The 288,358-nt window shown below is 37.8% G+C and overlaps 3 protein-coding genes and 2 long non-coding RNA genes across 10 annotated transcripts; 3 read left to right on the top strand and 2 right to left on the bottom strand.

Annotated features, from left to right (window-relative positions):
• The first annotated feature begins 17,395 nt into the window (after positions 1-17,395).
• Positions 17,396-25,421, top strand: LOC135460076 (uncharacterized). The gene is made up of 3 exons (XR_010443158.1): positions 17,396-17,678; positions 21,808-22,023; positions 22,139-25,421. It is a non-coding gene; the product is annotated as an uncharacterized LOC135460076 (long non-coding RNA).
• Positions 25,422-31,077: 5,656 nt separating this feature from the next.
• LOC135460077 (uncharacterized) lies at positions 31,078-40,927 on the bottom strand. The gene is made up of 3 exons (XR_010443159.1): positions 40,873-40,927; positions 37,634-37,710; positions 31,078-31,143 (listed from the first exon to the last, which is right to left on the bottom strand). It is a non-coding gene; the product is annotated as an uncharacterized LOC135460077 (long non-coding RNA).
• ERBIN (erbb2 interacting protein) lies at positions 40,906-162,038 on the top strand. Of its 4 annotated transcripts, none has more exons than XM_064736726.1 (29): positions 40,906-40,941; positions 41,927-42,007; positions 61,155-61,266; positions 83,137-83,193; positions 95,844-96,041; positions 98,945-99,062; positions 115,265-115,343; positions 116,059-116,148; positions 122,198-122,254; positions 126,245-126,308; positions 127,882-127,956; positions 129,223-129,367; positions 129,830-129,902; positions 130,968-131,097; positions 131,428-131,543; positions 132,545-132,614; positions 133,808-133,907; positions 135,368-135,489; positions 136,069-136,239; positions 137,018-137,200; positions 139,384-139,498; positions 141,237-141,420; positions 142,229-143,750; positions 151,413-151,556; positions 152,353-152,484; positions 154,160-154,369; positions 155,417-155,509; positions 156,097-156,171; positions 158,852-162,038. In XM_064736726.1, the coding sequence occupies exons 5-29, from the start codon at positions 95,853-95,855 to the stop codon at positions 158,957-158,959; spliced, it is 4,365 nt and encodes a 1,454-aa protein (XP_064592796.1). In that variant the 5' UTR covers positions 40,906-40,941; positions 41,927-42,007; positions 61,155-61,266; positions 83,137-83,193; positions 95,844-95,852; the 3' UTR covers positions 158,960-162,038. The 4 variants fall into 4 exon arrangements, with proteins under 4 accessions (XP_064592796.1, XP_064592794.1, XP_064592797.1 ...); XM_064736724.1 differs by lacking the exon at positions 40,906-40,941 and adding an exon at positions 41,186-41,541; XM_064736727.1 differs by lacking the exons at positions 40,906-40,941; positions 151,413-151,556 and adding an exon at positions 41,186-41,541.
• An 8,426-nt stretch (positions 162,039-170,464) lies between these two features.
• SREK1 (splicing regulatory glutamic acid and lysine rich protein 1) lies at positions 170,465-203,598 on the top strand. Of its 2 annotated transcripts, none has more exons than XM_064736711.1 (12): positions 170,465-170,916; positions 175,973-176,106; positions 183,752-183,867; positions 185,190-185,354; positions 186,340-186,518; positions 187,100-187,230; positions 188,670-188,784; positions 191,636-191,755; positions 194,018-194,539; positions 199,571-199,666; positions 200,136-200,271; positions 201,340-203,598. In XM_064736711.1, the coding sequence occupies exons 1-12, from the start codon at positions 170,756-170,758 to the stop codon at positions 201,490-201,492; spliced, it is 2,028 nt and encodes a 675-aa protein (XP_064592781.1). In that variant the 5' UTR covers positions 170,465-170,755; the 3' UTR covers positions 201,493-203,598. The 2 variants fall into 2 exon arrangements, with proteins under 2 accessions (XP_064592781.1, XP_064592782.1); XM_064736712.1 differs by lacking the exon at positions 170,465-170,916 and adding an exon at positions 183,341-183,464.
• An 11,546-nt stretch (positions 203,599-215,144) lies between these two features.
• LOC135459653 (interleukin-6 receptor subunit beta-like) lies at positions 215,145-247,938 on the bottom strand. 2 transcript variants are annotated; one of them, XM_064735883.1, is made up of 15 exons: positions 247,766-247,938; positions 247,476-247,526; positions 244,934-245,045; positions 241,526-241,692; positions 240,332-240,471; positions 235,021-235,162; positions 234,777-234,859; positions 233,490-233,700; positions 231,266-231,424; positions 230,094-230,216; positions 229,372-229,524; positions 226,482-226,625; positions 223,361-223,457; positions 221,342-221,405; positions 215,145-217,332 (listed from the first exon to the last, which is right to left on the bottom strand). In XM_064735883.1, the coding sequence occupies exons 1-15, from the start codon at positions 247,806-247,808 to the stop codon at positions 216,856-216,858; spliced, it is 2,166 nt and encodes a 721-aa protein (XP_064591953.1). In that variant the 5' UTR covers positions 247,809-247,938; the 3' UTR covers positions 215,145-216,855. The 2 variants fall into 2 exon arrangements, with proteins under 2 accessions (XP_064591953.1, XP_064591954.1); XM_064735884.1 differs by lacking the exon at positions 247,476-247,526.
• Positions 247,939-288,358: the final 40,420 nt, after the last annotated feature.

Below are 288,358 nucleotides of genomic sequence, written 5' to 3' on the forward strand. Positions count from 1 at the left end.
GATAACCACAAATCAGGTCTTTATTTTCCAAATTATATCAACACAGGCATTGAAATATTGTACTTGAGCAAATATAATGGCTTCAGTTGGCTTCTTAAATATTTTGAGATACAAATAAGGAAGGAAGGAAATAAGATATCCTTGATGGGAATGATAAAAGCCAATTCAAAGTTTTCCTGTTCCTTTCCAGTGTGGCATGCAAGAGATGCTACAAAAAAGTGCAATAGATTTCATTATTTCAGCTGTGAGAGTGTGAAAATAATCAAGGAATTATTCTGCAGTTTTTCTGCAAAATCAGGAAAAAGTAGTCTTACAAGCCAACTCTACACCTTCCAAATAAAGCTGCTAATCCAAGTGCACTTTTCTTGTCTTAGGTATCATATCTTACTGTGGTTTTACTATTACGGCATGACATAAACAGCTTCTAAGTTTTATTTCCTAGCTAATACATTTTACACATTTAAACCACAGTTGTAAACATGGTAGGAGTCTATAGTTATTGTTCAACAATGAGACAAGAAGATGTGCCTGGTCAACTCAAAAGACTTGTTTCAGCAAAAGAAAGCATGTAATTCACTTTGGGTCAAAGCTGTCAATTTGTTTTAGGGGGAAAAAACTAAAATTGGGATTGTTCTCAGAATTTGTGAGTGTTTCTCAAAATGAGAAACTTTAATTTTTGCCCTTTTTTTCTTTTAAAGCATTGAAACTAGGGAGTTAAAAATCAGCTTAATTAGCTTCTGGAATAGAAAATCTGAATGGACTTGCCTTCGAACTGCGCCAGTTAGATGTGAGGAATCATAACTCTTTGTAGCCAAAACAGATTAACTCTGTAGTCTGACCAGACCACACAATTAAGTCAAATCTAACTGTTACAATTTTAGGCCACAGTCCTGCTGGCCCATGAAAAGCCAATGCGTCGATCACATGTATGAGAACATCTTGAACAGTGATCAGTACGGCTAGAATGGAAAGCTGAGAAAACTGGTGGATACAAGATTATCCCAAAATTTATGAATTTGCCTAGGTTGATTTCGTTTACATTCTTTTGCTTACAGTATTTTGCTGTCTTTTTATACATGTTTAAAATTCTGGTGATCCTGTCTTATTAATATGGTTTTTTTCTTTCACTCTGTCAAAAGTGGGAAAAAAAAGCTCCAAAGAATGAAAACATTGTAAAAAACATACTAAGTGATACTTTCTCCAAATGAATCTGCAAATCTAAGCAATAGAACCTTTATTACGAAAAAGACACAGTTTTCATTTTACAGTTGGTAGGCAGATTTCCACATGAGGGAGACCTTCCTCTGCATAAATCAGCAGTCTTGGATCAAGGTAGATAATTGTAACAGTAATTACAGCCAAAAATACATGGTGATAAAAAGTCATGTGATTTAGAAGTTAGATTTAGAACAGTACTGATGGTAATTATGAAAATTTAATTGACTTTTTAATTTTCTTACTCTTTAGTATGTGTGCTTGTGTATTGTACAGTGTTGAATAGCCAAGATACTGAAGTGCAGGAGAATGTCTGCTATTACTCGTGTGTGGAAATGCCTGCATGATTGTACAGTTATGTTAGCTGCAAATGGATATCCATGTGTGTAGGGAGGAAAAAACTAAACCATATTGTAACCACAAATGAAAGTGTTATGTTCTATATCTGTTCCCAAAGAATAATATGTACTGTAATTTGTTTTTGTAGAAGCCAGTTCCTTCATCAGACAGTAATTAAGTCAGATCAACCTATGGCTAACACTGCACTCAACACAGAAGACTAATGGCTATGTTCTGATATGCTTATGAAAATCTTAATGTCGTAACATATCAAACTTGTCTGCTAAGTTTTATATTGGCTTCCTAGAGCCCTCTGAATTAAATTGGGGTTGGATTAAATGCCTTTTTGTCTTCCAACTAAAACTTAGTCTATGATTCTATGAAATTGATGTTCACGTTTTTATTCTAAATACCTGATGTCGGAATGGAAAAGTTGCCTGGTTTCTGTTTCTGCACCTCTCTATAGCAGGTAGAAAACTTTGTATAGGAAAAACTTTCTCTGACACTGTTCTAAGGCTGGGAAACGGAGAACCCCAATAAAACAGGGAATACTTCTGCTTTGCAGACATGAGTTGATGACCTTGACATTGCCAGAAACAATCACAAATATGAAATCATGCCAAAATCATATCATAGGTATCTGACAAAGCCTAGCCTATTCTAGAGCTGCTAGACCTAGGTTTCCCCTGAATTAAATTTCAAAACCATGAAAGTCCAAGTTTATTCCAACCCAACTCTAAGTATTCACTATAATAAATGAGGAAGTAATTTGTAGTTTTTGTCTGTAACAAACAGATGGCTTTTAAAGTTAGTATCGTATCTTCTTAAAATTTCACTGTGTTAAGGATTATTATTTACTTGTATTAGAAATTCAGATTGTACTTTGGCTTCACAACAAAGGCTTCTCAGGAAAGGGTAATATCAGAGACTCAGGAGAAAGTGCCTATTATCCACTGAGCAAGTGGATAGCAGGCAATGACTTTCAGTTCCTGTTGCTTCATTGTAGAAGAATGGTTTGAGCATGTGGCTGGGTTACAAGATGGCTAAGTGATGGCCTCAGCAGCTGCTACTGCCTACTTGTCTGACAGAGGTCCAACTTTCTGGATTGCCTGTAAGTCACATGGTAATTTTTACATAAATGATAAAAACAGTCTGAGTAAGAGGTTTAAACTTTACTCTGTGAGATGTGGTGGCTATTAGTTATTATGCTTCTCTCTGAAAAAATGAAATTATATCCAAATATCTTTGGAGGTAGTGCAGGGTAGTTGAGTTAAATGGAGATTCCTGGTGCAGTTTTCTGGAAGCATAAGAGCTGTTTGCATGATAAGTGATCTACTGATAGGGTTTAGAGAGGCTAAACATCAGCTGGTTATGTAGTACCCAAGTCAGTGAAAAAGGAAGGAAAGTAGTTAGGTGGAAGGATGAGATTGGGGAATGATGTTTTGGCAATAGTCGTAGAAGGGTTGAAGTGGATGTAAGAGGCAGATAACAAGAAGAAGACTAACTTGTTGTATAGTGATTTGTAAAAGGCTGTTTAAATGTTTTTCATTGTCTTATGAATTAGAAACAAGACATCCTTTTCTAGGAATAAATTTCTGTTCTTACTTGCAAGCCAACGAACATGAGACTATGCACTGGCTTGTTACTTGAGACATCCTGACATTCCTGACATCTGGAGATTAATTTCTTTTTTCACCACTATTTTCTTCATTAATATATTTTAAATATTAGATTCTCATGGTGGAAGGAAAGAAGTTTTTGGGAAAGTTCAGTTTGTGGGGCATGTGCCAGAAATCCTGTATAGCTAATCATCATTGGCCTGTGTAAAAAGTTTATATGATACTAAAGATGCAGTCCCAAACAGCAGTCGATCTATTTTAGACCTCATTAGAATAGATAGAGACAAATTAAGTAAATGAATTGAAAGTAAGTGGTTGCCTAGAAACCAAGAATCATGACCTAATTTTGTTTGGTATTGATTAACAGAGAATGGACTCAACCAATACTTGCTTGCTTTATTCTTCTGGTGAATTGAAAAGTTTAAAAATCTCAGAGTTAAGAGAACCAAGGAGTAAAATTATTGGGAAAAAAAAAGTGAATGAAAAGTTGTATGTCTTTGAGATTCAATTGGCCAAAATCCCTCAATTTCACATCTTAAAAATCTTTGTGAAAAATTCTAAGAACCAGTCTGCTCACCAGTAAAAAGAGCATTTAAAAATAAACAAAACAGAAGTGTGTGGTCAGAAGTAGGAAATAGTTATAAAATGAGGAATTGTCAAGTGTTAAAAATTATAAAGACAGCTAAGACTGTCAAGGCAAAGAAAAATGGATGAAAGCATTATAGCAAATAATATATATAACTCAATGTGTTAAGAATAAATATATACCAATTGTGTTACAGACCCTTCAATGGATGGAAATGCTAATATGGCAAATGATAACCAAGACAGTTTTAAATTCAGTTCCTCTTCTGCATTTACGAAGAAGTGAGTGATGTAATCATGTCATGTGAGAACAATAGGGTACTTTCCAGTCTATTAAGTGAAGAGCATATTAAGCAATACCTACTAAGAATAATCATTGTGGCATGAGTAGAGTTGGATAATTTGTCCCCTACAAACAAATAAGAATTAATGGTAAGGACATTTTTCCCAGTGCTGTGAATTTTGGGATAATTGGGCATATATCATTGTCCTAAAACACTGCTAATGAGTTCTAGTCTTAAAAACCAAATTGGTGACTTTGGTCACATAGCTTGAAATCCAACTTCAGTGAAACAGCAGGAAGCATAAATATTGTCCTGTCATTGAAGAGCTAACAGTGGATATAACTTATAGAGTGCAAATGATTTTATGGAAAACAAGATTTTTCAGACAAGCCTGATGTAATCATTCATGACCATTACAAGCCTGTTGAGGGCGATAGTAGAGATTTATGTATTTGATTTAGTTCTTCATATTTTCATTTAAAATAACACTATATGATATGAATAGAGGATTTATAAAATGGATTAGGAGCAGCTAACTGTTGGGAGTACTTGTTGGCATAGAATTACCACTGAACAGAGTACAGTGGTCTAAGTGCTTCAGGCATCACACAGGGTTATAAAAATATAAAACAATAATATAAAATCACTGGTGATAGAATTTGTAAGGAATTGACCAAAAAAAGCAGTCACGATGACTTGTTTAGATTATTTGAAAACTTCTGGCATTCTTATGTACCATGGGCAAAGGAAGGTGTAGCATGCCTGTAGCAACTGAAATGTAGATTAAAACTAAAGCTTGGGGGACTGTATTCTGTAAATTCTTTACTTCTGAAAGTATCTAGTAGCCAGTTCAATCAGAATTGTTAGGAGACTTTAGCAAGAAATGGTTAGACAACCTCATGATGGATGAGCATGAAAATATTGTGTAGAAGCAAGTTACTTCTGTATACCATAGCAGTAAAATGGACACAGCATTTACACAAAATTTTGGTGGCCTGCTTTTTAACTGGGGCTAGTATGCCTTGTTATTCCAAATAAACACAGATGGTTCTAGATGTAGAATAAAGTTAAGCTGTGGAACTCCTTGCCAAGGATGTTGTAGAGGTTCAAAATGAGTTCAAAATAAAAGTCAACACAATCCAGTCTTAGAAGAGAAAGCCAGTGGAGGGTCTTTAAAAAAATAAAACCTTTTTCATCTTAGGAAAGACCTTGCAAATTAGGGGGTGGAAACAAGAAGAATATCCAAGATTTTAACATGTATTGCAGCCCTATTCACATTTCTTTTAGGCATCTGCTTTTAGCTGCTGCTGGAGATAGGATACTGTTTCAAAGCAGCCTGCTGCTTGATCTAGTAATAAGGCTGGAGAAGGAGCAAAAGGTGACTTTTAGTATCTAGGTATCATCGTAACACACTAAAGAGTCCTTAGTAGGAGAATGTCAACCAGAATCTGAGGCCAGTCATTTCAAAGAGAAAACAACCATGTTTTTAACAGTGAAGACAAGTCCCAACTTTGTGAGTAGTTTGTCCCGATAGTTAGTCCGTTCTTAATGTCGTCAAATCAAGACAAGTGAAACCTCTTCTAGGAGGTACACGTTCACCAAACGCAATGATTTAGATTCACTATAACTGGGTGAAGCAGAATGGCTTGTAATATACAAATCAGATTGATTTCATTTTTCCTTTTAAAATGTTACAATTGCATAGGCCATATCTTAGCAAAAACAATTGTTGCATGCTTTTGCAGGGCAGAAGTGTAAAACTACCCAAGGTAATTCAATGTCAAAGACTTAACTGCCTTCCAAACCACTAGTGGAAAGTAGTGGTTTGGAAAAAGTGGAAAAAGTACTTTTAAATTAAGCAAACATTTTAACCTGAAATAGCTTTCTTTAGCTGCATGCTTGTGGGCTATCCAGACTTTTACAAGAAAAATTAGCAGACAGATGCTTTTCTACATGACAGAAGATAAACTCATCCTTTGATTTCATGTTGAAGAAGGCCATATTTTTCTCTGTAGAAGGCAGAAACTGAGTTGTACTCCAAAGTTGTTGTTACAAGTAGGATTTTTGAGTAGCCAAAGTTAGCTTTTCTTCATTGTGTTGTCCCCCTTGAACTTCCAGATTTCAGTTAGGCTGACTTCTTAAGATGACTTCTTTTTTGCAGAGCTGATATCTTCTGATTGCTCTCACTGTCAGGCCCAAAACATATCCTCTCTCTTACCACTCCACTGAAGTGCCGCTGTCCTTGGGAATTTAGTCAACACATTATCTGAGATGTATACTTTAAGTTTGGGAGAAGCACTTACAAATACAAAGAAATACAAAGAATGGAGCAATTTCTGTTTCTCCCTTTATTAAAGTCTTTATTTGTTAGAAACCACTCATAGTCCAATATTCAAGATAAATTACTACCAAAATCTGACAAAAGATCAGAAATTTAGTCAGATTTTACAGCCACATAATGTATAACATGTTACAAGTATTGTTAGTCACAAAAGGTTTTTGCAACTACTTTATTATATAAACATGAAAGAGATTTGGCCTAAAGCATTAGTGAGAAATGTCTCAAAGCACATACTGTGTTTTAAGAGCAAGCACTGAGAGGAATACATTTGTATTCCTTGGTAAATTTTTTAAAGTGTGGGTTTGTATTTTAAGCTTAGTCAAGAAGTAAGACTTTCATCCTATTGAAAATCCAGTATTAAGACCCATAGAGACAACAGGGCTTAAATCAGCTATCTGTAAAATATTAATTAATATAGTGCAATTAAATGTAATAGCATTAATAGAATTTTTCTCTTATATTTAAATTTTATTTTTATACAAAAATGTTCACATTCTCTACAGATAAGAAAAAACATCAGAAGTTGAGGGATGTTATAGGTAAGCTGTCTGTATACATGTTCACATTATGAATGTGTTTTTGCCAAAGTATGTTTATGTCTTATCTATTTCTACAACAAGGATGATAAACCCTGCATAAGCCCAACCATAGGCCTGTTCACCATTTCTAATAGAACTTAATGCACAAGGGAAAGATTCAAGAGGTGTGAATTGGCACAGGAAAAAACCACCTCTGAAGATAATCACACTTACTGGCAAATCAGCATCTTTTTTCCTTTTGTTTTCTCTATGCACTTTGCTCTGCTGGAGACCTGCAGCAGTACCCCTTAACCTGAAGACAGACCTTTTGGCCCAGAATAGCTTTTTAGAACTTGACCACTTTAGTCGTTGGTAAAAGCGTGGATTAAGTTTGACATGGCTGGCTTTCCTTTCTCTCTTATTCCTTAGGAATTACATTGGGTTTGCTTGACTTCTTTTGCAAATTGCTTACATCACAAGTTAGCCCTTCTCTCATGCCATCAGGGATCCAGTGTGGTGAGTTCTCAGTAGAGCTGTACCCAGAAACCTGTATGCCTTGAAGATAAGAGAAGTTAGATAGAAATAGATATATTCAGTTTTGTCTGAATAGAAAGATAACATGATATCTGGGTTGGAATGCAGTTAATCAGGTCTTTTCGGAGAAAATTTAAGGTGGGGGGGTGTGATACTTAGGTAACATAAATTTAGTGTACAAGGGTAAGCTTGATGTGGTAAAAAAATTATATGTTAGAAAAGTGGTTGTTCCCCCAAAGATGCGTGAAAAGGAAATTCAGGACCCCTTATGAGAGGTATGATGTGTAAAGAAAGAAAACAACCAAACCCCACCTTAAGTTTTTACAGAAAACTAATGGTGATCACTGAGAAAATACAGAGAACTGGCTAATGCATTTCAAGGCTTATCTAGGTTTGCAGGAAAAGAGGTTTTCATTACAGGGAAAAACCCAGTTAGTTCAATCACATAACTGTCTCTCAAGGACTTTCTCCTGGACAGAAGGAGATATCCTATGAAACCATTATAGATTTCAAGGCAGAAAAGTCAGTTTCAAGTGGAAGATCCTACCTGAGTTCTTTTAAAAGCATGTCTAAAGCCTGAGCATTGTAAATTCTCAAATTGTAACAAGTGCCCTGGCTGGAATGGTAGAAGTTATGTTTGCTAATCATATATTATCTTCTTCATGGGTAAATACCCACTGAGAACTACAAGGGCATTGTCAGGGTGGTGCAGTGATTTGGTTTAAATGGCAGAAGCAAGCCTTCCTCAGGTAAGCAAGGAAGAAACAGAAAAAACATAAACAGCAAGCAGAAACAGAAAAAAATACTGGTCTGCTATTAAACAGAAAGTCAGTCAGTCGCTAACAGCTCAGAAAAGGTGGAGGTTCTCAACAGTTTCTTTGCTTCTGTGCCTACCAGCACTGCTGGGCCCCAGGTGTCGGGAACAAAAGCCCAGGCTGATGCAAACACAGATCTGCTGTCAGTGAAGGCAGAGTTCCTGTGTGAGCTGTTGCTGGAGCCTGACCCATATGACTCAAGGGACTGTGATGATATCCCCCCAAGGGGTCAAGGCAGCTGGATCATGTCATTGTGAGGCCACCATCCATAATCTCTGGGAAGTTGTGTAGATCAAGGAATGTTGCAGGAGACTGGGAGAAGGCTCATGTCATCCCCACCTACAAGAAGAGCTTAAAGGAGGATCCAGGAAAATATGGAGACATCCATTTTACTTCAGCCCTGGGAAGGTTAAGGAATGAGTCCGCCTGGGGTCTATCACATGTCAGGTGAAGAACATGACTGGGGGGAGCCAGCACGGATTCCCCAAAGGCAAATTGTGCTTAAAAAACCTGGTTGCCTTCTATGACACAGTAACTTTAATTGCTGTTGGGCCCTGCTTGTCTGCATTTCTCCAAGGCTCTCAGTAGTGCTTCCCACAGCCTCCTTCTGCAGAAGCTGTTGTGTTATGGCCTAGACAAGGGGTCCCTAGGGTGGGTGGGGACCTGGCTGACCCAGGGCACTGGTCAATCACTTCTCTCCAGACTGACAGCCTGGCACAAGGGCTGTTCCCAGGGATTGATACTGGGCCCAGCACTGTTTATTTTTCAGAGTGATCGAGAAGATGGGATCAAGTGTAGTGGTGGTGCACTGGTGCAGTTTTCCAGTAATAATATACTGGTTGAGGAAGCAGATGCTTGTGAAGGGATCTGCAGAAAGACTTGGATTAGCTGGAACAGTGGGCTGATGAGAACATTGTGAAGTTCAGTGAGGACAAGTGTAAGGGTTTGCACCTGGAAAAGCAAAACCTTAGTCCAGGAGTGCAGCACAGCTGGGGATCTCCCCAGCTTGGGAGTAGCTCTGTGGGAAGGAGCCTGGCGCTCCTGGTGGACTCAGCTCCATCTGAGTGCCCAGTGTGTTCCTGCAGCACAGAAAGGGAGCAGATCCTGGGTGGCTCCAACAAGGGCCTCACCAGCAGAGATGAAGTCCTTGTCTCTTAGCTTAAAGTCTTGTCCACCCCCACAGTGCTTGTCAGGGCACACCTGCAATTCTGTGTCCAGTTTTGGCTCTTGGTGGATGTGGATAGGTTGGAGAGGCCCCACAAAAGCAATCACAGGGCTGGGAAGCCTGGCACGTGAGGAATGGCTGAGGGAGCTGGGTTTGTTCAGCCCTGAGGGCCTTGAGGGCTCCTATATTCCAGTGTTTAAACAGTGGCTACAGAGAAGATGGAGGTTTACAAGGAATCACATGGGAAGGAGGAGGAGGAATGGGTAGAAGTTACTCCTGGAGACATTCCAATTGGACAAAACAGGAAAATTTTTGTCAATTATAACAATTGGCAGTTGGAATATCTCCTCAGGGAAGTGTGGATTCTGCAACTTTGGATGCTTTTAAGATCCAGCTGGCCACAGTGCTGAGTCATCTTGTCTAGATCACGTTTTTGCAAAAAAATGTTGGACCAGGTGATCCTCGGTGTCCCCCTTCCAGTCTGGTATTCTATGATTCTTAAATATCTTGAAATAACTGACAAGGATCCGAGACATGGATTGTTTCTGTAGCAGAAGGGGTGCCATTTCTTCTTGATTTGGAGTAGGTGACAGGGTAGATTTGTGTTTTCAGGTTTTTTTGCTTTTGACATTCCAAACCTGAAGCAGAGACTGCAACTGTCTCAAAACAAAAAGAAGAAAAGAGACAAATTAAGCTGCTTTGACTGCTTTCTGGGCTGGAGAAACCTCAGAGAGTAGAAATTCTGCTTGCCTGATACATGTATTTCATTAATTTGAGCTCAGTTCTCAAACTCAGCGCATTGCTTAGGAAGTTGCACAGGTGTGATTCCTTAGACCAGTGTAGAATGCTTTTCCAAATAAATCCCCAATATGTATGTTAGAGTAGGATGTGTTTAGTTATCAACAAAATTCCTGCAATAATAAAATTATTATTGAAAAATTTATATTACTGTTGCTATACTAGTGTTGCTAGTACAGTTGTTACAACTGTAACAAAAATTATGCTTCTCTAGATTACTTACTCAGGATAAGAAAGTTGTTTCAGTTGCTGATATAATTTCCCTGTGAAACTTTAATTAAGATAGAAAGTGGCATCGGAAGTATAAAAATGCTGCTGACTTCATTAAAAAGAACTTTTAGTTTGTTCAGAAGCACTATATTAGGAACATAGAATTCAACATAAAAATAAAAGATTAATTCAGGCATCAGCAGCATTGGAAATTTCAGAAGCAAAACTGCAGATGCAAGAGAATAAATCTCTCTATCATTCCCACTGCTGAATCTCACTAAGAATTTTATCCCATAGCTTAGCAGCTAACTTGTATGATGTTACCTAATTTTGAGGCATTTTATATTGGCTTTTTGTCTTCTGATATGTGCTAGCTGTCCTCAGAGGAGAGATTTTGGCTAAGGAAGTAATTCCATTTGTTTTATAAAACAAAAAATTATTTATGAAATATTGCTGTATGTCATAAAATTAAAAAACAAAATGTTATCTTAGAAAATAAGATACTTAATTTTCTTTCACATACTTAATGAAGAAGAATGACCTTAGTTTTAAAGTACAAGAGAATATAATTTTCTTTTTGATATTTAATTAGATTTGGCTGTTACACACTTTATTCAATAATTGGGTGATAACATGAGTTCAGGCTAGTGATTTCTGAAACAGGTGTTTGAAAATTTCAAACAAGTTCAAACAAGTGTTGAAAACTTTCTTTAGGTCACTTAAAAACCAATAACTCTGTATAAGCAGCAGCACATCTTGGAATAATACCTACTTTTGGATATATCTTCAATGCATCATAACATTTCTGTGCTCACTTTTAATCAGATTGTCATTAGAGAAACTTAGCCACCCTATATTGCAAATATGGGCTCTGCATGAAGGTTACAAGTCCCTCCCCTCTTCTCTTGTGTCCTGGTTATGCCTTGTGCAATTTCAACTGTGTGAACCCTCTGTGCTTTCTTGCAGCTACTTTCACCTCAAAATGTTTTATGTTTGTAAGTGCTTCTTTTATTCCGCTGACAGAAAAGGAAGGAGTGAATCCAAACAACCACTTGATTTTTCCCCAAGCATGAAGTATAACTCCTGTATGTGTAATCTGTGTTTATTAGCAGCATTTTATAGCTATAACTTTACATATTAAAATACAGAGCTCAAGGTTAGTTATTTTTAATTCTTTAGTTTTTAAGTTAGTTTTTCAGGAACTATTGAGCTCAATGAGAGCCATTGTTGAACAAGCTGAAAACTCTATGGTACTATGGTAACCTGCCTAACAGCTAAAAATTTTTGTCCTCCTCTCACTGATCATTTTTTGTTTAAAGCGTTTTACAGAATAACAGATATAAAATTTCAGATTAACAAGGATAAGAATATCTCTCTCTACATATAAAAAAGTGAGACCTAGAGAAGGTGAGTATTTTGGCAACTATTAAGCAGTCTTACATGTTTGAAAATGTAAACATGGATTCCTATTTCCCTGTGCTGTAGTTACTGCAGATTGTATAATCTCCCCTTGGTTTAGAAACCAATATTTATGTGTCATAAATAATTTCATTTTGGGGGGAAAAAAGGAATAATGTTCAGCCAGAGAAACAGAAGATTCTTGAAATTATTACAAAAGATTTGAATATGAATAGGGAGAGATCAGTAAGATGATGATAAAATTTCTCTTCACTGGAAGAACTTTATAGCTATAACTCTTCACCAAAAACCACTAATATGAATACATTTTTTTATATGTACAAAAGTGTAAAATTAAGGGTCTCTATCTCATATCTGTCATACAAAGAGGCATATAAAATACCAGAGCAATTTTCATATGGCAAAAAGCCACAATATTCAAGGGGGTTTTTGCTGACCCATGTAATTTCAATGACAAAATGCACAAAAGGAATTACTGTGAAAATAATTATTTTGCATGCTTTCTCAAAACACACACCAACGTGTTCAAGTCCATCTCTGCTTGAGCAAATGCTCTGATGATTAAAGATACAATGAAAACAAATTATAATTCTTTTCTAATTCATTGCTTTTGGCACTGAATTCTCTTATAACAAAGGAGTTGATGAGTTTGGGTGAAGACAGTTGTGGCCCTCTGTGCTGAGCATTTCAGTCAGTAATGCCATTAGTTTCACTGATCTTAGGTGCTGGTGCTGTTGTAGTTGCCAGTGAGGGACTAGATTGTCTCTCTAGTCTTGGGGGAAAAAGGAAAGAAGTCCCTGACACTGAGAGAAATATTATCTGTTTTAAATATATTTCAAAAGGACTCAATTATTAACCTACAGAAGGAAACAAAGAGTGCAAAGTACATTTTGGTTTTAATTATACATGCGCAGTCCACTGGGACTTTATTTCCACTAAAGGAAATAATGGGATAGTATCTAGCTAATCTTTTCTGCAGCATAGATTTATGTGCATCAACTTGCTATATCTCACAATCTATAGTTTGTGGTTTAGGTTTAAGATCTAGAAGAATCATTCTGTTGGTTCCCTTGCAGATTGTTCCCTCTGCAGTAATTACAGAGAGCTCCCTCATTATTGCTGCCAGGAAATTCACCACTGCAGGCACAAGAGGGACAAGCTGCACTTCCACAGTTCTGGTTTATTTTACTGTAGCCTGAGCAGGTTAGCCACTGTTATTATAGGCTGCCCAACTTCAGGTCTGTGGTTGTGGCCTGAAGGGAACTCTTGCTTAGGATAAAATGCTTTTTTGCAATTGAGCCTACCCTAAGCTGTGGGAGATTCAAGCATTTCAGGGGGATTTCAGAGATTTTCAGCTATATAGCTGCAGCAAGTTTTTCATCAAACTGCATGTTCTTAGAGCTCCATGATCAGGGTAAATAAATCTTCATGAGAACAGCTAAAAGGACATTTCAAAACAAAATTTTTCTCTTCTATGTTTCAGTCTTACTCTAATGCATACATATCAGAATTCTTTATTAATTTAAATAATATTTATAATACTTTGCTTTGTTTTCAGAGCCAACCAAAATAATTCAGCTGAAATTTTCCACACCAAAATCAGCTTGGGGAATATATACAGCATGGAGAGCTTCAGCTTAAACTGTTACAGTTTGGCAAATTTAAAAGAAATTGCAACAGGTTATTATAAATAGGAATTTTTGGACAACCTAAATTGCAGACAGGTCTACAAGCCCAAACTATAGTTTGTATGTAGAAAGTAACTTTTAAGTATGAGAGTTCATAAAAGTAGATAAGAGTTTCTTGGAATCATTTATCAAAACTTGATGTGTGTTAAAATGTTTTAATATTTTTAATTAGAGCTTTGGACTTCAATAGCATGATTTTTTTTTTCTTCAACATTTGTTTCATCAGATGTCTATGTAATTTAGATTGCAATCTCTCCTTAAGACTTGACTGAAATATTAATGTAGAATTTTTTTTATTGAGATTCTTACAAACATATTCCTTTACATAAAAGTAACCTATTTTCTTACAGAATTGTCAGATTTAGAGTTCTGTGTTACTCTATCATGCATAAGATGTGTTTTCAGATGGCTTTTAGATGGAAATTAATTTTTAGCAAGGATCCACTGATACAGGTCTGTTAAAGGCCAGTGGAGCTTTGTTAAGTGTCTGGTCAGCTTGCATTAACAGAATAAGTGAACTCTGACATTCACCAAATATTTAAATGTCTCCTACAGTAACTTCTTGTATAACTTTAAAAAGAGAAAATATCCACATATAAGGGATAGATTTATTTCAGCCATCCTATTATTTAATCAATATGTGTTGTACCCACTCCGTGTTCTCATTTAGACCTGAAATCTCATACTGTGGGAAGAGTTGTGAGAGAAAAGCAAGGTGGTTATTTAAACAATGGTGTATTCAAAGATTGGCATCAAAGCCAGAATTGTCAGTTACTGGTGAGAACTACTGACAAGGCTGCTGATGCAAGTGGAATGGGCTAGATATCCATGTGGCTGCTCCTCTGTGCCTAACACTTGGAGATGTGGATAAAAGGATGTCAGGCTGACATGCAAATGTAGATGTCACTGACTAAGAAAGGAGCAAAGGGCAGGAGAGTAACTTGCCAAATGACAGCGTGTATATGCTTCATTGGAAGATGTGTTGAAACTAAAAGCAAGATGACACTTGTGTGGGTAGTAATTGTAGGTGTAAATAAGGTGACTGTAATCTTCAACTTCAGCATTAATTCTTCCTTGATAATGAAATCTGGCATCATGATATTTTAACTTTTGAAAGGGGAAACATGAAAAAATATCACCAAGAGAATAAACTAGAGTAAATGAGATATTGGTAAGAGAACTGTGTGTTTATAAACAGGATGTAACGAACAGATTGAAATTTAAAATATTTATTGCTGTGCGATGATGGGGGAAGGGAATACAACTTGATTGAAACACTTGTTTTGTTTCCAGATAATATAATAAGATCTTTAATCTTATTTGTCCTAGTGTAATGTAATACATCAAAAAACCTTCTCCAGTTTTTCCAGGGACACTGAGCTATAACAGCTCTGGGTTGTCCAGTGTGATAAAAGAAAGGTAGAAATAGTTCTGTTCCTGCTGCCAAAAATCTTACTGAGATTTATTGATGGAATTTGTGGTGCCAAGAATGCCATGCCAAGTGCTCAGCTGGAGGAAAGCAAGTAGCCTCACTTGAGTTGTTTTGTAGAATGGTTTTCCAGGTTGATCACAGCAAATAGAAAGAAAATAATTCTGAAATATGGGGGGTTTTTTCTTTTTTGGACTCCCTTAGTAAGTTTGTTCCTCTTTTACATATTTATTTGATAGATGCATATTTTTAATTCCTTCTGCAGTTCTTCCTATTTCATAGGATAGATAGTTACACTGTTAATTAAAGCAAAATAAGTCTTTGTATGCTTTACTTGATGCATGTAATCATTAAATTTCAAGAACACTTTTATTCTAGAGCAAGCTCCATGACTTAGTTGTCTAGTTTTATGTTATAAGGAGACCTATGGTTTAGTAATGTCTTTTCAAAAATCAGATTTTGGTTAGCCTGTCACTTGGGACTGTGTTTTAGTACCACCAATATAGTTGCTGTATAGATAATTTATTTCAGACAGAGATGCTAAAATTATGAATAGTTATACTTCTGTTTTGCTATTGCATTACAAAGTATCACTGAAACTATGATTCTACCATGCTTCAGAAATATAGAAATGCTAATAAGCAATTATGAAAGATTGCTGTTAGCTGTTCACGGTATAAATATTTCTTCATGATACTGACATGTGAGTGCCTGTAAAAGATGAGTGCTGTGCTCTGCTTTTCAGAGTGAACGCACAAAGATGTCTCAGATATATCTGAAGAGCCAGCTCACTCTTTCAGTGTAAGCAATAGTAATGCCCTTCCAGTCTGTCACACTATGTGCGTGTATTGGTGCTGTGATTTGAGAAATTGCCCTTGCAGTTTTTCCTGTTGGTTTGGCTGAATGCTTTGTTCGGAGTGAGGCAGGTGCCAGAGGCATGACTCCACTCCCATTTTAGTCAGTAATAATTTTACTGCAGAAACTGAGGCTGGATAAGGCCTTTTGTGTGAAAAAATGCAGTCCTGTTAAGTAGCTTCTTATCCTATAGTTAAGAAAACAGCTCATAAAAATGCTGCATATCAGAAGTTATGTATAAATACAGGCTTTAATAATATGCAACAGACATGCAAATCTGGATTTTTTTCAAATCTGCATGAGAACATTTTAATCTGTGAGCTCAGACTTCCTATGCCTCAAACATCTCTATCACAAAAGAAGGTAGTGTGTCCTGAGCAGAATGCAATGCAAATATTACTGCACTTCCCAGTGTGTTAAATGGAATGTTTAATAGCAGTTTGGGCAGTCCTGCAGCACTGTGCCATGTTGACAGTCCTGACACAGGCACAGATCCAATAGGGAAAAGAAAGGAGGTGGTCATGTAATTGAAGACTGTATCATAAAGCACAGTCACCAATGGTGTAATTATGGTTGAACATAATTATGCACCTCCTAACCTTATGTACCTTAATTATAGCACCTCCTCACTTTGCATATTTGCCTTGAAACTCAAGTCTGGTGTAACTGTGCTGGCCAACAAAATGCACTGTGGTTGTATCAGCTGTGACCCTCTTACAGCTAAAGACAGTTACTTGACTAATGCAAATATCAGTGGGTTTTCTCTATCTATTTAACTTTTTAAAGCTAGTTAGTGAAGAAATCTGGCAGTAGACTGTGAAGAAAGTAAAGCTGTTACTGAGGGCTTTGGCTGCTTTGTTTTTCTGGGGAATGAGAGCTATTTGGGAGGGCTCTGGATAGCAGCTGGGGAGCCTAGGAATTTTGGAAGCATCTTGGAGCATCTGGAGCAGACAGCATGATTTTGGAAAATCTCCAAACTGTGTGTTGGAGCAAAACTCAGTGCCTAGAAGCCACAGCGCCTCCTGACACACAGTCACATGGCATGACAGTTCCCTCCACATAGGTGATCTTCACCACTCTTACCTTTACCTACCTCAATTTCTGGGAAAAAGCCTCAGTCTTCTCTGAAATGAGCCATGATAAAATGTGTGTCTTTCACATGCACAAATGTCTCAAGGGTGCTCTATTGTAAGGAAGCCGTCCAGCCAGTTAGGTCTATGTAGTCATGGGGAAAGCAGAGAAGGGTTCCACCCACAGCAATGTTTTGCCCTTAGTGGAAGAACTTGGCCGAACTTCACACTCATTTGAAAACATTTAACAGCAGTAGGCAGGGAGATGGACTATGACAAATCCATCTAGATGGTGGAATCTTTTGTCTCAGTGGCATTTTGTTGAAGAATAACAGCAACTTTGGATCTCAGTGTCCTTACAAAAAAACTCCTGCCCTGAATAAGTAGAAGAAAATTACTTGACATGTTAAAAGGTCCTGAAAATCCAGATGCCTGAGAAACAGCTGTACAACACACAGCTTAAAGCAACGCACTCCCCCCCCACCCTGTACTCCCCTATATTTAGCCAACAAAGTGAAAGTTCACTGTGCTACCTTACATCACTGATGGGGGATAGGAGGGACAAAGACACTTTATTTGCTCTGCTGTGTAGTGACCAGACTGTGTGATAATGCCTGAGTAACAAGACACTCAGAGGGAACAGACTGGGGGATATGAACGCACTAACAAGTAGGACTTGCACAAAAGACATCCCCAGGGACGCAGCTTCATTTCACAGGTTCTGCCTGGAGCTTGGCTCTGCTGCCCTGCCCTACCCAAAGGCAGCCTGGAAGAACAGTATGGGATGAACAGAGGTAATTAGTACTTTTTTCTTTTTTTTTTTTTTTTTATAAAAAATATGTGTTTAGAGATTTTCAATATCCACTAGTAAGTCAGTAAATCTACAAAATTGTTCTTACTATCTTTCCCTAGCTTTCTTCAGGGTGTTCATCAGTTCCTTCTGAAAGTGTGTCTTTTTCTGCTAAATAACCACAGCCAAAACTTTTCAGGCTGTACCCAGCCAAATGTTAATGTTTTTAGAAGCAGTGATAATTATGCAAGGAGTCACTTCACTGGTCACTGAAGGTGAGTTCTGTATTCAACCTGAATACAAGCAGGCTATTGTGGAAGAAGTGAAGAAGCCTAAAATTGTACCAAATTCCAAAATTCCCTTCTCACCCTCCATAGTTAAAAATGTTTCTGGAAACACTGAGACACCTTTGAAGGCTTTTGCCATTTTGTAGAAATCATTGCAGATCACAGTGTACTAACTGATGCACTCACTGTCTGGATAAAAGAGTCATACATAGGGACTTGGTAGCACTGCTCTGACGAGCTTTATTTTGTGTAGGTATTTCATTCAGGCAGTTGCAGTGTAATAAGAAACACTGTACTTAGATTTCTCCACCAGTTTTCTTCCTATGATCTCAAATTTTGTTTCTATCATGATTTCTGTCCCTCCCCCTCTTCTGCAAATTTCATTGAGCCATCTCTGGGAGCTTCTCTTCACTTTAGTACCCTTTCTTTTGACACTGAATTAATTAAGGATGAAACTGGAACAGTGACTCATAGCAAAGAAGCAGAGTTCCTTATTAGTAATAAGCAAAGAAGGCCACAGGAACCCACTGCTTCCAGGCTCCAAGAATGCCTTCCTTTTGTGCCTCGTTCCCACATTGATCATGTTAAGTGATGCCTCTTTAGACACTAATTGTTATATTGATGAGCCTGAATTGGATTATTTCAGTATTTGGGAGCTGTTGGGGATGCAATCTCCAAAAAGGTGAAAGTGCTAATTATATTGGTAATTACTTTAAAGCTCTAATCCTACTTTTGCCAGTGTCCATTCCCATGGTAACAGTAGCAGGTACAGCAGCATTCAGCCCAGCAGCACTCAGAGCTCTTGGCTATGTCACCAGTGGCTGAGGCTGGAAAGACTATACAAACTGTGCATACAGATGTTCTAAGATTCCATATATTTCCTTGCCATAGACCTACCTTAAAATACCTAAAAAAGCTATGCCAAAACTTAGTTTCTCTCTTTACGAGCTATATTGGCTTTTTAAAATCTTCGCTTTTACCCTTAGGTGAGCTGGCAGGTCTTCCAGAGGCTGGTCTGCAGCCAGAGTCCTCGGGAAATTCTGTCTGACTCAGCAATTGTCTTTTTTCTTGCTGCCTCCTGGGCTGAGAACAACAGCTTTGCCACTTCCTGACTCTTGGGTCTTGTCTACTAGGCAAATTTTGAGAACGAAATTCCCACCAGTGCTTTGAGCGTGTCTGAAATTGTAAATGGACTGTATTTAGAATGGTTTATATCACTGACTTAACATTCAATATTAAACTTACTTAGGCTGTCATGACCTACAGGAACTTCCTAGATACTTAAGCTTTTACTGTGTAATTGTGATGTTTCTCTGAATGTTGTAAATGCAAATTATTAAAATTTTCTTTATGAAGTAGCACAGATTCCAGGCTGTGGTAGTTGGCAATTCACTGTGCTCAGCAAAGCCAAGCATGACATTTCTGTGCCCTGGAGTGAAAGTTCTGAACTGATCTGAGTGGAGTGGTGAGCAAGAGAAAATCATAAGGTGTTTTAATTTTTGCCTCAGTGAGCTTCAGAACTCAAAATCAGCTCCAACAAAAGACCTTCAACAGTGCACTTCAACAACTCACTTCAAGAGAGAGTGTTTGGTTTTACAGACAGGTTCCTCCACAAGGTGTTTTAAATTACATCATAATTCAATAAGAAACTTAAAGATTCTGAAGTACAAATTCCTTTTCAGTGATCCTGGAAGTATTAATAGCCAGATTTTTTTTCTTGGTATTAGTATTGGTACATTTTAAAAGAAAATGTCACCTAATACATTTTTTTTTATTTTATCTAAATAAAGTTTATTTAATTCTGCAATTCATACTAAATTTCACTTTTGAGCAAATCTGCTGTTTACAGAGAGATTATACCTATTCTGTTTACTTAAATAAGAACAATAGGGACATCAGAGATACTAATATATGGTGCCTTAATATCTAAGGACGAACTGGCTGATCATACATTTTGAAGATCACGGCACTTAATTTATTTTTGTCCAAATATAGTACCTTAAATATTTGCATTTGTTTTAGTTACTTCCTTTTATTCTTGACATAGCTTTTATGACACAGGATCAGTTTTCTAATTTTACATACCTGAAGTAAACGAGAGTTAATATTTGGGCATGTTTTATCTTCCCTGATTTCAAGCAAGGAAAGACTAATTTAAGTTCATAGACATATATACTTGTAAGTTATACTGTTCTGTACTTGGCAAGGGCCTTAATGTGCTAGCAAAAGAAAAAATTCCAAGTAATGGGTCTCCCTGAAGAAGGGAAAGGGAAGAGAAAAAGAAAAGGAAAGGAAAAGCTGCTTTTTAGAAAAAAGGTTTTTCATAGCTAGCAAACTTCAGAGTGGGGGGAGGAAAAAGAATTGTTGACAATGACATTCATAGTACTGCTGTTATTTTACTGAAAAGTGTCATGGTTAGTAAATCACAATGAGTCCCTGTATTGGGGTGGTAGACATGGTGAGGCTGGGTTCACAGTTGGACTCTATGAACCTTAGTGTTTCTATGTTTTCCTTCAATCCCTCTACTTACACAAACAAACCATGTTATTGAGTATCAGAGTCTGATAGAGTGTTTACACAAAGGCAACAGTGTGAGACATCTTGTGCCATCCTCTTGTCCTCATTTGGCTTATGATTATTTTAGGTGTCCTCATACCTGGGGTTAAAGGCCCATCAAGTTTCTCTTGTGTTTTCTGTGTGGTTGCACATTAGCTACAAATTGCCTTGTCATTTGCAATGTGTCTGTCTGACAAATATTCCAGCTCCATAGGAGTTGGAATAAAGCAGAAGAGGTATCTCATTCACTTCTCTCTATCATCGTGCTTTAAAGACAATTTCTAGGAAGAGAAACCTGGGAAAACAGATTCTTTATAATCTCCTCTGCCTCTGAACAGACAGCTGTGGAGCCTGATGTCCCATGTCCCAAAAAACTCAAGAGTCCTCTGCAGCTGTAAAACAAGCAGGCTAAATGAGATCATATGACGTTGTTTTGCATCCTGGCAGAGAGATGGCTATCATCCTGATTTTCCTTGAAGAGAAATTTAATAGGTGAACTGGGGATGTTTACTCTAATTGGTTTACACAGAAGTAACAATGATCTGATACTGCAAAACTGAAAGAAAAGCTCTTCTGAATGTCCCATAGCATACTCTGCTCATTTTCAATTGTGTTCTGCAGAGCAGGGTAACAACTGGCATCAGTGGATGGAGAATCTAACACAGCAAGTCCGCAGATGGCTGGGTCAGAGAAAAGGACAGTTCATCTGGTTTTTTGGATATTTAAAATTTACATGCAGAATATCTAATAATGACTACTTCATTCCAAGTGCTATTTGTCTTTGACAGTAAAACTCGTATGAAGCATAACTAGAAGAGACAGAAGGGAAAAAGGAGGGAGAACAGAGAGGATTGTGTGGACAGCAAATACGGATGTGCTTTACTGGAGAGAAAAACCTGGAGAGGGTGGGAGAAGATAAACCTGTGTCATTTGCAAATGGCTCCGACTGGTACTTTGGAGAATCATTTCTATATGTTGGCACTCATGTTTAAGTCCACATTGCAGAAACAAAATTATAAATTCTCTCTATTAGAGAGAATCACGCTCCAGTCATGCTGCAGGCTGTTTCCCATTGAATCGTGCTTTCCATGTTTGGATTTGTCTTCATTTGTACCTTCAGTAATGAGGCCTTGGGTTGTGCTGTGCTCACAACAAAGCCATTCACCTGGGCTGCTCCTGACCTTGAATTTGTCCCCATATACTTTTATTTATTCCCTTCACCTGTCCTTGGCTATGTGGCTTTTTGCACTTTTGGGAGGAAGCTGTGTAACCACCTGTTCTTATTGGCAGACTAAATTGGCAAAATGTTTCTCAAAGGCCTGAGGCTGACTTACAGGGAAGAAAACAACCAAACATAAAGCATATTGTGCCCTTCACCACCCCTGAGCAATGAAGCGCAGCATCGGAAGCTTTTGTGAGGCAGGTGGCATGCCAAAGTCCGCGCAGCAGCTGTGCCAACCCTGGGCATTTTGAATGCCTAAAGAAAACACGCATGCTGTTCTTCAGGTAAGCTATTACCATAGTGTTCAGATGTCACGAGTCTGCAAGAGTAGAAACTTATCTGGTTTATCAAGCTGAACTACCTTTTAAACTGATTTATCTCTTCTTGATCCCCTGCCAGGTCTAAGCAGTTTGTGGTTTGCCTGGGGCCTTCAGCAGCAAGGAGAGGAGAGGAAGCAGCATGGCAGCTCTGCTGCTGGCCAGCAGTGTGGAGGACTCGCTGCTCAGATGTCTGAAGCAGAAGGTTCAGCTGTTTTGGTGCCCGTGCTGGCAGTCATGCTCCGCTGGTCACTGCCACCAGAGAGCCCTGCAGACCGAGCCCCGCTGCAGCCCTGTGCTGGGTGACCCGGCGGCGTCTGCCAGCCGCATTTCCTGCAGCAGCTTAGCAGATATTGACACACCAACAACAGTTCAGTGACCGTGACGGGTTCCTCCCACACTGCAGCACCTATGATTTGTATTAAAATGGCATACCAAGTGCTGCAAGTTCTAAATAAGGGAGGTTCCCTCTCCTAGGCGGTGTACCATCCAAGGCTAGAGGGATTGCTGCACTCCTGCTACCCATGGTCCATGGCAGACTGGGATAGAATTCAGAGCTTCTAAATCCTAGATTAGCGAACTAACAAGATTATCCTTTCACTCTGAAAACAAGATTGAGAGAGAGATTTTGGTAACATCCAAAACTATTTACATTAAATTTCCTGGAACTGTAAAACATTTTAATTTTATGCTTAAGGAAAAAACCAACCTACCTCTGTTAGCAGAGTGTAAAAGTCCATCTTGATCACACAGATACAGGCACGTGTCAGTTACAAAGCTGTTTGAAAGTTATACTACTGACATGTCTTTGATTTTTAATAGGTCCTGTGACCTACTATGAATGCCTTCATAATGAAAATAACTTGTTCCATGAAAGAGCAGATGTCCTAGTACTTAAATACTTGCTGCTGCCATGCCAAAGTCTTCTGCTTAATGGCATTAGAAGCAGCAGTTTGTCCTGATCAATAGTTCTGCTAACATTCTAGATGCCACAGAGAGCCAGAACAGGTGGATCTCCCATAAGAAAGAGTTTTTATGGGCCAGGTTTTGTACAAAGTGCTGGGTGTATACAGTTCTGCAGAGCAACTTCCGGCATTGGGTACGTAGGCTTCCCTCCACCTTTCTACTACAAATTCTTTTATGGCATTTATGATATGTTTATTTGAAGAATTGTGTTACGCCCAAGCAATATAGCTGTAGCCTGACCAAAGCAATGAATTGTCTAAGGGAAAGAAAAAGTCACAGGCAAATCTTAAATTTAAAGTATACCTTTGGCACAGAAATCTCTAAATCCAAAGGTGCCTTCAGCTGATCTCTCACACTTTCCCTAGCTTCTCTTGCAGCAGAGGTGGACCTCTTCTATTCCATTCTCTTCACATATTTTCCAATAGAACAACTCCCCTCTTTACAATATTGCTACCTGCATCCTCTCTGTGTTTTGAGGTCTGCTGAGGATGAAGAAACAGAGTGCCCCTCTGTGACCATTTTCTTGCAGGTGTAAGAACATTGAAACAGATAAATCCTGTGCATGTCTGTGAGTGGTATGAGGGTGCCCACAGGCCAGGCTGAATGGGGCCTTGAGCAACCTGATCCAGTGGGTGGCATCTCTACCCACAGCAGGGGAGTTGGATGTAGATAATCTTTAAGATCCCTCCCTACACAAGCCATTTGATCATACTATATTAGGGCCTGGCCTCCATGGGCCTCCTTCCCACACACTTTGGTCAAACCATGGCAGCACTTCAGTGCAATGACAGAGGTGTCAGGACATCCAGACTGCTCCTCTCCTCATGGCAGAACGTCGTGGATAGTCACTGTTAGCATCACACAGCATCGTGCCCTCCTGGTTGCCTGCTGTGCGTGTGGGGGATGTATATACCCATCAAGAGACTACTTATGTACCCTATATGGGGACAAAAGCTATGTCCAGCCATGTCACATGGGTGGATGTGCACTCAACATTTGATGGGAGTTGCGAAGTTTCACCATGTCAGCTTTATACTTAGTACATACCATGGAAGGAGCTTTATCCATGTCTCCCTTCACTGTTCCCCTTAAAAGGCTCCCTTGTCCCGAGCTGGTGTCAGAGTGCTTTATTTCAACTCCAAACACCAATTTTTGAGTACAATGAGGGCTGTGCCCAGGAGCTGGTGGGACTGCCTAGCATGGCCTTGAGGAGAGAGAGGAGAAAAGATGTGTTTGCTTGTATGTTAGGAATATGAGCGGTGGAGAAACTGCCATTAACATGCTTGCAGAACTGGATCTGTTCTCCCATCTGTATTTATCACAACGAGAAAGACTATCTGTACTATCCAGTATAACAACAACAACAACAAAACCAGCAAAAATAACAATAATACATCTTAGCCCAATTCCATGAGACTTTATTGCTTTGTCATTTAGTTTATTAGTATTATTAATACTAATAAATTTCCAGCAAATTTCCAGCAAAACTAAGGCAGGCCATGATAATGGGGGAAAGAAGAGCTGTACCAATGGCAAATGGCCAACTCCCGTATCACCATATTCCCAAGGCAAGGAATTTCCACTTTTCCACTGAAATCCATTTTTAGTTGTTTAAATACGCATTTTTATTGCATTATTCCATTATTTTTTTTCTGAGGTGTATGATTTGTACAACATCCACCATAAATCGGAAATATGCAGTATCTAGACTGTGTTAGGAATGTCCATGCTCCAGGAACGGATTTTATAGATTTAGAAATGAGCAAGTTAGAAATTGCATGGTGTGGCTGCAGCAGAGCAGGTGCGGGACATCAGCCTTCCCCTCGAGCTGTTTCACGCCTCTGCCACTGCCTGTTGGCCAACAAGGAGAGTAAATGTCACTTGGGTGCTGTGCTGCAGCCCACGCCTTCGCCAGGGCCAAAGTGCAAGCCGTACAGCCTGGCTCAGGAGCAGGCAGCATATTCCTGTTGCTTTCCCTACCCTGCAAGGCTGGAGGCCTGACTGCGGCAGCACCGGTCAGCCCTGCTGGGACCCTGCTGCCACTGCTGCAGCACAGGAGCCCTGTTTGCACAGGGTACCCACAGCTGTCTTCCTCCAGATCCAAGAGGCTCCTCTTGCCATCACAGTGCTCTGGGTCTGAGGTGTGTCTGCGCTTTAGGATTGGAAAAGCTTCTCTTTTTTTCCCTACAGGGTGTTTTTGTTTTGAAAGCTAAATCTGCAGAGAAAAGAGAACACAGATTCTGCTACCGGAGCCAAGTCTTCATGCCAGATTTTATGATATAGCATATACACCTTCAAAGTCTCACTTTATTTTGCTCATTAAAGAATTATTTGCATGGGGAGGCTTTGATTCTGCATGAGTGGATAAACTGTTGTCATGAAATTTCTTTCGTTCTTTAACAAACTACTGTTCTATATGGAATTGACACTGAATCTTTAATTATCCTACATACTCTTGTGACAATTCTGTATTGTGTTTTGGCCTAAACATGCCTTAATGTCACTTTCTTCTTTTACTATCATTTCACTTGTTAAATTCTTTTGCCTGGAAAATGCCACATGAACACTGGGGAGAAACACCTCAGTTATTTAAAAAATAAAAGTAATTTGAAGTGGAAGATTTTTAGAGCTGAACACTTATGCCAGGACCAAATTTCATCAAGAATTCAATAAGATACTATTTTTAACTATCAAATTGAAATTAGTTAATATACATTTTTGAAACTACTAGCACATGGATATACCAGCAGTTTTTCCAATAAAGATTGTTTGGCAACTGAAGTTAACAAGCAACAGGGTAGGATTATTACAAATAAGGAGAACCCTAAAAACATATATTTACCATCTTAACTTTGCAAGACTTGCATCCTCCTGAGTATTTTAGAACAACAAAACTTCAGTGAAGCTCAGGGTTCCATGAACTCAACAAAGAATCTTACAGCCACTTCATACCATATTAATTGAATATTTGAACTGCTCTGTTTATTTGATTTGCTGTGAAAGCTAATTTTTTGTGCATTCCTTCCATAAGGTCTTTTTCTCCTCTAAAGTTACAAAATACATTAGTGACATGTGTAATATGGTTACAGTAGGTGATCCTGAGTGTTCATCATTGTCCTTTTCTGGATCTCTGTGGCCTCTGCAATTTTCTTCTGCATGGCTCAGTGTAGTATCATTGGTGGAGGCAGTGGTGGAAACAATTTAATCCCACTTAGCAGTTGATCAAGGAGAAGAATGGTTTAGAAAGAAAAACAACTACCAGTTGTTACCAGTGCTGAAAGACAGAGCAATGAAAGTAATGGTGATCTGTCTACCTTAGTGCTGCAGTCCTTCTTGAACTGAAGCTAGGAGAAGTAATAAAACATTGATACATATTTTTCCAGCAAATAAATATTAGAAATTATTTCTAATGAAATAATGAGCTTTCACTTTTTTAATGAAGCTGAAGGACCAAAGCCACTATTGTATCTCTTTTAAATCTGCAATAATGCCACAACATAAGAGTGCTATTTCTTAAGGCATTTTCTAAAAGTGATGCATGAATGAATACTGTACAGGCATCAGATTTGGAACAGAATTGAGGCTGTTTATTGTAATCATAAAACCTGCTTTCCTGTGTTCTAAAGTTTCTTTTTTTTAAATCAGCCAAGATATCAGATTACTTATAATTACAAAAAAACCCAACCAAACAAAAACCCTAAGTCCCAACAAAACAAAAAACTCCTTACTTGTTCTGCTTGCTTTCTTCAGCTGACCAAAAAATGAATTTTTGTTCTTATATTACCTAATCTGTATTAGCATAGATGGTGTAGAACTGTATTTTAGCCAATGTGAAAGAATTGTCTTTGAATTTCTTAAGTAAAATATTGCTTAAATGGTAGATACATTCAAAAAAAATATTTTACTGGACCAAATAGTACTGGATCTTGGGTAAAAAAATTAAAAACAAATTGAAGGGAATTAAGTAATGTCATGGTTTGACACTGGCCAAACACCAGGCATCCATGAGAGTTATTCGTTTACTTTCTCTGGCTACAGTTGGGCAGAGGATAGGGAAATAAAAATAAACAAACGGCTCATGAGTTGAGATAAGGATTGGGAGAAAAACACTCTGAGGGCAAAACAGGTTCAAATTTAAAGGTATAAAGTATATTTATTATTAACAGAGAAAGAGGAGGATAATGAGAAGTAAAACAAGCCTTTAAAACACCCTTTTCCTCCCAGCCTCTCCCTTCTTCCCAGTGACAGTGGAGGGAGGCAGGACATGGGGATTTGGTTAGTTCATCACTGGAGATCACCTTCTGTTCACTCAGGAAGAGGAGTCTTTCCTCTGCCATGCTGTGGGATCCCTCCCATGGGCAAACAGTCTTCCCAAAAACTGGTGTGGTGTGGGTCATTGGTGACCCACACTGGTGTGGTGCAGTTCTCTAAGGATAGGCTGCTCTGCTTTGGAAGCAAGGGCTCTCTGTCTCCACCTCTGGAAGCAGGGGCCCTCTCCCTCCATTCAGGTCTTCAACTGGATCACAGCGCCCCTCCGGCATTCACCTGCTTCAGCATGAGCACTCTTCCTACTTTTCCCTCATACACTTCATGCATTACAGGGGAACATGTTTCACCATGGTCCTCACTTGCAGGGGAATCTTGGCTCCAGCGCCTGGAGCACCTCCTCCCGCTCCTGCTCCACTGACCTTGGTGCTGCCATGTTCTTTTCCCTCACATGTTCTCACCTCCTCTATCTAGAAGAAAAACTGCTGCTCATAGGTACCATTGCCAACAAGTTCCACAAATTCAGATTCCTGCAGGATCCCACAGCGCTGGGAAGTTGATCTCATCTAGGCTGGGTGCTGTTCACCGTGTTTGTGCCATCAGCCATGGGGCAGGGCCAGCACCACGTGAGCAGTGGTGGCTGCCGCGGGCGCCGTTTGACGCCTCGCCTCCTGCGGGTGCTGGAAGGGGAAGCTGCTGCTGCCCCTGCCCTCTCTGCTGCAGCACGGCTGGGCAGGGGCAGCAAGGGGAAGCCATGGGCTGCACCAAGATGGCAGCGGCTGCAGCAGTGCATTGCCATGTGCTGCACTGGGGATGGTCCCCACCAGAGGCGCCTCGCCACACCTGGACAAAAGCTGCACCTGCACTGCTTTGATTTTCTTATGTTATCACAAACGTGTTACCAGCCTCTCTAACTGGGCCCATAGCACATCCATCCATTTATCTTCAAAGCCATCAGAGACTGGCTCTGCTGGACACGGTGGAATGTTCTGGCGGCTTCTCACAGAAGCCACCCCTGTAGCCCCACTTTGCCGCTACTAAAAAAATGAGGCTATGCCAAATCAACACAATTAATTAATTGCCTCTACTTCTTTTGTACATCAATTAGTGGCCCTAACATCTGAATGATTAGCCTGTATTTTACAGTCAAAATGCATGGCACAGAAGATCTCTTAGCAAATGTAATTATACTTTCACTATATTGTGCTTAGCTTTAATACACTGAAAAAGCACATTCCTTCGCTGTTGCAGTCTAAACAAAATCAGTGCCTTGTGATCTAAAGCAGTGTCTTGTGATCTGATCAATTCTCAATAAGAGATCTAAGCAAGACTCTTTTTTCAACTGGTAATAGAATTTAGAGATTCTTATTCTTTATTGCATAGACACCTATTACAGTAATTCTTAACTTAGTTTGAGGTGCAAGTCAGCAGAAAATTCCCAGCACTAACAGGTGCTGCTCAGAGTCTCAGGATCCTCAGAAGCACTGTTTAAATGAGAAAACCCAACATACATTTTCTGAAAAAAAAAATCTTTATTATGGAAAATACAAGAAAAATAATTTAAATTTCACGCTGCATGTATAAAATTTAAGTTAATGTTATTTTAAGGCATGTTGATTTTGAGTTTTCTGGTTGAAGACTAATGTGATGTTCATACCAGGGCTTTTATTTTGCAACTGAAAACATTTTTGACTGAGATTTTGGAAAATATGAGCATCTTCTAATGATTTTACATTGGCCAGAGAATGGGCTACTCTATCACTTTTCCCATATGAAGCTATCTACATTAGAGAGTTAGTTATTTCTTAATGAATCTGCTATTTTTAGAACTACTTTCAAGAACATTTTTAAGAGAAAGAAATCTAGACTTACATTTAAAGTCTGCCTTCAATCTTTGTTCTGTTGTATTTGCTGCACTGGCAGCTTTTAAACTTCTGCCTTTGCCTCTCTTCCCCTGCACTGTCAAACTGCTGCAGAGCACTCACAATTTTCTATGATTGCTTGACATGTGTAAAACTGTCTTTCTCTTTTTGTAAAACAACATCTCGTACTGTGTAGATGAACAAAGCATTGACCTCACACAACAGTGTCATTAGAAATGCTGTATTTGTACTCAAACTAGTTTTCATTCTGTATCTGTATCTTTTGTCTGTCTTGTGTTCTTCGCTGTGGGATATCCCATCTGGAAAATAATGGTATGTATTGCAGAAAATAAAAGGATGAGGACAGGTTATTTTTAAGTGGGGTTAAATCAAGCTTATTTTATCACTGCTGTGGTTATGTTATGTTATGTTGTGTTGTGTTATCTTATGTTATGTTATGTTATGTTACTGAAATCTACACAAAAATATATGGGTGTGGAAGAGAGAAACAGCAAAGAATTTCTGTGAGTTATTACTCCCCAAACAGCATGAGGAATTAATTTTAACCTAGGTTTCTGTTACATAAATTGCCATCAATGGAAATGGGAAGCTTAGAAGACAACTGTAAACTGTTCCATGTAATTTTTAACTGCCGTGTGACTTGTCCACTCTTTTAATATTTTTATCAGCAAAGTTTAACAAGTAGTGGTGAATGTCAAAGCAGAGAATTCATAAAAGATGGATTTTGCAGTGATGTTTTCTATATAGTAGCCTTCTTCAAAAAGATATTGTTCTTTAAAAATTGTCAGGTTCAATATATATGAAAACGTTCCCTAAAAACAAAAGAGACAAAAGAAACCACAAACAAACAAAACCCAAAAAAAATACTGTATTTGTACAGTATTTTTTCTTAAAACATCTAGTGAATAGACCTCTCTCTATATATAAAACACTTTCTCTGTTAAAATTTATGTGATTTAGTCAGCAAAGATCACATGAACTGAAACTCAATTTTTATGATTCAGAAGTCAGTAAAGGAAAATGAAAGAATTGTACAAAACATTCAAAATTACAAACATATACATATACTTACAAAATGTCTAATACTTCAGTTATATAAAAGGCTGCCAGTTACATGGAAAAAAAATTGTGTGCAATATGATTCATCTGGCTGCCTCAACATATTTAACACCTGACTAATTAATTTCAAGCATTAGAAAACAACTAAAATATATCTCAGTTTAATTTTTTAACCTGACCATTGGGTGAATAGTATATCTGAGTGTATCTCATTAAGTACAAGCAAAATATCCTTTATTAAGATGAACTGCATTTACTGTCCTGTTGTACTGACGCAGTGGATTTTTCCTACCTGTGTGATGAGAATTGTCAAGTGGCATAAATTAGCAGAGTCTTAGGGCCTCCTTTGTAACTGTACTTTCTGTAACACATCCAGGTCATGCCAGAGGAAGCATTTAGGAATCTTACTTCCCCTAAAATAAATGGAATTAAATGCCAAAATACATTTACTGGCTCTAGGTTCTAGCCTTTTGTTCAAAAGTCTGTAATTAATTTCAGTCTTTAATCCTCAAGTGGCTGTAAACAACCACAAGGCTCTAGTAGAGCATTTTAAGGCCAAAAACAGAAAAGTACTGAAATAAAATTTAAATCCTTTGCCAGAAGTTCCAGAGACCTGATGTTATATATTTATTGATTTCATTAAGTGGAGTATGATGTCTGTGTAGGTCTGCAGTTTTCTTTTTGGAATGGTGTGCTGGGCCAAAAGTGGTTATTTTATTACCTACCTCTTCTGTCCTCTCCTTATCCTTCCCTCCTCTTTGTCCTTCCACTTACTAGTCTCCCTCTTCTTCATAGTCACCTTCACCACAGACATAATAACTTTTCCCACTCCTTTGGTTGTCCTTACCTCATTTTCCATCAGACTATAATTTCTGCTCTTCAATAAAGCCCTTGGAGAAAAAAGCAAGTGACCCTGAAGAGAGAGACAGATGATGAAACAGCTGCAGAAGGGGTGGTGTGACAATTGCACTGTGGTGAGAAAGCATGGACATGGCAGCTTTATGCCTAACATGGTGTCCATCCCAATTGCATATCCCTGCTTATTCTGCAGAATGAGAATGCCCATGCTTTTCCAGACTTATACGACTATACTAGTTTTGAAAATTAGTTCATGTTGTTTCATTTCCTTTTTCAGCTTACCTGTTTTCCCAAGACTAAGAGCACTGAATATCCTTCTGTTCTACTTGATAATATTTATTTTCATTTATATCCTTCATTTCTTCACAGTTGTACATTAACTTGAGAGTACATAATAACTGCTCACATCCATTTCCTCTGTAGTGACCAACAGGTATTACTTTTAAAGTATATTCCTCATGTTTCTCAATGTCAGCAGCTTCTCCCTACACTGCAGCCTTCTTGGTAGAATCTGTACTTACATTTCTTTCCTAAAGGACCACTCCCACAGTTTTCAGAGTGCTGATTCTTCCATTACAACCCCTAACATCTACATCTCTAGATGCCTATATGCACAGGCAGCATAACTGAAATTTGCCAGGACTTTAATCTGCTTCACACACAAGAAAATAAAACAACTATTGGGACACCTGCATGATATTTGGATGTGGTAAAACTGGCCTCTTCTCCACTCATTCCACAGCGGTCTGCTGGGACTGAGTGATCTGTTCCCGGAGACCACAACACCTCTGTTTATCACTCTGCTTTTCACCGTTCAAAGGCTGGTCGTTCCCTGAATGACAGCTGAACTACTTCATTCAGCTCCAGGAAGGTCTTCAGTATTCATTAGCAGCTAATCAATCTCCTTTTTACTGCAGTCCCCTAAATAGGAAAGAGAATGCAGCACTGATGCAGCACTGGCTCTGGGTGATTTCCCTCTTCATGCAATCATTGTGGAAAGAAAGGATTCATAGGACATTTTCTATATGTAGTTGAACAGAAGCAGTCTAATCTCTAGAAGCACAGTCACTGCTTTTAATGTTGGAATAAGGGACAAGACAGCTATACAATAATAATTTTGGCATCTTAAATTCAGTTTTTATTCCCCTAAGAAATGCTCTTTTTGCAGTGAAGCTTGGTTATTTATAATTTCAGTAGCTAACAGTGAAGAAGAGGCTCATGCCTCTTCTTTCATTGGTGAGGAATGATGGCAGAGATCTTTGAGATGTTTGCTGCACTACTGAGATTTTTCAGGACTTTTCCCTTCTAAGATCAAGCAGTTGAGAAGGAGGGGTGGAAGGAGAAAATGTGTATTGTGGGGGAGGAGAGCAAGGGAAAGAAAGAAGTGTTTTCCACTGAACATCTGAGAGCGACTATTGCATTTGCTGAGAATCATTATTTTTAACTAGCTCTTGAAACTTCTAGGATGGTCCCTGTTTGGAATGCACAAATGAAGGAAACTGAGCAGTTAGGGAAAGGAGATCTGCAGACTGCAGCTGGTTGTTAGGAGCAGAGGAGTTTTAAGTGCCTACAAGTAACACTGCAAGTCATACTCCCTCAGTTGCTGCCTCTTCCATAGCTTTTCACATTAATGGCATATTAACCAGGCAAAACAAGGAGATTTACTGGCTGATGTTCCCTTCTCAGTATTGCCAGCACAAGTAGTCCATAAAATGGGCAAATTGAACACTTGCTCTGTTGCTCTTTGCATGTATCCAGCCAAGACATTTAGGCACTCAGACAAAATGGTCCTGGATTTTATCTGAGCCTTGTTGACATGTCACATCACGTATCACCCTTGGAGTCCTCACTGTGTACACTGGCATCAGCACTGCCTACAGCAAACTGACTTTGGTACGTCTTTCCATGACAAAACCAGCCAGGCTTCTCCTAATGTATGCAGCTAAATGAAGGATTGCTGGTAATCTATTTTTGTTCTTGGAAGTAGATTATGATTTTATTTGGCACGGCAATAGAAGAGCAGGGCAAGTGCTGTGAGCTGCCTATGGCAGCCAGACACTGTGGTCTTCAAGGTCTAAGGTCCTTCCACTGTATGAGGAGGCTGTTCATTGTGAGGGTCTGTAAGTGCCCTCTGAAACTCTTGATGTGATTTCTGCTGAACAAGGAGATGAAAATGGCTTGCTGTGCTGTATTATGAGCCTGTAAGGTTGTAATGAGGGAGTGAAGTTCGGGGACAAGTAGGGCCTTTCTTAAGTTTCCTAATCATTCCAGCAAATTCTCAGCTTAGGAAAGGCAGGAAGGCAGTAGCTCAGGAAAACATGCATGCCTCATTTAATAAGCTCCGGATGGGTCGGTAGACTTTACCTTATCTCAACAGTGAGTACATACTAAAACTGTATCACATGGAATTAAGGTGTTTCAATGTACACATCGTTAGTGTACTTTTCTGATTCAGTGTAAACAAGCCCTTAGGTAATGGATCTGGAGACAGACGTAGGATCTTATTTCGATTAGCAATATTAGTAAAGGCAATAAGCTTGTTTCTATGAAAAATATCTCTGCATTTGAAAAAGCAGATCCTTATATTTAAAATCTCTGTGACAGTAGCATGTATGTTAAATTACCTGACTTTCTGGCACATTACTTGCTTTTCCCGGACATATGTGTGATTCACATAGCTTTTGTGTCTATATATTTTCACTGACATTTATCACCTTAAAATGAAAGAGGAATTAAATCTATGTCATAAGCATTTCACACTGTAAGGATGAATGATTGCACTTTCATATTTGTGCACATACGTATGCATATACATATGTGTATATATGTACATGAGACACTGATTTATATACATATATGTCTCATATAATATTTCAGATTTAGGCTTTCCTGGATCAATTGTGTGTGTGTGTGTGTACGTATGGGTATACACAAAACCCTTACTTGTTTTATGATTGTATTAACACATAAAGACATGGCTGAACTAGAGGCAAAATAGTTTATATAGTAAAAATAGATATGTGATGGAAAAGAACACAACCACACCCTGGCAATTTCCCATTTCTTCAAAGTATGACAAGAAGATATCTGCATAGTTCTAAAACGCTGTACAGCCCGACAAGAACAGTGCCATTAACATTTGAATGTCATAAAAAGCAGTTTATGAATATTCACATCTTAGAGGATTTCTCTCCCAAAGGTCTCTTGGTTGTGCAGGGGCTTAATTCAAGATGGTTTCTGTCAAAGATAAAGAAAGAACTTGAAACCGGAACAATTGTTTTTCTCATTTAATACAATTTTGACACACCTAAATGGGTGGTTTTCAGACGAAGGTGCCTACTACTCATAAAGAACTGAGGAAATCATAGGAGAGAGCAACCAAAGCTTGAAAATGTTTTAAAATGTATCCCTCATACGGGTAATGGCATCATGTCATTGACTACTCATGAGAAAGTATATTAAAAGACTGTGCCACTAAACCTTACCTAAACTTCTCCACAGGTTTTCATTGCTAAATTAAGAATTCATTGCCTTTTGTGTAGTAGAAATGACCATCGCCTTTCTATATTACATGGCTGGCAAAAAGTGACAATACAAAGTACCTTGCAGAGGAATCCCCAAGTCAACAAACTTCAGAAAATTAGCCAATATACGAGATGCACTAGGAAAAAAGTCTCAGAACTGCCTTGCAAGGAGCAGGCCTTGCATTTGAATTAACCTCCCAAATAACACCTATCAATCTAAGAATGCAAAATGGAAGACCTCATTGATAAAATATTCCTGTCTATTGCATAATACTCAATGCTGATGTATATGTACAAAAATCCTTTAGATAATTACAGCATTAACACTTCCTTGAAGACTTTTTTCCCATATCTGTTTTTAAACAGCAGGTCCAGAGTTAAATTTACAATCCAAAGCAGACCTCCCCTGTACTAATTAACACTCATTAGAATTAAACCTTGCTGACACAGCCTAAATAAACTTCATGAATACTGACAAATTTAACGTGATTGATATCAGTGATCAACAGAATTAATGGAAATTAATTATTTTGGGTTTTCTTCGTACTCTTTAAAATGTGATATATTACACCAAGTATGACACATTCTCATGAGAATTACATGCATAGAACTCATCAATTGTTATTCACTACACTGATCTGGCACAGATAAAACACAGCAAAGGGTAGAAGAATAATTATTTCGTTAAAAAAATAATCCATCTCTTGCACAGATCAGGTACCAACAAGGAACCTCCAAGTCATGTTTAATAAATAATCCTGGGAACTACATTCTTCATGGAGAGAGTAGCAACCTTATTTTTAAAGCTGACGGTTCTTGCTGATTCATCCTCTGTACATTCATGTTAACAGCTGTTTTCCCCCCAGTGGTTTAATTGATTAAAATAATTTTATATCCTAAACCCAATTCATCCCACTTGTATTTAGTTTGGGTTTTCCTCCTTCTTAGTTCTCATTAATAATGTCACTCAAGTCAAAACATTTTTCTCCATTCCTAACAGTTGATCTAATTAAAGGTATCACCTTTTCTACAAACTTTGTCTAAATTTAGATCCCACAGTGTCAAAATTCATTGAAGGTCTGTCTCACCTGAGCTGAGTGCAGGTTTAATCTGAATGTATGCTGTTTTATCACAGCAGTTAGAGATATGCTCTTGGAAATGGGTTAGGTCGATGCTGTCATGATACTCAGATGTATATTCTGCCACATTGCTGATAGCATAGTTAATCAGAAGCTATGCATTTTCACTTTAGTTTAAGAAAGTAAAATATTTTAAATATTTTTTCTAAAAATAGAAATAATTACACCTCTAGACTAAAGTGCATTTCTCAAGGTACTTGGTAAAGCCAAGCTCTCTGTTGAGCACTTTTGCTTGCTTGTAGGAATGGAAATGAGTTAATAGAGAATGTTTTCACTTTTGCAGCCTGGAAAGTGACTATTTCCTTACTGATGGGGAATAATGCTCTAGAATATACCTGCCATGTAAAAATGTATAAAAACATCCTTTGATGGAGGAAAACAGGAGATGAAACCTCTGAGTTAAAACATAAAAAATTTATTGTTTATGTCTACCAGGTCTTAGAACATAGGACAGATATAACTGAAAAAAATACCTATTTGAGATTTTAAAAAATACTCTGAAACCATTTTTATCAAAGGAAAATTAAAAAATATCTATAATGTTTCTATAAGGTTTTTAGTGATACTAGTGATATTAAAGTGCAATTTTTAATATTTTGTTTGTTCAAAGGGAAAGGGATATTTGTATAATATTTGTAAAAGGAGAACATTTTAGCACTTAGAACTATATAATTCCTATTGATTGTGTGAGGAGGAAAAAGGCAAAACGTAGAAAAGGGGAACTGAAGACTTCATAAAGAAGAAAAATGGGGAAGACAAAATTATTCTTTTTTAATTGAACTTAAAATTGAATTTCATATGCAATGAAATATGCATTTGCTCTAACAGATTCTGAAAAAAGTAATTCTTTTTCCCAAAATGAAAAATCTTTTGTCATGGACCATATTTTGCAGATGGAAGACAAAAGGATTTTTTAAACTCTCCTAAAAATGGTCCATGGTGGCTTTTCTAGAAATCAAAAACTCTTTCCCTAAAGTACAGTCTGTCAGTTTAGAGATAGAATAGTTCATCTCACTGGTCTGTTTGCACGTCCTTCTTTCAAAAGGATTTACCTTGTGATTCCAAATATGGTAGTCCATAAGAAATTCAGTTTGAAATATCATTGAACCAACATTGAAGCCAAGAATTCACACATTGTTAGCATTTACTTTTACATTACTGACATTATTCACAGAAAAACACATAGGAAACGTAAAAAATTTATGTGTGCACACACACAACATTGTGCTAAAGACTAAGAGATTTGTATTGACAGCATTAGCACCTTCTAAGAAAAATTAATTGTCAAAATAGAGGTAAGCCGTACAATGTAAAATGAATGCAATTCATCCTACAATTAGAGAAATCTGGTTTTATTTAACGTTTGTGTGATGATGGGTCCTACAGAACTAGCATAATTGATTTTCCATATAAGAGTATTCCCAGATCTGATTAGACGTTGGTACAGCATTCTTTTAGGATTTCTATTTGGACACAAACAATCTTAACAGCATTAATTGCTACGCTTCTAGGATACAAGAACTTAGCAAAGGCAGTCCAAAACTACCATTGGGGCATAGGCAATGTACTGAGCACATGGCTTATTTTAGGCAACTTCGCAGTTGGCTTTTTCTGCCAACTTCGTGTGTAACTCTTTGTCTTAAACTAGTCAGCAAAGGGTTTTTGGTTATGATCTACAGATGTCAGTGTTCTCACATAGTCTGGCTTCATTTTCATTCCTTTCTCTTTGTTTTCACCAGAACAAGATTTATGTGGTGGTATCAGCTGTCAAAACAGACCCTTAGGCTAAGACGCTGCAGTATAGCTTAAAATCAGTGTTAAGGAGACTGCCCAGGAGCAAAGCAGTCCAAATCAGGAAAGGGTAAAAGAACCTTGACATCACCTTTTTGTCTTTCCTCCTCCATATGAAATGCTCTTCCATGTCCCAAGTGTTCTTCAGAATTCACCAGCTCTCCCATGCTAACCAAGGAAGATAAATACAAGGAAAAAGTTACAATATAATGGTTAAAAATAACTCTAAAACATTCCTAACCATGTCTAGAACACAGAATATAAAAAATAGGTTCTGGTGTTACCAAGGTTTTCTCTTGGTACTTGCATTATAATTCATCACTTTCATTTTACTATTTGAGAAACAAAGAAACCAAATGCAGAGAAAATTTATTAGCATTTAGCCAGTGTATATTTGGGATTGTACTGAATAGAAGTTGTTTACTGAGTTTATCTTCAAATATGGTAGATACTTATGATGCATTTAGAAGTTATAGCAACACACTTCTAAAACTTAATTGCCACTGAATTATGACAGTTTTGTGTTAATTTCACCAGTATAAGCTCATCCAGATGTCAACCACATAAATTCAGAAAATGCTACAGTAAGATATTTTGGCAAATTTAAATTATGGGATACTTAAAATAAACTTCAATATGTACTTGTTAGAGAAAAAATTAATAATTGCCTCTTTGTGTCTTTCAGGTGGTTATTACTTCCACTAATTATTATTTAATATTTGTATTGCAATCACGCCCAGCAGTTCCACTTCAAATCAATTTGAAATCCACCATTCAAGTCTCTACCTGAGCATTTAATAAACAGAAGTGCTTACCCCAGAGGCCTTTCAATCTATTTCCTGGAAAAGTGGAAACATGCAATCATAATGAACAAGAGCAGTAAGAATAGGCAAAAGCAGCAATTAAACCCTGTCACTCAGAAGAAACTATGTAGTAATTGTCCAGACCACTTAACTCCTGAGAGACAAACACACAGGTGACTGTTTCACCAAATGTTCTTTTGATTCAGGTGCATATTGTTGCAGTATTTACCAGTGTTCCTGTTCAAATATGAAAATAGAAATTAAAATGAGAGGAGTTTTGGCTTGATGTCCAGCATTAAAATGTGTATAAAGGATTTGTTTAAATGTTCAGTGGAATCAGATGCATAGTCTTACTTGAAAGACTCATTATGTAACTCTGTATTTTGTCCTTTGTGCACCTAATCTGTAATTATTTGGTAACTGGGATACCATCTCTGGGAATTAATATTGCTGGGGACTCTGTTGGAGCTGTAATCTAAATACTGTCTTGATATTTATAGCGCATTTAGATCCCTAGGATAACTCCTCATATTTTCTTAATTTGTACAGATAGTTATATCTTGTCTGTGCACAATGCCTTCAGTAGTTATGCTCCAAGTAGCTGTAGTTTCAGCAGACTTTGGATAGGCTTTTACTGTGATAGCTAAAATTGTAACTGAAACAGCATCTTACATTGCAACTAATGTTAACAACTATGGGAGATTCACCATCTGAGCAACAGTAGCTATAATATATATACTATATACTACTTCTCACACCCATCTATTACTTTGCTGCATTAATAAATGCATTGGGAAATTTGCAGTATACATTTCCAAAAAATATTTTCACATTAAAAAGTTGTGATAATTCACATAGGAAAGTGCTGTGAAGATTTGATGATGGAGGGCATCAGTTGTAGAGAGCTAATCACATTAATTATGATATGTTATGTGGTTTATGACACGAATGATCAATCATTTGCAAGAGATTAAAAAAAAATTAGCAATTTTATTATAGACACAGTGTAGGGCACCGATGCAGGGCACTGTAGTGAGAAATTCTAAAGCTGTTGTCAGTGGGGGTAAAGTTCTCTTGCTTGGCCTTAGTCCAAAGCTGACTCATTTGAAGAAAATGGCTTTTCTGAACAAGAAGAAATAGAAGCGTCTTAAAGTTTTGGGCAATATCTATATATACACATACAATTCTCTTTTTTATAAACTCTGATGACTACATTTGATGTCGTTTAATTATTTAAATTTAGGCAGAGATGTAGTCCCCAAAGTAGGGCTGAATGCTCTGCGAAGACAGAGAAAAGTAAGTAAAGAAACAGTAAGTGAATATTATTATCCTAGTAGAAACACATGCTTCTTTTTTGTATCTGGATACAAGCTGGATATTTGAACATGCAATTCCCATATACAGGCAAGAGGTTTAAAATTAATAACATTATTGTTAAACACAGTGGACTTTTATAAAAATTTGATCATCTCTATGCTTTGTTGAGAAAGATTAAACCCTTCATGCAAAACCCTATAAGAAAATAGATAAAGCAAGTAATGATCCTCAATAGGAAGCATCAATGTGAGTTACTGTCAAGGACTGGTAGGGGTTTCAAGGACTTTTCCCATCTAGTTGTACGTTAAAATCAGGGACAGGTCAATAGTAACATGACACCATTTTACCTTACTGTTCAATGGCACTTCTTAGTATTTTGCCAATTTCTCAGTAAACAGATTATCATCATAAAACACTGTTCCACCTTAGTTGGTGGCAGTCCCAGTAGAGTAGCCAGCGATTAAATTAGCGTGAAAGCAAAACTACCTCTGTCCTTAGATATGGTCTCTGCTGAGCACAATTAAGGAGCATAAGGTGAGCAGCATGTACAATTCCACCCTGCTGTCAGCTTCATGTGCTGTGTTATGGCTGAGCAGAACTCCAGGCTCCAGGACTGTTAAAATGGCATATTGCATACACAACAGGTTATCAAATACCTATTTCAAACAATCCAGGAAATTAAACAGAAACTCACTGTTTCTGTTTGGATCACAACTGTACTACTGCAATCCAAACCCAACCGATACCAAAGCCGTGTGACCTATGCACTGCCGGTTTTTCAAGCATGTATTTGTACATGACTCTGTCAGTCAACACGCATTTTCAGTACCATTGTATTGTACTGACCGTGTTGAAATACTTGGAAGAGAAAGTACAGCAGTGTTCCAGGGTTTACGTGAAACATTGTGACAATATGTGCGGCAGTATTTTAATTGTTGTTGCTTGCATCCAAGTTTAACGTAGCACACCCAAACACCAAAGCGTGGGTGGAGGCTGTCAGTTTTTCCCTTGGGTGTGCTCGTTCCCTCAGACCCTTGGTAGCTCCGAATCAGGCAGCACAGGGTGCGGGAGCAGGGGTGGGATGGCCACGAAGGCGCAAAGGCAGAGCCGGCGCCTCAGCGCTTTCCACAGAGGGTGCGCAACCATTAAATAACGAAGCTGAGCTGTTAACGAGGAAACTTCTGTCATTCAGGACTGAATTTGCCCGTACCTTGCCTGCAGAAGACAAACTAGGACAGGCCCCACGCCGGGCAGCAGCGGGAGGAGCCATTCCGCGGCGGTGAGACACAGCCCCCGCCCGGCGCCGCTCCCGCCTCCCGCCGGCCCGCGCCCGCCCCAGCCCCGCGCTGGCGCCCCCCGCCCCGCCTCGCCCTGCCCCTGCACAACCCGCCCCCGCCGGGCCCCATTGGCCGCCTCGCCCGTCCCTCACGGCTTTCCCCCAGCTCGGCCCCCCGCCCGGCGCTGTCCGCCCGTCCCTCCTCCCACCCGGCACAGCCAGTGTGGGCGCGCCCGCCGCGCCTGCCTGCTCCAGCCGCTGCTGCTCCCGCTCCCGCCCGCCTGCCTCCCTCCGCCTCCGCGAGGTCTCGGCCCGGGCTCTGCTCCCGCTCCGCCCCCCGTGCCGCTGCAGTGCCTCCCCCGTCTGGCCAGCGGTGCGCGGCGCCGGCAGCAGCAGGGGCGCGGCGGCTTCGCCCGCGGCCACCTCCCCTTCCCCCCGCCGCGTGTTTGCCCGCGACGTTCATTCCCCCTTCCCACAGCTCCGCCGCCTCCCCCGGCCCCCCGCTGCCGAGGCCGGGGAGGGGGGCGGGAGGCTGAAGCCGGGGGAGAAGGGGGAAGTGTGCGAGAGGAGGCGGGGAGCGAGGGCGGCGGCGGCGGCGGGCAGGTGAGGCAGGCGGCCATCCCGCTTCCCTTCTGCCCTCGGCGGTGGCGGCCGCGCTCGGGCGGCGCGACCCCGGTTGCGCAGCCGGGGGGCATCGGCGGCGCCCATCGCGCCGGGGGGGCGGGCAGGCGGGCGAGGGGCCGCGGCGGGCGGGCCCAGGCCAGGCCGGGCCGGGCCGCGCTGGGTGTCGGGGGGCGCTGCGGTGCCGCCGCCGGGCGGGGCCGGCGCGACGTGGGGCCGGCCGCGGGGCAGAGCTCGGCGGGGGCCGGGAGGAGCCCGGCTGCTCTGGTGCCCTCTCCCCGTGCGCACGAACTCCCTCGTCCTCAGCTAAAGCTGCTAACATTCCTTCTCCTCCTCTCCCCGTTCTCTGGCCTCTCCCTCCCTGAAGAAGAAAACTCGATTGGATTTAACTTGGGGTCGGAAGAAACTCCTGCCTGCTGGATCTGGTTTAGACGCCCCGACAGCTAAGGTAAATAGGGAAGGCTTGGGATCAACAGCAGCAGCAGCAAAAACAACAGAAAAATCCTTCCTCTGGGAAGGGGGTGGAGAAAAAGCAAGGAGTTCAGGCTTCGTTTTATATCCTGTTTTTGGCCTTTATATTTTGTCTCTGTTTTCCGCCTTGGCCTGCACAGTTTAACTGCTCATTGTATTTCTCCCCGTCTCCCCTGTGAACCGAGGCGCTGGTTTCATGGAGGCAGGGAAAGAGTCTGTGAGACCGAAAGTTTTTAATCTCATCGGACACAGAAGTTTCTTTGTTCGGTCCGAGAAGGCACTGAGCTGAAGCTGCTCGACTGCGTAACTGCTTCTTCAGCTCCCTCCCTTCCAAAACGTTTGGTAACCCTGCAAGTACAATTAACTTATCGAGAAATGAGAAAGTCATAAAGGAGGCAATATATTTTATTTAATCGCAAGCTCTTGAGGCTTCATGCTTAGGTCTGCCTTGTTTTCTGGAATATCAGTTAGTGTCTGGCGGGACTTCTTCAGGATTGCTCTTAAGTTTCTTTATAAAAATAAGTCCTCCTGGTCATCTGTAAATGTCGCAGTTTTTCCACCTTCGATTGCTGCAGTCACCCGTCTTCTTCCCCTTTACCCTCTCTGTTCTCAAAGCGACGAAGTGGACTGCTTGTTTTTCAGCTTGTATAGCAGAAGTCTGTCCTGCATTTTGATCCTGGCAAAGTTCATCTTAAGAACCTTCATTTAAAACAAAATACAGAGCAAAACCAAAGCAGATAGGTAGTTATCTGACTTTTTAAAGTGCGTGCAATTGAAGCTGTTAATGTAGCCTTGTTTGGTTTTGGTGACCACTTTCCCCTTTCTAATTTTTGAAAGAACTCCTTTTCGAAGCTGCTGAAGGGCAAATTAAATGCGAAGTTTTAGCGTAGGATTTTATACCTCTAGCGCTTGTTACACCAACTAGATGGAAGTTTACTTCTCATGCACCAAAGAGACAATTATAGGTTAGTTCTTTTGTGAAGGCAAGGAGTTTCTCATGTTGTGAATGTTTAGAACGAGGTAGAAACCATAGCTCTGGAATGTTTGTTCCTGTTTGTGAAACTCACAAGCAACATGTTGGTCAGATAGGATGTGTATGCTTCAGTCTTGCCAATGTGTGACATGTATTGGTATTTGGGAGTCTTGGACAAAGTAATTTCTGTGCAAAATGTTTAACACTCCTACATAGGTAGATCTTTAACATCGTGGAGTAATTTAGTGATTTAAGAAAAAATAATCCAACTCGATCTGTTTGATATACTGTAAGGAAAAATGTTAACATATAAATGTGTAAAGGAGGTTCAGTGGCTGATAACAAATAAATTGCAATTTATAGACTTATCTTTCCAGGCAGCAGTAAAGGTTATTCTTAGGCATCAGAAAGATCTGGACAAAATAAATGGCAGTGAACTTTGCTTTCCTTATGTGGCTGATGCTTGGCAGAAAGTCTGAATAGAGTAATCCTTATACAAAGAACCATCCCTTTCCAGAGCAGTGTTTCAGTCCCAATAATGACTTGAGATTCTTGAGGGGAGGGTGAGGAGTTGTAGCTGTGCATGACAAATTTAGTTGTAAACCAGTATGTCCATAATCAAGGCAATTTTGTTTCTTTTCAGGCCTTTTGTGTCTCTCATGATGCACTTGATATTTTTCAATGCCATGTGGAAGAATAGTTCCTTGTAGTGGAGGCACAACTTTTTACGCTAGTGTTTTGTCACCATGGTAGCTATGGATAAGGTCCTTTTTTAATGATGAAAGTGTAATTCAGTACTGCTTGCAGCTCATGGTTATATCATTGAATGCCATTATGTCATTAACACAGTTTGGGAGTAACATGAAGGGATGTGTTTTTTCTTCAGATCAACATCACAACTAAAAATCAGTCTGACATTGGTATTTTTATTATGAACAAAATTATTTAACATTACACATGGTAGCTCATGTGCTTGAAACAGCACTTTTATAGCTGTGTGTTGATGGCTTGGGGAAACGTTCTTTTTACCTGACTGGTTCTTATTCATGAATTAAATTAAGCTTGAGTAAACATTGCTAATTTTAAGAAGGTATGCTTGCAATCAAAGAGGGAGAAGTTGCAGTATATAGCATACTATGGAATGTGATTATCATTAAGATGATCATTATATTAGTAAAATATGAATATATCTGTCTTATGCATAAGCTGCATAGTAGACAATGCTTAGTGTAAACACAGAGCTCTGTGGGGTATCAATTTGCACCTCGTGTTCATATAGAATTGATAAAGGGTCTCTGTGGAGAAAATACTGAGGATAGTTTCTTAGTGTATTGAGTTGGTGGTCTCAGAAAACTGTTATGATTTGTTCTCGGTGGAATTTGTTGAGAGTCTTTAGTCCCAGTCATTAAGAGCCATGCTTGGAAGATCAAAGCTAAGGAAAGGCTTGCACATGTGTAACATACATTATACCTCACATGTTAGCAGTAGGTCCTAGAAATAGAAGGGGATGGGAGTAAATTCGTCAACTGGGCTTTCCGGTAGGGCTGTAATGAATCACTGTCTGTCTGCTCTGCGTTCTTGTTTTGTTTTTGTCCTTCCTGCTCCTAAGCAAAAAGGAAAACCCTTTTGGGAAAATGTTATGTAAAGATCAAATAGTTGGTATGTCATATCTTCTGCAGATTCTCCCTATAGAATAACCTGATCTACTGAAGAAGTGCCTGACATTTAATCCACGTAGAGGAATTAGAAGTCTAACCTTTTCCAAATGAGTTACTAGTGAAGTTGGCGGAAGAGTTACTCATACGGACATCAGAATAGTAGACAGTATTCCTGTGTGAGCGTGCAAATGTTTGTGGTGACATTTGAAATAGAATAGTTAAGAAGATCATCTAGAAAATGAAGATTTCTAAACATTGCTCTTTTACCTTGTCAGTTTTTCAGTAAGTTCAACAATGTGTCAAAAGACACTTTTCGTATCAGAATGAAAACATTTGAAGATAGCTTAAGTAGTAAATAGTCTGTATTTAACCATTGGTAATGGGTCTTTTTAAACGATTTTTTAGCTGTGGAAAGGTTACTTCACTGAAATACAGCTTTCACATTAAACTAAAAATGCAGTGTTTGGATGTTTGAGTTAAATCTTAAAAATGTAAGGTTTCAAAATAAGGATGCTGATTAGGAGAGATTTATTGTATCTCCCATCTAATTAAAATGGAAAGAATTGTTATGCTGGAATCAATAGATTTTTTCTTGTATAGTAATCTCAGCATAATTAGGCTTTTTCTGCTGGCTTGCCTTCATTGTTGCCAGATGAAAAATCGTTTGCACCTGGTGGGCTAATGCAATGCTTATTCTTCAAAAACCACTGGCCTATGGAACTGTACAACACATTCTTTAGGAAGAACTGGAAAACAACCAACCCAGTTGTGCCAACTTTTACCAATTCTCAAGCAGTCAGCTATGACTTTGGCATTGCTGACCACCAGGGACCACCAAAGAGACTCCCAGGACAGAAAGACACACGTGGAAAGGGGAGGGAAAATATGTTAATGATTTTGGGGAAATGGTTATCATATGTATGTTTATTCCAGGAAATCAATGAATATGTTTGTAAAATATAGTATATAAGCAGGAGGTTTTTCTCAGCATGCATGGTATTTTGCAGGAGATATCCTCTTGTGCATCCAGCCACATAAAGAATGCCTGCTTCTTAATACTGCCTTGGTGGTAAGGAGTTCCTTATTTTTACTAATTTTTGGTAATAGTTTTGATGACCCAGATGGGACCTAGTCTTGAATTTCAGTGGATACAAAGGAACATCATCAAAGTCAGCTTTTTTTGAGGTACTTGTTTCTCTGATGCTTGAATTTCAGTATAGGTGTTTGAGTTATTACTCTTTGTACTTTCTGTATAGAGGATTCAGAAGCATGATATTTCAACACTGGGCTGCAATTCCACCTTCAAAAATACATTGTAACTTCTCATAATTGAGAAATAAAACTGACCAAACCTCTTCCTTTGGTCTAAATGAAATCAAACTGAAGTGTACTTATGTTGGAGAACACCAGCATTGCAGCTGTCCTGCCTAGGGTAAAAAGTTAAAGTTAAGAGTTTAAAAGTACAAGTTTAAGTTAAAAAGTAGATTAGCTTTTTTTCCTGTTCTTGGAAGGAATTTGTAGATACTTGACACTAAGTGATCACGTAGGAACAAACAGTGATGATTAAACAGAGTCTGAGGGCAATCTGAGCAATCTTGGCTGCTGTGGAGATCCTGGCAGTTGTAATAATGTCATAAGGTAACTGAGCCTCATAAGCTGAATTTTATTAGATAAGATGGTTTGTATAGGTTGGAATGTAATTGTCTTGCTGTGAACTTGTAATGCTCAAGGGCTACTTCTTGTGTCAGTTGTCTGCAGCCAGCTTTAGGAATGAAAAAAAGCTCAGAGATGGTTTGAAGTATTAGTAAAAGTCACAAATACTTGAAGTGAAACACTTATAATTTAGGTATTAATTTGGAGTGGGTGATATTTTCCTGCAAAGTGGCCAGGGCTCTATTTTCCTTGCTCCAATCCCAATAAATAAATAAATTCAAAATATTTGCAGTTCTGGTATTGCATTAAAGATAGATGCAGAAGGACAGTATTGTTTGTTTGAAGTAATGTGCTTTGAGTTTTACTGCTGTGTTTAGAGTCTTCTCACCAGATTTTGGCTTTCAGTTGGCATGAGTAGTTCCTGTAGCAACTGCATAAGGGGTTCCATCTCCGCAGACAATTATGGAAGAGAAGTTTCATGTTCTTCCTTTGTCCCATTATATGGGGTATGTGATTAGTACATTTGCAGAAATTATTTCTTCTGCATTCTTTGCCCTTCTTGTCATTTTTCAGTACATACCTTCTAAAACTTCCAAGTTTTAAGAAGCAGAGGAGAGGGAATAGGTGCTTTGAGCTATATATCAGTGCACCTACAGAAACATCTGAAATACAGTGCCAGATGATTGACTGTCTTTCACAGGCTTCGTTATCTAGAATGACTGCAGAAATCATTGTGAGTGTTTGAATGGTGGAAACTGTTTCCAGGCTTGTCTGGAAGACTTCTGATAGACTGCTAAGGTTTGAGAGCTGCTGCTTTTTCCCCATGTGGCTGTTGTCTTCCTGCCAGTACTCTATCAGAGGGGAGAAGTAATAATTTAGAAGATCAATTGATTTGTCAATTTGATCAAGTTTCTGCAGGTCTTTTGTCTTGCAGTTAACCCTGAAGATAACATGAATTTTTGTATTTGAAACTGGGTATCCGAGAACATTTATTTTTGGGAATTATAGGGTTTTTTTGTCTGTGGAAAGATGTTGCTTAAAAATCTGCATGTGCTTATGCACTCTCATGGTGCAATGAAACAACAAAAAAAAAGCTTGGCTGCAGTAGTATTTACAAGACTGAGGCCTATATTTTCAGTAAAATTAGACTGAAAAGTGTGTCAGCATAGCAGTCTAAATCATTAGTGACTTAAATGCTTTGTAAATGCTTGCTTTCCCTGCTTATGCTACTGAGTATGATAGATGTTTAATTTACTTAGGTTCCACTTTGGCCTTTGAGATGGGTCTACTTGAAGGAGGATCAGTGAACGTGCAGACAGCAGATAATGTTCACTGGTCTCCTGTTGCTGGTATGTTAGCTTGCTGTGGCGTGTTGGTCTGTGGTGGCCTGGAATGTGAGGTTGGTAGTTAGCTCCTTTTAGGAGAACATACTCATTTTGGGCTACTTCTGGTCACAAAATCATATGTGGCGCTAACCCTGGAGCTTTGTTGGTTATTTAATTTCTGAACTGCTCTATATTTTTAGGGGATTGGTAGTAAAATTCATCACTGAGGGGGAAAATTCAAAAGTTCACTTCTTCCTGGTTCATACCTATTCAGTCTTTTTACTATGTCTGCTTTGCTGTAGTAAGCTCAAACAGGGTGATTTATTCCGAGTAATTAATGAGTTCTTTTAACATCTTGGAGGAGTTATAGACCAAGGGAATTGAGTGTGCAACGCTGTAGAAAACAGTGTTTGGAACAAGCCTACAATTTTACTTAGGACTTCTGTCAGATCGCTGTTGTTGGTTCACGTATGGGTGCTGGGAAACTGTTAAAAACAAAGTAACAAATATTAAGGACACTAAGTAAGAGGAGACAAAAAAGGATGGAATTAAATTGCTCTTTAACCGTCTTCTCAGAATGTGACAAGGAGGGAGAATCAGTTGGAATTCGGAATTTCTCAATCCGTCTGTCTCTGATGATCCTGATGGATAAGATGGGAAAGATTGATATGAGGGGAAAAAAAAATCTTCATACCTTTACTATTTTAGTATTATATTATTTCTCTATAGTGTATCTTACTTGTGTTTTTTAGGAGAGTTTTGTTTTCCTGAGCATGGGATTTCTGTGGCTATTAGACAATCCTGTTCTTCCAGTGTGTTACTATTGATTTATATGTTAAGGCTTTTGGTCTGGTACCAGGTAGTTCATCTAACTAAATGAAAATTTAAGTAATAAAAGTACTAGAAAAGCAAGATATACTTAAAATTGATTTTAATAGACTTGAGGTTAATTTACTCTTCCTTTTTATTTGAGTGAGTTTATCAATTTTTCAGGGAGCATTTATTTTGTTTTCCCTTACTGAAACAAAGCAGAAGAAATGCTGAGGATCCTGGCATTATTCTGTGGTTTTGCAGTGCTGTTCTTACGAGAAGACAGTAAAGCAGGCAAAAATTTCTGTGGGATTTTTCTGTGGGAAGTTGTGGGATCTGTTGGAGATGTATTGTCAACATATCAAATATCCTGTAGTCTTTCATGATATCAGTTACTGATACAGGTTTTGCAGCAGTGGGTGGTGGTGAGTCAAGGGAAAGATTATGGCATTGTCTATGGAGCAGGTTAGAAGAAAGTGTTACAGAGTGGGAGAGAAATGTGTTGTTAATCATTATTTTTCTTACTTTGCTTCTCCTGTTACATAAACTAACCAATGAAGAACCAACAGATTGTTACTTACCCTTTTACAAAAACTCTCTTGTCTGAGGAGCGAATACCTGCTTATTTCCACTGAATTTAAATATATGTTTGCTCAGTTTAGATTTGTAGCTCACACATCCTTCCACAGATGTTAAATTTCCAGATTTTAAATTTCAGCTTCCGAGCATGAGATATTTGATGAGGATTAACTTTCCCTCAAAATCAGAATATTACTCATTTTCGTCAGTTTTGTATTAATTTGGTTTTAATCTTTGAGAAGTCTGAAGGACGCATTGGACAGTTCAAATTAATTGAAGTCACAGCTATGAAATTCTCTGAAATTTCTGCATTGTACTCTTTAGTCACTTTTTCCCTGGGTGAAAAAAGCCCTGGGTGTCAGAAGTTAAGTAATACTGTAAGTTGGGTTATTATTAAATCAACTTTGAATTCAGTTTTGAGGCTATAATTAGCATTTTGATGAGAAAGAAGGCTCTTTTTACATATCTTAAATCTCTTGTGAGGTGAAAGGCTTGTTTTTGACTTCCGATAGTGAATTTATTATCCATATTGAAAACAACACTTTTAAGAGAAAGTGTACTTTTATATTTTAATTGTCTAAATTCTAAGTTATTAGTAAAAGTTTTATTGTAGGCACTCTTGTTCTTCTCTATCTAAAGAGGCAAAAATACTTTGAAGGCTATTCAAGAATAGCCTGCTACTTTTTTTTTGGTTTCAGTTGCTTATATGATCTGCAAAATGTCTGATAGAGTAAAATAAAAATAACACAACAGCTCTCTTTTCTTAAATCATCATCCATTCACTTAGAGGAACACAACACTAGCTAAAGAAAAAAAAATAGTACAAAAATGCTGACTTAAATGTTTCATCACTGTGTTGGGAGTGAAACAAGATTATGAATTGGCAAAAATCAAACATGCATTGTGAGAGAAAAGCTGAGTAAATAGAGGACAAGAGTAATGGTGCTTACCCACATGGAAGATGTGAAGAGTGTTGTAGTTAGAAGGAACTCCAGCCAATGCAGACAGGAGTAGTTCTTCTGCATCACTGCAGAAGACAGTGACAACAAAGTGGCCTGTGTTGGGATCTATGTATCAGTTAAAGTTAATGTAAAGAAAAGCAACAGACAGAGGTAAGTAGCTTCAGGGGTTCCCTTGTATGTCCAGGATAGTAAGTTGTAAAACTGCTGAGAGTAATATTGACATAATATGTAGCATAATTATTGTATAAACTAGAGGGACAAGATGCTTAGAGTCTGGAAAATACAACTTTTTTCTGTTTTGGTTTTTGAACCTTTGCTTTTTTTAAAATAGTGGCTACTTCTTATTCTAGCCACTCCTTATTTTAGTGAAAAAGGTGTGATAAAGTAAAACTGTTTTTAAAGCTGCTTTATGAATAAAGGCTTCTGCTATTACTACCATTTTATACTAAACATGTAAGAACAAAAACCAAACTGGCTTGATGAAGTGGATAACATTTAGAAGACAGACAGAAGTGTTCTTTAAAGGAGGAGGAATTATAAAGTAAAATGGAAGTCCAGTTCTATATACAATTTCTCTTCAAGTAGTAACTTGCATTAGTGCACTGTATAGTCTTACAGATGTTGGGTTGCATTTTTATTTGTAGTTTTTGGTATGATTTTTTTTTTTAAAATCTGCCAGATTAAAAATGGGAAATGAATATACGTACTCCCGTGTACTTCCTTTGAACTCTGATCTATGAATGTGTTTCCATCTATCTTCCCTTTACCATAGATTGAATTATGTAACATGTTGGGATTTGTTTTTCTGAGCAGTTACTAGCTAGAGGGTTTTGAGTGTGGTTCTTCCTTCCCCTCCTGTGTACCCAACATCTGCTTACTTTGTATCTCAAGTGTTCTGCACCTGCCGTGCTATTCTGACCTCTGTTGTTTGATCCTTCCTAGCTTTTGGTAGGAATTCTGGGAATTACATTTTTGAGGAAGAGTGCATGTAAAGCAGGGCATCAGGGCCTGCAATTTTTTTATGTGTAGACCCTACAATTTAGTAAGCATTTAAATAATCAGTAACCTTCTGATAAGAAATAGTATCTTTTTAAAATTTATTTTTCCCTTTTTGGTTTCTGTGCTGACATGTTTTATGTTGCAGATCACCTGAATTTATCTGTAGGCAGTTACTTGCGGAGTCTGATTAATAGATGAGAACTTTTCTTTTATATTGAAATACTGCATATTTACAGCAGTGCAGCTTGCTTGTCAAAAACCTTTGGTGTCTGCTGCAGATGGCTGCATAGTCTTAAGGAGTGGCTTCCTGGCTGCATTGTACATGAAGTGCCAAACATTGAGAGCAGTTTTGTTCTGGAATGCCAAAATACATTAAATCCATTCAGGAAGCAGCATATGTCAAACAAATAAAAATACCATAGTCATGTGAAACAGAATGTGGTAATTATGTTTTTCAAACCTATTTTATGTCCTGAGTTAAGAGCTTAAAAACAGCTTTTTGTATTGGGGATGGTATTAACTACCAATTGCTGACTTACACTGCTAGCATTTTCACTACTGTTTGTTTTCCCTGTCCCCTTTTTTTACTGTGTTTTGCATATGCCATAGCTGGAATTTGAAACCAGGAGTCTATCAATAAGAGTGAAGGAATAGGAAAACAATAATTATATTTTCCTCCTGTATATCTAGGTCTGTGCACAGTATGCAGGTTTTTGGTGGTGATTTGTTTTTTGGGTTCATTTGAGGTTTTGGTTTTATTTTTTGGGGGTTTTTTGTTTGTTTGGTTAGTTGGTTTTTCTAAGGCTAGTGGTGTATATGTTCTTTACAGCACTGAGAGAAGTATGTAATTGCTTGATAATGCAGGTAGAAAACCATGGTTGATAAAAATAGCCCGTGAAGGATTGTGCTGCTGTTCAGTGTCTTAATTCCAACAAGTTCTCAAGACAAGGAGTAAGAACATTTACAACTAATAGCTCCGAATATTGCAGGGTTTTATTATTATAAAGACACAAACCCAAGGCCAAGCATTTTGTTGCTTTTTATTCCGTGTTGGCAAAGTAGGTGGGATTTCCCTTTAATTTCTCCTAGTTAGAAGGCAAAGGTATTAAAAAGTGCATAGACAGAAAAACACATGTATATCAAAAAGCTATAATTTCATGTGATTGGTTTCTAACTAGTACATTGCACAATTTTTACAGATCTGAAATTTAAAAGCCTCTTTAAGTCTTTTAGAGGAATGAAGTATGTATATTTTTAAAGTAATTTTGCTTGTTCTTTCTGAATGACATTTTTCCCCTGTTTTTTCTTTTTTGTTCAATCCCTATGATTAGAAATGGAGTTAAAAATTAACTTCAGTAAATTAACTTACATAACATTCTAATTGCTGTTCAGTCTTGTGTAAGAAATGAGAGGTCCTTGAAAGAGAAGAGAGGGCAAATATTTTACTTCCATAGCTGTGGAAGGCACAGATTTATTTGAAACAAGCATTTAATAATAAAGTAGCTTCATATGAAGCAGTGTTTGTAGCAGAGGCCATAACTGCTGTCGGGCTGGAAGCATGATACATTCATGTCTCTTGAGTTGAAAAAGGAGGTGCTGCTGTGTTTGTTTTCTGGTTTAAATTCTAGTCTCTGAGATTTTTAGCTGTCCAGTGGTAGTGGTGCCACCATTTAAAGATTTGCTTGTATACTGAGAGATGAGACAAATTCTGGAGTTGCCTGTTTGTATCTTGGTTCAAGCCAGCTGGGTTTATTGCTTGGTTCAAGCCAGCTGGGTTATTGTTTGCTTTTGCATTTATTCTGGCAGTCCAGCTGCCTTCCCTGATTGTGATGTGTGTTAGTCTGATTGGTCTCAGCCTTCTTTGGGATAGGTATGAGAAAGTTTATAGATGTGTTTTCAGGCACACATGGGCTTTCCTCCTCCTCAGCCTTTGTTCTTCTTTGAAGTTTGGTGTTTATCTTCATTCTAGTCACCAAATTTTGTGTTTCGTGAAGGAGTAGTGGTCCTGTTAGCGACAGAGAGGCCATACCTGTTCAAGCACAGTTAATTCCAGTGTTTCTGCTTGTCTCCCAGCTATCAGTGGCTACAGGAGTAGTCTGTAGCTATTGAAGTGTAGGAAGTATCAGAAGTAGTAGCACAAAGAAATGTTTTCCCATGTATGTTTTCCTTTTGTTCTTTAGTGCGTCTGAAATGTACTTCAGGTTTATCCTGAGTGTCTATGGGTATTCCTCCTGCCCTGCACCTTAGAACTATGTGTTAATTCTATTGAGTCTGACCTGGTTTGCTGACATTTTCAGTGTGAACTACCAAGCTGAATCTTACTAGAGTGCAAGTAGCAGGAATTGATTTTCAAACAGACTTGTGTTCAAGTTGGACTTGCTACTATCATAGTGTTTTCTCATTTTTTTAACCAACTGTAACTGTCATCAAAGCACTTGCCATTTCTGGTTTTAATTGATGAATAATGCTATGGAATCTACAGGGGTTTTTCCCCCTCCTTGGCATTTATTCAAATTTTTTTTCCAAGATTTTCCTGCGCTGTTCATTGCAAATACCTGTTTTATACCTCTCCGGTAAACAGTTATTTTATCTGTGGTGTTTTGTTTCTTTTTGAGGTACTTTGTAACTTAATTTTAGTCTGTGATTTAATTAACCTGTATTTATAACTGTTGTAACTTTTAAAAGCATATTGACTGTTACACTTTTGTTTCATTCTTTCTTGTGTTTCTTCCTGAATATGTCCATTCTCCCGAGGCTCTCTAAGACCTTGTTAATGTTGATTTGTGAGCAAGCCAGCAGACAGCACCATGGAAGAATTCTGTTTAATGACAAAAACCTGTTTCTGTTTCTTCTTATCAAGATTTACTGTTAAGTCTGTTTTTGAGGTGCGTGGTATGGGTGGCTCTGAGTTAATCAGTTGGTAGGAGGGGCTGTAGAAGAGGAATTTAGATGAGAAACTTGGGTGCAGTGTAGAGACTGGTTTTATTCATAGCAATTACTAGCCTTGCTTTACATCCAAGCATCTGAAAGCTATTAGAAAATGTCTTATTTTATGGACTGGATTTAGGACAAATCACCTTTACCGCCAAGATTGGAAATAGGTTTCATTCTGCTCTAAGTGATGGGCATCATGGCCATACCATCATGCCACCAGAAAATGGCAGCTTTCTGATGCTCTAGGGACCTTGAACTGCATTTTATGTATCTTCACTACATTTTAAGAACAGTAAGACACATAAAAGATACATCTAGATCAGTGGCACTGTTGTATATATAAATATCAATTTTTGTAAATCTATTCAGTGTATCTATTTATTGTTTGAGCTACAGGTTGATATTAATTGAAGATTTTTCTAAATGTTTTTTTAACCTTAATATTCAGCCAAAGTGAACAACCAAGACTTTCTCTCAATAGTGCTTCTTTGCAAAACACCTCCTTGTACTGGTCACTTTGGAATTTATAAATAGTTTTTGTTTTGGTTAAAAGAAAGTAAGTGTATGTAAATTTTGAACTTACCATGTTGGGGATGATGGTCTATATACTTTTGTGTGCTTTACTCTCATTCCCTCAAGTCTCTTGTAAATTTAAAGTATTGCTTTGTGGGCAAGTATTTGACTTTTTGTTGCAAAAACATGCACAGCACTTGCTGAGCAAGTGTCTTGAAGTTCCGACCACATCCTGTGAATATTTCTTTCAGTTTTGTAGAGTAAAAAAGTACTGGTACAGTCAGTGTCTGGACCAAACTGTTCACTGGATTCACTGAGTATCCGTGCTTCTTCTTGGTTGCCTGTAGATATTTATAATGGTCATTTTTTTTTTTTAATTCTTCCCTCCTGCCCCCTCCACTAAAAATATGATTCCAAGGTGGACTAAATTATAAATGTGACACACATGAATGAATTTTGCCATCAACATATGCTATTGTGAGCATTAAAATATGCTTGCATATATTTTTTGGTACATCTTTTTTGTACTAAAAAAATTACCAGTAATAATGAAGTTATTACCTTTACTTTAAAGGAGTTTTAATTTAAAAAGCTGTGGCTAAATGTCTAGTCTTGCATTCTGCTGCATCTGCTTTGCACACTTCCTCTTTGTTTCCAGTGTAGTTCTTGCATCAGAAGGAAGACAAGGTATTGAAGGTGGAGACATAGTACCAAAGTTCAGTGAGTTGTTGAGCAAACTGATCTAAATGAAAAAAAATTCTTCTCAGTGTCTTGCAGATTTAGGCTTTTTGGATCAGTTACTGATTAGACTTACAGTGTGATTGAGAAAACCCTAGCTTTAATAAAATGCAGATGTGAGGGAAAAGCAGGGATTACTTTTGTTTCAGCAGGTTGTAGTTTGAATTTTGCATGATGGAGATTGACTTGCCTTTTGAGTTCCAGTTGCTAATTTGGAATAGTCTTCCACTTACAATAAATATAAATGTTGCTATTCATCATCAGTGATTTGATAATTGATAATACATGAAAGTCAAAAGTGCAGTTAAAAACTTGGGATACTTACCCAATTACACCTTCTTTTCAGCAGATTTGTAGTCTACCACCTCCCATCTCTCCTACTTTTTCTTGCCATAGGCAGATTGACTTCTAGACTTGAGACAGTAGGATGGAAATTAAATGTTTCTCTGTAAAATGGTTTTTAATTGCTGCAGGAATGGTCCATGCAAAAGGAGAAGAAATAGTGAAGACCTTTCCTCCTGAAAGCTATGTTTCAGAGCACTTGCTTTTGAGACTTGTGTATCTAGCCTCTGTAGTTAGTTGGGATTTCTGTGGCATTGTGTTTTTCATTATCTAGAGGAATCTCTTGATAGAAATTTATAGGTCGACTATATTTGAATGTGGCATGCTATTCCTTCAGATTAGACCTCAAGGCTAGGGTGAGTGGAGAATGGACAGGTGATGGGCAGTTGGTATGATTAGTAAACAAGTTCATATGTTATATATTATGACAAAATGATGGACTTAGAAATGTCTGTCACTTAGAGTATGTAATGCCTTTATGGTGTTTTACTTTTTCAATTTCAGATGGGCAGGATAGAAACACCTTTATTGAGAAATTGAAAGTGCAAGATAATTTAGGGGGCAGAGGATGGAAGAAGAGAGGACATTTAGCTTCATCATTCTCAAATCTTGTAGGAAGATTGCTAGCTGAGTGTGGAGGTGCTGCGTGTTTGTAATGAGGAGCCATGTACAGTGGCCTTACTTGACTGCACTGCACTCATGAAATGCAGGCAACTTCTGTCTTCCCTCCTGTTTCTAGAAGGGCCAAGCCCCTGTATTAGAGAGGAGGTGGCACTCATGGGAATGAAGTGAACAGAAAGAGCTGGTATTTGTGCTGTTACCCACTTTTTAAGACTGATAGTCTGCTTATGTCTGCTTCTCTGGAGAGACTAGAGTGCAGTGGTTTGTTAAAGCACTAGAGAGTTTAAAATTTATTTCTTGTTATCTGAGTTTAAATTGATCCCTTAGTAATGCACTTCTTAGAGTCATCACATGAAAAATGTTTAAACTGAATTGTGAGGACTTTTTCCTTCTCCAGGCACACCAGTGTTTGTAGCAATTACTTCTGATATCTTAGCTGTAGCCTGCCTGCTTACTGGAATCCTAAGGCATCAAACGGATAGTTCTCAACACATCCTTAAGCAGTCAAGCTATTTCTCATGACAGCAGTTGTCTATTTGTTTGTCCTGCTCTTTAATCTGTAAAACAGCACATTATCTTCTGGTTAATTGATAAGTTCTTGATGTAACATTTCAGGGGAAATAGTGTTTGCTATAAGATAATTTATTTTTCTGGGGTTCAAAAGTGGAAAAAAAGCTCAGACTATATTAAGTCCCAAATTTTCTTGAACCTTATAATTGGGAAGATAACTTATGTATTAGGCTTTTTCTTTCAAATTATGTAGTACAAGATTAAGCTGTGCAGGATTTGGAGATACTGAATTCTTCCTGAAGGTAGTTTCTGAATGATAATCTTCTGCATACTTGAGAGTTGCTAGTATAATGACATTAATTTCTCTGGGACTGGAATTTTGAAAATGTGATGCAGAGGTTGGTAGTTTAATTTCCTTCCCACACCCCCAGATTGAAAATATACTAGGATTTTTTTTTAAATGCTTTCATAGTTTAGTTAGTTATTAAGATACTGAAGTGTCTGTTGACCTTGCAAATTAAAATGGAAAGAAGTTGCACCTGTTTTTGTGTTTCCTTCACGTGTTTATTTTTGAGACTGTATCTGCAATAGGAATCTCTAGAGTGTGGTAAATTGAAATTGAATGTGAGGGCAAGTAAATTCTTTTTTTTGTACAGTTTCATGCTTGCATTAATCCCTCCCCCTCTAAGTTAATGTGTGACTGAAATATTATCAACTGCATTCACTTTTACTGTTTTTAGAGTTACCTTTCTCTTGCATTTTTCCCACCTGAAACACAAAGACTTTTTTTTCCTTTTTTTGATGCTGCAGTTTTGGGCTTTTGGGGGAGAGCCAGATTTTGAGGGACCAGCATTTAGTTTCAGTGCATCTGGCATATGATAAAATGCTGGGCAGAAAAGGTCTGTGAAAGAGAAATATGTATTTTTACATTTGTTCTGCTGTGTGGTTAGAAAGCAAGTTGAACACTGCTTTTTGGGTGTATGTGCCTGTATTTATATCTCTGTATCTTGGAATAAGCCGGGATTGTGGGGGAGAATATTTAAGGATCCATAAAAGTTACTCATTCTCTCTCTGTGATCATCTGTTTTCTGATATCAGTCCTGACACTCGAATATTGAACTGTGAGTCTTGCATGCTGGAATAATAGCCAGTAGTGAAGCTGAGCTTAGTGAGGTTATTATGTACTGCTGGAGTGGGTTTCTTCCTACATTTCTCCTTGAGTCATTGATCTAGAGAAGACCTTAGGATCCAATGTCGAATTTAAGTGTTAAGGTTGCATACAAATCAGTCAGCTACTCAACATCAAGTACTTCAGCTCACAAAGTATCTGTTCGTTGATGCCCTCTCCTGCTAATCACCTGACTTCTAATAACCAGATTATCTTTTAGCACTTTTAACAATAGTAGTCAAGTGTGTTTAAGCACTTACTTCTGGTTTTTTAAAAGTAGAATAAATACATGTCAAAACAATTTCTTTTACAGCAAATTATTACTTACAACTTCTTCAAAACAACTCTTCTAATATAGGCTAATTTTTATATGTTACCTGTAATTATATGCATCCTCTGTTTGTTCAACTTAATGAAAAAAAATACAAATTATTTGCTTCCTTTCAGAAGGCAACTGAGGAGACTTTTTTCAGTTCATGACCAACTGCATTAATGTAATTGCTAAAGTATTGATTTTATATGTGCACTGCTACTAATTATGCCCATATATTCATAAGTTCCTATTTTTCTTATTTGGCACTTTGGATTCAGCTAAACTTATTTTCAGTTTGGAAAAAATCTGAATATCATTTTTCAATTTGTCATGGTAGATGAAGAAAATGTAGGGGAAGAATCTTGTGATACTAAATGATTTTTTTTCCTGATCATTGTGAAATCAAAATGTTAGATTTTATGCATAGATCTACTGATCTGCACTAGAAGTGACTTAATAAATATCTCAACTAATCTTTTTTACAGTATTAAAGACCTATTAGTAGAATATTTCTAAATTAATTTTTCTGCTTTAAGCTATCTTTTCCATTGCTCACTGCTATCATTAGTTTCTCTTATATTGCAGATATAGTGGTGTGATGATGCTTCTTTGCTCTGTCTGAAAATGAAAGTAGTGTCCATTGTGGTGCTCCATCAGGAGCTTTTTTCCAATAAGCTTAGCCAAAGTGATAGATACCCTTGGTTTATAATGTAATATTACCAGTTATTTTAGCATAGGCTCTAGGATATGTTCTTGCAAACTCTGACATACTTGATAGCAGTACTAACCACATCTACATTTTCACAGGACTTCAATGAAATTTCATGTAGATAAGAAGACCCTGATCATTCATGTCATATATTGAAAAAAAAAAAAATAGAGTAACAGTAACAGGGGACTAGGTACAGTAAAACGGGAAAAAATTATTCTGTTTATTAAGTGTTTTTTTTTTTTTTTTTGAAATGCAGCATGTTTTTCACAAGTGTGATAGTGGAATAAAATCCTACTTGATTCTTCTCCTAATTGTCTTTGCAGCCACAAAAACTCCAACATATTGTGTGCCTTGAGTTGGATTGGCTTGTTGAGCCTAATTAGGTAGTGTGTTTTAATTAAAAATTACAAGTCTCTGGTAATGAAAAAGCCAGAAGTAGACCGTAGCCTTAGTTCTACTTTCTAAGTTACCCTGTTGTGTGGAATACTGGCATTAGGAGAAGTGTCAAAGGTCTTTCTTCTAATGATATGTGAAGTTCTTTCTCCTCCTCAGCTATTAACTTTTGGAGTCTACATCAGTACCAAGCGCTTGTATCATGGATTGCAGGTAGTCATAAGCTTGAATAGGTAAACTGGAAGACATGGCATATTCAACAATCCATTCTGTATCTATAAAGGTGCCATTTACATCTCAAATTGAACTGAATCTTCTCTGGAAGATCACAAGACAAGACAGAGGGAAGTTAGTCAGCTCTCCTTAGTTAGAAGCTAAGAAAGCTGTTCCAGGCTTTACATCACAGACCATCAGTTCCTAAAAAGGGTGTGTATGAAGGGAGTTGCTGGCTAGATATGAACTTGATATAATGTGATACTTACATTCGTATTTTCAGCCATGCAAGAATTTTATAGATTATAGATAGGAATGCAGTAGGAAAAATTTAGAAGGAAAATTCAGAGCCACTTTAAGGGACAGCAGCCCAATTTTTTTATTCCTGAGAAAGCCGGGAAAGTAGCAGTGCAGTCATGAACTGTGGCATTTTTCAGAGTTTCTAGTTGGAGTGTCCTGGGGAGCTGATAAAACCTATGTTTTGGAAAAGGTAGCTAAGATCTGTTGAACAGCTGTATTTCTATGGATGCTTCATGTTTGTTAAATCTCACAGTGTTCTGGCAGTGGCAGAAACTCTTATTTTCTTGGCAATTCTGTTGCTACTGTTTGTTGTAAAAGCTTTAGGAATCACAAAACTCGAGGAATCATGAAACTCGGTTTTGTTATTGTGTATTAAGAACTAATCAGGATCTGATCTCCTGAAGAATAACTTCTTTTGGGAAAGATTTCATTTATCAACATAGAAACCTAGATTTATTAGAACTTTTTCTTTTGGATGAGATGTGTTAGCTGTTCAAAAAACAGATGAAAAACCATTCTTCTGTATTTTGACACTATATTTGAACTATCTTTAACAAATGCAACCAAGATACATGTGTAACACACCATGGGTGTGTTACACATACATCTTGGATTTACTGCTTTATTCTGGCTTACTAGCCAGGACCACATATTAAAACTTGATATTCTTAACATTCAGAGTGTATGGCAATATTCCACACAAGCTCACCAGGCAGAGTAAGCTTCTGAGAAAGAGACCCAGTTACTTGTATGCAACTGTCTGCACTCTTGCCAATAGCTGTGGCTGCAGACCTTCAGTAAAACATGACATTGAGCTAAAAGAAAGGCAGCTGGCAGGTCCAGTTAAAATAATTGAAGCTTTTTAAAAGACTCATTTGTTGCAGTGAATTTTATTTCCCCATGAGGGCTGTGGAAGCTTTTGTGTCTGTGTGGGTGGTATAGATTCTCTTTCAGAGAACATGATGGAGATTCACCAGAACTTTAATGAGGAAGTCATTCAGCCCAGGTCCTGCACATAAGTGCTTGTTGGTTTTGGTTACATTTTATTAATCTGCTAATTGACTCAATTCATACAAATAGCAGGGAGCTGTTATGAAGTCTATCTTGCTAGTAGTGTGTATGTTTCAGTTTTGGCTGCCATAGAAGGAGGAGACCATAATCAGTTGTACGTTTTCTGTGTTTTGAGACACTGCTTTTTCTGATTTCATTATGTTCAGATTTGACAAAGAAAAAAAATCAATGTTGATAGAATGGTGGTGGTTGTGGTAAGCTACATATTGCTTTTTCTGTGTTGTCAATGTTTGATTCTGGTGCAGAACAAAGTAAATGTGTGGATTTACTGCCGTAGTTGTGTGCAAGACCACTTACACCCATCATTTTGAAAACACTTCTTAATTCTCTTTCACAGATCCATGTGGATGGTTTAATGAACTGTTCGGCGTCCTGGTGAATCTGTGGTCCTAGCTGAGAAGCTGATTCAGGCTCCTGGGGTGTAAATTGGCAGTGGTGGAGTGATTTGGGTAGGTGACTGTCCACGTACGTTAAAGGAGATAAGGGGAGCTGAATGTTTTGACACAGTTTTTGTTTCAGTTACAGTCTTAAATGTTCTATTAATATCTTCTCCCCCTCACGTGTAAGAATGACAAATTTTTAACTTCTAAATTTGTATTACAGTAGCTTGTAGGGATGATGCATAAGAAATGTGAATTATTTGTTTTCTCTCAAGGGATGCTGGAGGTATTCGCTGTATTGGTACTGTCTCTTGGGTTGCAGAGCATGGTCTGTTTGTACTTTAAAGTCAGTACAGCTCTTTGTGAGCACTTCTGCAGACTGACTTCCGTTGCATCTGCTCTATTTTTCTGCATTATTTCCTTACTTTGAATTCATAACCCATTTTATGGTAATGTATTCAGGTAGCTTTGTGCAAAAAATAAAATTAATTTCAAAGAAGTATTTCTGCCCTGCATAAGCTAACGAGATGCTGTTGTTCTGTCTAGAGAATGGTTAGAGTGATTTGGGTTGAGTTGGCTTTTTTGTTGTTTTTTTGTTTGTTTGGGTTTTTTTGTTTTGGTTTTGGTTTTTGTGTTGTTTTGGGGGAGTCAGCTTTTTTTTTTTCATTTGTGTGCATATACTGTTCTGGTTCTGTATACTTGTTAGCGGTATGTTTAGGATGGGCTAAGACTGAAAGGATTTTTTTTAAACTTAATTTTCATTGCATTATTTAATAGCAGATGCATATAGATGCGCAGAAAGGGGTCATAGCACAATAGGGAAAAACTGACTAGAATGATATGGGTTTTTTTTTGTTTTCCAATTTTTGTCCCTAATTGAAGTACCACAAAAGTCTTTGATAGATTACAGTATGTACTGGAATAGGATAATATATTGTCTTAGTCCTCATAAGGAGCATTGAGCAAATGCATTTTTTTTATTCTGCTCTCTCCATCTTTTGCTCTGATTCGAGAATATAGTTAGAACGGACCCACAAATATGTGTAACTAGCCACACAAAATGTTTGACTTTTGAGAGAGGAAATATTTTTATGGCAAAAATAATGTTTTAAATGCTTAATAATTGCTGAAATTATGTGCTTGGAAGTAGAGAAGTCATGATACTTTAATTAGGTAAAATTGTGAAAAGACATTACCAGGTGTAGGAACTTTTTACTTGAAAATGAGTTCACGGGGATAGAGTGGGTTTTAATGAAAAAAAGTTAGATTTTGAGGAGCAGATTCTGTTTTTGAGAGGAAAACCCTAAAAATATACGCATATATATATATATATATAATGTTCTGTGTGATGGCTTCACAATTGTTTCTGTACATCCTTGTTTACAGAATTTTAAGAAGTGCAATTTTTCTCTGTTAAACTTGGGAGATTTGTTTCATAATTCTCTGACTAGAGAATGATATTGTGGAAAAAATTGTCACACAAGAGAAACAATTTTATCATTTGGATAGGCTGGGACTTCTAATAAGCTGCTACTGCCGAGCTAACCCCAAAGTGGAAGAGTTCAGGCAGCAGTGCACAGCTTGGATTTAGAGGAGGTTCTTTCTTTTTTTATGCTACTAATATTGTTCAGTAACTTTGAATATGTGTAAGATAATAGGCAAATACACATATTTGAATGTTGCTAATAATTTTATGTTAAATTAGAACATTGTTTTATAATCCTAGTTTCATTGTGAATCTGCTTGTTTTAACTTGGAAACACTTCAGTATTACTGGGGTAATTCAAATGGTATGCTTAAATGTAAAGTTTGTTTCTTGCTTTGCAATAGTTTGCTCTTAAGTTTAGTCCCCTTTCCACTCCTAACAGTTGATTCATTAGCAGCTTTGATTAATGAGTCTTTACTGGGGTAAGAAAATATCTACCTGCTAAAAAGAACAGAATTGTGAAGCAAATGCTTTTTGTTAAGCTTGTGGCTGCATACATATCTTTAATAGAATTGTAAAGCATGCTGTAATGAAAAATTTGCTGTAGGCATCACAAAAGATCTAGTAAGTGTTCTTCATGTTTTGTGATCATCTTGGCTAGAGGCTTCTTAATGCCAATTTGGTAGATGTTCTCCAGCTTCTCAAAAGCTTTTTGTAACGAGTAGGTTTCTGGAAAAGTTGCTGTATTTGTCAAGCTGCTGAATTCATAGCACAGTATTAAATGCTTAGGTCCAATGTGAACATAATGTATCAACATGTATTTACAGGTACTGAAATATGACATGGAAATGGAAACCATAGACAAGTTTTTACTTGAGAATAGTCAAAGTACATGAAAGAAACATAAGCCTAAAAGTTGTCAGAGTTTTTTTACTTTTTAACTATTTGTAATCATCTGATAGGTGAATTTGACAACGCTCTGAAATCTTCACTCTTACAGTGTATTGCAGCTTGTTTATTGATGTATTTGGAGTGTATTTGGTCTTCTGACTGTGCTTCATTTAAGGATGCAATTTTGAAGCTGTGTAATTACAGTTAGTTAAGGAAATTTCTATTTCATTGTCTTGCTATCAAGACTTCCACCTGAATAAAGAAAGCTGCGTTGACTAAAAAGGATTCTCTGTATCCTATCCCTTCAGTATTCTTGTGACTTCTTTATTTTGGATGTGTTCCAAGATTCTTACATAAGCTCTGGTTTGCATATTTAATCTGTGAGTCCTCTTGACTTGCTGATTCATTTCTCCTTGTAGCAATAAATGCTGCCTTAATTCTCCCCCTTCCTAGTTATATTTGACAAGTTCTGGCGTGAAATGCCTGCTCAAACATATCTCAGGTGTTCCAGCTGTGAAGGTTAAACTAGTCAGCATGAGATATATTTTATCTTGCCAATGCACTTGGGGAACTCATTGTTCTGTGAGCCTGGTGTTCCCTGTAGTGTAGGTGAGGTTATGGACAAGCTGTCTCAATAACTGAAATGATTTTCAGACCCATAGGCACTTCTATTAACATATTCTGGCCTGCTTTGTTGAATTTTTTTTTTTTCATTTAGGACACCGAAAGAGTAGTAGTTAGTTTGTCCCTTAAAATGTGTGCACTGCTGAGAGAGTCTAAACAAGATTAGGTTATCATAGGGTTGACTTGTGTGAACAAGCTTGCTGGCTGTCACATGGTCAGAATTGGGTATTGTAAGGAAAACATCCTGTCTCCATAGAGGCAACTTTGTTTAATTCTATGCAAAGGCTAGATGTTGGGGTACTAGTGCTTGCATTACGTAAGCAGTTCTTGAATCTTGTTTGTCATTTAGTAGCTAGCAAATAAAAAACTTCTTAAACAGTGTCATAAATGTGTGGTGGTATCAGATCAGAGGGCAAGTGTGTGGAGAATTCTTCTGAAGTATTTAAATAGCATATCTGACTTTGTTTTCCTTCTCTCCTTTGCTTTTCCATCTGCATTATTCCATGGAGACAGAATCAAGTGCTAGCTGATGTAGGCAAGTTAACTTGCTTTCAACAGTTGTCTTTGAATCCCAGTGCCTATTTCTTCAAAAGATGTTGCTTTTGTGTCATTCACAGACCTCTCTGACAATTTCCTCCTTTCCTTTTGTTTCTTCTTTTCCCCACTAACCCCAGGATGTTTTTTTCTTAATGGTCCAGTTGAATACATTATAATATGGAAGTATATTTTCGTTGTAGTGGGAAGAAGTGATGGTGAAACAGAAATGCCTGATAGAGTAGCTTAGTTTCAGTGATGTCATAAGCAGCTGTGGGTAGTTGTAATGGATCTGCCATAGTTTGTTTTTCTGCCAGAATACTTATCTTAATATGAAGAATGATATGAGTTTACAAATTTAATTGCACAAGCTTATATAAAAATTACAATTTTCTTTTTGTATCATTGCTATGTCAGGGGGATCATACAACAATGGTGTGGAGAGCTGTACAGATTGATGTTTTACAGAATTCAACATAAATCCAGAAATACTGGATGTCACTAAATAAGACCATGTAAATTTGAAGCTAGCCAATCCGCATCAAGTTGAGTCCAAAGAAGCCTTGTACACAGAAAGCAAAAAGAATAAAGCAAAAATTTAAAGAGTTTCTTTAAATTATAGGGAAGGAGTAGCATGGGACGTGCTATGTGTTTTGGAATGCTATACTGCCATGACGATATTATACTACAGATTGCCTATCTGTGAAGACTTCTAGTCATCCAAGACAGGCAGACAGTCATTTTTGTATAAATAGAATAGTATTTCTGCTGGTCCAAGTGGTCTTCTGACACTTCTGTTGATAAGTAAATGAGGACAAAGATGATAAGAGTGAGCTAGCTGACTAGGTAAGTGATGTAAAGGAGTGGGTTTTCCTGTTATGAATCAGGAGCTTCATTTTAGGGTGAAAAGGGATGAGAGATTTTTCTCAAATAAAAATGACTTGAAGTAAACATCAGTTACAGAGAAGAGGCAAGTAGAATATCTATTAAAGCATGTGCAGAAGTAAAAATACCCAATACAAATGCAAGAGACTGGAAATACTGCTCATGAAAGACTGATGAATAATTCTAAGAACATTTATTAAGAAAAAAGTGTTGGGTACTCAGTTTGAAGGAGAGAAGAAAATGCTTATGGTTTATCTGCATAGTGTCACTGACCCATGGTAGAAAAAGTGATGTGTTTGATGGTTAAAATAGCTGCTGGCAATTTAGGAAGGGCAAAGTGAAGAAAAAGGACAATTCTATTTTGATGAGAACTGAAAAAAAAATAACATTTATCTATTGGTTTTCTCTGCGGTCACAGCAGAAGTAGCTTGCTATGGACTATAATATTGCAGTCACATACAGGATGACTAACTCCCTAAGTACAGGAAGCTTAATTATATGCGCAGGTGGTCTTCTACTACTAATACTAAATATTCATTTAAAAGATGATGGATGCAGTATTTTTAGAAGTTATTATAAAAGGATTTGGAGTCACACCTATTATTGAAAGGAGCCAAATAACCAGTAGTGTATTTAAAACCTTGTTTTTGATCAAGTATAAATGACTGTGAATTGACTTTGATTGTACATAATAAATATGAAGTTTAATCAGCAGCATTTATTTGTTCCTTTTTATAAAGATCACTTGGAAGCCATTCAGTGAAATCATCTGTATAGAAATTCCTTTTCTACTCAGTTTTGAAGGGAAATCAGTTAAAGGATGTTTTACTAGATGCTTAGAAAACATTGAATCTAAAACAGGCTAATATGGTAGTGAGAAGTGTGCATCTGTTAATTAAATGGAGGGGGGGAAAAAAGCTATACCAGTGAATTGTGGGTCAGAAACTTCAGAAAGCAAAGGATGAAGGGGGTCTACCTAAGATATCTAGGAGGCTAATATTAGGACCACTAAAGTGAATGAGAATGAGATAAAATATACCAAAATATGCTTATTTTTAATAAATTTAACAGATATATTTAACTTGCTTGGCAGAATAGGAGACTTTTGTAATTATGAAAGTTGAGAAGAACTTGGTGATCAACAGACAAATGATTCACATTATAAATTTTTTGATCAGCTGGAAATAGTTTGACTGTAATCCTGTAATAAGGTAGGTTAATTCTGGTTTTATGGTAGAGGATTGTTATTTTCCTTAGAATATCATGTCAAACTCTTGTTTACTCTTGTTGTTCCCTTTCTCTACCCCTTGAACGAGTTGTCTAAGTGAGAAAGGAGCACTGCTTATCTTTTGCATTTAACTGCTGCTGTTTGAGGATAAAAATCTGTCTGATTTGACTCTCTGAGGCTAGGTGGAGAAGCCCCTCTGGTCTTTTTTGCTAATACCAAGCCATGTAAAATTCAACCAAGAGAATGTTCTTGCTCAGTTTACATGTTTATATGGCTTTTGCTTCAATCCTTCCTTACATTTTGTGCTGAAAAGCAAAAAATATTCCAGTGTTATTCTTAATCTCTATTCACAGTTACAAATATTGTAATTTATTTTGGAATAATACCTCCCCTCAAATCCAGAGGTAAAACTTTCTGAAAATTTGGACCTTTTGTAGTAGGTCCATTTCATGTAGGGCCATGAAAATGTTGGGAGGGCTAAGGTACCTCTTCTGTGAAGACAGGCTGAGAGAGCTGGGGTTCTTCATTCTGGAAAAGAGAAGGCTCCAGAGAAACCTTACAGGACTGTAAGGTTCTGGAGGGTGCCTACAAGAAGATGGAAAGGGACTTTTTGCAAGAGTGCATGGTGATAGGACAAGAGGGAGTGGCTTAAACTGAAAGAGGGTAGGTTTAAATTGGATATTAGAAAGAAATTCTTTCCTGTGAGGATTGTGAGGCACTGAAACAGGTTGGCCAGAGGAGCTGGGAAGGACCCATCCCAGACTAGATCAGGCTTTGAGCAACCTGATCTAGTGGAAATTGCCTTTTCCTGTAGCAAAATGGTTGGAACTAATGATCTTTAAGGTCCCTTCCAGCACCAGCCATCCTATGACTGTGTAGCTGACTTAATTGGAGCACAAGGGGAAAAAAACCTACCTTCTTGCAGATATCAAGAAAATTGGTTGACTCTTGCCTCTTATGGTAGAATTGTGGACTTAGTCTTCTCCCTGAATAAAACAATCAGGACTCAAAGTATTTCTTTTCTTGATTTTATGTTTTTATTAAACTTTATTTGGTTTTTTTTTGCTTGCTATGGAACAGCAAAGAAACAGACCAGGTAGATATGTCTGCTTTAAATTTTCTTTTTGGAAAGCCTAGATGTTTGTACCAGCACAGCTGTACTATTTGGTTTTTATGCATGTATTTTTATAGGTGTAACATATATGGTGCATTTTCATTCATGATGGGTAAAATCAATTATTTCCCAAAGCACTGTGATTACCCTTTGTGTAATCTAAAGGAGTTTCAGTAAACAAACTGGAATTGCCTCTCATGATTCAACACAAGTGTAGGATAGACAACAGGTTGTTGTCCTTCAGAACAGGTTAGGGTGACTTAGCTTGATAGAGGAGCACATGATATGGGGGATGGTGATGGTAAACACTGTTTAGTTTGATGAGCAGTAGTATTTGCACAACAGCAGTCTGGTAGGTGTTGGGATTTTATAAGCATTGTTGTGAGGGCAAGAAATGAGGAAAATACGAAGGAATACACGGTGAATACATTTTATATATCTACGTGGGAATGTTGTCAAGAGTTGCTTTGAAAAATTGGTGAAGCTAGGTGTCTTGTTTGAAAAGACAGGTGTCTGCTAAGGAAGGAGGAGTCTTCTTTGAAGTGGAAAATGTGAGCCCCCTCCCTCCAAACTATTATAATTTTGAAATTAAGGCGCTCTCAGACAAAGATATGGGAATAGGAATAACAGTTCTTTATGAGAAAAACTAAAAAATACAAATGTAATAGTACAAACAAAAAAAAAAAGCTACTGACAGAGCTAGAGCATGGCCTGACACGCTGTGGATCAGGGTGTTGGTAGCACTCCTCCCATTCAATGGTGGCTGCAGTGCCAGGTGCGGTTCTGTTGGAGATCCTGTAGAAGAGTGGAGTTTTCCTCTGAAGGTCCTGTGGTGGTGTAGGCAGGTTTGGTCTTCCTCTGGGAATGCAGTGGAGAAGAAAGCTGCTTCTCTGGGAATCCAGTGGGAAAAGGCTAACTGTGGTGTTCCAAATCTCAGATTATATCCAGGTAGGAATGCCTGACTCCTCCCCTGGGCAGAGCATCTCACAAGGGGATGATGTAATTGTATCAGTCATGCAGTGACACTCAATGGCTCATTAACAGAAGGTATCTCCCCAGAGGGAGGATTGGTTGTGGGAGAGATAAAAAACCGTGCCCAATTAACAGAGGATCACTGCCCAACCTCTAACAGATGGGAAATAGAATACCCCCAGACCATACTTTACAACACAGGAGACTAGATAAATGGTAGTAGAAGCTAATTTTATTGATTGAGGAGTTTCCCTTTTGATTTTGAATGAGAAAATAGTTTGAAAAATAAGAGAAATAAGCTGCTTATATCTTCAAAGGAAAAGGGGCAAAGTAGGAGTACTTAAACCAAAATATAGTTAAGCAGTGTCCTAGAAATTATTTTTGTAGTAAGTACAATTTTTGGGAGATTAAGGTTTTGTTTTGGGTGTTTGGGGCTGGGGACAGATGTGACTACAGAGATTCAAAGGATGAAGAAGCAAGGAGAGTTGTAGGTCAGAGTAATGGACATGGTACTGGTGATTTCCAGAAGTAAGCAAAGGACGTGATAAAAACATTGTTGCTGTTGGTTGAGTTTGTTTGGTTTTATATGCATTGAATGAAAATAGACAATCCCCAGCTGTGCTTATCATCTGGAAAATTCTTTAAGATGGAATCATGTCAGGGACACTAGTATTAGAAAGGCAGGGGAAGCAACTTGGGGTATGAAAAAAAGGATATTGAAACAGAAGAAACAGCAGAAAAGTGGAGAGGAATGTGCTGACCTACAGCAGAAGTAACCACAATGGAAAGATAAGGAAGCAAGAGAGGTGACTCTTTAGGGGCTCTCACCATTATTGAGGACTTTGTCACTGGAAGGATCACCTTAGACCTGTACGAGGTCTCTGAGAAGTCTTGGACTGATAGATATTAGCAATCCAACCCAGCTTTTCTTTTCCCTTTTTTATATTTTGATATTTCTCTTTTCCTTATTTTCCTTTTTATTCCCATACCTCTGAAACAGTCAAATTTTGACTTAGGCTCCTCATTTTCAAGAATGTGAACTGTAGTTTTCTTCACATGCATTGAAAGCAAACAGTAACCATAGGAGATAAAGATTTGGCATCTGTAGGGTGCGATGACCCAGGCATTTTTACATCCAGCAAGATTTAAGTTTAAGGCTCATTAGTCTTGAACTAGTGAGTAGGTGTTAGATAAATTGGTTAAGCTCTGTCTCTCAGTATTTGCTATTCCAGACTTAGATGCTGGCCTGCTAGTCTAATCAAAGCTGTTGAAAGTGTTTGTTTCTTTTTAAATTAGGTGCTAAAAACACTACTGCTGTCTAACTGCTGATGCTCATTCTGGTTTTTATGTGCAATATTGTTAATGTTTATTCTCTGCCCAGTCTCTTACTATTGTTAACACCAGAAAAGATAAATTTCATGTGCATTATTTTTTGGATTTCTGTAATTTTATGGGAAAACTGGACTATATGCAGGGTCATAGAGCATATACATTAAAACTGTTGAGTAATTTTGTCCATCATTTTAAGTCTAAGTTGTAAACTCTTAATGGTATTAAAAGGAAAGCTGGTATCTAAATTGAAATAAGTCCATTAATCTCACTGTTGATCCTCAGTACTGAGTTTTTTTCTGTACTAGAGAATATTCTAGTGCTTTTTCAACTTTTAACAGAGCTGACTGGCATGTTAGGAATCAACCTGTTGGAAAGGATTGATTTTATTCTCTTTTTTAGTTACTGTGTCTTATTGCTAGACAGAATATTGCATAGAGGTGTAATCTAATACAGTTTTTCTCCTACAAATTAGAATCCAATAATCTGTACATAAACAGGTGACTTGCTTTATTGCTGGGAAATCTTTAAATACAGACTTAAGTGATTTGCCCAGATCTTGTACTAGCTCGTTGAAGATCTGGCAGATCCAGAAAAATATTAATTTTAGATTAAACAGATGTTAGGTTGTTTTGAAAGCTCATATCTGATTGTTTTTGTCTTTACTCAGCACTGAGAATGGACTGGTATCTAGAAGCCAGAAACCCCCAAGAACTTCCATTGTATGGCTATCAGATCTAATAAGCATTTCACTTATTACTGGAAGACCTTTTGAACTGGAATGGGCAACCACAGCAAAATGGATTTTGGAAGATGTATGGATGTAATCTTCAAATGCATTTTAGGGCATGCATTTTAGTTAGTGCATCTATCAGTATATGATACTGAAGACTGAACCCAAACAGCCATTTCTGTTTGTGATGCTGTGTTGGTTTAAATTAAACTTAATAAAAAAGGGTAAGAACTGTGTCAAAATAACCCTCACTGCAATCTTATTATTGGAGGAAATATAACAAACTCATATCCTGCTCCTTTCCAGAGACTGCCATCCACACATGATTTTTTTTTTTTAAGTAAAAATTATGGATTTGTTTTTTCAGATTGAGAAGCTATGGCTGTATTGGTTACTTCAAGTTCAGTCTGCATGGTTTGTTTTTTTTTTTTTAGACGGGAACAACTAGGACTATTTTCCAATCAATTAAATTCAGCATATTAATTTCCTTAAATTATATTGTGAGCTGGGGATTAATTACCTTGCAGCTCTGCAATTTCAAATAACAGAATTTTTTTATTACCTTAATAAGCTGTTTGCCTTTTAGTTCAGGTAGCTTATGGGCCTGGATTTTTTTGTGTGTTAGAGGAGGATTGTTATCCAGATACGTAGCAAAAATCCAGTGGGATTCTGTAGCTTCTTTTCATCTGTGAAACAAATCGCCCGTAACAGTATTTCAGAATATAAATTAGCTGCAACAAAGGGGTTGGGCAGCTTTAAATTATATGATAAAAAGTTACAATTGTGCTCCATCGTTGATTCTCGGGCAGGTAGTGAGATCTGACAGCAAGCCAGGGCTTAGTGTTTAGAAATTGGCTCAAACCATGAGATTAGGCAGTAGCATTAGTCTTTTAGAGAGTAATATGATAATGTCACAGAGTTACAGATCATACCTCAGTGACAGATGATGCGTGCCTATGTGAAGTGTAGTAGGGTAAAAATACTTGCTGATTTGATGTTTTATATGTTTAGTCATAGTCAGTAGCTGTTGTAGTTAATTAAAAATTTAAAATCAATTCAAACAGGAAACACCAGCTTCCCAGAAGACACCTGTTCAATTGTCCAGAGCTTACAAAAAAGTTTTGATACTGGTAATTTGCCTTCAGGGCATATCCCTACTTCAGATCAGTGTGTTTTTAAAAATTCGTCTCTGATTCTTCATTGTTGCTGCTCAACTATTTATTGTTGTTTTCAATATGGAAATGTATTATTCCTCCTGGTATCTTTGTTATTGTTTACAGACAACACCGACTTTCAAGTTGGCATGTGCAATAATTGACAGTTGAAGCTGTAATAAGTATCTGATGGTTCTTTTTTTCTATTTAAACCCACTCAAACAAGCAATAAGACAAAAATATTTTTGTTTCACTTCACATGTTAAGAGCACAGCTGAAGTTAATTTCCTTCGTGGCTATGAATATTTAGCAGCTTTGCAAGCATATTGTCGGATTGCTAATTGTATTTGTAATCCAACTGGCCAGTGATGTCACCTAATTCAATTTTGTAAAGCAGTGAGGAACCAAATAAATGCAGAAGGAAGTAAAAGGTTCATAATAGCAATTGTTAATTGGAAAGTTATGCCTCTACACATGTGGGGGGAAATGACATCTAAAAATAGCTTTAAATGTTGCTTGACTAGCCTGCTCACCTCTGCCCTGAAAGGAAAGAGAACTCAGGAATTAACATACCCTAATAATGACTTGGCTGGTAGTGTGAGATCTATAATTAAGTATATAATTATATACAACAGCAACTGTTTGCTGTTAGTTTCTTGTCTTTTTGAGACAATTTAAATATGAAATCTCCATTATGATATAAAATTATGTTTCTGAAGGATGTGAAATGTAAAAGATTCATCCAATTCCTGATATCAATCTCATAACTATTAAGAAAAATTAGGTTTTATTACTTCTAAGAATTCAGTATTTTATGCACAATTTGATAATTTCTAGTATAAAGCCTCAGCTGTTTAATGATTTAAACTGTGTTGTACTATCTCCTGGACCAGCCAGTAGTCAAGAAAGGCTACAGGCACAAGATGAATTCAAACATTTGATGCCACAAACATTCTCAGAATTGGTAAAATTTGTAGTCTGAATTCAGTCATGACCATCTGTATTTTATTGGTTTGAAACAGCTCTAGGGATAGCACTTATTTGTGCATAAGTTGTCATAACTGGCGGAGTATCTGCCTGTGTATCAAATGTCTGTCTGACTGCCTAGGTCTTAGATGGAGAGAAATACACCATCTTCATTGGTCTTACTCTTGGGGTGTAAGCAGTAGTGGTTCATCTGCACGGCTGAAACCTGTACTCAAAGTGTTGTCCAAGAGGACTTGAACCTTAGGTTGATTGTCGTTCAGGACAAGAATACACTGTCTGGGACAATCTTGGGTTCATTCAGATGGAGGACTTATCCTAGGATTTGTTTGATTAAGTTTGACATGTTTTTGGAGAATTGAGTATACAGGTTTTTATTTCCTGCGCTTTCTCTCATGCTTGCATACAGTTGCTTTAGTATCTAGATCACTTATTTTTTCCTCATATTAAGTAGCAAACGTGTTATCTGTTAGTGAGCCATCTACTTGAGGCAATATTTAGACAAGTGCTGTTTGCACACAGACGTGTGGGTGTTGGCTGCCACCAGCATTTTGTACATGCCCATGGTCTCTATAAGACTTGGTGCCATACTTCTGAAGTACTGCACAATAAAATTAGCTATGTCTCTTCCTAAAGTATTTCAATATCTAATAAAAGATATGGGTGTGATGAAGTGGGGGAGGAAAAAGGGTTTATCTTATGAATGGCAGTAGGCAAAAAGAAATTAGGATCCTGATAATAGCATAATACAAGTGAACCACCTACTTAATTTTGATCAAGTGTGTCTTTATAGAAACAGTGGTATACATTTGGGTGTTGTTTAGTGTGTGTATATGGCTGAGTTTTGTGGTTTTAGTTATAAATATTACTACTGATTCAATTGGGATATTCTGTTTTATGTATTCTTATTCTCTTAGTCACTTGTTTTCCAAATTTTCCGCATTCCACATCTTTCCCCTCATCAGTCTCTCTTGTTCTACAGTGAAAAAAGGCTGAGTTTTGTCCACATTTGCTGTGGCTAACAACAATAGGACTGAAAAAACTTTCACCTTTTGGAGTGCTCGCTGTCTGGGATTCATGTGCTGATGGAAAACTAAAGAATGAAGGGGTACAGGGTGAAAAGGAACAGGGCCACATAGGAACATAGGGTCAGGGCCCCAGATCTAGATGGTTTTCTCTTGGGTTTGCAGTCTGTGTTGTTATACTGAGTGCTTGTGTCACATTGTGGTGCTAATTGGCTTTCTGATGTCACTGAGATATGTTCAGTTCTCTCAAAAGTTAATGTCAATTCTATAGTAGCAGTGGAAATCTTTGAAATGGCTGAAGCTTGTGTGAAAGTTGTAGCTTGAAAAAAAAATTGTTTTTTCTTTTTAATTCCTATATTAAACCAGTTGGATTCTTTCTGTTATCACTAACAACAAAGCTTCTTCAGGGTTAACTGGACCTCAGTCTGTAGCTTGGCACAGCTGCTCACTTTTAGTCACTGAGCTAGCACAACTGTCACTTTCAGAAAAATGGTTTGGTAAAGAATTGTGACGCTGCACAGGGTACAGGTTGTTGCTATTCTGAAATATGTTGGTTTTGTCCCTAAGAATGATCTGTGAGGACAAGATAAGTGGTCTACAAAACCACCTCTGGCAGTTTTCTGTTGTGCGTGGGTTTTTTTTTGGTTAGTTTTTTATTAAGGTTGGCTACTGCTATATTGTATACTTCAAAGAGAAGAATTAAGTTGCTATGAAGAGATCACTATACTTGTTTATTTTGTGTTAAGACAGGTCTATGTTAAATGAGTACAGTGTTTAAGGACTCTGTAAATAGTAATGTTTTAAAGCCTTCCTAAAATTCTTACTTTTTAGCATTAGGTTGGGAGTAGAAAACCAGTGTTGTTTCTGTGTTTTCATTTCTGTCTTGGTTTCTTGTTACTTGAGCTAATGTGATGGCATCAAGTAACAGAAACAGTAGACATTAGTAATGCCTTAAGCAGAATGATTAGGAACAGGATACAGTAACAGTTTAATCCCCCTCACATTTACCATTCTGGAAAGCAACCTTCATTATAGATTTTAATAAATTGTAAGACTGAAAACCAACCCTACTTTCCTGTAAAGCAGAATATATTGATATAAGCTGTATTGGTTCTGCAAGGAGATTTACTTCATACCTTTTTTAATGCAGGCTGGAACATTTTATATTATGCATTTATGTATGATTGAATCATTATATGATTATTCAGTTGCTTTAGTAAGACTTGGAAAATGACTACCTAAGATAGTAATTACATTGACTAGACAATTTTGCTGGAGTCGAGGCGTAGACACATGTACCACCACAGTTAACAAAAGCCACTAAGTCTCAGCTTTCTCCCTTGGAAATGCTTGCAAATAATCCAACTGATCTGCTTCCTTTTTTACAAACTGATATTGACCTTAACTCAAAAGTGATTTGACTTTGTAGCATCTAATGTTGGCTTGCTCCGATGTGGTAGACTGGGTGGTAGGTTGGACCACGTGATCTGGAGATGTGCCTAAGAACCTCCATCATTCTGCAGTTCTCAGTGCTTGGGAAAGAAAGTAAAACAGTGCAATATCTTACTGCTTCTCTGGAGAATAATGGGGTTTAAAGGCAATTACAAGTCACAATATAATTCTTACCTGTAACAGCTATGCCTCCTGAGGGTGTTGTAGATCTAACTGTTTATGTTTAATAACAACATGGTATTTTGTTCTTTACATTATTGAATAACTTTTCAGAGCATGTGAGCTGAGGCTTATGCTTTGGGAAACAGGTGTCTTGACTAATAAATGATTTCTTGCAGTTTGATGAGATCCAAAACTCCTCCAATCTGGTGCATATGCGTTATAGCATTTTTCCAGTGATGAGATCAAATGCTGACATATTGGTCATTTCTGCACTATCTGCGCTGCTATAAAAGGGAGTTTTGAACACCAGACAATTTCTGCAGGTCTAGGTATGTTTGTTTTATTGCAAAACCACAATTTGCACTCAGAATACTTAGACAAGGTTTTTGTAACTATATCCACAGAGGTGGAAATGCTGCCTTTAAAAAAATTGAGGCCACAGGTGCAGTCTTCATTTATGACTTGGACACTCTTTTTTGACTAGCTTTCCCAAGGAAAAGTAGTCAACCACAAAATCCATCAGCTCTGATTTATTTGTGTGTGCGCAGATATGAATGTGTTTCCTCAACTGTCTTGTGCAAAAGTGCCATTGTGATATGGAAAATAACAAAATTTCACTTTATTGCACTCTAGGCAGTCCATTAAGTTTTAAGATAATTAAAAAGACCTCTAATAGAACTGTAGATGATCTGGCAGATCAGTGAAACTCTTTAAATTAAGATACAAGTAATACAGCAAGTTAGCCAGTCCAGGGACCTATCATGCTTTTGCATTCCATATGTTGGTAAGCATACCCTTAGCCCTTGGCAGAACACTTTTGAACTGCATGTCCCCTGCAGTACACCAGCAGGTTATTTTGGGGCATTCTGGAAGCAAATGTGAACCTTTGTGTGCCTGCTTAGAATGTGCTACCAGCTGTCCTCTTCCTGCATTAAAGGATTCTGGTTGTCAGCAGCTCTGACAGCATTGGTACTAGGAGGTAACAAATCCTCAAGCAGGTCAGTCTCATGCTGCTTGAGGTAATGTTTTGTTATTAAAGTCTTAGACTTGACCACCCCAAATCAATAGATAGTTCTGCTCCCTGAAACTTGCTACATCTCTGTCAATGAGACAGTTCCATGTTTCTTTGCTTCACTCTTTGTTTCAGATACTGAAACAACAAGAAACAGTGGGATAGGATGACAGCATCTGCTTCCAGGAAAAGCAAGATGAATTTGTTTTTTGAGAGTGTTCTCTGGATCCTTTGTGTCTCCTTGGTCCTTCTTTCTTATCTGTCCTTGTTCCCCTGTCTGGGAATCTGAGATGGACTACACTGTCTGTGGTCTACAGGCCTTTCTACTTTGTGCAAAATATGTTTAATTTCAAAAGATATACTGTCTGGAGATCAATATTTTCTCAGCTGTGTTTATCTTTTGTTTCCTCAATCAAAATCATATGTTGTTTTGTTTGTTCAAGCTAGCTCACTGTAAGGCACACATTTCCCTCCAATGCAGCAGGTTGTGAATTAGAATCTTGCGAGTAAACACTGACAGTAAAACTTATTTATTATCATTGCATATGAAATGATTGTACTCATCTTCATGTACTCCCCTGACACTTAAAAAAAAATCTGGTTATGGGTATCCTTTGGCAGGCAAAGTCTTCTTGTACCTGGTATCTTGGTATCTTCTGTGATACCAATGGTGAATACAATTGCTCTTTCTCAGTCTTTGGAATGCTTCATCTTCCTCATCCCCATTTCAAAGAGCAAAAAACCAACTGATTTTCTTGCCCTAAAATAGTTCTGATAGACTGATTTTAGTGGATCAGTATGGGATCTTCTTCTGCTTAGTATGAGTCTCTAGTATGGATGATTTTGATCAGTCTAAAGTCTCTTTAGCTAAATATACTTTCCTGCTGAATATGAATGGATGGTTAAGGACAAGCACAGATAATCTGGATTCTGCAGTACTCTCCTGGAATTATTTAAAGAAATATTTTGCTGGTTTTACTGTTTTCAGTATTTAAAATAGAGGATGATTATTAAGGGGTAAAGGCTGCCTGAAATGCCTCTGAAGCAAGCAGTTTTTAAGATACTTATTTGTCACTATAGAGCGCAACATGACGCTAAGCACCAGGACTCCATCAGAAGGCTGTATAGATCTATTTATTAAAGCAACATACTGCCTTTATAATTTTACAAGGTAATTACATTTGCTTAACAAACACATACACTGCCCATTGGTCATGAAAAAGAAACAAAACTCTCTCAATAGGTGAAAAGGAGCCATGTCACTCTGTGAGCCAACTGAAGTCCATGTCTTTTGACTTTCTCTCTTTCTTCACGTTGTCATGGTGATAGCCTTGGTACTTTCCTTGAGAGAGATACGAGGCTTTCCTTATCTTCAGGAAGGCTTCGCTGGCACACTTATTTCCAACCCTTGCTGAAATGAGGAGTGTGTTGTGGTCTACCTACTCACTCTCTCTCTCTCTCGCTCTCGCTCTCTTGCTCTCTCTCTCTCTTACGCTCGCTCTCTTTTTTCTTTTTTTTTAAATTTTTTTAAAATTTTTTTCTTTTCTTTTCTTTTTCTTTTTTTTCTTTTTTTTCCTTTTTTTTCTTTTTTTTTCTTTTGTTATTATTGTTGTTGTTTGGTTTTTATTTTGGGGGTTTGTTTGTTGGTTTGGTTTTTATTTTTGTTTCCGTAAACAGTTTGGGGAAAGTAAAAACTGCTTGGGCTTCATTCATTGTACTGAAGTATAGCCCTATATCCTCATCTATTGTATGAAAGTTTGCTACATGTTCTGGGTACATCAATATTCTTTCCAAGTCAACCTCCAAAACCAATTGAAAGAATTGAGGGTCTGAAGTGAACTGTACCCCCATTGTAGAAGGCAGCCACATTTGTCAGACATGACTTCCCCTTAGTGAAGACATGGTGGATGTCACAAATCACCTCCTTGTTTTCAGTGTGCCTTAACAGAGTTTTCAGGAGGGTCTGCTCAATGATCTTTATGAGCAGTGAGGTGAGACCTGACTGACTTGTAAATTCTATGGGGTTTTATTTTCCTTTAAAAAAATTGTGGTTTTATGTCCTTTTCCCAGTCATTAGGACTTCCACAGCTTCTCAAGTAGGGTCGGTAGTGGCTTACCTACTTCCTTTGTCAATTCCTTCAGGATCTGTGGATGCACCTCATCAGGTCCCATGGACTTGTGAACCGTCATGTTCACTTAGATGGTCGAAAACCAGATCTTCTTCTATAGCAGATAACTAGTTCTTCATTCTTCCTGTCCCTGCCTTTGTTTTCTGCAGCTCTGGTGAAGTGCCTGGAGAACTTGCTGGTGAAGGCTGAGACAAAAAAAAAAGTAATTGAGTGCTTTGGCCTTCTCCATGTCATTGGTAGCCAGTTCTCCCATTTCCTTTGGAGGGGAGCCACATTTTCATAGTCTTCCTTCTATCACCCATAGAAGGAAAAAATAAAAATAATAGAAATCCTAGCATGCCTATAGAAATAATAGAAATCACCTTTCTTCTCTAAGGAAGGAACTGTAAAGATCATTGAGTTCACACCCTCCTTCTCTGGACACTTCCAGGGATGGGGCATCCACAACTTCTGTGTGCAGTCTGTTCCAGTGCTTCCTCACCCTCATGGTAAAGAATTTCTTGTACTGGACACAGTACTTCTGTGGGGCGTTACAAGGGCAGAGGATAGGGGTGGAATCACCTCCTTCCACTGCTGTTTCGATACAGACCAGGATACAGTCAGCTTTCTGGGCTGTGAGCACACACTGTTGTCCAGATTTTTATCCAGGAGAACCCTAAAGTCCTTCTTGACTGGGCTGCTCTCACTGAATTTGCCTCCCAGTCTGTGTTTATGTCTGGGATTGCCCCTACCCAAGTGCGGCATCTTACATTTGGCTTGTTGAACTTGGAGGTTCTCATGGATCTGCCTCTGAAGTTTGTATGATTCCTTCTGTATGGCAAAGATCTCTCGTGGAAGCTTTTCTAGTTGCCCTTGATGCCCCTGGTGAGATTTAATTTTACCAGTGCTTTAGTTTTCCTAACCTGATCCCTGACTGCTTAGACAGTCTTTCACTATTTTATTTTGGCTATCTGGCCTTGTTCTCACCCTATGTAGGCTAAAGCCAGTGGTAAGTTGGAAATTAAATACTTGGTGAAATGAGAAATACTTGTCCACTTAGTTGTGAGCAACCCCTGGAGTGCAGTGATTGGAATGGCTGCTCTGGGTCAGACCAGCAGTCCAGCTGGCAAGCATTTCTAGTAGCATTTAGGTTTGAATCAAGAAAGAGTACAAACAGGGCCTATACATAAAATAGTTCCCCCAAGTACTCTCTTCATAAAACAGAGTGCTAGAGTTTGTTGGTTAGGGAAATGTATTCAGACTCAGTGTGATGCGATTGATATAGTTTCCTAGAGTATGGTTAAATAAGATTTCATTAGATATTTTTACCTTGAGAGTAAGTAACTGCTAGTCATCTGAAGCACCTGTTACCACTTCTGCAAAACAACTAAAAAAGTGATGAACTGAACTAGCTGAGGTCTTTGTGATGTTGCACCCTTAGGGGGAAGGGAGCACCCAAGATTTGTAGATTCTCATTGGTTGAAAGGAATGAGAAGTCAGATGATCCACAAAAGCTTATAAAGTTTTATTAGTAAATTACACACTTGGCTTGGAAATTGGTATTTTGGTACACTGGCCTCTAATATAAGCACATGACCCTGGATTTTGGATAAAGGGGTAGGGTGTAAGGGAAGAGACAGAGATGAATTTAAGAGGGGGAGAAAGGAAGGAAAGAAGGAAAGAGATTACCAGTCCTGGCTGCAGCATCAATTCAGTTGATGAGGGCCACTTCCTCGGTTTAGATCAGAGTACTTATTAGTAGATAAGCTTTCCCTGCCCTGGGGATATGTCACACTTTCTATGCAAATTACTTACAACTCACAGTCCATTCTTCCAGATCCTTGTGGAAATGGGTCAGAGGGCTTTGGGTCTTTGGTGGTCTTGTTCTCCCCATAGAGTCTGTGCCTGCTTCTCCACCTCATTTCTCTGTTTGTGCTGTGCTGAGCTGTGCTTATCTCCAGGAGGTAGATCAGAGACCTTTGTCCCAGAGGAGTGCTGTCCTACCTCCGAGTGGCCCCTTGTCCAGTCACATCTTGTTCTTTCTCACAGCATGTTGTTGCCAGCAGTCCTTGGCTGGTGCCACAGCCACTCTGCTATTGGTGTTTGCGACAAACACATTAGCCCCTTGTCTCTAGATTTCTGCAGTTCTGGTGCATGGTTACTTTGAGCTCCTCCTAATATCCCACTTTATTTTCTTAGAGATGTTGTTTAGTGCAAACTGTGTGGTGATAGGAGGGTTTCTGCTATTGGAAACTCATTGATGCTTACAGCTGTAGCTACAGCACATCCTGAGCTGTCATCTTTTGATTGAGGCTTAAGGTTATGTGACTCAGTGTCACAGTTTCAAGTGACATTACGTTTGCACTGAGTTCATTGCTTTTGTTTGATTTTGTAACTGATGGCTCTTGTTCAGAACCTTGTGCAGCTTCTAAATCATTATAAAGCAGCATGATGTGAAATATCCAGGTAGCCTCATGTATTCTTCCCCTCATGCACACACTTGCTCTATTATTGCCTCTGGATGTTTGAGATTGAATGAGTTCCTTCTGCTTGGATTGGAAGCCTGCAAACAGTTTAAATGGTAATGACTGCCTACCACTGGATTTTATTCTTTTAGACATTTCAATAGATACAGCCAAACAGGTGTCAGGAAATGATGCAAGAGTAATCTCTTTTTGTTTATTGTTTTTGTGATGATTATAGGGCTTGCTATTTCTTTGATAATTATTCTACTGTGAATACTTTGCCTGCAGACTCTTGACCTTAAGTCTTTATCTGTCAGAGGCGTAATCAGCTGACTGTCTCTTTGTCAGATCCAGCTCTGCACTGTTGTGTTCTCTGGATGAGTTCTGCTTATTCTAGCACAACTATTGCAGACCTGCATTTCTTCTGGTCGGGAATTTGTGTACAGTGCCTCTGAAATAGCTTTTGTAAAGATCACAGTAGGAGCAAAGTGGTGTGGGAAAGGAAAGAAGCATGCAGCCATGGCAATTTAACTGACTCTTCTAAGAGCCCAAATTTCAGAATCTGGTTTGATCATTGACATCTTTCTTGATCTTTTTAATTGTCTTGAATGGTTCTGCTCTGCATTTCTGAAACTGGTTAAACTAATAGAAAATTTTTTTTTAGTAGGAGGCTTGAAAGGCTTGTGGCTTTAATATTACTTTTATCCCTTGCTATTTGCATGTCTTGGATGCCCTTCTATTGAAAATAAATGTATAGATGTGTGCAGTGTAGTGTATTGGAGTTCTTTTGGTAAGAATGCAGAAGCTGACACCAGTGTCTCCCAAAGGAGGAATAGGACATGTGATATGCAAAATTTGACTGTAGTACAGTCCTTTTGTGGAAGTCCTGACTTCTGTGGGAGTTCATTGTCCTGTTTCTTACCCCAAAACAAGGAACTTGCTTTTCTCCTGGAAAAAGTTAATTTTAAATCTCTTTCAGGATCTATTTATTTCATGGTGGCCTTATTCTGCTTTTACTGGAAAGAAATGAAATATAGTTCCATTTCTAGGCAAATCCTTTGAATTTGAAGCTACTAACTGGGATCCTCACAACTTAAATTCTTTTCTAGATACTGAGAATTTGACAGATTATACTCTGCTTGACTTAGCTTCTTATCTGCTCTACATGATTTTGTGTTTGGTTAGATGATCTGTCTGACCAGAGTTGACATTTAATGTCTCTGAAGATACGTTCTACTTCTGCCTTTGTTGGAAGCAAAATTAATCCTTCCCATCACTCCAGCCAACTAATTTTGCGTGTGTTCAGTCAAAAACACTCGATGCTTTCATTTGTTTTTTCTTGTTCTATGCCTGTGAAGTTAGCATCAGATCTGTTATGCCTTATGTTGCAACTTTCTAAAAAATTCCTGAAGTTAACATGCAAAAATATACTCTTCATCTTTGGTTAATTTTTGATGTATTTTTTAATGGAATTCTTCAGAACTGTGTGCAAGAGAAATCTGTATGAAACATAATATTTTAATATAGTAACTATAAAAGGAGTAAAAATGAAACGACTTTGTAGACAGAGTGCATTAAAATAAAAACAGGGTAAAAAACAATGTCTTGTACACACAAGAATGATCCCCTTTAAAAGAATACATGCAGTTTTCCTGTCTTGGAAGTCTTTCAAGTACTCTGAAATATTCAAGCTGTTGTTCATAGACATGTAAAGCTTTTCTTTTAACAAAACCAAAACTCTGAAAGCCAAAAATATATCTAATACAATACAATAAAATACTAGTTTGTTCTTATCTACTAGTGATAGGGTTTACTAAAATTTGTCCCTTTTTCTTAAACAGAATGTTGACTTTGAAAGCTCAGGGAAGGACCAGCAGGGAGAAGAAAGTAACACAGTGGTAAGTACATTATTTTTCTTTCCTCTGGACCAACTGCTTAATGTGTTAAAATAGAAATCCTCTTATTTATTCATATTTTGTTATAAATGCCTTCAAAGCACTTGAGTTTTATTCTGCATCACATCTCATGTTACTTTGAAAGCTGGTTTTTAAGCTCTGAATATCTGTTGAAGACCCAAGTAAATTATATTTATTTACATGAAAGGGAAATATATGAAAAAGGAAAATAATTCTTCTTTTGGCTTGAGAACTTTAGAATACTGAGTTTTGTAATTTTCTTTTTCAGTTCTTAGAAATGATAAGTATATTTATTTGACAAACTTGGTCAAAAGGTACTTGAAAAAATACTAGAAATTTTTGTTGTGCCTCCTACCATCATTTTTGGTTTGCTGCTCTAAAGCCTAGACATACATCACATCATACACTTTGTCTCTTACTGGTGTGTTGACATTTTTTAGCTAGAGAGCATATATAAAAATGGGAAAAGTGTTAACAAGGCAAAGTTTGATTTGCTTTCAAAGCTCTATGGAAAAGCAACATATGTTCAGAATCAGCTTTTTTCATTATTAAATGATGCCAATGCAGATGGCACTAACTTGCTTTTGCCTCATAGTGTAAGGGTTTGTAGAGGCAAGTATTTTCTATGAATAAAAAGAGTGCCCAGTAGAGTATTTATTTTGTCAGAAGGTCTGCATGAATTTCTGTAGAGGAACTGTTACTGACTAGTCACCCTTCTGCCCCAGAAAAAAAAACCCAACAACATATGACAGCAGCTTCCATCTGCTCTGATTTTATTAATAGCGCTGCTCAGATTGTGGAAATGCTAATAAATATTGATTCCCCAATTACTTTAGTTTTGAGGCTATAAAATACTGGTTCAAAGGATAGAAAATCTTCTGCATATTTTATCTGGCATTTCTGTAAACAGCATATGCTTTAGTAGAGAGAAGCATGTGCACATGCTTGTGTTTTCTAACCTTTTGTGTAGCCTACAATGCTGTAAGCTTTGTGTGCTTTGGCGTTCTCCACTGAGCTAATAATCCGTGCTGTTGCTGCAGTGCCTCAGCTGTGCTTGCGGCACCATAAGGTTTGCTGCTTCTTATGGGCAAATGACTAGCACTGCCTCCTGCCTTCACTTCCACTGTGCCCGTTTGTCTCTTTTGACTGTGGTGGTATAACTAGAGGAATTAAGACAGTATCTCTTCCTTTCTGCTGGAATACATGTTGCCTGTATGCGAAAAAATATTTTCTCATACAGTAGTAATCCCTCAAAAAACTAAACCTGAAGCATAAGCTGTTTATTATGGTTTTTTAGCTGTGCCAGAAGCTTCCCATCCTTTAGTCTGCTTGCTTTATTTAATTTTCATTGTTTTCTTTGTATAGAAAGTCAGGAATTTGTTTCCATGGATCTTTTTCATAATAGCAGTGAAAGAAAATGAGGTTATTTGATGTAGAAATTAGTGGGTTCGGAAAGCAAAGTAGTGCTGAAGTAGCTTAGTTCCAGTTAGCTGTACCAAATAGCTGTGATTACTAGGTACATGGTAGCTATGATTATTTCAGCTGCATATTTAAAAAAAAGACGTGGCTGATGGGGGATGGAGTGCACTTCAATATGCTGTTGGGATAAATATTTCATATTTCTGACTATATATTAACTTAAAAATGAGAGAAATTAAATCCAAACTGTGTCAGTTCAATAATGTAAAGGAATTTTTTAGCCATCTGGAAACATCAGTGTCATGCTTTTAAAGAAGCTTGGGTTGTTGTGTGTTCCGTGACGATTTGTGGAACTGCTGCAGTTTCCTTCAGACTTCAGTTTGCTGTTGTAAAAATCACTGCTTTTATATAGTGGGTTTTTTTTTTATCTAAGGAAGAGAAGTGGATGAGATTCAAATGCAGTCGTTTTAAAAATCAATTTATTCCTCCCTCTTAAGGTTTTCTTAGTAACACGACAAATACACACCCAAAGAATATGCAATCAAGTGAAACATCAGAAATGAAGCTCAGATCTAATGCTAATCTCAGCAGTGTTGTTAATGGTATCCAATTAGAAACCATTCTTTAGAGGAAGTGTTACATTGGCACTTACTTGGATAGATTTACTGTCCAGATGGAAGTTATTTTCTAGGGCTGTCTCAGAAAAATAGCAAAAGAAAATGTGTGAGAACATACTTGCAGCTACTGTGCTGCAATTGTGTTATGACAGTGTGTGTGTTGCTGTGTATTGGTAAGTAGTGTTATTATGAAAAGTCAATATAAATACTTTTTTAAAAAAGTAACAAGTACAGCTGCTTGGTTATCTGAACATTTTAAAATTTAATTTTTTTCCAGTAAACTTAATCTGTAGTTTTTCTCTCTCCCTTTTTTGTGAGGATATTGCTATGAAAGATCTTGCCTTAAATTCACAGAATTGCAGAAGGGTTACAGTTACAAGAAACCTCTGGAGACCATCTCATCCAAGGCAGGGTCACCTAGAGTAGTTTAAGAAGGAAAAGGTATATCTGGATTTTGAATGTCTTCACAGAGGGAGACTCCATGACCTCCTTGGGCAGCCTGTTCTAGTGCTCTGCCACCCTCAACATAAAGAATTTCTTCCTCATCTTGAGCAGAAATTTCTTATGTTTTAGTTTATTGCCATTACTTCTTGTCCAGTATCTGGGCACCCCTGAAAAGTCTGTCACCATCCTCTTGGCACTCACCTCTGAGACATTTATATGCATTGATGAGATCCCCTCTCAGTCTTCTCCTCTCTAGATTAAACAGGCCCAGCTCTCTCAGTCTCTCCTCGTTAAGAGAGATGCTCCAGACCCCTCATCATCTTTGTGCCCCTTCAGTGGACCCTCTCCAGGAGCTCCTTGTCTCTGGGACTGAGGAGCCCAGAGCTGGACACAGCACTCCAGATGTGGCCTCACCAGGGCCCAGTAGAAGGGGAGGATCAGCTCCCTTGACCTGCTGGCCACGCTCTTCCCAGTGCAGCCCAGGATCCCACTGGGCCTCCTGGCCACAGGGGCACACTGCTGGCTCATTGTCACCTTGTGGTCCACCAAGACTCCCAGGTCCTTCTCTGCAGAGCTGCCCTTCAGTGGGGCAGCCCCAGCCTGTGCTGCTCCTTGGGTTATTCCTCCCCAGCTGCAGGACCCTGCACTTGCCCTTGTTGAACCTCTTTGGGTTCTCTCTGTCCAACTCTCCAGCCCAGCCAGGCCCAGCCCAAAGGCAGCAGAGCCTTCAGGTGTATCAGCCATCCCCAGTTTGGATCCGCAGCAAACCTGCTGAAGGTACCTTGGATCCCTTCACCCAGGCAGTGATAAACAAGCTGAGTGAGACTGGGCCCAGTATTGATGCCTGGGGAACACCACTGACTACAGGCCTCCAACTGGATTCTGCTGCCCTGATCCTGACCCTGTGAGCTCTGCCATTCAGCCAGTCCTTGGTCCACCCCACTGCCATTTATCTAAACCACGCTTCCCGTGCTTACCTGTGAGGATGTTATGGGAGATGGTGTCCAAAGCCTTGCTGAAGTGGAGGCAGACAACAACCACTGCTCTCCCCTCACCTAGCCATCCTGCCCTGCCATCACAGGAGGCTGTCAGACTGGTCAGGCATGATTTCCCCCTAGGAAATTCCTGCTGACTGCTTCTGATGACCTTCTTTTCTTCTGCATGCTTGGTGCTGACCTCCAGAATGTTCTGTTCCATCACCTTTCCAGGGCTGGAGGTGAGGCTGACTGGCCAGTAGTTTCCAGGGTCTTTCATGCTATTTCTGAAGACGAGACTAACTTTGTCCTTTGTCTAGTCGTTGGGCACCTCAAAGATGATGGAGAGTGGCTTAGCAACATCATCTACTTGCTCCCTCAGCACCTGTGTGTATGTCCCATCAAGGCCCATGGATTTATGAACATTAAGCTTATCTAGTTAAAGCCTCAATTACCAGGCGTAGGTCCTCTTTTCTCCAGCCTTCCTCTCCTTCCCCCAAGGTCTGGGATTCCTGAGGGCTGGCCTCAGCAGTTAACACTGAATGAAAGAAGGCATTCAGTAATTCTGCCTTCTCTCTGTCTTCCTTCACTGAGACAACTATCTGATTCAGCAGTTTCCCTAGTATTCCTTTTGCTGATGATCTACTTGTAGAAGCCTTGCTTGTTGTCCTGGATATTCTTTTACAGACTCAACTGGAAGTGGGTTTTGGCCTTCCTTGTCACCTCCTTGCATTCTGTGACAATGTTTCTGTCATCCTAACATGTGGCCTGTCCTTTTTTCCACATTCCATAACTTTCATTCTTCTATTCAAGATTTGTCAGAAACTCCCTGCTCATCCATAAAGGGTTACTGCCCCCTTTGCTTAATTTCTGGTTCATGGGAATGCACTGGTCTTGGGCGTGGAGGAAATAAATGATGCTTGAATATTGACCAGCTTTCTTGGACCTCCTTCTTCTCTAGAGCCCTAACCCATGAGATTCTGCTAAGCAGGTCTTTGAAGAGGCTGAAGTTACCTCTCTGAATGTTCAGGGTTCTGGTCCTGATTGCTGTTTTACCTCCTGTACACAGGATCTTGAGTTCCACCATCTCATGGTTGCTACAACAAGGCAGCCCCCAACTTTGACGTTCTCAGTCCTTCTTGGCTTGTTTTACAAGGTCCAACAACACACCTTTCCTTGTTGGCTCTTCTACCATTAGGTCAAAAAGTTACCATCAATGACCTGCAGGAACTTCTTGCATGTGTGCTGAGTCATGTTGTCTCTCCCCCAAAAATGCTAGGGTTATTGAATTACAGATCTGTACTCCCATATACATCTGATTTACTGATGTCTTGGTCTGGGCTCATAAGGATATTGAGTATTACTGCATTTCAGTTAGAGGCTGCACTTGAAATAGAATATTTTATTACGTAGGTTATTTGCCAGAGATTTTCTTCTTCTCAGTTTAAAAATAATACTTTTGTTCTATTTTGACAGAGTCATTCTGGTTTTGTTGTTGTTAAGCTTTTGCCATGATAAGGCTGATAAGTACTGCTGACTGCTTTATTGCAGAAAATAAATATAAATAATTATTCTAAAGAGTTCTTTTGATGTGCTTAGGGTGGATTTTACTTGTCAAAATTAACTCATAAGGTTTTTTTAGTGTAAGCAGTTCAGATTAACTTTTCAGCTAAAAAGTATCTGTCCCAGACATCTTTTCTTTAAAAATCTTTCTTAAGATTTTTCTTCCTGAGAAGCTGAGAGGCTTCAGGAACAAAATGTAAACAATGATTATCTGCTGCTGTGGAATGCAACAGGTGCACCTGTGATTGGCCCATCTTGGATGTTTGCAATTAATGGCCAACCACAGCCCAGTTAGCTTGGACCCTTGTTATTCATTCCATGCTATTCTTAGGTTAGCTAGCCTTCTGAGATGAAACTTTTCCTTCTATTCTTTTGAGTCTAGTTACAATATAATATATATATATCATAAAATAATAAATCAAGCCTTCTGAAACATGGAGTCAACATTCTTGTCTCTTCCCTCACCTGAAAACCCTTGTGAACACCATCACAAGTATCTGTCTGCTAGAACACATACTTAGTTAGATATTTTTTATTCCAGTAAAACAGGAAAATGCTATTGTTGCATAAAGAAAATGTTACTGATACAGGTAACAGCATTGTAACTGTAACAAGTAAGATTTTATACTATGTTTTGATGAGAAGCTTCACATTCTAATTGTGTAAATATTTCTGACTATTTTAAATCAAAGCAAAATAGAAATGGTAAATTGAAATTTGTTTAGAATTTATTTATAGAATGCAAAAAAGAGATAATTTAAGCAAATTTCTCCAGAATTCATATCTGACATTGCTTTTCTTGCTAATTAACTGATATTGTCTTGTTGCTCTGGCCCTTGGAGATGGGTGAATGGTTTTGGGTGGTTTGTTTTTGTTATTTTAATGTATAGAGGCACTGAGCACTTGCAAAGTAGTTAACCCCAAGAAAAATTTTGAACTTGGTATTTATTAAGTTAGGAGTGGAGAATGGCTGGGTTTGGTTGCATTCTGGTATGCTGGATCATCAAAAAGAAAACTGATTTCTGTGTTCTCTGTTCCCTAGTTTTCTCAAAAAAATTTAACAAGCATCCTTAATATGTTTTTATTTAACAATTGGCCATTCACTGTATTTACTAGCATGTTCTTCCTCCTGTTGTTACCATTCACTATTGTTGTTTCAAGGGTAGTGGCTTTTTTTCTCTGAATGCTGTCTGTGAGCAAGCACAGTGTGTTTTTTGATGTTCCTTGCCTGCATGAGAACTCACAGCCATGGATGCAGTTAAGCGTTGTTTTTATGCCAGAACCGGGCAGCCTCAGATTATAGCTTCATGTTAAAATGGTGTCCATTTTATTTCCACCCACTTGTTCTTTCTCCAGAGTGTAGTACTTTGGTTCATTGTTTGTACTGGTATGTTTGCCAGTCTCATTCAGTGAGATGTATGACATAACCAGAGCAGTTTGGGGCCTCTTTTTTTTTTTTTCTAGAAGAGACAAAGAAATAGCTGGGATGAAAAGGGATGAAGGAGTGAAAATACCTGAAGCTGGCATTGTCACCAAATAAGGCTTCACCCCTGAACCAGAGAATGCCAGTGATCCTTAAAAAGGGAAAGCTTCTTCACAATGCATGCTGTCTTTGCATGTTTCAGGTCCTTTTCAGTGGCCATCAGGTCTGAGCTATCCTTTTGTTTCCCAAAGATGACACGCAAAATGATTGAAGAGAAACACACTTTGAAGCTTGGATGTGCAAAATAGTGGTTGCAGTTTGTTATTTTAAGACTTCACCTTTCCTGCCCAAGAGGACTGGATTGATTTTAGGGGAAGTCTGTACCAAGCCTTAATGCTACCCCTACATACTTTTCCCCTCCCATCCCCATGATTTCCTGATGAGTAAGAGGTGCCAAGTACTTTGGGTTTAAAGAGTGAATAATTCTGTGCTCTGTTTACTGTGAAAACGTAGGATGTTTTTTGTTCCTTCTAGAAACAGCTATGTTGTTTATAGTTTCCCCAAATTCATGAGAATTAGTGCTGTTTTTAACTGGAAGACATTATTAAATTGTGCTGTTACTTTTCACAGTATAGCATCTCTCATTGAGAAGCCGCAAAGTCTGTGTTTTGGTGTCTTCTGTGGTGCTTGTTGCTGCTTTAGGCAGAGGAAAACCCTTGTAAGCTTTTTCATAATTCTTTGTTTTGACATGAAAATGTTGGGACTTCTGTCAGTTGGTCAGTTAAACCTTTCTGTGTCTGTCAGGCAGCATGTTAGGTTACGGTCTCCCCCAATACAATCTTTCCCTTTTCTGTGTTGACATGTGGTCAGCTCCATAATTCTGCACTAGTTTGTAGACAGTGAGGTGGACTAAAAAGTACTTCACTGTGTATTTTGGGTGCCTAGTTTAACTTGCCTTTCTGTATAGACATCTGATACCTGGTTTCATTTTCAATTGCTGCTGATATAACATTCTTTTACAAGGCCTGGGAGGGGGAAGCAGTGCTTTCTTGACCATGAGTGATCCCATCCTGTTAGCATCAGATAGGAAGTCTAAGAGACTAATTTCAAAATAAATTAACATAGACTGAGGACAAAATTACTGTGATCCTAAGCTCTACTTGAGGTTAAATTGCAAATATCCCATGGGGTTCTGGCAGGTCTCCATATACTGTTGGACTGTCAGGTACTTAGATGAGGGCAGTATGCGGGGAATCATCAGAGTTAAAGGGAAGAGTGATGGTTCACTGAGTGATGCTAGTCTCTTCTGAATTAGAATTTAGTGTATACTCAAGCTTGCTGTTTATCTTGTTTTCTTCCATTGTCTTCAAACCAATGCTTTTCTTTTCAGCTTCATTTTACAGTAAATTACATGATTGAATTCTATTCAGTTTTACAGTTTATAGTTTGTATTGGGTGTAGGTGGGAAGGATTTAGTAGTTGGGGTATGATGTCCCACCTGAAAGGGGAAGGGAGAACCCAAGATTTGTAGATGCTTTTCAAAAGGAATAACTAAAATTAGAGAATCCACAAAAGCTTATGAAGTTTTGTTAGTTAGTTAAATATGGTGTGCAAGCTGGTACATTAGTCCTACACCTCTTAATGTAAATACATAGAAGTAGATTTTGGATAAAGGGGTAGGGTGAAAAGAAGGAGACAGAGACAAACTAAAGATGAATAGAGAAGGAGTGAGAGACAGACAGTACTGGCTCCAGTATTGATCCAGCCAATAGAATGTCCAGGGGACACCCATGCACTTGGGCTTGGTTTTGGGTGCCTTTTTAATTGGTAAGCTTTCCCTGACCTGGAGAAAAGTTTTGGATTTTGAATGTTAATTAGTTATCATGTGCTTTCTGTTTTTCCAGGTCCTTGTGGAAATGGGTCAGAGGGCTTTGGGTCTTTGGTGGTCTTGTTCTCCCCATAGAGTCTGTGCCTGCTTCTCCACCTCATTTCTCTGTTTGTGCTGTGCTGAGCTGTGCTTATCTCCAGGAGGTAGATCAGAGACCTTTGTCCCAGAGGAGTGCTGTCCTACCTCCGAGTGGCCCCTTGTCCAGTCACATCTTGTTCTTTCTCACAGCATGTTGTTGCCAGCAGTCCTTGGCTGTTGTTACCTAAAGTCCTTGGTTGGCGGCACAGCCACCCTGCTATTGGTGTCTGAGACAAACACATTTAGCCCCATAAGGGATCCTTCTGGGATCCTACAGAGCGTCTGCAGGTGTGACTTCACCACATGCAGAAGCTGCCCCCATGCTGGGTGGAACTAATTCCAGCTGTTTCCAGGATGGACCCACTACTGGCCAGAGCTAAGTCAGTCAGCAATCTTGTTAGCACCTCTGTGATAACATGTATAAGGAAGCATTAAAAACAACTGTACAATAGCCAGGCAAGAAAAGTGGGAATATGTGAGATAACCCTGTAGACACCAGAGCCAGTGAAGGAGGGGACAAAGGTGCTCCAGGCACTGGAACAGAGATTCCCCTGCAGACCATTGTCCAAGGTGGAGGAGATCACCTGCAGCCTGTGCAGAGTAGTTTTTCCCTTCCTATTCCTTCAAGAAGTGAAAAAAAATGCAAAGCAACCCAAGAACTATATAAGGGTCATAATTTTCCTGTTGGCTGTGAACCTCAGATAAACTTGTGTTTAACCTAACCTCTAATGATTTAGGGAACAAGAGGGTTTTATTTGTGTTTTGGGTTTTTCCTTTTTTTTCCTCTTCGAGGTGCTTCATAAAGTACTGGAGTTGTTAAGTGGTGGAGTAAAATAAGCCATCACAATCTTGCAGGTCTGCAAGACAATTGTACTTTGTTGGATTTGGTGCTTTAGGTAGTCTGATATTGTGGTATATTAGGAAATCAAGATTTTTCTGCCTGCTAGACTTGCCTGTTTTATGGGCAGGAAAAAATCACTGTCCTTTGTGTCCCTTTTTACATTCTGTGTATTTACTCAAACTAAACATGGAGAAGTTTCTATCTGAGCAACATTAGAAAAGCACAAGTGTGTGAAATTACATTTTCCTGTCTTTGATAGTTCTAACAGTGGATTCTCTTCTATATTTTCTCATTCCTTTCATTCATTACAACTTTTCTGCTTGGGCAACTGACCACAAGATGAGTAGACAGAGACAGATAAGAAGTGTGTATGTCTAACTGTTGGTTTATAAAACATATATTGTAGAGAAGTGACAGTGGGGAATGCTTCCTGCCACTATCCTGACACACCCATTTCCTAGTATTGGCAGCCATCTCTGTTGTAGAACATGAGTGTTAAACAGTTCTTCCTGTATGTGTAAGTAAAATTTGAACAAACATAAAATAATTTTGAAATAAAGCACATTGTAGTTTCCTGTCTTCACTTAAATGAAGCTTTCTTGGTTCATTCTAGGTTTTGAAGAGTTACCAGTTAATATATATATTAAATATATACCCAGGTTGGTCAAACCAGTGCTTTGGTTGTTTATTTGGTATTTCATATATGAGTTTTGACTGTTTTGGCTTAAGATGTGCTGTGAGTTTAGATACTTAAAGAGACATGGTAACTGAAGGAGATATTGTCCAGGCATTCGTTTACTAATCTGTTTATGGTGCTGTGGATGCATGTGATTTTTTACCAGATCTTTCTCCCCCACACCTTCCAAAAGCTCAAAATCTCTCTTACAAAATAAAGGAATAAGTAAGGAAAATTAGTTGTGTGTGGGTTTTGCATTGTTAGGCTTTAGGAGTTTTTGGCAGAGACAAGTAGGATTCCATGTGAAGACAGCAGTCACTGAAGAAAAGGGGGCAGTGTAATGAATGTGTTTTTAAGGGACTTGAATGGCGAGTAGTATCTTTTTTTGTTATTCATATGAAGCATGTAGTAAACTTCTTAATATTCTGCTTTCAAAATATAGTTCTCAGAAGTTGAAATGGCTGGACAAAGTGAACTTATTGACGGCTGCAGCTGGTGGGATATAGGTGTGCCTTTCCCTGCCAGACTTCTGGTAATCAATTCACATGTACAATCTCTGTTTCCAATGCTTGTTTCCGTGACATATGTTCTTCTGTTTATACTCCTGTTTAAAGAGACTGCTGTTGATGCTTCTTATGGAAGTATTGTGTTTTTCCACAGTTTTGCTGTTCTCTGAACTACTGGCAAAATGAGACAAAATTTCTTTTTTGTCCAAGGCTTTATGTTTTTAGATGTTGGCCAGGGAATTCAACTTGTGTTTTCGTGTGCAGCATCAGAGGCCTGGAGAAGGCATGGATAACTTTGATATAGTGAGCACATCAGCTTCCATAGCATCCTTGGCATCTGTCTGTGGGTGGCTAGAGGATGTCATTCTTGAGTCTGTTCCTGTGAAGGAGGCAGGAGGAGGTTATGCTATCTGTTTTGCTGACTTTTCCATTTTCTGCAGATCCCCAGTGTGAAATTTGCAATCTCCAATGTCTTTGTATTGCAATACAGTTAAATATTTTTTTAAAAATTATTAGATCAATTTTGTTTAAATGTGACTGCAGTTTTATATGAAATGCTGTGTTCTGATAATCAACGTTGTAACAAAATTCTAGCAACATGGAAGCATTGTTTAAAAAAGAGGTTCTGACATTCCATTATTCTAATGAAAAGTTTTCTTCCATTTTTTTTTTAATGGATGTATGTAGAATCTGACTGTTCACAGCCTGTGTGATAAATTCTACTACTGGTTAATGAAAACACTAAAATATAGCAGTCCCTTGATCTGTTGCCATATGAATTATACATACTGTGAAGTATTTGGAAAGCTAAGCTGCACATAGAGGAAAATCCAAGTGCATTACTTGTTTCTGTGTCTTAGTTAGAAAAGGGGACTTGCTTGTGACTTTACATAGTGCCATGGGCATGGTATTTTATGTTCTCCCTGGATTACTAACATACTGTCTGAAAGCTGAACTGCAGTCTGCTAAATGTGTCTGAAAGACTTTTTTGGCATTTGGAGGAGAAACTTTCCTGTCACTAGTCCAGAAGTAGAAATATAATTTCAGCAGTTCAAAAAAAAAGGAGATAAAAAAGGCATATTTTCATTTGGAGTGCGGGCAGTTTGATTGAGAAAATAAATACTCAGTGCTGTTTTGGAGAACTATGTATTTTTAGGCTAATTTCCTGAGGAAATGAAGCTGACATGATCATGTTGTTCGTCTGCATATGTTGGTCCTTCTTGAAAGATTAAGTCTGTCATCTAATTTCAGCCAAACTTAAAACCTGAGGTGACATTCTGAAGATTTTGTGAGAATCCATTGCTTATTAGAGAAAGAGACCTACACGTGTGCTGTTGCTGAGGAGAAAAGAGGCAGGAACATTGCTGGTGTATGCTGTAAGTGATTAGCGAATCAGCACCATTTAGGTTTGCCTTCTCAGGATGAATAGGGATAATGCAGAATAATGTAGTCATGGAGAATAGAGGGAACTGTTGTAGCAGCGAGTTTAAAGGAAGAAAGGTACATTCCCAGAAAAAGAAAGGTACATTCCCATGAAGTTTCCTTGTTCCAGTGTGCACAGCAAGATGTGTTGAAGTTTTCCGAAGGGAGTGAAGTTGCAAGAAGAGGTCATGTTGTTTTCTTGAAAATCTGGTGCATTTAAACTGCAGATAGAACAGTTGGTAGAAACTGGTTTTTTTTATTGTATTCTGTCATTAAATGAGGGATTTGAAATTAAGGTATGTGAATTTACATGTACAGAAGCAAAAAAACCTGATTAGATTTCCTGTAGCTACACTTTAATTCTCTGCAGAGGGTGAATTTTATTGTGCTAAACAAAAATATCCCACTAATCTTTGCAGAGGTGGAATAAGCTGTATTATAAAGGCACAATTGACAGTTCAGAAATGCCCATTTCAAAGTTCTCTGATTCTCTGCCGTGTAGGATTGTGTTAGTTGGTGACAAGTCATAGGCTAAACTTTGGCTTAATCTTCTGGTATCTACAGGTGTGTTAACCCCATTTAATGTCATTAGAGTTCTGTTGTATTTAAAAGAAAATAAGTCCGTGCTTCTCACTGTGCCTCGTGTATAGAAATAAATATGCAGGAACATATATATGCTACTTCTTTTCAGTATTTAGTGGTCAGTGGAAGTTTGAGAAACTGCACGTGAGTATTTCTGAGGTTGTCTTGGTTTTTAAATTGACCAATTTCCCTTTTACAGTGCCTGAAAATGACAACGAAGCGGAATTTGTTTTTGCGGCTGGTGCCATGCCGCTGTCTGCGTGGAGAGGAGGAAACTGTGACTACACTTGATTATTCTCACTGCAGCCTGGAACAGGTGCCTAAGGAGATTTTTACTTTTGAAAAGACCTTGGAAGAACTGTATTTAGATGCTAATCAGATTGAAGAGCTTCCAAAGGTATGTTGGATGATTTTGCTTTTAGGTACACTTATGTCTTTACTTTACCAGCATTGCAGAAGCTAATAGTGTCCAGCTTCAGCTTTTGGGCCGTAGCTTGCCATGAAGCAGCCTTGGTAGACTGAAAGTTTATGCATTCCAGCTGGAGTACTTTATTGCATCAATTGGAATGAAATTGCTCAAGCAACAGCTCTGGCTCAAGAGAGTTACAAAGCAGAACGGACTGGCTAATAAATCAGTTTCTGTGCACTGTGAAGTAGGTAGGCTACCACTTGCCTTGGTCTAGTCTACAGTTTAATGTGAGTTGAAAGATTGTGAGTAGAAAGATTGCTTGAACATTTGTCTTTTGTTCCTTTCTGGGTTTTGGTTTTATTTTCTTAACTGCAGGGACATGTAATAGCCTACACTTTCTTCAAGTTAATGTGTTTTTATGTTAGGATAAGTCATACTTAAAGGCATATTTCTGAGAAACTAAAGATTTTTTTCCAGCTTTTAAGTAATTTTGGTCATTATTTTTTGCTACCCTTTCAATTTTCAGAAGAAAACGCCCCCACATATAAATTCAAATATGGCAAAGGACACAAGCAGAGAGATTAGAGGTGGTGAAGATGTAGTCAAAGTGATTTTTATTCATTTGACCAAAATTTTTATAATTAAACTTCCAAGCAGAACTATAGGGGGAAAGCCTGTAATATTTGAAATTATCCTAGCCAATATGACCCAGAGTTTCAAGCTGTGTGTTCCTTTTCCATTTTATTTAGTCTTCCAACTCTGAAAAAGGCTTTTTATTAAGACATTTCAAATATGAAGGGTGTGATACTTATCAGGCCCTCTCTAGCTTTCGGAAACCCTGTTAAGAAATTCACACTCTCGCCTTTTCTCCTTGCCCCAGTGCTGTTTTGTGCTCTCACCTTTGTATGCCACAACACAACTGTTTTGAAGCTGCTTGTCAACCTTATGACCCATCAGTGTGGCTGCTGGATTTTTTTAATCGTTTTGAATCTTTTCAGAATTCCAGCTTATTTCAAAGTCAGTTCTTACAGTGTAGCTCCTTAATTTAGCTGTATGAGCAAATTATGAGCAACACAGTATGAGCAACCTGGAGAGGAGAAAGGTTGTGGTAGGGAAGGAATTGACTTTACATGAAATATTGGTACGTGGTCTTAGCTTTAAAATTGACTTAACACTTGAAATCGTTTCACCCTCCTTCATCCTATATGCTAAATCACGTCTGAAAAAGTACGCTTTTTTACTCCAGGAGCTACAGTGTGCATTTGATCTGAAAAGCTCAAACTGTAACAGTTTTACTTTTCTCTCACTCTGATGTTTCGAAGAAATAAGAATTCTTTAGTAAAATAGCCTTTAATTATGTGGCTTCTTGCATTTACTACTAGTAATTATGAATATGTAAACACTGAAAAAGAGCAACAAAAGGAGTAACTGCAAAGTCAACATCATCCTCCCTTCCCCTTCCATTTTCCTTTAGGGGATCTTGCAATTCTTGCTGCGTATGCCTTGACCTGAGTTATCATAGAAATTTCTAACGATTCCAAGAGTTTAGATTATTGCTTTCCAGGGAAAGAGTCTAAGTATATATTCTTGAAGCAAGGGAATGGCTCCAAAACACCTGAGCCCATCACCATATCCTAAGTGACATGAAACTCTTCAAAGCCTTAATGAATGATAAATAAGTTTTAACAGGCATATATCTGGAGAGTTGGAAACAGCAGTAGACAGCTTAAAGCTCATTTCTTTAACTGTCCATCGTGCTAATTCATGTCTGCTTTTGTTCTGGGGCAGTATGTACAAATGTTACCGGAATGGGGCACTTTCAGTCTCTGGTTCAAATAGTGGCCTTGTAGTTGAGAGGGACACAAAAATTTTGGTCAAACTGAGCTCGTAGTATGATAGTGATTGGGATAAATTTTTGTAGTCAATGAACCCTTCCTGGTATTTTATTATATTTTCTCAGAATTTCAAAAGAGAAATTCACTAAGTCAATGAATGATCTTGTCCAAAGCTGTAATGAAAGAAGTACTCATCATAAATTTTTCAGATTAAACTTCTCAATTGCTTACTCAGAGATATTTATTTTATGTTATGTGTAAGTTTTCTGCATATCTTCTGAGGTTTTTTATTTTTTCTTCTTCTAAAGATTATTTTCCCTACTTTGTCAATTTGTTAAACTTTTGAGGAAGAATCTCTAGGTACCCTGCATTTAAGAAGAGATCTGGCTCTGGTCTATTTGTTAAAGATGGTAATGCATGTATACAGAAGGGATTAGACAGTTTTTCTGTACCCCTAGCTTGAACTTTGACTAGTTTCAATTTTTTCACTGGTTCAATATTTTTCACTAGTTTTCAGGGGTTTTTTTAAACTTTTTTTGATTTTTTTTTTTCTGTACTTAAGGGTAGGAAGCATGAACAGGAGAAATATTGGGAGACATAACAAAATGAAATTTATACTTTTAGAGGAGGTGAATACCTACTGAAATTCTGTGTTCCTGAATGATTTTACTTCAAAATATGTCTGTCAATTTTTTTCTTCTTGAATAAACTCTCTTTACGTCTGGGTTGTCACATGGCAAGTCTATTATAGAAAATGTTTTGCAATCTTTGCAGGTCTATATGTAACTACAGGTTACAGTTTTTGAGATCCTGGAAGACATTTGTAGGAAGGATCAAGCATAACTGCTGCCTTGTACCTATCTACAGTTTTTTGCTTTCTGATGTGTTGTAATGAGTAAATTTTCAATGAAACTATTTAAAAATTTTTGATAGACAAAAACTCTAAATAGCTTGATCTTCAGGCCATGAGGTCAGAAGTTTCAAGGGGTTAAAAACAAAAGCTGTATAGAGAAAACTGATAGAAAATCACATTCACTTTTTCCTTTGTTTCAATAGCAACTTTTTAACTGTCAGTCCCTACACAAGCTGAGTTTGCCAGACAATGATCTAACCACATTGCCAGCATCCATTGCAAATCTCATTAATCTCAGGGAACTGGATGTCAGCAAGAATGGTAAGTCACTTTGCTTTTTGTATTGAGGTAACTAAAAGGCAAATCACCATTGACTGTACAAAGACAATAGCAAAACTATAATTTCTAGAAGCTGCACAGCTAATAACTTTAAAATTACTACTCTAAATCCCTGCTTACAATAAAAAGATGCTCTTTTATGATCTGGTTGTGATATTTTATTGTATCTCTTACATTGATTGGTTTGTAGACAACACTATCTGGCATTTTATATTCTCTCAAAATATATAAGCTCAAATGTTAGTTTTAGTAACTTTTGTCATCTGTCACTATACTGAAGAGAGTTTGTAAATTTTGCTGGATTTTATTAGTATTATTTATTTAATATGAAAATTTGTTTTGGTTTATTTTAATAAGCTCTTGGAATATTGTAGTATAGTAGGACTTGGCTTTGCTGTCCTGCTTTGAGGATGGTAACTTCTGTTGCATGGAGGAGTGTACTTATGTGTCCATAGACTCACTGACTTGGTTCACTTGTCTGACTTGTTAAAAATCCATCATTCTGTGAGAGTCAGACTTCTATAAGTTATGAAATTTTGTCAGCCAAGTATTGTATTCATGGGGGTTTACTGATGGTGGTGCTTTGGTAAGTTGGCAGATGTGTGCAACTGTGAGGAAATTGAAATAATGTTGTCATCAAACTTAGTTGTGTGACTTACTTGAGAGGGACATTAAGTCATGCTAATTGAGGAGAATAGAATAGTTTTGTCTTACTAATTTAAAGTTAAGTAAGAGGATACCTCTTTGAAATAATACTTGAATATAAGAATTACATAAATATTCCAAAGATTTTGTCATTAAATTTATTGTGTTATGTGGGCTGCTAAGTAATTATGACTCCACGAAGTTCTGCTTTATTAAGAAAGCATTCCAGTTGTTGAAGTGTTGGTATTTTCCTCAGTCATTTGTTTTAGCCCACTCTGTACTTAAACTCTTACTCTCTTATCTCTGCTTAATGAACACAGCATTTAGTGCAATAAATTGACCTGGTTGTTACTGATCTGTTCCTGGTACAAGTGGATTGATAGTCTTTCTTAAAGAATTCTAGCCTTAAAACTGTCACAGTAGCACAGAAAAGAGAAAGAATAATCTTTTTGTCCTGCAATGAACAGTTGAAAGTATTAACTGTTTGCAACACAGGTTCTCAATGCAGAAGTCTTGAAAGAGCAAAAGGGAATTTGAGTGCTGCTGTTGGCAAATTCCATAGCTCATGTACATAAATAGGCAGCTGAAGCCAGGGACTTAGTTGTCTGTCTAAAATGTCATGGCCCTGAACTAAGCCTACAGAGTTCAGTACTGAAAGAACACTTGTTCCTCTAAGGCATGAGATACACTGTCCCAGTAAACTATCAATCTCTGTTTTCTAGAGGTTGGAGTTTTTTTTAACATCCTTCAGAGAAATGGCAGTACATTGTACAATGGGAGTACAAGCTTATTTAAACTATTATCGTGTGCCTGGTGTCAGACTTATCACAATTTGGATAGCTTCTCTGACTAGTGTTGCACATAAAAAATAGTTCTGAGGTCACAAGCTTGTTTGCTGGGGTCATCTTGTCTTCCGTAGTTCTAAAACCTCTGTAAAATTAAAAGAACCAAATTAGAGTCCCTGTTTGTTCCTGCTGGGTGAAGTAAGAAATAGTGGTCTTTATTCTGTAATAAATTTGGTATTATTTGAGACCTCGTTTGTTGGCATAAGTGCCGTTCCCTTTCTCTTCAGCTCTCCACTGTTTCAACCATGGAAAATTTTTCTCTTGACAACTGCAAGCCTATTCTCCTCCCCTGTGTTTTTCTTTTTGTAAGAATTTACTGCTCACTTTCTCATTGTTCTGATGGGTGTCTATAATAGAGCCAAATAGCAGGAGGTAATTTATTACTTTTCTAAGAATAGCAAAATTTATCGAAATCTGCAATTCTTCCTTTTTCTGTTATATCTCAAAATAATAGAATGTGGAAGCAGTGGGCTTCTGTGGAAATAATTCTTTCCTTTAGTTTATGAAAAAAGCTAGTGGAGTAGGCCCAAAAAGTGCAGGATCATGAGAGATGCCGAATTCTAAAATAATTCAGTGGTTTTCAGATTCATGTGGTTGTGGCAAGTGAATGGTGATAGTTCCTCTATTTTTCTTGAAGTATTGATGTACTGTTGTTTCCTTCTGAGATGGATTGGGCTAAATCATGAAGTGCAGATGCCTTGACATCAAATATGCATTTATTTTTAAAGGTTGTATTTTTAGAAGGATAGTTAGACTTTAGTTCTCAAATACTCAATATACATGACATATGATAGGACTTTCACATAAAATATTTGAGCTTTTTCTGGCATAGACATAATCAAATGTATTTACCAGAGTATTTAATTTTATAAAGAGCTGATAGGAAAATGAAAAACTAAGCTTCAAATTTAAAATGTTTCCAAGTTACTTAATGAATTGCAATCTGGCTTACAGAGTGAGACCAGTCATATGGGAGACCATCCAGTTGTCCAAGTAGAATTATAAGCATATATATGTGTGTGCTTAATATTTGATGTTTAGATGAAGGGTCAAAATCACAGAAATTTTTCAAGTTAGCAGATTCATTACATGAAAGGTTTTAGTCCAAGATAGCAATGCTTTAATAGCATGGGAAAACTCTTGCGCTTTCCATTTCTGGCTTAAATGTGTTTGGTTTCATGGGCGCAATATATAAAACTCTGTAGCAGAGACACAGCAGATGTGCAAATGCTGATACTTTAAGAATATTTAATAACATTTTATCAGAACAAGAATTCATCTAAGCTAGCATCCCCCAGCAGTGACCAAAAGTAGAAGCGCAGGGAAAATTTAGTAAAATACAGGAAGCCAGGAGACATGCATATTTCTCTGGCTCTTATCATGCAGCTCCTTCTCTTATTGGGTCTCCTTGAGGCAGACAGGGTGTTTTTTTGATTTACAGATTTTCATTTGACTACTTCTCTTCTGTCAGTTTATCTACTGTTGGAAGTGATGTATGTTTTGAGATGTGCTGAGTTAGAATGCAAGCTTTTAAGCCTTGTGAGTCGAGGAGCATAGAGAAGTCTTTGTACAAGAGTGTGGTCTGGAATGTATTATCCTTGGCTGCTGAAGTGGTTGTGGCACGAGTGTAGCCCAGAAAGACCAAATTGCTGCTATATGTGCAGCAAGCATAGACCTGAGTTAGTCTTAACTCTGCTTTAATTATTCGTAGTAGTCAATAAATTCTGTAGTCTTTTCCTAATGAGGATGTCTGCTGTTCTTTTGTGGCATTTTAATTTGATTCCCAAGGCTACTGTGAACCCTTAATATCAGAAGTATTTTGTTGCTTCTTTCCAGATACATCTCAGCTTTGAAATTTCAACCTGAAGCCTTGTGATGGCCTAGTCACAAGGACGAAATCATACTTGAATAAATGGTTCAATAAATAAACTGCATTTCTGCATTTCTATACCAGAAATTACATCCTGCACGATACAAAGCATTGAAAGATGCCTTTTTTCCCACCCAACGTGACAAGTTACATCTTAAAGAGAAGTTGCAGCATACAGAATATGAGACCAGTGTAGAAAAATTAATTTTAATTAATGTTTTATTTATGAGGCTAAAGGAAATCAAAACATTTTTAATCCTGTGTGGCAAATTTATTTATGTATTGACAGCTGTACAGAAAAAATACTCCAACTTCCAAAAAACTCCACAACTCCACTCTTCACCCCCAAATTGGTGTCTTTTGGGGTTAAACTTTAGGGAACAATAATTTCCTTGTGACTCTGGCATGCCAGCCTTAGCATGCATCTAGGGCAATGTGGAAGGCTGTCAAGGAAATATTTTTTACTCTTCTTTGAAGAAGGGGAAGGAATTTATATGCAATGTCTGATGGCGTATCTAAATGTATATACAGAAGAATTAGCTTTACAGGTTACTCAAATCAAGTGGTTTGAAAGGCTGAAACATAGGATGAGGTGACTGCCAGGAAAATCAGGCTTTCATGGAAGCTTGGGAAATACACTTGAAATTGCCTGTGTCTGTGGGTTAGTCTAGTGGGAAATAGTGAGATGATGTACTTTTCCCTGCATGCAGGTGGTGAAAGAAAAAGATTGATTTCTTAAATTCCATATTATTCAGGCCTTTGAAGGATTAAACAGCAAGATGAGAAAATTACTAGCAAGACCAAGAGTAACCTGGGGCTTTGGAAATAATAGTCCCTTCAGTAGTCTCTTAGATATTTCTTTCATAGTGATGTTACAACAAATTTACTCATGTCAATTTGTTAATCTGTATTACAAGGAATCTTCATGGAAAAATAGACAACCTAAACCTAAGAAAACACTCCCCTCCCCTTACCCCCCCTGCCTCCAGACATATCTGCCTATAAAGTTATTCCAGTAATTTTAAAGAATTTTGTTAACAGATACAAATTTAGAGCAAATATGTTTTCTTCAATGTTCAAAAGTAATCTGTTGATTTGGCAAACTGTCTTTGATATGCTCTATGCCAGAAGTTGTGGAATTGGAGAATGAGAAATCAAGAAATTACCCAGTTTTGCGTTACCCATCTGGTATGTTTAAGAATTTGGCTTTTCCAAGGGATTGAGAATTGTTCATAGTAATAGAGGGAGATAGATCGAAGTTTCATTTTCTGCTGAAGAAGTAAGACAGGAAGATCCTGAATACAAAATAACTTGCTGTAAATTTGCTATTTCTCTGCTTATACTGACAGAGAGGAGGACAGGACCAGGTTTTTTAAATCATTCATGGTAGTGAAATGGAAGATCATTGATTTCCTGCAGAGTTCTGAGTCTGTAGCTCTGTGATAGTGTATCACTGTGTAGATCCTATAAATGTGCACTAAATGTAGGCAGCCTTTCTATTTAAAGTCTTTTTTCAAGTGTTTGTAGTACTTTCTTAAATACATTGTCATATTGAAGGTACTGAAAAGAATCTGTCTATTCACAGTAAAATTATTTCTGTGTGTAAGAGAGGATGTGAATTGAATGAAATTTCAATGCAGATAAGGTTTTGAATGTGAAATTTGAGTGTATGTATCTGAAATTCGGAAATAAGTTCATTAAAATGTCTTCTTGGACTCAAAAGAAATGTTTGTAACACAAGAAAAGGTATTGTAAAAGTAATTATAGGGTTTGTAGATATGGATTTACATATGAAGACAGCATAGAATAGCATTGTAGACTGGAGTGATTTGTGTTGGAAGGGACTTCAGAGATCATCTCATTTCAACTCCCTTGAAAGAGGCAGGGACATTTTTCGCTAGACCAGGTTGCTCAGAGTCCCATTCCAACCCAGCCATGAATACTTCCAGGGGAGGAAGCATCCACAGCTTCTCTGGGCAGCCAGTGTTCTCCAACCTCACAGTGAAGACTTTCTTCCTATCTTCAAATCTAAACGTAGTCCCATCCATCCCATGTCCTGTCGCTACTTGCTCTTGTAAAAGGTCCCTCTCCACCTTTCTTGTACAGCCCTTCAGGTACTGGAATGCTGTAATTAGGTCGCCCTAAACACGACCATAAAAATTTAGTAGAATTATCTTCTTCTGGATCTTAACTACCTGTCCTAGATTCTTCTTCTAACTCCAGAACATCATATCTGTTTCTAGGGGTGGATAGGTAGCACAGGGAACATTCTTTCTCCTGCTGAGTTGAGACAAGAGTCTGTTCTCCGTTGCCTTGTGAATTAGCTGATCCTACTTGCTTGGGTTGGATGTTAACTTAACTTCAGCTTCCAAGGATTTAAGGGAGGGTCATCACCTTGCTAGCATCAATGGCCTGCTCAGATTCCCAGATGGTACCCTGGCTAGTGAGCGCTTTATGCAGTGAAGCTTGTCTGTCTGGGCACACTTGCACCCATGGCACTCAACTCTGCCTTTGGGTTCTAGCAGGGCTTCCACATTCTGGCATTCCCTGCAGCTGAGGGCTTGGATGGCTCTCTGAGACTTCAGGAGGTCTGTTCAAGTGTGGAAGCTGTGGCCTCTCTGTTTGGGTTTCATGCTCAGTACAGCAGTTGCAATGGGTAGACACTGATTTTGTTGCCAAAAAAGGTGCATGTTGATGACTCCATAGGATGAAGTGGCCCCTCCTCTGTGCCATTCCTCGTGGACTGCCATGGAGACCCCTGTGCCACTTCCTTCTAAAGCCACATGTCCTGTTCCTCACACTCACTGGACCCATTTAAGTCTCTCATGATTGCTTGCCTCTAGCTACTCCTTTCTCCACTCCAGAACTGCTCTCTCTCATTTGCAAGAACTGCTGTGACTTGGCTGTTTCCTGGCAATCCTGAGAAAGGTGTCTCAGCTGTTACTCAGTTTTCCCTGACCCCAGGAACCTCCTGTCCAGCTCAAACCTAGTGTTTAGTCCACCCAGAACTTACTGAAGCCACTGGTGGTGTCACCACTGTCACTATGCACCTTACCAGTTCAGCAAAGGAGAAACTTGTATCTTTATTTTTGTAACAGGGTATGCTTTGAGTGACAGTTGTCATGTAACAGCAAAAAGTGACTGGATATGCAACACTGATTTTGCAGTCTAGGGTAATAGAGGACAGGGCAGGGAAAAGCAAAACAGCTTCCTATGGTTACTTTTTGTGCTTCTCTGGGTACTTGACATTATTCCGTCCATGAATTAAACATGATTGAAAACCATGTAACCTTGGAAATTGTCCAAACCAGCATTATCACCACAACTATTGTCAACAGCTCTGCTAGTGTTCCACATATTGCAATTTTACCCTGCCCTGGCATGTTTTAGTTTAGGGAAATTAGTGTGTCAGGCAAGTCTTTAAGAAGCCTGGCTGAATTACTCAAGAATTACTGGCTATCCTTTTTTTCCACAGAGCAGGTATTGAGAAACCTGTCTTGCTACTCATATTCCTTCTCATTTACATTATGTAAGAGACACAGCTAGAAAAGGCCTAGAGAGACCTTACTCTAAAAACTGAAGATCTTACAAATGGTTTGAGGAGGAATGCTTAGAAGACTCTTAAATGTTTGCTGCACTGTCTTAGCTGTGCTAGGACGTGTGTATAAAAGCAATAAAAATCCAAATCCACAAACCCCAAAACTGTAATGGAAAGGTGTTACTGCTGTACTACAGATGAGACTTGCATCTCATGTAAGCCTGAGATGCTGCTGGGTCTGAAACCAGCTGCAGCAAGGAAAGAGTATGAAAAGGGGAATGAATGTTCTAAAAGTAAGCGTAGGTGGGTCAGTACAGTGCATTGAATTGTTTGGGTTCTAATACACTGCTTACTTCAAATAATGAAAAGTACTCATTTGCATTCAGAAGGTATGCAGCATTAAAGTAAAATACATAAATATGTAAATGCATAATTATCTAAGAATATAGGCTGTGATGTATACTTTAAGTTTTCAGTTCAAAATTTCAGGTTTTGCGAATGGATCTTTCCTATTCTTTGGGATATTTGTGGCATATATTTTTAAAAAATATTTTACTGTGTTACATCCATATGGGCTTGAAAGACAGTTTAGCAGGGGCCTGAGGGGAAGAACAAAACAATAGTTTCTCTTTTTGTGGTGGAGCTGCTTGCCCAGAAGTTAGACCAGGATAAACAGACTAGGTGAGGGAAGAAAGTAGGTAATTTGTATTCATGCAAACTGAAAGTATATGTTTGTCTGTGTGTTCTGTATGCTTAGAAAGATGCAGAGTGGAGTAAGTGCTCAGCAGGCTGTGGTTTAATGTATTTTGCTCCAAGAGAGCTTTTTCATGTCCCCGTTTTTTGGAGAGATTTTTCCCCTCACATTTTCTACAAACTGAGAGATCTAGCTGCAGACTCCTTTGGGAACATGACCTGTACAGCTTCTAGATGTTTCACATATGTAGTGATTTTCTTGCTCTGTGCATTTTATGTATTGAACCAAAATTTTTTTCTTGGTCCAATTTAAGCTTGTTTTAAATTTTTATGTTTAAGAAGAGTTGTAACTCTCTCTGAATACTACAAATCAGTAGATACTGCCACTTCTGTATAGCAGTGGTAGTTTCTATAATGGACATGCCTAACTTTAGCATTTGTTTCTGAATTAAGGTATGACCATAGTATGAGCTGCAGAGGAAGCCCCCATCTGCATTAGGGCTGAATCAGGAGCATACAGGGTTATCAGTACTGATCCATTGCAGTAAAGAATTCTGCTAACAGTGGATCTGACTTGCCCAGTTTTCTATAGAGATGGAATTGCCAGTATTTGAGTGAAAAAAAATCTTTCCTGATGGAGAGAAAAAAATTGTCTCAGTTTTTTCTCTTGCTCTGCAAGTTACATTGGTCCTAGTGATAGGAGAAGATTGTGCTATGTAGGGGAGGAGATGAGTGTAACTCCAGATGGTGGGGGGGACCCCTGTTATACTTACCGTCCTTAATCCAAGAGGAAGGACATTTGTGCACACTTGCTGTGACAGGCTATGAAAAAAAAATAAAAATCATTGCTCTCCAAGGAGTTAGAAATGAGGTGAAATTCTGTATTTCAGTCATGTTATGTGATCAAGAACTGAGGTTGATTGCCTCCAGATTTGTGTTTGTTGACCCAAAATCCCTGTATGACCTTTTTGGTATGTCCTTTGGGCATGTGCCACAGCTGGTCTTGGATTGTAATTGAATACCATAAGGTTAGATAGTGAGGTTTTGCCAAATAGAGTTCTGAATGATGAATGCTTTCTGCTTTTGGCTTAATTCAGACAAGAATTTTAAATTCCTCTTTCTTACCTTATTGCCAAATGTTCTTAAACATTCTTTCAGAGATTTTTTTTTGTTTGGTTTGGTTTGTTTGTTGTATTTGTTTGTTTGTTTAAGCTTCTGTTTGGTCTTTTTGTTTGTTGCTTTGGGGATTTGTTATTGTGTTTTGTTTTGGGATTTTTTGGGGGGGTTGTGTGGTTTTTTTGGGGGTGGGGGGTTTGTTTGTTTGTTTTTTCCTTGTTGATTTTTTTGTTGTTGTTTTGGAGGTGTGGGGTGTTGTTGTTGTTGAGGGGGCATAATGTTTTTGATAAAAACTGGCAGTGAGTTTAAAAGGGCTTGAAATCTGGGAAAACAGGGAGGAAAGAACAGTCAAGTGAATGCTAAAAGCTATTACATAAATCTAACTTCTGTGGTATACTACACCACAAAAAGAACTCTGCTCCCAAATCAATTTGGATCTGGTGGTTAAAGATGATCAGCAAATTGTTGATTGTGATACTGTGCTCTGCAAATGTTCATGTCTACAGGCACAATGGTTTGTATTTTTTTGAAAAACAGTGAGCGTGATCTATAAACAAATTGAGCACTGAAATGTGTTGGGCATAGTGATTGTTACCATGTAAAATACAAAATTAATGGTATGTTGAAGAACCTGTCCATATAATGCTTTTCAGTGGAAGTAGAATAAGGCTGCAACAGACCAGGTGAACTGTTGCACTGTCTTCTGTAATCCTTGGGTATCAGTGTACAGAGAAAGCAGTAAAAACCCCAAAAGAAAAACAGGATTTAGAAGGAATGTGGATCTCAATTTGCAGTACTCAACTAATGAGAGGCTTATGGAAGGACTGAGTTATCTATCAAGTGGATTAATTAACACAATGTTAAAAATGAGTGAAGGTGTATGTGGTCACAGAATCCCTTGAGATTTGCTGAGCTTCCTTAATGGGGAAAAAGATTCAGAATATTGAGGACAGATGTAAAGCAGAGAAGCAAGCAACAATTCCTCTAACAATAGCACTTTACAACTTTACAACTTTATCTTTACAACTCCATTTTCCTCATATCTTTTTCTCATGTCTCTGTCTTCTTATTTATTCTGCTTTCTACTTGGTTTTTGAATTTTTCTTGGTGGGAGAAATGAAACAATACTAATCCAACAATAACTGCATGTTTGTAGCATGCAGCAGGAGTATAGCTGAGGAAAAGGGAGTGGTTAGAACATTGTTACATAGCCAGTCAGTAAATGCAACTTCCTATCACATGGTAGAGAGTGGCAGTCTCTGGATTTTTTTTCCCCTAGTTTCTGAATGTATATTACAAATATTAGGTATATTTCATGCTGTCATTCTCAATATTGAATGATGGCAATTTATCTGTACTGAAGTACTGAAGTACTCAGTGAGGTTGCTTAAGATGGTATGTACCATGATGATTCTGGCTTGAAGAAAATGCAAAATTAAGTTCCCAGGCTCCCTCATTGTTAGTTTTCTCATATCAGCTGAATTTCTGTTATTAATTTGTTGTTAAAACTGTTGCTGTCTCTTGCCCAAGGCATAGTCAAATAGGGGACTACTGTAGTGTCCTCTGATTATGTATAAAAGCATGCTGATTTAACATGTCTGTATTTGGATAGCTAATATTTTATTTGGCTGTTGTTTTGAGAGTAAGCTTAAATTGACATTCTCCCCTCTAGTAGATGTGCTATGTGTTTTGGTTTTTAGGTAGTTACCGCAAATTTAAGCTTTCTGTGCTTCCATGAGCTCATGACACAGACAGTGGAAACTAATATTATAAACACAAGGTTTAATGTGTTGGACAAGAGCAATTTTTCATCCAAGGACCAAGCCAAGGCCAGTAGTGAGACCATCTCTCAGAAAAACTAAGCTTAGAGAATCTCTCAGCATTATTCAAACAGCAAAACTAAGGGCACAAAGTGAGTCTGAGACACAGCTTGGCCTCCAAGGAAGAGCTTAGCAGTGGTTTACTTTGATTAGTGTAAATACTTATTTTAAGAAGGTAAATTTGTATCCTCAGCAATAAAGAGGTTTTGATTTATTTTTCAGACACCAGAAGGCCACTTCGTACAAATCATCTGTAACTTAATTTCTACAGGTACAGGGTATTGTCATGTTAGATGCTTTCCATGTATGGATATTTCTTTTGCTGAATGAGATTTATTGCTACAACTGGAATTAAGATCATGTATATTTACGTTTCTTGGAAGTGTGTTTCTCTTTTTACTAAAGAGTATATGACAGCAGTAGATAAGATATGGTTCTCTTTTGTCTATGGTAGTTTCCGAATCTTTCTTGGACTCAAAAATAACACTATTGCTTTACAGAAACAGAACTTTATAACATTATAAATATTACCTTTTTAATTTTGATTTTGTACTGACTAATGGAAATTATTTAAATTAGTATCCCATTGCCATCTTCTGCTTTGACTCCACAGACCCAGTAAACTTCACATGGCTGAACTCATACACATGGACATGCACTCACACATGTGTATATATATGTGTGTGTGTGTATGTATATAAAGCTGTATTTTTATTTACACCTGTGCCTGTGCATAAACATGCATGCTACTCAGGAAGCGTCAGAAATGTTGGCCTGTTTTACCGCTGATGGTTCTGTTCTTCCTGGTCTCTTCTGCTTCTGAGTTTAGCAAGTTATTTCCCAAAAGTGTCTGTGATACTTAGGTGTATTTGAACTCCTGGATTAACTGAATGTCATGGTTTTTTTTCTTGCCTTTCACCTTTGAGTAACAGAGTACAATGCTCTGCTTTGTAATAATAATAATAATTATATTACAATATAGTAATAATAAGTAATATTATTACTTATTATAACAATAATAAAAGTAATAATTTCAATGGTAGTATGACAAACAGGTTCCTGTCAATAAAGATCTAAAAGTCTATTTTTAAAGAAATGGTGTCACTGCTTTAGTTGAATTTATGGAGAAGTCAGCACAGTGGCTTTGCCACTCATTATCACCAATTGGTTAAAGTTTGTATTTTATCACTGCTTTACTTGTCTTCTGCCATCTCTTAAGTCCTGATGTGTTGCAGCCTGAGTTGCTGCTAGTAAAGTCCCAGGTAAAGAAGTGAAAAGGGCCTTTGCATAATATCCATAGATGTTTAATTCAGCCGTGCAGTGAGATGTTCAGGTTCCAGACAGACACACCCCCCTGAGGGTCCCGCTTTCTCCCCCCAGGGGCCCTCGGGGCTGACCTTGGTCTCGGGCAGTACAAAGGTGAGGCCCAATCAGGCAAAAGTGAGGGAGTGGCTCAGAAGCACCTTCAGACATAGGAACAGGGGGAGGAGCCAGTGGAGTGTAACTTAGGAGACGCCCCCCCCAGGCCTCCACAATTCCCCATTTTTTACGTTATTAAGAAAGCTTTTCTGAAGGATCAACTGAATCAACACAAAATGACAAAAACAATCAAAAGCACCCATAAGACAATTTTCAAAATGCAAACAATTCTGAGTCCTCAATGTCCAAACAGATTTTCTGGAGTGTCTTAGAGCTGGCAGGAGGGATGTGGGGTTTTCTTAGCACGATTTATCAGGAAACAAAGTCAGGAGATTTCTTCAGCAGGGGCTGTTTCTCTGTCTCCTGTGGTAAAGGGTTGGATGTGATAGACTCTGTGCAAGATAGTGTAGGTGATGTGTGCCTGTTAGAAACTCCAAATGGAAATCATTACTTTAAGGAAAATATGGTTACTTTAGGGAAGCTTTCCTTTCTTTCCCTCCTAATCACGCTTGCTGCGGTATTATGAAGGAACTCTGGGGAAAGGGATTAGTGGAGGGAGACCATGGAAGAGGGGAAAGAGTGGTAGGAATTTGTGGGAACATAAAAAAGGGGTAATAGGACAATGGAAAGGAAAAGAGCAAAGTGGGAGGGAGGCAGGAAGGCCACGGGAATTGGGGTATGAGAAGAAGTGGAACTTATTGTACTGGAAGGTTCTTTCATTATTGACACGGGCTTTTGGATGCAGGACAGCATGCCAGTGTTCTGTGCTCTTCTTGCTTTTAAGCTATTGCTGGGGCTTGGTGATTGTTTGTTTTGGGTTCTATGTCCTTGGTAGGTGTGTGGAGGACTTCTGTGATGTGGATAATATTTTGCATGTTTGCAGTTTGGTGCATGTTTACTACCTTGCACTGGAACTCCACCACGTCCTGTCACATCAGCTGCTTGGGGGCCGTTTCTTCCTTGTATTACATTAAATTCCACAATTTCTCCATCTCCTAGACTGTGGAGGTATTTCTGGGGATTATTCATTTTTATAGCAGTCTGATGAACAAACGTATGTTCTGTGTTACCATTCTGGATTATGAAACCGTATTTATTTTTTACATTGAACCATTTCACTGTCCCCAAAATGTTCATGGCAAGGACTTTTTTACCTTTGCCAGTGGGTTTGTGTTGGTGTTTTTGGACACGTTGCTAGTGCAAAGTGCTTTCCGCTCCCGGCGCTGGCGGCCGTGCTGAGGCCTGGCCCCTTCCCAGAGGTCTGTCTCAGTCTGCGGGCACTGCCAGTGCGGGGCTCTCAGAGCAGCGGCGGGGGGCAGAGGGACGCTGGTTTTGCAGCCAGGACTGCCGCTCTGAGCCATCCCCCAGCGGGGCTGTCCGCCTGCCCCGCCACAGCAGCGCCCCAGCTCCGCCGGTCTCACTCACCTGCCCTTGGCCCCTGTGCAGCAGGCTGCTGTGGGGCGGGCTGGACAGCGAGCATCGGCCGGCTCACCCTGGCCTTGCTGAGCGCCAGCGGGGTCGCCGTGGGCTTTCCACAGGGGGGAGAGCCGCTGCGGGGCACGGAGCGCCAGCACGCCGGCAGCCCTGTGCGAAGGGATACGGCTCTTGCCACCCTTGCCACGTCTTGCTGTACTATGGCAACTGAGGTAAACACATCTGCTGGAGGAGGTGTGGGGAGCAGAGGGCAGAAGGGGAGACCCCATGGCCCCTGCCATGCTGTCTCCACCATCTTGGGCAGCGGGAGTACAGAGGCGAGCACCTGGGGGAGTCTTTCTTTGTGGCAGGGGAGGGGGTGCAGGGGCACAAAGAGGGGAACACGGAGGAGGGGTTTTCATCCTCAAGATTCAAGATTTCATCATCATAGTAAATAAAGGACGGAGTTCTGTCTTTGTTTTTAACCTTTCCCAAGAATTCATCCATTAGGACTAAGTTCCGTGAAATATAAGGAAAATGCTTAAATAACCACTGTACAAAATACTTCAACTCCTCCTCTGAAAAGCAATAATTTTCTTAAAGAGAAGACTTTTTAAGGTAGAGGTAAACTTCTTGTTGTGCATGAGTGAGTGTTGTCTCCATCTTAGCCCAGTCTCTTCGCAAAACCCGAGAGTACAAGGAGGAACCAAAATTTTAAATTCACCTCACTGGGGTAAGAAAATTCTCAGGGTAGTCTAGTGCAGATGTTTTCCAGGAGAAGATGTCTCAGACTAATCTGGAAGCCTCACGTCGGGCGCCAATCTGTGTTCTGGTCTCTGAGTGCCACTGAGACGGTGAACAGCAGTGGGGGGCACTCTCCCGTGCCCCGGGTGTACGGAAGGCAGCTAGGCTGACCACCTGCAGCAGAGGAGACACTGGAACAAGCGTAGAAGATGAAGGGGTCGACTCTTAGCAGAGGTTAATCCAAGGTTTATTTCAGGAGCTCTGGGGAGCCACTACAACCTCAGGGGTCTCCTGCTGAGAGCCCCGGGTGAGGTTCCAACGTTACATTTGAAGGGAGGTGGAAACCTAAAGTAGATAACATTTTACTAACCAATAAGAAAAATTAAGGTATGGATACTGGGAAATGGACATTTAGGAGAGCGTATGGGGTAACACTTGGGGGATTGACTCCTAGCCTGTGGCTAGTCACTTGACATCCTGGACCGAAAGTTCTAGGTGGAGGGGATGGGATGCTGAGTGACTGACAGAAAGCCAGGGTGGTGATCTGGGGATGATCTCAGCAAAGGAAAGAGATTACACAGGTAGAGGGAGGGGGTACAATCTGGGGTAAACCATTTGGGGAAAATAAGGGGATACAAAGACAAAACCATTATAAAACATAAAAACACACTACAACACTGATGTACCAAGTCAGTCTTGTTACTGCAGAAACATAGAATCAAGCTTTAAGCTAACATCAAGTATTCTGCAATTTCTTATGTAAGTAAAAATACTACTTGGCAGGTAATGCTTCACCACTTGTTCTCAGAACTGATACATGAAGTTTCACCTACCAGCCTGAATGAGAAGTGATGCTGCGCTTTTCTTTCTCCCTGCAGCTGGACTGTTAATGTTTTGTCAAGCAGCACAAAATTTCATGCTTTTGCTAATCTACAAAGGAGCATTCACAGAGTATAGTTCCTTCTTAGTGGTCTTGTTCCCTGGTTTGCACTTTCCACATGCCTGATAAAGCACTCACAAATACAGTTACTTGTGTTAACTCAAAGACAAAGAGCTATGGTTTGGTATCTGGGGGAACAAAAAAGTAATTTTTAAACTAGCTTTATTTATTAGCATATGGGGTTTTTTTTTTTTGCTGCAAACAACAGTGTACTTAATCCAGGTAGAAAGATACCAGTATGAATGGTTATTGTATTTAGGACAAATATATTTAAAATAAAGACTCCTGTCCCAGGGTATAAGAACATGTTGCAAAAGCAACTGCAGTTGTGATAGCAGTGGGTTTATTTTAATTTTTTTTTAATGGCATATATAGTAAAGATAGAGGTGAAGGTTTTGAATGGTAGATTGGTTCGGTAGAATGTGATGGATACATGTCATATTCAAGGCCTGCTTTATCAGTTTCGGACAAATAGAGATGTGGCGGATATGTGAAATGCCGCTCCACTCTGGCATTTTCACAGACAATCTTGGAAAAAAAGGAGGTTGCTTATTGTTTTAATTTTCAAACATAAGTGTGCCTGGAGCATTTTTTGTCCTCCTCTCAAATGATCTAGAAGTTAACAGCAAGCATACGTCACATTTTGGGATGGATATCTGTTCAGAACTGTGAAGCTGTAAGAATACTTAAAGATTTGAATCTTACCATTTCACCTGGATGTTATACAAGCCATCGATTTGATAAGCAGATTCCATTGGAAAATTCATGCTAACAATTGATTGCCTTTTTAGAAATAAATTATATTGGGACAGAGGTTCTTAAGTACATTCTAAAGCACAAATACTTCAATATTTGGCAATAAGCAATGGGAACTTAGTGTACTGTGTGTTTGTAGCTTGTGAGCTTCCTGCAAACCTGAAACATGAAAAGCTTTAGGAATAGTATAGTAAAAAAATTATATTGTGTAGGAGTATTTCTTTAATGAAAACTGTATGTAAAATGAGACATCAGAAAAACAGTTCACTAGTTGCTAAATGAATCAAAGTTTTTACAGCTAGTGGTTTCATGTGCATAATTTTTATGGATGTCGTGGAATCTAGTAATTAAAGGCTGTTTTTCTACCCCTTTCTGCATCTTGCAGGCATACAGGAGTTTCCAGAAAATATAAAAAACTGTAAAGTCTTGACAGTTGTTGAGGCAAGCGTAAATCCTATTTCAAAGTAAGTTTGTACATATTTTGATGTTTTATATTTTGTGCAAATACTACTGAGTCTTGAATTTGCCCCAAGATGTGTGCCAGCCCTTGCAGGCGAGAGCAGAGTTCCCTGAGAAATACCTTCATTAACCTTGTTGCACAGCGATCCAGTATAGCTATCTCATTAAAGTACTTTGCCAAAGTTAATAAGCTGTGTGAACTATCCTTCATTATACCATGTAGCTTTCCAGCTTGTTAAAATCATCACTTCTCTGTGACTGTAGAGAAGTGTGTGAAGAGTTTTCTTAATAACAAAAATGAATTCTGGTTTAATATGTGTTTCTGCTATAGTGACAAAATTAATTTACCAGAAATCTCTACTGCCAGAGATAAAACATACTCTTCTGGGGGAAAAGGGGATTGTGTATTTTTAAATTTATCCTGTTGTTTCTAATTAATGCCTTCTTCTCATTACATGTCAGGAGAACACCAGTTTGTTGCATAACTGCATCTATTTGTAGTTCTTATTGCCTGTAGATATTGTTCTCAATACTTAAAATAATTTTGAAACTCATCTTACAGAGAACAACTGTCTAGTGTAACTTTAAAGAAATCACCCCCTCAATTTTAATTTTATTGATATGTAGGACGTCAGTACTATACTGCTGCTTAAGAAAATATGACTTAATGCCCTGAAAATAATTGAAACTAAGGTACCATGTTGTTTTACTTCTATATAGGCTGCCAGATGGATTTTCTCAACTGTTAAACCTAACACAGCTGTACCTGAATGATGCTTTTCTTGAGTTTTTGCCAGCCAATTTTGGAAGGTAAGTTGAATGTGAAACTTCATATCTACATTAGTTTTAAGTTTCTGCAGAGCAGTTTCTTCTGGTTCTGAAGCAAAGTGGGTACAGAAGAAAGCGAAGAAGTGTACATTAGGAATTTGCAATAGTTACAGGGAAAAAAAGCCTTGAATCTGTATCAGCAGCTTTTAATTTTGAATTCTGAAGGACAGAATGCTTATGAAGGGTGTAAAACTCATTTACATTCTTGTTTCTTTTCCAACACTAGTATGGTAAGTAAGGGATTCTTTTTGAAATTTATGTTGCTTGTCATGTAGTAATTGGAGTGAAGCAAATAACAACTACTGTAATTCCACTTGTCCTGCCTGTCCTGGCTGCACAAATTACTTCATGCACAACTATAACTCTCAAGTCCTTTTTTGTTAGGAATATTTCTGAAAAACCTGGTGTCTTTATGGTGCACTCTGACTATGCAAAACTGTTACATGTCATTGTTTTAGTACAAGATAAATACTACTCTGCTACCTCTGTAAAATAGATTAAATCTTGCGAGCAAAAGTGAAAGGGTAATACTCATAAAAGGAAAACTTCTAGATGAGTATAGGTTAAGCTGTCCTTATCACACCACTTTAGCCATCTCTGCAGTTTTCCCCTCTCCATTTTTATTTTATACACTTTTCTCCTAGATTGTTACTTTCCTGACCCATCCCATGTCCAGCAAGAATCTTTCAGAAAATCTAGCAATTAGTTAAGCAATTGTGTTGCTGAGTGAAAGAATTGCCTTAGGCCATATAAATTTTATTTGTGTCAGCACAGTTTGCAGGAGACTAGCACAGCCCCCAGATCGTGCTGCAGCAATTGGTCAGATGAGGAGATGAGCAATGGAACATAGGCACAGATGCTCTCCACTAGTGACCATTAATTTATTAGTCATCTGTGATCAGAGCTGTTGGCTTGCTCTTCTCTGTTACTAGTTAATGAATGACTAAGAGCACCAGATCTGCTACGTATTCAGCTATCAAAACATCTGCTTATGATGCAGATGCATTAGTGTCATGCTTTTTTTTCTGAAGCACACAGTTTGCTTTTCAGAAGACTTCATTAAGGTTGAAGAATATCTGGAATATGCATAATCTTGTTGGAATTCCAGTGATTGTCTATGCTTTTTTCTCTTCTGTTTTTTAATAGTCTGACCAAATGGCAAGATTTTCGTAATTAAAACATGCACTGCAGATAAACTTCAAGGGTTGAGGTTGACACGGCTGATCGTTTAAGTAGTAAATCTTACACATAATATGCATCAAAAATTGTCATATTTTTTGTCACTGTCAGCTTCTATAATGCTTAATGTTTAGTGAAATGGTAAAGTCATTAATTACTAATATCATAAGAATAAGTCAGTTACTGAAGACAACTTCATAGCCATTTCTCCATTGTAGTGTTTTTCTTCATAGTTATGAAGAATTCTGCCTTGTTTGTTAAAATGTAGTGATTTGCAGCATCCTTTTGTATACCTAGGAAAATGAATTTGAAGTATTGATGATATGTAAGTTTACCTGCTGAAATAGTGTTGCATAGAAAACATAGTGTTCTACAGGAAGACAATGTTTGGATCAAATAAAATGGAAAGCAACGAAACATTAAAATACCATTTCAAAATAAGGTTCAGACCCCTCTGACATTGACTGTTTCCATAAGTAATAAGACTGCTTATCCCACTATTTTCCATCTAGGTAAAAATACATTCTAGTGCAAAGTCTTTTACCTTCTGCTTCAGAATATGGAAATACTTCTTTTATAAACAAAAAAAAAAAAAAAACTCTCCTAGAAGCTGTTGAAATGTTTAATCTCATAAATGATAAGCCTTCAGTTTCTTCCAGTTTGGTGCATTAATTTTTTTGCATACAACCATATAGGTAGTACTTTTAATTGTTTAGGAATAGGTGAAGTAACTGAGTTCTGTTGCCTGCTGTTACTGGCAACTATTGTCAATAATATTGTCTCCTAAAAGCTAAGCCAACACATATTACAGCTAACAAGGTTTTTATGCTCTGTGTGTCAAGTTTGAAACCTGGTTTCTTACATCTCTTTCTCTCTGAGTGTTCATCATTTCTACAGTTTAATTGCTGCCATTTCTCACTAATGTTGTCTCCCATTCTCTCACCTGCTGTATTTGTAGTGTTCTCACACCTCTCAGTCTATTAGACTAAATAAAATTCTGCTTTCTTCTGGTGTGGTAGATTTTCCTTTGTGTCTGAGTATATTAATATATCTTGGAACAGGTTTCAGTTTTAATTCATCTTCTTTTTGACAGAGGATGATGACATCTATAGCTATATTTAGAATTTGAATTGAGATTTCTTCATGGCTTGTACAGTGTCATGATTATCTTCTTGTTTCTCTTGGAAATGTCTGTGGTTGTGCTTCAGTGTTCCAATTATCCTTTTTGCAGCTGCCTAGTGTAATTTCCTACATGATTAAATGATGTGTTGGACAGTTCAGTTAGAGATGGCTGATGCCTACAAGGAAATCCTAAGTACTTGGCTTGGTGCAATGGTATCATGTCCTTTTTTCTAATTTTTTTTAGTCCTTAAGGCTGTACAGGTTTTTCCCCCCTACAGTGTCTTACTAAATCACTGTATCCATGCAGTATTTTGTTGGATTTATCTCCATGCTTTATTCTCATCTTCAGAATTTTTGCTAAAGATTTTCATAATTGTGAGGTCAAGATTATGCCATCTTTTCCCTTTTTTTTTTTTAAGAATTGTATATTGGCTGTCTTTCAATGATGTTATTTTTGTCCAGCCTGTTAGGTTAATAAGTCACCAGACTTTTCATATGATGTGCCCGTTCCTTTGGAATTCTCAGGTGACGAAGTGGGACCTTTTCCTCCATTCCCAAATGGAAATTTGAATGCATTCATATTGGCATAGATTGTGGCATTAGCCTTCATGCCAGTGCACAAATATTTGAGAACTATTATCCTTGCCTAAGAAAATCGTACATCTTGTATCTGAATACATAATGTATATTTACATTTAAATATGCAAATATATAAGCAGAAAATGCTTGAAACTCACTTCTTGCTCATTTTGAGACAGGGTTTTAAACATTTTTTTTTTAACATTTTTTACTAATGGGTGTGTAAGATAAACAAGGATTTATCTTCAGTGTAATTCTAAAAATCTGGCAATAATGGGATATTGTCTATAATGGGATATTGTTTCCAGAGCTTCTTTACTGGATGTTGCAATTAATTTACTTTATTTCTACTTTCTCAACAATTTGCCAGTAGTATCTGTAGTAGTAGATAGTTTTAGTAGTATCTACTGCAGGATATTTTTATGTAAATGTACAGTGATAATAAAATTTAGTTACATGTATGTATATATATGTGTGTGTATTTAGCTACATATATACGTATGTATATATGTGTTTTGCAGAAACTTTCATTAATGCAGCCTTTAACATGCATAGTTTTAATTCTGCTTTCCTTTGCATTTTAGTAACAATTTAAAATAAAAAGATTCTGATTTAGGAAAACTGCAGAGGAGGTGTAAAGTAAAGAACATCTCTCAATGCAATATTTTTATATTTCCAAGGAATTACTGCCTGTCACACAGCAAGTTTCAAGTGTACTTGCTGTATGTTTCTTTTACGTATTTTACAGGTAGTATAGTTTATGAAACTAGATTTAAGAAGGATATTGATCTTCTCCTGGGAAATTGTTCATGTAGAGATTTTATTTTATTGAAAAGTTTTGTTGCATTTAAAATGCAGGCTAAGATGGTTATGATTAAAGAACATTAATGAAAAAAAATATTTTAGGCTATTATACTTAGAATGAGTACATCCAGTTGAATAATACCTGTTACAGCTTTGTGCATTGGTGATGCGCAGATAGGTCTGTGTTGATGGGTTTTTCAAGTTCAGAAATTCAATATTTCTGTAGAAGTAGAACAGATCTTTTCCTCAGAATGGCCCAGATAATAGACAATCTGCTACTAAGAATTCCATTTTTCCTTTAGTATAGGTGAATTAGTTATTTATTTCTTTTCCAAATTAAATGCCACTTCTTCAGGTGCCTTATTGCAATTCTTGATGCTCAGCTTGGATGGATGCTGGATGCTTAGCACCAGCAACTGAAAAAACAGCTGGACCTAGTATTTGATGTTCGTTATTATTTGAATCTTCAATTAGCTTTTCAAGATTCAGTAGTGGAAGAGGTGACAACTGCTTCAGTCAAGTATTTCTCATCAATTACTTGAAGAAAATTACATGTTTAGACACAGCCTGTATCTCCCACCTAGGAAAGGTTGAGAATGTTTTCCTAGTAGCTTCTGTGAAGCTCTATGCATAAGAAATTCAATATTTATATCTTTGGTCTCTTAGGAATAGCTGAAGAAAGATTAGAACAGGAACAAGGTGACAAAGCTATAAACATTTCTGTCACCAAAGTCAATCTTTAAGTTCACAGAGTTAGCTTATTGCAAGAGTCACACAGTCAATTCTGGCTAAAATCAGTGAAGTGTGGGTGTGCATATTTATAGTTTAGCATACGAAGGGAGATTTGCTGCCATTTCATTCCGTGGAAATTTGACTGCATACATGAGCTGTGAAGAAAAAACTACAAACTGTGTAGCTATCTTCCCTGTCATCAAAGCAAAACACCAGCTGAAGCGTGATGCAGTGCTTGGTTTAGAAATCAAAGCCCAAACTGTTCATTCATGTCTGAGGGTTCTTAAAGTTCTGTTTTGCACTAGATTGGTATCTTAGGGTCCTGGTAGGGTAGGCCTAGGAAGTCTTTCCCACTTATGTTCTAGGTGAACAGCAGGGCTATTACCATGAATGGGGTTTTTATTAGGGTATTCTTTCACCGCTCTTAGGGTATTGGGGTTTTGTGTTTTCTTTTTTAAAGTTGGAGGGAGGAGGTTCCCCTGCAGCAGTTGCTACCAGATGGTGAGGGCTGCTTGCAGTGCTGGGCTGCACTGACCTCTCTTCTCTTCCAAGGTGACTCTTACATTCTTAGGTTATTTGTGGGCACGGCAGATCGCTGCTTTCCAAGTGAGCAATCCAAAATGAGTGAATATCTACATAAAAATAAATACTGTTTTCTGCTTTCTATTTCTACACAAAATATAGTTCTTACCACTTAATTAGAATTAAGGTTTTTTTCTCTGTTCTTACAATGCACTCAGTTCAGCACCTTCAGGAAAGACTGGTCTACTCACCAAGCTCCTTTCTGCTTCAGGGAACCTGAATGTGTGTTATATGAGGGCTGTCAGTGGGTCACATGTAGAACTCTTGTCATTACAATCCTATCTGTATTTAAACTAAATCAGTTTCCTAATTTTTTTTAACAAATAGATCTTTGTCACTTCTGTCCCAATACAAAAAATTTCACTTGGAATGGTACATTGCATGTATGTCAAGACTGCTTGGAACTTAACTTGGCTAAGCAGTTGAGTCGGGATTTAGAGGTTATTTGTCTTGCAACCAAGGATTTACTGGAAAAAAGGTCAAACTACCTTGACCTTTTTGACAGAAATGTCAAAATGGATTCAGAAGCTGACTAGAAAGAGAATATGAAAGGAAATCCAAGATTAATTTAAAGCTATCAGGTGGAAGACTACAGGTATTCCTTCGATAAGATTTTTGTATTAAACTCTTTGATACCTTGCCAGTAGTAGAAATTGAACATCTTTAGTTGTGCAAAATGATCCTTTCTCTTACTTCCTGTGTACTTTTCATTATGATGGTAATATGTACCCATAATTAATCCAATGTAGTGTTTCAAAATTTTTGGGATAAAGGAAAAAATTGTGTCCAAACAGGTGCAAAAAAGCAGACAAAATCTATTTTGTTTGTTGCTTTGTCAAAATCAAGCTCCAGCCAATGAATTTAAAATAACATGCAAATTTTGCACAAAATTTCATCTCAATGTTACAGGAAAAAAATTTCAAACTTACAGATTTTTTTTTTCTTTTAGTTCTATAATATAAGTAAGGTCAGAGATTGCTTTTGTCACTAAATACAGAATATTGTAGTAATTTGTTATGCCTTTCTGTTACAGATTAACTAAACTCCAGATATTGGAACTTAGAGAAAACCAGTTAAAAATATTGCCAAAGTAAGTATTATATAGTTCTAGGAATTCCTACAGCATTTGTTTTAACATTAATCCATTCTACCTCTCTCCTAAAATCTAGCATTTTTCTAGTCCCTGCCTTGCAATTCTCGCTTACTTCATCAAACAAGCCTAGGCTGATGGTGATGCAGTTCCTGCTGTTTCTATGAGCAAGAGCAATGCTCAGTATTTTCCAACTAGGACTCTGGAGCTCCAAGCAGCTTAACAAATATACAAGAGGTCAATGAAGAAAGAAACAGATCCCAAAGATGGGATGTGAATAGCCACCCACAGAATCATGAATACATTGTGGTGTACTGTAAAAGTGATCTTTCTCTGGCAAAAGAAATTAGTAGAGTTCCTATTTTTGGTGGATGTAAGTAGTTTTGGTGGAGGAGGCGCTAACAACTGAATAGTCGCTCTGTCTAATTCATGCTAGGAAGCACTTGAATGCTGTAGGCTGAAGTGGAAACTGCCAGCTCTTCAAATACAACAGCCAGTTTTTTTTAGTGACTGTAACTAATTATTAGCATAAGACATGATCAAGGGTTATGTTCTATTGGGATTCCCTTTTTAAGTGCCTAGATACTGTACTGTGGAGTATGCAGTATAAACAAGCCAGAACTCCTATCTAGAATAACATGTACAGCATCAGAAAGTGTGAATTTACATCTTCAAAATGCGAAGCATTCTGTGGTATAAATACTCTCAATTCTATTCAGCTCTCTCTGCTATCATTAGTTTTTAGCAGAAAAAATTACAGGACATATAATTTAGAGTGGTAGCTCTCTAAATTAAGTTTCTCCCAACTGAGTAACAGTAGCTATAATTAAAACTTATAGCTAATAGATATTTTGTTTATAAGATCATTCTGACCTTAACTGCCATAATTAACACTAAGAGCATGAATTACATGAAATATTTCTAAAAATGTAGTTTGTTCTTCAGTGCTTAGACAGTAGTATGTGCTTTAATGTGTTTAAGTCAAACTGTCGAAGGTGCTGGGAAACTTTTTGTTGACCTCAGTGTTTTCAGAGTTCTGTTCTTCATTGAAAACTAAACAGTAACTGTCATGAAGAGCTCCTCTGTCCCATAATAATCTATGGTACATTCTGAGCTGCCAGCTTTATTATTCTATTCTGGTACTCTTATAGAAGATGTAGTACAGGTTTAAAAGGTTTAATAAGATACAGCAGTATGTCCTAATGTTTTTGCTATAGAATGCCAATATATTTCTGGTTTTCCTGTGATTCTCATCTTTCTAATGTTCTTACAGCAAATTCTTTCCTATTTGTTATAGGAAATATATTTGGATAAATTGTGCAGCATCAAACTAGCCCTCTTTCTGAGTAAAACATGCATATAATTTTCGACACTGAAGTATGAAGTGCTTGAAAGAATGTTAATCAAGATGAGTAATCAATGCCAACACACTACATCAACCTTACTTTATGCCAAATTTTATGCCAAATATGTATCATTTTTTTTGGAGCTTATCCACAGACAGAGACTGCAAGTGGCAGCATTATAATGCAAAACAGCTGGATGAAACTATTTCCACTGAAAGGAAAGCAAAAACACAGGGACTATTTTAGAGGCATTTTTCTGATGGGTAAATTGGAAAGATGGTCCAGTAAAAATATGGTACTTCTTTTTTTTTTTTTTTTTTTTAAGCTTCTGTGGCCTAATTTTTAATGAAGAGAGTTAGCATTTTAGAAAGAAGCAGGTTATTTGAGAGTATAATTACAGTGATGCAGGGCCCAATCTTGCCATCATGCACACTCCCTTTGAATTGTATGCCGCCTGATATAAGCTCTACTGTTAACCTTAGTGAAGCTGTCTGTATACAACAACAGAATTTGAGACATAATTTAGGCTATCTGATCCCTTAGAATTGAGTTGAATTGATGCCAAGTTCAACAATATGAATTATGAAAGAGGCTTTCAGTTTATGGGGGGATTATGCAGCACCTTGTCAAAGATGAAAATAGGTGTTACTCTCTGATCTAGTTAGTGTTTGTTTCAACATCATTTGGCATTGAATTTTCTTGCTAACAGTAACATTATTGGAAGCCTTGCTTGCGTTTTGTCTTGCAGAAAAGCAAGAAGATATTAATCCTAGAATATCTGATAGTGCTATTATGTAAACAGCAGGGAAAGGAGGGAATATTTTGGACACCCTCATCTTGCAAACACATTTGTGTATGTTTTGTCATTGAGCAGATCTGATTGCTAGATCAGAGTCATTTGGGCAAGGGAAAAAAGGGCCCCAAGTCAATAAAGTTAACTTGTCATCCTGACATTGTTACGTAACATTGGTTTGCATAGTGTGGTCTGTGCAGTTGCAAAAGCTACAGAATACTATGTTAGATTCTTTGAAAGGAGTTCTTCAGCAGTGCTCCTGGGAGACTCTTTGGGGCAAATTTATTAGGAACATGCAGCACTAAAATTGATATTGGCATAATCTCAAAAAGCTTTGAGAGCTCAATCTTCTGCAGGATTTCAGAGGGACTCGTATAAGTTTTGCCAGAAATTGAAAAATAATATTAGCTTTCTGATAGTCATCCAATTCATTACCTTCAAGAAATGAGGGAGTTTGTTTCTTAGAGTCTTCTGAAAATGGTATTTTCACATTTTATTGGGGTTTTTTTCCTTCTCTAGCACAGTTAGCTAGAGGCTTTCCTTCAAAGCCTGTGTATACTATTTGTATAGTGCAAAAAAGGCTTCTGCTGCTTTTGTCTTTACCTGCTTATGCTAAATTCCTTGTTTGTCCCTAGCTTAATTACTCCAATGTCATGAAAATCAAATTTCTAAACAGATGTTAAGTCTCCTCCTTGGAGATTATTCCATGAATAATATTAATAATTACATTAAATTACTTTCAGTAAATATGACATTTTCCAGCATATTATTTTTGAACCGTATGTTCAGAGCAACCATAGATTGTACTGTACTTGAGGGAAAACTGAAGCTTTGAATAGCTGCATAGAGCATCTTGTGCTCATGGAATTGTTTCTTGAAGAAATTGTGTGTGTGTGTGATATTCTGACAATATACAAGACTCTGCCATTTCGAAGCTCTTACATTTAATTTTTCCAGAATTTTATAATATGAACATAGTTGCAGTTTATATATGACAGTTTTATATACTTCTAATTGTGATTTTTATATACTACTAATTGTTCTGTGAAAATCTCTTATTAAATAAATATATGAATGTTTTCATATGAGGGATTCACACTCTCTTAAAAAATACTTCCAGGTAGAACTGCTGTTGACTGTGAAGTACCCATTGTGACCACATGTGCAGTGGTAGATAATCTCTATGGAGTCCCCAAAGTGCACTTAAATAGAGGAAAAACTTTTCCAAAACACAGCTTAAAGTAATGGATCTTACTTTTATTTCAGACATTGATTTAGTATTTGCCATAAGTTAGGTTAAAGAGTATTGATGTGTCACAGAGTCCAATGTAGTAATCTCATTTAATGTGTGACTATTAGAGTTCCAAACCATATCACATGGAAGCAGCGTAGCAGCCTGGAGAGGTACAAAGGTGGTGTTGCATACTGTGATTCAACAGTACTCTTCTCCTGGTCACTAGTCTTCCTTTGAGAAGAAAACATGTAGTTAACCAGCCCTTGACTGCTGAAGGGACATATTGTGACTGGAGATGAAAAGCTGAACCGCTCAAAACTCGTTATCATGAAGATTTCTTTACTGGTCTTTAGTTTTTGCATGCTCATCGTGCAGCCTCAAGTGTGTTGCAGTGTATGCTTTGTATGATGCTCAGCAGTCTGCAGGATCAGTAATATCTACCTGGTTGACCAGTGTGTGAATACTTTATCCTTAATTAGGTATTATTCCAGTTACAGAATAGCATCCCTGCTTAATACTGATTACTAGATTTTTGTAAATCTGGAAGATTTGATGTTGCTAGTATTTTCTTAATTTTCTTAATTTCTTAATTTTTTATTAATCCCCTTCCTGTGCAGAACTATGTCCAGACTGACTCAGCTGGAGAGACTGGACTTAGGAAGTAATGAATTCACAGAAGTGGTGAGTTTTGCCTTAAAGAGCTCAGCATATTTTATAAATCTTTTTATCCTTTGATCTGTTTTTAACAAATATGAAAACATGAACATCATCTTAAGAGTTCTGCTTCCAAGCATTATTTATACCCTACACTACTTTATGGAGCCTGTTATAAAAATCATGTGTGTGATCTTATGAATGAGAGTATGTTTCTACTCCATTTTAAAATAACACTCTGTTATATAGTGTGGTTACTGTACTGGTAAATAATTAAGAGTAATACATGTTTGAATTATAAACATAATTGTTAGGCTTAGAATAAATTCTAAACATTTATTGATTATCATGTATTGAATATTACAGTTTTTTGCTTAACCTGCTTTTATTATTGTGCACTATTAGATCCAAGGGAAAATATATTAAATTTGAATGTTGTTCAAAGCAGTATTTACAGTTGAAGTGCTCTGATTTTTCCTTCAGGATGCATTGACTTGTTTCCTGTTTGTATTCTCACAGGCAAATATATTTTGTATTTAAGGGTCACATAACATTTCTCTGCTTTTACAAATACTTTCCGGGGTAAAGGAATTTAAATAGAAGTATAATGAAACTTGCTGACCTGCAACACAATAGAGTCAAGCATTTGTGTGCCACTAGTAGAACATGCAAAGCTGAACACTTGCTTAGTGATATGGTTTGGAAAATAGGGGAGTGTGTTTAAGGAATTTTTCATTATTATGGTTAAACATCTAGGACTGCCGTATTCTCATCACAGGGTATATGTTTGTGTGGGAGCCTTAAACTAATGTTTAAATGACATCTTCTTCTTGGAAAGCGAGTTAGTTACTGGGAAAGAAAGTTATTGGGAGTCAGGACCGCAACTTCAGCAGAAATCCTGTCCACTGTATAACAAAATTTACTTAGCATTTATCTGAACTTGGCTGTACTTATTAAGGTGCAGTAGTACCTCTTTTGTATTGCTTTCTCTGGAGGGAAGTTTAAGTAGGGAAAGCATATGTGACATGAATGTTTACGAAGAAGAGGTCTTTCCCTGATAAACAAGACACTTCTTACAAGAAGTTATATTGAAAACATAATTGTGCACTTCATTTTATGGATGGAGTGGTTAGCTTGTATCATGGAGATGCACCCTTTGTTGATAGAAAAAATGAAGTTTGTTTTGATTTTCCTCCAAACAAAAAATCACTGTGGTTTTTGAAAAACAAGTCCTCTGAGTTGATGAAATTTAAAGGTTTTTAGGTGTCCTCCATCAAAACTGTACATGTAACATGTATTAGAGTGTGTGCCTGTTGAAGAAGAATACTTTCTGTAAAAGACACCAAACCAACAGAAAGCCTTTCTTTAAAAATTATTTAGTGCTGTGGTCAAGTTCTTCAAAGTCTTTATATATCTGGTAATATATTTTCATTTCAAAAGTGAGTTATCTGGGTTTTCTTTGATGACCCAGCGAAAAAAGTGGGTACAACAGCTACAGTAACATATTACTAAAGTTGCAATAGACAAATCACTGGAGTTGGTTTTGCCATTCACTGGGGATGTTTCATAAGATTTTTTTTTAAATGGCTTCCTATTACAGCCTGAAGTACTTGAACAACTGAGTGGATTAAAGGAATTTTGGATGGATGGTAATAGACTAACACTTATTCCTGGGGTAAGTTCTTTTGTTGTATTAAACATACAGTATTTTAAATTACACAGGCACTTGCTTTGTCAGTGATCATGTACATTGAAGTTGTAATTTTAGTGTTACTTAAAGCCAAAAGGATAAATGGCACATGAGTGCCTAACTGGCCCACTTAGATATTATGACTGATCACAAGAGTTGCATTCATAGCTTTTTGGTGTTTTTTTTTTTAATTGAAAGTTATATATTTCTCGTCTAAAAATTATGTTGCAATTCAGGAAAATGAGTAAAAGTCTTAAATCAAATTTAGGTTCGAATAGCCCTTCCAAAAAGGGATTATTCTATGTTAGATAGCAAGCAGGAATATGTAGGATAAGTATGTTGTGTGGCTTTTTATTGGTTACAGTTGTAAAACAGAAGTGCCAGTTCCAGTGCTGTGTAAACAGGGAGCATAGACAGTTCCTGAGAAAACAGTCTGTTTACTTTGTATGGGTTCCTGACATCTTTCATTACATGTGGTCCAGGCTGACCTATTATTACACTACTTGAGAGTCTGTGCTTAAGTTTTAGCAAACTAATAGATGAGTATTTGAAATTTGGGAAGCATCTGGCTTGTTTTCAACCTTAAAATCACTAGCGGTCATGTGAAATGTGGCCTTCCTGTCTGATCAGTAGTCTTTTCTGCTGTCTTTCCATCAGCTAACTATTAGACAGTTGAGTGTTTGGATTGTAAAATACGAGCTGAACTGTGTTTTGCAGCAAAATAAAACTGTATTTCTGAGAGTAAAGATTTCAGTAGACAAATGTGCATAAATTTTCAGGCTTATGCTTGGTTTGTGTAGAATGGTAATGCAAGCTTATATTTTGGCTTGTTTCTTTCAGTTTAGTACAATTAGGGATTAAGTTTTGTTTTTGAGGATGCAGTTTTACACAAAAGGCAAAAATGAGCATTAAAAGTCTACTGGTGCATAATGATGTCCTCACATTGTCTCTTTCTCAAGTCTGTTCTAAAGTTTCAGTTACTTGATTCATGGTAACTAATCAAACCATTGAATGCAGAAGACTGACATTAGGGATATGCAGAGCGGCTGTGGGGTGTCTCTCTGTGCACAAATATCAGCTTTCCTTATCTGCACAAAATACATAATTTGAAAGTTTGTATATTTTGCATAAAATTGTGTTTCAGTACTCCAAGTCTTTTCCTCTGGCATTACACTTGAGAGGTCAAATCTGCTGGATTTTTTGTTTTGAACTTGCACTTTTCTAGAATGCATTATTTTCTCTTGCTTTCAGTTCATAGGCACTTTGAAACAACTGACTTACTTGGATGTTTCTAAAAACAACATTGAAGTAGTCGAAGAAGGTATTTCAGGTTGTGAAAGCCTGCAAGACCTACTGTTATCCAGTAATTCACTTCAGCAACTGCCAGAGTCTATTGGTTTGTATTTTAAGTTAATTCATGTTGTTAGAAGCCTGTAGTTCAGACACAGAGAACTTGAGAGTACAAAAATTATATTCTAGATCTGTTTGAATTCAGTAGAAGTGACAGTTCTTGATAAAGCTGTAATGCATGGCTGAATAATAACTTAAAATTAGTTTGGAGCACTTTTACTTTATACAGTAGTTTGTAAATGTATGAAAAACTGCTGTCTCTATCAGAAAACAAAACCAATTTCTTTTTCTCCCTGGCCCTACTCGCAGTTTACGTTGTAAACTGGCAAACAAATTCTGTAAGCTCATCTCCTTGTTTCCTTAGGAATACAGCACTATAGGCACACCAGGGAATAGAGAAGATGTGGTGGCTGGCCCATAATGTTGGGTTTTTTCCCCTCTTAATTTCAAGTTAAAACTCAGCTTAATTAACTCAAATGTCCATTTTGATTTGTCCCTATGGTTATAGGTTCTCTGAAAAAGGTGACAACACTTAAAATTGATGAAAACCAGTTAATTTATTTGCCAGACTCCATAGGAGGGTAAGTATTTCACCAAAATAAGGAGTTGAATTTCTTTTCTGAACACTCTTCTGTAACAGTGGCTCCTCTCTCTGAGTTTTTTTACAACTACTTGATGTAATTTCTTCTACATCTTAATGCTGTAATACAATTTAAAGAAAGAGTTTTCATCTTAGTTCTGCTTTGCAGCATGTAGGTTCCTATCATTTAATACCAAAGAACATATATTCCTCACTGAATGCAACCACCGATCTATAAAACAAAAATTGAGTGTGACAGAAAACAAGATACTTATAGAGTCAGTCAGCTTTCTAAAACTGTATTTTTTTGACAGTAACATGGCTGTGGTAAATATTGCAAATGATTGCCGAATCTCAAAAATCTTGTAAAAAGTAAATATGAACATGTATTTATCTTTTTTATATATATATGGAGAACTTTCAGCTGTCCATCAGCAAGTTTTTTTAACATATATTTTGGTGTTCAGCAATTTCATTTAAAACTTGCAAATAATAGCAAAAATAATTCGCTCACAGTTATGCACTGTACAAATGTACAACGATTTCCAATTTAATTTCATATGTTTTAATTATTATAGCTTATCTTTTATTGTCAGAGTTTACAAAGTACTTCTTCACTGCCAGATTCTTAGGTTCATGGTCTGTAACTCTTGAAATTCTTTGCTTGTTCAGAAGCTGCATTCAGCTCTAATTTGACTGTGATCTATCTCATTCTGAATGTTTTTAATGCCTTACACTGGCATGTTGTAATGTAGTACACAAGCATTCAATGTTGCTGGCCTCACTTTTTTTCTTTGTGAGGACAGTGTAAAGGAGATTTTAAAAAATTAGGCAAGCTCAAAACAGAATCAAAAAACCTGCAATCAAGTAAGAGGAAAAAACACCCACCCTAAGACACATTTTAGGCCATCAGTAAAGAATTCTTCTTGGATTTTAATTCCTTAGGGTTTATTTTGAACTACATTTGTGATTAATAATTAATAGTAATGTTAACTTCATTAAAACTGCAAGTATTCAATTAATGTTTGATTAATTAATCTGTATGGAGGAAATAATTTTTTTGCAGGTTAATATCAGTGGAAGAACTGGACTGTAGTTTCAATGAAATTGAAACATTGCCTTCATCTGTTGGGCAGCTCTCAAATATAAGAACATTTGCTGCAGATCATAACTTTTTAACTCAGCTGCCATCAGAGGTATGTATTTAATTCCAAGTCTGTAAAATGAGTATTTTAATGTGTTTATATAGTCTTTACAACTTGTGAATAACAAGTTAGTATTTTTTGAGAGGATTTTCTTTGTATATGTTTTTAAAGGAGGATGCATACAAAAATACAAGTTGATAAGTAATGAAATTTGATTTTTTTTTTAAGCAACGAGTAGGAATTTGTTGATGTGAATTGAAAGTAAAAGGTTTAATATGTAAGAATAAACTTTCAAGGCAAAATAGCCTCAGAACTAATTGTTTTTAAAACCTTCATATTTATTTTGTGAAGATGAATTCTTTGTGTGTTTTTTTTTTTTAGATTGGAAACTGGAAGCATGTAACAGTGTTGTTTCTGCATTCTAATAAGCTTGAATTTCTCCCTGAAGAAATGGGTGATATGCAGAAATTAAAAGTCATCAATCTGAGTGACAATAGGTTTGTGAATGCTTTTAATCAAGTAGAAGTTGTATAAAATGCAACAATAATGTAGAGGGATTGTTCTAAGTACATTATGGCTATCTGTCTTTATCTCACACATAGCTCAGAAGGTGACTGAGATGTATTTAATGTATTATTGTCATATTCTGGATATTGCAGCTTCATTATATTAAGCTGTCTTTTTTTAATGACCTGGCAGGTGCATTGAAGTGCAGCTTCACTACATTTGTGATTGTTACCATCTGTTTTTCTAGGGAATTATTTTGGTTATTTCCATAAAGCTTTTTGATTCTTAGTTAAAATTAACATATTCTTGAATTGCATATGGAGTGCCCAACAGTATCATAGGATAGTGTAAAAGACCTTGGTGTTCTGTGCAAGGGGGAAAAAGTTGCCTTTTATTAGAGATGGTCATTAAAAATAGACAAAATGTTTATCTTTGGGGAATTACTAGTTTATAGAATTGAAGTACTGGGAGAGAGAACTAGCAGAGAGAGAGAATAGGAGAGAGAACTCCTATTCTGTCAATCTGGCTTCTCTGTACTCTGTCTGTAGCTTGATTTATCCCTTAGTGCCAGAGCACCCATTATCCATGACAGCGTATTCCCCATACCTGTATATTTTAGAAAAAAACCGATTTTCAGGTGTAGTTGGCATGTATATTGACAGATAAAATGGTGATGATTCAGATTTATTAATTAACCTTAATTGTCTTTGTATTCAAGTCACCCAGTTCCCAGTTGAGTTAAATTCAGGTCACAATGTCACTTCTTTATTTTAAGCTACTTGCTATACTGGGCAGACAAGTTTTTCTTGTTTGGTTGTTTTTTTTTTAAATTGAATTTAAATTACATGTTGTAGCCTTTCAGCTCTCACTATTTATTAAGGGAACTTCATATGAAAATATCCTTTTAAAATATTTTGCAGACTAATGCAGGATTGTGTAAAGTCTTAACGGTATGGCTAAATGTATTTATATAAATTCTTGTAATTTACAGACTGAAGAATTTACCATTTACTTTTACAAAACTGCAACAACTCACTGCTATGTGGCTATCAGACAATCAGGTGAGATTTTTTAATATTGAAAATAAATGATTGTGGACTTGATTCCTAATGGGGTTGACAAGAACAGAGCCATCTGTTAAATAAAGAAACTTAGTACTGTGCAAATTAATACTTTCTGGACATTACTATGTCAGTTCTCCTTAAGTAACCAATACTGAGCTTACCTGTCTCTGGAGGCTCATAATCCTGGAGAAATTCTGTGCTGTGAGGAAATGCAGTTTAACATATATTGGGAAGTTTTTTTGTTTTGTTGTGTTTTCTGTGGGTTTGGTTGGGGTTTTTTTAGGTTTTGTTTGTTTGTTTTGTCTGTTTGTTTGGGGGTTTTGTTTTTCTGTTTTGCTTTTTCTTTGTTTGGTTTTGGTTGTTCTTTTTGGGGGGGGGTGTTGTTTTGTTTTTGGTGGGTTTTGTAGTTTTTTGGGGTTTTGTTGCTGTTTTTATTTGTTCAGGCTATTTTACTCAGGTGAGTTTAGTGCTTGATAAGCTTGAACTTGAACATGTAGCCCGCTGTTGCTTTCACAGCTATACCAGCGGGGAAACTCAGCATGCCTGATTTTCAGTTACGTTTTTGCCACACCTTTGAACTGTTTGAAGCTGTTAAGCAATAACTCCTATGCTTGTATTTTTCCTTTTTATTAAATTCCTTGATATTATGCTGATTTTCTGAAGGGCATTAAAGTGTGCAGGGCTGTCAGAAATCTAGTAGCCTCAGATGTACACTTTTAGTAAAACAGTAATTTCAAGAATCTTCTGCCTTTCCCTATAAGGGGTGGAGGATGTTCAATCTAGTCTCAAAATGAAAAAACAAGGATGCTGAGTTTTTCTCTTTATATGATTGTCTGCAGTTTTAAATAGCTAAATATATCCATGCATTTCTGATCAGTGTGCTTTGGGATAGTAGTAAGTACTAAAAAGAAACCGAGTTACTTTTTTACTATCTAGTGATTTCTTTTCACAAAAGCTGTTGCTGAGTTTGTCCTCAGTCAAAAAGACTGTCATCAATTAAGTACAGACATATTAATTTTGTCATTTTATGAAAATTACTCAGAGGAGAAATGGTTTAATTCAAGGGAAAGTAGTCTTCAAAGTCATGGCACAGGCATGCTCTGTGATATGTAGGTCATATTTACTCTCTCTCTCTCTCTCTCTATATATATATATTCTCATAACATAGCCTTCTTTCATTTACTTTCTAGTCTAAACCACTTATTCCTCTTCAAAAAGAAGCTGACCCTGACACACAGAAAACAGTACTTACTAATTACATGTTCCCTCAGCAACCAAGGACTGAGGAGGGTAAGGAATTTCTGAAATTACCTGTCACAGTGGTCACTGTTGAAAATAATAATGGGAAGGCTTCCCGCTAATTATGATTTTCACTAAATAATGCTTAAATACCTAAATGCTTAAAGTTTGGAGTATGCTTGCAGGAGAGGATAAGTTGTGTCTGATGAATGAGAGCACTAACTTAATGAGATTTAGATGTTGGTAAATTTTAGATGAAACTGTTTCAGTGAGTAAGGTGAGAAATGGACTGATAGGAGCATGTTCTGTGGTGGTTGCCACTCCCAGCATGACACCCTCATTCCTTCCAAAAGAGCCTAATGGTTTGGGGTGAAATTCTCTTAAGCAAGCATTAGCTTCAAACTGACTATTTTAGCAAACTATTTCCTTCATTACCAATTATGTATTTTTTGAAAAGTACATAGTATTCTCTGGTATATTTTGAAATTAAAAAAAAAAAAATCAGTCCAGAAAAAGCATATTGTTCACATGTAGTTTGAACTGGTTTTATAAAAGGTCAGGTTCCTGGCTTTTGGTCAGGAACTCATAATGATAGTGAAGTTTATTGTAATATCTTCTGATGTATTAAAATTTTAAGTTCACCTGTTAAATGCAGAGTAACAAATATTTCATTGCACTTACTAAGTCCTAAAATTAAATATTTTTCTATGTCAGATATAGAAGTGGTTAATATGAACAGTCTTCATATTGCTAGTGAAGGATATACACTTTCTGGGTGGTAGTGGCAAATTTATTAGACTATTTGTCAAGCTAAAAGTAGAACCTGGCTGATGTAACACCAAGACATGCTAAAATAAGAGACATCGGGTACCTGCAAGATTTTTTTAATCTCTTGTAAAATTAAGCAAGAAATACTTGTATCTAAAGCCCCCGTCAACTGCATAAGTGCTGCAAAATCATGCAGATTAACTTAACCTCCAGTTTTAGATGCTTACATTGCTTTAGGATTAGTGAGAATGCAGGTTTTTCTCACTAAGTCATTCTTAATTTTCATTTTTAAATTTGCATTAAATTAAATCAGATGAATGTTCTTACCTGTGCTTAATGATGATAAGCACTGATAATAGGCTATATAAATCTATGCAAGTATAATTCATCTTTATTTATATACACACACACAAATACATTATTTCATATTTATGTATAGAATAAAACCATTCAGCAGAGATCTGCTGAAAATTTTTGAATGTGAATGTTAGGACTAGTGTACAACTGAGCATATGATTTTCTTTTTAAAGATAGGGATTCTTCTAATATAAAAGTACAGCCAAATTCATAAAGCAGTGGCATTGCATCTAATCTTCAATTAACGATACTGTTAGTCTTTCATCTTTTAAAAAGAACGAATACAAAAGCACATCAGTCCCACTCAAGAGAAGGAAAAAGTGTATATTTTGTTTTACCTAGTGTAGCCCATTCTTACACAAGGTTCTTTGGGTTTTTTTTCCCAGTTATGTTCATATCTGATAATGAAAGTTTCAATCCATCTCTGTGGGAAGAACAGAGGAAGCAGCGTGCTCAGGTGGCATTTGAATGTGATGAAGACAAAGATGAGAGAGAGGCACCACCTCGGGTTGGTATTGAATTTATTTTTGCCTACATGGTGCTTCCTTCCCTCTTACTTTCACCCTTAATCTCAGCCTTTTCCCTACTTTGGTAACGGGTTTTACTCTGCTGAATAAATCAAGTCATCAGTTTAGAGTATCTAGCAGGATGAAACACTATGGTTTGGATATTTTTGTTCTGTTTCCTTTTAGTTTGGGCGTTATTTGGCCAAGTCATTTTCGGTAGGACACAAGGGAAGAGCTCAGGCTTATACTTGGCAGTGTAGGGCCTACCTAGGATGCTACCTCACTAATGGATAACAAGCAGGGAAAGTATGATAAATCCTGATTTTATTTTGAGTGAATTACACTTGGCTTAATCCTTGCTTGGAGTCATTGGACATGTTGGGGGAAAAGGAGTGAAAGTGATTTGTAATCTTGCCTGGTTGTATAAGCTTATGTCTGCCTCACTGCCAGCAGATTTGAGTATCAAGGTGGACATCCTAGAGTATTCAGTGGTGTGGCCTAATTAATTATTTGTTTTAAAGCTCATGTTTTAGTTCTGACATTTAAATAAGTGTAGAACCTTATTGCCTTTTGTTACACAGGAGGGCAATCTGAAGAGATATCCAACTCCATATCCTGATGAACTGAAGAATATGGTCAAAACAGTCCAGACAATTGTGCACAGACTAAAGGATGAAGAATCAACTGAAGATAATGCCAAGGAGTCAAAACGAGAAGTCCAGACAGTTTCTGTAAAAGATGTGGGGGTAAAGGTTAGAGATAACATTATCTTCTGGTTTTGCAAGAAATTCCAAAGACTAACGTGTCATTGATTCCTTTTAATTCTCTTTTCCCTCCCCTCTGAGTCTTTAGCAAGAAAAATTGTTAGATTACAGAACCAGTTTACCTCTTCCCCACCTAAGGAGGTCTGTAACAAATGTCTGGTTGGCAGTAGCAGTCTTCCTCCTGCACTAGGAACAAGAAAAGTGACCTAATTCTCAGGCACATACAAACTGTGAATGTGTTAAGGAGCTGCCTTCTTTGGTTCCTGGAGGATGGCATCTTTGTCATCCTCTGATCCTCTTTTATCTGCCAATCTTCACAATGAAATTTGGATCATCTCAAAGGTTTTTACTCCTCTTGACTGAAAGCTTTGTGTGGTAACAAGCAGTAATAGCAGACTGGCAAAAGTGTCCCAAGTCTCTATGAGCTTGCTGCAGTGTGATAGAAGATAGGAATAATTTTTGGTGCTCACATAGAATCATTGCAGGTACTGGCCTGTTTGATTTTTTTCATATGATTGGAAATATAATGGTACATATTGACACCAGTAAGGATGAAAGTCAGAGTGATTGACATAGGGTAGAGACTGTAGCTTAGTTATCTAGTTTTCTTAGCATTTCGTACATGGTGCATTCTGTGCTTTATAATTTCAGAGCTCAGATTTTTCCATTCCATGTTTCCATTCCATGCAGAATATATAATGCTGGATCTATATGTTGTTAAAAACATTTCAGGATGCTTTCTCTGCTAATACTCTTCATTTTGTAGACCTCAGAAATTGGTTCAATAAAGAACAAAGCCGATGAGAGAAAGCAATATTCAGCAGGAAGCTCTGTGCAGAAGCCTAGTGAACCAGAAGCTGAGCACAGCACTGCAAATTCACAGATGACTGCACTTGTTAAAACCTTGCAGAACACGAAAACAACTGTCAACCATGAGGACATGCTTGAGGTATGGCAGTGCAATGAGCATTATAGCAGTCAGAAATTGTGCTGGTGTTGTATTAAATTTGTTCTTCTGGGAGATGAAAATTTCTCTTGACAATAGAAGAAAATTGCCCTGCATAACTGTTGTAAATTCAGATGGTTTTCAATACAGTACAGTTTTCGCTTCAGATTTTGTTAAGTAAGAGTTGAAACAGATAATAAAGTTCATAATAAAAGATGCAGGCATTTAAAGAAAAATGATGTGAACTCAGTTAAAGATTGATATACACTGTGAAAAGACACATACTTCTGTGGAATTCTCCAGGTGTTTGACTGTCATTACTTCATTAAATAATCACTTTTAATTGTTGCTGAAATGAGAAACTATCAGATCAGTAGTAGCAATAAAATGTTTCTGTATCCAAGTGATTATACAAATGCATTTCAAGTGAAAAGTGATTTAAAAAGCATTTATTCCTCTGTATTTACTAGTAAGCTGTCGGGAATATTACCTGGAATATACTTACCTCTTCCAGTGAAGGACTTTAAACTTCTGAACTGTGCATCTCTCTGTCAAACACCATGTATTTATTTATTTAGAAAGCTTGAGATTTATGACAAATTGAAAGCTGTCAAATGGAAGCTGACATTCAATCGGTTCCCAGTTACAGCCTGTAAAATACTTTTTTCATAATTGCAGCAGTGCATTTTTTTTGCCTGTTTTGTGTAAGCTGTGGAATGTGCCTATATTGTACAGTGAAAAGACTTGAGTGACAAGCAGTTTTGGCTGTCACTGGCTACTTCCCCACTAGTATGTTCCTGCTTCTACGTTCTTTTTGAAAATACTGGTATTGGCTTTTTTAATTTAAAAATGTGATTTTGGAAGATCATGATAGTCTAATGATAATGACATTAATTCTTTGTAGCTGTAGTAAGTACACAAGTCAGGTACAGTGACATCCTTGTTTCAGTGTATTTCCTTATTTCCTACTGGTAACGATGTTGCAGAATCCAGATAGCTAAACTTTGCTTGTGTGTAAGCTTTTAATTTCAGCATCGATTACACTTATATGTCACATCCAAGAGGAAGGGCATGTGGTAGATGAAGTGAACAGGTTGGTTGTTTGGATTGTAGAGAAAAGCAGATGGATTCTTACTTTTTATTTTTAATTAGGACTGTCATAGCTTGTTTGTTACGTCTCAGTCAAGTATGTCCTTCCTGCAGACCTAACAACTGGCCAGGTAATTGGTATCATGGGAAGGTGGTGCTCCAATAGGTTCCATGTGTTAAATGTTTCAAAACAATAAGAAAAAGTGAATATTGGCAGGCTTTGTTTGCAATTTGCAACATGGATTTTGTAGCAGGAAAATGTTTACTAGAAAAAAATTTCTGCTTTGAGGAAAGGTTTGGTGGGGATTTGTTTAGTCAAAATATTACTGAAAACAATTGAGTTTCGAAGACAAATGAATATTTATCTTCAGAAAGAGGGCTACAGTAGGAACAGAATCAGTTGCATGGCTGCTCTTGCAGCAGCTTTGTCTATTAATCTCTGTCATAAAGTGCATTGACTTGCATCTTTTGGTTCAGAACTAGTGATTACTAGCTTAGATGTATTCAGTATTGCTTTTTCTCTGCCATTGCTCTTGAAGTTAAATGACTTCTCTTCCTTTTGGAATTTACCCCAGCAAGCCACCTTTACTCTGTTTCTGTTAGACAGACTAGGCAGGCCAAGCTCCTTCAGTTTTTTCTCACAGCATACCTCTCCATTCCTAGGATTGTCTTGGTCATGGCTACTTTATAGCTGTTTCAGTTTGAGCTGTTTTCTTCAAAGCCAGTACCCAGCTGGTCATACGGTGCTGCGTGCTGCTTCAGCGATCACTCTGTGACTTGGACTCCACTGGATGCTCTCTCCAGTGGTAGAATGAAGGCTTCATCTGCTTGCTTCAATAAGTTTTTGCAGTTAAAGTTACCTGAGTGTCATCCCACAGAGTTCAGCAGTGACAATGCAAGTCTGCAAGTGATGCTTCTTAAAGATAATTCATTTGACTTGCACTGCAGACGCACTACAAACTTGTTTTGCCTATGTTATGTGGCTCATTTATCTTTTTACCCCTTTATTGTTTAGTGGGCGATAGTTTACACAGCATTTACTTACATTTGAACTCCTCTTCAAAATGGACAGGATAAAGCTGTTTTCCTTTTAGCAGGAGTCAGAAGAAATCTCCTCTGATGAAGAGATGAAAATGGCAGAAATGAGACCACCACTGATAGAAACCTCCATAAACCAACCAAAAGTGGTAGCCCTAAGCAACAGCAAAAAAGGTAAGATACCATAAAAAGCATTGGAAGTGTTTTGTGATTTCGATAATTTCTTGACTCAAAGTGACTAGTTTTTCAAATTAAATTAAGTAAAAGTATGTTTTATAAGTTTTAAAAGAAAGATTTTCCTAGTTAAGCAATGAAAGTGGGGAAAATACTGCATATACTGGAGTCCATGCTAGAGAAATTTGTGTTAATATCTTAGTTTTCTTGATTTTTGTCAGTTTAAATCAGACAGGAAGGGAAGTGGCATATGTTTTGGGGCATTTGGAGCTTGAACACACTCTTGATGTGCTTAAGAAAAGGATTGCAGAGAGTGGTATTTATTTTAGAAATTGTCTGTAACTCACCCTTCACCCAGATTTTCTGTATTCTTGCTGTGATAGGCAGCTGCTATAACTTGCTGCTATAGGCAGCATATCACTTTTTAAAATTTCTCTACAGAAGCTGTGCTCTCTTCCTAAGGTTTAAGAATAATCCTTTCTTGTGAAAACTCTTTCTCCAGGGTTATTTTACTATTTTATTTTTCTTTGCTCCTCTAGCATCAAAATTCTGAATCTGTTTTTTTATTAACTAAGTTTTATATTCTCTGAAATATAAATTTCTTCTGAGTAATAATTTCCTTAAGACTAAGAAATGGCCTAGGATTCAGGGAACACATGATATAGAAAGAGGATAGCGAATAATATTTTGCTTCATATGATATCCATGTCCAGTACTTCCAGGACAAAAAGCTTTTCTGGACATTAGATGTAAAAAGGTGAGATTTGGTGAGGAGAACCCCATGGTGGAAGTGGGAAGTCTGCTGAGGATCACATACAGATGAAAAGGTGGATGTTTACCAATGCTGTCCTTGGACTTTTTTGTCTGACTAAAGTACTAGGTCAAAACTTCTTTCTTGTCTCTGAAGACAGACATTAGTTCCACAAAATGTATGTGTTTGGCATCTGTAACTGGCTTGAAGCAAAAATTCAAAAATTTAAATGTATTTGTTTCTACACTCATGTCAGAATCACGGCTGCCTTGAATTGCCCCAGGGAAATTATTTTTATATGGATGTAGTATGTAAGTATGCATACACTATGCAAGAATCAATGTGCACAGGGGTAAATTACTCTGAAAATGTTGTCCTAAGGGATCTGCAAAGCATGGGGATGCATCGAATTCAAAATCTGCAGGAGAGCATTTTCCATTGCTGATTTTTTACTTTACTAGAAAGCTATACAGAGCTTATCCAGTGATCTAGATAGTTCCAGAGTACTTGATTTAGTTAATAGCTTTAATAATGATAGACTATTCAAAACCAGGAACAGCATACCCTTTCAAAATATTGCACGTGAAGCAATGTGCTTCGTTTTCTTAGAGGCCCACAGACTCATATAATGGGCAATTCTGAAATCCTTATAGTAACAGAAGTATGATTTGACAGATATTTTAAGGAAGTATTCAGTAATATAGAACTTGTGTATGACAAGGGAAATGGGAATGAAGCAAAAATTTAGTTTTAATTAGCAGATAAGGGCTGTTTACATTAGGCAAAATATTTTAAAATATAGGAACTATTTCCAACAGTATTTTGTAAGTTTAAATGAATTTTGCAAGGGTGTTAGCTTACATTTTAGTTTCTGGTAGTAAGGATTACTGAAGAACAACAGACAGTTTCTAAATACTATACATACACATATGAAATGGCTATTAATAAGATTGTGTGTCTAATTAAATTGACAAATTTTTATTTCAGATGATTCAAAAGATACTGATTCCTTATCAGATGAAGCTACCCACAATAGTAATCAGAATAACAGCAACTGTTCCTCTCCTTCTCGAATGTCAGATTCTGTTTCCTTAAATACTGACAGTAGCCAAGATATTTCTCTCTGTTCTCCTGACAAAGAAACACATGGTGCTGTTCTGTCCAAAATCAGGTTTGTAAGACACTGTAGACCAATAAGAAGAAACATTAGAAAAATGTTACTTATTATTTTATATGGTGTTCCTTCCTTTAATTCATTCATTCATTTATCATTAATTAAATATTTAAAATTTCAGTGTTTTATAATAGGGTTAATAATATTCTCTTAAGGTTAATAAAGTTCTGAAAAATTAAAAGGAAAAACTTTCAGAGACTAGCTTTAGTATACAATACAGGGTTCTCATTTCTCTTAATAATAGGGTATAATAATTTTATCTTTTTAAAGTTTTTATCCCTACAAAATACATCAGTATCCCATTTTAAAAGCTCTGTGTTTTTATTTGCTTACTTTTGAAAATCAATTTGATTGCTAACATGACCATTAAAGGTTCTTAAAAACTTATAAAGATTGGAATTACAGGCTGTTACTCTTCTAGGAGTTTTAGTTTAAAAGTGCCATTTTTCATAAAAACTGCTAATACAAACAGGAAAATTTTCCAAAATGGAAACTAAAAGAAATTAATAAAAAAGTAAGTTATTATCACTTTGTACTTCTTGACACTTTTGAACTGTTTTTAATTATTCTTGTTGAGTTTAAACAAACTTCTGAAACCATGGGATGTAAAAACATTGTTCAAATGAGCTCTTTATATAACACATTTCTTCAATAGAGGATAGCATATCATAAATCTGTTTCTTTGTCCTGTTTTGTATGCACAGCATGGTTACATATTAATAGTAATTTCTTTCTAAAATGATACTTAAAGAAATACATTCATTCTTAGGAGAATTTCTTTAAGAACCATCTTTTTTTCTTCCAGGCGGGAAGATGAAAATTTGAATAATCTCTTGCAAAATGGAGGAGAATTGAGTATCACAGTTGAAGAAAAACTAAATGTGCAAGAGAAGGTTACAAATTTGTCTGAATATGAATTGAGCATTGAAGAAAGATTAGGCCTCCTAGGAAAAGGTGTTGATCTAAGTACTCCTATGGAGGAGTCACAGAAATTAGACCAAATAAACATGAATATCAATAAACTTGTTAGTGAAGAGGCAGTGCCAGTTCCAGTAGAAAAGTTAGAAACACAGAAAATGGTTTCAGTAATGGGCTTTTTGAATAACAATGCAAAAGAAGAAAGTGAGCACTTGGAAAATGGAAATAAATACCGTGTAAATAAAGTAAATGGACTTGCTGAGGAAACAGTACATTCTCCTAGTAAAGAAAAACTAGCAAAAAGCACTACAGTTGATGGGGATTCTGCTGAGCTATCTGTTTCTAGAAGCACGGAAGATTTGTCCCCACAGAGAAGCGGTCCTGTGATGAAATCTCACAGCATCACAAGTATGGACAGTGGTGGGCTGAAAATCTATGATACTGTAAATGAGAATGGATCTCAACAACCAAACTCAGCAGTAAAATCAGGATCAGATACTGCAGATGGAAAAAACATAGTCCGAAGTAAATCTGCTACTCTTCTCTATGATCAGCCTTTACAGGTTTTTCCTGGGTCATCATCATCATCTGATTTAGTATCTTCTACAAAAACGGTGTTCAAGTTTGACTCAAATCACAATCCTGAAGGTGCTAATGTAGTGAGGGGATCAGTGACAGGCGGTGCACAGATGCTCTGTGCTCCCCAGTATAATATTCAGTACAGCAGCAGTGCAGCAGCAAAAGATGCCTTATGGCCCCAGAAACAAAACACCCAAGTAGAACAGGGCACTTTACCTCCTTCACGTCTGCTTAGGTCTGACAGTACAGAAACTCCCAGTTATGTAAAGCATTCTGGCAACATGAATTTTTCCAATCATAACAATGTCCGGGCCAGCGCTGTGTACAACACTCACCAGCGGATGGCTGGGAGACATGCAGATCTGTGGGCTGTTCCTCCCGGTGACAGACTGCTCCCAGGAGCAACCAGGCACACGCTTCAGAGGCAGAGCAGTGTATCTTCTACAGCTTCCATAAATATTGGGGATAGTGGACCTTCAAGACGAGCCCAGGTTCCTGAAGGGGACTACTTAACATACAGAGAATTGCATTCGATGGGCAGAGCTGCAGCGGTGATGTCGGGACAGCAGAGGCCTCTCTCTGCCCGGACATACAGCATCGATGGTCCCAGCGCGGCCCGGCCGCAGAGCGCGCGGCCCTCGGTCAGCGAGATCCCAGAAAGAACTATGTCAGTCAGTGACTTCAACTACTCGCGGACTAGCCCCTCCAAGAGATCAAACCCAAGGGTTAACTCCGAGCACTCCCTATTAGACCCTGCAGGAAAAACTAAAGTCCCTCATGACTGGAGGGAACAGGTGCTGCGACATATTGAGGCTAAAAAGCTAGAAAAGGTAAAAACAATCATTCTATATTTTTTTTTCTACTTTTCTGTTACCTAGATGTGGAATAAGGTAAACACTCTGTTTTGAACAGCTTTTAATTACTAGTGAAAATCTAATTTTGATCCTGCTTTAAAAAGGATAAATGTGTTTGTAATGATTATATGAGAAACACACTCAGATGGTAGACTGAACTAAATGAACTTTTCCCCCAAAGGAAAAAAAGATCTTTTTCCCCAAAGAAATAAAGTTGCTGGTTTTTTTGACATCATACTTGCCAGCTTAGCCAGACTACTTTTGAATACATTAAATAATGTCATACAGACCTGCTGGACTGCAAGGCCAGCTCAAAAAAGGTAATTAAGGTAAATTTTATTGTAGCTTTGTATTCACAATTTACTAAAATATTCTCTTACACTTCTTGATCTTTCTGTTCCGCCTGTTTTTCACCCTATTTCTTCTCTTGAAGAACATGGAAAAAGAAAATCAGTAAAATCTATTTAGAAGTGTAGGTCTGCAGCTTTAGTTGCTGAGGAATTCAAAAGCCATAATTATCATGTATTTGCCTCCAAGCCAGTTATCTTTTGAAGTTGGGTATCTGACAGATTGTTGAATGAATATTTATTACTTGCTGTGAGATGAGAACACTTAAAAATCTTGTTCATTTCAGAAAAATCACAGTAGGTTTTGATATAAGTAGAGATGATGAACAGGATTCTTTATGTACTGTAAATGCCATCAAGAATTTGAGCTGATAAGTAGAGCTGAACAATTATGTATCTTCAAAGAATTTGAGTAGAGCCTGGAAGAGTGTAATCTGTCCTGCTAACCCAGTTGAAAATATCATCACTAAAAATGGCTTCAATGTCATTTAGCCAGATCATGTTTCTTTGGAAGGGAATTAAGTATCCAAATGGCATTTTGATTGTGCCAGTTAGATGGATTTTGGTTTTTAGTTTCTTTTCTAAGAACATAGTTTGCTTTGTAGTTATTATGGTAACTACTTGAATATCTGTGATGGCTAGAGAAATTTAATTGGAGATGGTTGGAAAAATTACTTTTAACTATGATTTTTCTTCAGATATCCCAGTGTTTGGGGGGAAGGGTTTGCTTTTTGCGTTTTGGGGGTTTTTTTTGGTTGGATTTTTTGTTTCAAATTGGATAAATTCTGGTGACAGAAGGGGATGGGTTTCATTTTTTATAGACACCTGCACAAAATCTGTACGTATTCTTCTGATCCAGCTGGTCACCCACAACAGGGAGTGTCTTAGGGTAGTACTGTGCTGTCATGTGAGGACCCCTTGTCCCACAAAAGGGTCACTAATCTCACCATGTTCCAACTCTAACAAAATGTGCATTCCCTCATTTTCCATTCTCCTGGATGGATGTATCAAATCTTACATGAAGTGACAAGAGAAACAAAAATACCAGCAATCTTTGAGTACAAAGGGAAGCAGAGCTTCAGTGCCCTGCTACTGCAGTTGTTTATAGCTTGTTCATTGGCATGTTAGGAAGAGCGTTTAATATGATTAATATGCAGCAGTGATATCTGTTTGGGTCTGCAGCAGTGTAGTCACCTTTACTTAAATGGCATTGACTGCCTGACTTGATTCCCTTCATATCTGGCAATACTTTTCATTGTGCTTTATATGTGAACTTTAATTTTTTCTACTAGACTGATGTGGAATAACTGCTATTAAGATTTTAGCTGTGCATTTAATTTAACAGAACTTTTAAGTCTGTTTTTTATGTTCTTTTGTTTTGGCCTTGAAGTTTTTTAAAGCAGTCTTAACAATCTGAGACTTTTTTATGGGTTTAAAATAAATGTGTATATTGAATTGTCTACTATATATTCTTTAGGATATAACCAACTTAAAAAGAAAAATCTGAATTGTGGAAAATGTAGATATGATCCTGTATGGCAGCTGTCAGATATGATAATGTGGAGATTCTAGCAATCAACTGAATATTTCTTAGTTCTTTTTAAATAGCAGCTTTGGTATTTCTATTTGTAATTAAAAATTAGCCAAGTGGTGAGGGTGCTTTATCTATAAAGCAGATTTCTGAAATGTTTTGAAGTCTGAAAAAAAAAAAAATCCAGTAATTAACAATCCAGTTTTAACTCATCTAAGGAACAAGCTCAGTTACAGGGCTTGTTTAAGGAACTTTTATTGGAAACTACTTTGACAAAGCTTTCATGGATTTAAAATGGCACTTTTTGTTAAAACATAAGATGCAACACAAAAAAAATTACAAATACAAAATTAGACATTGTGATGAATATTTCATACCTCTTTTCTTGACCAGTATAGATTAATAGTATTACTTTTGCTGTGACTCTACTGTCATTGATTTTAATCATGTTTATGGTTTGTGTCCTTACAGATAGAAATGCTTATTAGAAAGGAGGGTGTGGTTGGTGGGCTTGTGGGGGTTGGTTTTGTTGGTTGTTGTTTTGTTTGGTTGTTTTCTTTTCTTTTCCTAAGCTCCTGAAAGACTTGTTAATTGTGTTTTTATAACATTTAGTATCTGAAAAGAGAGGGAGGAGCGAACCCACTTAAATTTATCCAACAGTGTCTGCTTATTGGACAAATTGGAGAAACTAGTTCCTTATTTATTAACTCTTTTTACCTGAAATTTGTGGGAAAAACTTTTAGGAGTTTAATTTGCTTAAGCAAAGATACAAACTAGTTTTAAGTCTAGCAAAAATTATTTACAACGGGTTCCAGCCAAATAGCTAGCATTTGTAATATCTTTAATAAGCTGTAAGAGTCATGGTCTGGGGCCATTCATTTAGGAGTTGGACTTGATGATCATGATGGGTCCCTTCAAACTCAGAATATTGTGTGTTCCTGTGAAATGTAGAGAATAACTAAAATTATCAGAGTGAATGAAGGTGAAAATAGTTCATGAGACCATTTGTAAATAGAAATTCTGCATATATTAGAAGAAACAATTTGCTTAACTGATGCAAAGCATATTGGGGGAGACAGGAGCTTATTTAAATGTGAAACTGCTCTCTAGTGGTTGCATACGTAAGATGTTGGAAAGCATGCAGTCAATTTGGCCTTACCTCCGACTTCATAAACTTAGTGCAGAGTTTTAGAAACAGTAATATTTTTCAGCATATTTTCCTTTTTGAGTGTGACATACCCATTTTACTACTTAGTATGCTACACTAGACTCTTATAGTACTCCTGTTGGCTTTTATTTAGGAATTGAAACTAAATTCCACCTGTGTAAAAAGACTAGGGTCACACATTTATGATGGAGAAATTTCTTATCCATAAATTGCAGTAAGAAGTATCTGCAACAGTTACCTGCTAATATGTGTTACATGACTTTGCTGAGCATACAAAATTAGTTACTGAGTCTGATTGTCCTTTCCTTGCATATGTATATTTTCCTTTTTCTGTTGCAAAACACATGGGAGTTCATTAGATGTGTGTTTGCTTTCAATTCTAATTGAATCTGAAATTAAGTCCTCTGTTTTTTATCTACTTTATCTACTGCTTATCTAATATACAGATTGTCTAAAATGCATTCCGAGGAGGGATAATAGTTTAATACCTACTTTTTTTTTCTTAGAGTTGTCAGTCTACAGTGCCTTATTAAAAGAAAAATGTCTAATAGTTTCAGTACTGATATGGAATTGCAGTTTTAATTAAAGTTTGAAACTTTTTCTTCAACACATTTTTCTATGCCACATACTTAACATGCAAAAATATTTTAATTTACATTACCTCAGATCTTCTCCCTAGTTAAACTTGCTTCAGTGTGTCAAGGACAGTGACTTCAGTCGTTCTGTGCATACATAAAATAAAACACTTACGCGTTCACAAGATCGCAACCTGAAGAATATTTTTCCATAGTTTCATATCCTGATATATTACCAGAAGTATTATCTCTTTAGTACTTGTTAGTTTTACATTTTGATTTTAGTTATATTTGTTATTTTTTTCTTTTTTGAATGGACATCTGAACCATATAATATTATAATATATTTGTGGAGTTCAGAAGTCAAACCAACATGCTTTAAAAGGAATAAAATTCCTGTGCATTTGTTATGTAAACAGCAAAAGTTCTCAATCTGCAAACATTTTCTGTCAGTGGAATTTAAATTATATGCAGTTTTTCCATATGTAACTCTTCAATAGGAAGAGTCTGTTATGTCGATAGTGGGAATGAAAACTGAAGGGATTTTTAGACACTTAATATTGTCTCAAGGGGTTACTTATGTCCACCTTTACCCTGCAGCTGATTCTAGGTAATGTTAAATAAATCAATAAATAAAAAAGACTAATACTTAGGCTTAGCAGTTAAGTTACCAGTTTAGGCTCTTTCAAGATAAGTAGAATGTAGAGTCTTGTTCCCTGCAGATATTGAAATTACTAGTTCCTCTTCTATGCCCAAATTTCATGGCTTGCCATTTCAGACTCCAAACAGTCTTAACATTACAATATTATTCTCCTAATAATTACAATATTATTCTCCTAATAATTACAATATTATTCTCCTATAAAAATTACAATATTATTCTCCTATAAATTCTCCTAAATAAATTCCACTACTTATTTTCTTGCACCTAAGTAAATGTATTAAGGCATTTCAATTCCCAAATCACACCCTTTTGGAGTCTGAAATGTTAATTCTTTTGTAAGCTGCAAAAGACAGAACATATTCCAGTTTGTATCATCTAAAAAAACACAAGTAAACCCCAGAATTATGCTACTAGCTACTTGCCTGCATCTAAACTGATTCCATTGGAGGCCAATTTGACTACAATTTGGAATTATTATGATGAACGCACTGATTATTACTTTGTACATAGCCATTTTTTCTTGATGTATTGTAGTTCCCAGTATGGACTATTGATGGCTAAATAACTGATTTCTAGTAAAAATATATTAAATTAAATATAAATATAAATGTAATTTAAATATATTAAATTATATATATCTAATATTTATAATTAAATGTACAGTAAAAATATACTGAAAGATGACATGTATATTTCTTAGTATGTATCACTTCAGAGTAACTGAAGTAATTCTTCTCAGGCCTCAAATATTTGAATTTTAATTTTGCAGGCCATTATGCCTTATGACATGGTAGCAAACCAGGACTAATGGAGCTGGTACTTAGAATTAACAGTCATACTTAGTGTGAAGTTTAGATCATGTATTTATTCCATATTCAATTTTTAATAATTCGTAGTGAAAATCAGGGTGGTTAATGACATTTGATATTTAGATTTCAGAAGGTGTGTTCTCTGGTGCAGCAGTCTTCAGGAATTTTTCTCAGAAATGTACACCTTCATCATTCTCACATTGAGAAACAAAATTAACAGGAATGCTGTTCACACTCCAAATGCATCAATTTCTCTCTTCCCAACTAGAAATAGGTGGAGGACAAATACTCTTGTTTTGTCCCTAGGAATCTCTTATTGTGTAAAACTTAAACTTTCTTACGTGACCATTTTAAATAGTATTTGTTTTGTACTGTTAGTACAGCTTCTGAGTTTCTTCTAACTTAAGTGTTGAGGCACTGTGCTCACGTAGAACAGGAGAGTAATGGTGTTTGCAGTGTCCTCAACTCTTCCCTACATCAACTGCACAATCATTTCATGTACTTGTGGAAGAAGTCTCTTTCAAGAAAAAAATATTATAAACCCTTGAAAGTTCATATTTCTCAGATTATGTAGTCACCTTGAAAGTCACTTAACTGAAATCTCAGTTTCTGATGTACAAGTTTGTACCTCTGTAAATTTTAGGAAAGTTCTCCCTCTCTGTTGCACATCTATCTTAGATTTTAAATCCAAATTTGCATTGTTACATATCTCTTTTGTCACATAGATCGTTGCTATTTATTTGCCATCTGTTTGGCTCTGTCTGAGAGTGAACCCAGTGGATCTAGGGGACTTTAGAGTACGATAGTCTGCTAGAGACACTTTGAAGAGAGAATTTTTTAGTCCCACCATGCATTCCTTCTATTTGTATCAGTCTTTTTGCCACTTACAGAGGATGGAGAGATATAGAGGCCTCTTGAGAGCTTTCTGTAAGGATACTTCAAGGAATTGCCTGTAGTGGTGGGGCAAGAAGATCACCTTGTTAATTACAGACACTGTTATGAAAAGAGTAGTAAGAAGATGGTTTGAGGCACTAAGAAGCTGAGGAAAATTGGTTTTGGCATTTTTGCCTGGGTGTTTAGCCTAAAGCTTAGAGGAGCAGTAAGCTCAGATTTAATGTTTAGTGAATGTAAATTTAAATGCTAAGAACAGTCTTCCTCTCCCAAGAAAAGGAAAACATCTGCAGTTTCGTTTGGAAGTTTGAAAAATCCATTGGCTAGAGAACAGGCAAGGTGTAAAAGAGAAACATGAAGAATGCTTACTATGTCACTGAGACAGAGGTTATCCAAGAACTCCGGCCAAGATAAAACCAGTATTGTCAGTAAATACTGTTTTTCAAGGGAGTTTGCAATGACTGTGCTACCAGAGCATCATCTGGGGAATATGACTATGTGGAAGCATACGGCTTTGATTATTAAACTAGTTTTAGTTTCACAAGATGAAGTTAGGACAAAAGACCAGATGTTTGCCTAAAGACTAGTGACTATTTTCAGAATCATATTAGTATACATAGTCAACAGGCAAATGCCAAAATGTGTTTATTCATGTAGGAATTGTTACAGTATCTTAGTAAATTATAACTATTTTGAAAATTCCTTTCTTTAACTCAGAAAAATTAAAAGCATTACACAAAGCAGCTTTGAATTTGCTGGCTATTAATGCTTTGTGGTGTATCTTTTTTCTACAATAGTATTTTTTTCATGGGATTGTCACATGTTCAAGATAGCTTTGTTTTATTTATCAGGTAGCCCGTGGAAGGTTTTCTATTTCTTCCTTTGCACTGTCTTTTTATTTTGTTTTGTTATTACAGCTACAAAAGACCATGGTGGCAAGATGGTAATGTCTCTTGCTTTCATTTTGTTATCCTTGCTAATACTGCAGGGGTCAGGTTTGTAAGCAAATGAAGCTCAAACCAAAACCACTGTCGCATCTGTCCTTGCGGTCACGTTACCTCTTTGATTGCCTACAGTAGCACAGGGGTAGTCTCAGTTTCGTTCATGCCTCTTCCTTTAATTGAGGCTTGTTTACATTCTTGAATGAAGTATTACTGTAATGCACTGGATATTATCAGTGTGGTTATAGCAAGAAAATTCAGTCAGTCAAATCTCTGTGTAAATTTTTATTTGTACTTTACTAGTAGTGGTGTGGGGGGATAAGACAAAATAGTAGACAAAATAATTAGATAGATTTCCACAGGTATTTTACTTGACTGCCAGCTTATCTTCCTATAACATACTCGTTATGTTGCAAATATAATGAAAAAGTGAAAATTTTGATAAGCACCTTTGTTGTTTTTTCAGACACGTGAATATTTCAATTACTTTATTTACATGTAATTCTGCATGTGAACTGGTTGCATGCTGATTTACAGTAAATAAAGGTAAATAGGGTCACTGAGTTGTGTTTATACGTCACAGTGGTACTGTTCTTGCATGGTTTTATCTTGCATGACAATGGAATATTGTTTGTATTACATGTATAACATGTCTTGTGGTTTATGCATGCTGCACTAATCTCTGTGTTAAATCTGTCCCCTCTTTATTCAGAGCATGCTGTCTCGGTCCTTTAATTCCAATTATGCTGCAGTTAGCAGCTTTCACTATGGCAGCTCTAGGGATCTGCATGGCAGCCAGGGTAGTGTTGCCTTGAGTGTTGCAGACGGAAGAGGTTCTGGTGTGCACATTGTTCGAGTGAGTACCTACAGGAGGCTATTGCAATATATAGCGGGGGAAAGAATAAACTGTAAGGGGGTCCTTAAATTGATACAGTTATCCTTTTACATATGCACAATGCTTTATTAAAATAATATAATTTATATGCTGAAATTATTTTTTAGGCATGAAATATTTTACCTTTGCTTCATATGCTATAAACTTATTGCAGGGCTTTTCAGTTTAATGTCATGAAGTTGAGTAGTCTAACTGGCTTTGTAGATGGTTGAATATGTGTAGAACTGTCTGATTTCATTGTACATTTGTGATCAAAAGATTACCATTCTGAATTTAACCTAGCCTGATAAGGTTTGAACAAAATCTGACTATTATTCTTCCTCCCCCAAAAGAAATTCTGATGATATAAACTGTACTGTAAGATACTGTAGGCATTCAAGAAAATTTGTAGTCAGAAAATATGAGGAAATGAGCTTTTAAATGAGCACTCTGAGTAGTGTGTATGGCATCCCTAGTGAGCTGGATAAAGTCATCAGGAGACTTCCTTGAATCTTTGACTAGTTAATCCCTCGGATTTGTTAATTAATTTACTGCTGATAAAAGACACCTCTGCAGCTGTGGGATTTTTAAATGTCCATCAGAATTCTATTGGGTGTATGTCTTGGTTAGTGAGATTTTCTGCACAAATAATGTCCTAGTTAATAAAAAAAGATAAAGAAAGATAAAGCCCTTAAAATTTTTTATCCTGAGTTTCTATTGAGAATTTTTAGTTTTTATTATATAAAGACTTGTCTTTACCACTTCATTCTGTTTAAAGCATCCCCAGGCTTCTGCTCCAGGAGACCAATGCCAGGATGAAGTATTCATTTCGGGACAGCAGAATTACTCATCTGCCACGCTTAGTCTCAAAGATGTTCCTCCAGACAGCATCAAAAAAACAGCTGTGCAGGTAGCTGTCTGCATGACAACATGGATAGGACATTATTTGCTTTTATTCTTAAGTCTGTATATTTTATTAGCAGTAGAAACTTACATTGGGATAGCAGTTGGAACTAGGGCTTCTTTAAAATGTAATACACAAGCTTCAAAAGTGACAAAAATGAAACAGCATCCTCAATGAAATGGTTGACTCTATGAAGGAAGATGGTTCTTACTTTTCTTCAGTAGGTAATTTGGAAAAAGAAATCTGCAGCCAAACAAGTACTTGCAAGTGAAAATTGAAATATAACAGATGATTTCTGAAAAGTAATACGAAGCTGATTAAACCTTCTAAAAAACAAACTTGAAATGTGTTGTGATGAAATTGTGATGATAAACCAGAATTAGTAGGAAACACTTTGTATTCATCTCTAAGCACCATGTCTGGAAGTGGGTCTTACTACCATGAAACTAAATGGATTTTTGTAAATTAATCAGCAGAAGTTGATTTTACTCTTACACCTTCAGTAATTTCAGTTGCATTTCTACAGACAATGGGTATTGGGAACTTGCACAGCTGTGGATACATTTTACCTATATAAACTCTACCTCTGGCAACAAAAAAGTTTTCCTGTTATACTTCAAGTTTTCAGAAAAGGCATGTATATTAAATATATATGATCTGTAAATAATCTGAAAATGTATTATAGACACACATTATAATTTCTCAGAATCAGTCTGACATAAACTCAACAGAGCAGATTCTGATATGTGTCCATTCACATAGCATGGTTACAGGTTGAAATTTGCACACTTGTTACTTGTAACACTGAGTGAGTATTTTAACATCCTTGTATCCCATAACTAATATGATACGGGTGGCAGGCCAATCTGTTACTCAAGTGTATAGCAATTTTGGAATTATACAGATGAATCAGTGACTAATTAAGGTGGATAACAGCATGAGATGTAATGGAAAGGGGGTAAAAAGGCAGCGCATCTCAACACAGCTTCAGTGAGGAAACATTGCCAGCTCCAGCATCATTCCTGGTGATATGATTGGAATGTTCTTTATGTCTTGACAGCTGTGTACCTCACTGCTGCTTGTCATCATTATTCCTATCAATCAGTTACATATCCATTAAGAAAAGAGTTACATTTTTTGGAAATACTACAATTTTGATATTAAGATCTTGAGCTTGGATGGGAAATTGCTCAAGGAGTTTTCTTGTGAAGTGATCACCATAATATACTTGGTGAGCATGTAGTCTGCCACGCCTGGGATAGGGAGTGGGAATTTTTATTTTTCTATGATCTGTTGGAAATTGTTACAAAATCTCTGAATTTTTTGTAAGAAAAGCACAGACTATAATGGCATGAATCAAGTGTCAATACCATCAATTGCACTGCTGGAAAATAATATTTGGGGAAACTCAGTGAAAAAACAAGTGCTGAAAGCAAAGGCTGTATATTTTGTGCTGATAAATTAGCACTCAAATAAAGATTTTGTTTTTTCAAGTTGTTCAGTAGGTCAGAGCTGATAGCTATAAACAAAATGGATGTAATTGTACATGATCCAGAAGAGTAGTTTTAATAATGTTGCTGAAAATTAAGAGCAGTCACATATGAGAAGAATTGAATTAATGAAGCAAGAATTGAGGATTACTGGTTATAAAATGTATGACCTTGATAATTTTTTTTTTCAGATGCCTTTAACAAATGGACAAATGTGCCAGCCTCAGAGGCTTCCAGCAAACTACAGCCAAGTCCATCATCTCCCTCCTCAATCATCAGTCGCAAGACATCCATCTAGAGAGCAATTAATTGATTATCTGATGTTGAAAGTTGCCCACCAGCCTCCCTATACCCAGTCCCAGTGCTCTCCCAGACAAAGCCATGAGCTGGCAAAGCAAGAGGTAAGAGTAAAATCTGTCTGACAGATACAACATCTGTCAGTCAGAGACCTTGTTACATTCTTTTCATTTATTATCATTTCTCTGTAGATGGTGACAGAAGCAATATAGGGATTTACCTCCACCAAAAGATCTCAGATAAATTCTATCCCTCAGATCACACATTCCTTCCAGTTTTGAGAGAAATGTGGTAGGATTTTAACTGAATGCAGCAGAAACTTTACCTTGCATCTTTTTACTGAGCTAAAAATTAATTTCTCAACTAAATTTATTTATCTCTGCTTCAATATTTAGCTAGTAACTGAAGAAAACACAAAGTCACAGTACAACTTAGAGTACTTTGCATCTGGAATGGTTAAACCTGCAAGTGCAGAAATGTGTATCCCTAAGCAAAAATCCATTAAAATGTTGGAGCAATCTGATGCATACCTGATAATTATGTTTTGTTTATGATAGATATGTATATAAGAAATTCTTACACCATTTAATGACCCTGTCCTTGCGACAGCCCTCTTTCTATATTGTTTTTTTGAAAAAATCCTGATAACTTCATTTTCATGCTGTGCTAGAATGAGAATGTCCACTTCCTGTGTAAAATAAGTTTTTTATTCATCTCTTCTAGCAAGAGAAAGAGGACAGTCTTGGCTATGTACCACTTGCAGTCAAAGTAGGAATGAGGCTTGATTTTCAGAATTTACCTAGAGGTAGCAAAGAAATAGGAGGAAGAGATTCTTTCACATAAGCATGTATATTTGCTGGGGGCATGAAAGTAACCCACTTAATATTGAAATATCTCTGAATTTAAAGCCCATGTGACTTATTATTATAATAATAGTGTTATTGGAATAAAACTTAGGTACAATCTGCATCATGTTATATTGCAATCTTGTTCTGCATTAATATTATGAGGTATAATAATCTCTGACCTGCTTTTTAATTTTTTTTAATTTCAAAGGTTTTATTCACCTGAATTCCTAATAATTTCATTACAGTAGCTTTGAATATAGATTTTTCAGCCAATTAATCTTATTTTGATTACTAATTACTTAGATTCGAGTGAGAGTTGACAAAGATCCAGAACTTGGATTTAGTATATCAGGAGGAGTTGGAGGGAGAGGAAATCCATTCAGACCAGAAGATGATGTAAGTATTCTATACTAATGCTTCTTGAAAGCCTTCTGATCTGTGATGTTTCTCATGTTCAGCAATGGGAGGAAAGAAACTATATATATTTCTCAAACCACTACACACCAGGACTGGAAGGGAGAAAATTGGAAAATCATGTAGAAAATCAAGGTTGTAGGTGGTCACAGTTGAATGACACTACATATGATTATTCCAGATGAGTAGTTTTTTACAGTGGTTAACAGTTCTAGTTATCAGTTAGCAGATTTGAGATAGTGAATTGTGGAGTGTACAATTAGGAATCCTCTTATAAAAGAGATGGTGACTTAGCCTACAGCTCTATTTCTAGTAGTAGATAATTCATGTTGATATATACATCTGCCAGTTTAAACCAAGGTGGGTCACAATTATCTTTAAAGATAATTCTGTATTTTTAACATCAGGAAAGGGAGGCAGTTGTAAAAGTCAGAGACCTGTAGAATAGCATTGCATTCTCTTCTACTTAGGATGGAAATTTGAAAAACTGTTTTGAATTACATCTGTTTGATGCTATCCTGTTATTCATAAATAAGTTGTCAAAAATATTCCCACATCTGTTTTTCAAGGGCATATTTGTAACCAGAGTGCAGCCAGATGGACCAGCATCTAAGCTGTTACAGCCAGGGGATAAAATAATTCAGGTAATGTACCTAATGTAATTAATGACAGTAATGACTTAATTAACTAGCCTATGTAATATACTGGTTTGGTTTCAGTTCGCACCTAAGAGCAGAATGTTTACTTTTTTCTTTGGCATCTCTTTTGATTTTTTCTTTGGTATCTATTCCTGATACATTCTGGGATGAAACTTCATTTTCTGCCACCTAACACACCAATAAGTGACTCAGACTAAAGCACAGTGAATAATTTTTTCAAAGTCTGAACATTTTTCACACATCTGAAGACAAAAAAAAGTGACAAAAGAGACATTTCATTAGGCTGTACTATCATTCAGTTGCTGCATTTGTGTTCGTTCACATCGTGTTGAGAACAATGGTTGTCTGAACACCAACAGCTGCCCCTGACAGCTGCTCCCCACAGTTGCACTCTCCTGTTACATCCCTCTCCACGCTGCAGCTCCTGCCAGCCTTTGCTGGCCTTTGCTGCTCTTCCCCACTGGCAGGCCGGACATGCACGAGCCCTGGCCAGAGCTGCCCTTTGCTGCCTGGTGTCTGCTGGTCACAGCACGCACCTCCTGGCTGCCGTCTGCTCCTGGCCAGCCAAGTCACGCATTTCAGGAGCCATGCCTCTGGACTGCAAGCTGTGCTGTTGCTTTCTCTAGGAAGTCTATACCTATCACACCTTTTCTGCATTCGATTTGTTTGAAGTTGTCTTGTATAAATGATCTCGTAAGTTATTAGGGGAGGGGTCAGAGAAATTAACAGTACGTTTGTAGTGCCTTACTTTCTAAACCAAAATGAGCTAGTGGGACTTTTGAAAATTGTTCTAACTACCTTTAAATTCCAGAACTTGTTAAAAATAGTCATTTATCGTACCACGAAAATGTTGATGGAATCAACTGTGCTGCATTTCAATTTTCTAAAAACAGAACAAACAAAAAGCCCAAAACCAAACACCGCAACCCCTACTAGTGTCTCAATTAAACCACAACATCCTGTGAACCATATTCTAAAACAAAGCCAAATTGAAAACTCAGCCTAGTTCTTCAAATGAAAGATAAAGCCAAAAGGCACACAAGAAAACTGAACTGAGACTAAGTCGTTCCAGCTAAAAGATGGATTGTTCTTAAGCACAATAAATAATTTCTACTTGTCTCTCCTCACTGGATGAGAGAGGTCCTAGTTCTCTTACTGATACAGGGATGGTGATAACCTAACACCCAGGGTTACCAACACATACATGAACAGGAAGCATGTTAAAACTTTGAAAAAACTACTAGCACATTTGTTACGTATTTATAAAGTGGAACATACCTGAAAGGTAATTTCTGTTTTGTGGTTTATTCCTGTCTTTATAAATGCCGTGCAGACAAATCAAATTACTTAATGAAGATTTTTTTATGTTGCCACTGCTTGGGGTTTTTGCTTATTGTTTAATAAGGGATTCAATTTGAAAAAGAGCTCAAGAGCAAGTTGCACTTCCATGCTTAGACAATCACAAGCCACTTTATTTCTCATAACAAAGAGTATTTTGTAATGTAACAGCACATTCTTTTTAGCTGCGATAGCCCCAGTGATGATGTAATGACAGTCCCACTCTGTCTTGAGCCACTCAGACTTCATTTTTTTAATGAATACCATCTCTTCCAAAATGCCTTTGCTATGCTTGATTTTGCAATGTTCTCTGTAAAACATTCAGTAGGCATGCATATTACAATGCATGTCTAATACATATTTTTAATAAAAGTACACTATATGATGAATGACTAGATAAATGAAAGTAAGACTTAAGACTAGACTAGGACATTCTGTACAAATTATGATTTGAAAGGGTTGTTGCCACTTTTGTTCTCTGAACAGTCTACATAAATCTTCCTCTGCAAATCTAGAAAGATGTGAAAACCCCTGGTTTTCTAACCAAGGGTTCAGCTGGTAAAACAGTGATGGGATAAGAACTGTAACATTCAAAATGTCGCTGCTAAGGCACAGAGAGCACATCCAGTTCTCTGTTCCCTGTCATCACACAAGCAGCTCAGGGAAAAAGATGGGATGCACAGCTGGAAGCTGTAGCAGTTTAAATGGACAAATTTCTCCTTTTGCAATATTTTGCTGACCAGGTTGAGCATGATCTTGCTCTGGTACACTCAGAGGAGTTGAGCTGTAGCCACGTTTTCCCTGTCTATTGTAGGCCACTTGGGCCTGTCTGTGATTGCCAAGACAAACTTGTCCAAGAATAACAATATTGTTTAGAGTCTCCACAAATACAAGTTGGAGATTATCTCAGAGTCTAACACCAAAAAATGGCTCCCAGTGCCATTAATGTTTTTGTCACAGGACTCAATAGTTTTAATTTATCACAGATGCCATCTCTAATATTCTGATACTTAAAATAGGTTTGTGTCATTTGTAGCCCATTTAGGATTTTTTGGTGTGGCTGTATTACAGCTGATGTGTTAGATGTCTGATGTTAATAGCTTAAACTGCAGTTTTATTTTGGTTATTTGCAATATTCTTCCAAGGCTGATATGGTAATTTAGTTTTTTGTAGCATGCGGGTACAAATTCAAGTAATCTGCAGTGATTTATTCTCCGCATTCATATAGAAACCTTAAGGCTTAAATAAACATACATGAAGTAATGAAATATCTTTTACTAACATGGAATAAAGACTGTCATTTTCAATTTTAAATATTTCTTTTTAGGCTAATGGATACAGCTTCATCAATATTGATCATGGACAAGCAGTGTCGTTGCTAAAGACTTTTCAGAATGCAGTGGAACTCATCATTGTGCGAGAAGTTTCTTCATAAGTACCGTGGATTGTGGGGATAAACCAACAGAATTAATTGAAGGACTATGGGGAAACTGAATATTTTGCATATTTTTATACATTAAAAGAACTCAGAATTATGATCAAAATTTGTACAGGAAATACTGAACTTGTGGTTAAAGGGGGAAAAACCACTGTAGAGAACATACAGGAAATAATTTTGGAAATGTGTATGGTGAATCAACTTCTTTTTAAGCATTATAGCAATTTAAGGATCACTTCTCCAAGAACAAACCTGTGTTGTTTTTTTGTACAGATGGTAGGTTTATTTTTGGATAATTCATACACATTACTAAACTTTGTGCAAGGCTTTGCGAAGCCTCAGTTGTAGCCAATGGACAGATGGCAGGGCTGTCTGTCCTGTAGCTGTTTATTGCCTTTATTTTTATTCACCAGATATTAATGTGTTACGCTGAACCACTTCTGTAGATACGAACGGGGATATGAAGTGTTGGCTTTGCTATGTGCACATTGTATAGATGAATGGGTAGATGGAAGGTGGTGCTGGTTGGACGGAATAAAGGTCAGGTGAAACAATTATCTGCTATCTAAATCTGGAATCAGGAGAGAAGAAAAAGTGTTTAGTTCTGGAGTGTACGTCTACCAATAGAAAATGCAATAAAAGCTTACGGTGTTTTTTTAGGAAGACTGTAACTACAAATTTGTGATATTATACAGGATTTGTTCTTAATGTAGTCATTGAATATTCATTTGCCACATGTCATTCATGTTTAGTTGTTTTCTTGCATACGTAATTTTTTCAGCTGTACTGTGGAATTGTGCCCAGAGATTTTTCTCTGCTATGGAAATCCCCAATTTTGTGGAAATGGTGATAATTTTATCTTTATAAAAAATACTCCATTTTAAGCTGACAGATTTTAAAAATGAAACTGAAATGGCCAGTTTTTAAGATTGTTGCCTGTAATATAAATTTAAACATACACAAATGATGCAGGAAAGGTTATGAAAGACATCTCAATTTTTTTGGCCTCTGCATTGCCTTGTTAATCAAAAAGGAAACCATACACATGGAGCTAGGTAACCAAAGCAAGTTTGTGAAACTTTGAGCAGTGATGGAGAATTGCTGTGGTGAGATGGAGAGTAAAGGGAGGGTGTACTTAAAACTCACCAGTTCGTAATGAGGTTTCTTAAAGGGCTGTTCCTACAGGTAACATTAAATGTGAACTAGACACTTCAGAGTCATTAAAGGGTTTCTGATTACATTGATGTAATAGTGATTTACCACAGGCTGCCTTTGTTCCTTATTACTGTATAAAAGGTTCAATTATGCTTCTATTAATTTTGTTTACCAGAAACATTATCTTTCTCCTTTGTAATTGAATAGAGACTGCATAGTCTGCAGTGGTAATTCATACACGGTTGTTATGGACCAGGGAAAAGTGCCATAGAAGACCGATAACTGTTTTTAATCAGGGCTAATAATTAGCCTGTCATTGGAGCAATATTCAATTATTGCAGTTCATTTTTAATTATGTACAAGTTGGTAGTTTGGGACAGGTATAAGCGCTTTTTTTCAACCCAAAAAGTAAATGCTTTTAATAAAGCTAGCAAAAACACCAGCTTCCTTTAGTTTTGGAAGAATGAGCTGGAAGAAAAAGGAATTATACGTAGCTAGCAGTAATAAACAGGCAGTACTTTTTTAATAAGTGAACTCCAATATTATTGCACTTCTTTCAAAGATGTTAACTATTGCTTATTGTACTGTGTATAGTTCTAATAATTTTAATTGAAACCCTTTAACAACTCTTTGTATATTTTAATTCTTTTTAGTTGATTTTCAGTAATATTTGCATAGAAAATGATTTTTTTGATATATTAGCAGAAATGTGCTGTATTTTGATAAAATTCACTTATTTTCTGTGTGCTGTTAATCTTAAAGAATGAGAAACATAGCTATATAATGGCAGGCTTCAGTGTTTAGTTGTCATTTAGTTTCTATTTTTTTATTGAAAATGCAAAATGTTCACATCACGTGTTCATTACTTTTAATCATGTTATTTTTATCACACACTGCCTTTTAATGGGGATACATACAGACAAGTCCTAAATTACCTTGGTCTTCTATAAAACCTGTATCTATGAGAAGGGAAAAGTCCAAAAAGCAGAACTGATTCTTTACTGATCTTGGACTGACTTTGTATACATTTTGCAGTACATTTAAATATATCACTGAGAAATTATACTGTATTGTATTTTGCTTTAATGGTAACAGAAGTTTTAAATGTTGCTGTGTCACTTAATTTTCAGATTTATGTATCACAGAAAAATTCTACCAAAAACTGTTCGGCTGGTAGAACTATATAAGTAGAGATTTATAGCAAGAAGTTTAGTACTTCTTGTGGAAATACTTGGCCAAAGCTTGTCTTCCGTCAGTTAGCAAATTAATTGTCTAATAAAACATGGATTATGCTGATTTTACTCACTAAATGTTTGAGTTTTCAGTGAATTGAAATGTGTTTGTTTTGTCAGTGTCAGTGTGTGAAGGTAAACATGTCAGACTAAATGATTTTGTGGGGAGTGGGAGAAAGAGGACTCCTTAACTAGTCCAGCCAGAATTCAAAGGAGCAGAGACAATATCAGCACTTTTCAGTTTGAATGCATTGTAAACTACATTTTGAATAGAATAAAATCCATCAGCAACCTGAGTTACTCAGCATGGCAGTGAATTGATGCAAACTGTGTTAATTCTTTCTATTCTTAATAGTTCATTAAAGAATCAGTTCAACTGATGTAATGAAAAGATGAAGTCTCCCACGTATTTATTATGTAAATACTTTTTTAGTTTCTTTTTTAAAAGAATTAAGAAAAAGTGTAAATACTTGAAATCATTCTATGAACACAGACATAGCAATAAGCAACACACAGAATCAAACATTCATTATTATTTTGGTTTTGTTTAGAAATATTCCCTTGTCAACAGCTATGTAATGTTTCTATTGATCAGCATTTATTCAACATTCCAAATTTTTGTATATAAGAAGACTGTTTCTGAGGTAACACATGGAGAATAGATAATAAACTAATGCTCTTTAAAGCTGTGTGAAATTGACTTATTTAAATTTTAGGAAAAATTCTCCATAACATTATTTAATTATCTACAGTTTTTGTAGACCTCAGTACTCAATCAATGTGCATTAGCAAAGTCTTATTTGTGTTCCTGCCTCTGTACATCTCAGTGCCCACGGGTCTGTTCTAAGTGATTTCCTTGCAAGACTGGGTTCTTCACAACAAAGAAATGTTTTTGTGAATAACCCCATGTGGTGGGTAAACCTTGCCTTGATGCCAGGTGCTCACCAAACTGCTCTATCACTCCCCCTTCCCTAGCTGCACAGGAGAGAAAATAAGATGGAAAACAGCTTGCATTTTTAAATGAGGCAGTTTACTAAAGCAAAAGAGAAAGTTTACTCACATACAAGCAAAGAGAAAATAAATAATTTTATTTTCTACTTCTTATCAGCAAGTGATGTCCAGCACTTCCAGGAAGCATCAGCACAGGCAGAGGTTGCTCCGGAATGCAAACACTTAAAAAACAAATGCCCCACCTTCATCCTCCTCTTCTTAGCTTTTTTTATCTGAGCTGATATGATGTGGCAAGAAACAGACCACCCTTTGGTGTGTTTGTGTTAGCTTTGTGTCCCCTTCTTGCTCACCCCCAGCCTACTGATGAATGTAAGGAACACCATGCTGGTGCTGTGCCAGTGCTGTACAGCAGTACTGTAGCTACCAGTGCAAAGCACAGCACTGTGAGGGCTCCTGTAGGGAAAATTAACTTCATCTCAGCTGGACCCAATGCATCCCAGTCTTGCAATAAAATCATATTAGGGCAGTAAGTGGCTACTGTCACAAAGAGAGGACTTCAGTTGCAAGTTTACTGCTTTTGATAGGCAGAGAGAAATGCCTAGGTTAGTGAGTAGGGTTAAAATTAAGAGTATGCTGAAAGCACTCTGAAGAGGTGTACAAGGATAATGTGATAGAGAAACTAAAGAGGTAGGCACAGCATTTCACAGGAGAGCTAAATTTGGCTTTACATCCAGTTTTCTTGAAAATCACAAAACAATGTGGTAACACAAATTGTTTCATCTTTTTGTCCTCTGATATACCAGTAACACTATGTTCTACTTCCTCTTACAGAAAACTGATTCTCACTATTAACAGGTTATGGCTCTGATGACCCTGGAGTGTTGGGCCCCTTGTTATTTAGGTTTTCTATATCTGCTCTCTATTTGGACATGATTTCATAACAGTTTACTTTTTCATCAAGCATCTGAGAATACTAGGTCTAACTTCTGTTTTTCTGCCTGCAAAACACTGCCTTCCTGCCTTCTCACTTTTTCGGTGAGAAGATGTATTTTTTGGTGTGCTGTCACTAGTGCCATGCATTATATTCAATTTTGGAATGTGTACGGAAGATTCTATTGCAATATCTATGAGATTGCCTTGAAACTGGAGCTCTGCTACACCATTAAAACTGCACTACAAGTAGGAGCCTTACATGCAGTGCTGGAAGCCACCAGTTTCCAGCTATTACCTTCCACTGCTATTCCACCTGTAATTCTGCTAGTGACAGACTGCCCAGGTCTGCACTGTGGGGCCCAAGGCTCTTGAAGCTATTGGGTCTGAAGAGGTCTTCTCTCCCCGCCAGGGCCTCCCAGGTTGCTGAGTTCCAAAATTCCTCTGCTTAGCAGCACAAGTCTTGCAGGAAAGGTCATGGGTGGGCCCTAGGTGCTCCCTCTGATCCAACAAGCCTCCTCCTAGTGCCTGCTGAAGGGTGAGAGGATCACCCTCTCCAACCAAGGGCAGCTGCAATGAAGGCTACATGCTGCACCAAGGGCTACTGACCACACTTGCTACAAGCCACCAGTGTCCCCAGGCCCCAGTCGCTCCCTTGCCTTGTACCTGGCAGCAGCAGGTCCCTCATTTTCCCTCAAGTTTCTCAGAGGGTTCCTACGAGCATCTGGTCTCTTCTACTGCTGTCTGAAAGCCTCATTTCAAGTACTTAACAGCATCACCCTTCCTTGCAGTTCAGGCCCTCTTCTCCCTGGGACTCCCTCATTTCCAGCTCTTTGCTCCCTTTTGTTTGCTGTACCTGAATACTGTCTGTGAGAATGTGACTTGTATTTCAGTTCTGCAATCTAACTATTTGAACTATTGCTTTGTATTAGGGATAAGCATTAGGTATGGAAAAAGTAGCAGCTGTTTGGCTTAAAGGAAAACATGAAATGAGCACTAAATCTAGTGTTTTAAACTGCATCAGAAATACTGTGCTCAGGACGTTGTGCCTATGGAAAGTAATTTGCAAGTGTGGATAAGCATTACTGAGCTGTGAAAGATTCAGTTAACATACAGGTTGCAATACTTGAGTCAGGACACTTTCAGCCCCTCATATTTAGATCAATACCTGATTAAAAGCTTTAGAGGTGCACTTGGAATGTGCAAGAAAACATATGACAAGGCTGGTAAGGTTCCTGAGATGGTCAAGAAGAGCTCCTCATGAAAAGTCATGTTGCTGAAGTAACAAAGTATTCTGCATGGCCCAATCATTAGATCATCAGGAATTAAATTTCTTATAACAGTAGTCTGCAACATCTATTTTTGCAGCTGCGTGACACAAGGGGGAGTGTGGCTCTGAGCTGCATCCATTTCATGAGGCATGGCTGGATGCTGCAAATGGCTGAAATGTTTATGCTTAAGTATTGTTCAAAGTAATGAAAAAAAAAACCTGGCAAAATATTCACTTTTGTTTGCCAGATGTGGAAATACTGACTGGGACAAACCTTTCATGGACTGTCTTTTAATAGAGAAAGTGGTAGCAGATGAATCAGATGCTCTACAGAGAAATTCTCATTTAACCGCTAATGTTGGTAATTTATGAAGGAAACTTTGGAGAAAAAAACAACATTAAAAAAAAAGAAAACAAGCAAAAAATGGGTAAAAGCTTTCTACTGAATTATAAGTATGCACTGGCAAAATACAGGATTTGTAAGTATAATGCTATGGCTCTTAACATCAGTGTTTTAGCATATTTTATTTATTTTCATCTGCAAAAACTTCCACTTACAACAGAATAATCAACAACTGGTTTTGAATATGGAGAAGGTATTTTTTGCTGAGAATGTTCCTGCCAAAAACTACTTCAGCTGAAAGCTATGGCTTCACTACAGAGAAACTGAGGTTTACTAATAAATATTGAAACAGATAGTAACAGCTGGTTAGCTGACATAATACTAAGTCCTGGAAAAATGAAATAATTATGTTAAATTGTCTCATTTGCTATCTGGCATGAGCAATGAATGATGAGGTGGGACTTGATGCATGCAAGGGTTAGAAATCATGCTGAAAACCTCCAAACAGATAAAACATCTAAACAAAATTTTTTTTCTGCTGCATTTTAATTTTATGAAAACACACTGGATGATTTCCTGACTCTGCAGTATACAATGTATGGTGTTATTTAATTGCAAATGTAGTTAATGTATTATAGATTGAATCATTATGTGCTTATATTTTAAGACATTTGAAGACACATAATAATACACACACAAAAAATCTTTATTAGAGTTACAACTTACCAAACTCACTTTGTTTTGTAATACTGCCTATTTTATGCAACTTAAAAAGGTGGAAGTAAAACATTAATGTTTATCTGCACCAAATTTTAAACTTTTGTTTAAAATTTAAATTCCAGTTTAAAATTAAACTCCAGTTTTCAAACTTCACATTTATAACAATTCTATTATATTCTTATGCCACAAAGAAAACTTCTTGCCCTACTCCTACAAAATGTGACTGAAAAGGAGAAGAAATTCATCCAAGTGAATTCAGTATTTTCTATCTAACACCTTTGAATTACCTTGTTCAGACATGGTTTTTTGAGGTTTAAAAACATTATCCCCTTATGTAGAATTACATGCTGTGATTCCCAGCAGGATAACCTCACAGCAAAGAAAAAAGATGCTTTTTTTCACTCCAGTGGGCACCTACCCAAACAGTTCCAATTGCATGTACTGCCACAAAAACAGCAAGTAGCAAATCTCCTAGCAGACACCCAGTTTAATTAAATTAAAAAAAAAAAAAAAAAGCTGAGTTTTTACATTTTCCTAGACACAAACATATTCACACATATGGGTATTAAAAGTATATCATAAAACTATTAGTTTATCTACTGACATTTAGACTTTTATATAGCTTTTAAAAAGGATTTCTTGAAATTCCCTTTTGAAGAAAAAATGATTCTGTAATCCAAGAAGTGTTCTCTGTAGAACAGATACTAAATTTCATAAGTAGAAATGCTGCCCTGAAAGGTAAGTGGATAGAGATTCTATTTTCAGATTAAGATTCTCAAATCTTAACTGCTTTTGTGCATTTTCCCTCAGTTTCTCAGTGGTGCAGATACTCCTCCTTTGTTAATATGTGTTTGGAGATTCAGAGTCAGCAACATTATCTCAGGTTGTCAGCGAACCCCCTCATTGTATTTTAAAGTAAGTTTAAAAATAATTGTAAGTCAAGATGAGCTACTCCATTTTTGATACAAGCAATTTTATGGGGAGAAGAATGTAATTGTAAAACACATTTCTAGAGCTGCTAACGTGACTCTTCTAATTGAAACTGCTGTGCTCAATACAGCAACCCTAAATTTTTTTCATGTGTTTGCTGTAAAACAGATAAAAAGCAGATGCAGAAATCTCGCAGCTGTTTCAGTTTACTTGTAAAGCTGACTGCCATCCAGAGGCAGCAAGTTTAAAGTGGTTTCAGCTGCTTACACTGACCATGTAGCATTCATCTGTTAGTCTCATCATAGGCAGGATTCTAAGATTTCTAGATGTGTAAACTTGAACCTGGGGAAAACAATTACTACACTAGAAATTTTATCTGGGAAAAATATTTTCATAATTTTTCTGGGTAGGTCTATAAATTGGTCTTATACTTTCGCTTTAAATGATTTTATAGAACTTTTGGGATTAGATTGTGGTGGATTGGAGATTGGAGATGTGGTGGATTGGAGATTACTACACAGAACCAAGCATTTGTTTTCTGTAAGATGTTTTTCTGTTCTACATGAGTCTTCTTTAAAAAAAATACATAAATTATACTAAGGCATGCATAAAAATGAGAGCAGTTACCTGATAAACCTTAAAGGCATAACAATGGAAAGGGGATAAAAGCCACATCTTGTACTTGGGAAGCACTGTGGATCTGCTGGAGTTTAGAATAAAGTCTGTTGTCTTTGAAATGTTCTGAAGTTAACATTTTCTGCTTTGTCTGTATTTGAAAGTTAGTTCAAGTTAATCTGATGTGTAAACATGTCAGTAAACTGGAACATGTGTCTGAACACAAACAGAAAACAGGAGTATCATCAGCAGTTTGTACCTGCAGTCTACCATGAGTAGTAGGAGTTGTCATTTGAAGATTATGCCTCTTGATTAATTTGCAAGAGAAGGAACATTCATGCTGAAGAAGAGAAATTGGTTTCCTGTGTTCTGCATCACTAGTCTACACAAAACACTGATATCTTGGTTATACAATACGGAAAGTTACTGTGTATGACAACAAATTTAGGTAGCACAGGCTATACAAATATATTGGCTTTTAGTGGCATTTTCATACTGCATTCCAAAGAGCAGTCAAAGAAAAATACTTTAGGGGTTTTATTGAACAAAGTTATAAAAGCCTTGAAAAAAGTCAAGATAAACAGTATTTGCTGCTTTCCCCATACTCATGAGCCAGTCATTTCACAGCAGCAGGAGGCTACCAGGTGGTCAGACACAGTTTTCTCTTTATAAGTCCATATTCACGACTCCCAGTCTTCTTCTTGTCATCAGCAAGCTTGAAAACGGCTGTCAGGGGAATTTGCTCCATGACTTTCCCAGGGACTGAGGTGGGGCTGATATCCCTCTAATTTTACCAATGCTCCTTTCCTGCCCATCTGCAATCTAGGGGTGACATTCTCCTCCCTAAACACCGTGACTTTGAAAGATAATTAAAAGTGGCCACACAGTACATTGGCTAGATTCCTCAATGCTCACAGAAACATCTCATCATGTCCTGTGACCTTGCATGTGAACAATTCCTTTAACCTGTTCTCCTCAGCTATGGGTACATCTTCTTTGCTCAAGCTTTCTCATTAGTTTCCAGGGCTTTAGATTTCCAGAGGCAAGTTTTACCAGTGCTGCAGGAGTTGTTGAATGTGAAGTTAAATTTCACTTCTCATAAATTGCTTAAAACTTAGAACTATTTTATTTTTACCAAATAATTGTTAGCTCTGTGGCTAATGTTATTTTTGAAGCCTTTAAGGTTTCATTTAAGGGAAGCTGATGAAACCTTCTAATGCTTCCTTCTTTTACCTCACGTGATTTTGATTCCCTCCCCCTGCAAAGTGCAGCAAATGCCAGAGATGTCCACCTCTACCAGACCACCTACTGTCTGCTTAAAAGGTGACTTCTTGTAATGAAAAGACTTTTCTCTTGATCCTCTAAAACAGCTTTTACTGTAACTTCCCTCTGAATTACCAGTATTTTTCTACTGGTACTTGCAATTAACATTATCCAGTAAATGCTTTTTAATCCTTATTGGAAGATCACAAAACACAGTCAGACAAATGGTTAATAGTCACTCTTGTTTAACGGCTTCACCATTTTACATTTAGGTAACCTGAAATTTAAGTTTACCTCCAAAGAGCCTGCGAGCCTGCGTAATGCCTTGTGTTTTGCTAATTAACCTGACAATCAAGGTGGAAGTGAAGGAATTTATTTACATGCACAAATGCAGTTAAGAACAAGTAAAAACATCTGAGCAAAATTGAATAGTAACTTGTACACATATTAATTCGCTTTGATTACAGCTAGTTTTCTCTAGGCCTACAGCAACTTGTAAGATCCAGGTCTGTTAGCCATTGAGTAGAGAGATGATGTTTGGGCACTGCTTGTACAATGATTCCCTTTCTGCATGCCTTTTCTTTTTATTTAACTTTTCTTTCTCAGTAGCTCGGAGGGTTTTTATTACAGGAGAGGGAGTAGCTCCTTAACACTTTTAAATTTTGAATGGTTTTACTAAAATAGTCATTATTTGCTCCCAACCTTTCAGTGGCAGCACATGTGATCCAAGCATGCTTTCAGCATTAGATTTTTGGGGGTCTGGGATTGATGTGATTTTTTTTTTTGCCTATTCTTCTTGAAATACAAATTCATTTATGTTTCCAAGCTAATTTTGTACTGTGGCAGGGACTGATAATTACAAAATTTAAACACTGTTTTTCTTGCTTTGTTTTCAGAGTGCAGATCAGTAGCTCAGAATTTTTTATGTACTGTTATAGGCTTTATCTGAAGGAGGGTACTGCAGTCAGTTCTGACATGACAAGGCTCTTCCTTGTGAATTTTAAATTTGTTCATTTTTATTTTGGACCCTCCGCTAAGAGTTGCAAGGAGACTGGATAAGAATATTCATAGCAGAAATACCTTCTACCTCTCTGCTAACCATCTTTGGATAAGATGTACTAGTGAAAGCATAACAAAATTCTATGTAAGGTTCCTATTTGTAGAATAATGGTATCTGTTTCATTTTCCACAACATATAAAAAAATGTCTGGAAGTTCCAGTTAAACTTTTCTTAACTAGAAGCTACCACAATGGCTGAATAAAAGGGATTTAAAAAGCATTTTTGTACTTTTGGAATATGGATTCAATTTAGAATGAGAATATGAGTGCACTGATAATGATTTTGAAATAAGCCCTATCTGAAACATATGCATAAACGTACTTACATGAAATGCATCTCTGACAATTGCTTAGAATTACATTTCTGTAATGTAATGAGCATCAATAAAGAAAGCACTACCCAGACTTATCTATGGAGATTCTGTAACAACTGACCTACTTGTTCAGGGAACTGTCACAAATTTGCAGTATTTTTCAACCCAGATAGCTTCAAACATACTTCAATCTCTTCTCAGCTGGGGAATGGAAAATCTTAGAAACTGCCAGAAGCCTTAAACCTTTCAAGTGCCAAGATGCACAGCTCCGTATCACTAGGAAAGAGTGCAGTTTGATCCTTAGTAGTGATAGCCCACACATGAAGTGCTCAGCCTCATTTTCTCCAGCCAATGTAATCTTTAAGGAGAATTTGAATTACAACTGCAGGCAAGATAAATTTAATTGGGATAGCGTTGCAGTCAATTTATAACAGAACTATTTACAATCCGTTCTATTACGGCCCCTTCCTGTTTAGACAGAGGGTGTGTTCAGAGGTTTATTCCCTAGAGTGATTAAACTGTCTCTTACTAAACGCGGCCACCAAGCGCCCACTTAAAGGGAAGTCTCATTTTCCTCCGGGGCCTCGCCCCTGAGGGGCCCGAGCTGCCCACGGGGTCGCCGCGGCAGCCCCTGCCTCGACGCGCCTCAGTAGCGGCCGCCGTGCGCGCGCAAAGAGCGCGGCAGGGGCGGCCCCTCACGGGCCACGCCTCTTCCTGGGCGGGGCGCGGGCTCCGCGCCGGTCCCGCCCTACGCACGGCGGCCCGGCCGGCTCCATATGAGGTGGCTCCTGGGGAAGCGGCTCCTGGGGAAGCGAGCGATCTCCACGCCGCGGGCGGGCCGGAAGCCTCGCCGGCAGGGGCCGCCAGTCCCTCCGAGAACTCTTCTGGGAGCGATCGAGTGTACCGCTAGAGCGCCCGCCCGCAGCGCCGCTCCGGCCGGTGGCGCGCGCCCCTCTTGGTGGGCGGGCCCGCGCCCCCGGGTGCGCGCGGTAAGGCTGGGCAGGCGCCGCCATGATGAACAGCGGCGGTATCGGGGTCCCGTTGGGCTTCCCCCTGGGCCCTACGTCCGTCATCCAGGTCACCAACCTCTCCTCGGCCGTGACCAGCGAGCAGATGCGGACGCTCTTCGGCTTCCTGGGAGATATCGAGGAGCTGCGTCTTTATCCCCCGGAGTAAGTGAGGCCCCTGCTGCTCTCCGCAGCGACGGAGCCTAGGGATGAGGGAGAGGCGCGTAGGGGCCGGGGGGTAGCGGGAAGGGCAGGGGCAGGAGGCTAGCGGCGCCATTTTGAGTGCGGGCACCAGGGGAATGTCACGTGGTTCCCCCCCTTTGTATGGTCGGAGCTGCGGAGAAGGAGCTGCGCCCGCACTTAAGATGGCGGCGCCGGCCCTTTTCCCTCTTTCCTAAAACCCGCTTTCTGTAGCTTGTCTGGCTCCTCGCCCACGCTGGTTGCAGGCGAGCTAGACCGGGGAGTTCCAGGCCCGCCTTCGACCGACTGCCTTTATTCTTTTTCTTTTTTCCCCTTGTGTGAGAAGGGGCTGTTCGAACAGCAGCCAGAGTACCTGAGGTTTTGTAGCGGGCAGAGGAGGGAACCTGCCCTGCCTCGGAGTTGCCCCCAGTAAGGCTTGTGCAGTAAATTAATCCCAGGCGTCACATCGCTCGCTAAATTATAGCGGCTCGTGGTGTCAGCGGCGTGCGAGGGGTGCGCTCAAGTGGGAGATGCAGAGGTTGCCTCTCTCGAGAAGGTGATGATCAGCAGTAAAGGGGAGGAGATGAATTTTTTTTTTTCTCTCGAGGCAGCAGTTGTCCTGGGAAGCGAATAATAAATGCCCTTAAAAAATTAAATCGGACTAGTGGAAAGGAGAGGGCATTATTAGCATCCCAATACGTGAGCTTTGATACAAAAATGCGCAGGCTAATAAAACTTCGTTTTGCAAAAGAGAAGAGCCAAAAAAGTTGGTGTTTATTAGTTTTTATATAGCTGCATAGCATCTGATTATATTTGAATGCCAACCATTCAGAAAAAATAACCACTTAATATGTAAAGATATGCTTAAAATGAGATATGCCTTACTGATATCTATATGGTGGATTTTTATACTGTTTTCTAGGGCTTTGTCCTGGACTTGTTCCACAGTTGGTTCTTTATATTTTTAGTTTTCTCGTGACTGAATTTGGTTTTTTGTTACAGCTGTTGTTCTTGTCTTTCACTAGGTTATATAACAGGTTTTAAGGGAAATGGGGACGTTCTTGACATTCATATACAGATAATTTCTGTACCAATATACAATTTTGCCAGGGTATATATACACATAAAATACTAAAATCCAGTACCATAATAGGGAATAACTTGGGAATGTCAAGGTCATGACGCTGATTAATTCAGTTTTCAGAGATAGGATGCGGGATTGTGATTACCTGCTTTACTCTTGGTTTTATTTACTGTTATTTATGCATATATGTTAGAGGTGAGGCACTTCTCTTGCCGCATACTTCTGGACATTTGAACTGACATCCAAATAGCTACCTTGGGAGAAAACTAAGTATGCCTAAAAACTCTAATGCCTTTCCTTAGAACCAAAAAAAAAAAAAAAGTGCCTCCTGTTGACTTTCTGAAAATGTATTTAAATACCGTTGTGATAAATTCATAAAATAGTATTTGATTGACAAGCGGCTGGGAAGTGAAGGTATCCCAAACAAAACATAGATCACTATCAGTTTGCAATACAGTTAAAAACTGAAGCTGGTTTGCAGGATGTGACAGGTCTTTTTGCCTTGATGTGTACTCCAGTATGCTAGCCACTGCCCCAGCCTAGTGGTGTTTTCAGTTTAGCAGGAGACCAGTGATACCTGTAATTGGATTCTTAGTCCCAGACATGCACAGACAGTCCCATACACTTGTAAAGCAGTTAAAGTTTGCCTTTCAGAGTAGGCCTCAAAATTACATGTGTAGCAGTGAGCATTCAAATGTGACCTTAGAAAGATTTTTGAACAGTTAAATGTTGAAAAACTTACTGAGCAACAATTGGGTTTTGGCAGAATGAGTTGTTTGGAAGCCAGGAGTTGCAAACTGTCTCTATTAGGTGTGTAATACTGCTTGCTACTGAATAGTCTGGAATGGTCTTGACAGCTAGAACTCTGTTGGAGAAAAAACTTTTGATTTAACAAAAAGTTGGGTGATGGACTGGTTTGTCATAGCCCTTCCCTAGTCAAGGGCGAGACTGGATTGGCCTCCGTGTTCTGCAACCAGGAAGTTCTGCTCTGGTTGCAACCCAGCAGGCCTTGAGAGATGGAGACACATGCCATACCAGACCTTTGCAATGGGGTTTGGAGCCTAAAAGTGTTCTCTTCATGAACCAGAGTATTTGGACAAAGCCTAGTTTAGCATTGAGGGCTGCCACCCAAGTCAATCTCACTTGTATCCCTTATCCATTTTGCCACACATGGATGGGCCACCTTCACTTAAGGGACATCTCGTCTGAGAAAAAGGGTTGTCATCAGTATAGTCCAATAAAAAGAATTGTTATATCCTGCAGTGACAGCAGTGTAGGTGAGACTTTTGAGGCAAAACACACAAGAGTCTTATTTAAACTGATCTGCACAATTAATCCATAATATTCTATTTTAATAAGTTATTAATTTCTGTCATATCTTCCACACCTCACACACCCCACCTCCCTGCCCCACCACCCCACCTCCTTGCCCCACTTGAGAAAATTTGGACAGCTGGAGAAATGTTTTATAGCCTTTTTTTTCTTACTACCATAGATTTCTGAAAAAGTCCTTCTTAGGAAATACTTTGGTTGATTTTTATTCTGTTAGGAGATGAATGTTGCTGTCTTTCTACAAAGTGAAACAAAAATGGTAGAAATGTCCCAATACTATTTAGATATTTATTTCCTCTTAATTTTTTTTTCTAAAGAGACTAACTGAATTTTAGTAACTTTGAATCAGAGATATACAAGTTGCTTTTTGACGTCAAGGCTGTATTACCTAGGAGAAAGATCACGAGTCTCCCTCAATTCAGCCTCAGTAAAGGCTAGCAAAATAAAGGTGACAAAAGGAATTAGAATAGGACTTGAATGTTTTAGCAAAAAGTCCTCTTAAAAAGGCTGATGGGAAGACTTTTGAGGCCCCCTTCATAAAAAGAGAGAACTCAATCACTGTTCAACCTTCTAAAATTTTAGATCTCTTAGATCTTAATGGTTTCTCTTGAGGCAACTTTGATGTGTTTTTAGTAGAGAGCGACACCTTGTAGAGAATTTCTCCTTTCTGACCTCTGGAAAGCGCTTGGTATCAAGAAGTCTTTGTATGGCCTCATTTGCACCAGTTTTCAGACAGCTTATATTTTTTTACATATTGTCCACATAGCTTTTGTGTTCTAAATCAAGGAATACAGGAGAGTAAATCTTACAAAAACACGCTTGATAGTGCAGGCTCTATAGATGTTAAAATTTATAGGGATTACTGGGGAGATCTGAAACTGCATGGAGCAGAATTATATTTTTGAGTTGGCAATGAAAGCAAAAAAGGAAAAAAAAGTCAGGAGATATTAGAAGTCTTCAGCAGTGTGGACCATAGAACCTTCAGTGGTGACTTCAGCCATTTGGGTTATAATACTGAGGGATATATCTAAAGAGAGACAAGCAAACACCATACAGTGATGACAAGAAACTCCAAGACATGAGTTCCTCCCTTCCCTTAGAGTCCTCTCCCCCACCAAACCAAAGCAAATAAAAAAAAAAATTCTTTGTGGTGCTCAAAGAATCTCTAGAGTACTGAAGAAGTCATAGCTGGCTGTCACCTCTGAGGCTAGGAACTCAGAGATCTCAATGGAGATCTTACAGCTAGCTCCGAAGCTGGTCTGTGCAGTTAGTTCCTTCCTGAGTGTGGAAACTTGAAATGGTAAAAGCATTATCCACCACAAATAAGTAAAAGTGAGCAGAAGTGCAGTCAATCTTAAAATGTTTCTCTATATTGTATGACGTTTCTGTCTCCCACTCTCTGTTTAGTTTTTCTTCCCCTATGTTGTCTTTTCTTACAGAATTTTCCATCATAGATGTTTCTGAATTTCATTCTGAATTTGGCCATCTCTAGATATTACGCATTTGTGCTTCTGTCCTGGTAGCCAGAAACATACTACTCTGCCTGCTTGAGGCTTACATTTTTGGTTTATTCTTATAATTAATATGATGAAATAATGTGTCTAAAACTTCTGATTTGTATTTAAATCCTGAAATCTAATAGAATTTCATAGAATAACTGGGGAAACATGTCCTTGGAATTCGAGGGGACTCCCAAGATGGGTTGTGTTAAACTTGAACTGCTGCTGGTGATTCCAGAAATTTGGCAAATGTTTCCATTTTGGTTGAGACAGGACCAGGGTGAAACCGTCTGTGCAGCATTTTTTCTATGATTTCAAATGAATCTGCTGATATTCCAGGAATACAGTATTCTCTCTTTGAGTATTTACCGGTACTTCCTTCATGCGAAGAAGTAAGCTGCTAATATAAAGGTTACAAACCTTGACTAGGGAATCCGTTTTTAATGCAAACTTAGTTGTTTTGGTCAAGATTGCAATGTTTCCGCGTTTTCTCTTGGCATACAGTGTAATGGAAAAGTGAATTACAGATTTTCTTCCCTTTTGTAGCCAAATGGTGTTGTGCTCCTACTTCCTCCAATGGTTCTCCATGCTACATTGTGCTGAACTTTGGCAAATGGTTTTTGTTACCTTAGTCAGCTAAGACGCAGTATTTGAAAGCCTTCTCAAGAATTGTTTTTATCTTTGTAAGAATTAATAAAACTACTTTGGTGAAAGCCAGAGAGAGAATATTGATTATTACAGACTAGTATCTGAAGTGGCTTGTTGTCTTTCCTAAAAAAAAAATTTTTCAGGGAAAAAACAAAGATAAACTATAAAATATTTACTGGCAATTGTAATTGTCAAGTAAGTATGCTCCTTCAAATAGTAATTTGAAATGTACTATTCGGTGTTGTGTAGCCAGTTAATATAAGAAAATTAGTCTTGTTAATTAGTGATTTTGGCGTACGTAAGTTTTCTTAAAGTTGCTCTATCTTTTTTCACTGATACAGCAAGTGGCAAGTTAGTAGATTTCTATACTTTAGGCTTCCTTTTCTATGAAAAAAATCTTTTTTTCCCTAAGGAGTAATAGTTAAAAATATATCCATACAGTTATGACTAATTGTTATTTTTTCCTTTTATCTTGCAGCAACGCACCTCTTGCTTTTTCCTCCAAAGTATGTTATATTAAGTTTCGTGAAGCATCAAGTGTTGGTGTGGCCCAGCATCTAACTAACACGGTTTTTATTGACAGAGCTTTGATAGTTGTGCCCTGCGCAGAAGGTTAGTATTTTAGAAATTCTTCTGTAATGTTGGTCTTTGTTGTATTTGTTAATTGTTTTAAGCTTTCTATGTAAGGTGATGCTCTGTTGTTGTTTTACTTTATTTGATTGCTTTTTGGAAAAAAAAGGCCTTGATACAAAATTGAAAACTGAATGAAAAAAGCCCCAGTTATACATGTTTAATTGAAATTCAGCATTGGCAAAAAGACAGTTGGTTTAAGTTATAACTCAGGTTTCTGTAGTTATTGCGTATTTTGAAGGAAAAGAGAGAAGAATAATTCCTTCTACTATTGTTTGTGTAGGCAGGTGTATTCGCACACAGAGTTCTCACTGAAGTCAATGGAGCTCTGGGAAGATCAGGCAATTCCCTGATACTTAACATTGCAGTTTGAATCTTAATGTATCACCTTTGCTGTAGAGACTTTTTTTGCTGATTTGTGCTTTTTTAAAGATACGGATTATTTCTGCAGTTTTAGAGTGAATCCCAGTTTTGTCTTACAGATGTGGTATACTCATTTGGCCATTTTAGAGTCATCTAATCCAAGATACTTAGCACTCAAAATACTGTTTGAATATAAATGTTTATCTGCTAGGTTAATTTTTAAACTTTTTTCTTTCTTGTTGCTGTTGAAAATGTTACTTCATGTGCCATAAAACAATTTCCTTATGTATACTGGTACTCCTTTTTGTTTTGGGTATTTGTTTAAATATGCAGTGATCTGTCCAGAATGCTCTCATCATTAAATGTTCTTAAGAACATTACTAATGTAATGTAATTACATTAAAAGTCTTCATGAGATGAAAGACTTGATTAATACATTGACAGATGTTCCTTCCCCTAGCTCTGAGGCCATGCTTTTATAGATGTGTTGAGTACATGACGATTTGTGTTCTTAGTAGAAGCATCCGAGATTTGAATACAGTTACATGAAGCAGGGTCCTGTGGCAGGCATATCAATGGATTTAGGCAGAGCCCCATTGACTTCACTGGGATCACTGTGGAATTTAGCCTCTGACTGATAGCTGGACCTTTTGCCTCCTTGGAATGGAATAATTCCAGCTGCTGGAGTGAACCTGACTTTACTTGCAACTTAGTTGCTGTTTTGCCATGAACAGCAATATGTAGAGTGATTGAACTGTAAATTGCAACAGATCAAGAAATACCTCTTAATAACATCTCTAGCTGCAAGAATCAGGTTTTGGTTCAAAAAAAAATACTATTGACTTCTTGCAGTTTGTTAACAATGGTCCCAGAGTACCATGTTTTGGTGTGTTTGCTGCATCATGATCTAGATAGTGTGAGATGAGTGCTGCTATAATACTCATTTGGGATGTTCTTAACAAACTGATAGGTCTCAAAAATTTCACAAACTATAAAAGTACTTTCACTAGAGGCTATATTGACCTGCAGTGTACTGCCTATTCTTGTAGCTTTCTTAGGCAGGTCATGCAGCCCATACGTTTATCTTTGTAAAGTCTAGGTTTTTAGTTCCTTTTGTGTCTTGTTTTGGGGACTCTTTGTTTTCATATTTTTAACTTGTTCTTAAACCACAAAGAGAATATTGCTGTATGCACTGGAAGGTGTGTAGAGGCTAAGTGCGCCAGAGTCTCCAATTGAAGAATTGCCCCATAATAAATAGGCTAAAGATTATTCCAAATCTTAGTTTTATATTTCATCAGTAAGATCTTAACACTGGTTCAGTATTACCAGAGAGGGAAGATGGCTGCCTAATGAGGGAACAACACTTCCTGGTGTTTTTCTTGTGATGAGATCACTGCCTGACATGATATGGCAACAGGCAGGTAAAGCTATATTTTCCTGTGTCTTCTGTGGTAGACAGTGAATGAAAGGAGAATAAGTCAAAATTCTGACAAATCTTGTTCCAGCTCTATTGATAACTGGCTGATCAGGCATTTCTGAGAAAATGTGATCACTGTTCAGAATCTTTCTGGACTCCACAAAAATGTGTGCATAATTAGGTGAACAAGGTTTTGAGATTGCTTTTTTGATGTCAGAATGCTGTTCTCTGTAACTTTGTATCAGAATCACTCATTTATAAAAAGATGTGAATTTATACAAATTTAACTTTCTGATGAATTTATTATTGTGTGGAATAAGTATGACTTTGGAGACCATGGCACAAAGGTTTTTTCACTATGTATCATATGATGCACTGTTAATGGAGTCAGTGAACTGGATCATGGGTTTTAAAAGATGGCTTTTTATCCTACCAAGAGGTAAAATTATACCATTGACCAACATTCCCAGTAATAAACATTTAATGTGTGAAGTTAAACATAGGGGAGAGGTAAAATGGAAATCTAAAAACATGATTCAAAAAAATAGAAAAATACCTGACATTTGGAGTGTATTTAAAGAGTGGTAAATCAAGGAGGAAATCACTACAGAATGAAATCAATGTATGGGACATTTGATGAACAAATTAACAAAAATGTTATTGTAAATGAAGTAAGACCATTAAGCTGTGAAAATACAACTTTTTGTGTGTGTGTATTGGTAGGTTTTTCTTTAAATATGCTTTGAAAATGCAAAGATGAAAGCTAAACAAAGATACCACCCTAATCTTTCTAAATTTTATGTCCACATTATCTGGTAGATGGATTTTGACTATTAATTTGGTTTTGTATGTTTTCTCTGTGTGATATTTGTGCATTATTAGATGACTAGACTGGCCAAGGCAGACCTGTTACACTTGCCTGAGTTAGGCATTGTTTGCCATGCCACTAAACCTGCCGCCAAGTGAAACCTTCATGGGGGAAATGAGATCGAAGTCTGACCTGCTGAAGATGGACGCCCTGTCTCTGTTTTTATTTTATTTTGCTTTCTTTCCTTTGTTTCTTTTATTTTTATTTTATTTTGTCCCTTTTTTGTTTTGTTCTGTTAAATCTCTTTCCCTTGTACTTGTAAACTGGTACTTCAGTTCTGTAAAATGATGTTTGTAAAGGGTTCACAGTGTTTGATTTTGAAGTTGACTTGAAGCTGCTTATGAATGGTGGATGGTATACGGAGAATTTAGAATATGATTTGTTTTTAGTGCTCTGAATTAAGGATAAATTTGATTTGGAATTTGTTTAAGTATCTAAATTGTGTAGATGAGTACATTGTGTCAGAAGACAGGAGTAGTGTTTTGAGATGCAGTCTTCCATATGTTGTGCTTTATGAGTTTATCTTGGAAAAGGACAGTTAAAACTCTTACTTCTGGAGAAAGCGACTTTAGAAAGTAAAGTTATAATATTTTTCTGCTACTTTCCCTCAGCAGAATGTTCTATTTTATGTTGCACCAGCTATTTAAAAGAAGGTTTACTATTTATGTCTAACATGATGAGTTTAAAATAGTTATTTCTGAAATTGAACTTTTATGAATATTGACTGTCATAAAATATTCGTTTACTTCTGATGAAACCTTTCTCCAGTGAGGTCAGTTGGTAGTAAGATTTCATAATTTTTTCTTTCTGTAGCTCTCAGAAAAAACTATTTACCACTCATAAGTACAAATGCAGCCTGAAGTTTTGGTTGGAGTGTGTAATGTGAGACACCTTGTCTTTTAACACTGTTACTTGTGGGAAGATTGAATCAGTTATCTTTGTGTGTGTGTGTGTGTGTTGCACTTTTGACATGCTCTAGTGGTGATTATTTCAGGAAGATGTTTTTAAGAAAACATTAAAGTCAGGAAAAAAAAAGGGGGTTTTTGCAGTCATCCCAGAGTCCCAGAAGCCCTGGCAGTTCATACTGGAGTGACTGATCCCTGAAGGATGTTCTTCTTGGTGGACAAAGTGGTGTGTCTAGTCCTCAGACACTGCTCTTCCCAGCCAGCTGCACTGGGATCTCTTGGTTTCACTCCTTTCTCCCGACTCTGCACTGCAGCTGGGAAGAGCTTTGATTTGTCATCTTTGTTGGATTTGGCTGTGACAGTTGTAATTGCCAATAGCTCTAATCTCTTTATTCCCTTCTGCTAAATCCACTAAGATTCATAAGTTGGATCTAATAGAAATTATTTTATTTCTAATCATACATGTTCCATTGATGTAAAATAGAAGGAAAATAATGACCTTTTTAATGTTTAAAGTAGACTATGAACTCTTCACTGTTTTTAAAACAAGCAAACTCATTGCAGGAGCACTTTTGGATGTGAGAGTTAACTGTAGGTTCACTGCAAAGAATTGGAAATTAATTTCTTTGGAGCGCTTGAGGAATAAAAATACTGTCACTAGTACTTGTTGGATACAGATGATTCTGTTTAGCCTCCAACAAAATGGGTTCTAGTATGGACTAGGTTGTCTAGGGCTCTTTAGACTAATGGTACACAAAAGTAGCAATCACAACCATGCCTTTTAGCCATGCTGGGACAATGTACATTTGCTTCCAGATTCTTTTGCAAAGGGGAGAATCAATAAATGATCATAGAACCTGCAGTTTAATAAGCAGAAGAGCTTCTAAGAAATCTGTCTAAGGATGTGGTATAGATATGGCGTAATTATTTTGACTGCTTCCTCATTAGAAAATAAATATCTTCACCTCATTCTTACTCAGATTTTAAATACTATGTTCTAAAAATGAAAGTATTATTTTTAAACTAAATTGTCCTAAACTGTTGTGTCATAACCCACATGTTTTGATGTATTCAGTGGGCTTGTATTTCCTTTACAAATACAACCACAGAGGTAAAACTGCAAAATTTAAAGCTTTTAACTCATGAAGTTATTTGGACTTGCAAGTTAATTTGTTTTTCAAAACTATTTAAACAATATGGAGGTAGATACTCAAGATACTGGAGATTTATTTTTGTTCCTCCACAATAGTGTTCTCTAGAATTCTTTTAAAACTTGGCAAGGACTTAAAAACTGGAAAAGTTTTTCTGAAGAGACAGTGTCGTTGAATATACAGGCAAATTTTCAGGGTTCTGTCTGTAGAAATAGGCCCTTTCTCATTCTTGAAAACAAAACAAATGAATCTTTCTTTGTGATGTGGAACTGACCAATTTGATTTTTGTATTTAAAATAGAACTTCACATTGTTGAAAGACCAAAGTATTCTGGAAATAATGCTGCAAACTTTACAATTTACATATGCATGCTGTTCATTCTGGGAGCTGCTAGAGTGGTGAACTTAACTGAAATGTTCAGTGGATTTCTGGAACAATGTTTCAGCAAGTTAATGATTTCAATTATTTCAGTGCTATGATCCATATACTTAAAGTTTATGCTTCTACTGAAGTCACTTTTTGAACTTGAGTCATTGTCAGTCTTAGTTATATGTGCCTAACTGAGCTCCTGTTTAAAAGGGCTGAATGCCTAAGCGTTTTATAAGTTTACTTGGTTAAGTGTGTATTGAATTGGCTGTATGTAAGTGCATACTTAAATTAGGCATATACTTATGTACAGTACTGACCAAGGATCTCCGTTAGCAAGCAGACATACCACTATCAGAACCATTTCTACCTTTGGATTTAATTGTGCCATGTCTCTTGATCCATAGAAGCATGGAACATGAAACATGCATGGATAGCTGTTTAATTGCAAGATGTGAACTGTTAAGGATAAGTTCTGGTTCATTACTCATTTGAAAAAACTTTAATACTTTGATTTTCAGAACTGGTACATAATTCTGTGCCTAATTTGCATGCACATCTGCTGGAACTCTATATTCAAAAGCCTGTTAGTAGGCCTACATATTAGGCAGGGTACACAGAGTACCTGATACTTTTGAGCAATCAGGCAAATCAGGTACATCTCTCATTGCATGCCTGACTTCAAAATGAGATCTCTTAAGAGTGCTGAACATTGTGATGTGGTGGCTTAGATTCATGCATGTTTTTTAAAAAAGTTCTGGAAGTCATTATTGCACAGTTACTGCTAAGTGCTAATAATTTTCCTGTTTTTCTCTCTTAGTTAGCAAAATTAAGTGGTTTCTTACATGTTGAGTTGCAAAGTGTCTCAAAATTTAACATAAATAAAATAAATGTAAATAGGAAGCATGAAAAAAGGGTACTGTTATTTTATCTGTTCTGTTCCACCCATGCTACATATACATTAAGTTTCCTTTAGATTTATTTTGTCATTCAGTCATACCCAGCTGTAACCCAAACTTTCCCACAGATCTGTAGAGCAGGTTTGCAGCACTTGTTTCTTTTAAATTTTTAAATTAGTGTGTTTTCTGTGGTGTCAGTTGGAACTTGTATTGCTAAACCTGCATGGTGTTTTGAAACCTACCTTGAATTTTCCTTTTCAATAAGAATATTAATCTTCAAATTTTGGATTTAGATGTTTTGTAAAGGAAACATCCATCTGACATGTTTGTTAAAACATGCAGTTTTAATCAAGGCAGGAAACCACTGGCACACTTTTTCTGTATTACTTGACTATTAAAACAATGTTGAAATAAGAGCATTTACTTATATTAAGATCCATGGGGAAGTACCAAAGGACTCAGTTGGTCAGCATACGTACAGTTATGCCAGTAATTTTGAATAGATTGTAAATACCAGTGTAGTTAGAACTTCCTTCACAGGTTTTTTAGCTTTGTGTTTAATGTTTGTGCCAGTTTTAGTCCCTTTGCGTTTCAAATTTAAAATGTACATTTAATTGTAATCACAATTGTTTAACATGTAATGTTTTTTGTTTTGGAGATATTTTAGGGGTTCATTTAGTAGTCTAATCATGGCTAACATTCAATGAAACCAGCATTTAATTCAGATTTGTTATTACTTACTTTTGGTATTACAGGAGGACTATAATCAGGTCAAAATAGCAGGAAGTACTTAGGTTGGGAAAAGAGAGCTAGCTTAGCCTGGTCAAGCTGAAATTATGGTTTTCTTCATTCTCGGTAAATTTAGAGTTAACTTAGCAGTTTCAGATAAACTGAAATGACTAGAATATGACAGTACAAATCTTAAGTTTTTTCTACTCTTCCTTCCTCCACCTTCAACTTCACTTGTAGTGTGTATTCTGTGCAGTCACAGTAGTTCAGTGGTTTATTATTTTATGTTTTATTTATTTTTACATTCTAAGCAGGTAACACCAAAGGAATAAAGAAAAGCACAAATTTCAGTCAGCACATACTTTGGTTTTTTCTTTTTTCCTTTTTTTTTCTTTTTTTTTCCTTTTTTTTTTTTTTTTGTTTTCTTTCTTTTGCTGATTTGGTTATTTGCCATTTCTGGGGATTAAACTTTAAAAAATGTTCTTCTTTTCTGTATCTGATGTTCTGTGTGCTATTAGTGATGCAGCCAACACGAACGGTTGTCATGTGTAAAACAACTTTCGATCACCGCGAAAACACCGCCCTGGGAAAGCGTCCATGCTTGATATCGTTTGGTTCATGAACGTTAAGTTTCCAGTACAGGTGACCCATAGCTCAAAGTGTTAAATAATTATATACATTATTCAGTTTTTAAAATAATAATCCTTTAATGAGATTGCTAGTCTTTGAAGTTTTGCTCACTTTTGTTTTTCCTAGTAGAGCAGGGTAAAAGGAAAAACTTAAGTTATTTGTTTCTTTTTAAGGATCTGGTAGATAGATTCATTGTTATTTATTACATTTTTAAATGCAAGGGTAATTGTAAAATCATAGAAAGAGTAACATCTGGCTAGTGTTCCAACTCTGTGTAATGCTTTCATTTGCTTCTTCAGGTAAAATCCCAGATGAAGCCAAAGCCCTGTCTCTGTTGGCGCCTGCTCCTACTATGACAAGTCTGATGCCCGGTGCAGGGTTGCTTCCTATACCTACACCAACTCCCTTGACTACAGTAAGTGAAGTTCAGTGTCTGTATATTTTCCAGTTTCCTTTGTCTTGGTAGCCTTTTCTGTGGACAGGGAATGAGGACTATCTAGTCAGTGGATGTTGCAGTGAGGGTTTAGCTGTGTTGACTCTCCTGAGGATTGATCAGAAGATATCCATGTACTACCTTCCCAGGGTTTTTCTTTCAGATAACTGTTTTCCAAAATAGTGGGTAAATACTGGTTTTGATTTTTGTTCATTTTTAATTGCTGTCCTACCCTGTAGGGTCATTAATTTGGTCCAGTGGTAGTTACCACTGACAAAAATGTTATTAAAACCTAAGTCACATTGACACCAGTTCTTCAGAATATTAAAAGCTGCAGTAGAGACTTTTCCTTGATATCTCTGTGGCAAGATTTTTGACTGTGAGACTGTCTTAACAATGGTTTTGCTATGAAAAGTAGAGGAGGTTGGTTATGCTAATTTTTCTCCATTTCCTTTTGCCTCTGTAAGCCTTTCTTGACATCAGCAAGTTGCTGTGGTTTATTGAAGGAAAATTTAAGGTTAAAATAGAGTAGTATTTTCCTTTGTTACATAAAAAGAGGTACTGATGGCTTATTAAGAATTCCCCACACTCCTTAGAAATTAATTTCTTGAAAAGGCAGTTGCTTTCTGGGTAGAGAAAATTCAAGTCAGGAACTCAATGGACTGATTTTGTAGTGATTTTTAAGTGACTTTTTATAACATTTCACAGGAGAGTTTTCCACTTCCAGTTACAAACATGAGAGCTGTATACTTTTCACATTCTCTAAGTATGAGTGGAAGAGCTTAAAGCATTCTTTGCATTTCAACTGTAATTAATTTTGTCTTGGGTGATTCATTTGTCCAGAATATGGTTATGTGTCCTTTGATCCTGAGCACTGGAAGTTCCCTTCTTTCCTTGTTGAGCAAGATCTCAGCCATTCCTTATCTAGTCCAAATAATTGTTTCCAAAAAATAAGTATACTAGCAGTGTCTGAAAGAGTCTTACTCAATTTATTTGACTCTTAAGCATTAGAGCCTGTATGTTCTGTGATTAATATAAATCCCTGTCCAGATCTCTTTTGTAAGATGTTAACTGATAATCCACAGAATATCTTAACTATGGAAGCTTCTTTTTGGGTAGGTTTTTCTTTAAAAAAACCTGTTGCGCTGTCACCTTTAAAGTATTGCTTGTACTCATTAGATCTGTTTTTGTAGAAGTATTAAACAAGTACTGATAAATGGAATATCTTTCGCCAAGTATTAAGAAATGGAATGTCTTTCACCAGTGCTTGGCTGCAAACTGTATTCTGTGCTTGTATGTTCCAGCTTGGTGTTTCACTTGGTACTTTAGGGGCTATACCAGCAGCAGCATTGGATCCTAACATTACGGCACTGGGAGAAATACCACAACCACCAATTATGGGAAATGTGGATCCATCCAAAATTGATGAAATCAGGAGAACAGTCTATGTTGGAAACTTGAATTCTCAGGTAGCTTTTTATTGTTTCTATGTTGTGGAAATACTAACAGAATGTGTGAAAATGTTATCTATGAATTCTAGTCTTACATATTAAAAGAGTTTCTGTTAGTTAATGGCAACATGAATTAAAACAAAACCCCCTACATTTTTTTATTAATGATGTTTTGAATTTTGAAGGTTCATGTGCCAGTCAGATTAGACCAGGTGTTGTCAGAATACCAGAGAATCCACTGTAGATCATTTAAAGAAACCTACTTCTAATTGTGTGCTGATTAAATGTACAGTTTGCTTGTGTTAGATGTGCAGTCCTCAGAAGTCATGAGATGATGGTAGCTGTCCTCCACAGCACTGTGTAGTTGCTTAAGTACAGTAAGATGGAATGATGTGTCCTGCTGGAAGCTGCACAATTAGCATAAATGTCTTTCAATCAGAAGCTTGGTTTTTTGAACAATGGTCAGATTAATTGAAAAATATTTGCTTTTGACTGATAGCAATGTAAGTATTACATTTCGTAGTTTTTGGCTTCTGAAACAGCTACTGAGTGTAAAAGTACTGTTGATTGTGATGAAATAAAACAGACTGGTAGCTAGAAGCAAGTAAAATCTAAATCCTTCAATATTGTTTGGATTTTTTTGCTTTAGTTGATCAAAAGTCACAATTAGTACCTTTGAAACGGGTATAAGGAAATTTCTTACCAGTTACTTCAGATTAGTTACCTAAAAAGTGGGAAATCCCATGTAAATTTCTTTTCTTTTTTTTCACCTAGATGAAGGACTAAGGGCTTGTGACTATACTATTTAAAAGTGTAGAATATTCTTTCGATTAATGGAAGAAAGTATACACTTCTTTAAGACTTAAAATGTAACATTCTCAATGATGCTTTGTAATGATGCTTAGATATCATTCCGAAATTCTGTGGCTCTTGGACTACCCAATATATTACATAATTTTCATTGTATAGTTTACTTCAGCTGAGCTCTTCAACTCTTTCCCAGACTACCACAGCAGATCAGCTGCTTGAATTCTTTAAGCAAGTTGGAGAAGTCAAATTTGTGCGAATGGCAGGTGATGAGACACAACCAACTCGATTTGCTTTCGTGGAATTTGCAGACCAAAATTCTGTACCTCGAGCTCTTGCCTTTAATGGAGTTATGTTTGGGGATCGACCACTGAAGTAAGAAATTAATTATCCGTATTACTTTTGAATGAGACATTTCTTTTTATCATTATACACACATTTATGAATTATGTGTAGCAAAATGCTGTGACTAATTTTTTTTCAGTATATGAACCTGTTGTTAACAAACCAAAACATTTTTATCAATTCCAGTTTCACAGTTTGGCATAAATTTCTCTCAATAGAATATGTACAGCATTGAGTAAAACACATTTATATTAATCTTGAGGTAGTGTAAGCTATAATACTGAAAAAGATCTTTAAAGTCCATAGTACTAATTAAGTTATCAGTATGATGTGTATGTAGTTAGTAGATATTAATGTGAAGATTTGATCTGAAATAGAGAAGTAACTTCCTGGACTTCTAAAAATATCGTAACATAAGAATGCTGTGCTGCCTTTCTTTAAAAGTGGTAAGATTTCAAAGTAATAAAAGATGCTTTGGATACTTGGAACAGATGGGTGTTTTGCTAAACTTTTAAGTTTTTAATTTTATACAAAGTTGTTTCCTTACTTGTTTTTCATTTGCCCTGTTCAAACATTTAAGAATGAAAGGTTGTTATTTTTCTTTAATTTAGGATAAATCACTCCAATAATGCAATAGTGAAGCCTCCTGAAATGACACCACAAGCTGCTGCCAAGGAGCTAGAAGAAGTGATGAAGAGAGTAAGGGAAGCTCAGTCTTTTATATCTGCTGCTATTGAGCCAGGTAGGTATATTGTGTTGATTAATAATTACTTGAACTGGCGCATTCTGTGTTTGCCTTGGTACACATTTCAAGAGCATTTTCAGACACAAGAGTATCAAGAGCTATTCAGTCAGTACATGTTGGGGAAAACACCAAAATAATCAAAATTCTGTTCATGCATCTAAGCAGTGGCAGGAAGCTTTTTATGTCATCATATCTTGTTTTCAGATGCATGTTCACTGAATGTTTTCAAACATTGCAAATTTAATACTAAGTCCATACTTAATGATGGCACTTTTTAAGTTAAGAGCACTTGAAAACATTTAAAAGAATATGTGCTTTCTATTTTTTGTTGTCTTTTAGCACTCACTAGTGCCATAGTTTTATGATGAGCATGAGCTAGCTTGGTTCTGAAAGCCGTAATGTTATGCTTTCCTCACCTATAAGCAGCAAGTGAATTTGGTTTCTTTTTCATGATTTCTAAAGGCTGTATGCATCCTTAAAGCAAATGAGATCAGAGAATAAATCTGGGATAAATATTAACATATTGTAAAGGATTTCTTTTCTTGGAGGTTGTTTCCCTGTTAACACTGACATGCCAACTCAGGGAGGAATGTGGTGTTGTGTTGAGAGGTCAGACATTGCGGTGGTGATTTATGTTGGCTTAAACTGATTGCATAACCACAGCATAAAAAAAATCTCAACTTTGTAAACTTTCTGCTTCTTTTCATCAGCAACTTTTTGCCATTCTTATTAACAAACCCAGATATTGTCTTGTGTTGGTCAGATAGTGTGGAGTCTTGAGGGTTGTTTGGGGGGAATTATTTTCTATTGTGTTTTTTGTTTAAAAATAAAAACTCCAGCACTTTATCACTGTAAAGCAACAGAATAGCAATTAGGCTCTTAACTGTGTTGAGCTCACTGTTGAGGTTTCTATTGAGTTTCTGGCCTACAGTCAGACTTTTCAGCCTGTTCTATTCTTCCTTTCCTCCTATGAAACAATGTGGAATAAAACATCAGTATTTGTACAGTGTTTGAAATACTTAAAAATACAGACAGTAATACTTATATTCTACGCTTGTTTTCAAAATTATGCTCTCTAAATTTACTCTATTCTTCTCAAGTTATTAAAAAAATAAGAAGGTAATTATATTAAATAAATAGAGCAAAAGGAGGACGTGTTATGATCTTGTGCATTGTGGCAGCAACATAAATCCCACTCATAGTAGAGCTAGCTGTTTATAATTATCTGGTTTATGTGTACTGCTGCAGGATGGCTGCACTCAACGAGTATATGCAATGACTTTCTTGGATGTTTCTGAAGGATATTTGCAAAGAAGGAAGATGTGCAGAGAGTAGGCCCCTTGCAATATATGTGGTACATTCCACTTGTGCCAGATTGTTAACTGGGATCTTTAAATGTTCTGAGCTTACACTGCAAAGTGGTTTTTTCCTCTCAGAGTCTGGAAAGAGCAGTGAAAGAAAAGGCGGTCGATCTCGTTCCCATTCTCGTTCAGAATCCAGGTCTAGCTCAAAATCCCGATCTAGAAGGAAAAGATCACACTCAAAACACAGGTAGGTATGCTTTTTGTTTCAGACATTTTGGGATTTTTTGCAAGATCATATTGGGATTTTTTGCAAGGTGCTGGTTACTGATATTTTTTAGTTATAGACAGGTGTTGCTATAAAGATAATTAACTTGCACCCAGAAAATCAGCATAACCAGAAGTTTTCTCTGAATAGGTAGTTTTCCTCTAAACCCTGAATGTTTATAGGATTACTTTCAGTTTAAACATTCTAGAAGGTACTTCCTGTGTCACGTAAAATGAGTTCTGTGGGTTTTTGTACATTTTATGTTTTTGTGCATTAGACTGTGTAGCCAAATAACATTTTGTGACCTATTTTAGAGAGAAATGTAGAGAGACCTATGTATTTTAGAGAGAAACCTGCATTTTGTGTATGAAGCATATAACTTACTGGCAACACCTGAGCAGATGGGTTGGCTGGTTCTTTGACTGGTTTTGGTATTGTTCTCAACTTCTAAGCATTGAGTTAATTTTGTCCTGTAAATGTTTTTAAAAAGCATATAGAAAAGGCTTCAGGGGCAGTTTCTCATTTTTCAGGTTTTGTTTGCTTTGCTAAATGTATTAGTTCTGAAACAGAAAATTATCAGGTAATTCTTGAAGAGTAGGATTGTTTTCTGTGAATGAAACAGGCTTGTTCTGTGAGAATTATAAAGGCTTCCCAAAATGGTCCAGATTCTTTCAATGTCAGGAGTATATTCTGAGAACCTAGGTAAATAAATTTAAAGATATTTGGCTGTGTTGAGGATGGAAAAAAATACCAAAATATGGATTGTTATTTGATTGCTTACACCTTTTTAAAAGGTGGATGTTGTCCATGTTGCAGCAGCATCTCTGAGGCATCCTTTCATTCATGTATTCAAACAAGACTGCTAGGATACTTTTAAATTCAGAAAATCTGGTGAGAGGGAGTTACCATCAATTATACTATCAAATAAATGTGATACAAGTGCAGTCTTCCATTTTGCAACAGCAGGGAACCACAGCAAGTGACAGCGAGTGACTTCAAAATGTCAGGTGCCTTTTTAATGCAGGAAGGACCCTTTGGTCACTTCCTTATTGCTTGCTTCTCTGCTATGTCCATAACTGAAGGCATAACTGAAAAACAAACTGGTTTTTGTTCAACAGTGCAGTCATTTCAGTATTATCTTGTATTAGCACAAACCAAGTAAAATTCTAGAAGATAAGCTTTTCTTTCTTTAAATGTGGAAAACCTGTTCCTTAAACAAATGATAGTTATTATATTTTACTATGTTATGTTAAATTGTGTAATATTGCCACTGCCGCTTTTGAGAACATGCTGAAAAAAAGCCAGTCTGACTTGTTGAAGCAGCTTCATCCATAAAAATAATCTATCCTTACTGCTTCCCTGTTTTACTGTTTTATATAACATCATTTTCATCTCTGTGACATAAAATTTATTGAAGGTTATGTTTTGATTCACATTATTTGCAGTGCAATAAATTGCACTTGCAGTTGATTTGTATTTTTCTGCTGATAAGGAGACCAAAGCTGTAGCTAAAAAATGGCTTTCTCTCTTCTTGGTGTATTTTACTGATGCCATTTGGAACTACCTAAAAACAGAGACCAGACAAACTTAAGGGAATAAAAAGCAGTTACAGTTATTGTAGGACCTCGACATACACTTAGGGCAGACAAAGCCCTCCCCAGGGGCTACACCCAAAGTGGACCCGAAGCAGATCATTGGTTTTCACACTTTCACACTTTTATAAGTTTGGTTTATTTGCATATTGGGGATTAATCTTTCAATTACAGCTTCAAGTAGTGAAGTAATTTACCCCAAGTTTGCTTTCCCCCTAACTCACTCTTGTTTACATTTCTCGGGGCCTGAGAAAGTAAGGTGTCCTTGACTCCCAGGCCTGGAGAGGAGTTGCTTTGTCTGATCAAAATGGGAGAACAGTAGCTAACACTCTATATGGAGTTATTTAACTAAGGAATTGCAGGATTACAAATGTATGAAAAATACAACAGCTAAAATCCTGAGGCATCATTCAACTCTGTGTCTTGAGCTGTGGAAGGTAGGTGCGGTTGTTACTTTTTGTACTTCACAGTTCTTCAGGTTTTATTCAGTAATATATGTGATCCTTCTCTCTATGGTAAGTTAAATTTTGTGGTGCCTTGTGAAGCGAAGTATCCAATGATGTGGTTTTCTGAAACTTAACATGCAAATTCAGCTTTTTCTTTTTGTTTCCCTGGGGAAAAAGGGTCTTCCAGAAATTAGGGAGTATTTTGGAAAAAAATTTCAAATGCTGTTCATCGAATCTGCATGAGACTTTTTTTAAAAATCAGAGTATCTACACTTTAATTACAGCTGAAATCCATGCTAGCAGATTCTTTTATGTGTAAGGGTAACTTGACTTTATGAATTTAAATTACAAGGATGGATAACAGAGAAAGAAGAGATTGTTGCAGCCAAAGTCCTCTTTCTTTGATGACTCAGACTTCAGTAAGTGCCTGGGCCTGGAAAGGAAATTAAATGTAATTTATTATTACAATGTGCTGCATATTGCCAATCAGATTTTATGCAGTGTCATTTTGTAAAGACAGCTGTTGTAAATTGTAGTAACTTCTATTTTCTGGATTCATGGAGATTATTACAAAACAGTGGTATAACTTAAATGGCTTGTTACATATGGTGAAGCATAAAGTATCCATGTTTCCAAAAACATTTGCTGACAGTATGTTATTATGGTGTCATTCTTGAAGGTGCCAGATAAGAATTTGTGGTGACACAGCAAATGTATACTCTTGTGTTGTTGGTTGACTTAATTTGTTTGAAGTTTCCATATTAAAATATTTTTCTTCTGGTATTCTTCATTTAGAAGTAGATCTGGCAATAGATCGCTCTCAAGACACAAGGACAGACGCAGATCCCGAAGTCCTCTGAAAAAACGGTCTAGATCTACAGAAAGAAGGAAATCAAGAAGTCGCTCTCGTTCTCGGTGAGTTCTGTTCCACAACATGGTATTGTCAGCTCAAAATACAGTTTTTGAAAAAAAAAATAAAAAATAACTAACCTTTTAGGTTACCGTAAAGGGTGGAGTCTCATCTGTGGGACAAAAAGACAGAAAGTAAATTTTAATACTGAGTATAGTGGTCTTGACTATGATAGTTAACTATCTTTCTTGTAGCCTGTAGGGTGCCTCCAGGGGTTAAATGATCATGCTGAGGCACCTGAACTTCGATAGTCTCATCTACATTTATACTGACATCACAGCTGACTGAAAAGAAAATTTTGTGAGACTACAGCCAATAATTAAGGAATATCCTATGTAGCTTGTGAACCCACTAAAAAATTGATAGTGCTTGTTTGATATGTATCTGTTAAGAAGTATCTGAATTCAGTCTGACCTTGATCCTGTATTGTGAGAACGTGTATAAAGTTCTTGTGCACAACCTTTTACTTTCATCTTTGACTTTTCTCGTAGTAACAGCAGGAACAAATGCGTATGTCGATTGTATGACATATATATGTTTCAGGATGTGTGTATGTGTGTATTTATCTAGTTTATTACTTTTTATGTCTCATCATCTAATTATTAGACTGTGACATTTAAACAAGATCATAGTGTAATTTTTTTAGGGATGAAGTAGTGAATTAAGCTCAAACCAAAAGTGCCTGTGTAAATAGCTTCATGAATAGAAGTCTTGGTGTGTTCTTGGTTTCATTTCTGTAATTCCCCCAATTTATTTAAAGGGAGATTTGTACTTAGGTTGTGCAGCTGCCTCTTGTTGTAGGAGGTAAGTTTTGTGGGCAAGAGAGCTGCAAATGTGTGGACCTGTGTGGAAACAAAACTAGATTGCACAGCTGACTGAGTTTTATTATGGATCCTTTTTATTCTGTTTCTGCTTTCTGGAGCTTCTTGAGTCTGCCCACTGGAAGGGTGAAGTTCAGTGAAATCTCTTATAAATTAACTACAAGACATTTCTTGGGAGGCTGTAATGCTGGTATTATGGGACTCTGTGCTGTTTCATCTTTATGATGTTACATTCCATCTCTGAGACTTCTAATGTAGTACTTGACAGAACCTGATGGGAATCAAAGTTGTCAGACTGTAGAGCATACAACAATCTGCTGTTAATTTGCAGTTGAGGAGGAGATACAGCCAAACATCACTTCAGTTGGAGGAAAGTTTGATCTTTGGATCTTTCATGTGTGAGAGTCTCCTTTAGAATCTGTAAAAATCTAGAATAGATACCAATATCAGGTAACTTCTGTCAGTCTGGTTCTTCTTGAACAATCAGGCATGCTAATAAATTTTTCCTCTACCTCTTTCTCCTGTTTCTCTTTCTGAACAATTGTTCTTTCGTTATGTGTCTCTGTACTAGAGGGAAAAGATGGAGTCTTGCATTTTCAAAGTCCTGTACTAAAATGTTGTTATTAACTAACCAAAGTTGTTAGCTAATTAGTTTTTGTTTGACTTGATAACTTGAACATCAGATGGAATTTTCCTCACTATCCTTTTAATGAACATCTCTCATACTTCCCTGTCCCAAAGAAGCTATTTTCCTTTCTTCTGTTTTTACTGTATTAGGATTTTTAGTAATTCTCAGATTCCTAGTGACATTACGGATGGTTGAATTGTCTTGATTAATTTTTGATCTTACGTTTGCCTTGTAAGGTAATCTGGTGACATTTTGTCCATGTTTTCTTTTTATTTCTATGTATTAAGTGGTGTTGGATTGCCAAGCAGTTAAAGGACATCTGTGTGAGAGAAAACTGCAGAATATGAATACTTCTGTCAGTTAGCTGTCATTATTCATTTGGCAGTGATTAATCTGAAGGCCATTTTATGTGGATACATTTTTAGTAAAGAGTGGATTTACAGTTTGTAGAGTTTGTCTCACTCCTGACAAAATACAGAAAATATATGTATGTATAATTACATAACTGAGGTGAACAGACACATTCTCTCCAAAGTGATGATAGTAGCATCACTTGGAAGATAGTAGTTTGGTTTGGTTTTGGCTTCCCCTCCTCCAGTTTGGTTTCCAAATTTTTCCTAGCTGTATATAGCTGTTTATTTCCTAGCTATATATAGCTTTCTCTTATTGTGAACAGGGGTGAAAAATTAAAATGTTGAAGAATTACTATTTTTTAACAGAGATGTGCACTTTATCTTGATGTATATTTAAAAGTTAGTTATAATTTTAATTGGAAAGTTCAAAGATGAATTAATGGGTTTGTGTTTGGCTTTTCACAGGGACAAGAAAAGAGACAAAGAAAAGATCAAAGAAAAAGAAAAGGCCAAAGAAAAAGAGAAAGACAGAGACCGAGACAAGGAGAAGGATAGGGATCGAGACAAAGACAGGGACAGAGAGAGAGATAAAGAGAGAAATAGGGAGAAGGACAAGGAGAGAGATAAAGATCGAAGCAAAGATAGAGAGAGAGCCCGAGACAAAGACAGGGACAAGGATAAAGATAGGGACAAGGAAAAGGAAAAAGATAAAGATAAGGAAAAAGACAAGGAAGAGGTAGATCATAACAAAGAAAAAGAAGATACTGAGAAAGAAGGAGAGAAGGACAGAGAGAAGATTAAGGACAAGGAGGGAGATAAGGACAAAGGAGGGGACAAAGAAAAGGACAGAGACAAAGAAAAAGAAAAAGATGGGGATAAGGAGAAGGAGCGAGAAAAAGAGAGAGATGATAAAAAGAAGAAAGATAAGAGATCCAGAACACCCCCGAGAAGCTATAGCTCTTCAAGAAGATCTCGTAGCTCCAGCAGGTTTGTTTAGAATTTTTCATGCTTGGTTTTTTTTTTTTTTTTTGACTTTTCAGATCAGTGAGACACCATCCTAACTTTTATGTATTGATGTCACCATAGCTCTTACTAAATAAATTTGTATTATTTCTGTTTTGTAGCTTTTCCTTTCAAGTAACATCTGTTATAAGAAGCTCTATATGATGCCTGATATAACAGAGTTTCTTGTTGGGCTGCTGGTGCTTGACTTTCGCATAACCATATTGTATAAACTTTGTGGACAGTAATGAGATTATTTTTGTATGTATATGTATGTTACAGACAGCTAAAAGTTCTGACCAGCATCACATGCATTATCTTTGCCCTGATGAAAGTTTGAGTCGCTGTTACACAGTTCTTTCATTACTTACTTACTGCAGCATTTTGGTGTGTAGATCTTGCAAACAGTTGTTTTCTAATACTGCCTCTCTTTGACTGGATGGCTGAACTGCAGGAAGCCAGCGTGTAGGTTGGCTGGCTAGCCTTGGAAGAGACAGATACATTGTTTATCTGATGGCCAGGTGTAAGTTAAAAGTAACATTCCTTTACACTGCTGACAATAAGCAGGAAAACAAAGTTGATGTGGCTGTTGGTTTTGGCTCTGAGGGGAGCTTAACTAGCGGGAAGTCTGGATAAATTTGTTACAGCAGAAGAAGGCTGTGAGATTATAAACAGTCTCTGTAAGCAAGCTCAGGCATATTCTGAAAGCAGCCAAGTTAAGTTTAGAAGCATTGGTGGATAAAGTCCCCAGTATTACATCAGAAATTAGGGAGTTCAGTGGTATTGTACCAGATTTAAACAGCAAACTATATCTGTAACCTTGAGATAATGAAATGCTGAACAAATTGGACAAGTTCTACCTATTGTAATAGTTTCACTAGACAAAAGCAGAGCTCCTCTAGTCCTTGAAATTCATTGGTTCAGGGTTCATAGAAGGCAAAAAAAGGGTGTAATGGTTTCTGAACATTGTTTGTGTCATGAGGTTTATGGCAAAATATTGTTTCTTCATTAAGCATATGCAGCTTCCTATTTAAATGAGTGGAACACGCACATAGAGATACTTCTGTCAGCTTTGAAACCATTTGTTTCAATCCATAGGCTTCAGAGTTTTGAATTGGATAAATGCATAAAAGTATGTAAGAGTTTCACATTATGTATCTTATATAGGAGCCTTGGTAGAAAACCAGGCTCCACTGCCAAATAGTAGGTGTAGTTAGATGGGTGTTACCAAAAACTCATGTTCTAGTTTGCAATAATTTTGCTCCCCCTTAGGAATCTTACTAGTTAAGAAAGTGCTGTGGGAAGGCTCCAATGTCATGTACTTGAGTAAGGAATTCTTAAGAAAATTAATGCCTTTCTTGTAGTGCAGTCAAAGTACAAAACTTTTCTTTGATATAATACAGATATTGTTAAACAAGGGTAGTGTTCTTTTGAAGCTGGACACTTTTTATTATGGATTTACAGTTTTCTTTTCAGATATAACTATCCTTGGAGCATCAATGCAGAGGCCAATACTGGTGAATGTTGTTATCAGGAGCTTAGACAGTGGGACAGGGTGCATCCTCTGTAGCTTTGCAAACAACAAAGAACCAGCTGTGGGGGGAGGCTGATCTGCCATTAGAGAAACTTTAGCAAATGGGAGAAATGGACTAATAGTCATCTCATGGACTTGAGCAAAGAGAAAGGACAAGTCCTACACCCAGGCAGGAATAATGCATTGCACCAGTGTGGCATGGGGACTTGCTGGCTGCCAGGTCCTTGCAGTCAAGGAAACCAGCAATGTTGTGGTAGGTCAAGAGAGGTAATTCTTTCCCTTTCTCCTCTGGTAAGGGCACATTTAGAATTTTTTCTGGGCTTCCCATTACAAGACATGTTCTGATGTACTGGAGTGAGTCCAGTGAAGGGCCGTGAAGCTGAAAAAGGACTTGGAGCTTCCTTCATACAGGGGAATACTGAGGAATCTGGGATTATTTAGCCTGGAAAAGAGAAAGCTGAGGAGCATCTCACCAATATATATGAATATTTGATAAGAGCATGAAGACAGCCAGCAGAGGCCTGTGACAATTAAGAGGTGACAGGCACATATTGAGCTATGGGAAATAAAGGGGTTTTTTTTTTCTAGTGTTGAAATTATGGTTTTGCTTGGCAGACTGGAACCAGTTACCTTAAGGGATTGTCTATTCCAACAAAAAATCTGACTGGATATGGCCCTGAATAATGTACTTTGATTGACCCTCTTGTAAGGTGGGGAAGGGATCGTTTGGACTTAGTGATTTTCAGAGGCTTCTTCCAACCTCAGTAATGTCATTGCTCTCTGACAAGCAATTCTGGGTAGGTTGGTTTACATGAGGAGTCTTTGGTGGTGGACATTGCATAGTTGAAATGGTTGCAGACCTTTCCAGTGAAGATCATTCCACAGATAGGTATTTCAGTTGCCTGAATTTCAGTACAGCAGTTGACTGCTGATCACGTAAAATGTGAAATATAAGTGTAAACATAAAATATTGGGCAAATAGTCAACTTTTTGGAGAAGAGGTGAAGGTGGAATAGGACTTACAGGACCTTCTAAGAACTAGATGGCAGCTGACCTTGCTTTGCTGACTTGCTTTGGTCACAGGTACTGGAAATAAGATGGTTATTTGTGATTCTGGGCTGAAAAAAGAAACAGACCTGGGGAAGTGAAATCAGTTGGAAAAGGAGCTGTCTTACAGGCTAGCAGAGCCAGTAGCACCAGATGACATGCAGAATTTTATTTCCATTTATAATTAAGAGACACAGGATCACTATGAAAGTATTCAGAACTTGGTTTTCTTAAATTTTGCTGTTGGTATTGTGTAAGGCATTTAATTAAATGAGTGCACAAAAATCTTTTTATGTGCAAATGTAATAGAGATGGGATCAGATGCAGTGAGAGATGGTTATGATTCTTCAACTTGAAATAAGAAGAGCAGAAACTGCAAATAAAACTAATTGAATAAGCAGTTTCTACTTCTAACACAATTGCTGAAGTACTTAATTTGCAGGTACGTATGCTAGAAAGCAAAATTTAGTGAGAATGTATTCAGTATAGCTGAAGTAACAGCACTGAGAGAATAATCAATTTTCGATGTCCTCAATTAAATAAAGGTGATGATCAATGTGGAGATGTTCAAAATGCATGTTAACTAGTGAACAGATGATTAGTGACTGAGATTTACTGCATGAATTTGAGGCTATTTTATATTTTTAGTTTATTAAAGATAAATTAAAAGCTTTAATTTATCTTTAATTTAATAAACAAAATACTTTGGAAATCTTGTCCTGTGCAGCTTCAGGAGGTCACTCTATTGGTTTTGATTGAAAGAGAGTTAAATTTCTTCTAGCAGCTGGTACAGTGCTGGAGTTTTCCTTTTTCTCCTGCTTATTCTCCTCCCCTGGTGGGGTGGAGCTATGGAGGTTGATGGGCAAAGGGGGCAAAAGAAGGCAGAGAATGAGCAAATGCCACTCAGGATTTAGTTGTCATTGGTGTTAAACCATGACAGTTCTTTTTGACTTCTTTAGCTTCCTCACCAGTCCCTTCTTTGTTCAACTTTGTCATGCTCTGCCAGGCTCTGTTTGGAGAGTTTAGGAAAGAACATGTTAGTAATTGCAAAAAAATAAAATAATTATACTAACTAATAATTATAATGGAGAGGGCAGAGAAGGATAAAGTCCAAGAGAAACAAGTGATGCACTACACAACCAGTCACCCCTCACTCACCTTTGGCCATGGGGTTAGCTCTCCTGGCCATGCTTCCTCACAGTGTCTTGCGTACCTGCTTGCTGGCAGAGCATGGGAACAATGGTCCTTTATTTTAGGATAAGTAGCAACTAAAACATCAGTGTATTATCAACATCATTCTCATATTGAATCCAAAACACAGCACTGTTCCAGTTACTAGAAGGAAAGTTATCCTGGCTGAAATCAGGACAGTCACAGTAGATGCTGTATGGAGTATCACTGTATGGATTGGTACTGTGATACGTCAGAGTATCAGTCCATATTGTGATACTGACTGTAATTTAAGTGTCCTTTTGTTACTTACCTAATAAGTGTTGATTTCTTGCCTTTTCTAGATATTGAAGATTTAAATATTCACAAATTGCAGAAGCTGTTTTGTTTAAAAATAAATGTGCTGTATCTAGAAGTTTTAAACTTAACTTTTTTTCTTCAGTTGTTCTTCCAATCTGCTTTTCCTGCTTTGCAAAGAGTTGACAGGAAAATAGTAGTCTTATTTTGACAGATCGCTTCTGTGTTTATATTAAATGAAGTTGTACTGATTCAGTTTTTGCTTTAATTTAACATGTCCCTCAGTATAAATGGCCAGTTATGTGATGGTTTGTTGTATTCAAGATCAGACTCTATAATGGCAACTTGAGAAACTCCATTTATCTATGTATAACAGTTGCTTTGTAAAACACTTCAAGCTCTTTCCTATGTTACAGAATGATGACATTCTGTTTGCTAAGCAAGGACCACTAGAGAAACAATAGATTTTATTTATTCTGACTTTGACAACAGCTTGGGCTTCACTTTGCACTGTTTTCTTCCAAACCAACTAACTCTAGCTTATACATTTACTGAAGTTGCAGTGATCTTCAGATTGTAATGTTATCTTCTGAATTTCATATTGCTCAAGTTATACGTTTTGTCTTAATATGGCTCCTCATTTAATTGAGTTACTTTTCTGACTGAAGAAACTCTTAACTGATACAGTATTACTGACTTCACTGTGTTTTCATTGTTATCAAGCATATAAGAATTTAAAAAAAAATTTTTTTAAGGGTGAATCTTTTTTTCCTACATTGGCCTTGCCTTTACCACTAAACTGAAGCATACAAAATATTTTTGTTGTTTGTACAGTTAATATTTTGTTGGTAATATAGACTGACAAGTTCAGTAGATATGTTTAGATCATTGTAAGAACTTTCTCTTTTTTTCTCCTTTGAATTTATTATTTTTGGGTTTTGATGATACTGAATTTCTTGGTCTCATAGAGAAAGGCGTAAGAGGAAGAGCAGAAGTCCCTCCAAATCTCCTAAAACATCAAAAACAGCAAAAAGAAAGTCTTCACGAACTCCTTCTCCAAGAAGGTCAGTTTGATGTAGACACGGAAGTTAATGATTAGTAAAGATGGAAGAATTGGTAGCAATTTCACTGTTTTACTGCCTCTGCGCTAATGATTTCAGATTATTTCAGTTGGTCAGTATGATTCAGTTTTAATTTAAAACTAAGTCAAAATTTTAACCAATTTGAGCTCTTGTGTTCTTTCAGTGGCATAATTTCAAATCAATCAGCATTGCAGATTTCTTCAAATCAATAAAATTTCTTTCAGCTGGTACAGATTAAATTGCTTTTTGCTTTGCAGATACAGTGTGTGGTGGTCATATCAAATGTTTAGCTCTCTTCAGCCAAAAAAAATGCCATATTCTTTGCAAAGGGATTTTTGGTTAAATTTTGGGAGGTTTTTTGAAAGTCCGTGCTGGGTGTTTAGTTTGCAGTCAAATGGTTTTTCTTGTAGTTAGATCAAATCCTAATTTGAATAAAAAATTTCTGAAACAGAAACAAGAAAGAAAAAAAAAGAGAAAGAGATACAAATAATGAAAGAAGAGAAAGAGAACGCTCTACTTCTAAGAAAAAAAGTAGTAAAGAAAAAGAGGGAAAGGAGAAGTCTGACAAAAGCACCACTACTTTGAAGGTAAGTTTGTGTGACCAAGTGATCAACAGAATGAAGTGGTATTGCAATGTACTGCAGTGAAGCCGTTACTGAAATACTCTCTCTACTTTTTCTCATTTTACTCATTTCTTCTATTTCTTCTGTTCCTTACCAAATTAGGGCTGCTTGAGTTCAGTATTAGCTAGTTGGCGTTAATAGGCCAGTTTAAGTGTACATATCTGATCTTCAGTTGACCTGTAGGAGTTCATCTGCTTGGGTTACAGAAACACCTTGTTTCTCTTTTGTGTTGTGTGCCCTATGTTAGGACTTGCTTGGCTTCCTACTTTGAGGAGCAGGCAGACTATTGACTAACAAGCAGTATTCAGGGGTGGCTTGACTGTGAAACTGAAAAGATTACTTCTAAAATAAACTCATTGAATTGGTCCTGGTCTGTGCATTGGATTCTATAGCAGTAAAGCTCAAGAGTTGTGAAAGAGTGGTATAGGATTTCCCCTACAAAATAGAAAGTACTTCAATTAAGAAAAGAAACAGCAATATCTTCAGATTGTTTACTCTTAGTATTTAAATAGCAGCACATCTTTAAAGAGTAGTTAGTTGTGCTCAGAATTACTCAGCTATTAAAACACAGCTGATTTAGGTGACTGTTCAAATGCTTGAGGAAGTATCTTACGCAAGAACTCTAAAAATGCATCAGATACCTGACAAAAAATGAGAAAGAAAAAATGCAGTCCCGTTCTATTGAAAAAATGTTAGTGAAATTTCTGGAGCTGCTTCTCATACTTTCCATGATGCTGCTTGTTCTGTAACTTTATATATGAGTTTATTTTAGTTAATAAAGACAGATCATTCTGTGGCATAGTTTCTTGGGTGATGGGTTGTTACAAGTGCCGAACTTCAGCCATATGAAAAGAAAGTGTATTTTAAAAAAAGGTGGTGGGGCAAAGAAGCTCACACCTCAATTTTAAAATTTGCAGACATAAGATACACATGTAAAAATTTAAACAATAAAATTAATGAGAGTTGGTTTGAAGTCATAACCTGTAATGCTAAGAATATTATTTTGTTGTCAAATAATTTTATCTTTGGTAGGACAAAGATAACAATAACGAAGATCAGAATTCAGAAACTGACAAGGAAGTAGACAACAGAGATACACAAAGGACAGATGAAGTCAAGCTACAACAGAACGGAAATTGTCAACCAAACGAAGAAAATCTCTCAATTAAAATGGAAGAGGTTTAAAGCAAAGAATGGACTTCTAATTCAACTAAGGAATGAAATCCAAAGCATTTTATTTCCCAGAACGAGGAAGAAAATGTCAAAGCAATCAACCTGAACGTGTTGATAGTACTAGTAGCTCCTTCCAGTTCATGTGATTTGTTGTCTGCTTGCTGTAAAGCAACAGGGCACCGACCAGTAGTTAATACCATGAAAAGGCAGATGCCATCAGAACTATTCATCTCTGAAAATCCATGCATTTCCATGATGGCTGTACTTGTAAAATGATTTATGTTAAGTTTTGCTATAAGCTGTTACAAATAACTAGAAACTGAAAGATGTAAACCTGTACTTCCCAAAAAAAGCTGAAGATATGCATTGAAGGTTGTTTAAAATACTGCTTGTTGATGACTTTTGTATTGTTTTGCCCTGTAGGTTAAAAAATCCACAAAAACTTCAATGTGTGCTGTTTGATGTGCTTGAAAATGGTGCATAAATATACGCACTTTCTTTCCTTGTAAATGACAACTGTAGGGAAAGGGGGTTTAAGCATAAACATGGTTTTACTGTTCTTATGTTAAATACTCACAGATTAGTATGTTTTTCATTTGCTCACTGCTTGAGATTCTTAGGGTTTATTATTTGAAATAATTTCTTACTAATATCCCTGAAATTAATATTTCTTTAAAGTATTTGAGCAATGCATGTGCTTTTTCTGTTCCTAGAAGGAACATTGCCATGTTATAGATATTAGGTTAGCTTACAGGGTTATTTTGGGGTTTTGTTGTTTTCTTTGTCCGTAGAGAAGTGAGCACATCTCTATGATTATACCAGAACTTATAGCTTTGTTTTGCAATGTACTGCAGTGTGTCTGTTCAGCTGAAAATAGTACAGGTGCCATTAAGAAAATAAATTTTTCCTTTTTGTTGATAAAATATGGGAGCACAAGCAGAAGCTTTAGTGCCTTCTTAAAATGTGGTATTTTCTAGAAATGTATATGTGCTGTTACACATTTTTAGCTAAATCTTATATGATCTCTCTTGCTACTTTGCCACCACCATACTGTAGACGAAAATGCAAGTGACTTGCCAGAATGGTTGTTTGATTCTCTTGTTAAAATAGTGAAGCTCCATTTTACTTTTATTTTTTATTCTTAGAAGAGATTTATAAATAAGAGAAAAGATGTAATTTGGGGACCACCACTGTACAAAAGCAGTAGCTGAATACAGAGTGTGCTCTGATCACCTGCATCAAAGAAAGCTCTTAAGACATATAACATACATTTGGATGGCCTTAATTGTTACCTCTCTGTTATTTTCGCTGATACCTGTTGGGCAATGTAAAAGGAATGTCATGCTAAGAAATGGGGGATAAATACTTTGAGGAAGAAGGTTCTAATTTCACAGGGCTTATATAGGAGATATTCTTTTATCATTTTTTGTGGAGAAAGCATGCAAGAAAAGAATCACAAAACAAGTGGTTTTCTCTTGGCAAAACATAGCTTTTGTTCTTTGAAGTAATTTAATTGGTTATATGAGATTTCTGATAAGTTACACTCTTAAGATGTAATTATAGCTAAAATTGCATAGATTATTTTTACTACAACTTAATGCAATCAAATTATTAATTGCCTTACCTCATAGGAAGTGTTATTTCTTTCAGTTAAAATAAAAAACTAAGTGTATCGGCTATTTGCTTTCTACTTGTTTTACTTTTCCTTCGCATAGTTAGTTTTTGCAGTGGAAGGGAAGCATATTATAGGAATGAAAACTTTGCCCAACTCCTAAGGTAATGAAATCCAGTTTGATTGTGAAGCTGCTTAATCACTCATTTTCTATAAGATTTAATGTTCTTGCCACTGTGTACATTTAAGACAACAGAAAATGCTTTACCATGTAAAGTATAGAACAGCCATTTTTGTGATGTTTAAGCCACATGCTGTTGGCTGGTAAACAGCTAATTCTGATAAAAGAATAAAAAATTGTATGCTTACAGAAGACTGTGAAAGATTGTGTCTTGCAACAACAGCTGTCTTATTTATGATGTGTAAGTAGCATAGAGCAAAGAGATTGTTTGTATACTTGTTATCTTTGGTACCATTTCACTAATAAAGTAAGTATTTTAGAGGGATGTTTCTGCTGGTACATATTTATTAAAGGATTATTTTTAGACCATTGGGATTTACTCATAGAGCTTCTTTCATTTTAAATGTGGATATTAGTGAAAACATGTGTATTATTTGTTTTCTTTGAAAAGCTAAATTTCTCTGTTGGGAAGAACTAGAATTCTTTAGGTGTATCATGTTTTAGCTGGTATTAGTTTGGTTTCTTGAGTTTTTTTATCCTGAAATAGCATAATTCTATGATGTATCAGTTATAAAACATGTAAAGGAATGTGTACACTTAGCTAAGAAACATGCCTTTGGATGTTAATAGTTATGGATGGCAGCCTTAACTTACGAAGTAGCTTATCACCTGTGTGAGGCTATATGCAGCACATTATTTGTATATTAATTATGGTTCCCTTACAAAAGGTATCTTGGGGTTTTTAAGGTTTTTGTTCAGGTGGTTTTGTTGGTTGGTTTTTTTGCTGAGGAAAAAAAATAACCAGAGCAACCAGCCACCAAACACACATTTCTCCCCCTCCTCAAGTCATATTTTTTTGCAAATACTTTGCAAGACACTTTTTATTTTCTGGTTTTGTTTTGTAAATACTTTGCATATCTGTGAGGTAGTTAATCTATCCATGATCTGTCCATCTTACCAGGTGTTCCTAAAAAGCCACCCCTTGAGAACTATTAGTCTATAAAATGCTTATCTCTGTGGAGGGTAGCTCACTTACAAACTGGTAACATAGCACAGTAATAAAGTTTCAGCCTGCTGCTGCAGGACTGAGAGCATCATCCACTGAATGTGTTCATCTTCCATGGGAAGTCCATTGCATTCATCATTTTAACAAGCTTGTGTGCTCAGCTGCTGTGTCAGATCATCTGGTTTTGCACTTTGTAAATGGGATTAACTTGGGTAGAGGTTTTGAGAAGTGTGGTTCATGGTAGCTGTATTGTTTTTTACAGGTAGTTTAATCTGAATCAGCACTTACTTGAAAATGTAAATTGCTCAGAAGAGTGAGTAATTGCATATTGCCATTTTGCTAAGATCACATAAAGCACATAAGCATAAATATTCATTAGTGCCCATAGCTATTTTCCAAGAGGGTTCTGGATTGCATTCTGAAAAAAGGAGGTAGCAGAAGAGAATTTGGTGGATCAAACAGGATGTCAAGCTCAAAATAGAGGTGGCTTGTGGTTTAGATGATTTCATCAAAGTCAATGGATTTAGAGGTATGAGGCATAGAATTTTGTTTACAAACTCCAATAGTAGTATGGTATGTAAAGGATTTTTAGTTTTCATATGTTGAAATTGGGGATAAGGGATTATAAAAGCACTTGGTTAGAAGCTAGAAGTATCTGAAGAATACTTGGGAAATACGTGAGATGTGTGTTTTGACTATTAGGTAATCACCTGCTAATTTTTTTATGGGAGTTTCAGATAGATACATCTGAACTAGCCTTATGTTAGCTGGCTGACAGCAGCCTATGTCCAGCTTGAATTCTGAAATGAGCTGTGGACACTTCAGTGCTGTTTGCTCCTAGAGGAAGTTAAATTCATAGTCTGTAGCATGCTTTGCATTGCGTATTAGTGTTTAAAGCAATAACCTGAAATTATGTTGAAACTCTTCAGATGTGTTACATAGTAGCTTCTCTCTTTTGCTCTTAGCTTGTACTGCTATCTTGTAATAGTTATTAATTTACGGAAGTAAGTAAGTTTTATTGTTGTTCTAAGGTAAAGATAATAAGTCCCGCTATGTGCGTTATAAATTATTGTATATGTATTGCCAGTTCTTACTTTTCATTGGTGAGTGTGATCCTTGCAAACAGTAATGCTATAATGGTATGTATATTGCCTACTTCTAGGTCTAAAGCATCTCTGAATCACTTTTAGTGAAAGAATATCAGAGTTCATGTATTGTTAGAGGGATAAAAGAAATCCAGACACAATAACCTTGGATTTTGTAAATGTCAGTGTGATAATAGCATTGTAGTGGTAAAATAGTCTTAAAGATGTGAATTCTGAATCATTGTCTGGGACATATGCTGCTTGGTAATTTCCATTTTATAGCAATCAAATGTCACTTTTGATGTTACCTTAATTTTGAAAGTGAAAATTTGACTTAGCGTCAAATGCTGAAATTTATAAATGGCTAAAATAATGTCAATCAGTAGACAGTTCAGAGAGATGTAGTTTTCTCAGCAGAGACTGGAGTGTGGAGAATTGAATATATGTAGATATCATTAAGTGCTAGAGCCTAAAGAGAATCTGAAATTTAATTTTGTTTGCTAATAGATAAACAAGTTTTCTGCTTGTAGTTTAGCTTTATTTTTATATGTTGAAAAGTATAATTAAAATTATATTGAAAACTAAAAGCACTGTACAAAAGGATTTTTTTTTTAATGTAAGAGAACCACACTTTTTAATTCAAGACTGCCTCATTTGTAGGTAAGTCCTATTGCAAGGTATGAGCATGTTAGCACAAGGGTTTCTTTTGTACTGTCTTCAATGTAATGCAGCTTAATAAACTGCTCAATATGTGGAGGCTGATACTTTCCCTCTAGTTTGAGAATATGCCGCTGTAACAATACACTTAATTCTGTATTGTTCAAACACTACAGTTGAGAAGCTCTGTCCCTCCTTAAACTTGTTTTCTGAACATGTGAACTCTTACTATCCAAGAGGGCAATTTTTTTTTGTCATGACAAGTCAGTTTTAAGATTGTCGGGCCTAATACAGGAGAACATGGACAGCAAAAATTAGGTTTTAGCTATTTGTACTATTCTGGAGAGTTTTAGCCTACAACTTTTTAAAAATTGTTTTTTATGTTCATCTAGTGCCAAATTTGATGTCAGATCAGAAATTTTTGGTGTATGAAGTGTATTCTGTAGTAGTTGCTAATGGTATTGTTCTTTTTCCATTGAAAAGGCTATAAATGTCTTTTTTGGCCTGAAGGGTTTGTCAGCAATGGTAAAAGAAATCATTTCATCTCCCTTTCATGGAGTTCTTGATAGCCTTAATGAGGCTTCGAGTTAACTGGCTTTCTTGGAAATCATTACTCTGTTCTTTTTCCTTAGTGCAAGGATTTAGAACCGTTGCTGCACTGATGATTAAATCATGGGCCATTTAGAAATTGCTACTTTGAAAAGCCGTCATTTACATAACAATCAAAGGAATGATTAATTTGGCCCAGAAAGATCAAGGGAGGAATTTAACATTCACAGTTTATGTAGCCTATCCGTGAGTCCTTTCTGGTATTTTCCCGACTGACACGGGAGCTGTGTCTAACTTGTTACACATATCACACCCATCACCATCTGGATTCAGGTATACCTGAGGAACCTAAGCACGCCAGCAGCAAAAGGTACTATTTCCCTTCTCGAAGCTTGATATTTCTGTTAATAATGTAGGTATTCTAAGTTTAATTGATAGGTAACCAAACTTGTGCTATGTTGGTAGAGTATATTTTTGCATTAATGAAGCAATTGTGAAAGTGGTATACATAAAGAAACGTGAAATGCTAATACATTGTTCTTTTCATAAGTCCAAGTTCTAATGGTGTCATAAACTCACTCCCACTAAATTTAGATGAGATACAACACATGGCTGGACAATTTTTCTCTATTTTTTTTTCTTTTCTGTAATAGGCTTTATCTGCTCCAGAGTCAAGTGCTTTGAAACTAAGTCTGTTGTACTGATACTGACAAGAGTGTTACAGGAAAGGTGATTAGGGGTTAAATAACTGAATATATCATCACTCTTTAGTTACAGAAGAGCCTTCTAAATCCCGTCTCTTAAGAAGGGGATTTTCTTTGAACAAGAAACTATTAGTTTCACCAGAGAGTGTTTCACTTACAAACGTAAGTTAGTAAATGTAACTCTATAGAAGACTATATCAAAGTGGGAATCAGGAGTCAATCAAGCAGAGCTTCTGACACTAACTACCTATCAGTTTATTGGATGATTTCCTGCTAAAATTTACTTCTCAATGCCTAAGATTCACTCTACTAATTTTATATCAGAACTTGGAGTACTCTACTCTGTTCAATCAGTGTGTCAATACTGAATTAATTACCTGGAAGCGGACTTCAGAATCTTTTGATGAGGAAAGTGTTAGACCTGGGTCATTGCATTGCAGTGAGTGTGTTAGAAATGGGCATTTGTGGTGCTTTTATGGCTGAATGAAAAATGTAGCCAATATTGGGTAAGTTAATTCATTCTAGTAAATCAGATTCCTTTGATCATTTTTACTATGGGAAATTATTTATAGTTGTAAGAACTGTTGTAATTCAGTAGGTGATAATAAAACATATAAATCCTACTACTTTTTAAAATAGTTTTCTTCTGTCAGATCTGTAACTATTCCAACAGCAGCTTATAGCTTCAAATGGAGAGTGTAATCAAGAAAGACAACTAGAGATCTATGAAGACCATAAAGGCAAGAATTATTAGAAGCTGTGTCAGCTTTCCAGATCATAATTTTCAAGTGCTACATAAAAGCAGTCAAGCCTCATTCCTGATCTGTCTCCTGTTATAAAGAGGTGAGGAGTAACTGTCCAAGCCTGCTGGTACCATTGTTGATTCATCTTCTGACTTCTAGGCAGACCTTTGAGATATAGAATGCCTGACATTAGTGATCAAACATATGATCACTGTTTATACCATGTAAACTTGCTGCTGCTTGGTGCTTAGCTACTTGGAAGCTGTGACAATGTTTGGGTGGAGGAGGAGTTTTGGGTTTGGGCACAGGATGAGTACTCTTTACAGTTCAGTCTCCACATTCCCTTATGTATTACAAAGGTGTGAATTTGGATACCATGAACTATGAATTGAGGTATCATAGAGACAGATTAGAAGACCAGATATGTAAATAATGAAGAATTAATGACTAGTGGTTGCAATGTTAGAGGAATGAAAGTAATGTCCAATGAGGCCCTTCTGGGTGCTTGGGCAGGATTCTGATTGAGTGCTTGTACAGAAACTCAGCTTTACTACTCTGGATTTATAATCTTTAATACAAGCTTTTCAGAAAGCTCATGGTGTTCTTGCTTTTGAATCATTCTGCTGCTGTTAAAAGACACCCTTTCCAGCACAATATTTTGAGTCAAGCCAGAAATCCTCCTTTTTAAACATGGTTCTGTGTATCATTTACCAAGAATTGCCAGATCAGTCTTGGGTTTGCTGTAGCAGTACATTATTTTGAAAGCATTATCTTTATTGCTGAGAACACAGGCTAGTTGTGTGACCCAAGAGAGAAACCTCCAAGAAAGCTTCAAGCCCCTGAAGGATTGTTGAGGGGATTACAGTGTAGAAACAAAAATATTTAAGTCAGAATTAGTCCTGGAATTTCAGAAAGTACAAGTGTGACAGCTGATGTGGGAAGAGCATCTTCTGGAAGTTGGGCTATGCTTCACTGCAGTGTAAAACTCAGTGCTGGAACACCCCCTCCTGAGCTATCACAGTAAGATTTCAGGTAGTGTTTGAAACACTGGATATTTTAGACACTGAATGTGCTACAGGCTTTGTTACAGCCAGCCTACTGCAAAGCGCCAGTATTTTTAGTGCTCTACCACTGCTAACTTTGTAGTCTAATGCAATAGTAATCTGCCAAAATGCGCTGGAAAGTGATGTACCTAGTTACACATTAATAAGAGATATTCCATGTACAAGTAGCTGGGCCTTTTTAGTCATATCTGAAAGAGGTTTATTTTGACTTTGATTTTATGTCCAGTTCATTACCTGGTGCCTTGAACCAACACTTGAGGACTAAGGCTGATGCATGTTGGAGGTTTACCTTTAACAATTAATTGATGACATGTGTTGTTTCAACTATTTCTTTTGGAGGTGAGAAAGTAAATTAGAATGCCTGACAGCAGGAAGGTGCTTTTATTTAATCCAAGGATAAAATGAAGTAAATCAGAACTCTGTAGTCCTTGCTGCAATGCAGTTTATGACTGCAATGAGAGTTTTGCCAGCAAAGGGAATGGGACCTGTAAGGTTAGATTCTGTAACATGGCATTTGGCAGAGTACCATCATGCCACTGTGCAAAACTGGGCCACCTGGGTAGCACAGCTGGTTGCCTTTTCAAGACACATTGGGTGCTGGAAGGAAAGACAATGCAAGTGGAGGGGTGTAAGGAGAAATACAACCAGTGTGTCTTTCATCTCTTGTTCTCTGCATCCATGCTTTTTGCTCCTTGAAGCTTTCAAATAGCCAACCAATACTATTTAAAAAATACCAAACTAAACAACCCACCCAAAAAACCAAACAACAAACAAACCCAAAACAACTGTCCTTAGAAGTTGAAAATATATTCTTTTATGTTTGTGACTGGGTCTCCAGTGTTATTTCTCTGTGTTCTAGGATCAGCATACTGGAGAATAGAAAATTAGTCGCATACAGTATTACAAACAAAACACATTGACTATTTGTCAGTAAAAGATTTGGTGGATTGAGGACTTAAAAAAGTTCACTGCAACCTTGCAGCTGCAAATAGACAAATATGGAAGCAGAGAGGAGAAACCCTGATGCTTAAAAATTATTAGAGTAAGAAACATTCTTAGAGCAAATGGCTTCAAAGCAATTGTATTGTGTATTTATGAGTACACACACAACCTTTTTTGGAACTGCAGACTCCTCAAGCATTCCAATGGAGATACAGCCTCTATATGGTGAATTTGAGTGTACTACCACACCTTTGCTTTTCTTACTTAGTTTTGTGAAATCCAGAGGATCTTCTGATAAAGGTTGAATGAACATTGAAACAATTTTCACATGCTACTGGATTATTAAGAATCACATGCTACTGGATTATTTTCACTGGTTTTGGAGCTAGAGACTTCCTCAACATTCACAAAATCTCTTAGTTATTAGTGGAAATATTTATATTCTTTTTCATAGTGGGATCCTTAATAGTAATGTTAGTTTTCATTGAGCCAGTGCATTCAATGTAAATTTCATTTTAATTTTTTAATAAATGCTTTGCAGCATTGGAAGAACATTCATATGACCCAGCACAAGTAGTTAGAATGTTAATGTGACTAAATGCTATTTCTTTTTAAACAACAAGGTTTCACCCTTGTTGTATTGAAAAGCTACAATGCAGTCTTTGCCTACCTAGTATGTGTGGGCATTGGAAATTACAGCTTCTTTGACACAGCTGTGATAATTAAAAGTTACAGAAACACATGTAGCTTCCTTTCTAAAAGTGAGTAGGTAGCACTTGAAAATAATACACAGAAGTCACAGTGGCCAAGTTAATTTCAAGACTCTGTAACCCACTAAACCACCAGATACTAAACATGCAACCACAGCTGTAATGCCAAAAGGCATTATTGCATACTATGGATCCTAATTCTGATGGTATCCAGTAGCCACACATGTGAAATGAATGCCAGAATGGTTATTTAATTAGGACTTGGAAGAAAGCCAATGATTTATGATTGCTAAGTACCTTGGCTTGAACCACTCACTACCAGCAAAGTTTAACGGTAGCAATTACAGAATCACAGAATCAAGTAGGTTGAAGAGCACCTTGGAGATCAACCTATGACCTAACATCATCTTATGAAATAAACCATGGCACTGAGTGCCACATCCAGCCTTTTTTAAAATATCTTGAGGGACAGTGACTCCACCATCTCCCTCAGCAGCCTATTCCATCGCCCAATCACTCTGTGAAGAAATTTTTTCTAGTGTCTAGCCTAAACTCCTCTGGCACAGCTTGAGGCTGTGTCCTGGCTGTGGTTGTCTAGGAAAGAGACCAACCCCCACCTGATGGCACCCTCATTGCAGGCAGTTGTTGGGAGCACTGAGGTCTCCCCTAAGCCTCCTTTTTTTTCCAGGCCAAACACCCCCAGCTCCCTCAGCTGCTCCTCCTCAGACTTGTGCTCCACACCCTTCCACAGCTCAGTTGCCCTTTTCTGGACATGTCTGAGTATCTCAACATCCTCTCTAAACTGAGGGGCTGAGAACTGGACACAGGATTCCAGGTGTGGCCTCAGCAGGGCCCAGCACAGGGGGACAATCCCTGCCCTGGCCCTGCTGGCCACAGCATTGCTGATCCAGGCCAGGATGCCATTGGCCTTCTTTGCCACCTGGGCACAGCCTGGCTCATGTTCAGCTGCTGTCACCAGCACCCCCAGGTCCCTTTCTGCCTGGCCCCTGTCCAGTCACTCTGTCCCCAGCCTGTAAATCTGCAGGGAATTGCTGTGGACAAAGTGCAGGACCTGGCACTTGGTCTTGTTATACCTCAGATTGTTGGGCTCAGCCCATCTATCCAGCCTGTCCAGGTCTCCCTGCAGAGCCCTCCTACCCTCCAGCAGATCAACACTCACACCCAGCTTGGTGTCATCTGCTAATTTGCTGTGGTAGACTCAATCCCCTCATTTGAATCATCAGAAAAGAAAGTAAACCGGACTTAATCCAACACAGATCCGTGGAGGACACCGCTGGTGACTGATTCCCAGCTGGATGCAGCACCATTTGCCACCACTCTCTGGGCCCATCCCCAGATTACTATTTGGGAAAGGCCAGGGAATACATTTTGTTCTGTTATGGTTTTTTTTTATTGTTCTCTTATCCACTTCTGTGCTAGCAATCTATGAAAAACTATAAATCTATGAAAAACTGTCTGCAGCCTGTAAATTTTCAGGTAAAATAGCATGTTTACTACTCTCCACCTTACCTAGGCTCCAGTGTCTCCAGTAAGGACCTGGAACCATTTAATCTGTTTTCCTGACAGTGATGATTGTAGCTTTGCCCATCATTCTTCAGAAGTTTTCTTTGTCCTCCCTGTGTCTGCCACTTCAACAAGTCCAGAGTAGTTCCTCAGTGGGCTCATTCTGGTAAAATAATAAGCCCACTCATTTGCTTGGGGACAGCTTTGTGGAAGAAAGTTAGAGCATAGGTCTTACAAGAGGTGGCTTAGGGAGCTGAGGATGTTTAGCTGGAGAGAAGGAGGCTCAGAGAAGGGATCTTGTCGCTCTCTATAACTGTCTGAGAGGATGTTGCAGTGAGATGAGGGTCAGTATATTCTTTAAAATTTGGGTGTTTAAGTGGTAGGTGCTGCTGCCTATCTCTTGTCCCCAGCAAGCCTCTCCTGTCAAAAGGCAAGCTGAGTTAACATTCAGGGAATGCACTCTAACCTCCACTCAACACTCACTGCAGCTGGCTCAGCAACAGAAGCAAGAAAGGCTCTTTTGCAAGGTTTTGTTCCAGCAGAATAACACAGTATCTGAAGGCAAACCCAGGGAAAGAGGATGAACTCCGTGGAGCAGTCATTTTATAAAGGGGAAGGGGTGGGGGGCAGAGCTGAGGGCTGGGCAGAGGGAGGTTTAGATTGAATATCTGGAAACATTTCTTCCCAGGAAGGGTGGTCAAGCCTTGGAACACACTACCCAGGGAACTGGTTAAGCCACCATCCCAGGAGGCACTTAAGGATGTGCTTTAGCGGTGGGCTTGGCCATATTAAGTTTTCAGTTGGTCTCAATCCTAAAGGTCGTTTCAACCTCACTGATCTGTGATTCTGTGAAGCACTGGAGGGGTCTCTGAGGATGGGTGATGGAAATGACCATTTCTAGCACAACAGGTTGTTTTTAGTTTTATTATTAAGCTGGTGCTTCTGCTGTAGAATTGAAATAGTTATGAGGATAAGATTATTCCCATCCCAACACCACTGGCATGGAGTGATTTATCTTAGCAGTCTTCTACAAAGAGTGCTCAAAGTGAGTGGTGTAAGGTGTCACTATTTTCATTATCCAGGTTCATACAAATTCCATCAACATTGTACCAGAACACATTTAACCTCATTCAGGTGGCAGACACATAGTGCCACCGAGTGAGAGAAACAGGCAAGCCACGAACCTGTGACACTGGGCCAAGAGTATCTTCTGTAACCAGAGGTCTTTCATGAAGGGCTTCATTATTTGACAATTTTTGTAGCAATAACTGTAGTTGACTTGAGTTGACAGGATGCCCCTGTGTTCTCTGCTTTCCAGACAGCTCTGCTCAAATGCAGATACTATTGTGCCATAAAAGTGGCTAAAAGGGTTAAGGCTCTGAGCTTAAAGGCTTAGATTCTGGGGGAATTTGTAGATATTTGGTAGACATTATTATTCACTTGTTAACTAATGCAGAATAAGCCTCTACAGTATTGTTGTTGCTGCAATGTCCTGTTCCAGGGTGAGTCCTTGTTTGTTTTGTGTCTGATACAGTATTAATTTTCAGAGCTAACTACTGCAGTGTAGTCTGACTTTAAGCACTAAATTAAAAATATGAAAAATTAAAATAATAAAAACTCCTCATGCAAGAAGAAACATCTACCAGAAAAATACATGTATACTAACCTAGTTTTGTACTGTATTAGAGACTGAGTATTACTTTCCTTTTTATGTAAATATAGAATGATAAAGTACTGTAACCTTGCAGTATAATATCCCATGCTATAAATCATGATGATGATGTGCTTCCAGGTCTACAGTTGTCTAAGCTTTCACCATGTCTAAATTCTCACTAATGGTGACAGTGATCATCCAGAGCTATGCTGACAGTGAAAAAGCAGCAAAAATTTAATTATAAAATACCTTGTCTTTTGTGGTCCTGAGCTTTCACATCTGCAATTTCACTCCACATAACATATATTGAAGCTAAGAATATTGATGCTAAGAACACTACACTAACCACTTGAACAGTACTATAACACATGGAATCAAGTATCTTACATGTTTATTTGTGTAAGAAGGCTTCTGCAGTCACTGTTTTTTAAACTGCTTCAAGAGGTCAGAGAGTACAACTAGATAATTGTTGTAGGACCATTCTAACTGAAATAAAAATCTCCACAGGAGAGCCAACCAAAAACAGATACCACAGACATCTATATTTCCCTAACCCGAAGACCTGAACATGGTATGTCTCTTGTATCACAGAGTAAGTACATTATTCCAACTAAACCTCCTTTTTGGCTCCATGAAACTATTTAGTAAATGTGCTTTTTCTATTTCTCTCCACATAAAAGGTTCTTTCTTTGCTCCCAGAGTATACATCATAATGAGATGGGTTTTGAATTTGTTTCCAATCTCCACACCAGGATTTTATATGTATCTCTTATTCTCCCAAATGTACTGTTTATGGCCATTGTGCAAATATTGCTCTAATGAGATCAATTAAGAATTACATATATTTTGAACTTTATAACTGAAAGTAGAATGCATCTATACCTTTTGTTTAATATCCATGGGTGGAACTCTCCTGTTCTGCTATATGAATTGTCTGTAATAAGATGTCAGACAATGGCTAGTAGAGTGGAGTTGATAATCACCAGGTTAAAAGCCCAATCTGTCTCTTGAGTTTCATGTTTCATGTACTGGAACTGCTTACAAGGCTTTAGTTTGGTTCTACTTGCTTACTTTATACATATTTTATCCATAACAGAATAATACGTATTGGTTTGTTAGATCCAGAGTACAAAAAGAAGAATTTGGTGTTTACAGGGATGAGTAAAACTATTGAAGGTATGCACCAGAAAAATAAGTTTCTTTGGCCAGAAATGAAAGAAATACTGTAAGTAATCAGCATGGATAATTATTTTATTCTGGAAAAGGGCAAATTATGACTACTTGATAAAGATTATATATCAGGACTTCATTGTCTGTAACAGCATTTCAATAGCACTACTTGATATTATCAGTAAAAATAGCTCCACTAACAGCAGGATCATTTGCATTCTCTTAAATTCAATTAGGCAAAGTCACCAGATTAAAGTTCAGAAAAAGAAGAAAGATATTTAAAGGGCTGTCCAAAGTTGTGCAGTCTCTAGGGTGTGCTTCTCTTACCCCTTGTTTCAATTGCAAGATTTAACAGCTATAAGTGCACATTGGTTTGTGGGACAAGAAGGAATTTTAAGTGCTAAGAAAAAATACAGTGCATAACCCACAGTGAAATACAGGTTTGTTCCTGGTAGTCTTAACAGACAAAGAGACAGTGAATATAAATAAGGAAAATTAATAAACTAGGTTTTGTTTTGGATTCTCACTGAATCAATGAAGTGGGGATATGGAATTTCTCTGAGTTTTTGTGAGCATGGCTATTCTATAATTCTATCATTCATGCTGCCTGATATGAGTGGAAATATTTGCGTGAATGCCAATCATCCTTCACTTTTAATGAGAAAATTTTTTAAAATATCCATCTATGGATTCTCTGGTGCTTATGATATAGTTGATCAATTTCTTTCTCCACAAAGCAATTTTAATAAAATACTCCTTAAACTTGAGACAACAACAATAAACTGGGTCTTCTACAATAAGTGCAGACCATTAATGGTTGGAGATTTCATGACTGAGAAACTCTTGTAAGCCTGAAAATGGTTGAGACTCCTTGCATTGTGGAGATACATGATGGAGTTGCATAGACAGCATATTGAGGAAGACCCTTTTATCCCCTGTATTCTAGTGACTCCTCTTCCAGGCAATCTTGGGAGGTATGGGTACTTGAAATCCATGTTCAGCTCCTGAAGTCTGTTTAACAGTTATTGTCATTGCAGTGTGAAAATATATCTGCAATTACACCTCATCACAAATTTTGGATGGGTTTTTCTGAATGTGTGGGCAATTGTAGGAGGAAATAGCCTTAATTTCATACAAGTAACAATTCCAGTACTGTTAATGAAACTTATTATCATCTTCACTTACACAGCACTATTTATCTACAATGAATAAAGGTGTAAAGTTCTGGAATGTAAAGCACTAATGGTGTTTTTCATGGATCAATAAGCAAACTTCAGATTCCTAATTTGAAAGATTTGCACTAATTTCTGTGACCAGCTTTGACCAACTGGAGATCTTTGAAGCGGTGGACACTTTTGCTGTAATTTTTTTTTGGTGAAGAACTTACTGGATCTGAAAATCAGATCTGAAGCTGGTCAAAGGGAGTAGAGAATTTTTCTGATGTCTACAATGACATTGTGCTTAGAGTGGAAACCTTGAATGGCTCCTGAATGCCCTGGAACAAAATATCAAGCAAGAGGTACTTTACTGAAAGATTTTTCATGTAAGTCCCTAAAGGTTTTGGCGTGTGAAGATGAACTTTTCCACTGGATGACTGTGTTGAAATAGCTAATCTTATAATACAATCAATCTATTTCACCAAGGAAAGTTACTATAGTGGAGATAACTATTGTCACAAGCTCACTGTCCCATATGGTCCTAGTGGCTCCACTGAAGTACAACAAGATTTGGAACTTCATTTTATGGTAAGGAAAATAATGAAGATGCTTCAGGTTTAATTGGCTTGTCCCATGAAATTTGGTCCAGATGGCAGAAGTACCACCTGGCTTTGTTTGAGGTAGTCCTGGGAAGCAAACAAAACCTTCTGCACAGTTTGTGCTGGCTTACTGCTTAGTTCCATTTTCAGACGAGGATGAGCAGTTCTTTCAGGTGTGCTCATTGCCAGACCCATCAGGGCTTTCTGACTAAACTCCATGCTGGCATAGTCACTCAAGAGTGGTACTTCTGTGAAAATGGTGTCTTCTTCACTTGTCACTGCTTCTGCAGGGATTTCTTCATGCCTTGGACTCATATCTATGCTATTGCTAGGTTTTTCTGACTGGCAGGTGTCATGCTTGTTGTCTTCTCCAGCATCTATGGAGAGATCTAGGGTCAGAGGAACCTTTGATTCATGCTCTATGACAAAAAGGCTGGTGGTATCATTGTCTGACAGGGCCTGAAGCAGTGTTCCTGAAACGCGTTTCCAATTAGTCTGTGGGAGAAAGCAAGAAAAAAGAATAACATGCTAATTAATCCATTTTAGCACATCTTTGGTTTTAGAAATATAACTGAAAGTACCTAATTTAAAGGACCATCATCTCTGGTCCCATAGTTTTTAATCAGTTTTTCTTGCTTTTATGTTTACTTTACACCAAAATTAGTGATGATAAAATATAAGCCTCATAATGTGCTGTTCTGAGAACACAGCTTTCAAAAAATTTAGCAAATATATTACTGTGAAAAGGCAGAAATTTGAACAGCAGCCAGAAAACATTAAGCTGTCAGCTGCTATGAACAGTTTGTTATTAAACTTCATGCCATGCCGTGATCTGAGTATACCTGGGGTAATAAATTTTTTGCAAATTCTGGATGGTTAAATGGAGAACTGTTGGTAAAACCAAGCTTCCTTATTTTCCTCCTAGATTATTCTGTGTTTGCCGTAATGGTTTTTAAACTATGGGCAGGCTGTTATAGCTATTGGACATTCTTCTTTCCTTCCACCCCTACCTCCCTGTCCCCACCTGCTCTAAACTTGTTTACAATGGGCTTTTTTGCAAGAAATAAGTAAGTGTGCATTGTTTTTTATTTTCTTTCTTCTTACAAGTTGTGATCTGACCAAGAAATGAGAATTTTGTTCTTTGAAGTCTCAGGAATACCAAATAAAATCTCTCTCTTTTTCACTCGTAATGGGATAAGTAGACATCACTACATGGTTAACTTCTGCCTTTTTAAAATAAAGATCTGTATGATATGTATGTTCATTATCGTATTTTTTTTTTTATGAAGAGCAGCCCAAATTCCAAAGCTACCAAATCTGAAATAGGTTTTATGTCTACCTGGACTTTGGTAAAGCACATGATACCATTTCCCACGGAGCTCTCCTGGATAAATGGGCTGCTTCTGGCTTAGGCAGTTACACTCTTCACTGGGTAAAAAACTGCCTGGATGGCCAGGCCCAGAGAGTGGTGTGAGTGGAGTTACATCCAGCTGGTGTTCAGCCACCAGTGCTGTTCCCCAGGGCTCAGTACTGGGGCCAGTCCTGTTTAACATCTTCACCAGTGATCTCATGGAGGGCACCCTCAATCAGTTCACAGGTGACACCAAGCTGTGTGGGAGTGCTGATCTGCTGGAGGGCAGGAAGGCTCTGCAGAGGGATCTGGGCAGGCTGGATCATGGCTGAGGCCAATGGTGTGAGGTTCAACAAGGCCCAGTGCTGGGTCCTGCCCTTGGGTCACAACAACCCCAGGCAGCTCCACAGGCTGGGGCAGAGTGGCTGGAAAGGAGCTGGGGGTGCTGGTGACAGCAGCTGGACATGAGCCAGCAGTGCCCAGGGGGCCAAGAAGGCCAATGGCATCCTGGCCTGGATCAGCAATGCTGTGGCCAGCAGGGCTAGTGCAGGGATTGTCCCCCTGTGCTGGGCACTGGTGAGGCCACAGCTGGAATCCTGTCCAGTGCTGAGCTCTCAGTTTAGGAAGGACTTTGAGGTGCTAGAGTGTGTCCAGAGAAGGGCAACAGAGCAGTGGAAGGGTGTGGAGCACAAGTCCAATGGGGAGCTGGAGGTGTTCAGTCTGGAAAAAAGGAGGCTCTAGGGGGACCTTATCACTCCCTGCCTGAAAGGAGCATGCAGCCAGGTGGGGGTTGGTCTCTTTGCCTAGGTAGCAAGTGACAGGATGAGAGGAAATGGCCTCAGGTTGTACTAGTAAAAGGTTTAGATTGGATATTAGGAAGAATTTCTTCTCAAAAAGAGTGGTCAGGCTGTCCAGGGATGTGGTGGATTCACCATCCCTGAAAGTGTTTGGAAAAGGTCTTCCTGTGTCAGTTGGAGACATGGATCATTGGTGAACTGGTTAATGGTTAGACTTGATGATCATGGAGGTCTTTTCTAAACAACATAGCAATGCTAGGATTCTGTCTGAAAGAGGCAATAGATAAAGAAGAAGAAGCATCTTTGAAGAATTTTGGCTATATATGAAGACCAGGAGACTGGTTTGGGTGACTGACTGACATTTTAGTTCCCCACAGTTCATTTTCCTCATCTCTGTAATGAGAATATCTTCAGTTCCTCCTGCTGCTCTGTACCATGGGATGTATGATTTACATTTTGTTAAGTAATCCCCTGGATTACTGGACAACAAGTTGTCTTGCTGTCTTTTTTGGATTATTTTTGTATTTTTTGTCATGAGTTGCTAAGTTGCTCAACTAAACTGATGTGGTTCAGTCTTGGAACAACTAGAAATCAAATGAATGTACAGAATATAGAAAGATTTGCTCCCTGCCCCTGTTTTGCCTTACCTTTTTGGGGAATACTTTTCTCCACAGTTCATTAATTGTTCAGATTACCAAATTAATTCTAGACAATGTATCTGCTAAACTGTTTACTGTACTGTCTCCGGACATAGTGCTTTTTCTGCTTTCTTCCAAACGATTATCTGGTGTCTGGTATTTCTTTGTCTAACATGTTATGAACATTGCAATATTCTCTACCAGGCATGGTTAATACAAACTTCATTTTCTTTGACAGTTTCTTTGCTTCTGCAATAAAAGTTAAAGGCATTTTTAATTTATAGATTTTGCTTTTATGCATTTTATGTCAAAATGGCGCTGTGGTTCATAAAACCTACTTGTCCTTTCTGTAGCATGCAGTCTCAGCATGTTTCACTTGCATTTCTTCATTGCAAAATGGCTATCTGATGACTAGCTCTGAACTCATCATTTCTTTGGCTGCATTTAGGTGGAAGAAAGCAAGTGAGAAAGTCCTGATCTGGAATATGAAAATTCCTACTTGCTCTGTTGCAGGAAGCAATGTTGATGTTCAGCAAAACTTCTGATTATCAGCAGACTATCAGGGTCTTCTGAAATACTGTTTCTGATTAGTTCACTCGGTATCCCAGTTCTGGACAGTAGATACCTACCTAGCCAATGCCCAAAATTTGATGAGATAGAAGTCTGCTTGTTAAAGTTCGTGAGAGGAACTGCTAGATTGTCAAGTGCCAACTCAAGTTCAAGTCTTCCAGAAAAAGAGATTTATAAAGGAAAGCAGTAGGAATTCCTGATACAAAACCACGATCATAGGTGGTCTGAGACTTACGAGATATACTTATGTGTTCTAAAAGGAGGACTTTTAGTAGCAGATGTCACAAAAACTGCAGCAGAAATCTTGCTAAGTGTGGGAAGGCAAGGAGGTGAAGATACAAATAAGTCCACTAATAGGCAAAAGTGGATAATGTGGTCTCCAGCAGTTGATTCTAATAGCTGTATTTTTTCCTAACAGCTGATTTTCCTGCTTATTTAGTATTGAAATTCTGGTATACTTAGCAAAATAAAGGGGAAAGCTGTGGGCAAGATGTGAGCATGCTGCTGAACCTTGGGGCCTATAGGTAGGTAGGTGCTCCTCAGACAGCCACCAGCTGCCAGACAGAACCCCTGGATTGCTTTGGAGGCAAGCTGAGGAGCAGACTTCAGAAAACACCATGTTGCATGGCCTCTCTCATTAGACTTCTCTGGAATTAGGCCACAATCCACTACTTTGTAATTTGAACAACTTGTACTTAATAATCAGTTTGAGTTGGTGAAAACTGACTTAATGGTTAGACTTCATGGCACTTCATTTTATGGTAAGGAAAATAATGAAGATGCTTCAGGTTTAATTGGCTTGTCCCATGAAATTTGGTCCAGATGGACAAAAAACCTCTGAATTTCTCTCTTTAGACTCCATCTACCTCCATTCAGCTTTGATTTGTTCTTTTAAGGATCATGTCTTTAAAAATGCTTTACAATGTACTCAAAAACAGTCTGAGACCTTTATTAAATTTTAAAGTGTATACAGCCTATGCCTAAATAGAAACTATCCCCATCCTATATTTTGAATATTACTCTGGCTTCCAAGCAGTTGATATTAGACATTCTCTTGAGTAAAGTGTCAAAGGACAGATAACTAGCACTATAGCTTAATTGAAGATCTCCCCTGTGTATTTTTTTCATGCTGTCAGAAGAGTACTCACCATATCCTGGAGTGCAGTGCTGTTTCCTGGGGTGGGTACACTGTGCCAATATGATATTTTCAGCCTGTAAAGAAGTGCTTTCCATTTAACTTCAGGTTAGATGACTGACATTTCCTATGCATCTAAATTAGTTATTGCTCATACATAACATATTGACATTTTTGTAACCATAAAAAAGGTGTTCTACAGAGACATTTAAGCATAATGCTCATTAAAAGCTGAAGAACAAACTTGGTTGTCTATACTGAAATACTGAGTTAATGATGATTAACATCCTTATTTAATGACAAAGGAGCTGTGAAAGTACTGGCAATGTTGTCTCTTTCTGTACTTTTAATCTATACATCTAATATTTCTATACATCTAATTTGTTATCATTTCCACAAATCCTCCATCTTCCTTGAGGTCTTTGGGATATAAAAAACAAAGCTTGTTTTAGTAAGTATTTGCTCCTGGGCTTTGATTTAAAAGTTTCCTTTCCCCTGAAAACAAAGAGCAAGATGCTTCTGCATTCAGCCCCTGTGCAATGGCACCGGTAGTCTGGAAGAAGCTCTAAGGAGACAACACAACTCCTGCTCTTTTCTGATTGTTTTGAGTTTGGCTCTTTCTGGGAGCTATCACATACAGTATCCCACCTCCATAAAAAAAGCCTCAACAAAGCTGTAAGAGAGGCTGAGACTTTAAGTAGTCCAACACTCTGCCTTAGTGTTGGTTTCAGTATTTTCCTGTTTTGAAAGTAAAGCTAGACTTCATTAGCTTTAGGGTACTTTGCCTCTGCTTAGGCTGTGGTTGGAGGTGAAAACTGTGGCTGTAAAGTTACTGAATCTCCTGCTGATCCTGTGAAGATGGGTGTTTGGCTGGCTGGTGATGCCTTTCTTAAAAATCAAGACAATTGAGACGAAGGTTATCACTGGGACCCTTTATCTCAGTTCAAATGTTCAATATTACTACAAATATACAAATTTAAGCACTATTTTGTAGTGCCACACTGGGCTTCTGGGTGCTGCCTGGTTGTTTTGTGTTTTGTTTTACTTTTTTCCCCTTTCTTCTTTCCTATTGAGCCCAGACAAAGAGGTGTAGTCTTATACTGAACACAATGAAGTTTACTCTAGGTCAAAACTAGGTTACTCTCAGAAGTTCCTGCCAGAACTGTTGTATCAGACACAGTGCAACTTAGAATACCACCTGAAAAGGCAGAGTCTGTTTCCCAGTGGCAAGGACAAGTGTTAAAAGCTAAAGCAGGCTATGTCATGCTGTGTGGCTCTCAAGCCACAGGTTGTGCCAACTGTCCTTCAGCAGTTGTGCTTTCAGCTTCTGAGGCCGGTGCTTTGTGAAGAAGAGTAAAAGGGAAGGTAGTGTTCTAGGACACCAAATAGTAACATGAGTGGTTGTATGCAATTAGGTTTGTCAGAAAATTATTATTGGAACCCATTACTATGCAAACTTTCTAGTCATAGTGTATGCTCCTGATATTGTACTTCAGATTATTATGTGGGGGTGAATAGTTTATTATTGCAGAAACCAATTTTTCATAAAATAAGAGGACCATTGCCAGAACTTACAGTCACCCTTATTATTCTCTCTTGTTCCCACTCATTTATTGTTCCTTGTCATTATGTGCTTATATGCATACTTTATAAATTTAATATCCAAATGTGTTTACAAGAAACATCTTAGATAAAATTTATCAAATGCATGCTTTATCTGTATGTATATAGCATATGTCCCAGTGTGAGAAATGGTCCTGTCTCTTTCTAAGAGTGTTTGTGACAGGAGTTAGTCAGGTAAAGGAACCAAAATCTAAAGAGTACAGATTTTTTACAAATTTGTTTTACCATTTAAATTAGCTTATAGTGGCTTGTAATTGCTCTCACTGTGAGATTACTGTGGTGCTTTTGGTGTTGTGCATTTTTTGAGCTGTGTTGCCTTTAATGACAAGAAAGGCCTGGTGTCATTGAAACTCAGAGCTAAGCAAAACAAGAGTGCTGCTAGCAACTCCAGCCAATATTCTGTTCTTACCTTTTAATCACCAGAGAACAAGTGAGAGGCGCAAAAACCAGAATGAGTACCATGCTGAAACAAAGACCAATCACAAAACCTTCAAGTTCTCCTTTATCTGATGGGAAACAGAAAGCTTGAATCAGATTTATGGCGTTAAGTACAGAAAGACCTTATTAACTTCATGAGAGAAATATTTCAAACAGAAGTCAAAGCCAACTTTACACATTGTTCTGGAATTTAAGTAAAATTTAGTTAAAACTAAAGCTGGTATTCTCAGGGGAGTGTGGGCTTTTCAGGTTTGTATTTTTAAGCTATATAGGTATCATAGAATCACAGAATGGTTGGGATTGGAAGGGATCTCTGAAGCTCATCTATTCTAATCCCCTACTAGCAGGTTCACCTAAAGCAGGTGAGGCAGGATTGCATCCAGGCAGGTTTTGAGTATCGGTATGTAAGAAGACTCCGCAGCCTCTCTGGTCAATATCACCCTCACAGTAAAGAAGTTCATCATGTTCAGGTAGAAATTCCTGTGTCTCAGTTTATGTTCATTGCCTCTTTTTGTGTCATTGGGCACCCCAGAAAAGGGTCTGGCCCCATTTTCCTGACACTTGCCCTTAGCGTATTTGTATATATTGCTGAGGTCCCCTCTCTGTTGCCTCTTCTCCATGGTAAAAAGGCTCAGCTCTCCCTGCCTTTCCTCGCTAGTAAGGTGCTCCAGCTCCCTAAACACCTTTGCAGCTCTCCACTGGACCCACTCCAGGAGCTCCATGTCTCTGCTGTCCTGAGGAGCCCAGAACTGGACACAGCACTCCAGGTGAGGCCTCAGCAGGGCTGAGTACAGGGGCTGGATCACGTCCCTCCACCTGCTGGCAATGCTCTTCCCAATGCCCCCAGGTTACCATTGGCCTTCTTGGCCACCAGGACACACTGCTGGCTCATGGAGAGCTTCTTGCCCACCAGGACCCCCAGGTCCTTCTCCACAGAGCTGCTCTCCAGCAGGGCAGCCCCAGCCTGTGCTGGTGCCTGGGGTTGTTCCTCCCCAGGTGCAGGACCCTGCACTTGCCCTTGCTGAATTTCAGATGGTTCTTTGTCCATCTCCACCTGCCAAGTGGTTTATTTCCTCCCCGTGCTGTTGTGTGAGCTCTAACTTTTTTAACAGGTCAGGACCCTCATGCACATCTAACATTATAAGAAACTATTTAAATGAAAGTAGCTTTTTATTGATTTCAGGATTTACTGGTAGTGTTTGGGGTTTTTTTGTTGGTTGGTTTTCGTTTTTGTTTTCTGGGGATTTTGCTTGTTTGTTTGTGGGGTTTTTATTTGATTGGGCTTTATTTTGTTTTAGGGTTGTTTTGAGAGGTCATGCCTGGTCCTGATAGCAATAACACAGCTTGTGTATTTAGATATTGTCCATGCTTTAACTTTTAAGATCATTAAGACCACTTTATCTGTAATCAGTCATTTGTCAAGCCTTGAAGCAAACCTATGTCTCATATTGCCTCTTAATACTTGCTTGAGATATTTTCTATCAAGATCCCACCTACCTACAGAGGAGAAAGTGTTTGAGAGGTTAATGAATGTTGATAAAGTGCTCAGGCTAACACAAGAACCAAAGCTGACTGTGATGTTAAGAGGGAGTCAGTGTAGATGTCTTTGTTATAGATTTTTGATGTCTCCTTCGTTATAGGAGACAGCAAAAGTTTAAAAATAGTTCTTGTATAGTGTGGCCAGTTCATGATTGTGTTACTGATATTGACAAACCATATTTGCAAAAAAAAAAAAAAAGCCACTTGCTTTTTCTTTTCCTACCCATCCCCCAACAATAGTCCTTTTTTTTTTTTTTTACCAAACAGCTATCTAATGTTCAAAACTAATTTGGAAAGCTGCAAACTGCTCTGTTGCTTAAATTTGTTCTTTATAGCAAAGAAACCTGAGATACTTCTAATGGATGAAACCTGTGAAATGTTTGGGAAGAGCAAAAATAGTAAATGTAATATTTAAATTCAGTGTAGTTACTTGATTTTTTAAAATGTTGTGTTAATTTCACTCTGCATTTTTGTTACTTCACTGAAAAATTGAATACTTTTCAAATACATACTTGGTAGGCTGAATGAAATAGAGTCTTGAAGAAAGCTCTAGGGAGAGGCTTTAATATTTTGTGTTGACAGGAGGAAGTTTTCAGTGGGGGGAGGAGGGGTGCAAATCCTGTTGATTTCAAGGAAGATTTTAAATTTCTTTCTTTTTATCTCTTTACATTTTTGACTATTTATTTGTATGGTTTTATATCTCTTTCACTTAACGCAAAAAAGCTACTCTGGGGAGAAACCATTTGCATACTTCTGTTTCTGAATATCACAGGTTCCTGATACCATCTTAGCATGTTCTTTTATTTTTCTATTTAGAAATCTCCATTAAGGGAAGCTGTGGTCAAACAAAAAAAGTCTGTTGCAGCGTTAGTTTTAGTTTAACTGAGGAGGTGTTAAAAATGTTTGAAAGACTAAGTTTAGCCAACCTTATATGATTTGAAGATTTTTAGACTTTTTAAATGTCACTGTATTGGTCTTAGCCTATCCAGGCACTTCTGAGAACAGTAAACTTTTGTCAGTGACCTAAAGGACTTGTTACTTAGAATGTACTTAAATTATCAGAAAGCAAAAGATATTTTAGTTAGTGTTCACCCACACTAGGAGCAATTGAAAGGTACTTAATCTTTTATTTTTGCAGTTAATGGCTCAGGAAGCCAATTTTACATGACTACTCAGGATTTTGCCAAAAGCAGATGACTGAACATTACTAGTCACAGGCAGAAATTTCATCTGATGAAATCTAAAGAGTAATTGTCAATAAAGAGTAATTGTCAATATATGTGCACATAGCTAGGACAAAATGTCAGAAAAAGTTTCAGAGATGAAGAACCCTAGCTAAGTTCCCTGTATATTAGGTAATAAAATACAGGTAATATACAGATAATTAAATACTTTTTTCTGTGATACAAAGTTTATCTTGCAGAGGACCAATTTTTTGTGTTTGTTCTCAGTAACTGAGGATTGACTAATAAACCTTGTGAGGTTTATTATTGAGAGGACATAAAGCAAAGATTCATGCTGGATAATGAAGATGCAAAGGGGTTCCACAGTACCATATTTTGGAGTGCTGAAAGGCTGTGAAAGAGTCTGAGGTCCTTCTCCAGCACTAGTGAATCCTGAAATCTGCACACGATAGGTGGTCTTTTCCTTCAGTCCGGTAAGATGGTAACTTGTGATAGAAGCGTTGAGAGTAACAGCTGAAACACAAAAGGTTTTAGGAGGAGATGATTAGATGAGCTCTCATGGCTGAGCAGGTATCAGTGCAGCTGACTGGGCAAACAGCAAAATTTCAGTGCCCTGATCCTCATCTGGAGCAAACCAGACTGTACAGATGCTCTTTGGATGGATACAAGAGTTCCCCAAAATATTTATGTACATTTTAAATCCAGCGGTTAAAAGCATGAGCTTTTGACACTCCAAGGCTGTATTGGGTTTGCATGGCCAAGTTTTGGTGGCAGGGGTGCTGCAGGAGTGGCTTTTGTGAGAAGTTGCCAGAAGCTTCCCATGTCCAGCAGAGCCAATCCCAGCTGGCCCAGGATGGAGGTGCCCCTGGCCAGGGCTGAGCCCATTAGAAATGGCTCTGTGATAACAGATCTAAGAAGGAAAAAAACGTTACTCTGCAAATGTAATTGCAGCCAGAGAAGAGCAGAGTGACAGTATGTGAGAGCACAGCCCTGCAGACACCAAGGCTGGTGAAGGAGAGGCAGGAGGTGCTCCAGGCACCAGAGCTGAGCTTCCCCTGCAGCCGTGGTGGGACCGTGGTGAGGCAGCTGCGGCCCTGCAGCCATGGAGGCCCCAGGGGATGCAGAGATCCATGTGCAGCCCCTGGAGGGGACCCAGGCCAGAGCAGGTGGATGTCTGAGACAAGGCTGTGACCCTGTGGGAGGCCTGGGCTGGAGCAGGGTCCTGACAGGGACCTCCAGACCCATGGAGAGAGGAGCCCATGCTGGAGCAGGTCCTGGTAGGAGTCATGACCCTGTGGGGGACCCACACTGGAGCAGGCTGTGCCTGAAGGACTTAATCCTGTAGGAAGTAAATAATGTGGATGCTGGAGCAGTTAGTGAAGAATGGTAACCCATGGGCTGTACTCATGCTGGAGAAGTTCATGGGAGAGCTGTCTCCCATGGAAGGCAATCCATGCCAGAGCAGGAGAAGGACTCTTTTCCCTGAGCAATGGCAGAAACAATCTGTGATGAACTGACTGTAACTCTCTCTGTGTCTCCCTGGTGGGGAAGAGCTGGAGGTAGGAAGGAGGGAGTGGTGGAGAAAGGTGTTTTAAAGATTAGTTTTACTTATCGTTATCCTACTCTGAATTTCGTCAGCAATAAATTCCATTAATTTCCCCAAGTCAAGTTTGTTTTGCTCATGTGGTAATGTGTGATCTCTCCTAGTCATTATCTCAACCCGTGAATGTTTTGTTACATTTTCTCTCCCCTGTCCACCTGCAGAGCCAGAGTGGCTCTGGCTTCCAGTGGCTCTGGCATCCAGCCAGGGTCAAACCATCTCAGGTGATGAACACAGAAAGCTGCTTATACTTCATGAGAGGAAAATACATCTAAGATGCTGAACAGTTGTTCTTATGCTGAATGTAAGAGTTAACATTAGGACTAGCCCTCTTCACATACTTTACTCTCAATCCAGTTGTTAGTAGTGGTTTAACTTGATTTATGCCAGCGCTATTACTCATCATTCAGTACAGAAACAGGGCTGTGCTTTCTGCTTTACCTGCTTTGTGGAGCTTTCAGCTAAACCTGCCTTTTCTGATAGTGCAGTGACTTTTCCCTTGGCCAGAATAATGTACAAGCTGCCATGTTGTAAGGATGCCTTTGGGACAGAAATTACTCCTCAAGTTTGCCACTGTGGATTTAAAATCTTCACAGAAGGGGATGTGATGCTGTAGCCTATGGACTTCCTTCCCCCAAATTCTCCAGTAAAATTATGCTTCCTGCCTGGAAAAAAATGGCTCTTGGATGCCATGTCACTGCTGTCTTAACTGGTTAAGATAGAGAAAAAAAAATTAAGTTCAGCCCTGGATGTTCCCATTCTGCCTGCTCTTGTGATTTCAGATAGGTATTTGAAGTGGAATAGAATCTCCAGAAGACCTTTTATGATTCTCTAAAGGCATAGGTCAACATGCATTATAGAACTTTTATTATCTCCCTTTGTCAGGTCTTACTTGATATTTGTCTTCCCTAGAATGTCTTCAATTTTATTTGAAATCCAGTACGTACAAAGTTAATGTATAATTACTTATGGCAAAGAGACTTTCCACTCTAGACCAGAAAGAAAATGTTTATCAAAAGAATATGGGGATTTTTTAAAATTGAAAACTCAAGTGGTCTGAATTCACAGCTATTAATTTATTTCTATTTGCAGAAGTTTCGTCATTTGTAGTTTGTTAAGGTTGGAAAAGATCTCTAAGGTTATCCAAACTCAGTAATAAAAACTACCAATTTAATAAAATGTTTCCAAAATTAAATTTGTAATGGTGTATTTAGAAACATAAGAAATGCAAACTGCTAATTGAGTTGAAAAATGAAATATGAAATGTCTTGCATCTTACAAAAAGGCTCTGAATCAAGCTTGGATGAAGTGCTATGAAACATAAGTCATTTGCTTACATAACATAATATTTGTTTGTGACTGAAATCGTAATAGTGAAAATGTGTGTCTTCCTTTAGGCGCTCCTAGAAAATTCTGCTGTAGTCTCAGAAATGTAATTTTTATGGAAATAGCAATATTTAATTTGAGATAAAAATTAGAAAATTCTAAGTGTTCATGGGAGCATCTAGAGCATTAAGAGTCTAACCAGGAACTGACCTTTGAGAGCAGAGCACTCAATTTGCACAGAAATCATAAATAACTCAGTAGACTACATGGTCTGAATGAAGCTCTTCTTTCATGACCCTGAGCTGCTGCTTCGTTCTGGCAGTGGTGACTTACCTGGAGACTTTTTCGTTGATGAATCTGTGTAACTGATCCTGTATCCCTGGAGAAAGCCCAGACGGTCTTCTGCAGGTATTTCAGTCCACTTCACAAGTGCAGAATGCTTTGTGATATTCAGAATTGTCACATTAGCTGGACCAGTCCTAGGAACTGAAAAAATCCAGATATTTGAGTTCTGCATCAATACCTGTGCAATGGACATACGAGACTGAATCCCAGCTGTTTCCAAGAGAGTTCTTGTCAAATTCTAGACGCTATAAATGCAATGTAAAGGGTGCACGAGAAACGCAAAGTGCCAGATAGTAAAAACCTCTCACCTTAAACAATACCAAAGTAGGTAGAAATTGTGACTCTCTCATTATGAATATTTTACTCCAACAGCAACAACTTTCATTTCAACTTGCAATATGAGACACTATGAAATTGGGATTGGAAAATCTGATTGAAATGGTATTTGAGCCACATGGGTCTGAGACCATCTTTCTGTTATTTTTGGTAATGTCACACATAATAAAAATATTTCTGTGGATGTGTCAGTAAGGAACAGCATTCAGGTTGTTCACTGCCAGGACATGACTGCTAAGAATAAAGGCAATGCTATCTGGAGAAAGTTGTTCAGTCATTTGGAAAAGAAATCTTGTGTAGTCTTTTTTTTACTGCTACAAATAGGAAACAAGAAGAAATATGGAGGGGTGGGGTTACACAAAGGGGAAGAATACCTCCTTCAATGAAGTAAAAGTGAGTCACTCCAAAAGTCTTTTCATGTTTTATGAAACTTTCACACTGACACACATCAGATGCATGTACCATTATTTTGTACAACTTATATGGCTGAAAATTGTCTGGAAAACAAATAAAGATATGTCAAGGTCTACTGAAAAGTTATAAATTACAAAGAATAAGAGGAAAATCAACAGCTTCATAGATTTTCTGTATATTTCTTGCTTTCTGAGACTCAAAGCATAGCATAAGAGTATAGCACTTTCCACTGAGTACAAAATATGTACATCCTTCTTCAGTGCCTCTAGGTGCTTTATGTAAACTATTTCAAAGCCAGAACAGACAAAACTTGGGTTTTCTTTTAGAAGATCACAGCTGTGTTTATAGTTTCCCTACAGGAGACTTTAGCTGCTGAAGGAGAAATTAGGAACTAAAATGGCTGTAGTTATCTTATTTCAGGATAGGTATTTCCCACTCAGCTAGAATGCATAAACCCAAAGAAGAAACCTAGATGTAATGTGACAGTGCTGATATTGCAGAAGGACAAAGGTAAACAGTGCTCTCTAGAAGACTTTGTAGAACTCTGAAGCTAAATGTTCTCCATTGCACATAAAAAACAGCGCTGAATGGCCTTTGCAAGAGTTACCTACGTGATTTCAATCAACATTTTCAATGTTTGTTCCATATAGAAATCCCTGACTGAAGCCCGTCATGTGTAGCATGGTAAGCAGAATACTGGAGTTGAGAATTTAGGCTTTGACAAGTATAGACACTGGTATAAAACCAGAAATTAACCTTAGGGAGTCTGTAACAGAGCAGTTTATATTGAAAGATAAGCTTACCTAGGTAGAAGATGAAAGCTTTTTTTTAAAGCCAGTAATGTATAGGTCTGTCTGGAATGTGGGCAAGGAGAGACATTGTACCAGTAGCCTAGCTGTATTTCTTGCCCAACAGTATCCAGAAGAACACTAATTAATACTTCTTTTTATCTGCCCTAATGTTGCTAGGCATTAACTGATGACTTAGTACTGGACAATCATTAAGAGCTGTACTTATCTGGATGAATCTTCAGTTTGCCCTTACAAACAGAACAAAAATTCTACTCTGCCCAACCAAAAATAACCAAGAAATGAAAAGGTAATTCCATAGGAGATGTGGTGGTTGCTGTTACCTAATGTGAAATTTCCAGTAGCCGTAGTTATTATTTTCATGTGCATATTCTCTTTACTAGTGCCCCAGTCAACCACAAAACATTTTGGTTTGTATTCTGGAGTCCATGTGACAACCGCATTTGTTCCCTGGCTTTTGACATGGATTTGACCAGGCAAGTCTGTGAACAAATACACAATTAAAGGTCAATAAACAGGAAAGCAGTTTTCTCCCCTATTGTTTTTTCTTTCTCCCTTTTGCTCTGTTTTTTAAAGATTATTCACTAAGCAAGTATAGCAACATAGCAAATGACTCACTTATCACAGTAAGGTTTACAATAGTATTTCAACAGAAGAAACTTAGCATTTACTACTTTACAGTGGTAGCTGGGAATTACAGTGTGGATTGCTGTACGAGAGTTTTCCTGATTTCTGATTGCTTGAAATTAAGTGGTTGTTCCAAGGCTCAGGAGAAAGATGTCAGGTGCTGCTAAATAACCTGTGAGCCCCTAGCAGCTGCTACACATGGAGTAACTCTGAGACAGTGCTTGCCTGAGCACGGGTGGAGGAGAAGGGGCTAATGATAGATCATAGCTAAATGATTTCATATTTCATATGTTTTGAATTTTCTGAAAGGATCTTGAAGATTTTGACATTTTTAAAGACAGGCTACAAAACTAGGAAGGACCTTCTGACTGACACTAAGGAGGGAAAAGGGCAACCTGCCATTTTGAGGTAAGAAGTGAGAGACATAAACATTCTCCATTCTGTCTCCTGTCTGGAAACAAATACAAGAAAGGCAAATTTCATTAATTGTGAGGGAGCTGTGGTTGTCTGATGGAGCTAGGGCTGTCTGAGATGGCTGGGATTGTTTATCCTGGAGAAAAGGAGGCTCAGGGGTGACCTTATGACTCTCTACAGCTGTCTGAAAGGAGGATCCAGCAGGGTCAATCTCTTCTCCCAAACAATGAGCCATGGGACAAGAGACAGTCTTAAGCTGTGCCGGGAGAGGTATAGGCTCAACATTAGAAGGAATTTCTTCACAGAAAGAGAGTTTGGGCGCTGGAATGGGCTGTGCAGGGTCGTGGTAGAGTCACTGTCCCTGGAGATGTTTAAGGGAAGAGTGGATGATGTGTCACTTTAGTGCCATAGTAGAGTCAACAGGGTAATTTTAGGCTCTAAGTTGGACTCAATGATTTCAGAGGTCTTTTCCAAAATAGTTGATTCTGTTATTCTGTAAAGAAAATTACTGTACTAGCTGACAAAATGTTGGGTATGCCGAGAAGGAATTTATCTTAAGAATGCACTTAATGCAAGTATCCTCTCAGTAATTAGTGATAGATACAGAGAAGCTGCACTAACATGCAAACAGAACAGGCATCTGGAGAGTGCCATGAAATACAGGCTCAGAGGTTCACTTGACAACTAATTGTCAGTCACAAGGTGGCTCAAACTGGTAGGATGTATTTTATCAGAAGAGAGCTAAGGGACTGAAATGTAAGGGCAAAATCAAGTTGTTACCTCTTTGCAAGGAAAAGGAGAACAGTATGAGGAGAGTGTTAGAAAATTCTGGATAAGCAGTCATTTGCAGCTATCAGAAGATCAATAAGGGTACTTGCACACTTCTGTATTGTGAATGCTATAGCTGAATTTAAAAAATCTGAAATTACATGAAATTAGTTTATATTATAAGGAAGACATTATACAGTAAGTTTTATTCTTTAAATGAAAAGACTGTCTATTAAGGCCTCATAAAAGCTTACATCTTCATTAGAATGTGACATGTACATCCCAATGTGACATGTACATCCTATCTATTCTTTTCCTATGTGCCTGTTAGAGTAATACTGAAATAAAGGACAGTAGCAGGTCTCTTAATAGTTATTTAGCTAAAGAACTTAGACTTGCACATAGTTCTGTGAACGTTTTAAACCACTGGCACCTACTTGATAGTGAGGACAATCCATAATACATTTTTCCAAGTAAAATCCACCATTTTCCTAAGTAGATCCAACACATGGTATTTTCTCTAGCTTGACCAACAAAGTGCTAAATTGAATATTAAATTGCTAGTCTGTTAACTTCTACTGAAGTATCTTAAGAAACAATTCTGACTCCTAGTATGTAAAAATATTAGCTTAATATATATTCAAGATAACATTTTCGCCTATCCCAAAGTCCGTGAAAACGTATCCTTAGAGATTGGTCATGAAACTTCCCCACCACTATGGTGAATAAGGTAAATACCTGTTACAGGGAATTCTGGAACAATGTAGATAGCTCGTGGAGATTCTCCTGCTTCATTATAGGCAGAAATATTAAGTCTGTAGTAAGCCATGGAGACATTAACAAGAATTTTTCTGTCTTTGAGAGAGATGTGATGTGGTGGTTGGCTGCAACTGTTGGGTATTCTTTCCACATTAACAAAATATCCAAGGATGTTCTCACTTTGTGCTACCTAGCAAGAGGAAAAACATTATTGTTCTATAAATACTGTTATGTCCTGTGCAGAAAATCAAGAGGAATTTAATTTTATAAACAAAATGTAGCCTTTAATGATGGGGATAAAATCATACTGTTTTAATTAGGTCATTAGGAATCAATAAAGCAAAGCATTTCCTTAAAATTAAGAGCATGCTTAAATTGAGAGGGGTTAAGTACATGATTAAGAATTTTCCTTAACTGAGATCCTAGTTATGTGTATGCAATTAGTAATAACAGCAGTGAAGCAGCTGTAACATTCTCTACATTTCAGTGGAACATATCCCTCATTTTCAGGAACTTGAAAGTTAATGAGAGGTGTTTAATTTAGATTTATGCCTCTGGATATCCTCATCTTCTAGGGCTTGATTAGGTATGTAGTATCTTTAAAGACAAATGCTAGCAATTATGCTGCAAATTTGGAATGTGTTAAATGTCCATTGGTAGCAATTCTTGGTGGTGGTTCACTCATGATTTTACTGTACTAATCTTAATAAGGGATTGGAAAATATGTGCACAGAAATGGAAATTACTGCAATATAGACAGAAAGTTAATACATGAAAGCCTGTGAATACTTCAAGGATTATTTCTAACATCAAGATTGTCTGTTATTTCTGGCACAAAATTAATAGTGTGTAGATACCATGAAGCTGTGAGGCTGGGTTATCTTAATGAAATAACTGGATACTTTTGGAGTAAGATAGACAGGAAGACATTTACTATTTTAAAAGGCAGGTACACCTATCTTGTGAGGAATTTCAGATGAAGATGGAAGCTCTTAAAATAAAAGCATGTTTTTTTCCCTGGAAAAGAAGGGAAGTTTTAGTAATTTTTCAAGAATATAAATTGATATAATTTTTCCCTGTTAGTTTCTAGCTCCTCAATCATCAGCATACAGATGCAATGAATTCTGCAGCAAGTATACAATATCCAATGCCTTTTGCCTATCAAATGTAGACTCGATACAATGGGAAAGTCTGTTTTTCACTGCAATGCAAGAAGTAAATAGCATATACATAACAGAAGGTATCCAGACTGGAAGTGAACCTTACCTCCCACTTCAAGAGAACACTTCTTCTTCCTGGAGAGACTTGTGTAGTTACATTATATGATATTCTTGGCTTGTTCATGAGTTCTGGTAAACATGGAAAAAGATGGAGACATGCACTCAAATGAATAATTCTGATGTTCGTATTTTCAAGAGTGTCTGAATATCCTATTCCATATGACACAAAATTTGGAAAAGCCTTTACATTCATACTAACAACCAGTAGGATGAAACTATATTTCACTTACTGTGAGGGACCAAAATCTCCTTGCCCCAAATGCAAACACATTTGAGATCATCCTTGGTTATGCATCTGAGCTGAACAATGTATGAAGACATAGCATTTAAATTTGAAATGGTGACGTTGGAAACATTACTTCCTACAGGCACCTAAAAAAAAAAATTATGTAATAACAATAAAACATTATCTTATATGAATTATCTTCTCAGCCTAAGACCAGCCTTCTGACTCAACTGAAAGTAGAGGTTCCTGTCATCAAATAGGAATTATTGCACATTTTAGTCAAGCTATTTTCATTCTTTCAAGGCAACACCCTCTTTTTCATGAGCTTGCTCTGCTCACTCAAGACACTAAGTAACCTGGTCTAAATATTACTTTTAAAATAAATTAGACATTACATATACTGAAAAATAAAAATTTATTTAACTCCGGGCCTTGTTAGCATCCTCAAGAACAAGAAGTCAAGGGAAAACTAAACAATAAAAAAAAAAAGCCCTTATTTTTAAAAGTGTCATTGTGTCTGAATAGATCCACATGGCTGTTGTCTTAAACAGCATGACTGGAGTGAATGTGTGGCTGCCTGTATGCCTTGGTGCTGCAGAAGAGATCTGCATCTGCAACTGATGATGGCACTGGAGCCTCAGTAACTGTTCAGGGAATGGAGTTTTTCTTGAAACAAAGACACCATCCCTGTCTAAGGAAAACCCTGAGCTGAAAAATACAGAGAAAATAAGAGAAAATATGATAGGAAACTGTTGTTATCACTTAAACTCTTCCCTAAAGCTCCCTAAAACCAACAGAGCCCCGCTGTAAGGTGAGCAGCTCTTCTCTTTGAATTTCTGCAGTACTTTATATTTTAATAAGTTAATTAATTAACTTCCGTGGGAGTGTGCTCACCTCCCTCTCCTCCACTTCCCCTCCATCCTGACCTTTACTTCTTGTAATCCTGATTAAGTGATAACCACTATTAACAATCATATTAGATGTGTCTTGACCAGCATCTGACTCAAAGTCGATTCAAAGCAGACAGATAACAACATGAAAGACAAGATAATATGAAAGACTGATTTTAACAGTTCATCCACCTACTCATAATATTGGTTAAGATTCAACTCAAGTCAACATTGGTTGAAGCTAATATTTGAAGACACCATGCATTTATGTCTTTAAGTGTCACAACTTTCCTTTTAAATAGTGGATAGCCCACAGCCTGTTGAGCTCTCCTGCACAGCAATGGGCATCTCTCGAGTAAGGACAGTAATCTTAACTTCTGAAGATTACTCCTCAAGGATGAGAGAGTATTCACTTCACCAGATACTTGATAATTGAATTGGAAATTAATACACTGAAAATTTTAAATCTCAGTTAAATGATACAAAGGATTGATTGTGCACATACAATCCTTTAGATATAAACTGTTGACCAGGTCTGGGACTAAGTCTGAATCCAGAAGCAATTATACTTGCAGGGGCTCTGAGAATCATTTTAGAATGCAAGGGGAGCCTTTTTTAACTCTCATGACCCAATTAAAATGTCTTCCTCACAGTTCTGTCTGACTCTGTTCTCTGTGAAGTAATCAAGTGCTCATTGCTGTCTACTCCTGTTAAACCCCTTTCACATTTATTATCAAACTTTGCTGGATTTCTGTTTTATGTCAATAAACATAACTACTTTCTTATGAGTGAAGGATATTACTTTTAAATGATGTTGTCCATGACAACTTGATATAATTTTTTGCTAGTTGCAAAAGAATCCCACTACTCACAATATTACAGAAAGACTCCAAACAAGAGGGAAGAGGAATGGATTTAAAACCCAATGTTAAATTACATTACATGTACATTTATCCTACTCTTGATAAGCACTAGCTTTTTGCATCCTCTATGCATGTATGGCTGTGGCATTCACATTCTCTGAAAAATCCTTCGCCCAGGATTTTTCTCCTGGGAAGCTGAGAAGCCTCAGAGGAAAGAAAAACAATAATTATCTCATTTGCTTCTCCTGGGTAGAAAGTGTTTGGAGTTTGTTTACCCACAGGTGATTGTTTCATTCGATTCTGGGGTGAGTTGTTTTGACTCTTCAGCCAATTGGTGCCAAGCTGTGTTGGAGCTCTGGAAAGAGTCTCGAGTTTTTCATTATTATCTTTTTAGCATTCAGTAAGTATTCTCTCTATATTCTTTAGTATAGTTTAGTATAGTCTCTTTAATATAACATAATATTTTAAAGTAATAAATTAGCCTTCTGAGAACGTGGAGTCAGATGCATTATTCCTGCCTTATTCCAGCAGTTGGGGCATTCCCTGTAAATACAGTATGTGGTCATACTCATTTACTAATCTTCAAGCTTAGCCTATGTTTATATTATTAGGAAGAGATTACAGCCTAAATCCATAGCATCAGCTGGGACCTGGGAGATCATGAGTGTTCATGACCTGTAGTGTTGACTCATTTGTGTCACCCAGTGTGGATGTCTGTACTAGTCCCCCACAGTACTCCCGTGAATCTTCCATCTCCCCTGTCTCCAAAACCCGCAGGGCATGCATTTGTACTGCTCTGCACCTTCTGCTCTTCCATGTGCCATGTGCCAGACTGTCTGCAGCTGGTTGTCTGCCTATTGTGCTGCTGGGTGGGCTACGCATGGGTAATTGTCTGCCCTAGGATGGTCTAGGACTTGTACACAAATGAACAAGGGGACCTTTCCAAGACCTGAATGTTCTTTGTACTGAGATGAAACATTTCTTTCATGGGCCTCTCAAAGTACCTCTTCTGAAGTGGCTAAACGAACCAGCAGTCAGCTACAAGAGAAATGGGAGCGGTCTTCTGAGACAAAAGGAAGAACCAGGGAGATTTTTGTAGTGAAAAGGAAGCAAAGAGTCTCCTGGGTAAGCAGAACTTCCCAAGAAGTGGAGACTGTTGCTATTTAAACAGTTTTCTTATTTTCCTTGATAAATGCATATTTATAACCTGATTAACACATATGAAAATAACAGAGCTTGAAAAACAGACCATTTCAGGGACTTAGTGATACATATCATGCATACATGCCTGTCTGATGGGAAGGGGCAGGATAAGCAGCCATTGCTGCTACAGGCAGACATTATTGAAATTATGACTCATTTTCCACCTCTTGCGTTTTCCCTTTAGTTTTGTTCTGCCTGTTAGTGTACCATATTGCATGTCCTAAAATGCAACTGCAATTGGTGTTGTATCCCACAACATCCTTCTCTCCAAATAGGATAGTGATGGATTTGGTGGGTAAACCATGATGTGGATTGGGAAGTGGTTGCATGGTTGCATCCAGAGGGTAGTGGACAGTGGTTCAGAATTCCAGTGGACATCAGTGACAAGATGTGTCCATCAGGGGTCCATAGTGGGTGTGATCAATGTTATTTAGTATCTTCAGTAATGACTTAGCGGTGTCAAGTGCATCCTCTGTGAATTTGCAGATGACCCCAGGCTGAGCAGTGCCTGCAGGGTGGAATGCCATCCTGAGAGACCTGGACAGGCTCCAGAGGTGGACCACAGGAACCTCAACCTGAACCTCTGAACCAGGGTCAGAGCAACCCAGGGTCAGCCTGGGGATGAACAGATCCCAGCAGCCCTGCCCAGAAGGAACTGGGGGTGCTGGTGGCTGAGAGGCTGGACCTGCCCCAGCCATGGGCACTGCCAGCCCAGAGAGCCACACGTGTCCTGGGCTGCATCCAGAGCAGGGTGAGCAGCAGGGCAGGGAGGGAATTCTGCCCCTCTGCTCTGCTCTGCTGAGACCCCACCTGCAGGGCTGCATCAGCTCTGGGGCTGTTACTGAACAGTCCTGTAAGATGACATCTATGCAGAAGTGGAGGAAGATGCTGGAAATTCTCTTAAATTTAGCACAATAGAGCATGACCTCTATATTTATTGTTAGTGCTTAATTTTGTACACACAGTGCTTAGTACAGATATCAGAGATTAATGTGGCCTTGTGCTAGCTCCCTACATCTGTGACTAATAAACTTGTTCCAGTTAATTCTTTCTTGTTTACTTCTATCAGTGATTTAATATGTACTAACTAATAGCTTTGAGAACAAGAATTGTTTATCAGAGCAAAGAATCATAAGAGAAGTACATTATGACCTGATGACGTATTTGAGATAATCCCAAGGAGAAAAGATTGTCAGAAGATCTGGAACCATATCCAAACAAATGGAAATAATCAGCATAAATGCATGTTTTCAGGAAACATGAAAATACAATAGTTTTAGGAATATAACCAGGTCTCTGAGGTTACTGGGCATGTATGTTTTGAAGAGAATTATCCATGCATTCAGCACTGCTAATGAAACAATGTTGGCTTCCTAGTCTAACAAATATGATGGAGAGTTTATTTCCCAATTTTCAGGGACAGGGTCCCCAGCACAGGCAGGACATGGACCTGTTGGAATGAATTCAGGGGAGGGCCACCAAATCAGTGGGATGGAGTACCTCTCCTGTGAGGAAAGGCTGAGAGAATTGGGATTGTTCAGTCTAGAAAAGAGAAGGCTTTGTGGCAGAGTTATTGTTGCCTTCCAGTACCTCAAGAGAACTTCCAGGAAAGATGGGACAAGACTATTCACAAAAGCATGTAGTGACCAGACAAGGGGCTATGGATGTAGACAGAAAGACAGTAGGTTTCGATTAGGTATTAGGATGAAGTTCTTCACTGTGAGGGTGGTGAGGCGCTGGAACAGGGAAGTTGTGGGTGTTCCATCTCTGGAAGTGTTCAAGGCCAGTTTGCATGGGGCATCCTGGTCTACTAGAGTGTGGCCCTGCACATGGCAGGGCTGGTTGGAACCTTCCAACCCAAATCATTCTATGGCTGTATTGCAGGGAAATTATTTCACTTCTTTTCGAAGAAGAAAATCTGGAATACTTAAACTAACCGAAAGTATGTAAAGTATGAATTATTACCTTAAAAAACAAAGCAACCTGATCTCTAATCTGTTTGAAAAGGTAATGATACCAGCTAAAAGAGCAATATTGTAAATCACTGAAAGTGTGATTTGGGTCTGTGTTTACATGGCATTTCTGATATTCAGCTTTTGCATCACTGGAAGTTGTAGTGTCTCACTGGTAGGTTAATGAACCAGATAACACGCTATTCTATTTTACTTTGGTTAAAGCTACTATTTCTTCTTTCCCAAACATTTCATGATTTGTTAGAACCAAACAAAGGTGGAGTCTGCCTACAAAATGACTCCTTGCTATGCCACCTTGCAATCCTTGTGCTGCATATAATATGTGCAGCTGACCTGATATTGGAGCACCTTATATTCTCATGAGATTGTCATCTGGAAGTACTCACCACTGTCCATGGAGCAGATTCTGTGAGTGCCTCTCTGTATCTCAGCTCATATGGTGTATGAGCTGTGGGCAGGTCCCACTTCATTATCAATTGGTTTGTGATCTGATAAGCATTTATGTTAGATGGTGACAAGCACTTTCCTAAAATGGGGGAGATACAGTTGTTTAAAACACAAGAGAAGCAGGAAAGCTTTGGTAATTACATCTGTTGAGTGTGGTCTATAAAAGTTAAAAGACTTGGCACACAATAGTGAATGCTGTGAGACTTCAAAACACCATGGAAATGAATTACTAAATCTCTATGACATCAACAAAATGCAATTGTTCCTCTTGCCTTTCTTTTGTGAATGCTTCTACTGATTTCAAGAACATTCTTTTTCTAAGCAGTAACTATTCTGAGTGGGGCTGAAAAGCAAAATCAAAATGTCAAGAGTACCTGTAATCATGAGTTGTATAAAAAATATCCAGAATATCTTTAAATTTCGGTAAGTGCAAATAAACACAATGTGTCCAAAAGTCTTCAGTAAAGGTTATACAATTGATAATTTGGGTTGTACTAGTAGTAACTCCCAGGAGAGAAGCATTGGTTTTTCTTGGACCATGATTAGTCTGAGCATGTGAAGTTTTGAGAAGCTCTTAACATCAGTTCAGTGACCAGATAGGTAGGGAATCTTGAAATAAACATTTAAATGGCCTAATAAATAGGGCTGGTTTTTTTCATATCTTTCTTTTAGCATTGTGTAATGGGTAAGAGGCCTTAGAAAAGAGTTGAATTTTGAAAAGGTTTCTCAAAATTCTAATGCCCTATAACAAAGATTCCTTTGCTATAGGGCATTAGTGTGACTCAACACAGTGTTGAGTCAATCTGCTCTTTGTAAACCAATACAAAGAAATCCAGAAAACCATCAAGGAGAGCATAGAAAGTTGGTTTAGTATGGTACACAAATACTACTATATATTTTTCTGTATATGGATATTAAATATTCCAGCAAAATGTTTAAAGTAAAACCCTCCTCCATTAAAACATCATAGGCTTCTGTTACTGACTTCATTCAAGGAAGTCAAACTGCATCTTAGCTCTCTGAATCAGTAAAAATAACAGGAGTGTTTTGGGAGCTGAAATTTTGGAAATAATCTTTACAGAATACAGCTTTAGCTGGGCACTGCAGTAACACAGCTTGTGAAGACACTGTACCTGCTTTGCTTGGTAAAACTGAGATGTTCCTTCCTTTGGCACAGGTGTCATTGTCATAATTCACTGCTATCCAAATGGTTGCAAATCTCTCAATGTAGAGATTCTTTCGCTCTATTGTGATGGAAGGTGATGATGTGTTTCGCTGAAAAAGTTTTCGTATTTTGTTCCTTCAGAGAAAAGGAAGCACAATGAAAAACATCTTATTGGATTACAGTTATTTTTTCCTCCATGCCCAAGAAAGCAAAATTATAGTAAGTGATAGCTTTCCAGGTACTTCTATGCATAATTCCACATCTGGAAATCTCAAAGGTTCACACTGAGCAGCTTGAAACAGCAAGATTAATTCATGCACCTCAGTAACCCTAGTGAATTCAAATGTGCAAATCCTTGTGTGGTGGAGAACTGTTGAATTCCTTAATCTTTTAAGGCATAGCATGATACAACCAGATCTGTATGACCTTCTTTTGTACTTACAGTGGGATATAGAGAGCATTTTGAAGGTATAAAATTAGGTTAGAAATGACTTCCAAAAGCCTCACCTCATAAAAGGGAAACTCAAATTCCTTTTGAACAGCAAAATTTCCCAGTTACATGAATATAAAATGCCATAGAGTTATGAAAAGCTTCTTATGAGTTATGTGCCTGTCTTCTGACTTCTGTTCCTGCAAATTGTCAGAGGTTGATGGAGATATTTAAATGTCCGCTGAGTCCTCAGCCCTGTAGATTCCTCCTGGTATACCTGACGTACACAGCACGGGAAGTCCAAGAGTTTTAACGCCTTGCATACAATTTTGCTGCCAACATTTTTCTAGTCTCTCTCATTTAGTCTCTGCCACACACAGGGAAGATTTTTCCAAGGTTGAAATTGTGCAAGTTCAGTGTTCTTAAAGAGAGGGACTACCATACTAATTGCCTAGCTATGCATTTCAAGTATTAAATTACACACATCATGATTCAATATTTAGTACCTGAGAAAAACTACTTGAAGGTTTTCCTGTCTTCTGCTTCAAGCTAGTTGTGAATCAGCCATTAAAATTTCAAAGCATGATTTTGAATTCTTGGTTGGAACTTTTCTGTGGGAGTGTTTAATCTTTTTCTTCCTGACAACTTAATCACAAGGAGTAAGGACAAGGAACTATTATAGCGTCAAACTGATGTTACATGCAGGAAGAGGTGATACCCTCTTCTAGGCAAAGTAAAAGCCTTTTACATGTGGGGTTTTTTTCTTTCCTTTTAACCCAATAGAGGAGGAGATAGTAAGTTTGTCTTCAAGACCACCGGGTGGAAACTTAGGAGACTGAGGTTAAAGTCCTGACTCTGACTTGGAAACATCACCACCTCTGCCAGGGAATTGTCTCCCTCTTCCCCCACTGACATCTTCTTTCATTCTTTAATCTGCCTCGTCTGTTCATGACATCAACCCGGCAGCCTGGGAACAGCACAGTCTGGTTTTGGCTTATGACTTTGAGAGCAAGTAGCGTAAAAATATTTCAACTGATAACATCTCTTCAGAAACAGAGCTGTTTCATAAATGTTTCTGTCCTTCCAAAAATTTGGTATTCCTTGAAGTTACAAGAGGCAAGACAGCCATGCACTAGAATTAGGGGCTTATTGCAAATTGGTGCCTGCAGCTACCTCCAGTGAGAAAATATCGAAGGTGATGGGGGGAGTAATCTCAGCCTTGAGGTGGTTGCTTTGCTCCTGTGCAATGTGAGCATGATCATCCTGGGGAATTTCCCAGTGTGGTGACATTTTCTTAGCTTTAGGAGATGTTTCTAACCACAGCTCATTTTGAATGACAAGGGGTGGTTATGTGGCCAAACAATCAGCAATGAATATCAGAATTTGCCTATGGCAGACAGTGTTGCACTCCATGTACCCCATGATATGGTCTCATGGCAAAGATCATGTCTTCTCATCTCACGTTTCTATTTCTGAACATGCCCCTAATCTCACGGGAGATTCCAAATATCTAGATATAAAATGAGGAAATTCAGTTTTGTAATGCAGCTGCAACTGAAGATACTGTATTTGAGGTAATCAGTTCAAAATTGACCCTACAAGTTCATTCCATCTGTTAAACCACTACTTGATAATTCAAAATCACCAGAAAGTATGCTACATCTGATATCTCCTTGGGTACATGGTATATCAAAATACATAATACATAAAATAAAAGTTTAGTGTCTGTTTATGTTTAAATATTTTGTTTTTTTTTTTTTTTTCCTTAAATACCACTATGTTGAATAGTCAGTAAAAGTCAATAGCTGCAAATAAAGGTAATTAAGTAAGCTGATATTTGGCAATAGTGATTTAAACAGTGTGTTGGAGGCATGGTAAGATGTATAATGACTTTGTATTGGGTTTGCATGACAAGGTTTTGGGAGCAGATTGCTACAGAGGTGGCCTCCATGAGTACCTGCAATAAGCCTTTCCCACGAACAACGAAGCCAGCTCTAGCTGACTCAGGACAGAGCTGCTGCTGGCCAAGGCTGAGCCCATCATCCATGGTGGTGGTGCCTCTGGGATAACGCATTTAAAAGAGGGAAAAAACGGCTGCACAACAGCAGCTGGCAGAGAGGAATGAGGGCAAGTGGGAGCAGCAGAGAGCAGCCCACGCTGCAGCAGGTTTGCAGGGCTTGTGAACCCATGAGGGAGGGAGCTGCTTTGGAGCAGGCTGCTCTTGAAGGGCTGGCACCCCATGGAAGCAACCTTCACTGGAGCAGTTAATGCAGAAATGCGGCCCCGTGGGAAGCACTCGTGTTGGAGGAGTTAATGATGGACTGTGGGAGTTCGTGTCTCCTGAGGGAGGATTCCCATGCTGCACCAGAGGAAGAGTCAGAAGAGAAAAGAAGTGACGGACACAACATATGATGGACTGTCCACAATCCCATTTCCCATCCCCCCCACAATGCTGGAGTGGAGGAGGCAGAAAATTCAATTAAGCCCAGTAAGAAGAAAAGAATGGGAGTGGGGGGGGGGGCAGAGAAGGGGAGGGTGTTCCAAGTTCTAGCTGTATTTCTCATTAGTCTACTCTGATTTGAATGTTAATAAATTTAATTCATTTTCCCAGGTCAGGTCTGTTTTGCCCATGACAGTAATAGCTGAGATCTCTTCCTGTTCTTATTTCAGCCCATGATCTTTTATCATATTTTCTCTGCCCTGTTGGGCTGAGGAGGGGAGGAATAGAACAGTTTTTGTGATGTCTAGCCAGAAACAACCTACCACTCTCTTATGAAGCCCTTGCAAATCAATAGGTATTGATGAGAAGTGATAAATGGCATTGACCAGCCTTGTGTAACAACCTCTAAAGTGATGAAATACACTGGAACAAAACTCTGGCAAATGGGAACCACATCTAACAACAATAAGAGCTTTTGGTTTTCTGAGATAACTTTTCAGACTTACCATTTTAGGTATACAGTATAATTAACTGTATTTGCAGCACTAGGTACTGGCAGCCAGGTGCAGGTTAGATCCTCACTTAACTCCTTGTAACACACCAATTCATTGTCCCAATCTGAAAGATGAAAACATATGCACTGGAAAAGACCCATCACAGGCAACCATTAACTGACTCCAAGGGACTATGAGTAATGAAACCAAATACAAACCAGGCTAGAGTTAGTTGACTAGACCCCAGAATTGTTTCAAAACCACCAATCTCTATCTGACGTTCAGAACTACGCACTGTTGCTGGATAAAAACAATATTACTTTTAAACTGCCAGAATTATAAAGAATGCATTGTAAAACAGAAGAAGCAAAAGTTTATGTATAAAATTGCCTTTTAATTTTTTATATGGGGATTTTTTTTTGCGACTGAACATACATACCCTTTTTTCAGTTGATGTGAAAATAAGCACTGAAGACGTTATTAAAGGAACTAAATTTTTGTCTTTAGCAATTAAATTTATGTCAGTATTTCAAAAATCTCTTGACAAAAATGCTAATGACAAAATATGACTGCTGTTCTTCTTTTGCTCTGTGTCTTACTGTCTGAACTATTAATTCAGCAGAATCAGTCATGGTGTCTCAAAGTCCTTGGAAAAGGACTCAGATTTTGTTGTTGTTGAGAAAAGTAATCTCAACAGGAATGGGATGCTTAAGGTAATTTTTTCCTGATGAGTAGAGCCACATGTCCTTCCTACCTGTTAGGTCAAACAATAGGCCTATCAATCTTGAATAAAAAATGTTTTGCTATGTGATAAGTAAATATGAATATGTCTGGAGCTGGTGTTGTAGCATAGTTATGGTATCTCACAACCTAGGTTGTGAGTTAAAAGATCAGTTCTCTTTTCATCATTTCTTCCTGTAACCTGAGTTACAAAGTATCCTTGGCATTCTTTTAATCATTGAGATGACAAATGCATATTGAAGTTAAAAGGTGTTTTGGAAAAAGAAGTGAGTCAAATGAGTATAGTGCTGACTTTAATACCCTCACCTTATGACACTTCTTTTCTCATACTAAATGAATAATGCTCTTCTAATAAACTTTGCTGCATCAGCTCAGGTGTGTAGAGGTGCCTTTCGGGAAGGTGGAGATCACATCTTCCTTATTTTCATAGCAATGTGAAACATTACAGAATTCTTTGCTTTTCTAGTCTGGCCACCAAACCACGTCTTGGCCTCCTCACCCATGAACATAGTGTCTGTCAACAGCAGGGGAAACAGCAGCAGCTCTCACATTCTTATCCTGTTTTACTCTGAATTAAACCTTAAAATTACTTGGTGTTTATTGCTGTTTTGAAGAAACACCTAAAAAAAATATTTTTGGAATTGCTGTAATACTTCATGTCAATACATTGGTAACATTCTGCTCCTGACACTATTTGAAATAAGAGTTCTATTAACTCAGATCCACATGGTGTCTACCATATTGCAGACCTGTCTCTGCTTATGCAGGAACAGTGGTTGTTCCTCATGCTCTAAGTTTTGCGAAATCACCCATGTCTTTCTCTACGAGATTATAGTACTAAAGCAGACAAAGGAAAAATAGTAGATTTCATGTGTGGAAATAGTGTATTAGCTTGGCGAACACCCCAAAGCATCCTCCTACTACCAATATACGGAAGTTCTACATTGCTTTGTCCAGATGAATATAATGAATGCACATTTTTATTTTCACTTTTTCTGTTTGTGAATATTATGCACATGCACATTAATTTTTATTCTAGTGCTTTCTTTGTTCCACTGCAGTGCTCCACCTTAATAGGTATATTATTAATTCTTCCCAGATCTAGCATAGTACCAGAGATGTATCATGACTGTGCTCCAAGAGCTATGCAAAGAAAGAAAAATATTTCTTTGCTCTAAAGAAAACGCAGTTCAGTTTCTCCACTTAAAAAAAACTCAAACCAGCAAACAAATGCCAAACCACCTACCTTTAATTTTTTTCTCTCTAGAACTTTCTGTTTTTTCTTCCTGAGCATCTGGTTTTCTCCCTAATGATTTAGTAGAGCTTAATCTGGCAAGTTAATTGCAAGGACTGGAAAATTATCCATGGCTAATTTCAGAAGAACATAGTCCTCCTGCAGATGTCTTGCCCAGTGTCACTGTGTACTCAGGAACCTGTCATCTCTGCTGGGTCTGTTAGCAAGCAGGATGTTCCTGCCCACAATAAATCCAGCACAAAGTACATCAGATGACCACCCACTGCTCCGCAATACTCTCTATCAAAATGTGCTGTACTGTTCCTTCCCGCCATCATCAGTAATTCCCCAGTTAAATGGAAAGCAGAGATATCCATCACACACAAACGTTAGCGGATCCGTGGTACTTGGGAACGGCAGCTATCTGTGATGCTCGGGCTGGGCTTTCACCCACAGCCTGCGGGCTCGCCCTGCGCTCACAGACGCGCCTGCCCGTGCTGCTGAGCCCGGGCTTTCCCTGGCACAGGCGGGAATGCTTCCAGCGGCGCCGCTCCCGAGCGCCCGCGGCGTTCCACCCACCTGGCAGCTGCCGGCAGAACGGAGAGTCCCGCGCTGAGCAGCGGCAGGAGCCTGGGCAGCGCAGGGAGCAGGTTGCGGGGGGAAGAATGAAAAAAGAAAAAGAAAAAAAAAAAAACAGTTGGTCAAGACAACCGCAAAAGAAATAGGAAAAATGTTGCAGGTGGTTGCTTCTCCCACTTGCAGAATTTAATCTGGTCATGATTTAGTTCGTATATCCTCATCCTTGAGTAGCATTTAGGATTTTTACGGTTCATAAGCGGCAGTAAGCTGTATGGTATATGAAAACTCACCTCTAACAAGTAAAAAGATAGCTGCCAGCAGAGAGTTCTTCATCTTCTCTGTAAAGAAGCATAATGATTACTATCAACATTACGCTCTCTTTAGTCTATTTTCACACTTCCTTTTCAAACTTCCTATTCATTCTAACACCAATCCTGCTACAGGCTAAACACAAGTAGCAAGTTTATCGATGACAATGGGAAGAACACTTGAGTTCTGTGTTATTAATTATACTTACAAGAGCCTAAAAATCCTTCTGGAAAACAGGAACTCTCCACCCTGGTTTTTGTAAGCACAGCGAGATTCTTGGTGGTGTCTGCAGTATCAGCAAAGCAAACTGAATTAAGCTTAGGTACTTCTAACTCTTTGAAAACACCAACTGTCACTGCAAATTAGAGATATTCATATCAGTAAAAAGGAAGTAAAGGTGTTTGACTGACTCTAATATGAATTCTTATATACTGTAGAAATAATAGCAGCAGAAGACCTCAGCTTGTCTTCACTTTCTGACTTCTCTTATCTTTCAATGTAATTTCCCTACCTCAAAGATGCTGTATCTACATTGTTGGTACCTACACCAGGGCCCTAACACAGACAAAAGTCACCATAGCTGTAAATCAGATGGTTGCTCCACACCATTAATTCAGAGAACATTCTGAACACAGAAGCCAGCAGAGACATAACAGCTGTTACTCTTACAGCAGTAAAGGGAAATTCTCAGAAAATTTTTCTACTGTGGAAAATTTCCCTTCTGGGCTTAGACAGCTGCTATCAGAGATGGGATCCAGACTTACCTGGAGATAGGCAAATTATTAACTTATCTTGGCAACCATGGTAAATTTCAGGTTGAGTATTGAATAGAAAAAAATAGCAGTTTAAAATTAATCACTTTCCTAAGAGAGAGGCATGCTTCTCAGCATGGTCTGCAGTAGGAGCAGGTGACTAATGCAACAATCATGTCTTATCAGATTTTATGAAGGGCACAGTCATGAAAGGCAAGTGATCAAGGAATTCTGAGTGCTACAGGGGGCTTCCTGTCACGAATTCATTGGTCTTGAGTGTAAGCTCCAAAATGCTGGGGGGTAGCAGATACAATGTATGCTTGCAGGATCACAGCCCCTGTTATCTGAGAGATCCAAAAATTGGCCTTAGCCATACTTCCAACAAGGAATAGCAAGAGGATACTGATGATCATCATTTGAGCGTCAATTGATGATCATAAGGAGAAACTAATAAAGTAAAAATGCAAGTTATATGTGACAGATTTTGACAGTGGGATTGAAGATCTAGAGACTCAGAATAGTGTAAAAGTCAAGAGATTGAGAAAACTTTAACAGATATCTGTATTGGTTTGATGTTCGCAGCATAATCACATTCAAAACAACCTGTCCTAAACGAAAACCATGTAAGTAACTCAATGCAAGAGCGGAATTAGGACAGAGCATATTGGAGAGAAATAAACCAAATGAAACAAATCCATATCATCTTTGCTGGAGGTCTAGGTCTCAGTATAAATGCCACTCTCATTTCAAGAAAAAAAGTTAATTCTGACAAGCACAGAAATTACATTATTAGTCCAAATAGCAGAGGAGATACAATCTTGAAAACTGGAATTTCACATTTGGGTGAGGCCAAATTTTTTGCTGTAGCTTAGCTATTGAGTTACTACATGTCTAAATTATAGCAAAAGATAAATTATATTATTTGAGGTAAAATTTGCATAGAACCACTTTTTCAAATGTCTAACATATCAGCTTTTTCGCTACTATGAACTTCTGTCAGAATCGTAAATGTCTGAAGTTTTCCTGTTAATTCAGATGAGGATAAATTACGCCATCGTCTGTGATATGTTTTGAAGTGCAGAATGACTGTAGGATACTTCCAGCTTTACATCACTTTCACCTCGCTGTTTTTTCAGACCTAGGTGTGTGCATCATTCTAGATGAGGTTCTCCATTAGCACTTCCCTTGTCATTTCCTTATATAAGTTTTGCAGTAGAAGACAGGGCAGGCTCTTGTTCTCCCCAGAATGTAGACTTGAAATCAATGAACCTTTCCATCTAGACTGAAGAAGACCATGTTAATTAATCCAAACTCCATGTCCTTCTCTGTTCCCTTCCTCAACATGATCTGTTAACTCTTGCTCTTCAAAGGGAAAACAATCTCTGAAGACAGTCAGGCTCAGCCAGGAAAATGCCACGGGCCCCTTCCTCCTGCTCTGCTCCCGTGGAGCTGCATCTCCTGTAGCACATCACGGCAGGGCTGGCCAAGCCATGAACTCCTGAGCGCATGTCTTGCAGGTCAGCCATGTGCCCGGGGATGCTAATGAACCAGAAAGAGTCTGAAATCTTGTTTGTTGGGAGTTTTAAGCACGTCCCAAGACAGTTTGTGCAATGTGTAAGCAGCAACCTTGTCGAAGTGCATTCGGGTCCTGGTTGGCAGCCGAAGCAGAATGCAGACTGCAGAGATACCGCACCAGCAAAGACATACTGCATTTCTACTCGAACTCTCGCCTTGTCTGAAGTACAAACTGGTGAGGTCTCCTGGTTGAATCAGAATGTGGTTTTGGTAGCTTGCTGTTTCTTTGATAAGCAGCCCCAATTGACTAGAGATGATCTCTTTCAGGCATGTTGTAGCAAATTCAATGTTGTAGCAATTTCAAATGCAGTTTTTGCTGCTTAGTAGTACATGCTGAGATTGTGTATCTTTCTTTAATGGATCTAGAGTCACACAATTTTTACAAGTTACTTCTCATATACCTGCATCCAATAGTCAGACCTTCATGTCTCTAAATATCTGACAGATTTTTACAGATTAGCTTTGTTTTCCAGAGAAATACATAAATATCTGAATTCAGTGAGCAAATCTCATACGATCTTTGGGGAAAGAAAAATTCCACTCAGCCCTCAGCTATAGCTCCTGGGGGAAATTTGTTGTATTAGGGAGAGTCTCCACCATGAACATTTTCATCTTGTCTGAGTTCAAGTTACAGTATGAAACAGCTTACTTTTCAAACAATTCTGTATTATCTTAATGAAAACCACATTTTTTTTACCCTAACACATCAGCTAGGCAGAGGCCATAAAAAAGTGCCAATGAGAGATCTGCCTTGGAGATTTCAAAACTTCCAGTTACTGATGAATCATAAATAGCCTGAATAGACTAGACACCCAACACAGAATGCAAAAAGATCACAGAGATATATATTGGGGTGAAGATTCCTTTGGGATATTATATGTTGGGGTATTATACACTGGGGTGAGGATTCCTTGGAAGAAACAAAAAAATAATTAAGACAAATATAAGCTAAATTCTGCTTATATAGACTAGGTCTGGAGTCTCACCAATACCACATCATTGACAGTGATGTGGTGCAGGGTTTTGCCCAGTGCATCAGCTAGAGTATTTATGAGAGTCAGGGTGGTGTGTTGGGATGAGACTGGCAACTTCTCCTTACTACAGCATCACAGTCAGTGCTACAGGCTTGCTTTGGGATGGACAAAACTATCCCTGTGGCAGCTCAGACCAGTGCTTTGAAAACAGAGTTCACTTACATGGTGGCTGAGCTGTGTGCAGAACCAGAGTCTTAAGTATAAGGGTTTGACTAGCAAGGAAGACCTTTGCTTCTGCTAGCCCACCTTGGAGCACATCTTGTTCATCAGTTTTAGTAGCCTCTGCTGTGAGAATACAGTGTGAGAGTCTGCTTCAATTTACATTCATTATCTCTTCCTGGGCAGCCAAGAGGAGAAACAAGGATCATCTTTTACTTTATCCATCACATTTATGACTTTATTAAATGCTTTATAAGTACTTTAAGTGCACAAGTGGATGACAAAGAATGTCTTTCCTAGTCTTTCCTACTATCCTGTTTGGTTTACCTAGTGGGCTTGCAACTGCTACAGGGAGTTACTTTGGCATATGTGATGTGGAACCAAAGGGAATTTCATAAAAGCTTGTCTGTGCTCTTCCTATACACAGTTTTGGGAGCAGTCTTTATCTTTTTGAAGTCTGCAGGGAAGGCTGGATTGTTTGTTTTTATGTGGTTTTTTTGGCTTTTTTTTTTTTTTTAGATGCCTGTGTTTTAATCTCTGAGGCAAGGAGATGTATATCTTTGTTATCTTTCTTTTTCATTTTCCCCCTGGGATTACTCCTGGACAAAGGAATGCTTGCCAGTGAAACACAACTATTGTCAAAAGCATGTTTGAAGAAAGTCCAGGAGAGCAGTATAAAGAAGCTCACCTAGCACAAGGCAAAATGTGATATTTTTAAGGGTAGTGTTCTGTGTTCATGGTATTTTATCCTACCATTTCCACCCTAGTAAGAATGAATATATTTGCACTGCTAGTTTCAGATTTTCTGCATTATAATTTTTGTCTCAGAATTTTATCCAGCATAACTGGTCTGCCAAGTCATTAGCTTGTCTTATTTTAAATGTTTTCAAGCATATTTCCTGGCTTAGAAAAAAATGATTTATAAATGAGAGTTCTGAGAGTCTGCATGTATACCCACTTGTGACTTTACTGCTCTTGACCATTTTAATTTTTTCTTCAGCTATTATTATGCACTAGATAACCCAGGGGAAAATTTTTTTGAGGCATCATTCAATTATCTATCAAAAATTGTTTCAGTCATCTTAAAATAATTCACAAATAGCTATTAGTTGTTTATGTGTAGAATAGAAAGGCAGGGAGGGGCTAGATTTGCCAAGCTGAAATAACAGTGTCATGATTCTCATTAACCCCTGTGTCTCCTAGAGTTCTGTGATTCCAATGATTCCTCAGAATGTGGGATGCCTTAAACTTGGTTTGACTAGGAGGACCTTGCTCATGAGACTGGCCACTGTTCTTTAGGACATCCTGGCATGGCCTGTTTTGAACCCCCCATTAAGATTACTCTTGCTTTATATCAACAACAATTGATATACAGAAGTCCCTTGAATGAGGATTTATATCTTGTGAGCCACATCTCGTTGAAGCTTTTTAAACTATTAATCTGAAGTATCACATCACAGCAAGAGCTTCCAATGAGTGCTCCTATGCAAAACATGTAACTATCCTAGTAGTGGAGGTACACTTTTAACAGCTGAGAAATTCTGATTTATGGTTTGCCTGCATGAGATCTGAGCTAAACATCTTTGCAGCTGCAAATTTTCATTTGCCTGCCTGTGGATTACTTGCACAACTGTGATTATGAATTATTTTAACTGTGACCCGTCTCTCCATAAACTCTGTCAACTTGTAGATTTCCTAGTTTATTCATAATACAGTGTGAATATCCCCATTGACTCTTAGGTCCCAGCTGAAGTTTGTTGCTAGGAACACAGAAATGCCAGGAATTTCATGGTTGCCTGAAGTTTCTTCTCTGCTAGCATTCTTCTTGCAATTTCTTATGTGAACTGAACATGTTCCATCTTAAGAGTAGTTTTTTTTTTAACCTCATATCTTGTACAAGAGACTGCTCTTGAATTTAGCAATCACTATTGAGAGTTCCTTCTTTACTCTGAAGTATTTTCTTTCATCTCCCATAGTGATTATCAGCCTGCATTTTGCTAGATTTAAACAAATCATTATTTTCCAGTCTATTATTACACAAGAAAGGTTCCATTTCCCCTCTTATCTCATTAGTCTTTCTCTGTACAGTTTGATTCTCTGAGATTTTGCTGCTAATGGAAAGAGAAACACATGCTTAGGCTGTTGCTCCTGTTGCCCCTATTTTGTGTCTCTTCGGCCGAGGGTGCTGCCAAGGTGAAGCCCTCCCACTGACCACAAATAGTCATGCTTTTATTTCTGCGTTGTTGAAGTGTGTTTCAGTGGTTAGCCATGGAGTGTGAAAGCCTGAGTCCAAAATGGCAGATGTTTTCAATTTTAACAGTTTCAGGACTTCCTGTCATAGAGGCTGAATTGGATGCTGAGGAGTAGAGAGGCAATTCTAAGAGAATTGAGAATTGCTTGAGAATTCTAAATTTGCTGGTGTGCCACAGAGACTCGGAGAGGAAGGAGGGCTGGCGTGGGGGATTCTGTAGCATGCAGCAGCATGATGAATCTCCGTGGTGCAGATGCAGAACCCTAAAAAAGAGGTGCAGGCATGGCCCTGCTGTTTAACCACTACGAGTTGTGATTCAAAAAATATAAAGATCCTAAGGGATATCTTTGATGGAAAAAGGAAACATTTCAAGCAAAGCTACTGACGATTCCTTATGATGCTCTAATGCCAAAATGATCTCTGCAAATTTTCCTCTCATGTTTTGAAAAATGCGAAACTTACTTAGGTCTCTCCAGTTAAGAATATCTAATTAAAACATTTTCTTCTGTTTTCTGAGGACAAGAAATGAACTTAAATCTGTCAAATGGTGACAGATTTACTTAATGGGTTCTCAACATGAGAGACTTAAAACAATGTGGTAGAGGACACGGTAAAAGTGGCTGCACGAAAGCAAAAGTCTGCATAATTACCATAATGTAAGTTCCCTTCTTTCATGAAGACAGAGAAAGTTTGTGGAGGGAGCATGACAGAAAAACAGGAATCACATTTAGAATGAAATGACGTGCCAAAGAGTACACTGAACTGAGGAGGATATAAGCAACTCCGAAATTTGGGAAGTTTGTATCTAATATTTGTGGTCTTTTCCTCATTTACAAAATGAATAGAGACCAATGGTTTAGAGCTCGGTTTACTCCTCAGGCACTGGCCCTTGGCAATGAAACAGTCGCTGATAATTATGTTGACTTCAGCACTCAGCTGAGGAGGATCTGAGAAATATGTAAAGGACAGAATATGTAAAGGACAGAATATGTAAAGGAGAGAAATATGTAAAGACCTTCCAGGTTACAGAAAGGATTGCTGCAAGATGGTGTGCTACTGGAGTCAAGAGAAAAGGTTTAATTGTAGTTTTGAACTCTCAGACTTGGGCTATTGGCAAAGCAAGAGCAAGCAGTGAGCTGGGCTGTCTGTGCATGTCTTGTCTGACCTTTTCATTCTCTCTGAATGCTTAGAGGTAGATTGATATAAAACATAAAGTAAGCACAGAAAAGAGACACCTTTTCCCAGTAAAATAATGCAAGTCCTAGAGGATGTTATTCTCTGTCACACATGGCTGTACACACAGGCATGTGTATATACAGGCAAGGCAAAGCAAATGCTGCCTCTTGGGTCATATGCTTTGCAGTGATTCAGGACAAGGGCCATTCATATACGAGATACAATTATTTGAGAGGTTTGCTTTGGCTTTGGGATTATTAGAGGAATGAGAATGCAGTTTGCTCTCTCTGCCTCCCACCCTGCCTTTCGCCAAAGCAGGGCCTTGAACAGGGGAGTGCTCCTGACATCTGGGAATGTCAGCAAAAGCAGCAGCTGGCAGCCTGTGAGTGTTGTGTCATGTAAACAGCCTTGTGGTGTCATGCCCCACCTACCACAGGAGCTTGCTCTGCCGTGGGAAGGAGACACACCGACTCTGAATGGAGGAAAGATAGAGATGGCTTGTTTTGACAAGACTTTGTTTTGCAGAAGCTATGCAGAAGAGAAAAGCTGCTTTATTTGACCCAATTTACTGTGAGCATCACCTCGGTAGTAAAAGAAATAGGAGAATTAATTCCATTGTTAGCTGTAAATTCAGTTTTCTAGAAGTGAAACAAAGTGAAGGAATTTTTCATACAGGAAGAAACAATATTGCAATAAACAGAGAACAATTTTATTTCATTTACCCCTTCTGCCTCAGCCTCTCAAATGAAGGAAGAGAGATTCTGAGTTGCCAGTTCCAGAACTGCTGAAGGGATTTGCAGTCAGCCTGTTTGTAAACTGGTCAGGCTCCAACTTAAAATGTATTGGTTTTGATTGGCAGTACTCCTGAGGGAAATATTTTTTCCATAACTGTGCATCTCTGATAGCTATTTGTGAGAAAGTATTGGAGAATCTAGTTCGTCTATATTTTGTAATAATTTGGAGGCAGAATTTCAAAGGAATACCCACAAAGGAATTTTTGCTCTTCTTATCTAGTAGAAAAGGAAGTTCCTTTCATTATAGTGGAATACAATTTTGCAAGACATCTTTATGTTTAATCTCTTGTCTTTGGAGTCATTGTGGCAATGGCCCTTGCTCCATGTTTAATGACAGTTCAGAGATCAGCAATGTTCTCTTTAAACACAGCAGACCCTCTAGATGACAAAAAGAATTTGAAGCATCCTTTCAGGCAATCATTCCATCACACAGCTCAGCAAAGAAAATTTGGATTTCCTTATTTTTATTATACTGCATGACAAGTGACATCACAAATGCTTAGCACAAGAAGTGCTAAGCACAACTCAATGATTTTTGCTGGGTGTAATGGCCTTTTATGCTATCTTTTAATAAGCATGGATAGGTAGTGAAATGCAAAATCCAACATATGTCCAATGTTTTGTAACAGCTCTTGATGGCTCTCTGCCACTGTTTTCCTCAGTGCCTTCCATTCTGTGGTTATTGAGGTATCTAGAATTTTTCCCTGAGTAGGAAATCATCAGCATTGACAGCAAACATGACTTAAGCAATGTCCATGGTCATAGAATCAGAATCATATGGTCAAAGAATCATAGAGAGGTTTGGATTTGAATGGACCTCGAAGACCATCTGGTTCCAACCCCTCTACCATGGGCAGCTTCCACTAGTCCAGGTTCTCAAAGCCCCATCCAGCCTGGCCTTAAATGCTTCCTGCGGTGGAGCATCCACACCTTCTCTGGGCAACCTATTCAAGTGCCTCACCATCCTCACAGTGAAGAGTTTCTCCCTAGTGCCCAATGTAAACTGACTCTGTCCACGGTGAAGGCTCAGGTAAGACACAGTGAATGGAAGGGAGTGTTGTCAGCTTGGTCTAAAATGCCACGGTCCTGGCACTGCACACCAGTTAGCAGTGAAGCTGGGGGAGTTGTTGCCCAAGTTCATGCAATTCTACAGTTATCAGCCCTTCTCTAGTGATACTGCTTTGGGTGGAAAGTAGATCTTGTCCCTCTGTCTTCCCCTTAACTGATTTTTCCATTCAAAACCTGAGTTCTGTGAAGGCTGCTTAAACTTGGCTGTGCCTCATGGTGACACAAATCCAGTAATGCCTTTTTGCTTAACTGAGTTTCTGAATCATGAAGAGTAAGAAAAAAAATAACACACACATCACAGATCTGAAACTCTGATAAGCTTCTGAGTAGTGTTGAGTAGGCTTTGTAGATCTTTGTACATCAAGTTCTTACTTATGGTACTGGATAAGCTTATTGCAGAAAAAGAAGCAGTTAATAGAGGGAAAAAATCCAAGAAAGGTCACATTTCTTCACATTACTTTCTTAAAACTTATTTAAAGGAGAGGGGTTTTTCAATTTAAGTAATTTTAAAAAATGAAAATTTTAGTGAAGCCCAGAAGCAATTAATGTGCCTCCTGTACTAGTTAGTCTGTTTACCTCAAGGAAGTTTATCTTCAGAGATCAAAAGACTCAGAAATATTTTCTCTCACATCACCTTCAAGCTTTAAAGAGCAAATCTCAAAGTTGAAGGAGATTCTCATACTCTTGTTGAAATATCCTTTCAGAGGCTCTAGGGAGTTTGATGGATTGTTTTCTTTGTGAAAGTAGAGGTATAAGACATAAGATTTGATATTTGCTGTAGGTTCAAATGTACAAAGCAACAACATTTTCCTGATTGCTATTAACCCATTTCAAAAGGGAAAAATATAATGAGACATTTCTAAGTTACTTACAAGTGCCAGAACTTTTTTGTTTGAGAATGGCTTTTCATACAACACTGCACAATGAAGCTGTAGGATTCCAATAGCTGCTGGTAAATAAACGCACTTGACTATGTTTGCATGTAGCAGGCTATGATTCCTTTTCTTATAATTATAGGAAACAGCAGTGTTTTGAATATTGTAGTCGTATTATAGTTTAAATACTTTGTGCTGATCTGAAATTTCTTATCTGCAGCAGCCTATTTTATGTAACCCTGTGTCCATACACTATGGGTTGAAGAGCTTGACAGTAGTTCCTTTTTTGATGAAAAACTATTTCACTAACTTCTCCTCCCATAACATCTACTAGAAAACAATTTTTTTGAAATAGAAAAATACAAACTCCTGTACTTTTCTACTACATATTTCCTTAGATAAAACTATATTCATTCTCTAAGTAGACCCAAATAGAATATTATTTATATCCACAGAAATGTCCTCTGTTTTTTCAAAACCAATACAGAAAAAAAAAAAAAAAAGATATATTTGAAAGTTCTTATGAAAAACTTAAAATGAAAGAGCACTCTAGCTCAGAGGAGTCTGACAGTCCTGGCACTCTGAAAAGTGACAGCCAAGAGTCAAAGTAGAGGGCAGGTGATAAAGAGCCAGCGGGGTGCCTTCCTCTTCAGCTTTTGGATACTGTTAGTTTTTTGTGCTCCTGTCCTCCATCATGTCCCTTTTAAGGAAAGTTAGGCAAGGCTGGTACACTTCTACAAAATGTTCTTATGTGTTAACATTATTCAGAGAAAGAGCGCTGTCAAAAATTCTTCATCCGTCTCTATCTCTAAGTCTACTTGTGGTTCATATTGTATAACAATAATGTAATAATATACATAATTGAATTGCTCAAAAAGGCTTTTATGACTGAATTTCTCATATATATATATATATATACTGAATTGCTTCAGCAATAAAAACATAAAACCACTATGGAGATTAATAAAGCTGTCAAACCTGAACTGGAATTGTGCAGCCAATGGAATTTTTCAATTTGGCTGCAACAAAACATTAAATTATGCTGACATTTTCAAATCTGGCTTCCTGATGCCTGGCACACAGTCCTTAGAGGGACAGCTACACAGTCATGGCTTGAGTGTCTTTATTGCTCTGGAAAATCAGTCCCACAGCTGTCAAATTAAGGATTTCATGACACAGCAAAAGCCCAAGATTGAAAAATTAGGCTTGGCTACTGAAGCCTGCAAGGATTCGTCCTGTGTACAACTCCAGGTGTATACAACGATGCCAAAAGAAACCATGTGTTTTGAGTATCCCCCTCCACCCACGACGCTCATGGAGCTGCTGGGGGCCGAGGGCAGGGCCCGGATGTGGCAAATCCAACAAGCATCCCCCAGGCAGGCCCTGGAAAAGGCCCGTGGCTGCATCTTCAAACACACTTCACTGCCAGGCTGTGGAGTGTGTGCCAGTGTTCCTTGCTCCGAGGGCACTGAGTCGTGGATTCTCCACCCAGCCCGGGTAGGGGTGTCCTGTGTCCCATCCAGCTCCCCACATCTCCGTGAGAGGCCTGGATTTTGTGTTTATTACCTCACAGTGACACCTGCTGGAAAAGGAGCTTCATTCAGGCAAGAAAGATTTATTTTTGCTATGAATTAAACATTCCCTGGGTGCCAGGAACAGGACATTATGTGAGGCAAAGATCACAGTAAAGACTAGCAGAAGTGAAAAAACTTCCTGAGAACACTGGAATCTTTAAAGAAGCCTGTTGCACTTTCCTGAAGGCAGATACCAACTGACCACCCGAAGTTTTCACCCAAGGTCCAGCACCATTTAACTCCCAGTGCAGACTTCAGAGGAATGTGCTGCTTCTTTGCACAATGATTTCCGAGGATGCTGAAGCCCTCTTCCATCTCGTGGAGTTTAATAAATGTATGGAACATCTTTTTTTCCCCATTCCCATATTTTAGGAAACTGTTATTTCATTTATAAAAGGCATAATCCTCACTTGGAAGTCTTTCTGTACTCTCTCAACTTCCCGAGAGATTCAGAAAGCAAAAGGAAGGTAGGGAGGAAATCTGCCACTGGGCATTCAGAGAAGCTATTCTTCTGTAGCTGTGTAACACTAAACAAAGAATGAATGGCTTTCTCCCACTCAAGAAAACACCACTAGGTGTCACTGAATGCCAGGGATTGTCAGTACTGGTCCCAAGACTCAGATCAAAGGGAAAACACTGTGCATATTTCATATATACCCTGCTTTATTACTACGCCTTTTTGCAACGACCAAAGTGTGAGGTCATTTTAGCTTTTAGCAAAATTTGCATTTGTTTTGGGAAATACCTGTCTTCCAAATTGAACAAATAATCCTTCAACTTTCCAATTTTAATTTGGTATACTTTATTTTATGTACAGCATGGGTGAAATAATCTTGGTCTGTATAAGCTTTTAAATTCTACATGTTTACACTTGAGAGGAGCTACTTTAGCCTCAGGATTGAAATAATGATGGTGTTTTATCTGGTTTTCCTGCCATCTGTACTCAGAGAAGTTGTACTCAGTGGAATTCTCATCAACATCTCACAGTCAAAGGAAAAGCCAACCCAGCAGTATTTGCTTTTAGAATACTTTTGTATGTGCACATACAACACATACAGAAGTGTTAGAGCTAAGGCTGCAAATGAAGCTGCAAGCACAGCTTTGTCCTACCATCCTGTGAATTTACCAGCAAACATGAGGTGGGAAATCAACATTTTTTTAAGTCTAGTTTCCTCTCAGATTGAGTTGTGATTTCCTTAAGCAGTGTGGGAGGACACAGAGAAAGCAGATTTTGAGTACAGTGGCCTAACTGATTTTGAGAGGTGTACCAGAGGTCTTCCAGCAACATCCTAATGCCAACTCTGCTCAGTTCCCTACCTCAGTGATTATCTGGTCTTCCTTCAGGAAGGAAGGATGTGGAGTCAGGATGTAATTGTGAGCAACCAAAAAGAGGATTAACCAGCACACAGTGTGCAACTACCTCTGCCTTTAGCATCTGTGAAGTGTCTCAGTAACAGGGATCTCTGCTGGAGCTGCTGATGCTGGGTTCTGACACATGGCCCAGGGCAGAACTCTGTAAGGCAGAGCTTCCTTAAACTGGCAGTGCTGCTGATCTCCTGGGAAAACTCTGAGTTTTTTTGTGTTTCTTCAATCAAATATTTGGTGCCAAAGGCAGGATGAAAGTGTGTGCTGGAAAAGGAAATAACAAAATGAAAAGTGAATAACTATTCCTTCTACTGAAGGAACAAAAGCTCTGCAGAAGAAAAAGTAGTGTTTGTGTCTACTGGTAATGACTGATCCTTAATGCATTCTAGGAAATTGTACTGAGATTACCTGCTCATTTTTTTGTTCTTTGTCACATGATAGAAATATTTTCGGAGTTTTTCTTTTGCCAAGAGTAATTAAAAAAATGTATATATTCCATAGTTCCACCTCTTCTCCTCTTAGGAAGAAAGTCTCCCTCTAGAATCCCATATTTTATAATTACATTTTTCTCTGACAGGGAGTAATGAGAGTAAGCCTCTCATTGCTCTGATCATTTAGTTTGACTGTGCTTCGTAACCCCACTCGGACATATTAATTTTGAACTTAAATGTAGCCTTCTCTTACACAGAGCAGTAAAATTCTTTCCACAGTTTTTTCCACATAGAAAAGGAAAATTACTTTATCTCATGTACTTAATATTTTAAGGTTTAATACACACATGTTTTGAAGAGTGTCCAGAAGACGAATAGCAGGATATTATAAGCAGTAGTACATTCTACTTTGGCTATAAGAGGTGCATTAGTGCTTTTCCTCATCCCCCAAATAAACAGCAGTTCTATTCCTTCCTAGACATCCATAAAAATATATGTATATGAGAGGAAGAAAAATAATTATAAGATAAAGCTTTATAAATAAACAAATACAGAAATAAATTATTTTAAGATGACAATTGAAATCTCTCTCACTGGATTCTTTTGATCTCCTTGAGGCTCATTAAATTGTGGGTGGCAGACTCTGCTTCCATATTTGAGAAAGTAGCTAAAGTGCTGCTTATGTGCAAGCAGAAGTTTCAAAGGTAATGAGGCTTGGGACCTATAGACCAGAAAGTACAGGTTGATTTGCATGCATTTTCCACCTCTCCTGCTGCTTATTTGCATTGTTCGTCATTTTCCAGCCAGCTCAGAAATCCTCAGCTGATTTGTTAATATTTGCACAGTGCTCATAAGCATTACAGATAGTCTTCAGGTAGACAGGGGGAAAAAAGCACTGGCCCAGTGAACTTGCAATCAAATTACTTGAGTTGTGACACTCTCATTTTCATCTGCTCCTTACCCTGGATATGCATCAAAGATCTTCCATAGCAACTCCGAATGATAAATTCACAGGAATGTGTTCTAAATCGAAAATCTGTAATAGAAAGGAAGTGCTGAAATTCTGCTTCCTTGGATCCTACATGTAAAGGATATAAACATCCTCTATATTTCTGTGGATGTACATGTTTATTTTTCTTTCTCTTGTTTCTGTTGGCTTTTTTTCCCCCTTCACATTCCTTTGCTGATGAGGGTTGAGGTGCTGATTTGATGCTACAAATCAAATATCTGCGTAAGGATTGATGTGGAATTTTCTCAGCAGATTTGCTAAAAGCAAAATAGCCCTTTGGATGCTGATTGACTGCCTTTGCCTAACTTTTGTTACATGCTGTGTTAGTTAGCTTTGTGGGCCTGTCCTGCACATAAGCACTGATAGAATGAGATCCTCTGCACCTGGAATGGGCTTCTATGGCAAGGAACACTTGCAGATTTGAGCCCTACACTATGGACTAGAAGTAGCACCTTAATGCATCTTTAAAAAGGGGAAGAAAATGATTTTAACATTTTACATAAAGAAAAAGAGACAAGCAAATTCTAACCCCATCTATAGCTTACATTACAACCAGGTTCTTTACCAAGTGCTCTGTAACAGGTTCTTCTCTTTGTTCTGATGCCTAGCAATTTTTCTTTTTCGGGAAGGCTAACTTAAACAAGGATACCCCAAATAACATGTTGGGGTGTCATAAATGACTGCTACGGACAGATTGCAGCAACATGTCCATGATGTCTTCCAGCACAGAGGGTGAGGACTTGCTGTTGTGGTGAGCAGCCGTGCCCACGCCAGCCCATCCTGCTGTGTGGCTGCACTGCTCACAGGTATGAAGCAAGAACCTGTGCATAGTGCAGCCTAAAGTAAGCTCTCACCATGACACTCCTTTGGCAAGGGAAAGTAATCAAGAAATGTGGAAAGCAGATTAATTTACTCCTTGTTTTTATTGTGAGTGACTTTTCACATGCTGTTGAAAGTCTGTGAAGGAATTTCTAATGGCAGAGGGAGTTACAATGGGACAGGAGAGAGTGAAGGAGTGGTTCACCCCTACACAGCAGTACTAGTATGGAAAATTTTTGTGTCAAGTGCATCATCTCTTTGTATATAAGCTCCTGCTGAGACTGAATCCTAACCGGAACAAAAGAACAGCACAAGGAAGCTGATACTGCTTAAATCTCTGCTAGATTACTTTCTACCTCTTCCCTTTCTATGGTTTAAGGAGTCAACAGTAAGCATATCATGTTCCCAGTATGCAGCACTTCTATAAAGAGAAGAAAATTTCTTTAAAAACCACAAAGGAGCTCCTGAGCATGTGTTGTTATCAACAAAGTTTTTGACAATAGGCAAGAAGCAAAATAGAAAATACATTTTTGAACAGCATTCCGACAGGTTTATTGAAAGTTCATTGTGAAACTAACAGTACCTCCTATTAAGCCAAATCACAAAGAACTCATGAAATCAAAGACACAGCAATGAAACATATAATCAGCTGTTAAAATAGAAAAAAACTAATCATGCTTGGAGAAGAACATTTTGCATTATAAAGGCAGCAACCAGAAGCTACAAATAGGGAAACAAAAAAGCATTATCTTCTGTTTCCAAACAGTATTTGTTCACAGGGCGCTGAGATCTGAACAGATTTGCAGCTTCCCTTTCTAACAACTGTGAAAACTGTGTTTTGACACAAAGTTCAGATTAAAAATAGTACGTAGATAATGGCTAGAAGATTTTAACAATGAGGTGTTATGGCCATTTCCTAACCTCCCCAGTAGAAGCTGCTGCTGGTAGAGAGGAGCATGTGGTTTGCTGCATGACATGGTGGGAGATCAGCTGGTTTTCTCTTCAGCATTAGTCCCTTCAGTGTTGAGCTGGGGCAATCAAAAGCTTGTTTGAATAGTGGAAAAGAAGAATATCAAAAGGTGGACTGGAATTAGTATTCAAATGAATAGTGTGAAATCTCAAAGAAAGATTACCAGGGTAATAATACACAAACATCTCAGAAGGAAGGCTATTGCTTTAAGAAATAAAATTTCACAAAGAAAAGAGAATAACAAGGTCAGCCTCGCCAAAATTATGACTTTCAGATGAAAGGCAAATCTTTAATATGAAGCTCATCTTTACCTACTGTGGTGAAATTGGCAAATATGTTTGTGAAGATTTTTATCCTTATCCAAATATATATTCTAATTTTTATCTCTATAAAAATATATGAAATAAACAGATTCACAATTTTATATTTTCCCCAGAACCTAAGATAAAGACACAAAAGAGAATTTTTAAATTATGTTACTTAAAATAATTTTACATTTATACTTGTGAATGAAAAAATACGGGAAATGTAATATAAATCAAGATGATTGGTTTATTATCTTTGTTGTGTGGTTACAAAAGGATTTGAGTATTTACTTGTATTTATTTGAGTAAAATGCTATTTATTCTTCTGTGGTTTGCAACAAAGGCTAGGTGGTCTGCAGAGAGAGTGAGAGAACAAACATAAATATAATGTTATGTGTCTGCACATGTTGGTACCAAACTGTGTTACAGTGAAAAGTGCAAGCCAATAGGATTGTTGTGTTACGGTATAGGTCTCTTGAAATGTCACCTTTCTTTCAGGCAAGGTAAGTGAGCTTTTAGTAGTCTTCAATATTTTTGCTTTGTACATTATTAACTTTGAAAATACCTTTGTCAGTCAATTGTAAATTTTGGTGGGAAAATTGAAGACTGCTTTTGAATATTTAGTGGTGAGTGAGCCACAATGAAATCCTCAGATTCTGGGAGAGAGCTGAACATTGACTATACTTGCAGTAGGCATGTAGACATACCTGCTACATGGGAATACATGTGTTTCTTCTTAGTTTTTTGCTTTTCATTTAAAAAAAGAGGAAAACTTTGTGATGCTTTGTAGGCTATGCCAGTCCATCAATTACAGCTTGATTAATCTTGTCTTACAGGTTGCAAGAGGTCAGAATAGTGTGATACTGAAAAAATTAATTGCCTGTTTGTTTTACTTAAATGATGCATTCATCTGTTGGATTATGCTAAAAAAAATGTTTTTACACTTTGAAGCTAAATCTAAAATCAGTCACAGAAAGAGTTTGAGCTGAGTTGCTAGCTGTGGAATTTATTTCAGAAGGAATAACTCCCCTCTATCTACCACTACCTGCCCCACTTAGTTTGAAGGGAGCAGCCTCTGCTCCTGCTTGAGAGCCACATACAGAGTTTTATTTTGTAAACCCAGAGAAACACAGGTGTCCAAGAGAATTCTTTGTCTTTCTAAGATTCACTTGCCTGTCACTGTTATTTCTCCAGTGAAAAACTCATCTTTTTTTCTGTTTAAACCATTTCTTTTACTGAAAGAACAAAAAAAGACCAGCATTTTTGTTCCTTTTGAAGTTGCCCTCAGAGCAAAATATGACCTTGTGCTTCACAGTTAGAACATCTGAGAAACTTCTCCCATTGATGTTAGCACATCCCAGTGACCAGAGGAGTTGTCTCAGACTGACACGTGTTTTTGCTTCTGTGTGTGATTTATCCCTTCTTTATCCAGAGGAATAGTCCACATCAGCATTGATGCCTTTTGGGAATCACACGGTACCTTCCTGCTGCACAACAAAGATGTCTTTGCTGTGGCACTCCATTCCTTACAGGTGACACATCTGCACAAAGGACCTGGCCCATCAAACTTCTGTATGCCTGAACTGTGCAAATTCCAAGGCTAGGTAAGATAGGTGTTAAGATCTTAATTTATTCTAAGAAATGCAAATTCTTGTGTTCTTTCTGCTTTAAGTCCCTCTACCTCTTTATGCCTCAGATGCTGTTTGTCCTCTTTCTCCTGCATACATGCTACTCACATCCTACCTTCCTGAGCAACACAGCATGTTGCAGGACTGACAGGGTGATTTCTGTGTACCAGTGAAAGAGTGGAATGTCTGCCCTTGATTTGTTCTTCTAAAAGGAGATGTTTTCTGTGTAAATACCCCAGCCCTCACAGACTATCTTGTGTTGCATTTGGTAGAAGAAAAAGAAGCAAGACTTAAGTAACTGCAAAAAAAGGGAAGTGGAAGGATGCTATTTGCAAGAACATCATGATTTTGTTATTTTAATTGCAAACATAATGATTTCATTATTTTAATTGCAAGCATCTTGGTGAGGTACTGACAGAATTTGAGAATTGGTTCTTCATATTGTTTACCAGCAGACAGTTGAAAACAGCTAACTGTATGAGAATGTGCATGCTTTGGGCTTTTTTCCTAAACAACATTTGCAGCTGTGCGTCCTGACCTGCTTCAGGAGGGTGGCAGTTCACAGGCCATCAGCAGAGCAGCACAGGGAGCGACAGAGCTCAGAGTGATGTGATTTCAAGAAAGGGCTAAGCCTGTGCACATTTCTGTGCTCAATGACTCTTTCACTCTCTCAAAATAGAGGGAATATTTAACATGTGTAGGCATATTGCTGCCTGTGGATTACTGCTGTGGATGTAGCCAGTGTCTTCTGTAATTTTGCATATTTGCATGCCAGGAGGCACATGAACCTTAACAAATACAGCTGAAAACAAGGTAATGCAAACAAGTAAAGGAGCCTTCATGTATTACTTCATGTATTACTGCTATTGATACAGTTTTATTCAGTGTACTTAGTTATTAATTCAGAAAAACACTGTCAAGGAAGCACCCTGACACAATTATTTGCAGTTCTGCTTGTTCCTGCAGCCTCATCCAGCTAACACACACAAATGCGCTGAAAACACAGCTTTGTGATTCAGCCAGGTTATCCTCAATTACTTGAATAAAACAGAAGAGATTCTGCAATCATTAGACTTTCAGAAAGATTCGGCTAATTTACATCACAGTTACTGAATATTAGTCTTGCCTTCTTCATGTAGTATTAAATCAACAGCTTGCTCAGAAATAATAGCTGAGACAGGGAATGAGTAAGTCCCTTGTGTGCATGCAGTGATGGTTACCTGAGTGATGCTTAAGCTAATGCAAATCTCATGGTACAGAACAATTTGACTTCTTTTGTTGAAGATGAACAAGTGTCTTCATCTTAATTCTCTGAGGTCATAGATTTTTGCCTGACTTTCCTCCAGCCAGAGCAGTCTTAATGTGAATCAGATTAATCAGATGAATCTGATGAATGACTTGCTCTACATTCTGTGAAGATCATAATTATGCAAACATCCATAGAGGCTCACTTTTCTCTCTGTAACTTTTGATGTAACTTAAACGAAATTTGCAGTGCCACCTAAATAGATAAAAAATATTAGGGTATTTACTTTTAAAAAAAACCCCATGTCTATTGTACAATACATTACTCTGTTAAACTTCTACACCTGCTCTGGAAATTTAAAAATATATTTTTGATCTGCTGTAGCTGATTCATGTACCTTTCATAGGAAACTTGGCAAGAGAGTAAATAAATTTGTAATAAGAAACCACTGCAATATTAGTTCAGAGACACACACTAGAAAAACATCATAAAGTATGTAACAGGTAGGCTCCAGTCACTAATTCCTAATTGCTACCTAGGGGGGAAAAACATCAATTTTCCGTAACATTTCAGTAAACCTGCAGTCTAGTTTAAAACATGAATTTTGATTACATATGTTGCATGACCAAATGAGTGCACCAGAAATGCTGATAATTTGAAATCCTTCCTGTGTACTGCCTATTTTAGGAAGAGTGAATCATACCACACTTGCCACCTTAGAAAAGATTTATCTTGCTCTGCCACACCTCCAGGGACAGAGAGTCTGGTGGGCTCAGACCTCACTGCAGTATCTCACAACTGAGACTTGCTCAGAGAAACAGGTGACACTGGCTGGGCTTGCTATCATTGTTGTGCCATACTCTGCCTTCAGAGGTTTCACACTGCTAACAACCCTGAGACATATTCTTGTGACTTCATGTGATCAAAGCAGAAAGGCTGGACACAGCTCAGGAGTCAAACACATGTGGCCAGGTCCTTCAGAAGTTAGTAGAGTACCAATGATGCCAAAGTGCTTTGTAGAAGAGGTATGGAATTGGTTCTGAACTTAGAAGTTCATTACTGAATTATTGAAAAGAGCTTCTGCAAGCAGATTATTTACATATGTGGAAGCTGAGTTATCCTTGACCGCATAACTTGGGTTGGGATGACTCAGCTGATGTTCCATATGGCACTACAGCTGAACTCCATGGAACCACAGGTCAGTTGATTTTGTACCTGAAGCAAAATCTTTGCTTTTTGGTCCGTGAAGCAAAATCTCATCTTTGACTGCAAAAAACCAGATTCATAACCACAAAATCATAGAATGGGCTGGGTTGGAAGGGAGCTGGCGTATCTTCAACTAGGTCAGATTGCTCACAGCCCAGTCCAATGCGACCTAGAATGTTTCCAGGAATGGAGCATCCACCATCTTACTGGACATCCTGGTCCAGTGTTTCATCGCCCTCATCATAAAAATCTTTTTTCTTACATCTAGTCTGAATCTGTACTCTTCAAATTTAAAACCATTACCCCTTGACCTATTGCAACAGGCTGTACTAAAAAAACCTGTCCCCATCTTTCTTGTAAGCACCCTACTAGGTACAGAAGGCCACAGAAGGTGTTCCCAGAGTCTTTTCTTCATCCGGCTGAACAAGCCCAGCTCTCTCAGCCTCTCCTCAAAGGAAAGATGGTTCAGGCCTCTGATCATTTCTGTGGCCCTTCAGCCGACCTGCTACAACAGCTCCACATGTTTCCTATTCTGGAGTCCCAGAGCTGGATTCAGAACTCCGGGAGTGGTCTCACCAGAGCAGAGGGGGACAAAAGAAAAGGGGGACAGAATCACCCCCTTTTACCTGCTGGTCATGTTTCTTTTGATGCATTATGTCATTGATGAAGGTATTAAACTGTATGGGTCCCAAGATGAATAATGCAGTAAATAAAATTGTATTTTATAATTCTTGGGTACTTGTACTTAATGAACTAAGAAGATTCTTTCAGTGTCATGCCTAGCTTCCATCTCAAAAAAAAAAAAAAAATCAGCGGGCTCCATATTCTGTTTAGCAAATTCTCAAGTGTAAGTAGTATTTGTCTTATCTCTAATTTATGTGCATATGGCATAATCCCTTTTTCTTTCTTTCTTTCCTTTGAATGAATTTCCCTAACTGATCCTGTGGAGCAGAGATTACTCCATAGTAGAACTTTCCTCCTCCACCATTGTGCTAAATAAATTGAAGGGAATGGCTGTGATACTCTCTGATTATCAATGAAGGAAAGGAGTTATATAGGCAAATCTAATTTTGAAACCCATGTTGTCTAGGAGCAGAATAAATTTTTATGTAAATAATGTGTTGTATTCATTATATATATTCTTTCAGAAAGCTATGGGGAATTTCCCACTTAAAATGACAATGAAATTTACTAGATATTGAGAGCTGCACTATGCTAGCATTTCTGGAAGATGCTATTTTCCAGGGCCCTGCAGTGTGAACTGGTGCAGATTCTATATGTATTATTATGAATTATTCTTCAGCTGCAAAAAAAACCCCTTGTGTTCAAGTACTTATCCTGCAGCTTGTTATATTAGCTAATTTAAAAAGTAGATTGAAGTAGGAAATCACGTAACAAGGAGAAAAAATATCTTGTATATGACTCACAATGTGGAAAAACCCAACCCATTGTAACAAGCAGGTATTCATATATTTTCAATGAAACATTAAAAAAAATTGTTTGGATTTAGTTCTTTTTAATAAAGGAATCCACATGCCTCTCAGATCTATTTTAAAAACACCCTATCACTGCAAAAGTTATTTCTCTGAAAAGCATTTCCTGTTTTTACTGTGATCTTTACTTTTCACAAGGGTGAAAATAAAGTAGTACCTGCTTTTGTTCACTATTTCCATGGCCCTCCTGGTGGTAGGGTCTAGTCCTCTTCTTGGGCTCCTCTGTGCTGCTGCCATTTTAGTAATTTCCAATGTGACACCACAGCAGCAGTTGTAGGAGTTTTGTAGGTCTATGCTGCTTCTTCAAATCTGCTGACTCCAATTCTATATTTCCTTTCCAAGGAGTGGAGCTTTGTGCTCTTGCCAAGACTTGCTACAGCCACATTTCCATGACTAGGCAAGGATAACAAGATACTTGCATTCTCCCCATCTGATTGAAAAGAAATCACTCACCTGGCAATTAGCTATCTAACACTCTATCTAACACTCTTCTTAGAAAAAAAATAGATCCTGTTTCAGGATATTCCTGTTCAAAAACCTGTTTCCTATCTGAATCAGTGTACAGTGTAAATAACTGCATGAAGTGCTCATGAACTGTGTTTGTGCATCACAACTTCTGTGAGCAGCATTTTGTTCAGAGCAGCTTTCAATGTCCAGATCTTCATAATCCTAGGAGTAAGAAATGTAAACTCCGCTAAACAAAGCAAATGTTGGCCAAATAATGCAAGCTATCTCCAGGGTAGAAGCACAAGAGACATTATCTCCTAGTAAAACAGTTATTTCCTTTATGAACAATGCCATGTTGCATCTTGCTTTAGGCTGTGTACCATAGTCTCACAACTACATTTCTTACTCTGGTAATTTGTCAGTATCCTTTATCCACATGCAGTCAGTGACACAAGGTATTCAAGGGATCTGCAGGGCTTTTGAAGCCTTGCACTTTGCAATAAAGAAAGATGAAAGTATAATCTTGGGAGGATTAGGGAAGCAACATCAGATGGAGAGGGATCTGCTGCACAGAGGTATCAGGTGAACAAAGGAGTTTAAGCATATGCATAACTGGGACAACAAGAACTGCTACTGCTGAAACTAATTGCGTGGGGAGGGCTTAGTACATTTTCTACTAAATCTGTCTTCTGCAACATTAATATCATGGAATGTCTGCACCAAGATCTGGAGGTGACTAAGAGATTTCGAGACTGATAACTGAGTCAACAGTGAATATCTTTTATCCTGTTTACTGAATAAAATATGGAGACAGACTTGAAAGTATTGCAATCCCCAGAGAGTCCATGGTATCTGGAAATATGGAAATATTATGGTAGTACCACAGTCCTAGAAAAAAACTTAGAAAGAGTTAAGGACTCGGCTTTCCACAGCTGCATTTTGCAACTTGCCCAAAGAGGCATACAGAGAGAAGAAGGAGAATTTCAGAATGCAAAGGAAGTAAAATAAGTTTTCATAGATAAATTTGGTAGAAGACCTTCGTATTCTCAAGGCAGAGGGCCATAGACAGAAAAGCAAGTTGCTACCTCCCCATTTCAGCATTGAATGTTATGAAGTTTTTGGGATTGCATTTCCCACAGAACTAGAAACCTTTTGAGGGCTGTTATTGTCAAGTGCTAGGACAATGGGGAAAATTTATTAAATCAGTGCCCAGCTGTCAAGTATTGAGCAGGGTAGAAGCAGCTCCTGAATTTGGAAGCCTTGTTTTGTCCCAGTAAGTCAAAGCAGGGCATTAAACAATATTGTACAGAATTCTCTTTTCTTAAGCAGAGGCATAAACGTGTAAAATTGCACAGGTGTTTCAGGGAATACAACCTCAGTGTTTGTAATCTAGCAAGGACATGATGCAGGATTTAACCACTACATATCTGCACAAGACCAGGACAGTTGCATATTCAGATGCAAGTTCTGTCATTGCTTTTGTGACTGTATACAACACAGACATAACCAAAACAGCTTTAAATGAATGGCTTTGGGAAATGCTAGCAATATTGTTAATCATACAAGTACTCTGATTTCATGGATAGGTTTTAAATCCTTTGTTGAGCTCTGCTATAGAACCTGAATTACCTGCTATAAAACGGATTCAGATATAACTAGCAATGTGCTAGTAACTGTAGAGTTATTCAAAATAGTGTTGCTTAGAGAATCTCTTTAAACAGATGCACCTGAGAAATTGTTCCTCCTCTCAGGCTGTGTTTGTATTCTGAGAAGGCATTGATGCATTTATCTGCTCCAAGAGCCACACTTCATTTGTCTTGAATTGATGTGTAGTTCATATCACTCTGCTATGCCAGTTTACGGTTAATAATGTCATGCTTTGCCCTTGTTTGAGAGAACTATTTAGCAGTCTGACCACACATCCCAGCACACAACCAGCAGGAGGAGAGTGATAACTGGAAACGGCAGGTCAGCTGGGAGAAGACAGAGGAAATCCTTCTAAAAATCTTCACTGAGCTACAGCAATTACCACTGATACGAGAGCTCCCCTTCTCTAGCTGCAGCTACTCCTTGGGAACATGTGATGCCCTAGAGCAGTCAAGTGCTGCTCACGATTTTTTGGCTGCAAGATCAGCTACATGGGTTATTCTGACAGAAGTGTGCTGCACCTCCATATGTTCTCTCCCCACCTTTCAGTCCACTCTTTGTTCCTTTTCAAACTTGCTTCTTGCCTTCTGTCATCCCTAGCACAGGTGTCCCCTAGCAAAGGCTGTATTTTGAAATTACATTTTCTTTTTACTGTTGGGTGGTGGCTGATTTTGGAAGATTCTAATGTGCTTGTGTTTTACACAACCATTTCAGACAACTCAGTGAAGAGATCCAGCCTAGACTAGGGCTAGATATAGCAACGGCTGTCAAGGCAACAGAATTAAGATTATGAAACACTAAAGATATATGTAAGTGTGATCAGAATCTGCTTTAAAAGTCAGGATATTAAAAATGCCACTATAAAATGAATTTCAGGACAGAGCAACATGGTCTGGTGGGTAACATTCCTGACGTTGGTGGTGGCCTTGGAACTAGATGATCTTCAATTTTCCTTCCAACCTAAGCCATTCCACAATTTTATGAACAATACGGAGCAATTAACAGCACAGAGCAGCTTATAGTTGCTGTAGGCTACTTCAGATGTGCAACAATGTGGACAAGTGCCAGTCAGGTTCACTAGTCAACCCTTGGCTCCACCCGGCTTGATCAAATGAGGAGCCACTGTTCCCACAAGGTGGCTGGGTGAGGGAGCCCTGCTGGCACTGCTGGGAGGCCAGCAGAGAGCAGAAGACGCAGGGTGGTGCCTGCACACCTGGACAGGTTGTAAATGGCCACTGACCTGCAAAAGTGACCTGTTCAAAACGTCGCGGTGTGAACCAGGGAAATAGGCAGCACTGCTATTCAAGCTTTTCCAAAGAGGCCTTGGAATTGAAGGAAATGCTGGCAGTCCTGAGTGTATTGTTTTGCTATGTAACAGGAGGCTAGAATTAAAAGCCTCTTTTACTCCAATTTCTTTCATATAACACTTATAAATCAGTATAAAGATAGCTGAAAAATTAGTCACAATCTGTAGCAATTGTTACAGAGGTGAGTATGCAATCATGCCTTGAAAGAGCTATGATTTCCTGACATGTCTCCATGGCCTGATTTGAGTCAAATTTATTCCTTGAAATCTCAACTTCAGGGAAGGCTGAGTGCACTCTCAAAGCTGTAGGTTAGCATATCTTTTCTATTAGTCCTTTTTATTAGTCCTTCTCTACCTGAAGACAAAATGCACAGTACATATCTCTGTGCAGAGATATAAAAATATAAAAAATATTTTATTTTTTAACTCATCTGGTGCCAGCATTTTGTAATTGTTTGGAGCCTGCTGAAGTGAAAAAGAATAGGAAGGAGGTGGTCAACAAGAACAGGCAACAGGCAATGCCTATGAGATTTTACAGTACACAGAAATACAGTGAAGAAATTCCTGCACCAGCTGAGTTGTATGAAGGGAAGTCAGTGACACAGAGGTTGAGAAAAACTCTTAGCTCTGCTATACCTAGATTAGTCCAACCCAGCCTATGCCCTTCCTTGTTCTATAATTGAATGAGTGACACTGTCCCCCAAGCAGAGCTGGGGTGGATGTTTTCATAGGGTTTAGACAAGGATCCAAATCTCTTCAATGTAAATTTGCTGGTTCTTCCAGTGATTCCCCTCCTGGTGAAATCCCATTAAACATTTGAACTGGAAAATGGTAATTGTGGAGAAAAAGGGTTGAGATTTATTTTGCCATGAATATGAACACAACAAAGGCCTGGTCTTCTGTCAGGGATACGGGGCTCCAAAAAGTCATTACTGTAGAGGGCCCCATGACTAGATGTATGACATCCAGCCAGGAGAACTCCAAAACGTAACATCAATCCAATTAAAAGAACATGAGTGATGTCAAAGGACACTTTTCAAGTAAATTAACTGCTACTGTAGCCTGCACCATCCCATGCACACTGAATTTGGCGATCCCACTGGCCTGTAAACAGAATTGTTTTCCAGAGTATTAAAGTGTCTTCCTAAAATTGTTGGTCCTAAGGATTCTGCTTTAAGACTCCTCTGTTGTCTGAAGAACAGTGATTCTCCCGTCCCACATCTGGTGGGAGATTATTTTGGATATTAATTTCCAAGTACAAGCCATCAAACAAGCTTCCCAAGATATTTCATCCCCTGACCTCCACATATCTCTCATGTTAGGATGCCTGCATAGTTTTATCCTAGGGCCACAGTTTGTCTCAGGTAATCCAGTTCCATTTAATAGGACTGCTTTTATTCCAGCAGCCCCTGCACTAAAAGGAAACTTGTCCCCACGTCTGACATGAGGTATAATTATTTTTGTCTGAGTGAAAGTGTACCTGCAAAATCCTAGGTAGAGCAAGGCTCTAACTCATGCAGGTTTAATGAAAAAATACCCTGTAGGGTGCCATGCTGCTGCTTTCCCTCAGTTTGTGGGGTCTCAGCTGTCATGATTTGAGAAAAAGCAAGGAAACTTACACTGTGTAGGAACATTGATTAGTCTGGTTTTTTTTTTGTATTATGCATAAGAGCTGCTGACATGTGCAAAAATATTTTACTAGGTGTGATGAGGAAATAAATTGTGTCTGCCCTCCAGCACAGACCAGCAAATCCTCCCAATAGCAAAACCAGTAAGTTAATCACAGAATTTTCTAACTCAATCTCATTGTTCATGTGCTGCTTTTCCAGTAGAGTGTTGCCATTGAAATTGAGAGTTTACATGTTGCTCATTTGTGGCAGGTGTTTCCAACTGTCAAGAATACTTTAATTGTTATTTTTCTAATTAAATTAGGTTTTTAAAAAAGGTTAACCATGTCATTTTAATAGCTTCAGCTCATATTGATATTCTGAGGACATACTTCAGCTCAGCCACTTGTGACTGAAAATGATGTTTTTCCAATTAAGAAATCTCTTTTTAAGGGCTTCTCCTAAATGACATCTATTTTACAAGAGGATGTGGACTAGAATATAATTTGTTTCCCTGACTGCAAAGTCTCATAGTTAAGCAGGTATCCCTTTCAAATTGTTTAGTTACAAAATTTTAGCCTTCATGATACAAATAGTTTACAATGTCCATCAGGCAAAAATAAAGAATAAAAAAATTATTATGAACAGTTAGTTGTTGTCAATCCAAGCACATTTCTTTCTAATGCATCAGGGAAAATCCTTTAGAAATCCAGAGAAAATTAATAGACATACCAGAGTAATTAAGCATAATTAAGTATATCTGAGACTTCAAATACTCCACAAAGTAAGTGCAGGCTGCTGGAATACAGTTATAGTTCCTTTCATTTTGACTTTACAAACTGTACATGGGGTCCCCTACAGGGATTTGCACTTTATTCTCTCCTGTATTGCCCAAGAAAAGAAAAAAAGACAGGACTATCCCAGGTGGCCCGCAGATAAACCCGAGTCTGCGTGGATAGAGTCAGGTGAAGGGGTTAAAGTTGGAAGAAGGAATCACTATGGCAGTGACATTTCTGCAGCATATTTAGTGAATTCCTATCAAGTACAAGGAAATAAAAAGGAAGGAATAAAACATTTAATGACTTGCAGGACAATATGGCCCTTTGGTGACAGAAGTTAGCTTTTTAACACAGAATGGAAATAGGATTGTGATCGTCCAAGAGGGCCCTTGAACATGAGGACAAATAATTTATCCTTGTTAAAGCACAGAGGAAGTATTGGAAAAATGCAGAGCAGAGAATGATGTCCACAACTATCAGACCAAAGACAAAAGAGATCTTGTGGCTTTCTTTCATTCTTTGCTTGATAATTGGTAGCAATTATCAGGCCAAAAATATACTAAGGATTTCATAGAAATTTTGAATGGTCAAAATCAGAAAAAAGCATTTTGTTTGCACTTAATGTTTGAAAAGATGCTATTTTAATTTGGAAGTACACTTTGAAGACAGTTACCATTACTGAAAGTTGGTGGGATGAGTCTGATGACAGGAGATGTGGCTATCAATGGCTGCAGGCTGGTCAGAAGGCAGGAGGGGCAGAGAGGTTGCCTTCCATGTCAAGAAAAGGTTGCCCCCTGTCAGTTAGGAAATCTTAATGAACACTGTCTTCAGCAGAAAAGAATTAATTACTCAAATCACATGAAGTATCCTAACTTAAATGTAAACAACAGAATAACTTCTACGAACCATTTGCCCATTTGCATAAGCTTAAGGATAATGTATTTACATGAGTTTGTCTTATATTTTAAAAGATTTTAAATAACAAATTTTACATATTGACATATTCAGTGACACTACTGTATTATGGAGGGAAATATTTTGAGAGACATTAACTAGGACTGGGAATAACAACCCAAAATTTTATTTTGTTATGTCTCTGCATGATTTGATCTCGTACCACTATTCAAACTGTGATTCAGTAGAAAGGAAAGAGAATTTATGAACTCCTTGACAGGACAAAGTTGTCAAGAAAGAAATGTTGTCCAAAAGTCTCCATTAAGCTAAAAAGCATAAAATGGTAAGAATCATGAGTTAGTTGTTAGCTGACTTTGGAATCAGCAGTGCCTGGAACTGATTATTTCTGGCTCTGTCAAAAGGTCTAGCTGCAATGAACTGAATTACTATAGATGGTTTCAAGGGATAAGAAAAGATAAATGAGCCAAGCAAAAAAGCCTGCAGGAAATTAAATGAAAATACAGACTTTGTGCTCTAACACAATATCACGGCTAAAACTGACAGCAAAGGAAATAATGAATTCATTAGAACAAGCACATGGATATTCAATGTTATTGCATCCAAATAATTTCTGACACAATTTTCCTCTACAGAGTAAGATGAGGTGGTGACACCATACATACAGACTTCCATCCTGTTTCAATTTTGAAGCATGTTTAATCTTGTTTTTGCTAATCAGACAAGATTCAAGCACATGAAAATGTAAAGATAGGCAGGCAATGATCTCTGAATTGTGCTGTTCTTTATTACTTTTTGAAATAAAGTATGTCCATTTGCTTTTCCTAGCTTGTGCTACGTAGCAGGAAATCTCTGCGTACATATTTCTGTGAAGGATCAAAACAATTTTGTTGAAAATAAAAATACTGGCACTGAATGACATAAATTGATAATCCAAGACAGTATATGCATAAAAAGAATACTAGGAATAAAAGAACTACAAGCTCATAATAAGCTGCTACAATGAACAGGAATACATGAGGCAGGGCATGTAAAGCACATTATTTAACCATCTGGTATAAAATCCTTAGTAAAAGAGTTGGAGGTCAAAGTACCTGAGGTAAGTAATCCTTCTGCAAACTGGCAGTATGACATGAAGGGTGAGAAGAGAGATGGCTGACACCCATGTCTCTTGATTTAAAAAAGGTTTTACTTACTGATTTTCATAATAGACACATTTAGTACATTATAAACTCCTTTTAGAACTCACTGTTTAGTCTAGTGGGCAGTTAGGCACCCTCATCTAAAGATAATGTAATCATTAACTTGCTCATTAATGAGGAAGTTCTTATTTGCCATAAAAACATGTATAAACCTATCGATGAACTTTGTACCCTTCTTACTCATTTTATTGCATCCAGTGTGCCTTTGTGACTGAAGGGATAAGTGAGGATTTAACAGGTAATAGGAATAATCTATGGAGCTGACCCCATTTTCTTTACCCAGCTGACTTTTGCACACAGCTGTCTCCGCTGTACAGAGGATAAAGAATAAAGGAAGTTACATCAGATTGGAGGGGTGGATAAATATCTCCTCTTTCATAATTTTAAAGAATGTGTAACAAACAGATCTATCACCCCAGTAAGTTTTTTTTTTTATTTCTTTCACTCTCCTGGATGTTTGATTAAAGCATCGAGAAATTGGGATCTAGTCTAAGACTTTGGACAAGATGGCCCAGAGGTCCCCTTCAACTCCAGCAGTTCAGGGAGTCTGGCTTTCCTTAGCAGTGAGGAATGTCATTGTGTTGGAGTCTCAGAAAGTGAGACAGCAGAAAGAGAAACTGGCATTACTGGGTGTCCTGTCTGGTGTGCCGACTCTGATTCAGCTCAGATGATGCTGGTACAGAAGTGTCCCAGGCCTGGGAGTTGTGTAGCTCTCATCTGCACCTCTTCAACACCTCTTGCCAGCTGGATAGAGCTGAAATAGATTGAGGAGAGAGCAGATAATCTCACATAATAAATATATGATGAGAAATACATCCTGTGTCAGAAAAGATTTTGGAATATGGGAGATGTGGAGGAAGAGAAGAAAAATACAAATTAAGGGAATATGTAAGAAATTTTCTCCCAGAGTTTCTGCACCCGTAAGAGTAGTTCTTCAATTTCTTTCAAAAACTATGTCTTTACACTGTCGTGATTTAAAAAGCAAAATAGGCACAATTTTTTTCTTATTATAAATATGACAAAAAGTAAAATTAATTGTCTAAATATGCCACAGGCACTCTATATCTTCTACCAGGCATAAATAGTCTCCTGCATTCAACACTTGTAACATACATCTGTTTTTCTGTGAGTAATTGAGGAAAAGAGTGATTAGGATCTGTTGGTGAAATTCTGATGATGATAAATGATGATCACTAATTATGATGGGTCTTTCCATGAGAAGTTATCATTCTATTTCCAGCAAAGGAAATCCAGCTCTTTCTATCAAGAAGTCATCTGCTAATTTCCTCTATCAGGAACCTAACAAGAGCCGTCTGTTCCCCCCATCAGAGTATGTATGAGTGAGTTTTTCTGACCCTTGACATTGCTCAGTTGATTAACTGGAAAACAAAAGCAGGGGATGGACAACTAAATGTCTAATTAGCTTAACCTCAGCAATTTAGAGCAAGTCTATTTGCAGCACATTTAGCTTATACCAGATGTTCCCAAGGATGTTTATTTGAACGTGATGAGCAACTTACTACACCATTCACTTGTTCTGTGAAGCTTTTCCTCATGTTACCAGTATATTTCAGCATTCTCATGGTTCCCATTATGGCATTGAGAGTTATAGAAATCTCACAAATAAATACCTCTTTAATTTTTTGTGGGCTGATTCCCCTGCATTATTTTCCTTTTTCTCAGACCTTGTGTTAAACAGAAGTAGATGAAGTAACTGGAGGTGTTTGGCAGTGTTTTAAGTTTGCAATTTGTAAATAAATGTCTGTGTTCCTTTGCTTCAATGAATTAAAGTCCATCTGTGATGACATTTATCTAAATCCAGGAATTCTAGCAGCTGAAGAAAAATTACTGGGGATTAGATTTTTGGAAAAGTGAAATATTTTCATGTACAGAAATAGAGGGAGCAATATTTTAGCAAAACCTAGACTGCCTGTAGCGCTGAGCACTTATATTAGTCAGCCTTTAATTACCTAAAAAGCTGACATTCCTGTGTAAAGATGCCCTCTTCAGGTATTTCTTTGTTGAAACTCCCTGATTCTTCATTGCTCTTATGAGGAATTGTCCTAGTTTAGGACAAATTAGGGGAAATCTCCAAAAGGGAGCCCCCCAAAACAAAACAAACCTCCAACCACCCCTCCCCGAACACCGGGTTCGGGAAGGAATTTCTCGGAGGAGCAAAGTGGAAAACAAAACCTATTTATTTACAAGTAACAAAAGAACACTCCCCAACACAAGAAAAGAGACCAGACTGTGTTGTGAGGGTGCTGAGCTTCTCTTGCAGGCTCCAGGCGTCCTGGAGCTCTCAGGTCAGGTCCGGAGCCGGTCCGGTATCTTCAGGGGAGGGTAAGAAAAAGGGAACAAAAGAAAAGGAAAAGAAAAAAACAGCTCAAAAAGCAGAAAGCAAGCAAGCAAGCGGCTAGCCAAGCCAAGCAGCCAAAAGCCAAAAGCGAAAGTGCCTGGTCACAGCCTCCCTCCTCTCTTCCCCGCCCCACCGCAGCAAGACGGCCGGGGGGGATGGGGGGGGAGAGAGAAAAGGCACAGCTGCCAGACACCACACACGATATTGGGATAAAGGCTGTCACCCCACGACAGGAGTAGAGAAGGGTCCACTGGCCAGGCATGTTCCAGTAATTTTCTGTCAGAGCTGGTGGCAGACAACACCCACAGCTTGCTGCTGGAGTCAGAGTTGGATTAAATCCTAATTGTAGAATCATTGAGTCATTTAGGTTGGAAAAGACCTTGAAGATAATCAAGTCCAACCACTAATGCAGTTCTGCCAAGCCCACCACAAGACCATTTCTCCAGGTGCCAATTCTGCACATCTTTTAAAAACCTCCAGGGACTGGGACTAAAATATTTCCCTGGGCAGCCTGTTCCAATGCTTGACAGCTCTTCTGTGGAGGAATTTTTCCTGACGTGTAATCCAACCCTCCCCCTGCATAACTTGACGCATTTCTTCTCATCTTATTTCTTGTTACTTGGGAGAAAAGAACTGATAACCATCTGGCTCCAACCTCCTTTCAGGTAGTTGTGAAGACCAATAATGTTCACCCCTGATCTGCCTCCTCCTCTCCAGGCTAAACAGCCCAGTCTCCCTCAGCTTCTCCCCATATGAGTCACTCTCTAGACCTTCCACCAGCTCCATTGCTCTTCTCCGGACATACTACAGCACCTCAATATCTTTCTTGCAATGAGGAGTCCAAAACCAAACACAGGATTTGAGGTGCAACCTCAGCAGAGCTGAAGCAGAAGTTCTTCCCTGAACTTCAGGCTCTGTGTTTGCCTGGCAGGTAGACAAGTTCTTTCCCAGTACTAGCACAAATAGGGACTCGAGCAGGTCACCTCTGGCGTCTTTGGTCACTTCTACAGCCAGCACACCATCACTTTTGTGGTGTGGGGAAAATTCTTTTTACTCTGTTAGAGATTTGGCTCCCCGACACATCTCAATTGTTGCACCTTCCCCATTGCTAAGGAAGCCTTTGCAAAACACTTCAAAGGCAGCTGATGTGTATTCTGAAGTGGATGAGCCCTGGACATACTCATTCACATGATGATGATGGGACTTCACGGGTATGAGAATAAAGTACCAGTGTCTGGGCATGTTTGGGGCTGTGAGGGAAGCTCAATAATGGAGCCAAACAAAACACTTTGACTTTGGCCTTGGGATTTCCTTCAAAGGCAGTGTAGATTTACCCTGTCTTCCTGGAGACCTGTAAAGAATTCTTGAGAACAAATATCCTCAAAGTCTGTTTGATTGATGGTTGCTGCTTTAAAGTGTTGCAGAAAAGTATGTATCTTATCCCTACAATTTAACAAGGTCATAACTGTGCTGTAATCTCAGGGGATTGCCAAAAATGAAAGGAATGAGAACATGCTTATTAGATTTGCTAATGACACTAATCTGTGAGGGACTGCGAGTATGTTGGAAGACAGGATTGGAATTTAAAGTGATCTTGACAAATTGAAGGTATGGTCTGAAATAAATAGGATGCTATTCACTGGGGATAGATATAAGGAACTGCATTTAGGCAGGAATAATCAGTTGCACAAATAAGAGGAGAACAACTATTTCAGTACCAGATCTTTATATCATCTTTATGGATCACAAAATGAGTGACAGTCAACAATACTTTCCCTGACTGCCAAAGAAACCCAAACCCAGATATTCTGGAGTGAATAAAGTAAACTCCAGGCTGTGGAGATGTGCAAAATTATACTTCTTCTTTCCTTGAGACCAGCTATGACACAGCTGGACTGCTCTATCCCATTGGAGTATTGTCTCAGTCTAGTAAAATGTCTGAAGTGAGACTTCAGATGATTCCAAAGGATTCAAATGCTGGCTGGAATAGAATACATTACTTAAGAATAAATTGGTTAAATAAGCTGGGCTTAGTCTTCACATATTGCAAAAAGTGCTGTGTGGATGTCTCAAAATAATTTGTGATGGGTAATTAAGAAAAGTAATGTGTGGTTTCATTTGACTTGACCTGCAGCTGCAACAGAAAATGTCTAAAGGCATTTTGCAACAAAAAGATTTTAAACCACTGAGTTAGATACTGGAAACTGTTTGTTAAGTCCTAAGTCAGACCGTGATGTTCAGCCTCTATTTGGGGACATCATTAAGGACAGGTTAGATAAATACCTGTCAGGAATGACACAGACACAGAAATAGCTGATATTTGTTCAGGTAGAGAGGTATCTGGGACTTGTCATGAGGCCTCTTCAAGCTGCATCATGAGCTGAGCATTTTGGAGATGAAGCCAGGAAAAGTGCTCAGAGAGAAGGGCAACTAGGCTGCTTGTACTTAACATTGCTGAACATTATATTGCTTTTGGAGGGATTTCTTTCCTGCTTTACTTACTGTTGCAGTTTCTTCTGTATCTTCTCTCTTTCTCTATTTTCCTTGACATTTTCATCATTTCCACCTATTCCTTCCTTCTTCCCTTTTTCTCCCCTCCCTCAATATACAAGAGCAAATGAGGTTGTCCCTCGGATGAGAATAAATTCAAACTGATGACTTCTCTGCTGCTGTAGTGGGTATTGTATTGACCCTCACCTTGACCTCCCTGTAGCTACTGGCTCTTGAGAGATGCTTCACCATGCTTGCTGTTCAGTGTGTTCTCAGCTCAGGGTTTGAGGAGATATGCAAATACTTTGGCTGTACAGGCAAATCAATTGGAGATTGATTGTAGATAAACCATTTTGACCTCATGCAGAATTTATCTGAATATTCAATTACCAACTACTGTCATTGTTAATAAAGCACTACATACACTTTGGGAAGACACAGGCTGAAGAACAGCAGTGTGCAGCTGCACACATGCAGCCTATTTAGCCCAAGATTGAATTTTGCACAGAAAAAAAAATCAGGGTTGAGTTGCACACAAAATTGAGACCAAACCCCTATTAGACAAATTCAGAGGTTAGCACCTGGTGCAGAATCATGGTATTTCTTCAAAAGACACACCTTCCCCTACACTGTCAAACATGAAGGCAGCACATCATTCAGTTAGCCCAGGCATCCTGAATCAATTTGGAGCTTTAACACTTAATTATGTGTGGCCCTGGGCAAATTCTATCTTCACTTTGACCTTTCCAAACTTCTGTTTCCCCTATTTATGCTGCAAACCCTTTGATTTCAACAAAGCCCTGTATTATATGCTTACACTGCATCCATTTTAATGGAATCTCAACAATGTCAGATCTACTATGCATGACTCTGATTGTAATGATGGCAGAGAATTTGGAGTTTTACACCTTTTGCCAGCATACTAATTATGGGGAAATATAGTATTTTTCAGAGGCAATAAATGTTTGCACAGAATATTTTTCATAGAACATTTCTCTACAGTTGCTGCTTTGAGCTGATACTTAGGATGCAGGAATTTTAGTGAACTCACTGAATGACCATTCATTTAGGGATGTAACTGATACACAGATTAAATATATTCTGGTGGCTTATGCACTTAGTATTATTTATGTATGTATTCTTTTTTAAAGAAAAATCCCATTTGACACAGCCTTAATTATGGTGATCCAAATCTCTGGTTTTGCTAGTAATTCTACTTCAAGCTGCATTAGCAGAAAATGCCACCTACAGCACCAGGGATTGTAGCCAGAAACAATATACTCCATCTTCATTTTATCTTTCAGCACTGAGTCCTTTTTAAATTATTCAGCTGTGCAAACTGTAGGCAAGGAAAGCTAAACCAACACCTGCCCTCTTGAGAAATAAACGCCAAACCCTCTAGGTAGGGACATAGCTGACATTTATCCAGATGGTGCATGGTAGCTCAAGATATTTCTTTTATTTATCTGCTTATGGAAAAAATAGAGCAAGGGGATTCCAGTGGGGAAAATTCAATTAATATGCAAAAAATAATTTAATAGACATTAATTTATAATAAAGTATGTAATATCAGTGTGTATAAACAAGTGGATGCCCTGAATGAATTCTCTTTGAATAAGAACAATAGATAAGGAAAATACCTAGGCAGCAGCCAAGGCAGACAATCAGAAGTGGGATGCATTATTTAAACATACTAGTTGTGAGTATGTGTTGCACAGTGAGCTAATTAGATTTCAGTGTTAAGCAACACTTCTCTTTTTCATTCCCACTCCACTAACTACAGTGAGGGGAAAAAAACCCCAAATAATTGCAATTAGGCTTAAAATTAACTTAAATTTTTTAAAAATCGGAATATTTTATATTAATTTATTACTGCACAGACAATGAGGTAAGCCTTTGTTTGAAGGGCTAGTGAATCTAACTGGTCACTTACAGGACTTGTCTCTCCACCTCTGTGTGCAGGACAGATGTTAAATGAGAATCAATAGAAGAGTTTTTTACTCTGCTGATATTCAGGGATCTCTTTTCAGTATACCTATGTTTGGAGTTCAACTCCAGGTCTTGTTTTGCAGTGTCCTTCATTGCTGGCATAGATATCAACATGTTTATACTGTTTTAATAGGCAGAGTGAAAATGTGGTTTGGAAGCCATCTGAAAAAATCAATGCAAAAATAATCTAAAATTGTGGGAAGACAGGGATAATACAGATATTCAAAAAGCTATCAAGAGCTTCTTGTGTGCATGGGTAGGGCATGAGAAAATAAATACATTCAAATATCTTCTCTGCACTTTGCTTTTGTTTTTGCCGATGTGAATTTTTTTTTCTGGTGAAGTGCAATTTGCAGGTGTTTGCTGAAATGAACCCTGGTAGTGACCTACATATTACAGAGCCCTTTTCCCTGATAGCTGACTCAGGTTATCATCAGCACAGTGTCTCAACTGATGCATAGCCTTTGATGAAGACAGAGCAGTCTAGTCCGCAGTGTTATTAGTGTTACTGGTAACGTAGATGATAACACTACACTGCTTGACATTTACAAGTGAAACAAAGTATTATGTCCTTCATTTATGACTATGAGGACAGTGAGACTTAAAAGGGAGTAGAGAATGGAGTTTAAAATGGTTTAGATGCCAATGTAGAGAAATGAGATTTTATCTTGTACAGAAACCTGTAAAATGCATAAAAGTTGATCCACTTTGACTTGAAACTGCAATCTTTGCAATTAATAGACCTATTTATCCAGGTGTCTAGAGATTCTTGTGGTTAGTAAACAACTGCTTAAAGCTTTAGGATTTGGGGAAGGTACATGCACACTAGTACACTGAACCAAACTTCTGACCTTTAAAATAAGTGACTGCGAGGAAAGTTCTGGCAAACAGATCTAGAAAACTAATGCTTTGCTCATACATATTAAGATTGTTAGAGATGAGAAGATGATGATAAAACAAAATCATGCAGCCTATTTCTACTTCATAAAGCACAGGTTTTAGAATTTTCTCTTCTCCCTATGGATATCCAAAATAAGAACTCTGACATCTGGTGGGCTGCCTATTTTTTAGTGGAAAGGGAAAGAAATAGGGGGTTTAAGGCTTGATTCATCAGACCTAGTTAGATGCTAGCTTTGGGACTAGATGAATCATGCTGTGGAAATGCCTCTGGGGTGAGATGAATTGAAGTCTCAGTATTCTTACCCAGTCCTCCAAGGATGTGTTTTTGTCAAGATATATGAAGCTAGATGCTTGTGACACAGGCTTTGAGGGATGAAACAGCTAGTTACAAAAGGCATAATATATGGATTTAAAAAAAATTAAAAATTGATGGCAAGTAAAGCTATCTGCCACACACTAAATGCACAAAATCTGTCATCTAAGACCTTTGAGCTGAATGTTCAATAGTTGGATTTGAGTTTATGAGTTTATGAGTTGTTTATGCTTGGTTTTGAAAGTATTTTGGGTTTGCTTTAACTCGTGATGTCTTGTCCTGCCCCATTTCCAGCTGAACTCAAAGGTTAGGTAGCTGAGCATCTTAGGACTGTCTATCAAAGCTGATTACCAAAGTTTCAGGAATGGTCATTTTTGATGTCTCTAGTCTTGGTTTGAAGCATTTCAATTGACTTCTTGAGGACAAGGGCCTTGTCCATCCACTTTGTCATGGAAAACCATGATATAATAAGGCTTTTCTGACAAGAGTAGAGAAATTTTAAATTTACATATCTCTGTATAGGTAGGCGCGCAAAACCTGATGATAATACAAAATGATTGCTTATGTGGAACACATTATCCTGAAAGCAGCTGATGAATGGTAATGATCTCAAAAGTATAAACATGAGAATGCAATACATAACCAAATATGGATCAGCAGGAGGATATGCATTGTCTCCAATTTGCTAAAGTAACTGCTGCCAAATACATACTGACTAATCCTGGTTTACACCTCATACAACTGATGGAACTGTGACAAGTTGCTTGGTATGAATAATTGTTTACAAGAGAATATGTCAGACAGCTCGATTACTTTTTTGTTTTAACTCATTTTGAGCCTCCTTCAAAACTTGAAGCTGGAGATTGGAAACACTGAAGTGCCTGCCATCTGTTTTAACTGGGCAAAAATTCAGATACCTCTATATTCTTTAAGTAATTTTGATAAATGGAAATGTTGGAAATGTGTTACACTGCAAAACTTTATCTATTTAAACCATATGTTGCTTCTTTAGTAGATCTTCCCGTCCTGCATTTGTCCTGCCCTTTTGAACTATTGGAAAGTCTTTGTCATTTTTTCAGTCTTCTGGAATTTCATAGAAAGTCCAGAATTCAGTAAGTGTTAAGATAAGTGAGCCAGAGAGTTCCTCAAATGGTGATTTTAGGAATTAGAAGGAAATTTTCCCAGCCTGATATTTTAAAAATTATTAAATGCAGTAGCTGTTTAATGTCTTTGGTCACAAATAGGCTAAAAAGTATTTTATCATATAAGAATCATCCTTTTATGATCTCACTATACAGCAGGGAATTATTTCATAAACACTTCTGCTCTGGTACTATTGTGAATAAATCTACGATCTCTGTTCACCAATGAGCCTTTGCCATTCATACAATTTTCATTTCTTTAATTTCTTTCAAAATGGACTTCAGACATGATTTTTTATTGGTCTCAGTCCTGCCATCCAAAAAGCCTTCTGTCACCTTTAGCTCCCCTTATCAGTTTTTTAAAACCATCTGGTATGTAGTCTTTGCTACCTATTTTCTTTCCAAATTAGTGATATTTTTATTTTCATTTTAGAGAAGTTAAAATCAGTGCAGCACAAACTTCTCTACTATTAATCAAGGCATGCAAAGTGCTTCAGATTCCCAAGACACTTAGCAGTGCACTACAGAAAAAAACAATCAATTTTGGGAGTAGGCAATTCCTCTGTGGGAAGAAAAACACAGTATGGGATCACAATCCATTGAAAGAATTTCACTAAGTCAGGTTTTGCGTTCTGTTTTGCACCAATTATATGTGATATTTACAATAAACTATTTACTGAATTTCCTTCAGTGACAGGAAAATAGTATATGGACCAAGAGCAGACACACTGCACTTTGATTTTGGAAAGACTTCTGGGATTCTCCATGTCAGTATGCCCTATACTAGCTAAAGAAACATAGTGTCTTCTTATCTAGAGGAATCTAGATCTAGAACTAGAAACTGAATTTGAAAGGAATACTGAAAGAGTGTTTATCAATTGGTCACTGCCAGAATAGAAGGATTCATAGAGTAGTACTTATTGCTAACCCATTTGCTGTTCAATGGTTTTGTTAATAAATGGGATGATGGAGTGCAGAGTATGGTTATCTAATTTGCAGACGGATCCAAGCTAGCGATGAATATACTGAGAATGGTACAACAATTTAAATGGATCTTGACAAATTGGAGACATAATCTGAAAATAATCAGATGCTACTCAATGGGTGCACACACATTAAGCAGTCATTGTCTATTTTGTAGACAGGGTGGATAAATGTAATTTAAAGAGCAGTTCTACAGGAAAGGACACAGGGGTTAATACTGGCCATAACTGTAGATACGCTCAACATGATTCAAGAATGTCTTGCTGATGAAAAATGGTCCAGAGCTCCTTGGGATCAAATGGAATTTATTATCTCAAGTGTAGCCTGCAAGACATGAAGAAATTTTTCCTATTGATTCAGCATTTAAAGACTTCACTCAGAGCAATTTTCCAATTATAGGTGGACCAGTTGGAGAGAATTCAGTAGAGAAAAATGAGAAGGTTCAGTAGTCCAAAAATGTGACCTATGAAAAATGATCGTACAAATTGGGTTATTTAACCTGGAAAGGAAAGGATGGTTGCAACCAAACAACCTTCAAATACATAAAAGGTGTTGGCAAAGAGAGGGAATAATCCATTCTTCCATGTTCTGTGCCTGGAAGTAATGGGTATAAACTACAGCTTAATTGGTAGGAAAGTGCAGCACTGCAATAAATTGGCAAGAGAATTGGTGGAATCTCCATCTTTTAAAGTCCTTAAGAACCAACTAGTGGAACACCTGTCAGAAATGACACTGGTATAATAGTTCTTTCTGGAGCAAGGCAATAA

The sequence above is a fragment of the Zonotrichia leucophrys genome, chromosome Z (assembly GCF_028769735.1).
Source record: "Zonotrichia leucophrys gambelii isolate GWCS_2022_RI chromosome Z, RI_Zleu_2.0, whole genome shotgun sequence".
Lineage (NCBI taxonomy): Eukaryota > Metazoa > Chordata > Aves > Passeriformes > Passerellidae > Zonotrichia > Zonotrichia leucophrys.

What these genes read in the sequence shown, in the direction of transcription:
- ERBIN (XM_064736726.1), top strand. Translation starts at nt 95,853, where the DNA reads ATGACAACGAAGCGGAATTTGTTTTTGCGGCTGGTGCCATGCCGCTGT. An exon ending in ATCAATCTGAGTGACAATAG is followed by an intron (nt 131,544 to 132,544) that starts GTTTGTGAATGC and finishes TGTAATTTACAG; the next exon opens with ACTGAAGAATTTACCATTTA. An exon ending in CATTCAGACCAGAAGATGAT is followed by an intron (nt 155,510 to 156,096) that starts GTAAGTATTCTA and finishes CTGTTTTTCAAG; the next exon opens with GGCATATTTGTAACCAGAGT.
- SREK1 (XM_064736711.1), top strand. Translation starts at nt 170,756, where the DNA reads ATGATGAACAGCGGCGGTATCGGGGTCCCGTTGGGCTTCCCCCTGGGC. An exon ending in CTGCGTCTTTATCCCCCGGA is followed by an intron (nt 170,917 to 175,972) that starts GTAAGTGAGGCC and finishes TTTATCTTGCAG; the next exon opens with CAACGCACCTCTTGCTTTTT. An exon ending in CACCAACTCCCTTGACTACA is followed by an intron (nt 183,868 to 185,189) that starts GTAAGTGAAGTT and finishes TGTATGTTCCAG; the next exon opens with CTTGGTGTTTCACTTGGTAC.
- LOC135459653 (XM_064735883.1), bottom strand. Translation starts at nt 247,808, where the DNA reads ATGAAGAACTCTCTGCTGGCAGCTATCTTTTTACTTGTTAGAG. An exon ending in CTTTTACTTCATTGAAGGAG is followed by an intron (nt 229,525 to 230,093) that starts GTATTCTTCCCC and finishes GGATTTTTTCAG; the next exon opens with TTCCTAGGACTGGTCCAGCT. An exon ending in TGTTCTCTGGTGATTAAAAG is followed by an intron (nt 221,406 to 223,360) that starts GTAAGAACAGAA and finishes ACTTCTTTACAG; the next exon opens with GCTGAAAATATCATATTGGC.